Source organism: Maylandia zebra, linkage group LG22 (genome assembly GCF_041146795.1).
Source record: "Maylandia zebra isolate NMK-2024a linkage group LG22, Mzebra_GT3a, whole genome shotgun sequence".
Classification (NCBI taxonomy): Eukaryota; Metazoa; Chordata; class Actinopteri; order Cichliformes; family Cichlidae; genus Maylandia; species Maylandia zebra.
The window spans coordinates 2,107,194-2,347,860 of record NC_135187.1 but is presented as its reverse complement, the minus strand read 5'-3'; the positions used below and the strand labels follow the sequence as shown (position 1 = coordinate 2,347,860).

At 41.9% G+C, this 240,667-nt stretch overlaps 7 protein-coding genes, 2 long non-coding RNA genes and 1 pseudogene across 18 annotated transcripts; 1 reads left to right on the top strand and 9 right to left on the bottom strand.

The window, feature by feature from the left end:
- The window catches only part of LOC143414583 (histone H1 pseudogene), a 4,374-nt pseudogene extending 2,553 nt beyond the window's left edge, over window positions 1–1,821 (top strand).
- A 9,212-nt stretch (window positions 1,822–11,033) lies between these two features.
- Window positions 11,034–156,610, bottom strand: LOC112430710 (uncharacterized). 4 transcript variants are annotated; one of them, XM_076879309.1, is made up of 8 exons: window positions 98,482–98,679; window positions 97,164–97,274; window positions 95,940–96,005; window positions 93,798–93,887; window positions 93,650–93,712; window positions 93,255–93,394; window positions 74,242–74,348; window positions 24,533–24,899 (listed from the first exon to the last, which is right to left on the bottom strand). In XM_076879309.1, exons 1-8 carry the CDS (start codon window positions 98,624–98,626, stop codon window positions 24,779–24,781), a joined length of 843 nt encoding a protein of 280 aa, XP_076735424.1. In that variant the 5' UTR covers window positions 98,627–98,679; the 3' UTR covers window positions 24,533–24,778. The 4 variants fall into 4 exon arrangements, 3 of the variants coding, with proteins under 3 accessions (XP_076735426.1, XP_076735424.1, XP_076735425.1); XM_076879310.1 differs by lacking the exon at window positions 95,940–96,005; XM_076879311.1 differs by lacking the exons at window positions 24,533–24,899; window positions 74,242–74,348; window positions 93,255–93,394; window positions 93,650–93,712; window positions 93,798–93,887 and adding exons at window positions 11,034–11,643; window positions 28,470–28,532; window positions 28,618–28,707.
- LOC112431692 (snaclec coagulation factor IX-binding protein subunit A) lies at window positions 39,870–48,685 on the bottom strand. 3 transcript variants are annotated; one of them, XM_076879313.1, is made up of 8 exons: window positions 48,650–48,685; window positions 47,910–48,113; window positions 46,592–46,702; window positions 43,041–43,130; window positions 42,893–42,955; window positions 42,498–42,637; window positions 41,915–42,021; window positions 39,870–41,187 (listed from the first exon to the last, which is right to left on the bottom strand). In XM_076879313.1, the coding sequence occupies exons 2-8, from the start codon at window positions 48,052–48,054 to the stop codon at window positions 41,067–41,069; spliced, it is 777 nt and encodes a 258-aa protein (XP_076735428.1). In that variant the 5' UTR covers window positions 48,055–48,113; window positions 48,650–48,685; the 3' UTR covers window positions 39,870–41,066. The 3 variants fall into 3 exon arrangements, with proteins under 3 accessions (XP_076735428.1, XP_076735427.1, XP_076735429.1); XM_076879312.1 differs by lacking the exons at window positions 46,592–46,702; window positions 47,910–48,113; window positions 48,650–48,685 and adding exons at window positions 44,611–44,727; window positions 45,049–46,585; XM_076879314.1 differs by lacking the exons at window positions 46,592–46,702; window positions 47,910–48,113; window positions 48,650–48,685 and adding an exon at window positions 45,049–46,585.
- LOC112431695 (low affinity immunoglobulin epsilon Fc receptor) lies at window positions 105,237–177,028 on the bottom strand. Of its 3 annotated transcripts, none has more exons than XM_076879319.1 (7): window positions 133,222–133,548; window positions 132,254–132,364; window positions 130,869–130,958; window positions 130,722–130,784; window positions 130,324–130,466; window positions 125,462–125,568; window positions 105,237–105,603 (listed from the first exon to the last, which is right to left on the bottom strand). In XM_076879319.1, exons 1-7 carry the CDS (start codon window positions 133,376–133,378, stop codon window positions 105,483–105,485), a joined length of 792 nt encoding a protein of 263 aa, XP_076735434.1. In that variant the 5' UTR covers window positions 133,379–133,548; the 3' UTR covers window positions 105,237–105,482. The 3 variants fall into 3 exon arrangements, with proteins under 3 accessions (XP_076735434.1, XP_076735435.1, XP_024656168.2); XM_076879320.1 differs by lacking the exons at window positions 105,237–105,603; window positions 132,254–132,364; window positions 133,222–133,548 and adding exons at window positions 123,384–123,750; window positions 175,489–175,599; window positions 176,807–177,028; XM_024800400.2 differs by lacking the exon at window positions 105,237–105,603 and adding an exon at window positions 123,384–123,750.
- Window positions 108,520–111,640, bottom strand: LOC143414746 (uncharacterized). Its single transcript, XM_076879585.1, has 3 exons — window positions 111,382–111,640; window positions 109,159–109,229; window positions 108,520–108,906 (listed from the first exon to the last, which is right to left on the bottom strand). The coding sequence occupies exons 1-3, from the start codon at window positions 111,536–111,538 to the stop codon at window positions 108,520–108,522; spliced, it is 615 nt and encodes a 204-aa protein (XP_076735700.1). The 5' UTR covers window positions 111,539–111,640.
- LOC143414809 (uncharacterized) lies at window positions 159,906–162,545 on the bottom strand. The gene is made up of 3 exons (XR_013095488.1): window positions 162,278–162,545; window positions 161,138–162,170; window positions 159,906–160,123 (listed from the first exon to the last, which is right to left on the bottom strand). It is a non-coding gene; the product is annotated as an uncharacterized LOC143414809 (long non-coding RNA).
- Window positions 168,215–171,346, bottom strand: LOC112431694 (C-type lectin domain family 12 member B). Its single transcript, XM_076879220.1, has 6 exons — window positions 170,935–171,346; window positions 170,497–170,613; window positions 168,906–169,016; window positions 168,721–168,825; window positions 168,326–168,465; window positions 168,215–168,244 (listed from the first exon to the last, which is right to left on the bottom strand). Exons 1-6 carry the CDS (start codon window positions 171,089–171,091, stop codon window positions 168,215–168,217), a joined length of 660 nt encoding a protein of 219 aa, XP_076735335.1. The 5' UTR covers window positions 171,092–171,346.
- Window positions 177,029–182,971: 5,943 nt separating the features above from the next.
- On the bottom strand, window positions 182,972–193,422 carry LOC112430713 (CD209 antigen-like protein C). 3 transcript variants are annotated; one of them, XM_076879318.1, is made up of 8 exons: window positions 187,424–188,741; window positions 187,206–187,352; window positions 186,768–186,884; window positions 185,193–185,282; window positions 185,045–185,107; window positions 184,650–184,789; window positions 184,067–184,173; window positions 182,972–183,338 (listed from the first exon to the last, which is right to left on the bottom strand). In XM_076879318.1, the coding sequence occupies exons 2-8, from the start codon at window positions 187,243–187,245 to the stop codon at window positions 183,218–183,220; spliced, it is 678 nt and encodes a 225-aa protein (XP_076735433.1). In that variant the 5' UTR covers window positions 187,246–187,352; window positions 187,424–188,741; the 3' UTR covers window positions 182,972–183,217. The 3 variants fall into 3 exon arrangements, with proteins under 3 accessions (XP_076735433.1, XP_076735432.1, XP_076735431.1); XM_076879317.1 differs by lacking the exons at window positions 186,768–186,884; window positions 187,206–187,352; window positions 187,424–188,741 and adding exons at window positions 188,748–188,858; window positions 193,217–193,422; XM_076879316.1 differs by having other exon boundaries at window positions 187,206–188,741.
- Window positions 193,423–198,351: 4,929 nt separating this feature from the next.
- On the bottom strand, window positions 198,352–199,674 carry LOC143414608 (uncharacterized). The gene is made up of 3 exons (XR_013095256.1): window positions 199,539–199,674; window positions 198,900–199,006; window positions 198,352–198,718 (listed from the first exon to the last, which is right to left on the bottom strand). It is a non-coding gene; the product is annotated as an uncharacterized LOC143414608 (long non-coding RNA).
- A 35,226-nt stretch (window positions 199,675–234,900) lies between these two features.
- On the bottom strand, window positions 234,901–238,381 carry LOC112430196 (uncharacterized). Its single transcript, XM_024798443.2, has 6 exons — window positions 238,178–238,381; window positions 237,080–237,190; window positions 236,095–236,226; window positions 235,846–235,985; window positions 235,497–235,609; window positions 234,901–235,217 (listed from the first exon to the last, which is right to left on the bottom strand). Exons 1-6 carry the CDS (start codon window positions 238,320–238,322, stop codon window positions 235,085–235,087), a joined length of 774 nt encoding a protein of 257 aa, XP_024654211.2. The 5' UTR covers window positions 238,323–238,381; the 3' UTR covers window positions 234,901–235,084.
- Between the last annotated feature and the right edge of the window lie 2,286 nt (window positions 238,382–240,667).

Genomic DNA, 240,667 nt, shown 5'->3' with positions numbered 1-240,667 from the left:
GCACATGTAATTTACTGTATGAGGGAAATTGTCTTTTGTGATACTATTTTGAACATGCTTTTCTGTCGTCCTGTCAACTTAGTGGGTTAATAGCTGATATGCAAATTAGTTGATCGGTTTTAGATTAATGAAAGGTGACTGAATTCTAGCACGAGTGAATGAGATGTGTTGGAGTTGTTGTGTGTTGAGTGGAGACTCTAAAACACTGAGTTTCCTGCTTTGATGTGCGAGTGAATCCTGTATTTAGATACACAACTCTGAATACGTCAGAACAGACTGTTTTGTGAAGTGCATGACAGCATGTCACATGTTTTATGATGAAGGGAAAAGGAAAATTGAATAAAATAGATCTGTGGCCTAAATGAGTGAAGAGCACAGACCTGGTAATTAAACTCATAGCTAATAAGACATTAGGATTATGTTGTGTGTTGTGCAGCTGATGGTTGATTTGGAGTGAATCTAGCTGATGATTCTTCTTTTGTTGTGAAGTCAAGCCTGCCGATTAGTATGATGGTATGATAAACCATGCTAATGGTATGATTTACCTGAGATGAGGAGTTTGTGTCATGACTTAACAAGGCCTTTTTATTTTGATACTTTCACAGTGCACTGAAAGTTTGGTTTGATAATCTCTGTTATTTTTTATTTTTATCTTTTGAACAGGCACTGATTTTGTTTGTCTATTTTCTTTTCTTTAAGCAGATCTGCACGTCGGGAATTAAAAATGCTACACGTCGTCGAGAAAATTGTGCCAAGTGAGTTCTCCACATTTAAATGGACTCTGGAGAAAGCCACTTATTTGGGACAATTATTAAATGACAGTCCCAGTCCAAAAGGATTCAGCGATGTAATCCAAACTAAAGTTCTTCTTTTTCTTTTTGAAATGACGTCATTTTGCTGAGAGTGGAAACTAAATGCGACGATAGGTTCCACTATCAGCAAAGAAAGAAAGAATGAATGCATGAATGAGTGAGTGAAAGGAAAACAAACTGACTGACTGGTAAAAGCTGACAAAAGCTGACAAGACTTTACTGATGTAACACGACTGTGTGAAGTTGACCCCCGCCTGGCAGGGGTGCAGATGAGTCTGTGTGTGCTTCCCTTTACAGAAGCAGAAAGATGACAGCAACACTCGAGGTTGCGTGATGATTTAACATTTTAAATGCCATTTTCTGTGTCTGTGAATTTACTATGTGTGTGTCATTCACTAGCTTGTGTGCTCACAGAGATATCTGTGACAAAGTATGCATACGCCTGCGCAAGCGCTAACATTTGCATTTTCGTTTTTACAGCATTACGGTTCTTCATGTGTTTGATCATGTGATTTATAGGAATACTGGCTAATGTTTCTCTACTACAAGATTTCTGGGTTTATGTGTGAAGAAAACTGTAGTTACAGGCTATATGTTGATGGAGAAATTAATATAGTTTGAGACATACTGTGATGAGACCAGTGTTACTGTTTCCACAGCGAGTGTTAACTTTATGGTGTTTTATGGCACCTCTAGAATCTGTTGACCTGTGTCTGACCTCCGTCTGACCACAGTCAATGTGTATTGCTAATGTTTGTTTCTTTGAGAATGCTGTAGTAGATTCAGCTGAAGCGGACAAGTGACATGAGTAAAACAAATAAGAGATTACGGTGTTTATGGGATAGTTTATTATGGGCTCATTTGCTGGCCACTTTTGAACCCATAATAATAATAATGAGTGGAGTGACTTTGCTTAAGAGAAGTCACTGATTACATTAATGTTAACAGAGTACATGGGATAATCCATGTCTGAGGTGAATTAGGGTAATAGTTGTAGTCACTTGTCTTGCTGATGTCTTGCTGATGTTGAATGCTTATTACTCTTATGATACGATTGTTTACAGGTATGAAGTTTGATTTCACTTCCAGATTTTGCTTTCCAGGCCGTGATGGTGTGTATGCAGGCTCCTGGGAGAGCCAGGTGTTAAGCAAACTTAATATGCAACGCACGCTAACATCTTTTATTGCAGGGTTACGGAGCTACTCCGGAGGAGGTGCCCTGATGTTGCCTGGGACATGTTCTAGCTAATCTTTTTCTTTAAGACAGGGATCCAGGTTTGGTGAGTTGACGCATGGGAATGTCCATGCGTCAAGAGGTGGAGTGCAAGGATTAACATTAAACAATGTTTACTATTATTGTTGCAGTGATTTGTGTGATTAGCCGTTTTATTTACAAATATTAAACCTATGCAAGTGGTGCATCCATGTTCAGATGAGGCTTTGATGGCCTATAAGTGAAGTTCACTGAACTAAAGAATGTGGTTTGATGATTGTTGACATGCTCTCCAAATAGAAGTTTTTCTTCTTAGCAAGGAAATACAGGTGCAGCAGTAATCTCCTGAGAAATCTTCAGAGGCCCAGTGAGAAGCGTGAACCATTCCAGGCATAGCTGACAGCCAGGCAGTGGTTGAGGTCAAAGGTCAAGCTGGTTGGGGCCCATCATGAGATCAGACCTTGGAGCCACAGCAAGGACCATGAAACTGCCTGCAAAATAGAGGAGAGGATCGTCCACAAGATGGGAGCTGAGGCCAGGAGAGAGGCTTCAGGAGGATCAGAGATCATCTTCAGCACAGCAGACATCACACAGAGAGCTGTGCTACTGAGCTTCCAGGAGATTTTAAATAAAATGAAAGATTCAATATTGACGCTGAGGAAGACAACTAAGGTGTACGACGTGCTCTGCCTTAAACCTTCAGCAGCGTTGGAACATGAAAACTCGTGGGATGAGGGGAGCGTGCCAAGCTCCATCGACAGCGCAGAAGGAGTTCGGGGATGACATCATGATTCTGTGAAAGCACAGGAACCAGAAGCTATGGTGGTGATGACAGCAGTTTCCTATGAACATCACCTAATGCTGTGCCACTATACTGTGCATACGATGACACTCTGAAGGCTGCTGGGATCATAACAGCAGTAAGATGGCGGAACCCAGCACCCTTTCCACAGAGAGCTTTTTCTGCAGAGCGTGGACAATTAAGGAGTCATAAATATCCCCCTCACAAGACGAAGGTCTGAAGTCAGGTGATGGGGGCTGGTAAGAGGCCATAAAACTAGAGTGCTGAGAGGTCTGCAGCTTGGAAATAGCTGAGACCCATGTTGACGAACAACAAAACCAACTGGTATGTTTGAATGTCTATTCTACATACATTTGGACTCTGGTCCTATGGACAGTGATGGAAACAACTGGAAGAGACATTCATGACGCCCTGCAGAGCTTAAACCACTCTGCAGAGAGACATGTGATGTGCACACCCGGAGGAAGCACCACCAAGCTGAGATGTTTTTGAAAATGTTACTTTTTTAGTTTCACTATTACATTAACAATTTCTTTGTTTGCTCGTAAGATGCAGTTTGCCATGAGATGAGCTCAATGAATGGGGTAACTGCTAATACATTTGTTAAACTGTGTACCTTTTCAGTAATTTAGGGTGATTTGACATATGCTGAGTATAAAAAGGTTTGCATTGAAACTGTCAGACATGAGGTATTCATACCTGGGAACTTTTCAGGCATAAAGGTCAAAAAGGGGGGAAATGTTAGATTTGTATTGTTGATTGTCATTTATGCTTAGAAATATTTACTTATATATGCTTAGAGTTTTGTAATTAGTTGTAGATTGGTAGAGGTTTTGATCCTTGATAGTCTGCAAACTTTGTGTGTATTAGACAGCACTTTGGGAGCATGAGAGGTCACCGTGTCTTATTGTTTTATGGTAGGATTAACGTAGCTACATCTGTTCTAGTCTAAGTGCTCTTTGTTTAGATGAACTGCAGGACTTCCTCACCGTGTTATCTAGGATGAACCATCTAGGGTGAGGGGGAGGCTACCCTCTTCCTGACCAAGGATGTTTGACCCTTTGATCAGCAGTACACACACACACACACACACACACACACACACACACACACACACACACACACACACACACACACACAGGCAAGGTACTCTTTGTTTGTATGTAGCCGTCGTATGTTAATGAACCTATGCATATTCATGTAACCTCAATAAAAGGACAGTGTTACGGGAGGACGGACGAGAGCTACTGGGGTCAAGCGAAGGAACGGCGCTCTGTCTGGTTCTCTCCCGTGCACGAGTAACATGAAGAAGTTTGCCTACTTGCGTCTTGCTTGCAGTGTAATTATATTGTCTTAACGTTCCAGCGAATAGGTTTATGCTACAAACCTAACAAGGATGTACTTCCTGAGACAACTGGGGGAGTACAGTCGACACAGGAGCTGCTGATCCAGTTCTACACTGCGGTCATTGAGTCTGTCCTGTGCTCCTCCATCACAGTCTGGTATGGAGCAGCCACTAAACAGGACAGGAGCAGACTGCAGCGGACTGTACGGGCAGCAGAAAGGATCATCGGCGCCCCCCTGCCCTCCATCCAGGATCTGTACCTCTCAAGAACCAGGAAACGGGCAGGGAAAATCATCGCAGACCCCTCACACCCTGCACACAGACTTTTTGATCTGCTGCCCTCTGGCAGACGGTACAGAAGCCTGCAGACCAGGACCACCCGACACAGGAACAGTTTCTTTCCCCTCGCCATCTCCCTCCTTAACAGTTGACCTGTCACACTGCTTCCACTGCCAGACTGCAACTGCACCTTATGTACATTCTGTAGTATTCATTCCACCTCATTCATTTCTGTATTTTATGTATATAAGTTTAGATTCGTTATTTATAGTTGGTTTACACAGCTTTGTGTACGTATGTGTAATGTGTATATATAGACACGTGTGTGTCTGTGTGTGTGCGTGTGCGCGTGTGCGTGCGTGTGTGTGTGTGTGTGTGTGTGTGTGTGTGTGTGTGTGTGTGTGTGTGTGTGTGTGTGTGTGTGATTTACATTGCTGTGCTTGAGAGCCACCATCTACCGGAACCAAATTCCCTGTATGTGTCTGCACATATACTTGGCCAATAAACACGATTCTGATTCTGATTCTGATTCTGATGATGCCATAGCCCTGACACTACACACTGCCCTGTCACACCTGGAGAAGAGAGACACGTATGTGAGAATGCTGTTTGTAGATTACAGCTCAGCATTCAATACCATCGTTCCCTCGAAGCTGGACAGGAAACTGCAGGATCTAGGACTGAGCAGCTCCCTCTGCAGCTGGATCCTTAGCTTCCTGTCTGACAGACGCCAGGTGGTCAGACTGGGCAGCATCACCTCATCCCCCATCACACTGAACACTGGTGCTCCACAGGGGTGTGTACTGAGCCCTCTCCTGTACTCACTCTACAGCTACGACTGCACAGCCACTAACAACTCCAACATCATTGTGAAGTTTGCGGACGACACTACAGTGGTGGGTCTTATCACCAACGGTGATGAGACGGCTTACAGGGAGGAGGTCAGCGCCCTGACCCACTGGTGTCAAGACAACCATCTCACCCTCAACGTCGCAAAGACAAAGGAGTTGATAGCGGACTTCCGGAGGTGCAGAGAAGTACACACCCCCATCACCATCAACGGCGCTGCTGTGGAGAGAGTGAGCAGCTTCCGGTTCCTTGGCGTACACCTGGCTGAGGATCTTACGTGGTCAGTACACACAAACAAAACAGTGAAGAAGGCGCAGCAGCGCCTCTTCTTTCTCAGGAGACTGAAAAGATTCGGCATGAGCCCCCGCATCCTCAGGACCTTCTATCACTGTGCCATTGAGAGCATCCTCACTGGATGCATCACCACCTGGTATGGCAACAGCACCGCTTACAACCGTAAAGCTCTCCAGAGAGTAGTGCGGTGCTCTGAACGGATAATTGGAGGTGAGCTTCCCTCCCTCCAAGACATCTACAGGAAGCGGTGCCTGAGGAAAGCGGGGAGGATCATCAAGGACTCCAGTCACCCCAGCCATAAACTGTTCAGACTGCTTCCATCAGGAAGGAGGTTCTGCAGCATCCGGTCCCGTACCAGCAGACTGAGAGACAGCTTCTTCCATCAGGCCATCAGACTGCTGAACACGTCATAGACACCTCAGCTTCACTACTGGAACTTCAACATTATGCACTCCATACTGTATATAAATGCCACTTGTTTTGCACATGTCCAACTACCAACCTCTGTATATTTTATGTATTTTATCTTATTGTTTACTCTATTTAATTTGTAAAATATGTACATACGCACGCACACACACACACACACACACACACACACACACACACACACACACACACACACACACACACACACACACACACACACATATGTACACACACGTAGAAAAACACATTTAGTATACACATTCATATTGTACATATATTTATTCATATAATTCTCAGATTTAGCCATTCTTATATTTTGCTTGTTCTTATGGTATTGTATTTTTGCACACCTCTGTTGCTTGTGAAGATCGCACACAAGAATTTCACTCACATGTAGTGTACCAGTGTACCTGCACATGTGATGTGACTATAAAAGTCATTTGATTTGATTTGAAAAGGAACACAGTTTGTCCCGGACTTCAGCTTGAATGAAAAAAGAAACAAATGTAACCCTCGTAAGATTTACAGCAATCAGAAGTACAGGGTTCTTTGAATGCATCGTAGTTCTCGTCTGATAGTTTAATTCCCGGGCTTGCCCTGAAGGCATCACCTGCATCTCGGTGCGCGTGAAGGTGTGGTGTAGAAGAACAAAGACGGCAAGGAAAACCTCCATGCTGCCGCGGAGCACGGTTTTTCCCAGTTGAAAGAGAGAAAAGAGGTTCAATTAATATTTGTGAGAGAGCTGTCGTTAGCGGTGAACCAAAGACGGGTACCTACCTCGAAGGAGTCGGAGTGTTTCTTCGAGCCTTTTGAACTATTCTGGTGAGTTAGCCTAGCTCACATAGCACCGCTATTGCAGTTCAATGCACTGAAAAAAACAACTAACCAGTCAGAATAGTAGTAAATGTGTTTAATTATGTTTAAGATGTGTTTTCATAGTATTGCAATGTTGTGACAGTTTTGTTTATTATGAGTGTTTAGTGTTTTTTCCTTTCTTGAGCCTGCTAGTTCAGCCGCGGCCAGCTAAGTGGTTATGCGATTAGGGTTGCCAACCGTCCCTTAAAAAACGGAATCGTCCCGTATTTAGAAACAAAAGTACACGTCCCGTATTGAGCTAATAAGGGACACACTTTGTCCCGTAATACAGTGAGAATCAAAAGTAGTCTATAAATGTTAATGGAATTAACGCTTTGTTTGAAAACATAATTCCCAGCCCCTCTCCTGCTTTGTGACCAATGAGCTGACAGCACACTTATGACAATTCGAGTATCACAATTCAGATTACCGCTCATCTCATTGGTCGAGGAAAGGTCGCTTAGGGAGAAAATACCGGAAGACAACAGGTGACCACAACAAGAAGCATGGCCAACAGGGAAACAAACGCCGACACTGCGGTGCAAGTCTCGGACGACAGTACACCTAATGCTGGGCAAACACTGTGCGATTTTTTCAGTCACGTTATTCAGCTCCTGCTCAAACTGCACGATTGACTCGCAGGGGTTAGAAGTTGGTAGGTCACGATGCAGGTCTCACACTTTTTCCATAGGCATGCTTCTAGTGGTGGCACATGAAGAACATGAGGGGCGTGAAAGCTCGGGGAACCCTTAACCAATTTCTTGTCCACCAGGCCACGGCAGAAGCAGATATGGTATGTAAACACTGTTTGTTGTTTAAACCCTCTGGTTAAGGTTAATATGGGCATGTGCAGTGAATATCAGCTCTATGTGGCCAGAAGTGTGATAATATAATTTATTTTGTGTAATAAACAACTGCAAGGATGGATGATTACAACAAATAGATCACTAATACATAAAAGTAATACATAGATGAATAATGATGATGAGTTATGATGCGTAATCATGGGAACAAGCGGGTTTACAAACAGGAGCAGCTGATTAGCATCAGAAAAGCTGAAATAATACCTCAACTGAAGCTAATTGTACTAAATGCACTATATGTGCACTGTTACAAGAATATTTTTGTTCTATTGTTTTATATTAATTTATATAATTTTAAGTTAAGCAGGACAGAGTTCTTTTAAAGAAAGATTTACTTATATTCTCAAAAGTTAAGCATGACAGGCTTCTGTTTAAGAAAGAGACCTGTTTTACTGTGTTAATGTTGTCATTTTGAGCTAAAAATAAACGGCTAAATGATCATTTGTTTCCCATATGGTCATATAACAAAGAATATGCATCTGCTTAAATCAAATTCAAGTCAAATGGTTAAAAAATAATTTCACACACAAAAAAAAGAGCTACAAAATTCACCACACTGGGAAGGGTGAACTGGGTTGCCACGAGGTGTCCCTTATTTATTTTTCAGGGAGTTGGCAACCCTAGTACAGGCTGACATTAGCTGGATGCTAACTTCAGTTCATATATAGATGTGTTGAACATCACATCAGAGATGTTTTCTTTATATTCTGTTAGTCAAGTCAGTCAAGTCAAGTTTATTTATAGAGCACATTTAAAAACAACCAAGGCTGACCAAAGTGCTGTACAGTAAATACAGATAAAAATACAATAGAACACAATTTCGTAAAACACCTCGCTGATCAAATAAAAAATAAATAAACAAATAAATTAAACCTTTCTAAAAGCCAATGAAAAGAGGTGAGTTTTAAGAGCAGTTTTAAAAGTTTCTAGGCTTTTGGAGAATCTGACGTGAGGAGGTAAACTGTTCCACAGTCTGGGTGCAGCCACAGCAAACGCCCTCTCTCCCTTTGTCTTTAATTTATACCTGGGAACATCTAAAAGCATCAGATTGGCTGACCTCAAAGATCTCCTGGGGCGATAAGTACTAAAGAGTTCTGACAGGTAAGAAGGTGCAGTGCCATTTAAAACCTTAAAAGCCAGCAGTAAGATTTTAAAATCAATCCTAAAAGCAACTGGGAGCCAGTGGAGAGAGCAGAGAACCGGAGTGATGTGGTCTCTTTTTTTTGAACCGGTCAACAGGCGAGCGGCAGCGTTCTGCACCAGTTGAAGGCGATGTAGACAGGAACGATCTAGGCCAGAGGGAATTACAGTAGTCCAGCCGTGAAGTAATAAAAGCATGGACCACTCTTTCTAGATTGTTCCTGCAAAGGTAAGACTTGACTTTGGCTAAAATCCGTAAATGATAAAAAGATCCCTTAACTACAGAGCTGATTTGTTTATCAAGTTTAAAAGCATTGTCAAAAATAACTCCAAGACTCTTAATGGAAGAAGTGCAATCGGAGGTTAGGGGTCCCAAAAAGTCAAGAGAGAAGTTGGGATCTTTAGGAAGCCCAAACACAATGACTTCAGTTTTGCTTTCATTAAGGTGTAAGAAGTTAAGAGTCATCCAAGTCTTAATGTCAGACAAGCAGGAGAGTTGATGTTTTGAAATATTTCAAAGTGTCTCCAAGTTAAATGTTGAACCTTTAATATAGCGACACTTAGAGCTCTGAAGCCGTTTTCTCTCGTTTACAATTCAACCAATAAGTTACTGAGTAAGTTAATTTATCTGTAATTAAAGTCATCAACACTTAAAGCTTTATGTGAAATATTTGTTTTTCAAATCCATCATACAAAAAATTAAATACAACTTCCATGTAAAATGCAAAACTAAATATACATGACTCACATAACACAATTAACATTTAATGTCTTTCTGTCACTTTCACATACACAGAGGTTTAAAAATGTCCTTCTGATGTTCCAGCTGATCAGAACCTTTAAAATTCTTATTAATCAAATATATTTTTTTCTGAACTTTTTGAAACAAGACCAAGAACTGTAGTTTTAGGACCAACAGACTGATGAATAAACCAAGTAAAGCAAAGTAAAGACAAGCTGCACTTTGACTTTTATTAGAACAATTTGCTGGAACTACAGAGTAATGAAGTACTTCAAGGTTTTGTGTGGATGACTTCCAACCTTACTGTACAGCACAGAGCACAGAGGGACAATATATGTAATCAATATATGATGCAGAATGAACAAGTAAAGACTGTAAGCTGAGTCTGAGGCTCATGCAGGACATTTCATAGTTGGATTATTCAAACATTTACATCAAAGCACCAAACTCATTTCTCACAGATGAAGGTCTTTGAGTCAGAATAATATGACCGTCTCCATTTCCTATTATCGTCACAGCAGACTCCACGGTATCCAGAATAAGGATCTGACCATCCTGTTCCCCAGAACCTGTCAGAGAGATCAAATCTGATAAGAAACTGGACTAAACTCATAACTATTGTCACATTCATATAAATATGCGTCTCTTTTGGAATATTTCCAATATTTGCTGTATTTCTTTCCCAGGTTTCTCGCCCACTTTCCCTCCTTTAGACTTTTCTCTGAGAATCATCATGCACACTAAAACAGCTTTCAAGCTTTGATGAATATGAAATCTTCCTGCTGTAAAAATGGAGAATAAAAAGAAGTCAGAGCTGACTTTCTGCTGTTTGAAACTGTTTTGTCAGCTGTTTACAGACATCACTTTGAAATGTGTGTCTATCAGGTCATATTTACTGAAGCTTCTTCCTTCATATGTTCTGAAGTTTTACAAACACCAAAGAAGAAGAGACAGGAATTCTCTGAAACACTTTTTGTTCTGTGAGAAAAGAAACATTACAGCACAAAAACATGAAGACAAATTGAACAAAGTGAAATGTGTCGGTCGCTGCTTTGAACATGTTTCAATCCTGATTCCTTCAAACTGACTTGTTGTAACTGAACGTCATCACAGACTGCAGATGAAGAGAGTTCAAGCACAGCTGTTCATTCAAAGGAGGATTTCTGCTTTTCTTTACATTCAGTTTGTGGGGCTGTTGGAAAATAGCTCAGCTCATGTATTGCTGATCTATCTTCCAAAACATCCATGTTTCACTTCTAAATAATAACTCTGGAATAGAAACAAACTAATGTCTCACGTTTCTGTCAGCACTGATCCGTCCACCCATTCCCATTCATATCCTCCTGATGTCCATTTAGCTTCCAGACCAATCCAAGAGTGTCCTCTGAAATTACTGACAAATTCCTGTTTGAGAAGAGACACAAATATTGTCTCCAGTCATAATTCAGCACTTCTGTTGTAGTGACATCATCTTGTGAACATGTCTGAAGGAAGAATAACTGTGATGAAACTTTTCTTCCATTGTGCAGAAATCAGAAAGAGCCAAAGAATCAATGAATATCAGCTCCTCCTGTAGCTCAGTCAGTGTTGCAGTGGAATCAGTGTTAACAAATCATTTGATTCAGTTGGATTGAATCAGAAAAATAATCTGGATTATGAGGATTTCTCTCATTTTATAACATTTCTGTGTAAATTAAATGTTTGTCAAATGTGTAAAAACTTTACGTTTGAATGTGTCTGCAACAAAAAAGGAGAATCCAAGAAATCCATCAGAGTGGAGACAGGAAGCAGGTCACAGACTGACAGCAGGTCAAAGACACAAGTAACAGATGACTGTCAGCTCCATCAAAGATCACACAGACATGAACAAACACACCCACCTGTTCCTCTTTGCTGTTTATCATCACCAGATCAGCTCCTTTATCCTGACAGGCTCTCCTGCTCTCAGACCAAGTTTTCCTCTCAGTGGATTTAAAGTAGCAGCTGCTTCCAAATCTCATCCATCGATCAGGACACTTCTCTTAAAGTCAAACACATGTTTTAAAGACAGACTTTGTGTCCTGTTGTATCACATGAATCTTTGGTTCCTGTCATTTTCCCTGTAAATGCTTCATTTAAACTCAGGTTTTCTCTCTTATTCATAATGAACTGAAACTTACATTTATACAGAGAAACTGTTACACAGCATCAAACATGTAGGATTCAAAACAAAGACACAATCAGGTTATCACTGTGTAACACTGATGTTTTCTATCAGTTATTCAAACTTTATTACCTTCTATCTTCTCCTTCAGCTTCTTCACTTCTTCCTGTAGCTGACTGTGGTTTTTACTCAGTTCATCATAACGGCTCTGTAACTGAGTCAGGCTGGTTTTTGTGTCTTTAGAGTAAAAAGATTCAAATTAAGTTAAAATGTTCTACAAATATATCTGTGATATAAGAACTTGGTGTTTGCTTACCTTGAAGTTCATCCTGGAGCTCAGTGTGATTCTTTTTGGTGTCATTGTAAACGTGGTTCAGTTTGTCACATTTAGCATGAAGTCTTTTGTTTTCACTCTTGTTCAAAGCATCTGAAATATTTCAGTGAAAGCAAAATAAAATAAAATAAAATGAGTGAAACGTTGAACAGAAATAATCTTCTTCCTCTGCTTTGTCAAATATCAATAAGAGTCAGAAACTTGCAGCCATTGCTCTTTAACATGTCCTGTGGGTGGAGGTGTTAGAACTACAGGAAATCTGATGAGCTAAATACGTATCAACTGTGAACAAAAACCACTGACAAGATTCAGAATAATTGTGCTTCAGTGTGGAGGAAGAAGGTGAAGAGTCAAACAGCATTTCTACACCTGTAGTCAGAGATGTTATCTATATGCTTTGAAAGAATAGATTCTGACTCATGTGACATGTGCCTGTTCTCACTGAAAATATGTCTTTTTACATTCAGTCAAAGCTGCTCTGAGGCTTCAACACTTCCTCTTTCTGCTTATTTATAATTAATAAATGTTTCTTCCTGCAGCTTCCAGGAACTTCCTGCTTTCAGACATCCTTTTGCAGGCGTCTCTGTTCTCACATCATAGATTTGTGATGTTTCTGCTGATCCAGCATTAAGTCTGTCACAGCTCCACCAGGAGCTAAAGGTCAGCTGAAGATCATCAACTGATTTAAAACATAGAATCAAACCACCTTAAAATCCAAACATCAGCAGCTGCTGGAAGTTTTCTCTGTGTTGTTGTTTTTGTTATTGTGGAGTCTTTACCTGATAATATAAAGAACCTCGAGGCAACTGTTGTTGTGATTTGATGTAATAAAAAAAGATTAATTGATATATCCCAGCAGATGAATGGAGCTAACATTAGCTTGTTAGCTACCTGCTTAATACAGCAAGTGAACTAACTAGTCGCACAATGACAGACGGCCACTGTCTAACATAGTGTGGCTGCACCTGCATCAGTCTGCAGCAGATGCTGCTGCCTGTCTGCTTTGTTGATGTAATCACAGAATCACCGTGTTGAGTGAAGAGTTTGAAGGAACAACAAGAACATTCACTCCACAACACACACAAGATATGAGCCAGGAATCATGCACACAGACACACACCTGCTAATCAGTGCTAAGTAACAGACTCATGAAATACTAGAAGCTCAGTCAGCAAAACCAACGTGTTGGTCAGGCTGTACCACACAGCAGCTCATATTATTGATCAGAGAATTCCATTTAAAATGCCACCGTGCAGTTTTTATGAAGAGGAAACTATCCTTAGAGACCAAAACTCATTTGGTCCTGAATGGAAACATGTTTTTACTGCAGCAAAGGTGCTCATGTTAACATGGGAGTCTGTGGGGACTGACTCGCTTTCAGCATCAGCCTCCAGTGGTCATTAAAGGAACTGCAGTGTTTGCTGCTTCTGTGTTGGCTTCATGTACTTCCTGTATTTGCTGTGGCAGAAGGACACGTTCTGGTTGTGAAGCTGCATGTTTGTTGGCTGCTGGGATTCAGTATCAGTCATACATTCATTTGCAGGAGAAGTTCAGAGGTTGTATCTTATCTTACAGCATATGGACAGGATGATGATCCCAGCTAACATCAGGAGGCACAGCACTCTTAGACCCAGTGTAGCACATCTGAAAGAGCCCTTCAGGACTGAAGGAGGATTCAGAGTCTGTGGTCCTGTTAGAAAGCAGTGTGGATGTTGGTCTGTGCTTATTTCCTGTCACTCTGTGATTAACACATAGTGGTCACTACAGGCTGTTGTCTTGTATTTGTGTCAGTGTTGATGGTCTACTTACACCTAAACCACTACATTGGACACTGATGCGTCACTCCATACCAAATACTTAATTTCAAATGTATGTTGTCCACCTAAGTGGACATGTAAAAAACTCTTTGAAAAGTAATTCATGCATGAAAGGCTTAATAGACCTGCGGTTGAGGTTGTATCAGCTTAGCCAAAAACAAAAGAAATATAACATCTGCGCTGTGACTAAAGTGTGTAAATAAATTTCCCGTTCACAGAGCTCTACAAACTCTACAGTACATTTGTTTTTATAATTGACTTACCTCCTTCCTCCGATTGAAAATGATCATAACTATCTCTGATCTCATCTGCACTCTCGTAGATATCCACCTCCCTCTGCTCCCACTCTGCTCCGTCCTCCTTTCTGCTGTATCTCACCTTCTTTGATAGATCTGGTTCAGCATAAATATCTGAGGACATCGTGAGAGGACTGAGACGCTGAGCAGGAGTTTAAGCTGTACTCTAACAGTTCTGCAGTACTGACCCTGGTAGATATCAAGCTGTTCTGTACTGATGCTGCTCTCAGTGTTTCTTGTCCAGCCTTCTGTCTGCTTTCAGACAGGAAGAAGCTTTGAGGAAGTGGCAGCATGCAAAGAACCACAGACCCAAACTTTCATTTAATTAATGTGAATAAAAACCTCCAGTGTGGTGGAACACACAAATAGAACATTTCATTGTATTTATATTTGCAAAGCCACTCAGAAAAGTGTAAAAACATTTTGCATGAAACAAAAATAATTTCATTTTTCTTTGTTTAACTAAAGGTGAGCTCATGGTGAAACAAACCACAACCACATTCACACCTCATGCTCACAGTGTGCACAAAGCAGGAAATGTCTCTTTGTCAGCAACACCTTTTTCTTTTGCTTGATAGAAAAAAATGTTAAGTTTTAACACTTGCTCTTGACGAAGGAGGTCGCACTTTTCTCCTCCCCTCCTCCTCCTCTCCCTTAGCTTCCCTGCTTAGCCTCTTATGTCCTTCTCTAGTCTCGTGTTTTTTGTATTACTTTCCCTGGAACATTCTCTCACAGTCTGTTCTCTAAAACGTAAAAGAGGAATTATGGATTTGATCAACTGGTCCCTGAATGCAATTGACACCCTTTTCTCAACGAGAAGTCTGGGCTCGGGTGAGCCTGAGTGCTGAAGATATCGACCTATTCGGAACCATGATAACAGGGTCCTTGCTGATCGGAGCTGGCTTGGCCCTGACTTATCGAAGAATTAAAAAAGCGGAACCGGCTGTTCAAACCCCCACAAGGCTGCCCGCTGGGATTGAAATGATGGGACGAGGCGTGAGTTTCTCAAAATGGGCTCATTGAGTGCAGCACGGATAAGATCTTGGAGAAGCTTACGGCTGCCGTGAATACTCAGAATAAGACCTCTGAGTGCAAACTAGATTACATCTTGGAGGGGCTCGCTCGGAATAACACTGAAAGAAGAAGAAGAAGTGAAAACCTGAACAGAATCTTAATAAAATGCTCCTCCTCATCCTCACTTCATCCCTCATCTCCTGAGCTGAAGTCAGGAGTCTAACACATGAAACGTGCATAGACATACTTATTTTTTCTTGATATTGTAACAATTACTTATTGTCAGCAGATTAGACATGCAACCCGCTCATCGCAAAGGAACAAGAGAAGGACAGCAAACATAACAACAGCATGGTATAAGCTATTATTATACCAGCAGATGTTAGGCTCAAGTGTTCTAAAAATCACACTTACACTTTGGTAAATAGTTTGATTTCATTCTCACATAATAGGAGGCTTTATTCACTCAACGTTAAAGCCCAACAAAGTTACTGCCACTTCAAAGAAAGCTTGATTAACAATAGTGAACAGCAGCTAACAAAGGCTAAAAGCAGCTAACAGAGGCTAACCACAGCTAAGAACAGCAAACAGAGGCTAACCACGGCTAACAGCAGCTAACAAAGGCCAACCAAAGCTAACAGCAGCTAACGGAGGCTAACCATGGTTAACAGTGGCAAAAACACAGCACTATACACTAAAGTAAAGTAAATATACACTAGTATATGTGTCTATTTGCTCCCCTTACCTCAGTCTCAAAGTATATATATATATTTATTCTTATTATTATTATTATTCTTCCTAGATTTATTGTTTTCTCTTGCACTGTATGGAACTGGAGCCTCGTTGTCTCGTCTCTCTTTAAACTGAACTTTATATAGCAGAGATATTAAAGTTTACTTTGACTTCAACTACCAACATTTCAACCTATCTTCAAACCTCAGTATGGCTGAGCTTCCCTGACTCCTTTCACAAAGTTTTATGACACTTTCCAGAGTAAATAAAGATTGATGTTTATCACTCATTGACAGCTGAGGAAAACAGTGGAGTGTCAGCCTTCCAAAGATAGGAAAAACTGTGGGCAGATCCGGTCCAACTACTGGTAGAAGCATGCAGGCTGCCTGCCACTGTTATGGGGTCCAATCTAAATGTTATGTTTTTGTCTCACTATAACATGTTTGTCATATAGCAGCCACTTCAGCTATAACTATGCACTTGAACTGGGTGGGTAAAAAAAAGATCCCAATGCAAATATGCTAAAAGCAGAAATGGTAAAATATCTTGTTACCTTCAGTTTCCTGTCACGTTTGTTAATATAATCAAAGAACTATGAGTGGTCTGAAGCAACCATCGAACATTTACTCAACAACAGAGAGCCATGCTGTCAAAAGCCTGTAAGAAAAACATGTCATGGTTTGGGTCATTGTGACCCAGTGTTTTTGAGTTCTTGTGTTTTGGTGTCATTTTTGTATTATGGTTTATGTTTTAGGTTCATTAGCAGTCTTTATGTTTGCCCTTGTGTGTATTTATGGCTGCATCTCCCTCTGTCCTGCGTTGCGGTCTCCCTCATACCCAGCTGTGTGTTCTGTTCATAGTCTAGTTTCTAAGTCTTTGTCTTTAAGAGATTCCTGCAGTTTAACTAATTGGTGTGTGTTATCTGGCTTCATGGACAGATAGAATTGGGTGTCATCTGCATAGCAGTGAAACTGTATGCTATGTCTTCTCACGATCCTGCCTAAGGGTAGAGAATTCTAACAATTAGTATAACTTGGAGGTGTTGAGTCATTGAAACTAATATAATCATCCTGCTGTAAACATGTTTCTGTAAGCCAGAGTAAGACAGTTTTGATGATCAATTATTAATTCATGTACTCACAGAGATTTGGAAGAGAGACACCTAATGTTTAATAATCCACATTCTTCATTTGTTTTTTGTTGGTTTGGGTGCAGACACAGTCTCTAAGTACATGGGGTTTTGGAGAGATAACACAACATGGTAATAAAATTTCTCACAGCGTGTCGTGATTGCAGCCAGAATCAGCAGATACAGCACTCCCAGGTTCACTTCAAAACCTCTGAAACTGCTTCGTTTCCCAGCTGGAAGCTTCTTCTGAGTGTCAACACCTAAAGGGAAAAAACCCAACTTTTTTATATAATAATATTACTGATTTCTTTTTAATTGAGATTTTTAATACTGGAGCATGCCTTAATTAAATGGATCTGCCTTGTAGTAATAATGATATCTCCAACAAGTTGATCTTGTATATTTGAGAATTACAGGAAATCAGGTAAAATGTTCTACTGGAGGAAAACATGGTTGATATAATTTGGTGCAAAATCATATCTTTAGTTTATTCCCACATGTATTGATTCTTCAACAGTGTCTGACAAACCTCTTTTAAAGCAAAGGACAATATTAATAATGATAATTATGAATAATCTTCATAATTTGCTCACAGGAAGACTTATTTTGAGATGTTAGGTCCCAGCCAAGCAGGCATAGAGACCACTTAATGATGGCCAGTTTAACTCATTGGTGTGTGGCTTGATAGACAGATGAAGGTGGGTATCATCTGCACAGCAGTGGTAATGTCTGCTATGCCTTATGATGATACTGCCTAACAGAAGCATGTATAATGTAAACAAAACTGGTCCTAACACTGAACCCTGTGGAACTCCATAATTCACTTTTGTGTATGAAGATTCTTCTTTAACATTTACCTTCAAAGTAAAAGTTGAACCTTTTGTACAAACTGGCTTTAGCAACTTTAACCCTGGAGGTAAATGTTCTCTGTTTCTAGTTTGCATCGCACTCGATGCAACACACTTGATCACTTCCACACAAACGTTGCAAGACCAATCTACCAGCAATAGTGTACGAAGGCCACCAATGGGTTACTAACTTGTGTCTAGGCCTGTGTCACTGAAGCCTAAAAAAAACCTAATATTATAATTGGCTCTGAAAAATGTACATCAACTTGTTTTCTGAGGTTATTTGTGCTCCACACAGTTTCTAGCAAGTTTGTTTTTAAACTTCTGTTGCACCACCGAAGAGCTCCTGTTGGATAAGCCATTAGAGTCATGCAGCACTTCCCTCCTTCATTGTAAACTTTTGAAATGTTTGTTGCTTCCTACTTACCAGCTTCTTGTATCCCAACATCAGGATGCTGCTCTCCATCGTCTATCATCTGCACCTCGCTGTACTCTCTCTGTCGTCCATCACTGTGGGTCCTTCTGCTGTATTTCACTCTAAAATCTGCTGCAGCTTGAATTTCTGCGGACATCTTGGTGGGTGAGAGTGTTTGACGAGGCTTCAGTGTCTGTCTGGTTTGTTTCTGAGTCGGGCAGCTTTTAATAGACATCAAACAGGAAGTAGCAGCAGACCAAACCACCAACAGAGGGGCCAACTTCATTTCTGCTTTGCATTGTGGTTAGCAAACTTTTTACTGAGAGTTTGTTTAAAATAAAAAAGAAGCTAAAAAGTTATTTATAAATATAAGTCAGCAGCAATAATCGGCACATAATGCCTTTTTCATGAGTCTTCCTGGTTTCATGACTCTGTACACATCATAAGTACGTAGAAGCACATGAGTGTCACAGGAAATATGAGGTCGGGCCCTGTGTCACTGGTGTGTTTCTCTCAGCACAGACTGGCCACCACAGCCTCTTCAGGTCACACACTTTATTTTCCAGCACACACATGAAATGTTTCTGACTGAGCTGCTCTGCTGTTGAGCCCGACTGAGGGAAATGTGTTTTATAGGATTTAGTTCCAGCTTCTCCCAACCGGCCACAGTGAGCTTGTCCACTTACTGCGTGTGTCTTCAGGTCTTAGACACCACCAAAATAGAGATGCAGTCACTCTGTTTTTCAACTGAAGCTTGTCGTGTTCAAAATGTCAGAAGGAATTTCAGGAGAAAATATCTGTCTATTAAAAAGATTTCATTTGCTTTGGTATTTGAAATTCCAATTTTACAGCACTGGACTGTGATGTGATGCCAGAGTCAGCCTCACACCAAAGATGACCCTCAGAGCGGGCGGTACAGTTTTATACTACAAGAAGAACATGTATTATTATGACTATGTTCTTCCAGAAGCGGCGTGGCAGTCTGCTACAACTCCTCATTCACTCCACGTCTGCTGCTCCCTCGACCTCCTATCTGCTTCTTTTCCTGGAATCAGAGACACAAGGACACAAAAACACACCCTGTGTAGCCTTGGTTATCTAATGTTGTTATTTATTGTTCTTCTACTGATTCTAAGGTCTGGTTCAGGATACCTAGTTTGGACTCTCTGACCCAGTGTCACAGCTGGTGCAGCTATCGTGTGGTGGCGTGAATGGGGACCCGAGTTGCAGACAGTGGTGGAGATGCGAGTGAGGTTTATTTACAGTGCTCAGTAACAAAAGTGAGGGCGGAACTGAATAAAACCCTAAACTGGGGAGAACTAAAAATAACAAAACACAAAACTGTAACTCACAAGGTCACAATCAGGGAAACACATAAGGAGGTGAGCTGGGAACAAAGAGCAGGCTGTGGAGCAGAAAGCTGCAGAACAACAGCGTAACACAGACGAACCGATGAGGAACACAGGCAGGCACACACTATATATACAAACACAAGGTAATCAGGTAATGACACACAGGAGGGGAGCACAGATGAACCTAATTCACAAGACGACAGGAAGACACAAGCTGACACAGTGATAACAGACACAGACCTTCAAAGTAAAACAGGAAATTCACAAAGACAAGCTCAGGGACACAAACAGAGCACAGGAGGGAGAACACTAAAGCACTAACCACACGAACCAAACCCTAAGAACTAATACAAAATAAGAATGAACACAACACATGAGATGACACCAAAATGAACACAAAACGCTGGGTCAACGACCAGGACCATGACACCCAGAGACTTACAGAAAACCATTTTCATGTGTATGTAAGCGTTGCTGCAAAGTCCCCGTGCACTCTATGTCTCTAAGCTTTCGACCTTCGAAAGACAGAGTGCCAACTCATATGAGCACATTTGCATTGTGTATAATAAAATAATTCAAACAGCTGCCTTCAATTTTCAACCCTAATAAACTAACTCCAGATTTCCCTCAGTAATCCTGATTCATGTTGTCACAGTTCACCTGGTGAAGAGCACATTCCCAAAGGATTCTTTTTTCCCAGAGTATTTTAGCATGACACTCTTTGATTACCTCTCCATCACAGATATTTGTTTTTATCACAAAGCTGCTCTTGACAGTCCTGATAGATTTGAAACCATATTGGAAAAGATTTGTGAGAGCTGTTGTAAAAACTTTATCCCACCTTAATAGATCCATCACTAATGCACTGAACTCTTTAGTAAGAATTGGGAGCTCCCCCCCAAAACTGTGTCCTGTTTTCCAATCAGCTGTTTGTGTATAAAGTGCTGTCTCTTTGAGACATCTGTTATGTTCCCTGTATGTCCCTCTGTGATCTCCAGCTCGCTCTTGTTCATTATATATCTGGATGTTAAAGACTTCTTTTTATTCTGAGTCCTGCGTTCGAGTCCTTCCCTCTCTTCCACACCTCGACCTGACAGTTATGTCTTAGACTGGATGTCAAATAGAAGTGAAGCTGAAACATTTTGTGACTAAAATAATATGAGACCATTTTTAGATGTTTAGGCCTCTAAATATAAATATAACTTCCATAGTTCAATGTGTTTAAATATGTGCATTTGCAAACTTTTTGTTTAATATTAATATTTTATATCATCATGAAATGTCACCACAGGGGGCAGCATAGAGCCAGAGAGTGTTAGTGTAGCTGTTCAGCCCTATAGTAAGAAACAAGAAGACTGATGAAGGAAAACACACAGGTTTTGTATGAAGTCACACTAACTAACCAGCAGTAACCCACCTTTGATCAAACTGCTTTTATACAAATGATGTGAGGATGTAAAAGGAGCGTTTTGATTATTTATGAATGTATTGATTTAATATGACAATAATGGGGGTGGGGCCACCAGACCTGTCAACACTGGCTGAGTAACAAAAATATGAACACCAGACGAGAGTTAAACATTTTCATCATTTTCTTCCTGTGACTGAAAATCTCTTTGATTATCTCTGATATCGTCTGTACTGTCGTAGATGTGCATGTCCTCTTACACTCTGATGCCTCTTCCTTCACCTTTCTGCTCAGATAGCTGAGTCACAGCTGTGCTTTACTAACAGTTACTGCTCTGTGTTCACTGTGCTTGCACACTGATGCTGTCACAGTCCTGGGTCTATGACCCAGTTTTTGAGTTTTTCTTTTGGATAATTATTTTCTAGTTCCTGATTTGATTTTTTTTGTCTCCTCAGTCTGTCATGTCCTCATGTCTGTTTATCCACAGTTAAAGTGTCAAGTTCACATATTGCCATCTGAGTCTCAGTGTGTTTTTGTTACTTCCTGTTTTACTTTGATAATCTCCCATTTTGTGTGCGTTATATTGGTGTTCATGTCTCATCAGTCAGATTCTGTTCAGCTGTGTTCCCCAGGTGTGTCCACTCTGCACTAATCTCCTCCTGAGTAAATATTGTCTGTCTCCCTCTGGTCTCTGTCATGTTGTCCCATCAAGCTGTGTTCCTGTGAATTTCATGGGTTCTGTGTCCTCCCAGTTGTTTCCCAGTTTCTTAGTTTCTAGTTTAATGTGTTGCCTGAGGTTTTGTTAGTGGTGCCAAGATGAAGCTTCATGAAGCACTGAAGCTTTCCATCCAACTGGCCACTTATGAGCCGACGCTTCATGACGTGTCACTTGCTCTACTGTGCCATCAAGTGGACAATAAATGTAAAACAGGCAAAGACATTATAATGACATAACTTTGGTGTGAAGCTTTGAATAGAACGAATAGAATAGAATAGAATAAATAGAATAGAAAGAATAGAATTAGTGAATAATGTTTGTGATGGCAGTACATAAATTCCAAATATAATCTTAATCTGTCTTTATGATCTTTATGATACAACATGTAATTTATTTTTATATCATAATAACCTTTTATTTTTATTGAATAAAATCTTTTCCACTGTGTTGTGCATCAGTCAGTTTCTCTTTTTTTGAGATGATTTCACCTGATTTAGAAAAAACCCTTTCACAGCTCACAGATGAAGCAGGTGTAGCCGAAGAAGCAACAGCAAGTTTATACAAGTTGGGATGAACATTTTCAGTCCTGCCCAGTACTCGTGGGGATTCTTCAGTCTTCCACTGTTTGGTTCACTCAGGTATGTTTGGACCTGCACTGTTGTGTCTGTAATAAAATTTTGAGTCCTCGTCTGCAGGACTGTGGTGTCCAAACTAGGCCTGAAAAACCAAAACCCCTGCACCACTTTTATATTTCATGATTCAAATTAAAACAAAACACAACATGCAGAGAAACAGAATCAACTTTCTGGGTTTGTCCAAAGTTTATTTAACAAATTATACAGCATGTATTAATGTTATATTTTTATTTATTCATACATGATTTGAGTTTATGAACTCTACTACTCCCATAGTTATTTCTTCAGTGTTGTTTTTGGACAGAGACCATTGAAACAGTACAGAAAGTGGGGAGAGAGGGGCTGAGCTGCAGCACAGAGCCTGGGCTGAACACAAACCTGAGCCTCTGCAGTACTTTTTACTGCTGCTAGTGTTTCTGTCCTGACAGATGTGATGATATCATCTGTGCTCTGTGATGTGCTGGTGCATGAAAATGTTTGCAGACTTTAGATTGGTCACTGAAAATATAAGACGTGCTGTGGTCGTTATTCTAAATGTGTTCAGAAATGTGGGAAACGATTGAAATACCCTGAAATATCTAAAGATTCAAAGTTCTAACATGGAAGTATTTGGGACAGCAGCTTCATCTAAAATGCAGCGTGGTCTTTCAGTCTGATCCCCCCATGTTTGTATGTCAATTTTTTCTGTTATTTGAGACGTCTGTTGATAAACTGATGGGGAGACTGTGCAAGTAAAGCCTTGTTTTGAGTACATTTTCCTCACCAGTTTCCACTTTAGGCGCTGAAAACACATATTAGACACCAGCTATTTATTTTGTGATTTATATAAATATATTTCATATAAACAGTCAACATGCAGTAAAAGAAATATCTAAATATGTATTTGTATGTATTATTTTCCATCCACGAGTCTGAAAATAATAATGCTGCTCTATGTTCACTGCATCTCAGCACCTGTTTGTATCACTTCTGCTGATGCTGCAGACCGCTGTGTCTATTTTATATTTGAATTGGCCTTTTATATTTTCTTCTACTGTTTCTATTTTGTCTTATTTCTGTTTAAGAAAGACATGGTACAGAGAGGGTGGAGCTGCCTGCAGCTGTCTGTGGTGCTGAAGCTTTCAAACATTTCATACCAACACTGACTACAACTGTGACCACAGGGGGGCAGCATAGAGCCAGAGAGTGTTAGTGTAGCTGTTCAGCCCTATAGTAAGAAACAAGAAGACTGATGAAGGAAAAGCTTCTTCCACTGGTGTAACACACAGGTTTGTATGAAGTCACACTAACTAACCAGCAGTAACCCACATTTGATCAAAGCAGGGGCAGAACTTTAATAACAGGTTATAATGTGTCATCACAGTTGTTGTCAATCCAAACACACTTTTTGATTGTTGATGTTTATTGTAAAAGAACAACACACTTGTGGTCTGACCTAATGCTGTAGTACAACAACAACTATACAAATGTGAGCTCAGTGCAGACTATGCTGGCTCACTGCAGCCTCTTGTGGTACAAAGTGGTATTACATGAGAGTACAGGCTGGCATCAGCTGGATGCTAACTTCAGTTCATATGTAGATGTGTTGAACATGACGTCAGAGATGTTTTCTTTATATTCTGTTGATGTTTTGAAATATTTCAAAGTGTCTCCAAGTTAAATGTTGAACCTTTAATATAGCGACACTTAGAGCTCTGAAGCCGTTTTCTCTCTTTTACTATTCAACCAATAAGTTACTGAGTAAGTTAATTTATCTGTAATTAAAGTCATCAACACTTAAAGCTTTATATGAAATATTTGTTTTTCAAATCAGAATACAACTTCCATATAAAATGCAAAACTAAATATATATGACTCACATAACACAATTAACATTTAATGTCTTTCTGTCACTTTCACATACACAGAGGTTTAAAAATGTCCTTCTGATGTTCCAGCTGATCAGAACCTTTAAAATTCTTATTAATCAAACATATTTTTTGCTGAATTTTTAGAAACAAGACATTTACTGAAGTTTTAGGACCAACAGACTGATGAATAAACCAAGTAAAGCAAAGTAAAGACAAGCTGCACTTTGACTTTTATTAGAACAATTTGCTGGAACTACAGAGTAATGAAGTACTTCAAGGTTTTGTGTGGATGACTTCCAACCTTACTGTACAGCACAGAGCACAGAGGGACAATATATGTAATCAATATATGATGCAGAATGAACAAGTAAAGACTGTAAGCTGAGTCTGAGGCTCATGCAGGACATTTCATAGTGAGGTGTCTTTGGTTGGATTATTCAAACATTTACATCAAAGCACCAAACTCATTTCTCACAGATGAAGGTCTTTGAATAAGAATAATATGACCGTGTCCATCTCCCATCATCGTCACAGCAGACTCCATAGTAACCATAACGGGGATTCTCATGTCCTGCTGCCCAGAACCTGTCAGAGAGATCAAATCTGATATGAAACTGGACTAAACTCATAACTATTGTCACATTCATATAAATATGCGTCTCTTTTGGAATATTTCCAATATTTGCTGTATTTCTTTCCCAGGTTTCTCGCCCACTTTCCCTCCTTTAGACTTTTCTCTGAGAATCATCATGCACACTAAAACAGCTTTCAAGCTTTGATGAATATGAAATCTTCCTGCTGTAAAAATGGAGAATAAAAAGAAGTCAGAGCTGACTTTCTGCTGTTTGAAACTGTTTTGTCAGCTGTTTACAGACATCACTTTGAAATGTGTGTCTATCAGGTCATATTTACTGAAGCTTCTTCCTTCATATGTTCTGAAGTTTTACAAACACCAAAGAAGAAGAGACAGGAATTCTCTGAAACACTTTTTGTTCTGTGAGAAAAGAAACATTACAGCACAAAAACATGAAGACAAATTGAACAAAGTGAAATGTGTCGGTCGCTGCTTTGAACATGTTTCAATCCTGATTCCTTCAAACTGACTTGTTGTAACTGAACGTCATCACAGACTGCAGATGAAGAGAGTTCAAGCACAGCTGTTCATTCAAAGGAGGATTTCTGCTTTTCTTTACATTCAGTTTGTGGGGCTGTTGGAAAATAGCTCAACTCATGTATTGCTGATCTATCTTCCAAAACATCCATGTTTCACTTCTAAATAATAACTCTGGAATAGAAACAAACTAATGTCTCACGTTTGTGTCAGCGCTGATCCGTCCACCCATTCCCATTCATATCCTCCTGATGTCTGTTTGGCTTCCAGACCAATCCAGGACTCTCCTCTCAGGTTCAGTTCATTGACAAATTCCTGTTTGAGAAGAGACACAAATATTGTCTCCAGTCATAATTCAGCACTTCTGTTGTAGTGACATCATCTTGTGAATATGTCTGAAGGAAGAATAACTGTGATGAAACTTTTCTTCCATTGTGCAGAAATCAGAAAGAGCCAAAGAATCAATGAATATCAGCTCCTCCTGTAGCTCAGTCAGTGTTGCAGTGGAATCAGTGTTAACAAATCATTTGATTCAGTTGGATTGAATCAGAAAAATAATCTGGATTATGAGGATTTCTCTCATTTTATAACATTTCTGTTATTTCAATGTTTTGTGTTGACTTGGTTTCTAAGGATCATCTGAACTGGTTCCCATTTAATCCTGGTTCTTTAACTGCTTTGAATTCCTCTCCTTCATAATTCAATGTGAATCTCCAGTTTGCTGTATTGTAATCGATCCACCTCCCAAATCCTGCAATCATTTCCTGAATGGATTCTCTAATCTTCTCTCATCGGTTATTGTTCATAAAGTCATTTTAGTAGATGAGTCTAATTTACTTATTGATGATCCCTCTAACAACACTGCCACACAATTGATGAACACTGCAGCATCATTTCATGTAGTGCATCATGTTGTCGGCCCCACACATAACGCTGACCTTCCACATGTCTGACCTACTATCCAACCACAGATGTATCATCTTTGACAGGCTTACAGTCAGTGTTGTCTTCCCAGAGACAAACTGCTGTCACTCCCATGTCTTCTAATGACTGTGGACATTTTTAGATTTCTTCACTGGCAACATCAACAGTATCAGGTCAGAGTTCAAGTCTGTACCTCTTCAACCGCCCCAAGTCTCTCCTCCAGTTCTGTTGTTGGAGTTCAAACTCCTTCCTGCTGCCATCTCCCCCTGACTTCTCTCTATTAGAAACCAGTCCCTTTCATTTCAGCTGACTTTCAAACAGCCAGAGTCTTTGTGAGTGGGATCAACCCTCCTTACATCCCACTGTTTTAAATCAAGTTGCTCGTCAGCTCCTTCAGATCTTTGATCAATTCCAACCTGGTTCCAGACAAACCACAGCACTGAAACAGCTTTCATGAAAGTTACTAACCAGATTCTTCTGCGCTGGGATAAAGACTCCATTTGAGTCCTGCTTGACTTCTCTGCAGCCTTCATACTGTTGATGGTGCTCCTCTTATTAACACACTACAAACTGGCCTCACTGGTGCTGCTCTCACATGGTTTTCTTCATACTTATCAAACAGATACTTCATATTAATCAACGTGTGTCCTCATCTGAGTCCCACATGCCTCAGTCCTTGGACCAGTTCTGTTCTCTTTATAAATGCTGCCCCTGTGACATCTGCTTAATGGTTTTAATGGGATCTCCTAGCACTGCTGTGCAGATGACACACACACTAATGCTTTTCTGTCGAGCCTCTCCTGCCTCAGTGAATGCTTCTCTGTCATCACTTCATGGATTTAAACTTCCTTCATCTCAAACTGAAGTTGTGCTGTTTGGCTCAGTTTCTCTGAGGAGGTCAGTCAGTACATCGTCCCCCTCACCAGTAACATCCAATCACCTGTTAAAGATCATTTTGAACCAACAGCTGCATTTTGAGCCTCACATGTCAAAGGTCAGCCAGTCTTGTTTCCTTTAGCTCAGAAATATTGCAAAGATCAAATCTTTACTGTGATTCAATCATCTGGAACTTTGAGTTCATACTTTCTCCTGCCTGATTATTGTAATTCACTTTTCACCTGCATTTCTCAGTCCTCCATAGTTGGTCTGCAGTTAGTGCAGAACTCAGCAGCAAGGCTGCAAACAAAACCTGGCCTGCAGTCTCATATCTCACCTATTCTTGCTTCTCTTCACTGGCTTACAGTGAACTTCAGAATCCTCTTTTAAATCCTGTTATGAACATATAAAGCTGTGCATGAACAGGCCCCTGCTTATATAGCAGAGCTTCTTGGACCTTATCACTGCAGCCGGCCTCTCTGATCATCTAATCAGTGTCTCCCAACTGTCCCTCGCTCTGATTTGAACACCAGAGGCCATCGTGCTTTTGAGCTTGTTGCAGCCAAACTGTGGAACAGCCTTCCTCAGACTATCAGGTCAGCTGACTGTTAACGGCTGAAACTCATTTTTACAGGTTAGCTCTCCCTCAATCTTTTCCCCTTTATGTTCCTCCATAGTTTCTAACTGTTGTGTTTCTGATGGAATGAATGTGCTGCTTTGTTTATGTGTCTGTATGTTTGCACATGTATACTTATCATCAATGTGTGGCTTTAATTCACAGTATGAAGAACTTTGTAACTCACTGTCAGCTCCATCAAAGATCACACAGACATGAACAAACACACCCACCTGTTCCTCTTTGCTGTTTATCATCACCAGATCAGCTCCTTTATCCTGACAGGCTCTCATGCTGTCAGACCAAGTTTTCTTCTCAGTGGATTTAAAGTAACAGCTGCATCCAAACCTCATCCATCCTTCAGGACACTTCTCTTAAAGTCAAACACATGTTTTAAAGTCAGACTTTGTGTCCTGTTGTATCACATTAATCTTTGGTTCCTGTCATTTTCCCTGTAAATGCTTCATTTAAACTCAGGTTTTCTCTCTTATTCATAATGAACTGAAACTTACATTTATACAGAGAAACTGTTACACAGCATCAAACATGTAGGATTCAAAACAAAGACACAATCAGGTTATCACTGTGTAACACTGATGTTTTCTATCAGTTATTCAAACTTTATTACCTTCTATCTTCTCCTTCAGCTTCTTCACTTCTTCCTGTAACTGACTGTTGAGTCGTTTTGTCTCTGTAGAAAAAAACATGTTAAAAAATGTAAATATAAATTTTATCTGACATTAGTATTTTCTTGTTAATTTTAAATACTTTCTTACCTTGATGTTCAGTCTGTAGCTCGTTGTAACTGTGGTTCAGTTTATTGTGTTTGAAGTGAAGTTTGTTGTTTTCACTCTTGTTCAAAGCATCTGAAATATTTCAGTGAAATCAAAATAAAATAAAATAAAATGAGTGAAACGTTGAACAGAAATAATCTTCTTCCTCTGCTTTGTCAAATATCAATAAGAGTCAGAAACTTGCAGCCATTGCTCTTTAACATGTCCTGTGGGTGGAGGTGTTAGAACTACAGGAAATCTGATGAGCTAAATACGTATCAACTGTGAACAAAAACCACTGACAAGATTCAGAATAATTGTGCTTCAGTGTGGAGGAAGAAGGTGAAGAGTCAAACAGCATTTCTACACCTGTAGTCAGAGATGTTATCTATATGCTTTGAAAGAATAGATTCTGACTCATGTGACATGTGCCTGTTCTCACTGAAAATATGTCTTTTTACATTCAGTCAAAGCTGCTCTGAGGCTTCAACACTTCAACACTTCCTGCTGATGAGTCCAACCACGGTTGTGTCATCATCAAACTTGATGATTGGTTGGAGCTGTGTAGGGCGGTGCAATCGTGTGTCAGTAGCGTGAACAACAGTGGGCTGAGAACACAGCCCTGAGGAGCTCCTGTGCTCAGTCTGATGGTGCTGGAGGTGTTGTTGCCGATTCGGACGGACTGAGGCCTCTCTGACAGGAAATCTAGTATCCAGTAGCAGAGAGAGCTGCTCAGTCCCAACTTGCTGAGTTTATCAAACATTTTTTGGGGAATAATGGTGCTGAATGCTGAGCTCAAGTCCATGAACACCATTCTGACATAGGTGTCTTTCTTGTCCCGGTGGGAGAAGGAGAGGTGAAGTGGAGTGGAAATAGTTTCCTCGGTCGACCTGTTCGGCCAGTATGCAAACTGCAGTGGATCCAGTGAGCAGGGGAGGTTGCTTTTCACATGTGCCATGACAAGTCTCTCGAAGCACTTCATGATGATGAGGGTCAGGGCGATAAAATTCAGGCAGGATGCTGAGGATTTCTTTGGCACCGGGATAATGGTGGTGGACTTAAAGCATGCTGGGACAATCATCTGGCTCAGAGATGAATTGAAAATGTCTGTGAAGACATCGACCAGCTCATCAGCGCAGTCTCTCAGCACGCAACCTGGGATGTTGTCTGGTCCAGCAACTTTCCGTGGGTTGACCTTGGTGAAAGTTCTCCTCAGGTCAGCTGCAGGCAGAGAGATGGTATGGTCGGTGGTGGTGGGCATGGCTTTCTTTGCCTGTGGTTTGTTCAGTGCATCAAACCATGCGTATAACTTGTTCAGCTCCTCAGGAAACCAGGTATCCGTGAGGATGAAAACACAAAAGTTCTTAACTTTGTGCTGGGTCGAATGCTGGAGCCAAAGTGTTACGTTCCCCTGAGGGGTCTAGGCGGGGAGGGGGGAAGTAACAAAAGTGACCGGGTCAGAAAAAGGAGTAAAGGAGGCAAAAGGGTTAAATTAAAGAGTTTTATTAAAGTTTCAATTTATACTAACTAAAAGAGACGGACAAGCCGCTATCACCATTTAAGAAAACAAACAAAACTCAGGCGTTGGTCAATAAAGTAAAACGTAAGTCAAAAAGAAAGAGAGCAGCTCACTAGCTGCAAACCACAATAACACAGCTCACTAGCTGTAACCACTCTACTGGCACTCTGGCCCAGGGCTCACCTTTCCCTGGGCTTAAATCTCCTTAATTACTGACGTGAGTCAGCTGTGTAAAAGGGAAAGGTGGCACCTCAGGCAGAAGAGGTAGTGTGACACGCCCACACAGGCACCTTCAGGAGGAGAGAGGCCCTGCTAGGGCCGTAACAAAAGATAATCGATTTAACTGTCCAGGGAGTGAACGCTGGAGAGCGGGATGGATGGAAGTGCCCGGCGGAACAGGTTAGCCTTTAGCCTAGCGCTAGCACCGACACGCTTTCCTCGCTTTCGTTTACGTGCAAAGCGCCTCGCTGCCTCGGTGGGCGGTGGGGGAGTTAACAAACCCAGACTCCAAAGTTTCTCTGTCGGCAGATTAGTCATGGAAATTGTGCTCTTTTCACTGATTCTGATTAGAAATTGTTTATTGTAGGTGGTACGCATCGTGCCTCGGTCTTGAAAAAAAAACTAAACAAAACAAAAAGATCAGCCGCTGCCTGCTCATGACACCGCCGGTGTTTTTGAGGAGGCACAGCACTCTTCGACCCAGTGTAGCACATCTGAAAGAGCCCTTCTGGAGTGAAGGAGGATTCTGAGTCTGTGGTCCTGTTAGAAATCAGTGTGGATGTTTCTAACCACAAACACAGAATGACCTCTAGAACAAACAAGTCTGTGATTTTGACCATTTTACAAGTTAAAAATCATGCAACTGCTAAGTGTCTGTGAAGGTTCTCAGTCATCCAGGTCATCGTAGTCAAAGGAGCTTGCAAAGAAAAAGCGTCTGGACTTCTTTAAGTTACTTGAAGAGGTTTCACCTCTCATCCGAGAAGCTTCTTCAGTTCTAAGGTCTGAGGTTTGACTCCCATCACCCTCTGGAACACAAACTTGGAGTAATTAGGACCCTACACCACCGGGCCAAACAGGTTCCCTCTAAGCTTGAAGGAAAAAAGAACGAACACACGCATGTAAAGGAAGCACTCAAAACGTGCGGCTATCCTAAATGGGCGTTCTTAAAGTCAGCAAAGAGGCACAGAAAAGAAGAACAGACACCAGCGAGGGAGGATAAGAAGGACAGACGCAACAACATTGTCATCCCCTATGTAGCCGGTGTATCAGAGAAACTCAGGAGGGTTTTCTCCAAGCATGACATCCCGGTGCATTTCAGACCCAGCAACACGCTCAGACAAAAACTGGTTCACCCGAAAGACAAAACGCCAAAACACAGACTTAACAATGTGGTGTATGCTGTACAGTGCAGCGAGGAATGCCCAGACCTCTACATCGGAGAGACCAAACAGCCACTTCACAAGCGCATGGCACAACATAGAAGAGCCACCTCCACAGGACAAGACTCAGCAGTCCATCTGCATCTTAAGGATAAAGGACACTCTTTTGAGGATGCCAATGTTCACATTTTGGACAGAGAGGACAGATGGTTTGAAAGAGGAGTGAATGAAGCCATCTATGTCCACTGTGAGCGACCATCTTTGAACAGAGGCGGGGTTTACGACACCAACTCTCTGCCATCTATAATCCAGTTTTGAGATCCTTCCCAGACGCCTTAACGCCCACTCACATCCTGGGCCATCTGACCTCAGGAATTCGCATGATAAGGTGGGGCCAGGTTTCACAATGAGCTCACCTGAAACCCTGGCTGATTGGGACCCACACCCAGTTTCACACCTTGGCTCAGGCGATTAGAGGATCATCAGGGGGTCCTTTTGTCCCTCTGTGGGGGGAAACTCCCACTGGGTTTATATCTGGGACTCTCCACCATTTGACCTTAGAACTGAAGAAGCTTCTCGGATGAGAGGTGAAACATCTTCAAGCAACTTAAAGAAGTCCAGACGCTTTTCTTTGCAAGCTCCTTTGAATGCAACTGCTAAATTAACACATCTCAAATTTATTCTTTTCCTGAAATTGGTTTATTCTTCATGTACTAAATTTTGGGACATGTGTAATGAATAGGAAAAAAAATTACAACCACTTAAATCAAGAACCACGGAAGGTTCCTCTGGGTTGTCCTTCACTTGGTGTTCGCCCTCTCTGAGTATCACTTCCTGTTCCTGTTATAACACATACTTGTGTTTTTGTGTAGCGTATCTGCATAGCCAATTTCATTAACAATTTATAGATGACAACTTATTTCAGATAAGTCGTCAGAGGGTGTGCTTCATCAACAGTACACTCTATGTGTTCACTCACTAATTATATTTACAGTATTCACTCACTGTATCTTTACTGTTTAGCGTAGCTTAGCTCGTAGCCAACTCGCTACCAGCATGGCCTCTTCACCCGTCCCTGCTGCACTTTCCTGCTCATTATGTCAGAATTTTAGTTACTCCTCAACCTCCTTTAGCAGTAATGATACCTGTAATAACTGTAGCCTATTTGCAGCTCTGGAGGCCAGGATCCTTGAATTGGAGATTCGGCTTCACACCCTTGAAAAATCTGTAGCTAGACATGGCCATGTAGTCGATGCAGCAGCAGGTAGCGTAGGCCCTACTAGCTGTCCCACGGCAGACTGCCCTGAGCAGCTGGGGAAACAAGATGGCTGGGTGACGGTGAGGAGGAAGTGTAGTCCTAAATAGAATACCCAGGTACACCACCAGCCTTTTCTGTGTCTAACGGTTTTTCCCCACTCAGCAAAACACCCAGCAGGGGTCAAACTCTGGTAATTGGTGATTCTGGAGGAAACCTGGTCTTGTTCCCAGTCCTCCACTTTGGATGGAGCAGCTCCCATTTCTAGAAATATAGACAAATTTAGTAAATGCCCCAGACCATGGCTATCCAGATTTGGGACCAGGAAGCAGAGTTGCAATGTTACACGCCTCTCTGCAGCTTCCCTCCTCCTGTTACCCCCCCGAAAAACCCATCTACATAGAGACTGTGTCAGCTCCCAAACAGACAAAAAACAAACTAAAAACCAGCAATAAACAATTTAAACAAAAAATCACAAAGAAAGAACAATACAGTATCCACATCTGAACCAAAGAGTAAAACAGTGAAATGTGGATTATTAAATATTAGGTCTCTCTCCTCCAAGTCTCTGTTAGTACATGACTTAATAATTGATCAACAAATCGATTTACTCTGCCTTACAGAAACCTGGTTGCAGCAGGATGATTATGTTAGTTTAAATGAATCAACACCCCCGAGTCATTCTAACTACCAGAAACCTCGAAGCAGAGGCCGAGGGGGCGGTGTGGCAGCAATTTTTCACACCAGCCTATTAATCAACCAAAGACCCAGACAGACTTTTAATTAATTTGAAAGCCTGATGCTTAGCCTCGTCCACCCTGAGTGTTTGTATATGTGTGCATGAGGGTGGGAATGCATGTTTGTGTCTGTGTGTGCCTGTTTGTCTGTGTCTATATGTCAGGTCGGGTCTTAGACTCCACCTCTCTGGGAACTCCCAGGCCCTCCAAGGCCTATCTCCCCTCACCACACTCCCTGCCGGTGACTGATGCCCTCAGGGGTCGGTGCATTGGTGGTTCTTGGTTTCCGGGGCTGGGCACTCAGGTATGTACCGGCTCACTCCCGATGGCTACCTGGCGGGGCCTGGGGCCTGTTGCTCGGTCAGGCCTCCTCCGGGGTGCGGGGGGCCCTCGGGCCTCCGGCCTCTGGGCCTGCGGCTCGGTTCACTCTGGCACAGCTGGCTGCCGGCAGAGCCGGTCAGGCACGCCGGTGCAGCCCCCTCTAGCTTCTGCTCGGTGGCTACTGGGTGACGCCTCGTCTGGGGATCCTCAGCCCTTCCCCTCAGCCTCGTCTCGACTGAGGACGCCATCATCTACCTGCTCAATCGTGTCTACACCCATCTGGACCAGCCGGCGAGCACTGTGAGGGTCATGTTTTTTGACTTTTCCAGTGCTTTCAACACCATCAGGCCGACCCTCCTGGGTGATAAGTTAGCAGCGATGCAGGTGGATGCTTCTCTGGTGTCCTGGATTGTTGATTACCTGACAGGAAGACCACAATATGTACGTCTCCCACAGTGTGTGTCTGACAAGGTGATCAGCAACACAGGGGCACCACAGGGGACTGTCCTCTCCCCCTTCCTCTTCACCCTCTACACCACAGACTTCAGCCACTGCACAGAGACCTCCATCTTCAGAAGTTTTCTGATGACTCTGCGGTGGTTGGATGCATCAGCAGGGACGATGAGACAGAGTACCGGGCTGTGGTCGACTCCTTTGTCACGTGGTGTGAGCAGAATCATCTGCAGCTCAACGTGGCAAAGACCAAGGAACTGATCGTGGACTTCAGGAAGACCAGGAAACACTTGACCCCTGTTTCAATCCAGGGGGTCAGTGTTGACATTGTGGAGGACTATAAATACCTTGGAGTACACATTGACAATAAACTGGACTGGGCTAAAAACATCACAGCACTTTACAGGAAGGGCCAGAGGCGACGCTATTTTTTGAGGCGACTGAGGTCCTTCAACATATGCCAGAAAATGCTGAGGATTTTCTACGAGTCTGTTGTGGTCAGTGCAATCCTCTATGCTGTTGCATGCTGGGGGAGCAGGCTGAGGGTCGCAGATGCCAACAGACTTAATAAACTGATCCGTAAGGCCAGTAATGTTGTGGGGATGGAGCTGGACTCCCTCAAGGTGGTGTCGGAGAGGCGGATGCTGTCCAAGATAAAGACAATGTTGGATAACACCTCCCACCCACTCCATGACATGCTGGTCAGTCACAGGAGCTCGTTCAGTGAGAGACTGAGATTACCCATGATGCACCACTGAACGACACAGGAAATCTTTCCTGCATGTGGCTCCCTGTACAACGCATCTACTTAACACACTGGTTACTGCAACAGCTACACACGTTTCTTTTCCAGCTATTTATTTATGAGTGACTTATGAGTGACTATATGTATATATATGTATATATTGTACTATTCTTAGTTAGCATATTGTCTGTCTTGTCTTAATGTTGGTTTATAATGGAGCACTGTAACAAAAAATAATTTCCCCCAGGGATCAATAAAGTATTCTGATTCTGATTCTGATTTGACCTTGAGAAATTGACCTTGCTTTATAAAAAAGCCCTCCGTACAGTTAGAAAATCCCCAAAGTTTGATACTGTTCATCTGGACGTAGGGTGTCCAAATTCAGAGGCTGCATAGTCAAGTAGTCAAGTATTTATTTATTGTCATTGTCAAAGAACAATGAAATTGCGTTTGGGGCTTCCATCCACCTGAGGACCCGGCTTTCGCGGTCCAAAGCTGGGCAAACACTGTGCGACTTTTTTCAGTCACGTTATTCAGCTTCTGCTCAAACTGTACAATTGACTCTCAGAGTTTAGAAATTCGTAGGTCACGATGCAGGGTCTCACACTCTACGGCCCGATGATCTGATGCTGATGCTGACACTGTGCGTCCATAACATGAAGCTTATAACACAAAATCTGTCTCCCTTTCTGTCTTTTACTCACACAGACACACACACCACCACCATCAACTTTTCTAAATTGCTAATGGAAGACATTGATCAGGCAGCTGTGATTGAGCAGCAATGTCCATCAAACTCTTTTCACAGTTGCTGCGGTCGTCATGATTTTGTGAGGCCACATCGAAAAGGCTCAGATGAGCCAAAGTTCTACAAGTTGTGCCTCCATCGCTTGTGTCCAGATCACATGCTGCTCCGTCTTTTCACTTTCATTTCTGTGTTTGCACATGTGCAGCGTGAGAGGCTGCGGTGACACTCTCACAACGGCTGACAGGATTTCAAACAGGTTTAATTTTCTTAAGACCAAACGATTGATGATCGGGAGCTGGTCATGAGGTGTTAATCGCTTCTCATTAGCCCATGTATACTACACGATGCACGACACACGACGAGGCTGAACCTCGGGCTGATCCCCAAAACGGTCGCACGACTGAAAAATCGGCTCAAAATGAGCCAAAAGTCGCACAGTGTATGCCCAGCATAAGTGGGCGGGGTCCTCTGAAAGCCAGATAGGCTGGAAGTGAGTGACTGTGAGATTGGACTGTCGAGCCTTCAGAATTACGTCACCGCTGTCTCGGTGGAGTGAAACTCAGCCGTCTGCTCCTTGCTATCTAAAATGTAACCGGACGCTGGTGTAAATTCTTGACTGTCTCATACTTCTGTTTAATCAGTTTTCTGTTTGACGTTTATTCAGCTGTGTGAAAACCCCAGAGGAATGCTCCCGAGGGATTAATAAAGTTTTATTTAATCTAATCTAATAACTTTAATGTCAGCCAAACCGATTTACTCACAAACAAATAAAACACTGAAAAAGCCAAACAATAACATTTTTAAGTTTTCTAAGTGACTTATATATCATGTTTAACCTGAGTAGCGAAAAACTGCGGGGGTCTGAAAACGATGTGCCGGGAGTTGTTGCTGTTCTCGCCGGCTCAGATATTAGAAGTTTACACAGGTGTAGTCTCCCCAACCGGTCGCAGCAGATGGCCCCACCCCTCCCTGAGCCTGGTTCTGCCGGAGGTTTCTTCCTGTTACCAAAGTGCTTGCTCATAGGGGGTCACATGATTGTTGGGATTTTCTCTGTATGTATTATTGTACGATCTACTGTACAATATAAAGCGCCTTGAGGCGACTGCTGTTGTGATTTGGGGCTGTATAAATAAAATTGAATTGAATCGCCTGAAAATATGTTAAAAGTTTATTTTGAGACCCAGAAAGAGTAATAAGAGTAATATTAAAACGAAGTAGCTGCTTAGTAAATCCATTGTTGGAAACTAGAATTCTGAATTCTGGGATATGGTTTTTCAATTTTGTTGGAAAATCAGGAGAAATTCCATAATGTTCAAAATCAGCACGATGGGAACTGAAGAGTAATGTTTCTCTACTTCCAGGTAGAGACAGAGATCGAAGCGACTACCTATGAGAGCACATCAAGCCTGACATATGATTTAGTATTAAATACATTAGGTTACATAAAACTGGAGCCAGCTGTGATCTTCAAAGTGATACGTGACGAGTGAATCCTTTCCAGTGTGTCCTCAGCTTTAGTTGCTGGTGGTTAGCCACTAACGTTTAGGGATGGGTACCGGTATCCGGTGCCAATATGGCACCAGTTCTGACATAAACAGTAGTAACCAGAACGAAATGCAGCGCACATTTCGGTGCTTTATTTTGGTGCTTTTTTTTCCTAAGATGTCATACACTTTGGATTCTAGCCAATCATTTTACGTTTCCGAGGATAGTAGGCGCACTCAGGTACGTACGTTCTTTTAGAGCAGAGCTACAGATTAAAAATGCCCAAAGCGAAGCGGTCAAAAGTCTGGCTGTACTTCACAGCAAAAGATGCAAACTCAGCAGCCTGCAACAAGTGCTTTAAGCTGATACTGTGATACTGTCAAAGGAGGTAACACCTCAAATCCGATGAAACACCTGGCAATGTATAGCATTTTGTTAAAAGCCGAGAAATGCGCCATATTTGATAGCTTGCTGCGAGAGCTCACACCGTGCACATCTACTGCGGGTGTGGTGCCTGTTATCGGACCCGGAGTTAGCAACATCCCCCAAGAACCCGAAGAGGAGAGTCCTGGCCCCTAGCCCTGCCAGTGTAGCAGAAATGATGAGGATGATGATGCAGCAGCAGCCGTTCTTCTCTGCGTGAGTAGCTTAATGTTGTTCGTGTGTAATTTACATTGAGTAGGCTAACCACGTTATTACATTAATGCATGTAAGGTGAACTAGCAAACATCATCATAGCTACATGTGGCTGTCTTCTTGTTTGATGGCAGATACTCCCTTCACCCTGGCCAAAAAGGATGACCAAAGAAAAAGAGGGAAACAGCTAAACATGAGAGGTTTTTGGACATATTTTGTGTTCTCCATTCTTTAAGCACCGGTTTCAAAAGTACCAGTTTGGTACTGGTATCGGATAAAACCCAACCGATACCCATCCCTACTAACGTTAAAGGGTTATGGTAAATGGCCTGTATTTGTATAGCGCTTTACTAGTCCCTAAGGACCCCAAAGCGCTTTACACAACCAGTCATTCACACACACAGTCGCACACTGGTGATGGCAGCTACATTGAAGCCACAGCCACCCTGGGGCGCACTGACAGAGGCGAGGCTGCCGGACACTGGCGCCACCAGGCCCTCTGACCACCAGAGGGAAGTGTCTTGCCCAAGGACACAACAACCAAGACTGTCCAAGCCAGGGCTCGAACTGGCAACCTTCCGATTACAAGGCAAACTCCCAACTCTTGAGCCACGATAGCCTCGATAGCCTCGATAGCCTTGTATTAAGTTAATTTACTTTAGTGTAGATCTCATCAGTTAGCTGGGCCCCAGCACATTTGTAACCAGCCTGTAGGTAGTGAACATATTTCAGCAGTAGTGTAACATATATAAGAAAACTCTGCAGAGTGACTGTTTCTAACTGTAACATGAAGAGAGAACAGGAAGTGAACAGAATCAGGTCAACAACATCAAATAATTTCCCTTAAAATGTTAAAAAATCACAAATCTAACATGATAAATAAAGTTGCTCACAGCGTGTTAAGATTCCAGCCAGAATCAGCAGATACAGCACTCCCAGGGTCACTTCAAACGCTCTGAAACAGCTGCTGTCCACAGCTGGAAGCTTTCTCTGGGTGTGTTCATCTACAGAGAAAATACACAAAGAGTCCATTCATGGAGCACTAATGAGGGGCTCTGGAGCTCCTTCTTCTTCCTCCCTTTTATTATCTGTAGTTTGTATTTTTAGTTCGTTCCTACTTACCAGCTTCTTGTAATCCACCAGCAGGGTTCTGCTCTCCATCGTCTAACATCTCCACCTCGATTTGCTCTCTTCCTCTTCCATCCTCATGGGTCCCTCTGCTGTATTTCACCCTGGAGTCATGGACACCTTGAGTTTGTGTCGACATCTTAAGCTAAGAAGATATTTGACCGTCCGTCACTGTCTGCCTGTTTCTTTGAGTCAGGCAGCTTTGAACTGAAAATATCCAGGAAGTCAAACCAGAAGAGAGCCACAGTTTTCCTGTCACGTCATGATGTGTGAAACGCTGAGTTATTTAGGAGCACTAACAGCATCCAACAAGATCTGAAGTTCAGTTCACTTCAAATGCAAAACTTTGACTGATGCAGTTTTAATTGATGACAAATGTGAACGAGTCAGAAACAGCAGAACAAACCACGAACACAACAAAGACTTCAAAAAGTCATTAAAACACCTCCAGAACATTCTGAACATTTCCTGTCTGAATATCTCAGAGACACTGAGGCTGAACTCCGCAGCAGCAACATGCACATCAATGCCTTTGTTAGATGCTGCTTTCATGAGTTTCTACATGTTGTAAGTCCACAGAATGAGAAGAGAGAAGAAGAGTTTGTGACACAGGAAATATGACGTCAGTGTGAACTAAGCTAACGGGGCGTCACGGCGTTGCAGAGGTTCGCTCTGTCACTGTCACCGTCTCCAGTTGAAAACAGACAAACAAACAGAATTCAACAAGACCTGAAGTTCAGATTTATCAGTTTAATTACTGAGATTTCATTGATGCCGTTGTGATTAATTACAAATGTGAACGAGTCAGAAACGAACAGCAGAATAAAGCACAAACACAGACAGCTTAAATACTTTTCTCCATTTATTTGGAAAACTTTTCCATTACATGCATTAATACATAGATACTTGTACACCAATACAAGCAAAGCCACAAATGTATTTGAAATGTTTGTCATAATGCACAGACACTGAGCTTGAACTTAGCAGCAGCAACTTAAAAATAGCTTTCTCAGAAGCTGCTGTCATCACACAATATATAATGTTAGTAATGAGCGAATGTTTCTGATGCAGGAAATATGGCGTCAGTGTGAACTTCAGTTATTTCGAGTTTACCAGCAGAGAAATTCACAGCATGCAACAAGATCTGAAGTCATTTTGATGAATTGAAACGCTGAAATGTCTTTGATGCAGTTAGAATTCAATGAAATGCTGAAAATCATCTGAAGTGAAACACAACCAGGGTCTGTGGTCATTAGTTAAAAGCTTTGCACCAATCACATGTGGACACATACAGGCTGCAGGTAAAGGGTCCAAAGCAGGAAGTGTGTCACATGGAAACTGGCTCTGAAACTGTCTGATTCATGAAGACGACTAAGGCCCACATTACAAAAAGACCCGAGTCATGTTCAGAGTCATCAACAGACTTTAACCGTGTCCACTGTGAGGGTTGTTGTTTCTGGACTTTTCCTTTCTGCCATGCTGAAATGAACTTTGACCTTCAGTGTGTTAACGCTGTGCAGGCAGCTCGCTGCAAACTAAGCAGGAAGGTAAAGTTGTGTTTTGATGTAAGTGAAGAAGAAGAAGGAAAGTTGTTTTAAACGGATTCATCTTCACTTATTCACACGTTGTAAGTTTGACAAACTGAATTTGTGCTGGTTTCAGTCTCTTGGTTCCTGATTTGTAGCTAAAAGTAAGAAGCAGCAACTTTCAGCTGTTTGAGAGAAACTGAAGAAGATATTTACTGAAGTTTTAGGACCAACAGGCTGATGAATAAACCAAGTAAAGCAAAGTAAAGACAAGCTGCACTTTGACTTTTATTAGAACAATTTGCTGGAACTACAGAGTAATGAAGTACTTCAGGTTTTGTGTGGATGACTTCCAACCTTACTGTACAGCACAGAGCACAGAGGGACAATATATGTAATCAATATATGATGCAGAATGAACAAGTAAAGACTGTAAGCTGAGTCTGAGGCTCATGCAGGACATTTCATAGTGAGGTGTCTTTGGTTGGATTATTCAAACATTTACATCAAAGCACCAAACTCATTTCTCACAGATGAAGGTCATTGAATGAGAATAATATAACTGTATCCATCTCCCATCATCGTCACAGCAGCCTCCATAGTAACCAGGACGGGAATTCTCATGTCCTCCTGCCCAGAACCTGTCAGAGAGATCAAATCTGATATGAAACTGGACTAAACTCATAACTATTGTCACATTCATATAAATATGCGTCTCTTTTGGAATATTTCCAATATTTGCTGTATTTCTTTCCCAGGTTTCTCGCCCACTTTCCCTCCTTTAGACTTTTCTCTGAGAATCATCATGCACACTAAAACAGCTTTCAAGCTTTGATGAATATGAAATCTTCCTGCTGTAAAAATGGAGAATAAAAAGAAGTCAGAGCTGACTTTCTGCTGTTTGAAACTGTTTGTCAGCTGTTTACAGACATCACTTTGAAATGTGTGTCTATCAGGTCATATTTACTGAAGCTTCTTCCTTCATATGTTCTGAAGTTTTACAAACACCAAAGAAGAAGAGACAGGAATTCTCTGAAACACTTTTTGTTCTGTGAGAAAAGAAACATTACAGCACAAAAACATGAAGACAAATTGAACAAAGTGAAATGTGTCGGTCGCTGCTTTGAACATGTTTCAATCCTGATTCCTTCAAACTGACTTGTTGTAACTGAACGTCATCACAGACTGCAGATGAAGAGAGTTCAAGCACAGCTGTTCATTCAAAGGAGGATTTCTGCTTTTCTTTACATTCAGTTTGTGGGGCTGTTGGAAAATAGCTCAGCTCATGTATTGCTGATCTATCTTCCAAAACATCAGTGTTTCACTTCTAAATAATAACTCTGGAATAGAAACAAACTAATGTCTCACGTTTGTGTCAGCGCTGATCCGTCCACCCATTCCCATTTAGATCTTCCTGATGTCTGGTTGGCTCTCAGACCAATCCAATAGTATCCTCTGAAATTACTGACAAATTCCTGTTTGAGAAGAGACACAAATATTGTCTCCAGTCATAATTCAGCACTTCTGTTGTAGTGACATCATCTTGTGAACATGTCTGAAGGAAGAATAACTGTGATGAAACTTTTCTTCCACTGTGCAGAAATCAGAAAGAGCCAAAGAATCAATGAATATCAGCTCCTCCTGTAGCTCAGTCAGTGTTGCAGTGGAATCAGTGTTAACAAATCATTTGATTCAGTTGGATTGAATCAGAAAAATAATCTGGATTATGAGGATTTCTCTCATTTTATAACATTTCTGTGTAAATTAAATGTTTGTCAAATGTGTAAAAACTTTACGTTTGAATGTGTCTGCAACAAAAAAGGAGAATCCAAGAAATCCATCAGAGTGGAGACAGGAAGCAGGTCACAGACCGACAGCCGGTCAAAGACACAAGTAACAGAGGACTGTCAGCTCCATCAAAGATCACACAGACATGAACAAACACACCCACCTGTTCCTCTTTGCTGTTTATCATCACCAGATCAGCTCCTTTATCCTGACAGGCTCTCCTGCTGTCAGACCAAGTTTTCTTCTCAGTGGATTTAAAGTAGCAGCTGCATCCAAATCTCATCCATCCTTCTGGACACTTCTCTTAAAGTCAAACACATGTTTTAAAGTCAGACTTTGTGTCCTGTTGTATCACATTAATCTTTGGTTCCTGTCATTTTCCCTGTAAATGCTTCATTTAAACTCAGGTTTTCTCTCTTATTCATAATGAACTGAAACTTACATTTATACAGAGAAACTGTTACACAGCATCAAACATTTAGGATTCAAAACAAAGACACAATCAGGTTATCACTGTGTAACACTGATGTTTTCTATCAGTTATTCAAACTTTATTACCTTCTATCTTCTCCTTCAGCTTCTTCACTTCTTCCTGTAACTGACTGTTGAGTCGTTTTGTCTCTGTAGAAAAAAACATGTTAAAAAATGTAAATATAAATTTTATCTGACATTAGTATTTTCTTGTTAATTTTAAATACTTTCTTACCTTGATGTTCAGTCTGTAGCTCGTTGTAACTGTGGTTCAGTTTATTGTGTTTGAAGTGAAGTTTGTTGAATTCACTCTTGTTCAAAGCATCTGAAATATTTCAGTGAAACCAAAATAAAATAAAATAAAATGAGTGAAACGTTGAACAGAAATAATCTTCTTCCTCTGCTTTGTCAAATATCAATAAGAGTCAGAAACTTGCAGCCATTGCTCTTTAACATGTCCTGTGGGTGGAGGTGTTAGAACTACAGGAAATCTGATGAGCTAAATACGTATCAACTGTGAACAAAAACCACTGACAAGATTCAGAATAATTGTGCTTCAGTGTGGAGGAAGAAGGTGAAGAGTCAAACAGCATTTCTACACCTGTAGTCAGAGATGTTATCTATATGCTTTGAAAGAATAGATTCTGACTCATGTGACATGTGCCTGTTCTCACTGAAAATATGTCTTTTTACATTCAGTCAAAGCTGCTCTGAGGCTTCAACACTTCCTCTTTCTGCTTATTTATAATTAATAAATGTTTCTTCCTGCAGCTTCCAGGAACTTCCTGCTTTCAGACGTCCTTTTGCAGGCGTCTCTGTTCTCACATCATAGATTTGTGATGTTTCTGCTGATCCAGCATTAAGTCTGTCACAGCTCCACCAGGAGCTAAAGGTCAGCTGAAGATCATCAACTGATTTAAAACATAGAATCAAACCACCTTAAAATCCAAATATCAGCAGCTGCTGGGAGTTTTCTCTGTGTTGTTGTTTTTGTTATTGTGGAGTCTTTACCTGATAATATAAAGAACCTCGATGCAACTGTTGTTGTGATTTGATGTAATAAAAAAAGATTCATTGATATATCCCAGCAGATGAATGGAGCTAACATTAGCTTGTTAGCTACCTGCTTAATACAGCAAGTGAACTAACTAGTCGCACAATGACAGACGGCCACTGTCTAACATAGTGTGGCTGCACCTGCATCAGTCTGCAGCAGATGCTGCTGCCTGTCTGCTTTGTTGATGTAATCACAGAATCAGCGTGTTGAGTGAAGAGTTTGAAGGAACAACAAGAACATTCACTCCACAACACACACAAGATATGAGCCAGGAATCATGCACACAGACACACACCTGCTAATCAGTGCTAAGTAACAGACTGATGAAATACTAGAAGCTCAGTCAGCAAAACCAACGTGTTGGTCAGGCTGTACCACACAGCAGCTCATATTATTGATCAGAGAATTCCATTTAAAATGCCACCGTGCAGTTTTTATGAAGAGGAAACTATCCTTAGAGACCAAAACTCATTTGGTCCTGAATGGAAACATGTTTTTACTGCAGCAAAGGTGCTCATTTTAACATGGGAGTCTGTGGGGACTGACTCGCTTTCAGCATCAGCCTCCAGTGGTCATTAAAGGAACTGCAGTGTTTGCTGCTTCTGTGTTGGCTTCATGTACTTCCTGTATTTGCTGTGGCAGAAGGACACGTTCTGGTTGTGAAGCTGCATGTTTGTTGGCTGCTGGGATTCAGTATCAGTCATACATTCATTTGCAGGAGAAGTTCAGAGGTTGTATCTTATCTTACAGCATATGGACAGGATGATGATCCCAGCTAACATCAGGAGGCACAGCACTCTTAGACCCAGTGTAGCACATCTGAAAGAGCCCTTCAGGACTGAAGGAGGATTCAGAGTCTGTGGTCCTGTTAGAAAGCAGTGTGGATGTTGGTTTGTGCTTATTTCCTGTCAGTCTGTGGTTAACAGACCTGTGGTTGTGGTTGTATCAGCTTAACGTCAAAAAAGGGCCGGTTGCCAAAAAACAAAGGAAATATAACATCTGCGCTGTGACTGAAAGAAGTTCCTGTTAATCAATAAGTGACGTACAAACTATTGTGGGAAAGAATTTAAATTAAAAAGGTTCATACAGCAAATGGAGAAACAGATGTTTGATGGGCTGCAGTAATTTGGCATTAAAAGCTGACTGTAACAAACTGGAAGTACATTTAGATTCATAATTGACTTACCTCCTTCCTGTGACTGAAAATGATCATAACTATCTCTGATCTCATCTGTACTCTCGTAGATATCCACCTCCCTCTGCTCCCACTCTGCTCCGTCCTCCTTTCTGCTGTATCTCACCTTCTTTGATAGATCTGGTTTGGCATAAATATCTGAGGACATCGTGAGAGGACTGAGACGCTGAGCAGGAGTTTAAGCTGTACTCTAACAGTTCTGCAGTACTGACCCTGGAAGATATCGAGCTGTTTTATTCTTGTCCAGCCTTCTGTCTGCTTTCAGGCAGGAAGAAGCTTTGAGGAAGTGGCAGCGTGTAAGGAAACACAGACTGTGTGATTAATTTGCATAAAAATTTCTTAACTGCATTTGTTTCTCTTAACTACAGATAAAACTCTGTGTTGTACAATATGTGTACTTTGTTGAGCTTTTGACTGAGTTTGCATAAAGCAGAAAATTTATAAACTCTTCATTTTCTAAAGACGTTGAACGTTCACACATAAAAGCACAAACACAGTCACACCTCAGTGTCACAGTTGGTTCGACCCAGGAAATGTTATTTTGTCAGTTACAGTTTGTTTTCTTGCTGTTGCCTTATAGAGAAACAAACTGTTGAACTGTTGAGGTTCATCCAGTCGATGTGGAAAGTTTGAACCACGTCTCAAACACTCTTTAAATGAACAACAATTAAATTTAGCTTCACTGCTGACCGAAGATTTTAAAGTTTTTTAAACTGTAACTTTTCCTTTCATTTCTACATTTTGCACTTTCAGGAAAACTGATGCAGTTCATTGTTTTTTCTCGTGTGTTCTTTGATTTGATTTTCAAAGGAATACAGAAGTACTTGTGTGAAAAAGTGTCCAACATAAGGAGGAAAAGTTTTTTGAAATTACAGTGCACTTAAATGTTGCACATCTTACTGTGAGGTCACCAGGAAATACTCCTTGTTGTTGGGCCGTCCTGGTTAACACACCTCTGCAACATTACATGAGAGTCGGGTACTCGGCCTCTGGATTTGTAAATCTGGGCTGGTGGGTTCAAACACTCCTCAGCCTCCCTGAGAAGGTTTATGTCAGAATATTGAAGGAGAAACTCCATCCAATTGTGAAATCTCAAATTCAGAGCAACAGTGTGGTTTCCATCCTGGTCATGCAGCACTGGACGAGCTCTTCATTCTCTCCAGGATGTGTGGGAGTGATGAGCCCAGCTGGAGCTCCTCCACACTGAAAGCACCTGACTAGGATTACACCTGTGTGCTACTTAGGTGTTGGAGGTTTGTCCAACTGGAGGACACACGTTGTCTTAATCATTCAATTCAGTTTTACTTCTACAGCTCCAAATCACAGCAACAGCCTCAAGGTGCTTTATGTTGTGAGGTCGACCCTACAATAACATTACAGTAACAAGTTTGCTGTTTGTGTGTTTTCCAGTGAAGTAGGAGAAACACAGCAGTGTGGGAACAGGAACTAAACACAATCAGGTCTGCAGCATCAAATCATTTCACTTCTAATGTTCAAAATCAAACATCTAACATATTGGAATCAAATTCCTCACAGCGTGTCATGATTCCCACCACAATCAGCAGATACAGCACTCCCAGGTTCACTTCAAAAGCTCTGAACCAGCTTCTTCTCACAGCTGGAAGCTTCTTCTCGGTGTGAACATCTACAAAGATAAAACAAAAAGTCCATTTATGAAGCACTAATGAGAGACTTTGGAGCTTTTTATTAATCCTCACTGTAGGAATGATCCCAGTAGAAAGTAAATCAGATTTACCAAACAAATTAGTCGAGTTTGTTAAAAAGTTACAGGAACTCAAACAAGGACAAAGTAATATTAGTCCATTCCAGCTGTTGTGATCGGTCGATGCATTTCTGGCCACTTCTTGGTCGCAGCTTTTGAATAGATCAGTGAGAGAAAAACAATCCTCCTCTCAATATAAGGACTAAATGAGCAAAACTATCCTGATGGACGTGAGGGAACGTAGAAAGAAGTGTAGAAACCTGAGGGACAAATATGGAGGAGAGTCCCAGAATATTAGTTTGTATGATGATCATCTGCACGCGGGTCAGAGCTGTGAGGAAAGTGTAATGCTGAGGAACAACCATGAACTGTGGAAACTTTAAAGCTGATTTATAACAGAGTGGTGCTGGGTGTGTGTTACTCTGTGTTTGTGCTTCAGTTACACTCAGTTAGCTTTCTGCTAGCTGTTTCCATCAGTTTGCTTCTCTCCTCTCTACACTCACTCATACTGCATTTTGATGCAGCTGAACTCACAATGAATCTGCATCTTTCTGTTCCTGTTGTCAGACCACAGAACAACTATGACCTACTGATTTAAACGTGCTGCATTAACTACAGGGGGAAGCTGCTAACACACTGCAGCTGCATACCAAGCTGCTGCTCTGCACCTCTGAAAGACGCATTTTTGGAAGCACAACATTGTCGGACAAACTCGACATTCACATATGTTTAAAACAATGACTGTGTGGACAATCTGGCTGTATTTACAGTCATGTTATCACTTGGAGAGGAAGCAGAAAGAGCTGTGCTGCTCCTATTGGCTGCTTCTCTCTGCCACTCACAGACCTCTTCCTGAAAGCAGAGCAGCAGCTGAACCAGTTGGACTTGAAGCCACAGACACTGAAACAGTCAGACGGTTAGAAACGGAGCTCCTAACTGGGAGTAAACAGGCCCAGTGCAACAAATGATCTGTGTGCCAGTTTGGACTGGAAACATATTCTGGGCACATGTGACACGAACACTAATATGTCTTAAAGTGGTCGGATATCAGAGCTTTAAAAGACACTGAACAACACTTTCATCACCAACATTTTCTTTGGTTTGGTCACTTTGATGATTTCCTGCTTACCAGCTTCTTGTAGGCCAACGTCAGGGTGCTGCTCTCCATCATCTAACACCTCCACCTCACTCTGCTCTCTCACTCCTCCATCCTCCTGGGACCCTCTGCTGTATTTCACCCTGAAATCTTCAACACTTTGAATTTCTGTAGACATTTTGAGCTGAAAGATCTTTGAGCAGCTTCACCGTCTGTCTGTGTCTTTAAGTCCGACAGCTTTGAAGAGAAAACAAAGAGGAAGTAAAACAGGACGAGTCACAGTTCTTCTGACACGTCAGGAGGCGTCAGACTGTCAGTTATGTACAAATGAAAACAACATTCAACAAGATCTGAAGTTCAGTTACAAGAATGTAAAACACTGAAAGAAGTTTTGTTTTTAATATTTTCTATCACAGAGATAATAAGCTTTAACTCAGCAGCTGCAGTATGTTTATAATAACACGGCTTTGTTAGACGCTGCCTTCTACAAACTGTAAGCACATCGAAGCAGCAGAGAGAAGAAGTGTTTGTGACACAGGAAATATGTCAGAGTGAACTATTTATTTTTACCAGCACAGAAACTAACAGGGCAGCGTGGTGCTGCAGTGGTGAGCACCATCACTTCTCAGAAAGAGAGTTCCTGTTTTTGTTATGTGACGGCTGTGTGCAGGCAAGAAAAGGACCCAAGGTGCAGACTCCAGAGACAAACGTAAACTGAAACAGCTTTGATGCTGAACTCAAACAGAACAAACGTAAGAATCCAAATAACTTACACAGGCAGACAAAACACACAGCAAAATAAACGGTAGATGGCGACAATGACAAACTGCAACACAGAGCTTAAATACATCGAGGGAGCAATCAGGGAATGGACAACAGGAGGGAGACACAGCTGGGGCAAATCAGAACTGACGAGACAAGGAAGCGTAAACTGAGCACACTGAGATAAGACAGAGACCTTCAAAGTAAAACAGGAAACACATAACACAGACTGAACAAAGACACAGACTCACACTGCCTGTGAGTCTGCACTACAACAGAGGGAACAGAGACGTGGGACCAGGGCAGACAGAGACACTGACTGGACACGGGGATATAGCAGACAGGGGAGACAGCAACTAAGGATTACACAGAGACAAACCATAAGACATGACTGTAACAAAAACCCAAAGACTAGAAATTATAAATAATATAATAAACTCAAAAAACCCTGGGTCAACGACCCAGGCATCCTAACAGTTTTGGGTGGAGGCTCATGGTCCTGGTCTGTGAGCCAGCGTTTGTGTTTGACGTCTGATTCTGGTTCATTTCTTATTCTGAAGTGAAGTTTTGGTTATGATTGTTGTGTCTCTGTTTGTGTCCCTCCCTCTGTTCCCTGTGTTCAGTCAGTCTGTGTCTCAGTGTGTGTTTCTGCTGTTTCCTGTTTTACTCTGACAGTCTCTCGTCCTGTGTGCATCTTGTTTAGTTTTGCTTCCTGGTCTCGTTAGTTTGATTATGTTCAGCTTTGTTCCCACCTGTGATCTGTTCCCTTGTGTTTCTTCTCACAGCCTCCTTCATTCCCTCCAGCTGTGTGTTCGTCTGTTTAGTATTTCTTGGTCTAGTTATGGTGTTTTGTAGTCAGTAATAAATTGTCTTTAAGTTTGGTTTCTGTCTCCGACTCCCACATTTTATCTGCTATCCTGCCTTGCCTCACACAGCGGTACATGACAGGAGATCTCGAGCACTAAAATAAAGCAGCAGACTCCGACCTACAAGTGGCAGCAAGTAGCCGTTTCCTTTCTTGAGGAAAAGCTGAAGTGGAAGCGTTGGCTCACCCCTGGTAGGAGCACATTTTCAGTGGTACTCACCGGGCTCTAAGGGGTCCTCAAAGACGCCGTGTTCGTCCACCTGCTGCCCCGCCTGCACCTGATGCTCTGCAGCTGAAAGTGGGCATCATCCACCCATCTCTGGTTGCTCACGGTTGTTGATCAGCCTCTCTGCTGCCCGCTCATTGGCCTGCCTCCTCATAAGCTCTTCCACCTCGATCCTCAAAGAGTTTCCTGTCTGGGGCCATCAGAGGCTCAATTATCCGGTTTCCCTTTTTCCTTCACCAAGAAGAAAAAAGTGCAGATTTCCTTCTCACGTGGAGCAACAACCTATCACCAGCTGCCGACTCCACCTGGATGATGCCGTTTTGCTCGCCGGAGATTTTACGGGCCGGCTCATCACAGGCTCTTCAGCTGGAATGATGTTGCATCAGCAGCTCCAAACTCTCCTGTTTCCTCAGGCCGGAGGAGACGACGCTCCTACTATCCTCCCTCTGTGAGTAAAACTGACGATTAGACTCTGCTCTTTGTTCCCACCTGTGGTCTGTTCCCTTATTGTTTGTATTCATGGTCTGCATTCCCTTGTGTTGCTTGTTGTTGGGTCTGAACATACGACCCTGCTGGATTCAGACCACGAGAGACTGCAAACACAACACAAGAGCCACTGGTACGGTTTGCTTGCAAGGGGAGATTGCCTCCCAGAACTGACACAAGCTCCCTGTAGCCAACTCCAAACTCCCCTCACAGCCTTTTATTCAGAGAACACACACTGTGAATGTGTTTGTATGTGTGTGTGTGTCTCTGTATACGTGACTTCCTGCTACACAACATATGTTTACAACCATTTAACAACATCCCTATTCATAAAAGGGTCATCTCCCCCCACCCTGTATATGGCTTAACCCCCTTAATGCTCCCCCATATACAAGCATAGGTGAGCCCATGAAGGGCAGGAAGTGGACGTTCCCGAGCAAATAAGGAAACCAGACTCTTTACCTGGAATGTGCCTGCAGTTGAACACTATAGCTGTAGCCTCCCCCACCATCCTACATGCAGGGGAGGGAAATCTTCTTACTGACTGCTTTTAGTGGGCAGGCAGAGAAATCTTGCAACAGGTTTGAAGTGACGTCGTTTAAGGAAACACACACTTTAGTTTCAGCTGTTTTCCTAATTAGAGATGTTTAAACATCCAATGTTTACACGAATGAAACCACTGAGGGAACAATCTGAACGTGTGAGCATAAAGCAGAAAATAAATACATTTTATTTGCTCAACAAAAGCTTCTGCTTACTGCTCCACCATATTCTGTTCAAATGATGACTCAACCAAGATACTGTTTTCACTGTCCAACTCTTCTTTCAGGTCAGTAGATCTTTTACCTGCTCACCTTTACTCATCTTCCTTCTGTGATTCTCTGATGTTATTTTTCATTGAGAAAATTCATAAAATACACAAAGACCTGGTTTCCAATGTTCCCTGTAGCTCTTCCTTTTTGATTCCTCTCCCATCACGCTGTTTTTCTGCTTTCCAGCTCCCCTCTGTGTCACGGCCAGGCGGATCAGCTGCACGCTGATCAGCCCTCTCTCTGTTTCTCTCTCTCTTCCTCTTCTCTCTCGCCGGGGCGAAACTCACTGCAGGTTCACGCCCTCGGGAGATGAGACACCTGGGTCTCATTAAGGGGAGCAGCATTTAAGCCAGGAGGTGACTGCTGTTCGTTGCTGGATCGTTGTCTACCACGCGTTAGTGAAGTCAAGCTACAGCAAGTTTAGTTAAGAGTGTTTTCCTTTGTGCGTCGTACTTAACCCTGTCTCCCTGTCTACAGAGCTTCCTGGATTTCTCCCCATGTGATTCCCGTGTGGCAGTGTCAGAGTGTGAGCCTGTGATCGTGTGAGTGGATATTCTGAAGAACGCGTGCTTTCCCCTGGACTTCCCTGGAGACCCCTTCTCCCCCCACTCAGCTGTATATAGCACCCCCCCCGCACATTCTTGTATATACACCTGGTGAATTGTAAATAAACCCTTCTTGTGAGCATCAGAACCAGAGTCCTGCGCTTGAGTCCTCCTCCAAACCGTAACAATAACGATCCAGCCATCATGGACTCAGCGGACTCAAATCCCACCCAGCAACCCGTCCTCACCCCGGAGGCAATTCTGGAACGCCACAAACACATGCTTCGGCACATAAATCAACAACTGGCCGCACTCACTCAAGCCTTCGCTCAACGTCTACCGTCAGTAAGCCCACCCTCACCCCCTCCGTCTGTTTCTCCTCAGCTATCGGCCCCAAATCCATCTGCAGCCGCTCCACCTGTTTCCCCCATGCCGGCTTCCACTGAACCTCCAGAGCGATCGTTACCAGCGCCGGAGCCTTTCTCGGGTGAGTTCGATAAATGTGATGGATTTTTGACTCAGATCACACTACAATTCCGTCAGTTATGAAGAACGTATGAGACAGACGGGGCCAAAATCGCCTTTATGGTTCAACTGTTACGTGGGGAGGCATTAAACTGGGCGCAAGCCGTTTTAAGAACAGCCCCTGACATTTCTTACGAGGACTTCCTCACCAAATTTAAAAGTGTTTTTGAAAGAGGCACCGGAGCGGAGGCGGCTGCCCACAGACTGTTAAATTTGAAGCAGGGGAGGCAGAGTATGGTGGATTTTCCGGTTGAATTCTGGACCTTGGCCGAAGAAACTGGCTGGGGGCAGTCGGCATTGATAAGTACTCTCTTGAATAACATTTGTGATGAGTTAAAGAGAGAACTGATGATGAGAGATGTTCCTAAGACCCTGTCTGATGTGATTACACTATGTGTGAAGATAGATGAGCACCTACGGGCGCGTCGGGGAACCGGAAACTACATTTCCCAGAGGCCCCCGGGGCGCATGGAGACGTCAGGTGGAGGCGCGCTTAGCGGCAGTCACTCATCGGACAGCATGGAGGAAAGTGAACAGCCCATGCAACTGGGCCGCTCCAGACTATCGTCTGAGGAGCGGTATCGTCGCTGGAGAGCCGGTGAGTGCTTTTATTGTGGCCGCAAGGGCCATACTGCCATGGATTGCCAGGCGCGGCCAAAAGACAGCGCCCGCCAGTAGTGAGGAGTGTACTGGTGGGCAAGGTCACCTGTTCTCAGTCTCCTCCTCGTCTCATGATTGCAGCTAAGCTAACGGTTCGTCTCAAGACTCATTCTCTCGACGCTCTGATCGATTCCGGGGCAGAACAGAATTTTATTGATGCCTTGCTGGCGCTCAAATTAGGTTTTAGCACAGAGCCTCTGTCTCATTCACTCCAAGTCACAGCCCTTAGTGGCCAGCGTCTTCCAGACATTACTCATGTCACAGAACCGATTTCCCTGTCTCTTTCTGGCAATCATGTTGAAACCATACAGTTGTATGTCTTTAAAGCCCCACTCACACCACTAGTCTTCGGCTATCCCTGGCTATGTCAACATAACCCTGTGATTGATTGGAGGAAAGAAAGTATTTCGGGGTGGGGGGAGGAGTGTCACATGTCCTGTTTAAAAGTCGCCACCCCCGCCATGAGCCTACCACCCGATAAAACTATTTCAGAACCACCTGATCTGTCCTCCATACCATCTGTTTATCACGACCTGGCGCTCCCCTCACCGGCCGTACGATTGTGGGATTGACCTCTTCCCAGGCGCGCCACTCCCAACCAGTAGGTTGTACAGCCTGTCTCGACCGGAGCGGGAAAGCATGGAAAAATACATCAATGACTCACTTGCCACTGGTCTCATTCGCCCCTCGTCCTCACCTGTTGCCGTTGGTTTCTTTTTTGTCACCAAGAAAGATAAGAGTTTACGGCCCTGTATTGACTGTTGCGGCCTCAACGCCATCACAGTTAAAAACTAGTATCCCCTCCCTCTGCTGAGTTCTGCGTTCGAGCTTCTCCAGGGTGCCACCATTTTCACAAAGTTGGACCTACCATCTGGTGAGGATTAGGGAGGGAGACGAGTGGAAGACGGCTTTCAATACTCACCTGGGCCATTTCGAATATCTTGTAATGCCTTTCGGTCTCACCAATGCTCCAGCTGTGTTTTAGGCTCTCGTGAATGACGTGCTCCGAGATTTCATCGACCATTTCGTTTTCATTTACTTGGATGACATCCTCATCTTCTCCCGCTCCGTCACCGACCACCAACGTCATGTCAGGCAAGTCCTTCAGCATCTCCTCGAAAATCGGCTGTTTGTTAAAGGGGAGAAGTGTGAGTTTCATGTCTCAACTGTTTCCTTCCTGGGCCACGTCATCGATCAGGGTAACCTCAAAACTGATCCCGCAAAAGTTCAAGCCATTGTTGACAGGCCAACCCCTTCCAACCGTAGACAGCTTCAAAGCATTCTGGGGTTCGCAAACTTTTATCGTTGCTTTGTTCGCGACTACAGTAAACTTGCCCTGCCTCTGACCCGTCTTACTTCTCCCAAGGTTCCCTTCTGCTGGGATGAGCTGGCTCAACGAGCATTTGCCCATCTGAAGGACCGCTTTGCCTCGGCGCCCATTCTCATCCAACCCGATCTCAACCTGCAGTTCATTGTGGAGGTGGACGCCTCGGACACTAGAGTGGGGGCGGTGCTTTCCCAGCAGCAAGGAGGTAAGCTCCATCCCTGTGCCTACTTTTCACGCCGTCTCACCTCCGCAGAGAGAAACTATGATGTGGGAGATCGAGAGCTACTAGCCATCAAGCTAGCCCTGGAGGAGTGGCGCCATTGGCTAGAGGGCACTGCCCAGCCGTTTGTGATCTGGACCGATCACAAGAACCTGGAGTACATTCAATCGGCAAAACGCCTCAACGCCAGGCAAGCCAGGTGGGCCCTGTTTTTTACTAGATTCCAGTTCACGATTACTTACAGACCCGGTTCCCGTAATGTCAAGCCAGACGCCCTCTCACGCCAGTTCGCCGCCTCCGAAGACTCAACTCGGGACTCTCCCATTCTACTGCCCACCTGTGTAATCGGCGCCCTGACCTGGGAGATCGAGTCGGCTATTCGAGAGGCTCAGCGGACAGAACCAGACCCCAGAACGGGACCTCCAGGGTTGCTCTTCGTCCCCTCCTCAGTAAGGTCACGAGTGTTACATTGGGCTCATACTGCCAGATTCACCTGCCAGCCGGGGTCCTCCGCACTATTACCTTCCTTCAACGTTTCGCCTGGTGGCCTTCCCTTGCCAAAGACATCCGCGAGTATATTTCTGCATGCTCGACCTGCGCTCAGAACAAGAGCGTCCATCAACCTCCCTCTGGCCTCCTCCAACCTCTGCCGACTCCGAGTCGCCCTTGGTCGCACATCGCCTTTGACTTCATCACTGGTCTGCCCGTCTCGTCAGGTAACTCTGTCATTCTCACCATTGTGGACCGTTTCTCCAAAGCTGCTCATTTTGTCGCCCTCCCTAAGCTCCCCACTGCTCTAGAGACCGCCAGGCTACTAACTAACCACGTTTTTTGCCTCCATGGAATCCCCACGGACATTGTGTCAGACAGAGGACCGCAGTTTACGTCACGTGTCTGGAAGGAGTTCTGCAGTGCCCTCGGAGCTCAGGTCGGTCTCTCCTCTGGTTTCCACACAGACCAATGGCCAAATGGAGCGTGCCAACCAGGAGCTCGAAGCGGCTCTCCGGTGCCTGGTATCCACTAACCAGTCAACTTGGAGCAAGCAACTGTCATGGATTGAGTATGCTCATAACAGCCTTACCTCCTCTGCCACCGGTGTGTCCCCTTTCAAGGCATCCTTGGGCTATCAACCGCCACTCTTCCCAGCCGTCGAAGGTGAGCACTTTGTTCCCTCTGTCCAACAGCATCTTCGGAGGTGTCGGCGCGCCTGGAGAGCGACTCGGGCCTACCTTCTCCGCACAGTGGAACGCAATAAGCGCCTGGCGGATCGCCACCGGACCCCTGTTCCCACCTACACACCTGGACAAAAGGTTTAGCCATCTACCACATTCGTCCCACTCAGGTCTCAATCCAAGAAACGGTCTCCCACTTTAATTGGTCCCTTTGAAGTCGACGCTGTGATTAACCCTGTCTCTGTCTGTCTTAAACTGCCCCGGAATATGAAAATCCATAACACCTTCCACGTGTCGCAAGTGAAGCCGTGCCTCTCTAGTCTAGTCCTCTGTGCCCTCCTTCCAGACCCCCTCCACCCGCCCGGGTCATTGATGGCCACCCGGCTTTCACCATTTCGAGAATCATGGATGTCCAGCGCCAGGGGCGCGGTCTGCAGTATCTCGTGGATTGGGAGGGCTATGGGATGGAGGAGCATTCTTGGATCCTGCGGGCGGCCCTCCTGGATCGGGGTATGGTGCGGGTGTTCCATGCGGCTCACCCTGACAAGCCTGGGGGTCGCCGGGAGGCTCCCGTAGGCGGGGGGGGGGGTACTGTCATGGCCAGGCGGATCAGCTGCACGCTGATCAGCCCTCTCTCTGTTTCTCTCTCTCTTCCCCTTCTCTCTCGCCGGGGCGGAACACACTGCAGGTTCACGCCCTCGGGAGATGAGACGCCTGGATCTCATTAAGGGGAGCAGCATTTAAGCCAGGAGGTGACTGCTGTTCGTTGCTGGATCGTTGTCTACCACGCGTTAGTGAAGTCAAGCTACAGCAAGTTTAGTTAAGAGTGTTTTCCTTTGTGCGTCGTACTTAACCCTGTCTCCCTGTCTACAGAGCTTCCTGGATTTCTCCCCGTGTGATTCCCGTGTGGCAGTGTCGGAGTGTGAGCCTGTGATCGTGTGAGTGGATAATCTGAAGAACGCGTGCTTTCCCCTGGACTTCCCTGGAGACCCCTTCTCCCCCCACTCAGCTGTATATAGCACCCCCCCGCACATTCTTGTATATACACCTGGTGAATTGTAAATAAACCCTTCTTGTGAGCATCAGAACCAGAGTCCTGCGCTTGAGTCCTCCTCCAAACTGTAACACTCTGTTACTGATATTTCAGATCTCATCTGTAAGTTGAAGCCTTCTACTTGTCAGCGAGACCCCATTCCTACCGTTTTGGTCAAGGCCTGTCTGCCCTCTTTGCTTCCCCCCATACATATACACTGATGAGCACTCACACATCCCCCCCTCCCCTTCCAATGCCTTCGATGCTTGTTGCCTCCTGGGAACACGAGGCGGGTCTGGGCCCGCTCTGGAGAGTCGGCGCAGTGGCAGGATGGCTGCTGTGTTGCCTGGGATTACTCCTTATCCCTACCCAACCCTGTTGCTGGTCACGTGCTCTATAATGTTGTACTGTGGACATTTATGTGCTTTCTGTGCAAAGGAGTTTTTTGTTTCCTGTTCTCATGCTGTCCTCTATAGCCCAGCATGAGCAGAGGTCTCTTTTTTTCCTCTTGTACTTTCCCATTGTAGTGTACATTTCAGTGGTTTTTCTGTAATGCAACCGTTCTCTGACTTGTATCCCCATGTGATGTCTGTGTTGTGTGTGTAAGGTCGGGGGGTGGGTTCATTCCACTGCAGGGCAACCTGCCACTGCATGTGGCGAATAAAATTTGAACTTGAACTTGAACTGTTCTTGCTTCCCTCAAAATTGCTGCCATCACCCCAATATTGAAAAAAAAAACTGGTCTAGATCCCAATAATTTTGATAATTTCCGTCCTATTTCCAATCTACCATTCCTTTCAAATATTCTTGAGAAGATAGTTGCCACACAACTCCACTCACATTTAACTACTAATAATCTGTATGAACAGTTCCAGTCTGGTTTTCGTCCCTCCCACAGCACAGAAACAGCACTTATAAAAATAACCAATGATCTTATGGCAGCTGACTCCGGTTTACTTTCCATTCTTATTCTCCTCGATCTGAGCGCTGCTTTCGACACTATTTCTCACTCTGTTCTGCTCAGTATGCTACCCTCCATCGGTCTCTCCCATACTCCACTAGCCTGGTTTAAATCAGACTTGTCTGATCGCACTCAGTTTGCTTATGTTATTATGCTTGGTCCCCTTATCAATGTCATGCACGTAGTCATATGCGTAGGTTAGCTAGAGAGCAAACAGAAGCATTCTAGCTTTCTAAATGGCAACCTACAACACATACATTAAACCTAACAATTTTTGTACACATTTAAGGCTGTTCATCATCTATCTCTGATGATGATCCCATCTCTGTGTCGTAGATCTCCTTCTTCTCTTTCTCTCTCTAGCCCCGCCCCCTGTCTTGCCACCGTGGCTTTCAGCTGCTCTGCTCCTCAACTCTGGAATTCACGACCTCCTGATTTAAGAAATATCTCTTCCTTCTCTCTCTTTAAGTCTAGACAAAAACTCACTGGTTCAAAATAGCTTATCCCACATAACCTCTCCACTCTGCTATGTTAAATTAGTTTTATGCCTTATGACTTTATGATTGTGTAAACTGCCTGCTTTTCTGTTGCTTTTATTATTCTGCTGTGTACAGTGTCCTTGAGTGTTCTTCAAGTAAAATGTGGTAAATTTAAACTGATGATGGTGGTACTCTAATGCAGCGGTCCCCAACCCCCGGGCCTTGGACCGGTACCGGGCCGCGAGAGTTGAGGCTCAGGTGTGAAATGTATAGTTTTCAGGGTTTTTATCGGTTTTCAGCATTATTTTGTTATCGTTTTTATCGTTAACTGGGTTTTCCTGGGTCTTTTCACGTGTGTTATGAATAATTCTTCTTTTTTTCGGTACCGGTACTGGTTTTATTTTGTTGTATTTATCCGCGACACCTTAAAGGCCGGTCCGTGAAAATATTGTCAGGCATAAACCCGTCCGTGGCGCAAAGAAGGTTGGAGACCGCTGCTCTAATGTTTCCATTACTGCCACCATCAGACCTAACCTCGCTATGATTATAATTATTTAAAGTTGTAGTTATTCATGGACCACTACATTTTCTACATTTTCTTTGTACATTTACATATTTTACAGTATTTAACCTTTAAAAAAAAAAAAAGAAAACCAGAACGATGTGCAGCCAGAGTTTATTTCAATATTTAAATCCAACACACTGAAGTTACAGGTTGCAGACATGGTACAGAGAGGGTGGAGCTGCCTGTAGCTGTCTGTGGTGCTGAAGCTTTCAAACATTTCATACCAACACTGACTACAACTGTGACCACAGGGGGGCAGCATAGAGCCAGAGAGTGTTAGTGTAGCTGTTCAGCCCTATAGTAAGAAACAAGAAGACTGATGAAGGAAAAGCTTCTTCCACTGGTGTAACACACAGGTTTGTATGAAGTCACACTAACTAACCAGCAGTAACCCAAATTTGATCAAAGCAGGGGCAGAACTTTAATAACAGGTTATAATGTGTCATCACAGTTGTTGTCAATCCAAACACACTTTCTGATTGTTGCTGTTTATTGTAAAAGAACAACACACTTGTGGTCTGACCTAATGCTGTAGTGCAACAACAACTATACAAATGTGAGCTCAGTGCAGACTATGCTGGCTCACTGCACCATCCTGTGGTACAAAGTGGTATTACATGAGCGTACAGGCTGACATTAGCTGCTTAGAGGATGCTAACTTCAGTTCATATTTAGATGTGTTGAACATGATGTCAGAGATGTTTTCTTTATATTCTGTTGATGTTTTTTAGTTTTGAAATATTTCAAAGTGTCTCCAAGTTAAATGTTGAACCTTTAATATAGCGACACTTAGAGCTCTGAAGCCGTTTTCTTTCTTTTACATGTCAACACTGAAAAGTATAAACATTTGAAATTATGGTTTTAGTTATTATTCATATAGATAAAGATTTCCAATATTTAAATAAATGACAAAAACAAGCAGGCTGCAGTTTAATCAGGACAGCAAGATGATCAACATGCTGCCCTGACGAGAGAATCACCTGCTTCATCTTGTGTTCGATGCTTCACAAGTTTGTAGGTTTTTTCCTCGTTTTTCATGAATTCGTTTCTCTTGCAAGGACCTCCTGGAACTAAGGGAGAGAAAGGTGAACGGGTAAGCTCTCTGTCTTCATGTTATTACTTTCCCCCAGTCACAAACGTCCTGTCTGCTGACCTGCATATAGAGATATATTGTTGTGTTGCAGCAGCAATGTCAAACTCAAGGATACACAAACAGCAGACATTCATCAAAGTATTAATATATGTTTTAAAATGAGAGATTTTAAAACATATATTAATATGGGGGTGGGCACGATACACGGAGTCCAAATTACCATCAGGGTGTACACCTCACCCCTGGCGTATTGCCCACCTCTCAATTTTAAATACACGTAGACATTGAGGGCTAGCAGGAGGGACAATGCACTTACCTGCTGCTCTCTGGCAGGTAGCTCCATGCCCTCCTGGGTTTTAAATGCACCTTAGAACACACATGCATCAACACTACAATGAGCGGGTGGAGGGAGGTTTGGAGTCTTCTCACACCCCCGTTCTCTGCGGCCTGCTGGAGCGGGGGGGCTAGGAGGAGTTGGCCGTCCGACTGCGGTCTGGAGTGTGGGGCCTCCCTGCTGCTGCGGAGTCAGGGCGGTCTGCCTCTCCCCACTGCAGGGAAAAGGGTAACACCACCTGGGTCTGGGGGCAGTTCCCCCCTCCAGGGGCAAGGGTACCTAGACCCGGTTTGTAGAGTACGCTTGGGGAGTGTGATCGTGTGTACAGCGTCTCTTTATGTCTGTCTCCACGTTGGTTGAGTGTGGAGTAAGTGCATATGAGAGCATGAGGGTGGGAATGGATGTTTGTGTCTGTGTGTGCCTGTATGTCTGTGTCTATATGTCAGGTTGGGTATCAGACGCCACCTCTCTGGGGACATCTCAGGCCCTCCAAGGTTTGGAGGCCTATCTCCCCCTACCACCACTTCCCCTGCCAGTGGCAGACGCCCTCAGGTGTCGGTGCGTTGGTGGTTCTTTGTGTCTGGGGGTGGGCGTCCGGGTACACACCTAGGGATGGGTATTGATAAGATTTTAATGATTCCGATTCCATTTTCGATTCTGTTTAACGATTCGATTCTTTATCGATTCTCTTATCGATTCTTTTTTTTTTTTAAAAAGGAGAACACTAAGGTCGATTAGCTCAGAGCTTTGTTTTATATCTTCTCTTTGAACAAGATAGAAATTTAGGAGTAACATGGCCTTACAAACCCAACAGTGAGATCTTGAGAGATCCAGCCTACGGCTCTTCAATGGGGTGTCACAGGGTCCCCAGGAAAAAAAATTGTAAATGTAAAATAATAAAATAAATATTCTTGTGAGACATATCACATATTGACGGGGTCGGGTTATGTTAAAAAGTATAAATTGTTATACTTTGTTCATTGGTTCAAAGGTACCCCACACTTCTTTTTTTGTTTGCTTGTTTGTTCTGGTGTATTTTTCATTTGAACTGTTACTCTGCCAGAGTACTCATATTTACAAGATGGCATTGAACGCCCCATTGGTGTATCAGGAAAACTATTTTGTACGTATGTTCCTTGAAGGGGATTGAAGTCGTTCTTTTTTCCACCGCAGCGAAGGGCTAGGAGTAGGAGAGGAGCTGCTGTATGTTTTTGTTATCGAATCGATCTGATTGTGAAATAAAGCATATGCAGTGAGAAAGCAACTCCAGGAGTCATCCCTGCCTTAAAGCTGCAACATTCTTCTGTAGCAATAACAAAGTATAACATAAATTGTTCTCTGGCAATTACACAAGAATATCCAGTAATGTCCCTGCCTACAATTAAACACATTCACTTACCAAAAATCGGGGGCATGTGCTGTGGCAAATGGGTGCAAGCCTTTGACCACAAACTTAGACACTGCTCGGTGACATTAGTCTATCCTGGCCTGAAAGGAGACGCTACCGGTAGACTGCAGCGAGAACTGCCAGCGAGCGCCAGCCAGACTCTGTCTGTCTCTCTCATCATGGTCACCTACATGTACAGTAATGGCAGGTTTGTAATAAGGCAGATTGCGCTAACATAATATGCACTGTTAGTTGATTATTTACCTGCCGCATTAACGGGAGAGGACGTGCAAACGTTAGCGCTGCTGCTGGGTTGAGAGTCACGAGTCCGGAGCGGAATTAAAAACACGTGTCATCGCGTGTTTTGTGAGCAAATGCTTTTGCATATTCGTAGTGTTTCCTCCCTTAAATGAAATATCTACTTTGCAAGTTGCCCTGTTGTCATCGGTTCTCATAAAATATAATCAAACTTTTGAGCGTTTGAGCCGCTTAGGCGCCGTGTTCCCTGCCAGGTAAATGACGCTCCGCAACGTGGTGACGTCATTCGGGGCGACTGGAATCGATAAGGGAATCGTTTGCAAAAATGGCAAACGATTCCAAGGAATTGAAACAGTGGGAACCGGTTCTCAACAAGAACCGGTTTTCGATACCCATCCCTATACACACCGGCTCACTCCTTGGCGGCCGCTTATCGGGGCCACTTCGGAGGTGGGGTGCCCCGGGCCTCTCGGCCTGGGGCTTGGTCACTCAGGCACGGCTGGCTGCCGGCGGAGCTCGCGGGCGCGTCACTGCAACTCCCCCTGGCTTCTGCTCCGCGGCTGCTGAGTGAGCCCTCATCTGGGACTCTCCTCAGCTCTTTCTGGGACAGTGGCGCGGCTGCCCCTCTGTTGGTCTTCCTTGGTCTCTTGTGTTCTGGGGGCCTCTGGATGTCTGGAGTTTTGATCTCCTCCATACCTGCTTCATGCCCTGGAGGACGGGGCTGTGGCCCCCCCACACTCCCTAGCAGATCGTTACATGGAGAAACCTTTGGAATGCAAGCATGCTGATCCACACAGGTATGCACACAGGTGTACACACGGGTATTCACAGACGCGGACTACAGCTTTCTTGGCTGCTGCCTCAAAGCACACTGTGCGCTGTCTATCTTGCGTGCTGCACAATATCGTTTATTATTCAGTATCTACTGATATCTACTGCTAGCTAGTTTATTGTGATGGTGCTGTTTTTTTTATTATGTTGCTCTTTGTTGTTTGCTTTCTCTTCTGTTTTTTTTCTCCATACAGGTGACCCAGGTGTTTTTTTTTCTTTCTTCCCCCCCTTCTCACCGTCTCTTCTCCCCTCTGGTTTTCTTTCTCTCCCTCTCTTTCTTTCATTCTTTCCCCCTGTCCTATCCCCCAGTCATGTCTGTCCCGTTTGTAGCAACTGAAAATAAAATAAATTCATAATTATAATAAAGGTCAATCAAATGGACCAATATGGCAAGGCCATGATGATCCACTTGGTAAAATAAATCCGCTTGGCATCTTTCTTGGCCTTAAGACAACAATTCTGATGGCTATAGATCCAAACGGGACACAAAAAAAAAAAAAAAAAAAAAAAAAAAGAACATGACGTCAGAGATGTTTTCTTTATATTCTGTTGATGTTTTTTAGTTTTGAAATATTTCAAAGTGTCTCCAAGTTAAATGTTGAACCTTTAATATAGCGACACTTAGAGCTCTGAAGCCGTTTTCTCTCTTTTACAATTCAACCAATAAGTTACTGAGTAAGTTATTTTATCTGTAATTAAAGTCATCAACACTTAAAGCTTTATATGAAATATTTGTTTTTCAAATCAAAATACAAAAAATTAAATACAACTTCCATATAAAATGGAAAACTAAATATATATGACTCACATAACACAATTAACATTTAATGTCTTTCTGTCACTTTCACATACACAGAGGTTTAAAAATGTCCTTCTGATGTTCCAGCTGATCAGAACCTTTAAAATTCTTATTAATCAAACATATTTTTTGCTGAACTTTTAGAAACAAGACCCAGAACTGTAGTTTTAGGACCAACAGGCTGATGAATAAACCAAGTAAAGCAAAGTAAAGACAAGCTGCACTTTGACTTTTATTAGAACAATTTGCTGGAACTTGTTAAGATTCAATATTGAGGAAGGGTACAAGAGGTGATCGAAGAATAACCACACCGATCCGGCCGGGTGAAGTCAAACGATGATTTTAATGAATACACGCGTGGGAAGAGAACTCTGTACGCAGACAGGAAGTAGTCTTCGACTTAATCAAAGCATGAACAGATATTTTATAGCATCAGGGTTTGTTTACTGACGCCCCTTCATGCGTCACAGATACATTTTATACATAGATCAGATCAACATCATCATGACTTTTTACCTAGAAAATCATCTTCTATTTTCATGGCTAGCCCTTCCTGTCTACCTTTCAGTTCTTGTCTTGTTCCTCTTTCTTGCCGAGACACCAAGAAACGGTTCCTCTTTTACCAAGACAATTTTGCAGTTACAGCCAAACATAACTAACCTCTCCTCTAAATAAATCTAATTTAAAGTGTGTGTGTGTGTGTGTGTTGACCTCACATGCTCTTTGTGTCACCTCTTCACCTACTGTCTGTGTCTCGTCCTCAAATGCTCTTTCTCAATTCACCTGTTGCACTTCTGACCTTTTACCAGACCAGAAGCTCACTGAGACTATGTGTATGTCTTCTACTAAATAAATGTTTTAATCAAGAACCTCTACTAAAACCTTAATATAAAATGATAAAGCTATCTGTTACATTGTTAAAGCCTCGTCTTAGCCTGCGGCTCAAAATAACTTCCTGCTTCTTTCTGCATACAACTTCCTGTCAGCCTGCAACTCAGTCTTTCTGAAAGAGACACTGTTTAAACCTTGGAGTGCAATATCCATGCTGCAAATTATATTATTAATGCAATGACAATTATTTAACAATAGCAGTAAAATAATTTCCCTCCTCGACACTCCCCCTTTTGACCTCTGGAACACCAGAGGTCACAATACATTGTGTCCTCACGCAGACCCTTCTCTGGTGGTCTCGAACCTCGAGATCTCCAGGATCCTCGCCCCTCCTGTGGTCGCCGAGATCGATCTTCTGCAAAGGAAACAAAACACCTTTTCTTGCATCTCCCTAACTTATCCTATCTGGGACTCTTTAATTAAAAGCCTGATCCTAATTATCTTCTTAACTTATTGACTTGTATTTATGTATACTCTTCAACGTTACTCATCACTTTAAAATTCTTTTAAGCGCTGGTTTCACGTCCAGTTGCTCGCTCTACTTTCCCTTATCTGATCATCAACATCCTGTGCACAAGTTGTCGCTGCTGCAAGTTAATCTACTCCAAAAGAAAACAACCACTTCAATCAATTAAGTTTAAGCATATAAGCAATTACTCCTGTATACATTTCATCATAGCTAAATGCTGCCTTGAAACAACTCCTATGTGTTAACACTATCTTCATTTTAAAACCTCACATTTCCTATGTTATCACCTGTTTTGGTATAGCCTTTTTATTTCATTTTGCTCCCTTTAATGTAACAATACCTCCTAATTCTAGTTTATCAGACTTAACCAAAATATATGCTTTCCTTCCTCTTTGGTCCTTCTTTAAGTTCAGTTAAAAGCTAAATGAATTTAAGGCCTTTTGCCTGGAATCAATACTGTCATGTGTGTTTCTTAACTCTGTGTCTGTAAGCGTGTGCAATCCTTCATGAACTCATATTATCCTCACAGTAGATTGGCTAATCATAGCGCTAGCCAAAGGCTCGTGACCCTCCAGAGACAAATTTGAGCCACAACTCCTTTTAAAGCACAAAATGCAATATGTATAAAATAGTTATAACTGCACCTGAAATACAAAGTTAACATCATCATAAACATCTTATGGTCATCAAAGCAATGGGCAGGGCTGCGACCCAATTTAGCCCTGTCTGCACAAATTTTAGCCAACTTGTTTTTCAAATTTAGGTTCATCCTCTCTACCTTTCCTTGAGATTGAGGATGAAAGACCGTCCCGAACTTATGTTGCATTCCCAACATCCTCTCTACCCCTTGCAAATCTTTATTCTTGAAGTGAGTACCATTGTCTGATCTAATTCTCTTGGGAAACCCATGCCTTGGAATGTAATGATTAAGCACTTAATCACGCTTTTCGCGTCTTCACATTTGGTCGCCCATGCTTCGGGCCATCCAGTCAAAACATCCACACACACCAACAAATACCTCACCCCACCTGGGCCTGTATCAATCATGTCGGTATAATCAATCACGACCTCTTCTCCTGGCCTTCCTGGCATGAGAACCTTACCAGCTTCAGGTTTTACTGCTGGCTTTGGGTTGTGTGCCCCACAAATTAGGCACGTTCTGGCCTTTTCCAGTATCATCCTTCTCAAATCAGGATGCCACCATCGGCACAAATTTCTCTCCATCTGTTTCACTCCCACGTGACCAAGCCCGTGAGCCTCATTCACCTTTTGTTCCGCCATTTTGGCCGTTAAAGCGGGACGCCCATCTGGCCCCCTCCACAAACCGCCATCTTGCCAGGCTCCTTTGTTTTCCCACACCCCCTTTTCCTCTGGGGATGTCTCCTCCTGAGCCTGTCTAACTTCTTCCATGCTGTTAGTGCTAACCTCCTCTTCTGGGGTTACCTGCACCAGTTGTCTCTGTCCTTTGTAGCCCGCTGCTTCCTTTGCGGCTTCGTCAGCTTTCTGATTTCCTCTTGCCACCATACTGTCTGCTTGTGAGTGGCCTTTGCATTTTATAATACTTACCTCGTCTGGGTCCTCCAGGGCCTTTTTGTGACAGATGGGTGCATTAGTGGCCGTTCTGAACCCGGCTCTCTTCCACTGAGCCAGTTCCACATGAGCTGCTCCAAACGCATATGCTGAGTCAGTGTAGATGTTCACTCTCATGTTTTTAGCCAACCTCAGGGCTCGAGTTAGGGCTATCACTTCAGCTCTCTGGGCCGACTGTTGTCCCTCGATTTTTCCTTCAACCTGGGCTTTCTTAATACAGTCATGTGGTTCTCCTGACCCCATTAGGTCTGCCATATTTATTCCTTCATGTGTGAATATCAGATTTGGCGCCTCTAAAATTTTGCTGAACCTTTGTTGCGTCAGTGGAGTCATTGTGAATGCCTGTGAGTTCACATAGGCCACTACACTGTGTGTAGTAAGCACTTTCAGTGGGTGTTCCCTCACTATATGTGCTGTTTTCTGAATTATCTTTGCTACTCCTGCTGCGTGTTGTGTGCATGTGGGATGCCTTGCTTCTGTTGAATTTAATCTTATGCTGACATACATAAGTACATCCCTACCTCCCCCTTTTTTCTGAAACAACACACCATTCACAACTCCCTTTGTTTCTGAAACATCAAGATGAAATGCCTCATCATAGTTAGGTGTGGCCAGATCTGTGGCTCTTGACAAATCCTGTTTTAGTGAAATGAACGCTGTCTCTGTGTCCGGCGTCCAAGGCAATTCAGCCTTCAGAATTCGAACACCAACTTTCTTGATCAAGTCCCTTAAAGGGGCCGTTTTACCCGCATAGTTCGGAATGAACTGCCTGCTGTAACCTGTCAAGCCAAGAAAGGAAAGCAACTCCTTCACAGTTCTTGGTTTTGGATGTGTCAGAATTTGGTCTCTGTGTGTGTTCATTAACCCCACTGATCTGTGTGCGATCACCCGGCCCAGGAATGTTACCTCTGGCCGGACCAACTGCAGTTTTTCTTTGCTCACTTTGAAGCCACACTCCGCCAATCTGTTCAACACCACGAGCGATGCTGCCGTACAGGCCGCTGCTGACGGGGCTGCAATAAGAAGATCATCAACATACTCTATTAATGTACAGCCCCCTGGCAGTTGACATGGGGACAATGTCTCTTTCAACACCTGATTAAAAATTCCTGGTGAGAGTGCAAAGCCTTGTGGTAGGCGTGTGTACCTAAATTTGCGGCCTCTGTATATGAATGAGAAAATGTCTCTGAGTGACTCGTGCAGTGGGAGACAAAAGAATGCATTCGCTAGGTCAATACATGTGAACCACTTTTGGTCTTCAGTTTTGTGCTTCTATTATGGTCTGTTAAATGGTATGTCAGACTTCAGCTGGAACAGGACAGGCGAACAGTTAGCTAGACCCACATCTGTGGGCCCTGCGGACCACAAAGTACCAGGCAATTTTGAGAGCTCAGCTACTGCATCAGGATGATCCATTCTTTCCCTGCCATGTATTCTGGAGATTTCTTTATGTTCTAAGATCACTGCATCGTTGGACAAACAAGTTACGCGATATATTTTACATTTTGGTGCATACCAGACATTTGGAATTTGGGTGCCTTGCCAGCATGCGTTGTCCAGCGCCCGCTTGACCATTGGTCCCAGATCTCTTGGCCCATGACCCTCGTGGACCGCCAATGTAATGTTAGGGGCTGAATCCTCTCCCACATTGTACCAAGGCAGTTGTTCATCAGTAAATTTCACAGCCGCGGCCACACCTTCTGGTCCAACATAAATGTTATGTGTTTGCACATTCCACGTCTGTCCCTCAAGATCAGACTGGAACTGTTCCCGATAGATATCGTTATCTTCCCTATCATAAAAGAGTGTAACGTGGAAAGGATCTCGCGGAGGGGAATAGACGGCCAGGCTCATTATCCAGGGTTTCCATAGCTGATAATGTCTCAGAATGCCTACTTCCACTAGCCTCCCCCAGTAGATTTCGGCAGTGGGTTGTTCAGAGTTCTGGACTAGATATTGAGTCTTTGAAGGTGATCCCAGTTTCACAAGCAGGTCCCTGCCCATGAGATTTTCCAGGCACCTGTGAGGACACCACATATTGGTGCTTCAAAGTCTGTTTTCCCAGCTGTGTCAATGCTGGATTTGTCAATGGCAGTGTCATTGGAATCCCGGAAAAGCCTACCACATTAACTGTGTGACAGGAGAGTGTTGCACTGTCTGGTGTGTCTTTCAATGTTGAGTATGTTGCTCCAGTATCCACCAGGAAGGGCAATTCAGTGCCTTCCACGGTCATCGACAGCATGGGTTCTGCCGTTCCCACCCTGTTCGGTTTCTCCGGGCTCCGTCAGTATTGCTCCCCCTCCCAGCCCCAGTCGGCTACTGGGTACTGGGGGGCTGGTGCTGCATTCGGGTTTGGAGCTTGATGTGCTCCCCTGTAAGCAGCTCTTTGTCTTGGGCCTCCTCGTGCCTGGGATTGATAGCCTCGCCCCTGATAGTTCTGCGGCGGTTCAGGGCAATCTCGGGCCCAGTGTCCTTCTGCTCCACATCTCAGACACGCAGTCCAAGACACTCTGCCAGGATTCCCCGGATTCCGAGCCCTTTGTCCTCCCCTCACGGATCCACCACGCCCTCTCTGCGGTCCACCGGTCCCCCAATTCCCTACGGGTTGACGCTGCCTTGGTGCATTGGCGGGCCAACGATCATCAGGGTAGAGACCCGGATCCTGATCTGGCCAGTCAGGCACAGGATCGGGCTGAGGCCTTGCCACCATTATAGTCTTATTTAGTTCTTTCGGTTCTTTTTTCTTCGCATTATATTTTTCGCGAGCCTCACCCAGCTGCAGCCTAAGCAGCTGCGCCTGTACTTCATCTAACTCTTTCTTTTGTTTGTTTGCCAAATCCTGTTCCCGCTGAAGTCTGTGGGTCACATGTCTCTCCCACTGCACCGAGTCTGCAACGGCAAAATCTGGGTTCTTTTCCAAGTCAACTGCAACCTGATTGGGCAGCCCTGCCAGCACTGCCGAACGAAACCACGCTCTACTTTCGCCCTCCTTCCCCGGATGTATTCCTGTTCCTAACAACCATTGTTCCTTTGCTTTAGCTAAACACTCTCTGGGTTTCTTTTTGGGATCCCAAATAATTTTTGGAATGGCTCCAAAGTTAGGAGTTGGGTCCTTCTCCCGAACTGCATCTGCTAAGTCACTCTGCACCTCATGATATTTCAGGTCATTTGCATATCTGGTTGTTTGAGCTATCTGCTCTACATCTGCTAACCCACCACCCAGCATACAACGTCCGGCCAAAGTGCGAAAGTCGCCCAGCGCTAATTCTTCTCCTTCCCAATGTTCTCCCTTGGTTATTGGTGGAAGTTGTTTAACCAATGCTTCCAAATCTCTCACCTTATAGGCGCGATAAACTGGTTCGTTCTTTGGACCTGCTATTAGAGGCAGACTTAAACCAGGGTCAGGAGCTCCTTGTTCAAAACTCACTCTTCTACTCTTCCTCAACTTTCCTTTCCCCTTTGAGCTCTTAAATATGGGCTGTCTCTGTGCTTGGTCTCTCTTCACACTTCTTTTCCTCAAAATTAGGCTTGTACTTGGTTGGGGTTCAGCTCCTCCATCTTCGTCCTCCTCATCGTCTTCTTCTGATGACGTCGCACGGTCTTCATTCTCCTCTTCTGGTTTATAACCTCCAATGCCGTTAATGCCTCTATGGACGCACGTAGGGCCTCATGCATTTGTCCATACACTTCTCCTTCAGTTTTTAACACCAAGCTCAGAGGTATTTTATCACCCAGCCCTTTCTGTTGGGATATAATAGGTTTACTTACCTCAACCTCCATCGCTTGGCACTCTTTCTCTGCTGATTTTGATACTCCAGGGGAAGCCAAGCGAACAGCTTTCTTAAGCTGTTCGAGCTGATCCTTCAGAGGTTTGCATCCCCTTTTCCTACTAGGTGTCGCACCCGATCTGTCAGCCATTCTCTGAAACACAGACTTACCTCTTCCAATGGCGTTGGTCGACTCCACCTTCTTGGTCTAGGTCACCCAGACACGCCTAACTTTCGGTTTCAGTCTTCGTCTCGCTGTTCTCGCAACCACTGGCTCCTCTTCCCCTGCTCGGTGATACACAAGGTTTAACCCAGCACTTTAGACGCTGTCCTCGCGTTCTCAAGCGTTGACACTCAATCAAAATTATTCGCCCTCAAAGTGTTAATATATGACACCAGCAACCCTTATGCGCAACGCGCTCACCTCCGTATACTTACCTCTCCAATAGTTCCTCGGATTAGTGTTTTTTCATTTATTTTAAACCCATTAACGGCGCTGCGCGTCCCTTATATACTTTACAGCAACACACCCTCAAGCATCCCGTACTAATAAATCTAAAACCAAGAAATCACCTTTATGACATTATGTCAAAGCTTTCTCCATGTTGCACAGCCTGCCACCGGTTTAACAAAAAAATCGCTGCCCGAGAAGGCTCCCACATATCAAGGTGGTCGTTTTCACAAACTTCCAGCAGACCCTCAAATAAACAAAAACAACGACCCAGGCAGGCTTCCAGTTCAGCCTCCTCAATTTCTATGCACACTGAAAACTCATGGGGAGATTCTTCTGTCTCCCCGTGTCCTACACAATTCACCTCCAAATGATCCCCTACAATTGAAATTTCAGTGTGGAATGACGCAGAGATTAACATTTCCTTATTTATTCACTATATGTAACCTGAATTTTCTCTCTCTTATCAAATAACAAAGGTTATCTTTACAATTTGTTATTGAACTACTAATTAAGTTGCTTTTTATGGTGTCAGTGATAAACTGCCCCTAAAAAGTCCACTTTATTGCGTGCTCATTGAGTTACTCCTATCAAAACTATTTAACAAGTTCAATTTACACATACTCATTAATTTGTCACGCTTATTAGTGGCTCATGGTTGCTTAAAGCCTATGTCTGACTTGACCACAGAGTTAGAGCATCATTCAATCCTCTCAGGATGACCACTCCACTTACTCTGCATCCAGTCAGCTCATGAATTAACAACCCTTGCAGACTGTAACCCTTTTATTTTTTGTTTATGCCTTCAAATCCACCTTAAATCTTCTTTACCTAAACGTTGGTTTTAAACACAAACAATTCTTATATTCTATTTTGAAACGCTGTCACCATTCATATATTTACAATGTTGTTATTTACTAAGCCAGCATTTTAACTGCAGACATTTATCCACATTTGCAAACAATAGTTATAGAGCTGAATGACACACAAAACCGAAAGCATAGTCCTCTCATGCGCTCTGCATCAGCTGCCTCATTTGCATGCACACACACTCTTCATCTAAGAATAGCAGCAGGCAGTCAGTGCATTGCTGACTCGACCCACAGAGATCTTTTTTAATACAGAGACGTCTTATATTTACAACTGCACAGATTTTATGCCTTTTAACACCTACCGAATTTCGAAAAATTTAAGTTAACGGTCTAACCGATAAAAGTCCAACTTTTTTGTAATCAATTAACCAGTATCTGTCCAACAGTTTCTGGCCTCATCTCTAAAGTCCCTAACTCAATTTAAAAGTGTCCAACACCCAAGGTCCAACCTTTGCTGCCCAAAAAAGCGCAGATACCGTTCCAAACGGTAAGGAGATTCTAACTCCTAGTTATTCTGGAGTGCCCCAAGCTCCACAGTGACCAACTGACTATCCCTCTTCGAGGACAATGCATAAGCGTCCTTTGCATTGGCAAGCGTTACCTCTGAGCACTGCGCTTCCTACCAGTCCAACTGGCGTTCTTGAGTAATTTATAATACTTTGGAACAACAATAAAACACCCAACAAAGTGTAAGACTGAAGCAGGTCCAACCTTATAACCAAAAAATAACCAGATTCCCTAACATACTAAACGGTCCAACCGCATTCAATCATTACCAGCAGTCCAACTGCTTTAAATCCTCAGTACTGTCATGACATTCTCATCAAAATCAAAACAGACATCCACCAGTAACTTCAGTGAGTAGACTTAAATTTTATCATGTCCAATTTGGCACACTTTGGAAATAATTCAACAGGTAGTGCCTTACCTTTTGGATAAGCCGGCTTATGCCCACTCACTTAGACCACTGGAATTCACGTCTGCCCGTCAGACCACCCAAGACCCCGGATTTCTCCGTCCAAACCTCCAACTCTCCCTCCTCAATAACCGGACGAAGCCCCCAAATGTTAAGATTCAATATTGAGGAAGGGTACAAGAGGTGATCGAAGAATAACCACACCGATCCGGCCGGGTGAAGTCAAACGATGATTTTAATGAATACACGCGTGGGAAGAGAACTCTGTACGCAGACAGGAAGTAGTCTTCGACTTAATCAAAGCATGAACAGATATTTTATAGCATCAGGGTTTGTTTACTGACGCCCCTTCATGCGTCACAGATACATTTTATACATAGATCAGATCAACATCATCATGAATTTTTACCTAGAAAATCATCTTCTATTTTCATGGCTAGCCCTTCCTGTCTACCTTTCAGTTCTTGTCTTGTTCCTCTTTCTTGCAGAGACACCAAGAAACGGTTCCTCTTTTACCAAGACAATTTTGCAGTTACAGCCAAACATAACTAACCTCTCCTCTAAATAAATCTAATTTAAAGTGTGTGTGTGTGTGTGTGTTGACCTCACATGCTCTTTGTGTCACCTCTTCACCTACTGTCTGTGTCTCGTCCTCAAATGCTCTTTCTCAATTCACCTGTTGCACTTCTGACCTTTTACCAGACCAGAAGCTCACTGAGACTATGTGTATGTCTTCTACTAAATAAATGTTTTAATCAAGAACCTCTACTAAAACCTTAATATAAAATGATAAAGCTATCTGTTACATTGTTAAAGCCTCGTCTTAGCCTGCGGCTCAAAATAACTTCCTGCTTCTTTCTGCATACAACTTCCTGTCAGCCTGCAACTCAGTCTTTCTGAAAGAGACACTGTTTAAACCTTGGAGTGCAATATCCATGCTGCAAATTATATTATTAATGCAATGACAATTATTTAACAATAGCAGTAAAATAATTTCCCTCCTCGACAAACTACAGAGTAATGAAGTACTTCAGGTTTTGTGTGGATGACTTCCAACCTTACTGTACAGCACAGAGCACAGAGGGACAATATATGTAATCAATATATGATGCAGAATGAACAAGTAAAGACTGTAAGCTGAGTCTGAGGCTCATGCAGGACATTTCATAGTGAGGTGTCTTTGGTTGGATTATTCAAACATTTACATCAAAGCACCAAACTCATTTCTCACAGATGAAGGTCATTGAATTAGGATAATATGACCATATCCATCTCCCATCATGGTCACAGCAGACTCCATAGTAACCATAACTGGGACTCTCATGTCCTGGTGCCCAGAACCTGTCAGAGAGATCAAATCTGATATGAAACTGGACTAAACTCATAACTATTGTCACATTCATATAAATATGCGTCTCTTTTGGAATATTTCCAATATTTGCTGTATTTCTTTCCCAGGTTTCTCGCCCACTTTCCCTCCTTTAGACTTTTCTCTGAGAATCATCATGCACACTAAAACAGCTTTCAAGCTTTGATGAATATGAAATCTTCCTGCTGTAAAAATGGAGAATAAAAAGAAGTCAGAGCTGACTTTCTGCTGTTTGAAACTGTTTTGTCAGCTGTTTACAGACATCACTTTGAAATGTGTGTCTATCAGGTCATATTTACTGAAGCTTCTTCCTTCATATGTTCTGAAGTTTTACAAACACCAAAGAAGAAGAGACAGGAATTCTCTGAAACACTTTTTGTTCTGTGAGAAAAGAAACATTACAGCACAAAAACATGAAGACAAATTGAACAAAGTGAAATGTGTCGGTCGCTGCTTTGAACATGTTTCAATCCTGATTCCTTCAAACTGACTTGTTGTAACTGAACGTCATCACAGACTGCAGATGAAGAGAGTTCAAGCACAGCTGTTCATTCAAAGGAGGATTTCTGCTTTTCTTTACATTCAGTTTGTGGGGCTGTTGGAAAATAGCTCAACTCATGTATTGCTGATCTATCTTCCAAAACATCCATGTTTCACTTCTAAATAATAACTCTGGAATAGAAACAAACTAATGTCTCACGTTTGTGTCAGCGCTGATCCGTCCACCCATTCCCATTTATATCCTCCTGATGTCCATTTAGCTTCCAGACCAATCCAGGACTCTCCTCCAAATTTACTGACAAATTCCTGTTTGAGAAGAGACACAAATATTGTCTCCAGTCATAATTCAGCACTTCTGTTGTAGTGACATCATCTTGTGAACATGTCTGAAGGAAGAATAACTGTGATGAAACTTTTCTTCCATTGTGCAGAAATCAGAAAGAGCCAAAGAATCAATGAATATCAGCTCCTCCTGTAGCTCAGTCAGTGTTGCAGTGGAATCAGTGTTAACAAATCATTTGATTCAGTTGGATTGAATCAGAAAAATAATCTGGATTATGAGGATTTCTCTCATTTTATAACATTTCTGTTATTTCAATGTTTTGTGTTGACTTGGTTTCTAAGGATCATCTGAACTGGTTCCCATTTAATCCTGGTTCTTTAACTGCTTTGAATTCCTCTCCTTCATAATTCAATGTGAATCTCCAGTTTGCTGTATTGTAATCGATCCACCTCCCAAATCCTGCAATCATTTCCTGAATGGATTCTCTAATCTTATCTCATCTGTTATTGTTCATAAAGTCATTTTAGTAGATGAGTCTAATTTACTTATTGATGATCCCTCTAACAACACTGCCACACAATTGATGAACACTGCAGCATCATTTCATGTAGTGCATCATGTTGTCGGCCCCACACATAACGCTGACCTTCCACATGTCTGACCTACTATCCAACCACAGATGTATCATCTTTGACAGGCTTACAGTCAGTGTTGTCTTCCCAGAGACAAACTGCTGTCACTCCCATGTCTTCTAATGACTGTGGACATTTTTAGATTTCTTCACTGGCAACATCAACAGTATCAGGTCAGAGTTCAAGTCTGTACCTCTTCAACCGCCCCAAGTCTCTCCTCCAGTTCTGTTGTTGGAGTTCAAACTCCTTCCTGCTGCCATCTCCCCCTGACTTCTCTCTATTAGAAACCAGTCCCTTTCATTTCAGCTGACTTTCAAACAGCCAGAGTCTTTGTGAGTGGGATCAACCCTCCTTACATCCCACTGTTTTAAATCAAGTTGCTCGTCAGCTCCTTCAGATCTTTGATCAATTCCAACCTGGTTCCAGACAAACCACAGCACTGAAACAGCTTTCATGAAAGTTACTAACCAGATTCTTCTGCGCTGGGATAAAGACTCCATTTGAGTCCTGCTTGACTTCTCTGCAGCCTTCATACTGTTGATGGTGCTCCTCTTATTAACACACTACAAACTGGCATCACTGGTGCTGCTCTCACATGGTTTTCTTCATACTTATCAAACAGATACTTCATATTAATCAACGTGTGTCCTCATCTGAGTCCCACATGCCTCAGTCCTTGGACCAGTTCTGTTCTCTTTATAAATGCTGCCCCTGTGACATCTGCTTAATGGTTTTAATGGGATCTCCTAGCACTGCTGTGCAGATGACACACACACTAATGCTTTTCTGTCGAGCCTCTCCTGCCTCAGTGAATGCTTCTCTGTCATCACTTCATGGATTTAAACTTCCTTCATTGAGTTCATACTTTCTCCTGCCTGATTATTGTAATTCACTTTTCACCTGCATTTCTCAGTCCTCCATAGTTGGTCTGCAGTTAGTGCAGAACTCAGCAGCAAGGCTGCAAACAAAACCTGGCCTGCAGTCTCATATCTCACCTATTCTTGTGTGACACACTAATGTGTGATCCCATCAGAAGTAGTACTTGTTAAAAAAAATGAGAGATTTGTCACCGAAGTGAATGTAATGAGGTAGTTGCACCCCCCAGCCTCCGGGTGGCGCATTGTTCAGTGAGACAGAATAGCGAGGTCATAGGTCCTCCTCTCCAATATGGCAGAAGCGAGGTAAAGAGAAACTTCACCAGTCGTCTCTGTCTCATCATTTCCCTGTTTTGCAGGTTTGTAACCGGTAAAACTATATTAAAACGGTTGTAAAATATTGATAAGAAACACAGCTAAATGTGGGGGTATAAATCAGCGGGTAAACCCTGTTATTGGTTACGTTTTATGAAGTAGAAGGACTGAAAAAAATGCCAAAGCCTAGCCAGCCGCGGGCGCCATTTTGGTTTCCTTTCTTCACTTATTTCAGGTCGTTTAGCTGAATAAGCTCCTTGTTGTGTACTGATATTGTGAATATGAATGTTAATCTGCTGTTGGCAGTGAAAAACGACTGTTTACTGGTTCTGAAAAGTGATTTTGAGAATGTTAAAGCTAAAGCTAAGCCTGTCGATATACACATGACTCTTTCATGTATTTGTGAGCCACTAAGCTAAATTGGTTTAAGACCAAGCACTGGTATGTTGGTTAAAACAATCAGAATACATAGGTATTTGGGTTAAAAGTTAAATAGAGGTAAAAATGTATTTGAACATGCATTTCATATTGTTTTGAATTGTCATTCAGAGAGAATAACCGAGTAAATGATTTGAAGGTCACTACACGTGAAGTATTCTTGTTTTCCATGTAAAGATCGTGGTATTGCAGCTTGAACACACAGACGGTTTTACTGTTATTTCTGTTGTATATAGAGAATGGTGATGCTGCAAGTTAAAAATACATGTGATTGTATAAATAAATATGGCAGAAGCGAGGCAAAGAGAAACTTCACCAGTCGTCTCTGTCTCATCATTTCCCTGTTTTGCAGGAACATTTAATCTGTTTTACCGGCCCAAACTCTGGGTCGGTTACACTTGCTTCTCTTCACTGGCTTACAGTGAACTTCAGAATCCTCTTTTAAATCCTGTTATGAACATATAAAGCTGTGCATGAACAGGCCCCTGCTTATATAGCAGAGCTTCTTGGACCTTATCACTGCAGCCGGCCTCTCTGATCATCTAATCAGCGTCTCCCAACTGTCCCTCGCTCTGATTTGAAAACCAGAGGCCATCGTGCTTTTGAGCTTGTTGCAGCCAAACTGTGGAACAGCCTTCCTCAGACTATCAGGTCAGCTGACTGTTAACGGCTGAAACTCATTTTTACAGGTTAGCTCTCCCTCAATCTTTTCCCCTTTATTTTCCTCCATAGTTTCCAACTGTTGTGTTTCTGATGGAATGAATGTGCTGCTTTGTTTATGTGTCTGTATGTTTGCACATGTATACTTATCATCAATGTGTGGCTTTAATTCACAGTATGAAGAACTTTGTAACTCACTGTCAGCTCCATCAAAGATCACACAGACGGGGGCGTGGGCACACGTATTTTTGGGAGCTCCTGGCGATATTTTAGTAAGTTCCTGAAAACTGTCCTTTAACTGCGTGAACAGTGATAACTATTGCTTGTAACGAGTTATTATCGTGTATCCGCGACATTATGCCGGCTAAGAAAGCACAAAATAAATCTAAGGCACACTCTTCTCTGAGTGAGGAAGACGACGTCTCTGATGCTAGCAGTCAAGCTAACTCTGCAGGTGATGCTAGCCCTGGGAGTCTCCTGGACGTGAGTACTGGAATGGCCCATAACATGGATGTTATTCAAATACTCGACGGAATCAGAAATGACTTTTCCACAAAACTTGATGTGGTCCTGTCAGCGATCCAAGATGTTAAAAGAGACGTGCAGGACTTTTCGGTGCGCATGGATGGGGCAGAGATGCGCATTAGCAGCGTGGAGGACGCCATTAACTCAGAGAAAGGCAAGATAGATGCGCTAGTTAAACAAGTGGCTCTCCTCACGAACAAACTCGAGGACCTCAAAAATCGCTCTCGCCCGCTCAGCGCAAACGCAACTTTGATTTGTGATGATGAGTCACACAAACATGCTTGTGCATGCGATCACTATCTGCTGACTGTGTCTGTGGAAGTGGCCTCGGGAATTCTCACACTCAAACTGAGGGGTTAAAAAATTCTCAGATGTTGCTAATGAGGTCGAAAACACACAAACTCTTCGTTTGCAAAACTATATTCATGAGCGTTGTTAAGATTCAATATTGAGGAAGGGTACAAGAGGTGATCGAAGAATAACCACACCGATCCGGCCGGGTGAAGTCAAACGATGATTTTAATGAATACACGCGTGGGAAGACACTCTGTACGCAGACAGCCAGTAGTCTTCAACTTAATCAAAGCATGAACAGATATTTTATAGCATCAGGGTTTGTTTACTGACGCCCCTTCATACGTCACAGACACATTTTATACATAGATCAGATCAACATCATCATGACTTTTCACCTAGAAAATCATCTTCTATTTTCATGGCGTGGTACTTTCCGTTCTTATCTTAAAATGAATTGTTCCTCTTTCTTGCCGAGACAACAAGGAACGGTTCCTCTTTTACCGAGACAATTTTGTAGTTACAGCCAAACATAACTAACCTCTCCTCTAAATAAATCTAATTTAACGTGTGTGTGTGTGTGTGTGTGTTGACCTCACATGCTCTTTGTGTCACCTCTTCACCTACTGTCTGTGTCTCGTCCTCAAATGCTCTTTCTCAATTCACCTGTTGCACTTCTGACCTTTTACCAGACCAGAAGCTCACTGAGACTATGTGTATGTCTTCTACTAAATAAATGTTTTAATCAAGAACCTCTACTAAAACCTTAATATAAAATGATCTGATATATAAGTGTTTTGTAAGCATGTATTGCGATTCCTTCTATGGCTCCAAGTCACTTGCACAATAGATTGTCCGAACATCGCGCCGAACAAAGCTTCCGACCCCCAATTAATTGACCGAGCTCCAACTCTTTAATAAGCACAGATATGCATTGTGTATAAAATAGTCATAACTGCTTAAGGCCTTCTTAAAGCTATCTGTTACATTGTTAAAGCCTCGTCTTAGCCTGCGGCTCAAAATAACTTCCTGCTTCTTTCTGCATACAACTTCCTGTCAGCCTGCAACTCAGTCTTTCTGAAAGAGACACTGTTTAAACCTTGGAATGCAATATCCATGCTGCAGATTATATTATTAATGCAATGACAATTATTTAACAATAGCAGTAAAATAATTTCCCTCCTCGACACTCCCCCTTTTGACCTCTGGAACACCAGAGGTCACAATACATTGTGTCCTCACGCAGACCCTTCTCTGGTGGTCTCGAACCTCGAGATCTCCAGGATCCTCGCCCCTCCTGTGGTCGCCGAGATCTTCTGCAAAGGAAACAAAACACCTTTCCTGCATCTCCCTAACTTATCCTATCTGGGACTCTTTAATCAAAAGCCTGATCCTAATTATCTTCTTAACTTATTGACTTGTATTTATGTATACTCTTCAACGTTACTCATCACTTTAAAATTCTTTTAAGCGCTGGTTTCACGTCCGGTTGCTCGCTCTATTTTCCCTTATCTGATCATCAACATCCTGTGCACAAGTTGTCGCTGCTGCAAGTTAATCTACTCCAAAAGAAAACAACCACTTTAATCAATTAAGTTCAAGCATATAAGCAATTACTCCTGTATACATTTCATCATAGCTAAATGCTGCCTTGAAACAACTCCTATGTGTTAACACTAACTTCATTTTAAAACCTCACATTTCCTATGTTATCACCTGTTTTTGGTATAGCCTTTTTATTTCATTTTGCTCCCTTTAATGTAACAATACCTCCTAATTCTAGTTTATCAGACTTAACCAAAATATATGCTTTCCTTCCTCTTTGGTCCTTCTTTAAGTTCAGTTAAAAGCTAAATGAATTTAAGGCCTTTTGCCTGGAATCAATACTGTCATGTGTGTTTCTTAACTCTGTGTCTGTAAGCGTGTGCAATCCTTCATGAACTCATATTATCCTCACAGTAGATTGGCTAATCATAGCGCTAGCCAAAGGCTCGTGACCCTCCAGAGACAAATTTGAGCCACAACTCCTTTAAAAGCACAAAATGCAATATGTATAAAAATCATTTCTATTTATAAGCTCCCCCTTTTATCCTAAAAATACCTCCTATATAATATCTGTATGTGTAAGCCTACATTATAACCACTACTTCTAGAAATCAAAAAGAAATCAAAGCTGTTCTACCCCTTCAACCCTCACTAATTTTCCCTCTAAGAATTATTCACAGCTTTGAAAAACCGGCATTGTATCTTCTAAACAGGATTCATGGTCCTGGGCCATGTTGGCCCAGTATTCTTGGTTCCTTGTATTTTCGCTCCTTATTTAGGCCAGGTTTTCTGAGGTGTCCTGTTGTGGTGTTCCCTAAGTATTTTTTCCTTTGTGACTCTTACCCCCTTGTGCCCCTCTGTGTATTTATGAGCTCTCGTCTCTCTTTGTGTTTATTCCATGTTTTCCCCCAGCCTGTTATGTCTGTGTTCTCCCCGTGCTTTCTCTCCTCCTGTCTGAACCTCTGTGTACTTCCTGTTTTACTTTGACAGTCTCTCGTCAGTATGCGTAATGTTGTGTTCACTCCTGCCCTGTCTCGTTATGTTTATCAGTGTCACCTGTGTTCCCCACCTGTGTGTAATCTCCCTGTGTTCTCTGGGTGTATTTAAGTTGTGTCTTCTGTTATTCTAGTTGCTGGTTTGTCTGTGTTGTTTCCCCTCGGTCTCCCTACGTCTCTTGTGTATTTCCCCGGACCTCCCTGCATCCTCGTTTCTGGTTTGTGTTATTAGCTTACCCAGTTTAGGTTTCCGGTTTCTTGTTTTTCCACCAGTGCTGTTTTGTGCCCACCGTTGTAAATAAATATTCACCTGCACCAGAGCTGCCGCCTTTTGGGTCCTTTTCTACAACTCCACACGGCTTGCCTCGCAAACCGTGACAAGTTCACTTTTAATCCTTTAACCTTAACTTAAAAATAACAGTTTCAGTTTTACCATATCCAAATGATCAAAAACCCAAAAGGTCCTAAAATGATCCTAAATTATTAAACAATTAAATTATTAAACCCTAAACCCCCCTTTATCTTGATACATTTCATGTGTCAAGATACTATACAAAACTTAAAACTGCTCAGTTTTCCCCACTCATGATCCAATCTATGTCATAAAAATAAACTTAAAACAGAACAGTTATCAGTCATGTGTTTCTACAATTAATGGTAACTGAGTTACATCAAAAAATATTTCCCCTTTAGCATTTGGCATTCTCCCAACAATATACTATAATCTCATAATCTAACCCCACCTAATAAAACAAAACAGAAATTTTCTCTGGTAAAAACAAATTGTTTATCCACATTTATTCATCCTCACCTTCATCCAGTCACACATTCACTCACATGCAGTCACACCATGTATTTGCTGATAGTGGAGCCTCCCGCACGATCAGATACTCCACCCTCAGCAAAATGAGCTCAGTCATTTTTTATTTTCCATAGGAAAATATTTCTTTATGCTTTTGGACTGGATTGACTCGCATAAAATCCTTTTTACAGGGACTTACGACCTGAATTGTCCCCAGGTAGCTTTCTCCTCAGCCAATTGTAATCTGGAAAGCCGCCTTATATTTGCTCCTCCCGATAATTTTCAGCGCCGTTATTCACTGTTGCAGGCCTGCTTAAAACAAAAATGGAAACAATAGAGCTGATTGTTAGCTCATAAACACAAAACAAAATCACCTGACAGGTTTTCTTTAAGTGCACTGTTACAAAATAATGGGCCCAATTTTTAGACATGTCGATGTTTCCTAAAACTCCCTCTATTTAAAACAAAAACACCAACAACAACCTACCTGACAGAATCAACCCATCACCACAACAACCTTAAACACACAAATCTTGCCACCACATAATTTCACCTCCTCAATACACCAAAAGTCTCATTAAAACCACACAATTTGCAAACAAAAATCACCCCCTTATACTCTTAAATTCAGCATAAGACCCCTTACGACATCATATAATCACTAAACTATAAATTCCCTACCCCAATCTGCACTTCTCGTCTCTGCTATGCTTCCTCTTCCTGAAAGTCACAGTCACACACACACTCAGGAAGTTCCTTCGTCACCACACACTCCAGCTAATTTGCATACTGAGTCATCTCTCAAGAAGCTGTAACAACAGAAACATATGTTTAAACATTCCCAACTCATTAAATCATTTTATTTCTTCCAACAGTGATCACTAGTGTTGATCACTCAGTACGAGAGCACCCCTAAGTCACTCTTTTTTAAAACTACTTTAATCCCTTTTTTGTTTTCATAACTCCCTTTGTCATATGGCTTCTTCTATTCCTCAATTACAAACTCAAATGTATTTTATTAAACATTCACACCCTTGTATCATTCATACAAAATAGCAAGCTGTTCTTCATTGCCTATGTTTGTGTTCTTAGCCAGGTTTAATCAGTGTCTATGCATTAAACTCCATGAGCTTGTCTTGTCTTTATAAGTTTAATGCATTTCCTGTTTGTGTGTGAATTTGCATATGGTGCTTTTACAGTGTGTCAGACTCCTTCATAATTTTGCCTTTAAACAGTCAATTTTCTCCTCCCCAAATTTACTAACCCAAATTCTGATTTCCTACCTTAAATAGCAGCATTCCTTGTCCTCAGCCAGAAGGTAGGGCTCCACTTGCCACTTTCCACCTCCACCCTAGCCCAGCGGTCTTACCCGTCAGGTCCGAGAGTAATCGTGACTGTGCCTGCCTTAGGTTGTCCCAGGGTTTCGAGGTGGGATCTTACCCGTCATGGGCTATCCAGCCTTCCATACTCGCCTGATACGGGGCCCAAGTGGGCAGGGGAGGGAACACACTGGCTCTGGGAATTAAAGGAATGTAAGCTGCTTCCTTCATTGCATCTTATGTTAAACTATCTTACTTCTGACTCCTTCCTAGAATAATTTCTCATATGGCACTTTGTGTATGTGTGTTTTCTATTCATTAATGTAATTGTCAGTTATTTTCTCTCCCGGTCAGGGAACCACATTATTTTCTCTCTTCATTTTATTTTCTTTTGTTTGTTTGTGACGTTCTACTTTAGTTCTACTAAACCTTGATGTAAAAACAATACTCCCTTATTTCACGCACACACTCTGCCTTTTGCCTACACACACACTTCTCTCTCAGACTTCCTCTGTTCACACATCACCTTATATGGGCATGCAAACTTCCTGTCACCCACACCATTTCCTGTTACACACACACCGCACGCAGCTGCTCAGAGCAGCTCAAACTGCTTTGCTGTTTCTCCAGGCTAATCAAACTTATTTTGTATTTACAATCTACAAACCCTCTGTAATTCTACTAACTTTTGACCTAAAATGTAGCATCATTCACACAATGATTTCATAATCCTCTCACACACACCTTTTAAATAAACTAAACTCTTATAACATCACTCATGCCTCTCTCAAATTAAAAACACTTTCAAAGTTTAAAACGTCCTACTTTACATCACCCAAGAAATACCTCTCACACCTTTATTCATCATGTCAAAGCTTCTAGTCACCGCATTCACACTTAAACTGTGACTAGAGTTAAGGAATATAACTCAACACACTTTCCTAAGAGTATTTTAGACATGCTTGTCATAATCAAAAAGAGCAAGTAAAAAACAAACAAACAAAAAATTGAAACCTCCATTAATTCTCACCGCACACACAAGAAATTGAAAAAATAAAACCCACCAGCAACTAATGCTGGAGAAAAGTTACTACTGAAAGTGATGTGTTAGTCTTAAGTATATACAGTGCACTCAATATATTTATATATCTACATCCAAACTCAGTCAGTTACTATGCATCCCCTACGGCAACTCAAAACTTTATTTATAGTCCTTTACTAAACATAAATGGCATTTTAAACACACACTACAATGTTTGCAGCAGTATTTGTAAAACCAACTGTGGCTTAAACAGTTCACTGCTTACTCATTTGCATTTTCACTCACACACACACCTCTAAAAATAGCAGCAGGCAGTCAGTGCATTACTGACTCGACACACAGAGATCTCTTATTACAAAGACGTCTTATATTTACAACTACTGTCAGATCTGTCAGCTTTAGCGCCTAACCAATTTCGACAAATTTAAAATAACCGCCCACCAATTAACCAGTATCAAGACTTTAACTGTTTCTGGCCTCATTTCTAAAATCCCTAACTCAATTTAAAAGCGTCAACCAACCCAAACTTTGCCTGAAGCTCTATTTTTGGCATTTCACAGCCAAGGCTTACCTCGAAGTGTTAAGTTAAAGTTACACGCCCGAAGACCAACTTCTCCTGTCCAAAAAAGCGCAGATACCGTTGCAAACGGTAAGGAGACTCTAACTCCTAGCTTAATTCCGGGATGCCCTGTACCCCACAGCTAAACCACACTGAACTAACCCTCTTCGCCGAGAGGTCAATGTCGCGCGTCCACGACAAGGAGGGAGCGTAACCTCCGGGCTCTGCGCTTCCTAGCAGACTCTAACTGCCGTTCTAGAATAATTTATAATACTTTGAAACAACAATCAACACCCAAAACAAGTGTATAACTGAGGCAGGTGCAACCTAGTGGTCAATGGAGACTCCAACTCACAAAATGACCACTCAGGTCCACTCTTATGACCAAATTTGGACTCTAACCAACACAATAACCAATTCCCTACCAAACTACTTGAGACTCTAACTCAATTTCTTTGGGACTTCAACCCAATATTTAAACTTTTTCCTGGCAGACTCAAACTGCTTTAGCAGACTTTACTGCTTTCATTTCTTCTTAGCAGAACTCTAACTGCTTCAACTCATGAGATTTTCATCAAAATCAAAACAGACATCCACCAGTAACTTCAGTGAGTAGACTTAAATTTTATCATATCCAATTTGGCACACTTTGGAAATAATTCAACAGGTAGTGCCTTACCTTTTGGATAAGCCGGCTTATGCCCACTCACTTAGACCACTGGAATTCATGTCTGCCCGTCAGACCACCTAAGACCCCGGATTTCTCCGTCTAAACCTCCAACTCTCCCTCCTCAATAACCGGACGAAGCCCCCAAATGTTAAGATTCAATATTGAGGAAGGGTACAAGAGGTGATCGAAGAATAACCACACCGATCCGGCCGGGTGAAGTCAAACGATGATTTTAATGAATACACGCGTGGGAAGACACTCTGTACGCAGACAGCCAGTAGTCTTCAACTTAATCAAAGCATGAACAGATATTTTATAGCATCAGGGTTTGTTTACTGACGCCCCTTCATACGTCACAGACACATTTTATACATAGATCAGATCAACATCATCATGACTTTTCACCTAGAAAATCATCTTCTATTTTCATGGCGTGGTACTTTCCGTTCTTATCTTAAAATGAATTGTTCCTCTTTCTTGCCGAGACAACAAGGAACGGTTCCTCTTTTACCGAGACAATTTTGCAGTTACAGCCAAACATAACTAACCTCTCCTCTAAATAAATCTAATTTAACGTGTGTGTGTGTGTGTGTGTGTTGACCTCACATGCTCTTTGTGTCACCTCTTCACCTACTGTCTGTGTCTCGTCCTCAAATGCTCTTTCTCAATTCACCTGTTGCACTTCTGACCTTTTACCAGACCAGAAGCTCACTGAGACTATGTGTATGTCTTCTACTAAATAAATGTTTTAATCAAGAACCTCTACTAAAACCTTAATATAAAATGATCTGATATATAAGTGTTTTGTAAGCATGTATTGCGATTCCTTCTATGGCTCCAAGTCACTTGCACAATAGATTGTCCGAACATCGCGCCGAACAAAGCTTCCGACCCCCAATTAATTGACCGAGCTCCAACTCTTTAATAAGCACAGATATGCATTGTGTATAAAATAGTCATAACTGCTTAAGGCCTTCTTAAAGCTATCTGTTACATTGTTAAAGCCTCGTCTTAGCCTGCGGCTCAAAATAACTTCCTGCTTCTTTCTGCATACAACTTCCTGTCAGCCTGCAACTCAGTCTTTCTGAAAGAGACACTGTTTAAACCTTGGAATGCAATATCCATGCTGCAGATTATATTATTAATGCAATGACAATTATTTAACAATAGCAGTAAAATAATTTCCCTCCTCGACAGCGTCTATGCTCAGATGATGAATCCACCCACTTTATAGTGGTAGGAGGACTGAGTAATATCAAGCGATTATGCAGCAATTCAGGCGGCTCATTTCCACAGAAGATACACAGTGCACAAACAAACAAACTATAATTTACGATATTTTTAAAAAATCTAATATTATGATTGAAAGGACATCCAATGATCACAATTGACAAGGTGGAATTTCCTTTGCATGAAAACGAACCTAAATTACCATCTTTTAGCTTTACTCGTGTAAAACACACTGATGGATAAATTAAAATGAGGCACAGTTTCTAACAAGCAAAAATTATGATTTTTTTAAAAAGAAGTCAGGCGATCAAATAAATGCAGCAGAGTAAACAACACAACATTTTCTTCTGAAAAAGTTTGTTTTGGAGTTTTTTTATGGTTTTAGTTTTTGTGTATTGTTTCCAAAGTGACTGCTCAGACTCTTTTTATTTATTTTTATTATTATTTTCATTTACACAGTTATTTTCCCCTTAAGGAGCGGGATTACAAAACTCCTGTAAATAATATAATTATTGCCACAATCACTGGAAGACACAGTTTTAAATCTTTCTTTGTGCCACTTTTGTAGCAGTGCTTTCAGCGTGCCTCCCCACAACTTACCCAAAAGAAGGACAAAAAAAAAAAAAAGAAAAAATCGCTCTCATCGTTCCAACCTACGACTAGTTAATGTGCCGGAGAAAATAGAAGGACATGACGTGGTGGCTTTCCTAGAGAAGTGGCTCCCCGAAGCGCTGGGACCAGCAACATTCCCGAGACAACCTCTCATCGAAAGAGCACACCGGTTGCCCGGCCGGACGCAACCCAACCGACCACCCTCACCGAGAGTCCTCATCGTGAAGTTTTTAAACTTCCAAGACAAGGTTCGGGTGATGCGGGCGGCTATGGCCAAAGGGAAAGTTATCTGCGGGGGTCAAGAGGTCATGTTCTTCCCGGATCTTTCTACAGATCTCCACCGACGGAGGAGGGGCTGCGACCGGGTGAAACAGCAGCTCAGGGCGATGAACGTACGTTACGGATTAATTTACCCGGCGAAGCTACGAGTGTCATCTGGTGGACATACGCATGTCTTTGAGACCCCAGCAGATGCGGAAAAGTTCATCCGAGGTTTGCAGAATACAGAGGACTAGCAGAATATCTGATGGGGACTGCCGAATCCTTCACTATCTGCCCATAACAACTGTAGTTTGAAATTGTTGGATTTAATGGTCAATATCGCTCATCCTTACTGTTGAATTTTTTGGGGAGAGTATTTTTCTTTTTTGTATTTACTTTGGTTTACCGTTCCTTCGTTCTCCTCAGTTGTATTGGGCATTTTATTTATCCCTTATAGATAACTAGCCACGCCCACTTGTTGATTGGGCTTTCATTTGTGTCTTGGAGTACTGGTTGTTCGACATACAGTCGGCTCTCCGGGATGAGAGTTATGCTACAAGAAAGTTTGTAATGATCATTGTATACATACTTGTTCATGTAGGATATACATTTTCGTCAGGAGACGCAATTGTCCAGGTGGTTTGGTTTTGTTTGACCATGTCAGCTCGGTTTGGTCTAGCTGCTCCCTTGTTTACATTGGATCAGCGTGTGCACTTAACTGCACCCCAAGGTCAGGGGGAGGGCGGGGTAGGGCGAGGGGCTGTCCGGTTCAGGTTGACAGCTAAGGGGGTTCATTTATGGCAGATTTTGTGTTATTTCTTTGTGTTTTTGTATTTTTCACAACGTGTTGCTTTTTACTGGTTAACTCCCACCACAACAGTTAGAGATACTGAAAGGTTTACCAACAACCAAATGAAGATACTATGTTGCACAATCTGTTGTATTAATAAGAATAGATGACTTCATATAAGACTTTTAAATTTACTTCTTGGAATGTGAGAGGAATGGTAAAAGTGGTTAAACTAAAACAGGTTATTACCAGGCTTAAACAACTTGAGTCATCAATAGCGTTTATCCAAGAGACCCATTTACTCAGAGAGGATCTGGTGAAAGTACGTAGGAGATGGCCAGGCAAAGTGCTAGCATCCTGTTGCCCTTCGCACGTGAGAGGGGTTATGGTGTTAATTCATAATTCAGTGCCTTTCCAAGTAAATAACACTATTTATGATAAAGCTGGCAGATTTTTGGTGGTTCAAGGAACTCTCTTGAAAGAGAATTTCAATTTAGTTAATGTTTATGGCCCTAATGATGATAACCCTTCATTTTTTGAGAATTTATTTCTATTGATAGCTACCCTTCCTGGTAGGATAATATTGGCAGGTGACTTAAATTGTACTCTTGACCCGAAGCTTGACCGCTCATCAGGGATAGACACTTCACACTCTCAAACAAGAAAAAAAAATACAACAATATTTGAAAGATCTGAACCTCTGTGATCCATGGAGAATTCAAAACCCCAATAAAAGGGAATTCTCATGCTATTCAGCAGTATTTAAATCCCACTCCAGAATAGATTATTTTTTAATTTCCTCATCTTTGCTACCCAATATAACTAAGTGTATATATGACAGCATTGTGTTGTCAGATCATGCCCCAACCTCACTATTTTATGAGGTAGAACAAGTGAATAGCCGCTCAAACAAGTGGCGCTTGCACCCTAAATGGATACATGATTCTGACTTTATGAAATTTGTAGGAGAACACATTGATCTCTACTTCTCAATTAATACAATTCAAACAACTGCAGCCGTAAGGTGGGAAGCTTTTAAGGCATATATTAGAGGACAAATGATAAGTTTCACCAGTTCTAAATTTAACAAATTCAAACAGACAATGAACGAATTAGACAATAAAATTAGAGAATTAGAGAGAGAAGTTAACATAGATGATTCAACACAGAAAAAACAGGAGTTATTGACCCTTAAAGCTAAATACGAGGAGCTGTCTATGCTTAAAGCTGAAGATGGTTTAATAAGATTGAAACAGACGTTTTATGATCAGGGTGAAAAGCCGGGTAGACTACTAGCTTGGCAGATAAAGAAACTTGAATCTGACAGAGCCATTAATATAAGTAGGAACGATCAAGGGGAATTATCTACAGATCCCACAGAAATTAATAACACCTTTGTCTCGTATTATAAAACCCTATATAAATCTGACAGCCCACTGGACCTGGTAAGCCAAAATGCTTTCTTGGATAGATTGATCTTTCCCTGTATTTCTGAGGATGTGAAAAATGAATTGGAGAGAGAAATAAATTTCACTGACGTTTCTGATGCAATTACAAACATGAGAGGTGGTAAGGCTTCGGGTCCTGATGGGCTTCCGATAGATATTTACAAACTATTTAAAGCAAAATTAATTCCCCCATTATTACATGTTTATTTGGAATCCTATAAAACAGGTCACCTCCCTGCTACATTTCGTAGTGCCCTGATCACTCTCATTCTAAAACCGAGCAAAGCGCCAGCCGAAAGCGGTTCTTACAGACCCATATCGCTGTTAAATTCTGACTCCAAAATCATAGCTAAGGCTTTGGCTATGAGGCTGGAGAGGGCTCTTCCAGCCATTATACACGGAGATCAAAATGGTTTCGTTCAAAATCGCCAGGGGTTCCACAATGTGAGGAGAGTTCTCAATATAATCCACGAATGTGAAGAATTACCTGATACTGCAATACTATCACTCGACGCGGAGAAGGCGTTCGATCGAGTTGAATGGCCCTATCTAATTGAGGTGCTTAAGCGTTTTGGATTTGGTGATCACTTCCGCCGATGGATTGAAATTTTACTTGCTGATTTGGTTGCAATGGTATCTACCAATAATCTCATCTCTAGTCCTTTTGAGCTATCTCGAGGCACCAGGCAAGGGTCTCCGATTTCACCTCTGCTTTTTGTACTAGCCATGGAACCTTTAGCGATAGCAATTAGATCACATCCCTCGATCCATGGTATTAAAATCGGGGAGATGCTACACAAAATTGCAATGTACGCTGACGATACTGTTGTGTTTCTATCACACCTTGCAGAATCAATACCATCTCTCCTGAAGCTATTCGATCAATTTAGCAGTTTCTCTGGGTTCAAAGTGAACGAAGAAAAATCATCCATTATGTTTTTAAATATGAACGAGAGGTTGAAACCAGTTGTATCCCACCCATTTGTGAATGCCGCAGAGGGATTTAAATATTTAGGCATCAGAGTAACCCCAACGATAAGCAATCTTAGTTCAGCCAATTATGAGCCCCTGGTGGTAGGGTTGTCGGATGAGATCACTAGATTAATATCATTGCCTCTTTCTTTACTGGGAAGAATAAACATAGTAAAGATGACTATATTACCTAAATTCCTATATATCTTTCAGTCAATTCCGCTGGCCCCTCCTCCTTTTTTTTTCCAAGACCAGAAAGCTTCTTTCTAATTTCATCTGGAACAATAGGAAGCCAAGACTCAGACTCTCCCTCTTGTATTTACCATATGATAGGGGAGGACTACAGTTTCCAAATTTAAAATGGTACTATTGGGCTGCTCAGCTGAGGACCACTATGTTTTGGTTTTCAAACGATATTTCCCTTCCCTGGTTAGCAACTGAAAGAATGTCCTCAAAGGGTCTGTCGTTAAATAGCTATTTATACTCAGCACCCTTTAAAACTTTAAAGAAAATTACTACTAATAACTTTGTAAAAAACACTTGTTGTTTGGCATGAAGTACAAAAAATGTTGAATGACTCTTCTGGGTTGTCCTGTTTCTCCCCAATTTGGGGTAATGAACTCTTTGCCCCGGCTAAGAATGACATGGGCTTTAAAGCTTGGCTGAACAAGGGCATTGCGAAACTACAGGACGTATATGAGGAATATTCTCTAATGTCATTCAGTGAATTAAGGGCAAAGTTTGATTTACCGCAGAAACACTTTTTTAAGTATCTGCAACTTAGAAGTTTTATTCTGGCACACTTAAACAATTCAGTGCACCAACCCTCACTCTCCATCCTAGAAACTCATGTTACAAAAAACTGTTTTGGTAAAAGACTGGTGTCCCAGTTTTATAGCCTGTTAGTTGAACACCATAAGGATAACTCTGATAGTAAAAGACGGGAGTGGATTAGTGACTTACAAGAAGATATTTCATATACTGAATGGGGTAAAATATGTTCAAAAACACACACTCAGACCATTAACACCCGTTTGAGAATGATACAATTTAATTGGATAATGCGAACATACATATCCCCTGTACAATTAAATAAATTTGATCCTAATATAATTGATCTATGCTATAAGTGTACTAGGGCTGCCACGATTTGTCGACTAGTCACGATTATGTCGACTATCAAAATCGTCGACGACTGATTTAATAGTCGACGCGTCGTTTGAAGCTTTGTAAGATCCCAAAAGACGCAGGAATAAGTAGCAGGATTTAAGAGTGTAATAACGGACTGAAACAGAAGATGGCAGCACTGCATGTACAAGGATGCCAGCTGCCGTTAAACCCCGAAGAAGAAGAAGAAGAAGCAGCTGTGTCCCAGAATTCATAGCGCGGCCCAGCTCAGTTTCCAACAATGGCGGCAGCTAGTTAGTTTTAATATTACTCTTATTATTCTTTCTGGGTCACAAAATAAACGTTTAACATATTTTCAGGCGAGAATGTAGCTGTGTAAACCTCAAATATCGGCTCAGTTTATCAGGACACCACATATTTTCAAAAGCGCTCCGACGTTTTCGGAGACGTCTGTTACCCACTAGCTCGATAGCTAGCCGGGGGCTAGGTCACTAGTGCGGTGAGAACACCGGACTCCCGGCAAATTGTTTTCAAACCCACCGCCGTCTTTCGCTACTCAGGTTAAACATGATATATCAGTCACTTAGATAAATTAAAAATGTTATTGTTTGGCTTTTTTTTTTTTGTGTATTTTATTTGTTCCTGAGTAAATCGGTTTGGCTAAGATTAAAGTTATAGTTTTTACACAGCTGAATAAACGTCAAGCAGACAGCTGATTATCAGAAGTGTGAGATGCTGGAGAATATACTCCGTTGTCCTGTTATATTTTAGATAGCAAGGAGTTTATTAAACTTCACCGAAACAATCTGCAAATTTCATTAAAATTTAACAAACTATCATCTTGTCTTTATTTTTAGTTAGCACCTTAAAAGCTTAAAGCTGTAAGCTAATGATAGTTATATAAGAGCAGATGCTGCTGGTGCAATAAGCTGTAGTTTTACGTCCAGTGGATGATGATCTGATTAGTCGACTAATCGCATAAATAATCGGTGACTAGTCGACTATCAAAATAATTGTTTGTGGCAGCCCTAAAGTGTAATAGGCATCAGGGTACACTATATCACTGCCTGTGGAAATGTGAAGAGATCCAAAAATTTTGGAGCTCTGTGTTAAAATATATCTCTCAGATCACAACTTCTCCTGTACCGCTTTGCCCTAAGTTATGCATTTTAGGCTTGTATCCAGATGACTGTACTCTGTCTTGTGAGGAAAGAAGAATGGTCGATCTTTGTTTGCTACAGGCCAGACGCTGTATCGCCTTATGCTGGAAGAATGTTGGTTGCCCCTCTTTTAACCACTGGTTAAATAAATTAACATCGAGTTTAGCTCTTGAGAAACTGACCTATATTGTTAGAAAGAAGGCTTCTGAATTTTACAACATCTGGAAGATATTTTTGGATCTACTGAGGAGTGGGGATGTGGGGGGGGCGGTGAGTGAATAAGACAACTAGATAATGAATAATGTCTGACTTGCTGTTGGGAATATACTATGTAGCCTATATTATGATTTATTTTTTAATTTTTAATTTTAATTTTTTTAATTTTTAATTTTTTTAAATTTTTTTATTGTATTTATTTGTATGGTTTAATTTAATTTATTTAACTATGCATTTATTTGGAACCCTTTAGGATTAACACTTCAATTATCGTTATTACTATTATTATTATTAGTGTTGTTATTATTATTATTATTATTTTAATGACTGCCATACGTTCATTTTATGTTGGTGTTGATACTGTTGAAAAAACAAATAAACATACGTTTAAAAAAAAAAAAAAAAAAAAAAGATCACACAGACATGAACAAACACACCCACCTGTTCCTCTTTGCTGTTTATCATCACCAGATCAGCTCCTTTGGTCTTACAGTGGTTTTGACTCTCAGACCAAGTTTTCCACTCAGTGGATTTAAAGTAACAGCTGCATCCAAACCTCCTCCATCCTTCTGGACACTTCTCTTAAAGTCAAACACATGTTTTAAAGTCAGACTTTGTGTCCTGTTGTATCACATTAATCTTTGGTTCCTGTCATTTTCCCTGTAAATGCTTCATTTAAACTCAGGTTTTCTCTCTTATTCATAATGAACTGAAACTTACATTTATACAGAGAAACTGTTACACAGCATCAAACATGTAGGATTCAAAACAAAGACACAATCAGGTTATCACTGTGTAACACTGATGTTTTCTATCAGTTATTCAAACTTTATTACCTTCTATCTTCTCCTTCAGCTTCTTCACTTCTTCCTGTAACTGACTGTTGAGTCGTTTTGTCTCTATAGAAAAAAACATGTTAAAAAATGTAAATATAAATTTTATCTGACATTAGTATTTTCTTGTTAATTTTAAATACTTTCTTACCTTGATGTTCAGTCTGTAGCTCGTTGTAACTGTGGTTCAGTTTATTGTGTTTGAAGTGAAGTTTGTTGAATTCACTCTTGTTCAAAGCATCTGAAATATTTCAGTGAAACCAAAATAAAATAAAATAAAATAAAATGAGTGAAACGTTGAACAGAAATAATCTTCTTCCTCTGCTTTGTCAAATATCAATAAGAGTCAGAAACTTGCAGCCATTGCTCTTTAACATGTCCTGTGGGTGGAGGTGTTAGAACTACAGGAAATCTGATGAGCTAAATACGTATCAACTGTGAACAAAAACCACTGACAAGATTCAGAATAATTGTGCTTCAGTGTGGAGGAAGAAGGTGAAGAGTCAAACAGCATTTCTACACCTGTAGTCAGAGATGTTATCTATATGCTTTGAAAGAATAGATTCTGACTCATGTGACATGTGCCTGTTCTCACTGAAAATATGTCTTTTTACATTCAGTCAAAGCTGCTCTGAGGCTTCAACACTTCCTCATATCAAAGGTGTTTCCATGTGATCAGGTACTTCCTGTATTTGCTGTGGCAGAAGGACACGTTCTGGTTGTGAAGCTGCATGTTTGTTGGCTGCTGGGATTCAGTATCAGTCATACATTCATTTGCAGCCAAGATCCCATCTTTGTAGCTCAGACTGCTGAAGACTCACACTGACTGCCTGCAGCATCTCATATAGCACACACAGCATCAGTGTCTATGATACAGTAACAGACTGAACTTTGACCTGTTGTTATGACTGTCATCATATTTGTGTCATTTTGTGTAACTGCTGTGTTTTTCTGTCCTTCATGCAAAGCTCTGCATGCTGCGCCTCAGCTGTGACTGAATGAGAGGATGATAACGGGCATGTGCAGGTACTCTGCTGTGATTGGTGCACCAACATGCTGCTTTATGATTACATAAAGAGCCAAGATGGCCGCCGTCTGCAGAGGACTCATTCAGCTTTTCCTTGTTCCAACCTGCCACACCTGTGCAGCTCTCACTCTGTGTTTCCTGATGAGTTTGAAGCAGGTTGTGTTATGGTCCTGGGTCTGTTATATGTGATTTAGATTTTTTTTTGGCCTTTCTATTATTTTTATGTAACTTTAACTCTTTGGGTTTATATTCATATGCTACTTTTGCATGTTATATTTTCAGTGTTCTGCCCTTTTGTGTAAAGTTTCTGTCAGTGTTGGAGCCATTTTATGTTTTTGGTGCTATTGCAATTTCTCAGCACAAGAGGGAGTAGTAACCCTACTTGCCACTGTCGCCATAACCTTTTAATCCAGGTTCAGTGGTGCTCAGGTGTGATGAGATGGGACAGAGGCAAACAGTGTTTTGACCGTGTATCAGTGTGAATCAGGTCGTGTGAGATCCTTTTGGTGTCATCTTCAGAAATTGGAATATGGAAACTTGAGCTTGAGGCAAATGTTGGATCGATGTTGTTGAAATTAGAACAATAAAGGTTAAATTTTTAATTTCAAGCAAAAGATTAATGGACACTTTGCACAGGTCAGAGCACCTGTCACTCATCATCTTGATCTTCGATTAGCGATGTTTGGCCCTACAGTCAGTGATGTTTCCTTTGTTTGATTACTTCCTGTTTAACCTTTGTTTAACCTGTGTCTGCTGTGTTTGGCATTTAGTTTACTTTCCTTCTGTTTTCCTGTGATTAGGTTCAGCTGTGTTCCCCTCCTGTTTCATCGTCCCACATTACCTCATGTATTCATTCCCATTGTTTCCCTCACGCTTTGTCCAGTCGTCTCACGAGCTGTGCTGTTCCTAATGTTTTTGCCTGTTTTTCTTTCTTATGGACTTTAATGTTTCCTGTTTCTCCACCACCTGTATTTTCCTGGAATAAACACACTTTATGTTTAACATTTGTCCACCATGTTCTGCATTTGGGTCCTGAAGCTTCCACGACACCGTGGACAACATAACCTGATAGTTTGTAGGGCTGAGCTGCCTTTGACTTTGAACAGTTTTCTCCTGTTTATGTTAGTTTGGGAGGTCAGCAGCTGTAACTTGTTTTGTTTCTTTTTATCAGATTATCTTTACACAAGAACCTGATTTAAAACATAAAATTAGCCCACTCTCAAATACAGTCATCTCCAACTTTAATACTTCTTAATAGTTTCTTACCTCCCATCTTGTCCTTCAGCTTCACTTCTTTCTGCAGCTGCTCTTTTTCCAAACTCACTAAAATATCTGGTTAGAAATGCAACAAAACAGGAAATTAATTTAAAATCATTGCACTTTCCCAGATGGACTTTTTTATTCTCACTTTAGATGAATGGAACTAACATGAACTTGTTAGCTAGCTGTTTAATACACCAAGTGAACTAACTAGTCGCACAATGACAGGCGGCCACTGTCTAACATAGTGTGGCTGCACCTGCATCAGTCTGCAGCAGATGCTGCTTCAACTGCTTTTTAAAAGAATCAGTGGAGTCTGTACAGCATACTGCATTTCGTTGCCTTGTACCTGTGACATGTGCAATGACAATAAAGTGGAATTCTATTCTATTCTATTTTATTCTATTCTATAAAACCAGTGGGAGAGAATTCCACAACATTGGTGCCGCTGCCTGAAAGGCCCGATCACCACTAGTTTTAAATCAAGTGCTTGGGGCCACCAACTGTCTCTGACCTGATGACCGTAGAGCTCGTTTCAGCAGGTCACATATGTACTGGGGAGCCTGAACCTAAAGGTTAAAACTAAAATTTTAAAATGAAACCTAAAACTTACAGGCAACCAGTGAAGGGAGGCCAAAACTAGAATAATATGGGATCTTCTCTTGGTGCCTGTAAAGAGTCGTGCTGCCACATTCTGCACAGTCTGAAGACGATTTAAAGCTGATTTGTTAAAACAAGTAAAAAGGGCATTACAAAAAAATGATAAAAGTATGAATAATCATCTTAAGTTCAGCCTTTGACCCCATTAGTCTGACTTTTGAAATATTCCTTAAATGATAAAAATGCCACCGTGCAGTTTTTATGAAGAGGAAACTATCCTTAGAGACCAAAACTCATTTGGTCCTGAATGGAAACATGTTTTTACTGCAGCAAAGGTGCTCATTTTAACATGGGAGTCTGTGGGGACTGACTCGCTTTCAGCATCAGCCTCCAGTGGTCATTAAAGGAACTGCAGTTTTTGCTGCTTCTGTGTTGGCTTCATGTACCTTCCTTGAAGGAAGTACATGACATTATAGTAACACGTTTGCTGTTTGTGTGTTTTCCAGTGAAGTAGGAGAAACACAGCAGTGTGGGAACAGGAACTAAACACAATCAGGTCTGCAGCATCAAATCATTTCACTTCTAATGTTCAAAATCAAACATCTAACATATTGGAATCAAATTCCTCACAGCGTGTCATGATTCCCACCACAATCAGCAGATACAGCACTCCCAGGTTCACTTCAAAAGCTCTGAACCAGCTTCTTCTCACAGCTGGAAGCTTCTTCTCGGTGTGAACATCTACAAAGATAAAACAAAAAGTCCATTTATGAAGCACTAATGAGAGACTTTGGAGCTTTTTATTAATCCTCACTGTAGGAATGATCCCAGTAGAAAGTAAATCAGATTTACCAAACAAATTAGTCGAGTTTGTTAAAAAGTTACAGGAACTCAAACAAGGACAAAGTAACATTAGTCCATTCCAGCTGTTGTGATCGGTCGATGCATTTCTGGCCACTTCTTGGTCGCAGCTTTTGAATAGATCAGTGAGAGAAAAACAATCCTCCTCTCAATATAAGGACTAAATGAGCAAAACTATCCTGATGGACGTGAGGGAACGTAGAAAGAAGTGTAGAAACCTGAGGGACAAATATGGAGGAGAGTCCCAGAATATTCGTTTCTATGATGATCATCTGCACGCGGGTCAGAGCTGTGAGGAAAGTGTAATGCTGAGGAACAACCATGAACTGTGGAAACTTTAAAGCTGATTTATAACAGAGTGGTGCTGGGTGTGTGTTACTCTGTGTTTGTGCTTCAGTTACACTCAGTTAGCTTTCTGCTAGCTGTTTCCATCAGTTTGCTTCTCTCCTCTCTACACTCACTCATACTGCATTTTGATGCAGCTGAACTCACAATGAATCTGCATCTTTCTGTTCCTGTTGTCAGACCACAGAACAACTATGACCTACTGATTTAAACGTGCTGCATTAACTGCAGGGGGAAGCTGCTAGCACACTGCAGCTGCATACCAAGCTGCTGCTCTGCACCTCTGAAAGACGCATTTTTGGAAGCACAACACTGTCGGACAAACTCGACATTCACATATGTTTAAAACAATGACTGTGTGGACAATCTGGCTGTATTTACAGTCATGTTATCACTTGGAGAGGAAGCAGAAAGAGCTGTGCTGCTCCTATTGGCTGCTTCTCTCTGTCACTCACAGACCTCTTCCTGAAAGCAGAGCAGCAGCTGAACCAGTTGGACTTGAAGCCACAGACACTGAAACAGTCAGACGGTTAGAAACGGAGCTCCTAACTGGGAGTAAACAGGCCCAGTGCAACAAATGATCTGTGTGCCAGTTTGGACTGGAAACATATTCTGGGCACATGTGACACGAACACTAATATGTCTTAAAGTGGTCGGATATCAGAGCTTTAAAAGACACTGAACAACACTTTCATCACCAACATTTTCTTTGGTTTGGTCACTTTGATGATTTCCTGCTTACCAGCTTCTTGTAGGCCAACGTCAGGGTGCTGCTCTCCATCATCTAACACCTCCACCTCACTCTGCTCTCTCACTCCTCCATCCTCCTGGGACCCTCTGCTGTATTTCACCCTGAAATCTTCAACACTTTGAATTTCTGTAGACATTTTGAGCTGAAAGATCTTTGAGCAGCTTCACCGTCTGTCTGTGTCTTTAAGTCCGACAGCTTTGACGAGAAAACAAAGAGGAAGTAAAACAGGACGAGTCACAGTTCTTCTGACACGTCAGGAGGCGTCAGACTGTCAGTTATGTACAAATGAAAACAACATTCAACAAGATCTGAAGTTCAGTTACAAGAATGTAAAACACTGAAAGAAGTTTTGTTTTTAATATTTTCTATCACAGAGATAATAAGCTTTAACTCAGCAGCTGCAGTATGTTTATAATAACACGGCTTTGTTAGACGCTGCCTTCTACAAACTGTAAGTACATCGAAGCAGCAGAGAGAAGAAGTGTTTGTGACACAGGAAATATGTCAGAGTGAACTATTTATTTTTACCAGCACAGAAACTAACAGGGCAGCGTGGTGCTGCAGTGGTGAGCACCATCACTTCTCAGAAAGAGAGTTCCTGTTTTTGTTATGTGACGGCTGTGTGCAGGCAAGAAAAGGACCCAAGGTGCAGACTCCAGAGACAAACGTAAACTGAAACAGCTTTGATGCTGAACTCAAACAGAACAAACGTAAGAATCCAAATAACTTACACAGGCAGACAAAACACACAGCAAAATAAACGGTAGATGGCGACAATGACAAACTGCAACACAGGGCTTAAATACATCGAGGGAGCAATCAGGGAATGGACAACAGGAGGGAGACACAGCTGGGGAAAATCAGAACTGACGAGACGAGACAACACTGAGATAAGACAGAGACCTTCAAAGTAAAACAGGAAACACATAACACCGACTCAACAAAGACACAGACTCACACTGCCTGTGAGTCTGCACTACAACAGAGGGAACAGAGACGTGGGACCAGGGCAGACAGAGACACTGACTGGACACGGGGATATAGCAGACAGGGGAGACAGCAACTAAGGATTACACAGAGACAAACCATAAGACATGACTGTAACAAAAACCCAAAGACTAGAAATTATAAATAATATAATAAACTCAAAAAACCCTGGGTCAACGACCCAGGCATCCTAACAGTTTTGGGTGGAGGCTCATGGTCCTGGTCTGTGAGCCAGCGTTTGTGTTTGACGTCTGATTCTGGTTCATTTCTTATTCTGAGGTGAAGTTTTGGTCATGATTGTTGTGTCTCTGTTTGTGTCCCAGGTCTTAGTTTGTTATCTAGCCTCAGGTTTTCTTTTATCATCCCCCCTCTGTGTCCCCGCCCTCTTCCTGTGTTAGTATCTCTCTGTGAAGTCAGTCTTGTCTCCATGCTGATTGGCCTGTTCCCCAGTCGTGTCTCTGTTTCTCTCCCTCCCTCTGTTCCCTGTGTTCAGTCAGTCTGTGTCTCAGTGTGTGTTTCTGCTGTTTCCTGTTTTACTCTGACAGTCTCTCGTCCTGTGTGCATCTTGTTTAGTTTTGCTTCCTGGTCTCGTTAGTTTGATTATGTTCAGCTTTGTTCCCACCTGTGATCTGTTCCCTTGTGTTTCTTCTCACAGCCTCCTTCATTCCCTCCAGCTGTGTGTTCGTCTGTTTAGTATTTCTTGGTCTAGTTATGGTGTTTTGTAGTCAGTAATAAATTGTCTTTAAGTTTGGTTTCTCTCTCCGACTCCCACATTTTATCTGCTATCCTGCCTTGCCTCACACAGCGGTACATGACAGGAGATCTCGAGCACTAAAATAAAGCAGCAGACTCCGACCTACAAGTGGCAGCAAGTAGCCGTTTCCTTTCTTGAGGAAAAGCTGAAGTGGAAGCGTTGGCTCACCCCTGGTAGGAGCACATTTTCAGTGGTACTCACCGGGCTCTAAGGGGTCCTCAAAGACGTCGTGTTCGTCCACCTGCTGCCCCGCCTGCACCTGATGCTCTGCAGCTGAAAGTGGGCATCATCCACCCATCTCTGGTTGCTCACGGTTGTTGATCAGCCTCTCCGCTGCCCGCTCATTGGCCTGCCTCCTCATAAGCTCTTCCACCTCGATCCTCAAAGAGTTTCCTGTCTGGGGCCATCAGAGGCTCAATTATCCGGTTTCCCTTTTTCCTTCACCAAGAAGAAAAAAGTGCAGATTTCCTTCTCACGTGGAGCAACAACCTATCACCAGCTGCCGACTCCACCTGGATGATGCCGTTTTGCTCGCCGGAGATTTTACGGGCCGGCTCATCACAGGCTCTTCAGCTGGAATGATGTTGCATCAGCAGCTCCAAACTCTCCTGTTTCCTCAGGCCGGAGGAGACGACGCTCCTACTATCCTCCCTCTGTGAGTAAAACTGACGATTAGACTCTGCTCTTTGTTCCCACCTGTGGTCTGTTCCCTTATTGTTTGTATTCATTGTCTGCATTCCCTTGTGTTGCTTGTTGTTGGGTCTGAACATACGACCCTGCTGGATTCAGACCACGAGAGACTGCAAACAGAACACAAGAGCCACTGGTACGGTTTGCTTGCAAGGGGAGATTGCCTCCCAGAACTGACACAAGCTCCCTGTAGCCAACTCCAAACTCCCCTCGCAGCCTTTTATTCAGAGAACACACACTGTGAATGTGTTTGTATGTGTGTGTGTGTGTCTGTATACGTGACTTCCTGCTACACAACATATGTTTACAACCGTTTAACAACATCCCTATTCATAAAAGGGTCATCTCCCCCCACCCTGTATATGGCTTAACCCCCTTAATGCTCCCCCATATACAAGCATAGGTGAGCCCATGAAGGGCAGGAAGTGGACGTTCCCGAGCAAATAAGGAAACCAGACTCTTTACCTGGAATGTGCCTGCAGTTGAACACTATAGCTGTAGCCTCCCCCACCATCCTACATGCAGGGAGGAGAACAGAAACAAGAATATCTTCAATCATGCAGTTTAAACAAGGTTCACAATTCGAAGCACAACGATGACAATTTTTAACAAAGTCACTCCAACACTTGTCATGATCTCCCTCATCCCTCCAGCTGAGTGTTCTAGTTAGTGTTTCCTGGTTTACTTGTGATGCTTTTGTAATCAAGAACACCATAACTAGCGCAGCAGCCAGACCCTGAACTTCAGCAGGTAACTGATGAGCAGTCAGGCTGCAGCCTCCGTCTCCACCTGTTCATGCTTCTATGATAGAATCACTGGATAGACCCAGAACAAGCTGGAGAAATTAGATCTCTTGGCTGGCCTGGGAACGCCTTGATGTTCCCTTGGATAAGCTGGAGGAGGTGTAACTTCCGAGTATCCTGAGTCCTCTGAGTTATCCAGCCAAGCCCCAGCAGGGCTCCTGTCTGCCTCCAAGTCTCCAGAGAGACTCTGCCTTTGCAGCCAATCTTCAAAGCAGCCCCTCCACTGTTAGCAACACGTCCGACCTCCAGAGACGTTCTTTCATCTCCTCCGTTTTCATACTGTCCACATGTTCTGAGCCTCTTCTCCTCTCTGCTTCCGGGCCAACCCCACCATTGTTTTTGTTCTTTTACATTTCTGCTCTCTGGTTTTCATTTTAGTTCTGGGTAACAATCTTCTTACCGACTGCTGTTACCGTCAAATCTGAGCTTCTCTTGGTCGACTCTAAATCAACATTATCCAGAACCAACAGTTTCTCTATAACGATCAATAACTCGCCGGTCTCCGTTTCTTCCTCTGTGAAAAGTTTGGGTATCATCCTCGACAGTACTCTATCGTTCAATTCACACATTAATGATGTTACTCAGTCTGCATATTTTCAATTGTGCAACATTAATCGTCTCTTTCCTTTCCTCACTCCACATGCCGCTGCCGTTCTTGTTCACAGTGTTGTTACTGCTCGGATCGATTACTGTGATTCATTTCTTTTTGGTCTTACTCAAAAATCCATTAATGAGCTTTAATGTGTCCAGAACTCTGCTGCTCGTATCATCACCAGGACCCCTTCTATAGATCTCATCACTCCCAGTTAGATATCACATCAATGTCAAAATACTTTTGTACACATTTAAGGCTGTTCATCATCTATCTCTGATGATGATCCCGTCTCGGTGTCTTAGATCTCCTTCTTCTCTTTCTCTCTCTAGCCCCGCCCCCTGTCTTGCCACCGTGGCTTTCAGCTGCTCTGCTCCTCGACTCTGGAGTTCACGACCTCCTGATTTAAGAAATATCTCTTCCTTCTCTCTCTTTAAGTCTAGACAAAAACTCACTGGTTCAAAATAGCTTATCCCACATAACCTCTCCACTCTGCTATGTTAAATTAGTTTTATGCCTTATGACTTTATGATTGTGTAAACTGCCTGCTTTTCTGTTGCTTTTATTATTCTGCTGTGTACAGTGTCCTTGAGTGTTCTTCAAGTAAAATGTGGTAAAATGAAAGTGATGATGGTGGTACTCTAATGTTTCCATTACTGCCACCATCAGGCCAAACTTTGCTATGATTATAATTATTTAAAGTTGTAGTTATTCTGGGACCACTAACTTTTGTACATTTACATATTTTACACTATTTAACCGTTTTTGTTTTTAAAGAAAAGCAGAACGATGTGCAGCCAGAGTTTATTTCATCATTTAAATGAACACACTGAAGTTACAGGTTGCAGACATGGTACAGAGAGGGTGGAGCTGCCTGCAGCTGTCTGTGGTGCTGAAGCTTTCAAACATTTCATACCAACACTGACTACAACTGTGACCACAGGGGGGCAGCATAGAGCCAGAGAGTGTTAGTGTAGCTGTTCAGCCCTATAGTAAGAAACAAGAAGACTGATGAAGGAAAAGCTTCTTCCACTGGTGTAACACACAGGTTTGTATGAAGTCACACTAACTAACCAGCAGTAACCCACATTTGATCAAAGCAGGGGCAGAACTTTAATAACAGGTTATAATGTGTCATCACAGTTGTTGTCAATCCAAACACACTTTCTGATTGTTGCTGTTTATTGTAAAAGAACAACACACTTGTGGTCTGACCTAATGCTGTAGTGCAACAACAACTATACAAATGTGAGCTCAGTGCAGACTAGATGCTGACTCACTGCAGCCTCTTGTGGTACAAAGTGGTATTACATGCGAGTACAGGCTGGCATCAGCTGGATGCTAACTTCAGTTCATATGTAGATGTGTTGAACATGACGTCAGAGATGTTTTCTTCATATTCTGTTGATGTTTTTTAGTTTTGAAATATTTCAAAGTGTCTCCAAGTTAAATGTTGAGCCTTTAATATAGCGACACTTAGAGCTCTGAAGCCGTTTTCTCTCTTTTACAATTCAACCAATAAGTTACTGAGTAAGTTATTTTATCTGTAATTAAAGTCATCAACACTTAAAGCCTTATATGAAATATTTGTTTTTCAAATCCATCATACAAAAATTAAATACAACTTCCATATAAAATGCAAAACTAAATATACATGACTCACATAACACAATTAACATTTAATGTCTTTCTGTCACTTTCACATACACAGAGGTTTAAAAATGTCCTTCTGATGTTCCAGCTGATCAGAACCTTTAAAATTCTTATTAATCAAACATATTTTTTGCTGAACTTTTAGAAACAAGACATTTACTGTAGTTTTAGGACCAACAGGCTGATGAATAAACCAAGTAAACCAAAGTAAAGACAAGCTGCACTTTGACTTTTATTAGAACAATAAAACTGAAGTACAACCATCAGTGCTGCCTGTGTGTGTGTTGGTTGTAAATGTGTTGCTGGACTGAAGTCTGATTAAACTTGAAGTGAGCAGGAAGCCTGTTGGAGCTGCAACAGCAGGAGGCTGACTGGAAACTTTCAGGTGAGTTGAAGTTTAAAATTACACACATTATGTTTGTTACACAGCAGACGATATTTAATATATTTAAGGGACAATTTACATTAAATGAAAGAAAAACTTGTGGTGACCAGGAACATATGCAGATGTGATCTGACAAATGTTCATTTACGACCCATAAATGTCCATAACACCAATTCTGGGACCAATGATCAGCCTGTCCACCCGTCCCCACCTCTGACTGCTCCAACAACAAAGCACCAGTCAGTTTGTAGCGCCTCCTACTGGCAGAGGGCCCACAGTCCTGTTAACACAAAGCTCAAGGTGGGATCCTGACGTCACGTTCATTATTGAGGTGAGTCTTGTTTTTCTCTTCATGGAGGTCACACTTGTTCACACTCATCCTTCGTTTATATGTTTATGTTAAATCTACACTGACCTGTACCCCGTGCTGTGACCTACACGGCAGCCTGTGACCAGAGATGTAGCAACACGTTGCACAACGATGTTAAAATGCACAAAACATCTTCAGTTTAGAGCTGACACGTTTGGGACGTTGCAGACGATTACAGATTTTGTTCATGTGCATTTTGTCTAAAGAGTGAAACATTTCAAATCTGACACGACATCAAAATATTTATGCAAACAAATCAATCTTGTTGCTGAACTTTGAATTAATCTTTGACAGAGGTCACTGGTGGTGATTAGACTCTTATCTTCCAATATTTATTATATTGGGAAATATAATGAATATTGTAAAAATAATGAAAAAGCATTAAACTAAAATTTAATGGGTAAAAAATCATGAAAATATTTGAAGTTGAAAAACCTGAAAAACACCCAGAACTGTAGTTTTAGGACCAACAGGCTGATGAATAAACCAAGTAAAGCAAAGTAAAGACAAGCTGCACTTTGACTTTTATTAGAACAATTTGCTGGAACTACAGAGTAATGAAGTACTTCAAGGTTTTGTGTGGATGACTTCCAACCTTACTGTACAGCACAGAGCACAGAGGGACAATATATGTAATCAATATATGATGCAGAATGAACAAGTAAAGACTGTAAGCTGAGTCTGAGGCTCATGCAGGACATTTCATAGTGAGGTGTCTTTGGTTGGATTATTCAAACATTTACATCAAAGCACCAAACTCATCTCTCACAGATGAAGGTCATTGAATCAGAATAATATGACGGTCTCCATTTCCTATTATCGTCACAGCAGACTCCACGGTATCCAGAATAAGGATCTGACCATCCTTCTGCCCAGAACCTGTCAGAGAGATCAAATCTGATATGAAACTGGACTAAACTCATAACTATTGTCACATTCATATAAATATGCGTCTCTTTTGGAATATTTCCAATATTTGCTGTATTTCTTTCCCAGGTTTCTCGCCCACTTTCCCTCCTTTAGACTTTTCTCTGAGAATCATCATGCACACTAAAACAGCTTTCAAGCTTTGATGAATATGAAATCTTCCTGCTGTAAAAATGGAGAATAAAAAGAAGTCAGAGCTGACTTTCTGCTGTTTGAAACTGTTTGTCAGCTGTTTACAGACATCACTTTGAAATGTGTGTCTATCAGGTCATATTTACTGAAGCTTCTTCCTTCATATGTTCTGAAGTTTTACAAACACCAAAGAAGAAGAGACAGGAATTCTCTGAAACACTTTTTGTTCTGTGAGAAAAGAAACATTACAGCACAAAAACATGAAGACAAATTGAACAAAGTGAAATGTGTCGGTCGCTGCTTTGAACATGTTTCAATCCTGATTCCTTCAAACTGACTTGTTGTAACTGAACGTCATCACAGACTGCAGATGAAGAGAGTTCAAGCACAGCTGTTCATTCAAAGGAGGATTTCTGCTTTTCTTTACATTCAGTTTGTGGGGCTGTTGGAAAATAGCTCAGCTCATGTATTGCTGATCTATCTTCCAAAACATCCATGTTTCACTTCTAAATAATAACTCTGGAATAGAAACAAACTAATGTCTCACGTTTCTGTCAGCGCTGATCCGTCCACCCATTCCCATTCATATCCTCTTGATGTCTGTTTGGCTTCCAGACCAATCCAAGAGTGTCCTCCAAATTTACTGACAAATTCCTGTTTGAGAAGAGACACAAATATTGTCTCCAGTCATAATTCAGCACTTCTGTTGTAGTGACATCATCTTGTGAACATGTCTGAAGGAAGAATAACTGTGATGAAACTTTTCTTCCATTGTGCAGAAATCAGAAAGAGCCAAAGAATCGATGAATATCAGCTCCTCCTGTAGCTCAGTCAGTGTTGCAGTGGAATCAGTGTTAACAAATCATTTGATTCAGTTGGATTGAATCAGAAAAATAATCTGGATTATGAGGATTTCTCCCATTTTATAACATTTCTGTTATTTCAATGTTTTGTGTTGACTTGGTTTCTAAGGATCATCTGAACTGGTTCCCATTTAATCCTGGTTCTTTAACTGCTTTGAATTCCTCTCCTTCATAATTCAATGTGAATCTCCAGTTTGCTGTATTGTAATCGATCCACCTCCCAAATCCTGCAATCATTTCCTGAATGGATTCTCTAATCTTCTCTCATCGGTTATTGTTCATAAAGTCATTTTAGTAGATGAGTCTAATTTACTTATTGATGATCCCTCTAACAACACTGCCACACAATTGATGAACACTGCAGCATCATTTCATGTAGTGCATCATGTTGTCGGCCCCACACATAACGCTGACCTTCCACATGTCTGACCTACTATCCAATCACAGATGTATCATCTTTGACAGGCTTACAGTCAGTGTTGTCTTCCCAGAGACAAACTGCTGTCACTCCCATGTCTTCTAATGACTGTGGACATTTTTCGATTTCTTCACTGGCAACATCAACAGTATCAGGTCAGAGTTCAAGTCTGTACCTCTTCAACCGCCCCAAGTCTCTCCTCCAGTTCTGTTGTTGGAGTTCAAACTCCTTCCTGCTGCCATCTCCCCCTGACTTCTCTCTATTAGAAACCAGTCCCTTTCATTTCAGCTGACTTTCAAACAGCCAGAGTCTTTCTGAGTGGGATCAACCCTCCTTACATCCCACTGTTTTAAATCAAGTTGCTCGTCAGCTCCTTCAGATCTTTGATCAATTCCAACCTGGTTCCAGACAAACCACAGCACTGAAACAGCTTTCATGAAAGTTACTAACCAGATTCTTCTGCGCTGGGATAAAGACTCCATTTGAGTCCTGCTTGACTTCTCTGCAGCCTTCATACTGTTGATGGTGCTCTTCTTATTAACGCACTACAAACTGGCATCACTGGTGCTGCTCTCACATGGTTTTCTTCATACTTATCAAACAGATACTTCATATTAATCAACGTGTGTCCTCATCTGAGTCCCACATGCCTCAGTCCTTGGACCAGTTCTGTTCTCTTTATAAATGCTGCCCCTGTGACATCTGCTTAATGGTTTTAATGGGATCTCCTAGCACTGCTGTGCAGATGACACACACACTAATGCTTTTCTGTCGAGCCTCTCCTGCCTCAGTGAATGCTTCTCTGTCATCACTTCATGGATTTAAACTTCCTTCATCTCAAACTGAAGTTGTGCTGTTTGGCTCAGTTTCTCTGAGGAGGTCAGTCAGTACATCGTCCCCCTCACCAGTAACATCCAATCACCTGTTAAAGATCATTTTGAACCAACAGCTGCATTTTGAGCCTCACATGTCAAAGGTCAGCCAGTCTTGTTTCCTTTAGCTCAGAAATATTGCAAAGATCAAATCTTTACTGTGATTCAATCATCTGGAACTTTGAGTTCATACTTTCTCCTGCCTGATTATTGTAATTCACTTTTCACCTGCATTTCTCAGTCCTCCATAGTTGGTCTGCAGTTAGTGCAGAACTCAGCAGCAAGGCTGCAAACAAAACCTGGCCTGCAGTCTCATATCTCACCTATTCTTGCTTCTCTTCACTGGCTTACAGTGAAATTCAGAATCCTCTTTTAAATCCTGTTATGAACATATAAAGCTGTGCATGAACAGGCCCCTGCTTATATAGCAGAGCTTCTTGGACCTTATCACTGCAGCCGGCCTCTCTGATCATCTAATCAGCGTCTCCCAACTGTCCCTCGCTCTGATTTGAACACCAGAGGCCATCGTGCTTTTGAGCTTGTTGCAGCCAAACTGTGGAACAGCCTTCCTCAGACTATCAGGTCAGCTGACTGTTAACGGCTGAAACTCATTTTTACAGGTTAGCTCTCCCTCAATCTTTTCCCCTTTATTTTCCTCCATAGTTTCCAACTGTTGTGTTTCTGATGGAATGAATGTGCTGCTTTGTTTATGTGTCTGTATGTTTGCACATGTATACTTATCATCAATGTGTGGCTTTAATTCACAGTATGAAGAACTTTGTAACTCACTGTCAGCTCCATCAAAGATCACACAGACATGAACAAACACACCCACCTGTTCCTCTTTGCTGTTTATCATCACCAGATCAGCTCCTTTATCCTGACAGGCTCTCCTGCTCTCAGACCAAGTTTTGTTCTCAGTGGATTTAAAGTAACAGCTGCATCCAAACCTCCTCCATCCTTCAGGACACTTCCCTTAAAGTCAAACACATGTTTTAAAGTCAGACTTTGTGTCCTGTTGTATCACATTAATCTTTGGTTCCTGTCATTTTCCCTGTAAATGCTTCATTTAAACTCAGGTTTTCTCTCTTATTCATAATGAACTGAAACTTACATTTATACAGAGAAACTGTTACACAGCATCAAACATTTAGGATTCAAAACAAAGACACAATCAGGTTATCACTGTGTAACACTGATGTTTTCTATCAGTTATTCAAACTTTATTACCTTCTATCTTCTCCTTCAGCTCCTTCACTTCTTCCTGTAACTGACTGTTGAGTCGTTTTGTTTCTGTAGAAAAAAACATGTTAAAAAATGTAAATATAAATTTTATCTGACATTAGTATTTTCTTGTTAATTTTAAATACTTTCTTACCTTGATGTTCAGTCTGTAGCTCGTTGTAACTGTGGTTCAGTTTATTGTGTTTGAAGTGAAGTTTGTTGTTTTCACTCTTGTTCAAAGCATCTGAAATATTTCAGTGAAAGCAAAATAAAATAAAATAAAATGAGTGAAACGTTGAACAGAAATAATCTTCTTCCTCTGCTTTGTCAAATATCAATAAGAGTCAGAAACTTGCAGCCATTGTTCTTTAACATGTCCTGTGGGTGGAGGTGTTAGAACTACAGGAAATCTGATGAGCTAAATACGTATCAACTGTGAACAAAAACCACTGACAAGATTCAGAATAATTGTGCTTCAGTGTGGAGGAAGAAGGTGAAGAGTCAAACAGCATTTCTACACCTGTAGTCAGAGATGTTATCTACATGCTTTGAAAGAATAGATTCTGACTCATGTGACATGTGCCTGTTCTCACTGAAAATATGTCTTTTTACATTCAGTCAAAGCTGCTCTGAGGCTTCAACACTTCCTCTTTCTGCTTATTTATAATTAATAAATGTTTCTTCCTGCAGCTTCCAGGAACTTCCTGCTTTCAGACGTCCTTTTGCAGGCGTCTCTGTTCTCACATCATAGATTTGTGATGTTTCTGCTGATCCAGCATTAAGTCTGTCACAGCTCCACCAGGAGCTAAAGGTCAGCTGAAGATCATCAACTGATTTAAAACATAGACTCAAACCACCTTAAAATCCAAACATCAGCAGCTGCTGGAAGTTTTCTCTGTGTTGTTGTTTTTGTTATTGTGGAGTCTTTACCTGATAATATAAAGAACCTCGAGGCAACTGTTGTTGTGATTTGATGTAATAAAAAAAGATTAATTGATATATCCCAGCAGATGAATGGAGCTAACATTAGCTTGTTAGCTACCTGCTTAATGCACCAAGTGAACTAACTAGTCGCACAATGACAGACGGCCACTGTCTAACATAGTGTGGCTGCACCTGCATCAGTCTGCAGCAGATGCTGCTGCCTGTCTGCTTTGTTGAGATAATCACAGAATCACCGTGTTGAGTGAAGAGTTTGAAGGAACAACAAGAACATTCACTCCACAACACACACAAGATATGAGCCAGGAATCATGCACACAGACACACACCTGCTAATCAGTGCTAAGTAACAGACTCATGAAATACTAGAAGCTCAGTCAGCAAAACCAACGTGTTGGTCAGGCTGTACCACACAGCAGCTCATATTATTGATCAGAGAATTCCATTTAAAATGCCACCGTGCAGTTTTTATGAAGAGGAAACTATCCTTAGAGACCAAAACTCATTTGGTCCTGAATGGAAACATGTTTTTACTGCAGCAAAGGTGCTCATGTTAACATGGGAGTCTGTGGGGACTGACTCGCTTTCAGCATCAGCCTCCAGTGGTCATTAAAGGAACTGCAGTGTTTGCTGCTTCTGTGTTGGCTTCATGTACTTCCTGTATTTGCTGTGGCAGAAGGACACGTTCTGGTTGTGAAGCTGCATGTTTGTTGGCTGCTGGGATTCAGTATCAGTCATACATTCATTTGCAGGAGAAGTTCAGAGGTTGTATCTTATCTTACAGCATATGGACAGGATGATGATCCCAGCTAACATCAGGAGGCACAGCACTCTTAGACCCAGTGTAGCACATCTGAAAGAGCCCTTCAGGACTGAAGGAGGATTCAGAGTCTGTGGTCCTGTTAGAAAGCAGTGTGGATGTTGGTTTGTGCTTATTTCCTGTCACTCTGTGATTAACACATAGTGGTCACTACAGGCTGTTGTCTTGTATTTGTGTCAGTGTTGATGGTCTACTTACACCTAAACCACTACATTGGACACTGATGCGTCACTCCATACCAAACACTTAATTTCAAATGTATGTTGTCCACCTAAGTGGACATGTAAAAAACTCTTTGAAAAGTAATTCATGCATGAAAGGCTTAATAGACCTGCGGTTGAGGTTGTATCAGCTTAGCCAAAAACAAAAGAAATATAACATCTGCGCTGTGACTAAAGTGTGTAAATAAATTTCCTGTTCACAGAGCTCTACAAATTCTTGTTTTTATAATTGACATACCTCCTTCCTCCGATTGAAAATGATGATAACTATCTCTGATCTCATCTGCACTCTCGTAGATATCCACCTCCCTCTGCTCCCACTCTGCTCCGTCCTCCTTTCTGCTGTATCTCACCTTCTTTGATAGATCTGGTTCAGCATAAATATCTGAGGACATGTTGAGAGGACGGAGACGCTGAGCAGGAGTTTAAGCTGTACTCTAACAGTTCTGCAGTACTGACCCTGGTAGATATCAAGCTGTTCTGTACTGATGCTGCTCTCAGTGTTTCTTGTCCAGCCTTCTGTCTGCTTTCAGACAGGAAGAAGCTTTGAGGAAGTGGCAGCATGCAAAGAACCACAGACCCAAACTTTCATTTAATTAATGTTAATAAAAACCTCCAGTGTGGTGGAACACACAAATAGAACATTTCATTGTATTTATATGTGCAAAGCCACTCAGAAAAGTGTGAAAACATTTTGCATGAAACAAGAATAAATAAATTTTTCTTTGTTTAACTAAAGGTGAGCTCATGGTGAAACAAACCACAACCACATTCACACCTCATGCTCACAGTGTGCACAAAGCAGGAAATGTCTCTTTGTCAGTAACACCTTTTTCTTTTGCCTGATAGAAAAACATGTTAAGTTTTAACACTTGCTCTTGACGAAGGAGGTCGCACTTTTCTCCTCCCCTCCTCCTCCAGTCAGTCAGTTGATTTTGGCTACAGCTGAACCTCTGTGCCTGGACCCCTCCATTTCTGTTACTTGCACAGCTAACCGCCTGCTTTACAACAAACAGAAAATGAACACTCGCTCCATGAAATCGCTCCTTAGCTTCCCTGCTTAGCCTCTTATGTCCTTGTCTTGTCTAGTGTTTTTACTTTTCCCTGGACACTCTCTCACAGTCTGTTCTCTAAAACCTAAAAGAGGAATTATGGATTGGATCAACTGGTCCCTGAATGCAATTGACACCCTTTTCTCAACGAGAAGTCTGGGCTCGGGTGAGCCTGAGTGCTGAAGATATCTACCTATTCGGAACAATGATAAAAGGGTTCTTGCTGATCGGAGCTGGCTTGGCCCTGACTTATCGAAGAATTAAGAAAGCGGAACCAGCTGTTCAAACCCCCACAAGGCTGCCCGCTGGGATTGAAACGATGGGACGAGGCGTGAGTTTCTCAAAATGGGCTCATTGAGTGCAGCATGGATAAGATCTCGGAGAAGCTTACGGCTGCCGTGAATACTCAGAATAAGACCTCTGTGCACAAACTGGATCACATCTTGGAGCAGCTCACTGCGGTCGTGAGTTCTCAGAATCGGCTCTTTGAGCACAAGAATGACGACATCACGGAACGTAAGGTTGATAACATCATGGAGAAGCTCACGGCTCTCCAACAGGAGATTGAGAGACCAGTGTCAGACTGTTAGAGCAGCTTTGAAATTCATATGAGTTGTTCGCACTAAAGTAAAAACCACCATCACTTCATGCGGAGACCCCTTCTGTGCCAGCTGTGGTCTCAAGGCTGGAGCTGAACAACAACACCCTGATAACGACTGTGTTTAGTCTGTTCTTCCCACTCCATGCAAGGCCACCTGGGTTGGCTGGAAGACTGTTTACTTAGCCTGGCAGGGCGAAGGACACTGTCTCAGCTGAACTCTGGACACGCACACATACAGACACAGACATATGTACACATGCAGATGTACACTCATCCCCCCTCCAAACGCCTTTGACACTTATTCCCCTCTGATGCTGACGGTGGATCAAGGAGACCAGCGCACACAGGCCCGGATGCACTGTCTACACTAGCTGTCTCTCACCCTTTACCCTCCCCTGTTGCTTGTCATGTGTTTCTTTGGTGTATTAAGAGTTTTTTCATGTGCAGAGGTGTTTTTTTCTGTTCTCAAACTGATCTCCCTGTTGGAGCTCAGTCTGGGGGGAGTTATTTTTTTCTCCTTATCTTTCCTCATGTGGTGCATTTTCCATGTTATACCTCTCTGACCTGTCTTCCCCATGTGATGTTTTTGGGTAATGTATGTATGGTTGGAGGGTAAGATGGTGCTGGCAAAGGTTGGCAGCCTTAACCCAATTTCCTTCGGGGTCAACCTTCAGGATCAATAAGGTTTTATTGAATTTAAGATTTCATGTGACCAAAGTTACTAAATTGTTTTTTCAGTTTTTCTCAGTCCATAATTAAACATCAAAAAGTTTTCACTACGGTACGTCACAGTGTTGTGAACCAAATATTGAGAATGACACCCAAACGACATATCAGCTTCATGTCTAATTGAACAGAATATTAAGTCAGTTTTGTAACATATGGTCGTTTTATGAGTAGGATTATTAAGGGTCTGCCTACTGGCTAATGACTTGTGACTGATTGTTAGGTTAGCCTGTTCTTTCCTCAGCAGTTTACTCAGATACATTCCACATCCTGTTTCAAACACATTTCATCCATCAGGTGAAGTCACAGTGGCTATAGCCATCTTTTACTCCAGTAGTTTAGCCTACGTTCATATTTTGCACTATTGATTGATGCCACTCAGTTGTTTTGTTTTATTTTCTTTTTGTATATGGCTAGAGCACAGACAACAAGAAGTCTGAAAGAAGAAGTGAAAACCTGAACAGAATCTTAATAAAATGCTCCTCCTCATCCTCACTTCATGCCTCATCTCCTGAGCTGAAGTCAGGAGTCTAACACATGAAACGTGCATAGACATACTTGTTTTTTCTTGATATTGTAACAATTACTTATTGTCAGCAGATTAGACATGCAACCCTCTCATCGCAAAGGAACTATCAACATTTCAACCTATCTTCAAACCTCAGTATGGCTGAGCTTCCCTGACTCCTTTCACAAAGTTTTATGACACTTTCCAGAGTAAATAAAGATTGATGTTTATCACTCATTGACAGCTGAGGAAAACAGTGGAGTGTCAGCCTTCCAAAGATAGGAAAAACTGTGGGCAGATCCGGTCCAACTACTGGTAGAAGCATGCAGGCTGCCTGCCACTGTTATGGGGTCCAATCTAAATGTTATGTTTTTGTCTCACTATAACATGTTTGTCATATAGCAGCCACTTCAGCTATAACTATGCACTTGAATATAATCAAAGAACTATGAGTGGTCTGAAGCAACCATCGAACATTTACTCAACAACAGAGAGCCATGCTGTCAAAAGCCTGTAATAAAAACATGTCATGGTTTGGGTCATTGTGACCCAGTGTTTTTGAGTTCTTGTGTTTTGGTGTCATTTTTGTATTATGGTTTATGTTTTAGGTTCATTAGCAGTCTTTATGTTTGCCCTTGTGTGTATTTATGGCTGCATCTCCCTCTGTCCTGCGTTGCGGTCTCCCTCATACCCAGCTGTGTGTTCTGTTCATAGTCTAGTTTCTAAGTCTCTGTCTTTAAGAGATTCCTGCAGTTTAACTAATTGGTGTGTGTTATCTGGCTTCATGGACAGATAGAATTGGGTGTCATCTGCATAGCAGTGAAACTGTATGCTATGTCTTCTCACGATCCTGCCTAAGGGTAGAGAATTCTAACAATTAGTATAACTTGGAGGTGTTGATTCATTGAAACTAATATAATCATCCTGCTGTAAACATGTTTCTGTAAGCCAGAGTAAGACAGTTTTGATGATCATTATTAATTCATGTACTCACAGAGATTTGGAAGAGAGACACCTAATGTTTAATAATCCACATTCTTCATTTGTTTTTTGTTGGTTTGGGTGCAGACACAGTCTCTAAGTACATGGGGTTTTGGAGAGATAACACAACATGGTAATAAAATTTCTCACAGCGTGTCGTGATTGCAGCCAGAATCAGCAGATACAGCACTCCCAGGTTCACTTCAAAACCTCTGAAACTGCTTCGTTTCCCAGCTGGAAGCTTCTTCTGAGTGTCAACACCTAAAGGGAAAAAACCCAACTTTTTTATATAATAATATTACTGATTTCTTTTTAATTGAGATTTTTAATACTGGTGCATGCCTTAATTAAATGGATCTGCCTTGTAGTAATAATGACATTTCCAACAAGTTGATCTTGTATATTTGAGAATTACAGGAAATCAGGTAAAATGTTCTACTGGAGGAAAACATGGTTGATATAATTTGGTGCAAAATCATATCTTTAGTTTATTCCCACATGTATTGATTCTTCAACAGTGTCTGACAAACCTCTTTTAAAGCAAAGGACAATATTAATAATGATAATTATGAATAATCTTCATAATTTGCTCACAGGAAGACTTATTTTGAGATGTTAGGTCCCAGCCAAGCAGGCATAGAGACCACTTAATGATGGCCAGTTTAACTCATTGGTGTGTGGCTTGATAGACAGATGAAGGTGGGTATCATCTGCACAGCAGTGGTAATGTCTGCTATGCCTTGTGATGATACTGCCTAACAGAAGCATGTATAATGTAAACAAAACTGGTCCTAACACTGAACCCTGTGGAACTCCATAATTCACTTTTGTGTATGAAGATTCTTCTTTAACATTTACCTTCAAAGTAAAAGCTGAACCTTTTGTACAAACTGGCTTTAGCAACTTTAACCCTGGAGGTAAATGTTCTCTGTTTCTAGTTTGCATCGCACTCGATGCAACACACTTGATCATTTCCACACAAACGTTGCAAGACCAATCTACCAGCAATAGTGTACGAAGGCCACCAATGGGTTACTAACTTGTGTCTAGGCCTGTGTCACTAAATCCTTGGAAAAACCTAATATTATAATTGGCTCTGTTACACCCCGGCCTAGGCAACCGGGGTGCAACGTAGAAAAACAAAGATAAGGAAAATAAAACCACGAAGAAAAACACTAAGGCTCTCCACCAAAATCCCAAAACGAAAGTGTCTCAAAACAAAAGTAGTGACAAAACCCATTTACAGCTATTTACAACAAACTATTTATTTACAACAAAACAACAAACTATTTACAACACGGGGAAGATCGCGAACATGACACACTGAAACACAGGGCTTAAATACATAGAAGGAGCAATCAGGGAATGGACCACAGGAGGGAAACACAGCTGGGGCAAATTAGACCTGACAAGGAAACGTAACCTGAACACACTAAGATAACACAGACTTTCAAAGTAAAACAGGAAATACATGACAGTCACGGAAAAACAAAACACTGACAACACCGAATCGTAACAGCTCTGAAAACAATACGTCAACTTGTTTTCTGAGGTTATTTGTGCTCCACACAGTTTCTAGCAAGTTTGTTTTTAAACTTCTGTTGCACCACCGAAGAGCTCCTGCTGGATAAGCCATTAGAGTCATGCAGCACTTCCCTCCTTCATTGTAAACTTTTGAAATGTTTGTTGCTTCCTACTTACCAGCTTCTTGTATCCCAACATCAGGATGCTGCTCTCCATCGTCTATCATCTGCACCTCGCTGTACTCTCTCTGTCGTCCATCACTGTGGGTCCTTCTGCTGTATTTCACTCTAAAATCTGCTGCAGCTTGAATTTCTGCAGACATCTTGGTGGGTGAGAGTGTTTGACGAGGCTTCAGTGTCTGTCTGGTTTGTTTCTGAGTCGGGCAGCTTTTAATAGACATCAAACAGGAAGTAGCAGCAGACCAAACCACCAACAGAGGGGCCAACTTCATTTCTGCTTTGCATTGTGGTTAGCAAACTTTTTACTGAGAGTTTGTTTAAAATAAAAAAAGAAGCTAAAAAGTTATTTATAAATATAAGTCAGCAGCAATAATCGGCACATAATGCCTTTTTCATGAGTCTTCCTGGTTTCATGACTCTGTACACATCATAAGTACATAGAAGCACATGAGTGTCACAGGAAATATGAGGTCGGGCCCTGTGTCACTGGTGTGTTTCTCTCAGCACAGACTGGCCACCACAGCCTCTTCAGGTCACACACTTTATTTTCCAGCACACACATGAAATGTTTCTGACTGAGCTGCTCTGCTGTTGAGCCCGACTGAGGGAAATGTGTTTTATAGGATTTAGTTCCAGCTTCTCCCAACCGGCCACAGTGAGCTTGTCCACTTACTGCGTGTGTCTTCAGGTCTTAGACACCACCAAAATAGAGATGCAGTCACTCTGTTTTTCAACTGAAGCTTGTCGTGTTCAAAATGTCAGAAGGAATTTCAGGAGAAAATATCTGTCTATTAAAAAGATTTCATTTGCTTTGGTATTTGAAATTCCAATTTTACAGCACTGGACTGTGATGTGATGCCAGAGTCAGCCTCACACCAAAGATGACCCTCAGAGCGGGCGGTACAGTTTTATACTACAAGAGGAACATGTATTATTATGACTATGTTCTTCCAGAAGCGGCGTGGCAGTCTGCTACAACTCCTCATTCACTCCACGTCTGCTGCTCCCTCGACCTCCTATCTGCTTCTTTTCCTGGAATCAGAGACACAAGGACACAAAAACACACCCTGCGTAGCCTTGGTTATCTAATGTTGTTATTTATTGTTCTTCTACTGATTCTAAGGTCTGGTTCAGGATACCTAGTTTGGACTCTCTGACCCAGTGTCACAGCTGGTGCAGCTATCGTGTGGTGGCGTGAATGGGGACCCGAGTTGCAGACAGTGGTGGAGATGCGAGTGAGGTTTATTTACAGTGCTCAGTAACAAAAGTGAGGGCGGAACTGAATAAAACCCTAAACTGGGGAGAACTAAAAATAACAAAACACAAAACCGTAACTCACAAGGTCACAATCAGGGAAACACATAAGGAGGTGAGCTGGGAACAAAGAGCAGGCTGTGGAGCAGAAAGCTGCAGAACAACAGCGTAACACAGACGAACCGATGAGGAACACAGGCAGGCACACACTATATATACAAACACAAGGTAATCAGGTAATGACACACAGGAGGGGAGCACAGATGAACCTAATTCACAAGACGACAGGAAGACACAAGCTGACACAGTGATAACAGACTTACTTAGACTTAGTTCCTCCTACGCCGGGCGGCACATCGGGCAGCTAGTGATCTCCATCGATGTCGGTCAGCAGCGACTGCTTCAGCTTCGTCCCAGGCAATGTCGACAGTTCTCAGATCGTCCATAAATGTTCGACGCCATGTGGTCTTTGGTCGGCCTTGCTTTCGCTTGCCAGTGCATGGACGCCATGTCATGGCAATCTTAGCTGGGCGATGAGGGGGTAGGCGTAAAATATGTCCTGCAAAGCGGAAGCGCCTTTCTGCAACAACATCGGCTAATGGGCGGGTGCCTGCTCTTCGTAGGACCTCCTCATTTGTTATTCGGTCCCGGTAGGAAATTCTCAGGATTCGCCGCAAGCCACGTTGTTGAAGCACATTCAGGTGTTGAATAATTGCACTTGTTGAGCGCCAGGTTTCACTAGCGTAAAGTGCAGTAGGGAAGACGATAGAGTTCAGTAGTCTGATCTTGACCCTTACATTCAGGGAGGTCGAGTTCCAAATAGGTTGGAGACGTCGCAGGACTGGCGACTGGCGTCGACATCCCGATCAGAGACCCCGTCATTCGAGATGATGCTGCCAAGATATGTAAAATTCTCCACCTCTTCAGCACGTTGTTGATTGATCATAACAGGAATGCGGGCACGTGCATAGCCAACTCGGAGTACCTTGGTTGTTTTGGCGCTGATTCTTAATCCAACTTTCGTTGCCTCCCTCTGCAGGGCCGCGGTCAACTTTTGGAGGTCTTCCTGAGTCGAGCCCAGCAGGGCGATGTCATCTGCGAAGTCCAAGTCAGTGAGATTACGCGTTTCGTTCCATGGGCACACCGATGCCAGCTTGGTCAACTGATCGTCGCATGATGAAGTCAATTACCAACAGGAAGAGACCAACGATGGGTCGAACACTTCCGCGATACTCTGAACCAACCTGAGCCACCCCAACGGTTCGAGGCCAAAGACCTGGCACCTTCCATGGATCTTCTTCCTGTCGATATCGGACAAATCAGCATCACTGAAGTCAAGACAGCGATCCGACTCCTCAAGAGTGGAAAGGCCGCAGGCCTGGACGAAATCCTCGCCGAAATGCTGAAGCATGGCGGACCCCATCTTGAAGCCGCCCTTACAAGACTCCTAAACGCCTGCTGGTCAACATCACAGTGATAACAGACACAGACCTTCAAAGTAAAACAGGAAATTCACAAAGACAAGCTCAGGGACACGAACAGAGCACAGGAGGGAGAACACTAAAGCACTAATCACATGAACCAAACCCTAAGAACTAATACAAAATAAGAATGAACACAACACATGAGATGACACCAAAATGAACACAAAACGCTGGGTCAACGACCAGGACCATGACACCCAGAGACTTACAGGAAACCATTTTCATGTGTATGTAAGCGTTGCTGCAAAGTCCCCGTGCACTCTATGTCTCTAAGCTTTCGACCTTCGAAAGACAGAGTGCCAACTCATATGAGCCCATTTGCATTGTGTATAATAAAATAATTCAAACAGCTGCCTTCAATTTTCAACCCTAATAAACTAACTCCAGATTTCCCTCAGTAATCCTGATTCATGTTGTCACAGTTCACCTGGTGAAGAGCACATTCCCAAAGGATTCTTTTTTCCCAGAGCATTTTAGCATGACACTCTTTGATTACCTCTCCATCACAGATATTTGTTTTTATCACAAAGCTGCTCTTGACAGTCCTGATAGATTTGAAACCATATTGGAAAAGATTTGTGAGAGCTGTTGTAAAAACTTTATCCCACCTTAATAGATCCATCACTAATGCACTGAACTCTTTAGTAAGAATTGGGAGCTCCCCCCCAAAACTGTGTCCTGTTTTCCAATCAGCTGTTTGTGTATAAAGTGCTGTCTCTTTGAGACATCTGTTATGTTCCCTGTATGTCCCTCTGTGAGCTCCAGCTCGCTCTTGTTCATTAAATATCTGGATGTTAAAGACTTCTTTTTATTCTGAGTCCTGCGTTCGAGTCCTTCCCTCTCTTCCACACCTCGACCTGACAGTTATGTCTTAGACTGGAATCAAATAGAAGTGAAGCTGAAACATTTTGTGACTAAAATAATATGAGACCATTTTTAGATGTTTAGGCCTCTAAATATAAATATAACTTCCATAGTTCAATGTGTTTAAATATGTGCATTTGCAAACTTTTTGTTTAATATTAATATTTTATATCATCATGAAATGTCACCAAAGGGGGCAGCATAGAGCCAGAGAGTGTTAGTGTAGCTGTTCAGCCCTATAGTAAGAAACAAGAAGACTGATGAAGGAAAACACACAGGTTTGTATGAAGTCACACTAACTAACCAGCAGTAACCCACCTTTGATCAAACTGCTTTTATACAAATGATGTGAGGATGTAAAAGGAGCGTTTTGATTATTTATGAATGTATTGATTTAATATGACAATAATGGGGGTGGGGCCACCAGACCTGTCAACACTGGCTGAGTAACAAAAATATGAACACCAGACGAGAGTTAAACATTTTCATCATTTTCTTCCTGTGACTGAAAATCTCTTTGATTATCTCTGATATCGTCTGTACTGTCGTAGATGTGCATGTCCTCTTACACTCTGATGCCTCTTCCTTCACCTTTCTGCTCAGATAGCTGAGTCACAGCTGTGCTTTACTAACAGTTACTGCTCTGTGTTCACTGTGCTTGCACACTGATGCTGTCACAGTCCTGGGTCTATGACCCAGTTTTTGAGTTTTTCTTTTGGATAATTATTTTCTAGTTCCTGATTTTATTTTTTTTGTCTCCTCAGTCTGTCATGTCCTCATGTCTGTTTATCCACAGTTAAAGTGTCAAGTTCACATATTGCCATCTGAGTCTCAGTGTGTTTTTGTTACTTCCTGTTTTACTTTGATAATCTCCCATTTTGTGTGCGTTATATTGGTGTTCATGTCTCATCAGATTCTGTTCAGCTGTGTTCCCCAGGTGTGTCCACTCTGCACTAATCTCCTCCTGAGTAAATATTGTCTGTCTCCCTCTGGTCTCTGTCATGTTGTCCCATCAAGCTGTGTTCCTGTGAATTTCATGGGTTCTGTGTCCTCCCAGTTGTTTCCCAGTTTCTTAGTTTCTAGTTTAATGTGTTGCCTGAGGTTTTGTTAGTGGTGCCAAGATGAAGCTTCATGAAGCACTGAAGCTTTCCATCCAACTGGCCACTTATGAGCCGACGCTTCATGACGTGTCACTTGCTCTACTGTGCCATCAAGTGGACAATAAATGTAAAACAGGCAAAGACATTATAATGACATGACTTTGGTGTGAAGCTTTGAATAGAACGAATAGAATAGAATAGAATAAATAGAATAGAAAGAATAGAATTAGTGAATAATGTTTGTGATGGCAGTACATAAATTCCAAATATAATCTTAATCTGTCTTTATGATCTTTATGATACAACATGTAATTTATTTTTATATCATAATAACCTTTTATTTTTATTGAATAAAATCTTTTCCACTGTGTTGTGCATCAGTCAGTTTCTCTTTTTTTGAGATGATTTCACCTGATTTAGAAAAAACCCTTTCACAGCTCACAGATGAAGCAGGTGTAGCCGAAGAAGCAACAGCAAGTTTATACAAGTTGGGATGAACATTTTCAGTCCTGCCCAGTACTCGTGGGGATTCTTCAGTCTTCCACTGTTTGGTTCACTCAGGTATGTTTGGACCTGCACTGTTGTGTCTGTAATAAAATTTTGAGTCCTCGTCTGCAGGACTGTGGTGTCCAAACTAGGCCTGAAAAACCAAAACCCCTGCACCACTTTTATATTTCATGATTAAAATTAAAACAAAACACAACATGCAGAGAAACAGAATCAACTTTCTGGGTTTGTCCAAAGTTTATTTAACAAATTATACAGCATGTATTAATGTTATATTTTTATTTATTCATACATGATTTGAGTTTATGAACTCTACTACTCCCATAGTTATTTCTTCAGTGTTGTTTTTGGACAGAGACCATTGAAACAGTACAGAAAGTGGGGAGAGAGGGGCTGAGCTGCAGCACAGAGCCTGGGCTGAACACAAACCTGAGCCTCTGCAGTACTTTTTACTGCTGCTAGTGTTTCTGTCCTGACAGATGTGATGATATCATCTGTGCTCTGTGATGTGCTGGTGCATGAAAATGTTTGCAGACTTTAGATTGGTCACTGAAAATATAAGACGTGCTGTGGTCGTTATTCTAAATGTGTTCAGAAATGTGGGAAACGATTGAAATACCCTGAAATATCTAAAGATTCAAAGTTTTAACATGGAAGTATTTGGGACAGCAGCTTCATCTAAAATGCAGCGTGGTCTTTCAGTCTGATCCCCCCATGTTTGTATGTCAATTTTTTCTGTTATTTGAGACGTCTGTTGATAAACTGATGGGGAGACTGTGCAAGTAAAGCCTTGTTTTGAGTACATTTTCCTCACCAGTTTCCACTTTAGGCGCTGAAAACACATATTAGACACCAGCTATTTATTTTGTGATTTATATAAATATATTTCATATAAACAGTCAACATGCAGTAAAAGAAATATCTAAATATGTATTTGTATGTATTATTTCCCATCCACGAGTCTGAAAATAATAATGCTGCTCTATGTTCACTGCATCTCAGCACCTGTTTGTATCACTTCTGCTGATGCTGCAGACCGCTGTGTCTATTTTATATTTGAATTGGCCTTTTATATTTTCTTCTACTGTTTCTATTTTGTCTTATTTCTGTTTAAGAAAGACATGGTACAGAGAGGGTGGAGCTGCCTGCAGCTGTCTGTGGTGCTGAAGCTTTCAAACATTTCATACCAACACTGACTACAACTGTGACCACAGGGGGGCAGCATAGAGCCAGAGAGTGTTAGTGTAGCTGTTCAGCCCTATAGTAAGAAACAAGAAGACTGATGAAGGAAAAGCTTCTTCCACTGGTGTAACACACAGGTTTGTATGAAGTCACACTAACTAACCAGCAGTAACCCACATTTGATATTTTTTGCTGAACTTTTAGAAACAAGACATTTACTGTAGTTTTAGGACCAACAGACTGATGAATAAACCAAGTAAAGCAAAGTAAAGACAAGCTGCACTTTGACTTTTATTAGAACAATTTGCTGGAACTACAGAGTAATGAAGTACTTCAAGGTTTTGTGTGGATGACTTCCAACCTTACTGTACAGCACAGAGCACAGAGGGACAATATATGTAATCAATATATGATGCAGAATGAACAAGTAAAGACTGTAAGCTGAGTCTGAGGCTCATGCAGGACATTTCATAGTGAGGTGTCTTTGGTTGGATTATTCAAACATTTACATCAAAGCACCAAACTCATTTCTCACAGATGAAGGTCGTTGATTCATGATCATATGACCCCGTCCATTTCCCATCATCGTCACAGCAGACTCCACGGTATCCAAAATAAGGATCTGACCATCCTTCTCCCCAGAACCTGTCAGAGAGATCAAATCTGATATGAAACTGCACTAAACTCATAACTATTGTCACATTCATATAAATATGCGTCTCTTTTGGAATATTTCCAATATTTGCTGTATTTCTTTCCCAGGTTTCTCGCCCACTTTCCCTCCTTTAGACTTTTCTCTGAGAATCATCATGCACACTAAAACAGCTTTCAAGCTTTGATGAATATGAAATCTTCCTGCTGTAAAAATGGAGAATAAAAAGAAGTCAGAGCTGACTTTCTGCTGTTTGAAACTGTTTTGTCAGCTGTTTACAGACATCACTTTGAAATGTGTGTCTATCAGGTCATATTTACTGAAGCTTCTTCCTTCATATGTTCTGAAGTTTTACAAACACCAAAGAAGAAGAGACAGGAATTCTCTGAAACACTTTTTGTTCTGTGAGAAAAGAAACATTACAGCACAAAAACATGAAGACAAATTGAACAAAGTGAAATGTGTCGGTCGCTGCTTTGAACATGTTTCAATCCTGATTCCTTCAAACTGACTTGTTGTAACTGAACGTCATCACAGACTGCAGATGAAGAGAGTTCAAGCACAGCTGTTCATTCAAAGGAGGATTTCTGCTTTTCTTTACATTCAGTTTGTGGGGCTGTTGGAAAATAGCTCAGCTCATGTATTGCTGATCAGCACATTTTGAGCCCTTTTGAGGATATTTGTTACCATAGTTATGCGGACGATATCCAACTCTATATATCTTTTAAACCGGAAGAGGCTTCTAAGCTGCGGCTTTTAAATGTGTGCTTGGAAACCATTAAAGGCTGGATGGCTGAAAACTTCCTCCAACTAAATGAAAGTAAAACCGAAGTCCTCTTATGTGCCCCAGATAGACATATACCCAGTATAATAAATGCTCTTGGTCCTCTTTCAACGTTTGTAAAACCATCTGTCAGGAACTTAGGGATTATCCTTGATCCTGCTCTTACGTTAGATAGTCATGTTAAATCTCTTGTTCGGTCTTGCTTTTATCATTTAAGAAATATTTCTAAATTGAGCTCTATTATATCCTATACCGAACTGGAGATTGTTATTCATGCTTTTATCTCTTCACGACTGGACTATTGCAATTCCCTGTTTACTTGTTTAAATAAAGGTTCTTTGGAGCGTCTGCAGATCGTTCAGAATGCTGCAGCAAGACTTTTGACGAAAGCTTCTAAATTTTCACATATAACACCGTTGCTCATGCAGTAACATTGGCTTCCTGTTGAATTTAGAGTCCAGTTTAAGATTTTGGTTTTAACTTTCAAGGCTCTTCAACAACAAGCACCACCATATATCATTGAACTTTTACAGCCCTATGCCCCTAGTAGGTCTCTGAGGTCGAGTAGTCAGGGCCTACTTGTCATTCAGTATACGAGACTGAAAACTAGGGGTGATAGAGCTTTTGCTACTGTGGCCGCCAGACTGTGGAATTCCCTTCCTCAGGACTTAGGATCCGCTGATTCATTGATTACTTTTAAAAAACAGCTAAAAACACATCTTTTTAAAACTGCCTTTTGCTAACTTTGTTTGTATTTTGTCTTTTTAATCTGTTATATCTTGTAAAGCACTTTGTGATCTCTATCTAGAAATGTGCTATATAAATAAAATTTTACTTACTTACTTACTTACCATCTTCCAAAACATCAGTGTTTCACTTCTAAATAATAACTCTGGAATAGAAACAAACTAATGTCTCACGTTTGTGTCAGCGCTGATCCGTCCACCCATTCCCATTTAGATCTTCCTGATGTCTGGTTGGCTCTCAGACCAATCCAAGAGTATCCTGCAAATTTACTGATAAATTCCTGTTTGAGAAGAGACACAAATATTGTCTCCAGTCATAATTCAGCACTTCTGTTGTAGTGACATCATCTTGTGAACATGTCTGAAGGAAGAATAACTGTGATGAAACTTTTCTTCCATTGTGCAGAAATCAGAAAGAGCCAAAGAATCAATGAATATCAGCTCCTCCTGTAGCTCAGTCAGTGTTGCAGTGGAATCAGTGTTAACAAATCATTTGATTCAGTTGGATTGAATCAGAAAAATAATCTGGATTATGAGGATTTCTCTCATTTTATAACATTTCTGTTATTTCAATGTTTTGTGTTGACTTGGTTTCTAAGGATCATCTGAACTGGTTCCCATTTAATCCTGGTTCTTTAACTGCTTTGAATTCCTCTCCTTCATAATTCAATGTGAATCTCCAGTTTGCTGTATTGTAATCGATCCACCTCCCAAATCCTGCAATCATTTCCTGAATGGATTCTCTAATCTTCTCTCATCGGTTATTGTTCATAAAGTCATTTTAGTAGATGAGTCTAATTTACTTATTGATGATCCCTCTAACAACACTGCCACACAATTGATGAACACTGCAGCATCATTTCATGTAGTGCATCATGTTGTCGGCCCCACACATAACGCTGACCTTCCACATGTCTGACCTACTATCCAATCACAGATGTATCATCTTTGACAGGCTTACAGTCAGTGTTGTCTTCCCAGAGACAAACTGCTGTCACTCCCATGTCTTCTAATGACTGTGGACATTTTTAGATTTCTTCACTGGCAACATCAACAGTATCAGGTCAGAGTTCAAGTCTGTACCTCTTCAACCGCCCCAAGTCTCTCCTCCAGTTCTGTTGTTGGAGTTCAAACTCCTTCCTGCTGCCATCTCCCCCTGACTTCTCTCTATTAGAAACCAGTCCCTTTCATTTCAGCTGACTTTCAAACAGCCAGAGTCTTTGTGAGTGGGATCAACCCTCCTTACATCCCACTGTTTTAAATCAAGTTGCTCGTCAGCTCCTTCAGATCTTTGATCAATTCCAACCTGGTTCCAGACAAACCACAGCACTGAAACAGCTTTCATGAAAGTTACTAACCAGATTCTTCTGCGCTGGGATAAAGACTCCATTTGAGTCCTGCTTGACTTCTCTGCAGCCTTCATACTGTTGATGGTGCTCCTCTTATTAACACACTACAAACTGGCATCACTGGTGCTGCTCTCACATGGTTTTCTTTATACTTATCAAACAGATACTTCATATTACAGTTTTTCTCGATTGCTTAAACACTATAACCAGGCTTTTAAACTAAAATTTCAAAACCGTAACGCTATTTTTCAAAAAGCTCACCCATTTCCCTGAACTATAAACACTATTCCCTGCTTTGACACATGAGTCAAATTTGGTGAACTGTTACTGCAAAACTCTACACACAAATCCCTACATTTTTCAGTGCTTACACCATGTAGTCATTTAGAAAGCACTAGCATGCAATAATGTTAACTTAAGTCAGCATAGCTTGAGCTCAATTAGCACACAATTAACCAGGTGGAAACACTAGGAGTCAAAATTTATCACACACCAATCAGAACCTTCGATGGATAGATAAAAGGGCCAAAGTCAGCTCATTCAGGTTTGAAACAATGGATCCAAAGAGATGCAAAGGAAGAGGACGTGGTGGAGAAAGAGGACGTGGTGAAGGAGGAGGACGTGGTGGAGGAAGAGGACATGGTGAAAGAGGAGGACGTGGTGAAAGAGGAGGAGGAGGTGGAGGAAGAGGACGTGGTGAAAGAGGAGGAGGAGGTGGTCTAGGACAACAGGAAGGTGGTGGAGGAGGAGGGAGAGGTGGAGGAGGAGGAGGACGTGGTGAAGGAGGTGGAGGTGGAGAACGACGGCGACAAGGAAGGGGAAGAGCAAGGGCAAGAAGACAGTCAGTCTCGGATGAAATTCGAGCCACTTTAGTTGACCATGTCCTTGTCCATGGGATGACTATGAGGGAGGCTGGGCAACGAGTACAACCAAATTTGAGTCGCTTCACTGTTGCCTCCATCATCAGAACCTTCAGGGAGGAAAACAGGTAGGTGTACTTGCAGTAAGACTGCTTTGTACAGTAACTTTTAAGTTACTGAACTTATGTTTCTTGAGTTTCAGTATGTTTCCATTATTTTCCTGTAAAAAGAATGTGTGACAGTTACAGTAATGAGTGCTTCTATTTTTGTAGGACACAGAGACGACCACCTGGTGGAGGCAGGTTAAGGCTTTTGTCGGAGGAGCAAGAGAGGGAACTTGTAAACATGGTAATTGCAAATAATGTAATCCGCCTGCAAGAGATTCAAAGGAGAGTGATTGAGGATGATCATCTTTTTCGAGGCATAAATGCCATCAGCCTCTCCACAATTGACCGCATCCTCCGAAAGAATCAATTCCGGATGAAACAGGCATACCGAGTCCCTTTCGAACGAAACTCTGACAGAGTGAAAAACCAACGTGTGGAATATGTTCAGGTATGAGTTTTGATACTGTATAAAGTATTGTGTACCATCACAGCATGGTAGTTTATGCTGCCATTGCAGCACTCTTGAACTGTGGTTCAGGGTACCGATTGACTCTACTGTGTTATGTGTTTTGCAGAGAATCTTTGAGATTGAAGGATGGCCTGTTCCCCATGAAATAATCTTTGTGGATGAGGCAGGTTTTAACCTGACCAAAAGAAGGAAAAGGGGGTGGAACATAATTGGCCATCGGGCTATTGTAAATGTCCCTGGTCAGCGTGGAGGGAATGTCACTATGTGCGCAGCCATCAGCCAACGAGGGGTACTCCACCGCCATGCCGTACTAGGACCCTATAACACTATGCTTCTCCTTGCTTTTCTTGATGGTTTAAGACAACATATGTTCCAGCTGGACTACAGGGAACCAGCACAGCCAGAGCAGCCTCACTACGTTGTTGTGTGGGATAACGTCAGCTTCCATCGCGCTGCTCTGGTTCGTGACTGGTTTACCAATAACCCAAGGTTTTCTAATATCTTTCTGCCTGCATACTCTCCCTTTCTAAACCCGATAGAGGAGTTATTTTCGGCAAAGTGTATGACCGAGAACCTTATGTCCGTGTTCACCTCCTTCAGGCCATGGAAGAGGCCTGCCTAGACATATCAGTAGATGCATGCCAGGGGTGGATCAGGCATGCAAGAGGATTTTACCCCCGCTGCCTGGCTAGGGCCAATATAGCCTGTGATGTGGATGAGATTCTCTGGCCTGACCCAGACCAAAGACAAGATGCTGAGGTGGAATAATGTTTTTTGGTGTGTGTTGTACTGTATAGTACATGAATAAAAATGTGCCACTGTACATACATTGGTTGCGTCTTTTGTGTTTATCATGTGAAAAGGTTTTTGAAGGGGAGAACCATAAGCAACCTAATTGTTTTGGAACTATTGTTTTGAATTAATTGTACCAGTGTGCAAAACTCTGTTGTAGTGTGTGTGTTTTGAGGGCTTGTGTTTGATGTCTGAGGGCAAAGTTTGGTTTTTCAGCAAGAGTGAATAGTTTTGAGTGTAGAGCTTCATTTTGACCTGGAAATAGGATGTTTGGGAAATTGAGTGAGATGTTATGGATTTGTGTTTACTGTTGTGAGAATATGAGGCATAGTTTCAAGAAATGTGTTTTAGCAATCGAGAAAAACTGTAATCAATGTGTGTCCTCATCTGAGTCCCACATGCCTCAGTCCTTGGACCAGTTCTGTTCTCTTTATAAATGCTGCCCCTGTGACATCTGCTTAATGGTTTTAATGGGATCTCCTAGCACTGCTGTGCAGATGACACACACACTAATGCTTTTCTGTCGAGCCTCTCCTGCCTCAGTGAATGCTTCTCTGTCATCACTTCATGGATTTAAACTTCCTTCATCTCAAACTGAAGTTGTGCTGTTTGGCTCAGTTCCTCTGAGGAGGTCAGTCAGTACATCGTCCCCCTCACCAGTAACATCCAATCACCTGTTAAAGATCATTTTGAACCAACAGCTGCATTTTGAGCCTCACATGTCAAAGGTCAGCCAGTCTTGTTTCCTTTAGCTCAGAAATATTGCAAAGATCAAATCTTTACTGTGATTCAATCATCTGGAACTTTGAGTTCATACTTTCTCCTGCCTGATTATTGTAATTCACTTTTCACCTGCATTTCTCAGTCCTCCATAGTTGGTCTGCAGTTAGTGCAGAACTCAGCAGCAAGGCTGCAAACAAAACCTGGCCTGCAGTCTCATATCTCACCTATTCTTGCTTCTCTTCACTGGCTTACAGTGAAATTCAGAATCCTCTTTTAAATCCTGTTATGAACATATAAAGCTGTGCATGAACAGGCCCCTGCTTATATAGCAGAGCTTCTTGGACCTTATCACTGCAGCCGGCCTCTCTGATCATCTAATCAGCGTCTCCCAACTGTCCCTCGCTCTGATTTGAACACCAGAGGCCATCGTGCTTTTGAGCTTGTTGCAGCCAAACTGTGGAACAGCCTTCCTCAGACTATCAGGTCAGCTGACTGTTAACGGCTGAAACTCATTTTTACAGGTTAGCTCTCCCTCAATCTTTTCCCCTTTATTTTCCTCCATAGTTTCTAACTGTTGTGTTTCTGATGGAATGAATGTGCTGCTTTGTTTATGTGTCTGTATGTTTGCACATGTATACTTATCATCAATGTGTGGCTTTAATTCACAGTATGAAGAACTTTGTAACTCACTGTCAGCTCCATCAAAGATCACACAGACATGAACAAACACACCCACCTGTTCCTCTTTGCTGTTTATCATCACCAGATCAGCTCCTCTGGTCTTACAGTGGTTTTGACTCTCAGACCAAGTTTTCCACTCAGTGTATTTAAAGTAACAGCTGCTTCCAAACCTCGTCCATTCTTCTGGACACCACTTCCCTTAAAGTCAAACACATGTTTTAAAGTCAGACTTTGTGTCCTGTTGTATCACATGAATCTTTGGTTCCTGTCATTTTCCCTGTAAATGCTTCATTTAAACTCAGGTTTTCTCTCTTATTCATAATGAACTGAAACTTACATTTATACAGAGAAACTGTTACACAGCATCAAACATTTAGGATTCAAAACAAAGACACAATCAGGTTATCACTGTGTAACACTGATGTTTTCTATCAGTTATTCAAACTTTATTACCTTCTATCTTCTCCTTCAGCTTCTTCACTTCTTCCTGTAACTGACTGTTGAGTCGTTTTGTTTCTGTAGAAAAAAACATGTTAAAAATGTAAATATAAATTTTATCTGACATTAGTATTTTCTTGTTAATTTTAAATACTTTCTTACCTTGATGTTCAGTCTGTAGCTCGTTGTAACTGTGGTTCAGTTTATTGTGTTTGATTTGAAGTTTGTTGTTTTCACTCTTGTTCAAAGCATCTGAAATATTTCAGTGAAACCAAAATAAAATAAAATAAAATGAGTGAAACGTTGAACAGAAATAATCTTCTTCCTCTGCTTTGTCAAATATCAATAAGAGTCAGAAACTTGCAGCCATTGCTCTTTAACATGTCCTGTGGGTGGAGGTGTTAGAACTACAGGAAATCTGATGAGCTAAATACGTATCAACTGTGAACAAAAACCACTGACAAGATTCAGAATAATTGTGCTTCAGTGTGGAGGAAGAAGGTGAAGAGTCAAACAGCATTTCTACACCTGTAGTCAGAGATGTTATCTATATGCTTTGAAAGAATAGATTCTGACTCATGTGACATGTGCCTGTTCTCACTGAAAATATGTCTTTTTACATTCAGTCAAAGCTGCTCTGAGGCTTCAACACTTCCTCTTTCTGCTTATTTATAATTAATAAATGTTTCTTCCTGCAGCTTCCAGGAACTTCCTGTTTTCAGACGTCCTTTTGCAGGCGTCTCTGTTCTCACATCATAGATTTGTGATGTTTCTGCTGATCCAGCATTAAGTCTGTCACAGCTCCACCAGGAGCTAAAGGTCAGCTGAAGATCATCAACTGATTTAAAACATAGAATCAAACCACCTTAAAATCCAAACATCAGCAGCTGCTGGAAGTTTTCTCTGTGTTGTTGTTTTTGTTATTGTGGAGTCTTTACCTGATAATATAAAGAACCTCGAGGCAACTGTTGTTGTGATTTGATGTAATAAAAAAAGATTCATTGATATATCCCAGCAGATGAATGGAGCTAACATTAGCTTGTTAGCTACCTGCTTAATACACCAAGTGAACTAACTAGTCGCACAATGACAGACGGCCACTGTCTAACATAGTGTGGCTGCACCTGCATCAGTCTGCAGCAGATGCTGCTGCCTGTCTGCTTTGTTGATGTAATCACAGAATCAGCGTGTTGAGTGAAGAGTTTGAAGGAACAACAAGAACATTCACTCCACAACACACACAAGATATGAGCCAGGAATCATGCACACAGACACACACCTGCTAATCAGTGCTAAGTAACAGACTCATGAAATACTAGAAGCTCAGTCAGCAAAACCAACGTGTTGGTCAGGCTGTACCACACAGCAGCTCATATTATTGATCAGAGAATTCCATTTAAAATGCCACCGTGCAGTTTTTATGAAGAGGAAACTATCCTTAGAGACCAAAACTCATTTGGTCCTGAATGGAAACATGTTTTTACTGCAGCAAAGGTGCTCATTTTAACATGGGAGTGTATCATGAGCATGATAATAAAACTCCTCACAGCGTGTTGTGATTCCAGCCAGAATCAGCAGATACAGAACCACCAGCTTCACTTCAACAGCTCTGAAACAGCTTCTTTTCACAGCTGGAAGCTTCTTCTGGGCTTTTATTTCTACGAAGGCAAAATGGAGAGAAAAGAATTTGTTAATTTAATTATTAAACATGTTTTAATCATAATTTGTTTCCCATTTTTCAAGCGTATTTTATTGGTTTATCGTCAGAAAGACTTTCCACCTGCAGCCGACCTGATGATGAGCTGAACAAGTTCATTCCAGCAGTTTTGATATTTACAGGAGACTTTGTCACATGTTCGTCTTCAGGTGACTTTTACATATGTGAGAACAGAGACTCTGATTGACAGAGAAACGCTTTGATGTGACTCAGAAACAGACGAATGTGTATCAGCGTGTTTCACACAAAGACCAGATCATGAGGACAATGTTGGTTATTATAACATGAATATTATGTCATTAAAACAATATCTCCATGATTTGCTGAAATGAAAACAGAGTTGTTATTCATTGGTCTGATTTCCTGTCAGCTAAAACTAGCTGTGACAAGTGTGCTTCGAGTAGTTTCTGTGGTTATACTCGCTCCACAGTGTCGAGCAACACTTCCTTGTTTCTTATATTTCTGCCTTCACCACTGATCTGTGAGATAACTCCTCCAACACTTTTCTGTCAGCTTGTTTCTACACTTACTAAAATAACACACTGATACTTTAAACTAGACACTTTTTATCATTTATTCTCTTAATAAACAGAAAACATTAAAAAATATAGAAACATATAAACCATAATAAGAGCAGAGACTGCACACCTTCACCAAAGCTTGAACTTTCCTCCACACCATGAATAAACTGAGTCTCTGGATCCAAAAGCTTTGATGGATCTGTATTAGTTTGATATTTTATTGAGAAGATGGAAACAGTCTCTCCTGATTCCTGATGCCTCAGTATTTGATACTTACCTCCGTCCTGTGTTGAAACATGGACCTGACGGTCTGTGCAGGAGTCCACATTCTCATGGAGGAGGACCAGTCCCTCCAGTCTCTCTCCTCTGTCCTCTCCTTTGCTGTATTTCACATTCATGCTCAACTCTGGATCCTCATCAATGATGGAAGACATTTTAAGATGCTCAGTTTTCAGCAGTATCAGTTTCCTGTGCAGCAGAGCCGTCACTCAGTCGCTGTGTTTCTCTGTTAACTGGAGCTTTTCTATGTGAAGCTGATTCTGATTCTGCAGTAAATCATAAGTAAATGTTGGTCCTCTGTATTCTGATGCTGCTGTCGCTTCGCTGTCTCTGTCTCTCTGTGAGCTGCTTTCAACAGGAGGTACAGACGTCATGACAGGAAAAGCTAAACCACATTTTGTTCATAGTTAGAATTAAAACTGATAACACAAAGTCCAGATAAACAGAATCAACTTTCTGGGTTTATTCAACAAATTAAACTAAATTTCCTTCAAAATAAAATGTTTGCATTTTATTTTATTCATGGTTTGAGTTTATGAACTCTACTTTTTCACAGATATTTCTTTGTTGTTGTTTTTTGGACAGAGACCATTGAAACAGTAAAGAAAGTGGAGAGAGAGGGGCTGAGCTGCAGCACAGAGCCTGGGCTGAACATGAACCTGAGCCTCTGCAGTACTTTTTACTGCTGCTAGTCTTTCTGTCCTGACAGATGTGATGATCTGATCTGTGACTAAATAAGAACACAGACGTGTTTATGTGACAGCCGAGTCACATGATGGAACAAATTTATAGGACAAAATGATAAAAGTGCATCTGAACGGTTTCTGAAAATATTTTTCTTATCTGATATGAAACTCACGAATACGTTGTGCAACATGTAATGTGCCACGCATCCTCGTGTCCTCATTTGACATCATCAGATGTTACAGCCGAGATAAAATGGAGGGGGGGGGGGGGGGGGGGAGGGAGAGAGAGAGAGAGAGAGAGAGAGATTGACAGTGAGTCTTGAGATGTGAGAGATTTGTCATGTTTAGTGTGTTTGGAGTGTGTAGATAGCAGTGTCAGGAAAGTTCCTATGAAAAAGTAATTAATTATAGTAACTAGTTACTTCTTCAAAAAGTAACTGAGTTACTAGATTCTAAAAGTAATTAATTACTTGAAAAGTAACTTTTGTGTTACTTTAAAAAAATGTTTAACACTCTGGGGTCCAGGGTATAATCCATTTTTAACTACTTTTGATGTTTCCTCCACATTTCACCTTTAAAAACTATTTACTTGCCTTGTTTGGTCTCATTCTCTTCAGCACAACCTCACGTGTCTGAATTTACAGTCATGTTTTCATTCTGACAAACTGTATTAACACAACTGATCAAAATCAGACAAAAAACTGTAACAACCACAAACATGTTTAATGATCATATTTCATAACTTTAAATGCAAATATAAACTGTCAATTTTAAAATCCTATGCACAAGTTTTGCAAACAACAAAGTTATTTGCATCCATTTAATTTTACCTTGATTTTTTAAATAACCATTTCAAACTATTTACAGAACAATCAGCTGTTCTTCAACAAGATGTCACACAAATTATTTGTGCCAAATATTTCTGTCCACTATAAAGGAAACATCACAGCCTGATACCTGCAGGTCTGACAGCAGCAGGTGTGACACTCCTGTTTCTACCTGGAGACAGCAGTCGCCTCATTGTTCTGACACACAACACAACACTATCCACAACACTACACACTAACTACACAAGACAACACACTAACCACACACTCCAAACACACTAAACGTCACAAATCTCTCTCTCTCTCTCTGTCACTCCTAAAACATCTCCCTCTTCCTAAACAACCAAATGTCATGTTGCCATATCATTTTTTAATTGGTCGACATGGTGCATTTTTCCACCAACACAAAATGGATGTTTTTGTTTTGTTTTTTTTATTTTTTGCTCATAAGCAGAGAGGTCTCGCTGCGCTGTCCTTAGACAGCAAACGTGACGAAACTATTGAGGGAAAAACGCTGCGTATATCTTGTTTATCATGACTCTGGTTTTACGTGGCACAATTTACAAACCTTGTTGCTTTGTCATCTTGAAGTGGTCATGTGATTGGCTTACCACGACTACTTTATTCTTCCTCAGTCAAACAGCAGCACTCGTGCCATTGTTTTGCCCCCTGAGCTCCAGGTGTTGTGCCAAAAACTGATCGTCTACCAGAAAGTGATTGCTGTCCGTGGGCAATCTGTAGCATCCAGATTACTTACAGCTACTCACGTGCAACTGATATAAGATGCAGTAAGCTGAACACAGCTTCAACCGTCTGTTTGTTGAAAAATAGTAACGCGAGTGCATTTTCTTGTTAGTAACCACAGCTGGACTGGCGGTGATTTTTTGTTTTTACGGCCGATGATTATTTATTTCATTTTTTTAGTAACGGTATAAACAATGAAAGGTGTTGGATTGGCCAGATGCTGGCCGATGTGTCAAAATAACTCAGTTGTTTGGTGGTGGCTGTGGCGGAGCTTCCACAGAGGCCAGCAGGTGGATGTTCATAAGGTTAGTTAGTAGAGTTGCCGTCCCGTACAAACGGAATCGTCCCACATTCAGAGAAAATATTACGCGGTAAATGACGTCAGTGCGCACACTGTGTCTGAGGAGGATGTGCGGAAGTGCTTCAGGAAGGTGAACGCACGCAAAGCTACTGGTCCGGACGGGATTCTCGGCCGCGTCCTCAAGTCATGCGCGGCTCAGCTGTCTGGAGTGTTCACGCACATCTTCAACCTTTCCCTCTCTCTGTCTGTAGTCCCAGCCTGCTTCAAAATGGCCACCATCGTCCCTGTACCCAAATCCTCCACCATCTCCTCATTGAACGACTGGCGACCTGTAGCCCTGACCCCCATCGTAAGCAAATGCTTCGAGAAGCTGGTCAGGGACTTCATCTGCTCTGCACTACCCGACTCACTGGACCCTCTACAATTTGCATACCGCCACAACAGGTCCACCTCTCCCCCCTTCACCCTGCCCCTCCCCAATCAAGACTCAACGACCACCCCCACCCTCCCCAATCCAGACTCAACGACCACCACCACACCTCTCACCCCCCTTTCCTCCTCCCTGAAACTCAGAATACACACTCAGGATGTGAGCCGACTATTCCAGAAACAGAAGCCCAGGAAAGCCCCCGGACCAGACGTTGTCTCACCCTCCTGCCTCAAAACCTGTGCTGAACAGCTGGCTCCCATCTTTACTCGCATCTTCAACACATCCCTGGAGCTGTGTGAAGCTCCCTCCTGCTTCAAACGCTCCACCATCATCCCTGTTCCCAAGAAACCCACCATCACAGGACTGAATGACTACAGACCTGTCGCCTTGACGTCTGTGGTCATGAAATCCTTCGAACGACTAGCCCATCTGAAAGACATTACAGGCCACCAGCTGGACCCTCTGCAGTTTGCCTACCGGGCAAACAGGTCGGTGGATGATGCAGTGAACATGGGGCTGCATTACATCCTGCAACACCTTGACCGCCCGGGAACTTATGCCAGGGTCCTGTTTGTGGACTTTAGTTCGGCTTTTAACACCATTGTGCCTGAACTTCTTTCCTCCAAACTCTCCCAGGTCATCGTGTCACCAGCTACCTGTCTGTGGATCACCAGCTTCCTGACAGACAGAAAGCAACAAGTGAGGCTGGGGGAGATCACCTCTGAAACCCGGTCCCTCAAGGATGTGTCCTCTCACCACTACTGTTCTCCCTCTACACTAACGACTGCACCTCCAAGAACTCGGCTGTCAAACTCCTAAAGTTTGCAGATGACACCACTGTCATTGGCCTCATTCAAGATGGTGATGAGTCTGCATACCGGCAGGAAGTTGAGCAGCTGGTACTCTGGTGCAGTCAGCACAATCTGGAGCTGAACACGCTTAAGACTGTAGAGATGACAGTGGACTTCAGGAGACATCCCTCAACTCTGCTCCCCCTCACCATATCAGACAGCCCTGTGTCAGCTGTGAAGATCTTCAAGTTCCTTGAAGAGGATGTACTTCCTGAGACAACTGGGGGAGTACAGTCGACACAGGAGCTGCTGATCCAGTTCTACACTGCGGTCATTGAGTCTGTCCTGTGCTCCTCCATCACAGTCTGGTATGGAGCAGCCACTAAACAGGACAGGAGCAGACTGCAGCGGACTGTACGGGCAGCAGAAAGGATCATCGGCGCCCCCCTGCCCTCCATCCAGGATCTGTACCTCTCAAGAACCAGGAAACGGGCAGGGAAAATCATCACAGACCCCTCACACCCTGGACACAGACTTTTTGATCTGCTGCCCTCTGGCAGACGGTACAGAAGCCTGCAGACCAGGACCACCCGACACAGGAACAGTTTCTTTCCCCTCGCCATCTCCCTTCTTAACAGTTGACCTGTCACACTGCTCCCACTGCCAGACTGCATCTGCACCTTATGTACATTTTGTAGTATTCATTCCACCTCATTCACTTCTGTATTTTATGTATATAAGTTTAGATTCGTTATTTATAGTTGGTTTAACTCAGCTTTGTGTATGTATGTGTAATGTGTATATATAGACACGTGTGTGTGCGTGCGTGCGTGTGTGTGTGTGTGCGTGTGTGCGTGTGCGTGTGTGTGTGTGTGTGTGCGTGTGTGCGTGTGCGTGTGTGTGTGTGCGTGTGTGTGTGTGTGTGTGTGATTTACATTGCTGTGCTTGAGAGCCACCATCTACCGGAACCAAATTCCCTGTATGTGTCTGCACATATACTTGGCCAATAAACACGATTCTGATTCTGATTCTGATGATGCCATAGCCCTGACACTACACACTGCCCTGTCACACCTGGAGAAGAGAGACACGTATGTGAGGATGCTGTTTGTAGATTACAGCTCAGCATTCAATACCATCGTTCCCTCGAAGCTGGACAGGAAACTGCAGGATCTAGGACTGAGCAGCTCCCTCTGCAGCTGGATCCTTAGCTTCCTGTCTGACAGACGCCAAGTGGTCAGACTGGGCAGCATCACCTCATCCCCCATCACACTGAACACTGGTGCTCCACAGGGGTGTGTACTGAGCCCTCTCCTGTACTCACTCTACAGCTACGACTGCACAGCCACTAACAGCTCCAACATCATTGTGAAGTTTGCGGACGACACTACAGTGGTGGGTCTTATCACCAACGGTGATGAGACGGCTTACAGGGAGGAGGTCAGCGCCCTGACCCACTGGTGTCAAGACAACCATCTCACCCTCAACGTCGCAAAGACAAAGGAGTTGATAGCGGACTTCCGGAGGTGCAGAGAAGTACACACCCCCATCACCATCAACGGCGCTGCTGTGGAGAGAGTGAGCAGCTTCCAGTTCCTTGGAGTACATCTGGCTGAGGATCTTACGTGGTCAGTACACACAAACAAAACAGTGAAGAAGGCGCAGCAGCGCCTCTTCTTTCTCAGGAGACTGAAAAGATTCGGCATGAGCCCCCGCATCCTCAGGACCTTCTATCACTGTGCCATTGAGAGCATCCTCACTGGATGCATCACCACCTGGTACGGCAACAGCACCGCTTACAACCGTAAAGCTCTCCAGCGAGTCGTGCGGTGCTCTGAACAGATAATTGGAGGTGAGCTTCCCTCCCTCCAAGACATCTACAGGAAGCGGTGCCTGAGGAAAGCGGGGAGGATCATCAAGGACTCCAGTCACCCCAGCCATAAACTGTTCAGACTGCTTCCATCAGGAAGGAGGTTCTGCAGCATCCGGTCCCGTACCAGCAGACTGAGAGACAGCTTCTTCCATCAGGACATCAGACTGCTGAACACGTCATAGACACCTCAGCTTCACTACTGGAACTTCAACATTATGCACTACATACTGTATATAAATGCCACTTGTTTTGCACATGTCCAACTACCAACCTCTGTATATTTTATGTATTTTATCTTATTGTTTACTCTATTTAATTTGTAAAATATGTACATACGCACGCGCGCGCACACACACACACACACACACACACACACACACACACACACACACACACACACACACACACACACATATGTACACACACGTAGAAAAACATATTTAGTATACACATTCAGTAATATGCCATTCTTATATTTTGCTTGTTCTTATGGTATTGTATTTTTGCACACCTCTGTTGCTTGTGAAGATCGCACACAAGAATTTCACTCACATGTAGTGTACCAGTGTACCTGCACATGTGATGTGACTATAAAAGTCATTTGATTTGATTTGAAAAGGAACACAGTTTGTCCCGGACTTCAGCTTGAATGAAAAAAGAAACAAATGTAACCCTCGTAAGATTTACAGCAATCAGAAGTACAGGGTTCTTTGAATGCATCGTAGTTCTCGTCTGATAGTTTAATTCCCGGGCTTGCCCTGAAGGCATCACCTGCATCTCGGTGCGCGTGAAGGTGTGGTGTAGAAGAACAAAGACGGCAAGGAAAACCTCCATGCTGCCGCGGAGCACGGTTTTTCCCAGTTGAAAGAGAGAAAAGAGGTTCAATTAATATTTGTGAGAGAGCTGTCGTTAGCGGTGAACCACAGACGGGTACCTACCTCGAAGGAGTCGGAGTGTTTCTTCGAGCCTTTTGAACTATTCTGGTGAGTTAGCCTAGCTCACATAGCACCGCTATTGCAGTTCAATGCACTGTGACAAAAAAACAACTAACCAGTCAGAATAGTAGTAAATGTGTTTAATTATGTTTAAGATGTGTTTTCATAGTATTGCAATGTTGTGACAGTTTTGTTTATTATGAGTGTTTAGTGTTTTTTCCTTTCTTGAGCCTGCTAGTTCAGCCGCGGCCAGCTAAGTGGTTATGCGATTAGGGTTGCCAACCGTCCCTTAAAAAACGGAATCGTCCCGTATTTAGAAACAAAAGTACACGTCCCGTATTGAGCTAATAAGCGACGCACTTTGTCCCGTAATACAGTGAGAATCAAAAGTAGTCTATAAATGTTAATGGAATTAACACTTTGTTTGAAAACATAATTCCCAGCCCCTCTCCTGCTTTGTGACCAATGAGCTGACAGCACACTTATGACAATTCGAGTATGACAATTCAGATTACCGCTCATCTCATTGGTCGAGGAAAGGTCACTTAGGGAGAAAATACCGGAAGACAACAGATGACCACAACAAGAAGCATGGCCAACAGGGAAACAAACGCCGACACTGCGGTGCAAGTCTCGGACGACAGTACACCTAAAGCTGGGCAAACACTGTGCGATTTTTTCAGTCACGTTATTCAGCTCCTGCTCAAACTGCACGATTGACTCGCAGGGGTTAGAAGTTGGTAGGTCACGATGCAGGTCTCACACTATACGGCCCGATGCTCTGATGCGACCTGAGTGCTCACACTGTGCCTCCATAACATGAAGGTTATAACAGAAAATCTGTCGCTCTCCCTCTCTGTCTTTCACTCACACAGACACACCACCACCATCAACTTTGCTAAATTGCTAATGAAAAACATTGATCAGGCAGCTGTGATTGAGCAGCATGTAAATCCAACTATTTTCATGGTTGTTGTGGTCGTGATAATTTTGTGATGCCACATGGAAAAGGCTCGGATGAGCTTTCCAAAGTTTTACAAGTTGTGCCTCCATCGCTTGTGTCCAGATCACAGGCTGCACAGCCGTGCTGCTCCATCTTTTTCACCGACGTTTACGTGTTTGCGCGTGAGCAGTGTGCTTCTCGTTATCCCACGTATACTACACGATGCACGATGAAGGCCAAAATCGGGCCGATCACCAAGTCGGTCGCATGACTCAAAAATCGTCTCAAAATGGGCCAAAATTCACACAGTGTGCGCCCAGCATTAGAGCAGCAATGTTTGTTCGCTCAGAGAAAGAAAAAAAAGGCTGCAAAAGTACAGGGAGGAATGGGAAAAGGGAAACACCTGGCTGGAAAAGTGCACGATAACACCTATAAAGCGCACTGCACTGTGTGCCGGCGCACTTTTTCCATAGGCATGCTTCTAGTGGTGGGCACATGAAGAACATGAGGGGCGTGAAAGCTCGGGGAACCCTTAACCAATTTCTTGTCCACCAGGCCACGGCAGAAGCAGATATGGTATGTAAATGTAACCCATGGTTATTTTATTGCCAATTGTATTCTGTTTTTATTCTAATTTGAAGTGTTACTGTTTTGTTAAATGCTGAGTTTTCCCCATGTACCGTGAATGCACCATAGCGCGTGCGTGGTGACTTTCTTTCACTGCATCCGCCTGCACGGAGCTAGATGCGCAAAGCTGTGTGGATATTCAGTCCTGTAACGTGTTGCGCTACGGAATTAATGTTTTCTATGAAGAATATCCTGGTGAGTCTCACAGTTGCAGTTTCAGTTGTGATTCATAGTCCAGTTTCTGAGCATAAAACCAGTCAGGATACTATGCTTGTCGGAAATGTGATGTTTGTCTTAGAACCTGCTAACGATTGCTTAGCTGTGTTAGCCTGTGGAAAGTATGCTAGCGTACCCACATGTGCTCCCTGGGCTAATGCGCTTACATGTGAAGTTTTAGCTAACACACCACGGAGACACTTTTCATGCTTCATGATTTGCAGTGAAATGTATTTTTGTTGTTGATAAATTGTTATTGGCCAATAAGAACTGTATAGGTGTGTGATGTGTGAGGGGGAACAAAAAGGGATAACACTAGAGAAACACATGTTTTGTTTTACAAGTGAGTGATTGCACTGCACGCTGTGTGCAGGCTGGTTTTTTTTATGTAGTAGAAATCTGCTGCAAGGACCGAGCGGTGCCATCTAAGGACTGGATGCCACTGGAGGTGCCTAGAAAGGACGTTCTCAATCTGAAGGCCACCTGTTTCCTTGGAGGGTGGTAGGATACAACGATTTGCAATTTTTTTTTGGATTAACGTTTTTTTCTGAGATCCCAGGACACTTTATGTTGTTACTTTTTTCTTTTTTTTGGGTCAGATCTGATTCCACTTAACACAAAAAAAAAGCAAAAACTGTGACTAAAGACAATTAACACTTACTAAGAACACTGAATACTAAGTGCACTGAACTGAAATGGACAGCCTACCTGATACATTTATGGACACTTTAAGTGATATGTTGTACATTGTTGACATTTACATGTTTGAAATGATTTAAATGTTTTGTTCATGTCTATGTTTTGGACCATTTAAATGTTGAATACACTCAAATCACTTTTCTCCCTTTAAGTTGTTGTCAGTGTCTCATTCTGAGTGGAGGGATATTCCTTCTTTAAGTTGAGTTACCACTGCCAGTCTCCTTACGATCCTAACTGAACCCAACAAGAGTAGATTCCCAAATATAGTTTTTTTCCTTGACTTTGTATGACAGATTACTGTGGATTTGACTGATTTTGGACTACTCAGTAAAAAAGGGTGACAATTAGTGGCGAGCCAGCCAGGAGATTGGCATAGTGGTTTTACCTCCAACTCATATGACACACTGAGTGATACTTTTATTTTCGAAAATGGCACTTGACCTTTGTGAACGTTTTAGAGTTGATAGCCAGAAAACCCTGCTTATTACAGGTATTGAAAGACATCGTAGTGAACATGATATAACTAATGTTTTTGAAGTCAATGGTAAGATCTCTAACATTGTCAGGGTCCCTGATGAGCCACATCAGCCCGAAGGCAGAACACTTATAGTGTATGAGTCTGAACAGGCTATCTTAAAGATAGACCCTTCCACCTTAGGGGAAGTTGTCAGCCCTGTAGACCCTACAGTGAAATGGGTTTCCAAAACCATCAGAGATATCACCCAAGAAGAAATGGGCAAGGAAGTGGCCCGTAGATACCTGAAGGAACTTGAGTTTATGGGGGGCAGTGGGAGGGCAGGCTTCCTCAGTATTTTCCAAGGCGAGTTGCAGGCCAGCCCTACCCCCCAGACTGAGACACAGTCACCCGTTGACCATAACGTTAATACGACAGCTGACATCATTCCCAATACTGATTCAAGTGAACCCGTAGAACCCACAAGTGCTTTCAGCCCACATACTGACACTTTTGCTGGTCCAGTACATGTAGACGAGAGCATCTACAACCCTTCGCATATTCAGAAAGTAGTGGTTGAACATGTTATTCGTAATGAGCCAAGTCACGCACCCCTTGCTCATGCTAAGATACGTACCTTCTCAGGCCGACTTCCACGGCCCAACGGTGAAGTCGACTATGAGACATGGCGTACCCAAGTCGATCTTCTACTCAGTGACCCTTTTCTGACTGATGCCCTCAAAGTGAGGAAGATACTTGAGAGCTTACTTAGCCCTGCATCTGAAATTGTAAAGCCTCTGGGGGTCACTGCGACACCAAGCACTTATGTCACTCAGCTTGATTCAGCCTTTGGAGTTGTTGAGGACGGTGAAGAGCTTTACACTGCCTTTCTTGGCTCGAATCAAAACAGCGGAGAAAACCCATCTGCCTTCTTGAACCGTCTTCACAGCCTTCTCACACGAGTCATTTCTAGAGGGGGAGCCCCTCCTACAAATGTAAATGAACTGCTTCTTAAGCAATTCATTAGAGGTTGCTGGGACCAAAGCTTGATAGTAAGTCTCCAGCTTGAAGCAAAAAAGAGCTTTCCACCCTCATTTTCGGAGCTTCTCCTCATGTTAAGGACTGAGGAAGAGCGTCGTTTCGCCAAGTTGGACCGCATGAAGAAACATTTGGGTGCAACAAAAGCTGCTGCACATGCACACTCAGTTTTTAGTATGCCCACCTTTGGCCAAGCGCCACTTGCGACTCCTACTCCTACCGACAGTGAAGCTGTGAAACTCGAACAAAAAGTCAATGAGCTCGCAAAGCAAGTTGAACAGTTAACTTTAACTCAAAGGCCAAGGAGCACCACCCCAAGTACTGAACCTCTTGTAAGCACTAAATCCAAATCTGTGAACCCAAAACTGAATGAAACTGCCAAGCTTGAAAGTCAAATAGCCGAGTTGACCAAACAAGTCCAAATGCTTGTCCAAAGCCAAAGACATTTAACCAAACCTGAGAAATATGAGCCCAAAAATTCTCTAGCTGTCAACACCAGAAACTCACAGGCATTTGCTAAAGTTCCTGGCACACCTAGGGCATGGTTTTGCTTTAAGTGTGGGGAAGACAATCATATTGCAGTAAGCTGCACAAATGACGCTAATCCCACACTTGTCCGAGAAAAGCATGCAGAGTTGAGAAAGAAACAGGCTGATTTTGCTGCACGACAGGCCACAGCCCCGTTTGCTTTAAACTAGTGGCAGCTCCTGTCGTGGGACACCCAGGAGCTGAAACCCTTGATTCCCCCAGTCCCGAGACATTAGCTTGTGGTCCTGAAGTGCAAATCACAGAACCCATTCATCCCATAGACAGCCTAGATCCTAACTTCCTCTTCCCTCAAGGTCTCATAGGCCCACGCTGTGCAGCCTCAGTACTTGTTGACGGGGTACCCTGTGAATCCATAATGGACTCAGGCTCACAGGTTACGACCATTTCTGAGTCTTTTCACAAGATGCACCTTTCCCACCTTCCCATCCAGCCAATACATGCTCTTCTTGAAATTGAAGGAGCAGGAGGGCAAAACGTGCCATACTTGGGATATGTTCAGACTTGCATTACATTTCCCGAAAATATTGCAGGCAAAGAACAACAATTAGCTGTTTTGGCCCTTGTTGTTCCTGAGTGTCACTTTAACAGTAGAATTCCGCTGTTGATAGGGACAAATGTGCTTTTACGGGTTTATGGACAGTTAGTACATCAAGATGGTCCCAAGTTCATTCGTAAGCTACACTCTAAGCAGTTTGCAACGATCCTTCAACATGTTGCCCAAGTACAAAGAAATGATACTCATTCCTGCCCTGTCATGTTGCATAGCAAAGGGGCAGTGACAATCCCTGCAAGACACAAACAATGCCTAATGGGAAATGTGAGGTTAAGAAAGAACAACCGGAACACAAGTTTTGTCCTTGAGCCGCATGAGCAATACAAGTTACCAGGTGGATTGCTTCTTGAATCGGCTTTAGTAGACATTCCTTTTAATTCCAGCAGTAAAGTACCTGTCACTGTACACAATGTTAGTGAACATGCTGTTACGTTGCAGTCAAATAGCATTGTCGCTCAAGCTTGTGCAGCCCAACACGTTTCCCCACTAGCATCAAGTCAAACTCGGAATCCTCCAAGTCAAAATGAACCAGACAGCGACAACCTCACATTCAACCTTGATGATTCTCCCATCCCAGAGCAATGGAAAGAGCGAATTCTGGGAAAACTGAGATCCATCCCTGAAGTTTTTGCTCTCAATGACATGTCCCATGGCCACACCACAGCTGTGAAGCACCAAATCAAATTGAACAATGAAACACCTTTCAAAGAACGGCCAAGGCCCATACACCCAAGTGACAGAGAAGCTGTCAAACAACATTTAAGAGAATTACTGGATGCAGGCATCATTCGAGAGTCACAAAGTCCTTTCGCCTCACCAATTGTATTGGTAAGGAAAAAGAATGGCTCGATAAGGCTATGCATAGATTACCGTAGACTAAATCTAAGAACTATTCGAGATGCATATGCCCTGCCAAATATTGAGGAGACATTCACAGCTCTGAGTGGAGCTAAATGGTTTTCGGTCATGGACCTTAAGTCCGGTTACTATCAGGTGGAGGTAGCCGAGGAGGACAAGCCTAAGACAGCTTTTGTGTGTCCTCTTGGCTTCTATGAATTTAATAGGATGCCACAGGGTGTTACAAATGCCCCAAGCACCTTCCAACGCCTGATGGAGAAGTGTGTGGGTGATCTCCACCTCACCGAAGTGCTTGTCTTTTTAGACGACCTGATTGTGTTCTCAGACACATTGGAAGAGCACGAATCCAGGCTAATGAAAGTTCTTAGTCGCTTGAGAGACTACGGTCTTAAATTATCCCCAGAAAAATGCCACTTCTTCAAAACATCTGTGAAGTATTTAGGGCATGTTGTGGATGCTCACGGAGTCCACACCGATCCTGAAAAGATCTCTGCTCTGAAATGTTGGCCGCGCCCATCCAATTTCAAAGAGCTTAAATGTTTTTTAGGCTTCGCTGGATACTATAGACGTTTCGTTGAAGGGTACTCCAAGATAGCCAAACCGTTGAATCGTCTCACTGCCGGCTACCGGCCACCGAAGAAGAGAGGCAAGATTTACAAGAGAGAACCACCCAGACTTTCTTACAGTCCCACTCAGCCTCTCGGGGAACAATGGACTCATGAGTGTGAAACCTCCTTCCGAACAATAATCGAAAAGCTGACTTCTGCACCAATTCTTGCTTTTGCCAACCCTCAACTCCCCTATGTATTGCACACGGATGCTTGTCGGGATGGGTTGGGAGCTGCGCTCTATCAGGAGCAAGAGGGGAGGCTGAGAGCAGTTGCTTACGCTAGCAGGGGGCTTTCTAAGAGTGAACAGAACTATCCCACACACAAACTTGAATTCTTAGCCCTCAAGTGGGCTGTGTGTGAAAAGTTCAATGACTACCTTTACGGTTCTAGCTTCACAGTCCTGACCGACAATAACCCGCTAACTTATGTTTTGACAACTGCAAAATTAGATGCGGCAGGACACAGGTGGCTGGCTGCCTTGTCTACTTACAATTTCAATATTAAGTACAGGGCAGGTCAAGCAAACAAAGATGCTGATGGGTTGTCACGGCGGCCCCAAGAGCCTCCTCATGAAGATGAGGCATTTGTCAAAGAAAAAGCTCGCATTGATGATATGAAAGAACGTCTCATTAACATGCAAAACAATCTTGACCATGAAACGTTTTCTGCCTTGTGTCAGCGTCACTCAGTGTCATGCCATTCAGAAACCCTCTCAGTTGTCGAGAGTCTTGCTATTGACCCCAGCTCAGTCACTGAGGCTTATGGAGAAGACATCTTACCCTCAATGACAGATGCTGATTGGTGCGCTGCACAAAAGGATGATCCTTCTCTCGCTCGTGTTATAGCCCTGTTGAGAAGAGGCTTGAAACCCAGCCCCAAAGAAGCAAATCTTGAATCGTCAGATGTTAAACTCCTTCTGAAACAATGGAACAAACTCGAGCTCAGTAATGGCGTGCTTTACAGGAAATTCAATGACAGAGATTCCCTTGTGTACCAGTTAGTACTGCCCCAAAAGTACCGCGACAGAGCCCTGAAAGGTGTACATGACGAGGTTGGTCACCTCGGGGTTGAGCGTGCCTTACATCTCGCTCGGGCAAGGTTCTACTGGCCACGAATGGCTCAGTCTATTGAAGAGAAGTGTAAGAAATGCTCACGTTGTCTCATGAGGAAGGCCCTTCCCCAAAAGGCTGCTCTACTACAGAATATCCAGGCAACTTACCCTCTTGAGCTAGTGTGCATTGATTACTTGTGTATTGAGCCCGATAGTCGAGACACCAGAAATGTGTTAGTATTGACGGACCATTTCACAAAATTTGCAGTTGCGGTCCCGACAAAAGATCAAAAGGCTAAGACAATAGCCAGGGCTCTTTGGGATCACCTTATCATCCCCTATGGCATCCCTAGCCGTCTGCTTAGTGACCAAGGCAGAGATTTTGAATCTAAGCTTGTGAAAGAGCTCTGCACATTGATTGGGACAAGCAAAATTCGCACAACGCCCTATCATCCACGAGGAAACCCGGTGGAAAGGTACAATAGGACTCTCTTAGACATGTTAGGCACACTGGAGGACAAAGACAAGTATCATTGGAGAGACTTTGTTAGGCCATTAACACATGCCTACAACTGTACACGAAATGACACAACAGGGTACTGTCCATACGAACTTATGTTCGGCAGACAGCCGAGGTTGCCTATTGATCTTGTCCTTGGTACTCACCCGGGCAAAACCAGTCCAAAGTCTTACTCTGACTATGTTAAAGGTCTTCGCCAAAACCTCCAAGAGAGTTACACCCTTGCCAGCGAACACTCACAAAAGATGGGTGAGAAGAATAAAATGAGGTTTGATAAAAAGATCAAAGCTGCAGAACTGTTTCCAGGTGACAGAGTTTTAGTAAGGAACGTGAATGTTAGAGGGAAGCACAAACTTGCTAACCGTTGGGAACAAAATATTCACATTGTTGTCAAACGGGTCAAAGACAGCCCAGTGTATGTTGTCAGACTGGAAAACGGAGACGGGCCCCAGCGTACATTGCACAGGGATTTGCTTCTCCCTTGCGGGTTCTTACCTGTTGAAGATCGGGTTGGATCGGACTCTCAAAATGGGAATCAAAGGAAAATGAGGACCAGGAGTAAACCAAACTGCACAAAAGGCAACGACAAGGATAATGGAGGAGAGTACAGTGATGAGATGAGTGATGAAGAGGAATTATGTTTTGGCATATGGAATCCACAAATCATCACAAAAGCCCCTTACATTCAAATTGAGTCAGCTCATCCTAAAGCCCAACAGCAATTGGACAGTCATCCCCCTGTATCATCCCCTGACACTGCTGTACCGGAAACGTCCTTACCTGATATTGGAAAACCTACCTTGACACAACCTGAAGTCTCTAACACAAGTCATGTGGACTATGTTCCTTCCGATGCGAGGTCTTCAGACCATGTTGTGATTGACATTCCCGAACCCAACTTGACACCTACCATGACTGATGCAGATCTCACTCCACCAGAGCCTGCAGTCATTAATGATGATGCTGTTAGTACTGATGCTGGTGCTACAGAACCAGTGAGGTTGAGGCGCTCTGACAGAGAAAGACGCCCACCTCAGAAATTCACTTATGATGAGTTAGGAGAGCCACTGACCTTGGCTATTAGCTCCTTTTTCCAAACCTTAGGCGTTGCATTCTCCAAAACTGTCATGTCACCTTTACCAGGCCCCAGTTGGTCTATGATGCATGAAGGGACTCATGCCGTTTAGAGGGGGAGAGTGTAACCCATGGTTATTTTATTGCCAATTGTATTCTGTTTTTATTCTAATTTGAAGTGTTACTGTTTTGTTAAATGCTGAGTTTTCCCCATGTACCGTGAATGCACCATAGCGCGTGCGTGGTGACTTTCTTTCACTGCATCTGCCTGCACGGAGCTAGATGCGCAAAGCTGTGTGGATATTCAGTCCTGTAACGTGTTGCGCTACGGAATTAATGTTTTCTATGAAGAATATCCTGGTGAGTCTCACAGTTGCAGTTTCAGTTGTGATTCATAGTCCAGTTTCTGAGCATAAAACCAGTCAGGATACTATGCTTGTCGGAAATGTGATGTTTGTCTTAGAACCTGCTAACGATTGCTTAGCTGTGTTAGCCTGTGGAAAGTATGCTAGCGTACCCACATGTGCTCCCTGGGCTAATGCGCTTACATGTGAAGTTTTAGCTAACACACCACGGAGACACTTTTCATGCTTCATGATTTGCAGTGAAATGTATTTTTGTTGTTGATAAATTGTTATTGGCCAATAAGAACTGTATAGGTGTGTGATGTGTGAGGGGGAACAAAAAGGGATAACACTAGAGAAACACATGTTTTATTTTACAAGTGAGTGATTGCACTGCACGCTGTGTGCAGGCTGGTTTTTTTTATGTAGTAGAAATCTGCTGCAAGGACCGAGCGGTGCCATCTAAGGACTGGATGCCACTGGAGGTGCCTAGAAAGGACGTTCTCAATCTGAAGGCCACCTGTTTCCTTGGAGGGTGGTAGGATACAACGATTTGCAATTTTTTTTTGGATTAACGTTTTTTTCTGAGATCCCAGGACACTTTGTTGTTACTTTTTTCTTTTTTTTGGGTCAGATCTGATTCCACTTAACACAAAAAAAAAGCAAAAACTGTGACTAAAGACAATTAACACTTACTAAGAACACTGAATACTAAGTGCACTGAACTGAAATGGACAGCCTACCTGATACATTTATGGACACTTTAAGTGATATGTTGTACATTGTTGACATTTACATGTTTGAAATGATTTAAATGTTTTGTTCATGTCTATGTTTTGGACCATTTAAATGTTGAATACACTCAAATCACTTTTCTCCCTTTAAGTTGTTGTCAGTGTCTCATTCTGAGTGGAGGGATATTCCTTCTTTAAGTTGAGTTACCACTGCCAGTCTCCTTACGATCCTAACTGAACCCAACAAGAGTAGATTCCCAAATATAGTTTTTTTTCCTTGACTTTGTATGACAGATTACTGTGGATTTGACTGATTTTGGACTACTCAGTAAAAAAGGGTGACATAAACACTGTTTGTTTTTTTAAACCCTCTGGTTAAGGTTAATATGGGCATGTGCAGTGAATATCAGCTCTATGTGGCCAGAAGTGTGATAATATAATTTATTTTGTGTAATAAACAACTGCAAGGATAGATGATTACAACAAATAGATGACTAATACATAAAAGTAATACATAGATGAATAATGATGATGAGTTAAGATGCGTAATCATGGGAACAAGCGGGTTTACAAACAGGAGCAGCTGATTAGCTTTAGAAAAACTGAAATAATACCTCAACTGAAGCCAATTGTACTAAATGCACTATATGTGCACTGTTACAAGAATATTTTTGTTCTATTGTTTTATATTAATTTATATAATTTTAAGTTAAGCAGGACAGAGTTCTTTTAAAGAAAGATTTACTTATATTCTCAAAAGTTAAGCATGACAGGCTTCTGTTTAAGAAAGAGACCTGTTTTACTGTGTTAATGTTGTCATTTTGAGCTAAAAATAAACGGCTAAATGATCATTTGTTTCCCATATGGTCATATCACAAAGAATATGCATCTGCTTAAATCAAATTCAAGTCAAATGGTTAAAAAATAATTTCACACACAAAAAAAAGAGCTACAAAATTCACCACACTGGGAAGGGTGAACTGGGTTGCCCGGCCCTGGCCACGAGGTGTCCCTTATTTATTTTTCAGGGAGTTGGCAACCCTAGTACAGGCTGACATTAGCTGGATGCTAACTTCAGTTCATATATAGATGTGTTGAACATCACATCAGAGATGTTTTCTTTATATTCTGTTAGTCAAGTCAGTCAAGTCAAGTTTATTTATAGAGCACATTTAAAAACAACCAAGGCTGACCAAAGTGCTGTACAGTAAATACAGATAAAAATACAATAGAACACAATTTCGTAAAACACCTCGCTGATCAAATAAAAAATAAATAAACAAATAAATTAAACCTTTCTAAAAGCCAATGAAAAGAGGTGAGTTTTAAGAGCAGTTTTAAAAGTTTCTAGGCTTTTGGAGACTCTGACGTGAGGAGGTAAACTGTTCCACAGTCTGGGTGCAGCCACAGCAAACGCCCTCTCTCCCTTTGTCTTTAATTTATACCTGGGAACATCTAAAAGCATCAGATCGGCTGACCTCAAAGATCTCCTGGGGCGATAAGTACTAAGGAGTTCTGACAGGTAAGAAGGTGCAGTGCCATTTAAAACCTTAAAAGCCAGCAGTAAGATTTTAAAATCAATCCTAAAAGCAACTGGGAGCCAGTGGAGAGAGCAGAGAACCGGAGTGATGTGGTCTTTTTTTTGAACCGGTCAACAGGCGAGCGGCAGCGTTCTGCACCAGTTGAAGGCGATGTAGACAGGAACGATCTAGGCCAGCATAGAGGGAATTACAGTAGTCCAGCCGTGAAGTAATAAAAGCATGGACCACTCTTTCTAGATTGTTCCTGCAAAGGTAAGACTTGACTTTGGCTAAAATCCGTAAATGATAAAAAGATCCCTTAACTACAGAGCTGATTTGTTTATCAAGTTTAAAAGCATTGTAAAAAATAACTCCAAGACTCTTAATGGAAGAAGTGCAATCAGAGGTTAGGGGTCCCAAAAAGTCAAGAGAGAAGTTGGGATCTTTAGGAAGCCCAAACACAATGACTTCAGTTTTGCTTTCATTAAGGTGTAAGAAGTTAAGAGTCATCCAAGTCTTAATGTCAGACAAGCAGGAGAGTTGATGTTTTGAAATATTTCAAAGTGTCTCCAAGTTAAATGTTGAACCTTTAATATAGCGACACTTAGAGCTCTGAAGCCGTTTTCTCTCGTTTACAATTCAACCAATAAGTTACTGAGTAAGTTAATTTATCTGTAATTAAAGTCATCAACACTTAAAGCTTTATGTGAAATATTTGTTTTTCAAATCCATCATACAAAAAATTAAATACAACTTCCATGTAAAATGCAAAACTAAATATGCATGACTCACATAACACAATTAACATTTGATGTCTTTCTGTCACTTTCACATACACAGAGGTTTAAAAATGTCCTTCTGATGTTCCAGCTGATCAGAACATTTAAAATTCTTATTAATCAAACATATTTTTTGCTGAACTTTTTGAAACAAGACCAAGAACTGTAGTTTTAGGACCAACAGGCTGATGAATGAACCAAGTAAAGCAAAGTAAAGACAAGCTGCACTTTGACTTTTATTAGAACAATTTGCTGGAACTACAGAGTAATGAAGTACTTCAAGGTTTTGTGTGGATGACTTCCAACCTTACTGTACAGCACAGAGCACAGAGGGACAATATATGTAATCAATATATGATGCAGAATGAACAAGTAAAGACTGTAAGCTGAGTCTGAGGCTCATGCAGGACATTTCATAGTGAGGTGTCTTTGGTTGGATTATTCAGACATTTACATCAAAGCACCAAACTCATTTCTCACAGATGAAGGTCGTTGAATAAGAATAATATGACCGTCTCCATTTCCCATAATAGTCACAGCAGACTCCATAGTAACCATAATAAGGATCTGACTGTCCTGCTGCCCAGAACCTGTCAGAGAGATCAAATCTGATATGAAACTGCACTAAACTCATAACTATTGTCACATTCATATAAATATGCGTCTCTTTTGGAATATTTCCAATATTTGCTGTATTTCTTTCCCAGGTTTCTCGCCCACTTTCCCTCCTTTAGACTTTTCTCTGAGAATCATCATGCACACTAAAACAGCTTTCAAGCTTTGATGAATATGAAATCTTCCTGCTGTAAAAATGGAGAATAAAAAGAAGTCAGAGCTGACTTTCTGCTGTTTGAAACTGTTTTGTCAGCTGTTTACAGACATCACTTTGAAATGTGTGTCTATCAGGTCATATTTACTGAAGCTTCTTCCTTCATATGTTCTGAAGTTTTACAAACACCAAAGAAGAAGAGACAGGAATTCTCTGAAACACTTTTTGTTCTGTGAGAAAAGAAACATTACAGCACAAAAACATGAAGACAAATTGAACAAAGTGAAATGTGTCGGTCGCTGCTTTGAACATGTTTCAATCCTGATTCCTTCAAACTGACTTGTTGTAACTGAACGTCATCACAGACTGCAGATGAAGAGAGTTCAAGCACAGCTGTTCATTCAAAGGAGGATTTCTGCTTTTCTTTACATTCAGTTTGTGGGGCTGTTGGAAAATAGCTCAGCTCATGTATTGCTGATCTATCTTCCAAAACATCAGTGTTTCACCTCTAAATAATAACTCTGGAATAGAAACAAACTAATGTCTCACGTTTCTGTCAGCACTGATCCGTCCACCCATTCCCATTCATATCCTCCTGATGTCCATTTAGCTTCCAGACCAATCCAAGAGTGTCCTCTGAAATTACTGACAAATTCCTGTTTGAGAAGAGACACAAATATTGTCTCCAGTCATAATTCAGCACTTCTGTTGTAGTGACATCATCTTGTGAACATGTCTGAAGGAAGAATAACTGTGATGAAACTTTTCTTCCATTGTGCAGAAATCAGAAAGAGCCAAAGAATCGATGAATATCAGCTCCTCCTGTAGCTCAGTCAGTGTTGCAGTGGAATCAGTGTTAACAAATCATTTGATTCAGTTGGATTGAATCAGAAAAATAATCTGGATTATGAGGATTTCTCTCATTTTATAACATTTCTGTGTAAATTAAATGTTTGTCAAATGTGTAAAAACTTTACGTTTGAATGTGTCTGCAACAAAAAAGGAGAATCCAAGAAATCCATCAGAGTGGAGACAGGAAGCAGGTCACAGACTGACAGCAGGTCAAAGACACAAGTAACAGATGACTGTCAGCTCCATCAAAGATCACACAGACATGAACAAACACACCCACCTGTTCCTCTTTGCTGTTTATCATCACCAGATCAGCTCCTTTATCCTGACAGGCTCTCCTGCTCTCAGACCAAGTTTTCCTCTCAGTGGATTTAAAGTAGCAGCTGCTTCCAAATCTCATCCATCGATCAGGACACTTCTCTTAAAGTCAAACACATGTTTTAAAGACAGACTTTGTGTCCTGTTGTATCACATGAATCTTTGGTTCCTGTCATTTTCCCTGTAAATGCTTCATTTAAACTCAGGTTTTCTCTCTTATTCATAATGAACTGAAACTTACATTTATACAGAGAAACTGTTACACAGCATCAAACATTTAGGATTCAAAACAAAGACACAATCAGGTTATCACTGTGTAACACTGATGTTTTCTATCAGTTATTCAAACTTTATTACCTTCTATCTTCTCCTTCAGCTTCTTCACTTCTTCCTGTAACTGACTGTGGTTTTTACTCAGTTCATCATAACGGCTCTGTAACTGAGTCAGGCTGGTTTTTGTGCCTTTAGAGTAAAAAGATTCAAATTAAGTTAAAATGTTCTACAAATATATCTGTGATATAAGAACTTGGTGTTTGCTTACCTTGAAGTTCATCCTGGAGCTCAGTGTGATTCTTTTTGGTGTCATTGTAAACGTGGTTCAGTTTGTCACATTTAGCATGAAGTCTTTTGTTTTCACTCTTGTTCAAAGCATCTGAAATATTTCAGTGAAACCAAAATAAAATAAAATAAAATAAAATGAGTGAAATGTTGAACAGAAATAATCTTCTTCCTCTGCTTTGTCAAATATCAATAAGAGTCAGAAACTTGCAGCCATTGCTCTTTAACATGTCCTGTGGGTGGAGGTGTTAGAACTACAGGAAATCTGATGAGCTAAATACGTATCAACTGTGAACAAAAACCACTGACAAGATTCAGAATAATTGTGCTTCAGTGTGGAGGAAGAAGGTGAAGAGTCAAACAGCATTTCTACACCTGTAGTCAGAGATGTTATCTATATGCTTTGAAAGAATAGATTCTGACTCATGTGACATGTGCCTGTTCTCACTGAAAATATGTCTTTTTACATTCAGTCAAAGCTGCTCTGAGGCTTCAACACTTCCTCTTTCTGCTTATTTATAATTAATAAATGTTTCTTCCTGCAGCTTCCAGGAACTTCCTGCTTTCAGACGTCCTTTTGCAGGCGTCTCTGTTCTCACATCATAGATTTGTGATGTTTCTGCTGATCCAGCATTAAGTCTGTCACAGCTCCACCAGGAGCTAAAGGTCAGCTGAAGATCATCAACTGATTTAAAACATAGAATCAAACCACCTTAAAATCCAAACATCAGCAGCTGCTGGGAGTTTTCTCTGTGTTGTTGTTTTTGTTATTGTGGAGTCTTTACCTGATAATATAAAGAACCTCGAGGCAACTGTTGTTGTGATTTGATGTAATAAAAAAAGATTCATTGATATATCCCAGCAGATGAATGGAGCTAACATTAGCTTGTTAGCTACCTGCTTAATACAGCAAGTGAACTAACTAGTCGCACAATGACAGACGGCCACTGTCTAACATAGTGTGGCTGCACCTGCATCAGTCTGCAGCAGATGCTGCTGCCTGTCTGCTTTGTTGAGATAATCACAGAATCAGCGTGTTGAGTGAAGAGTTTGAAGGAACAACAAGAACATTCACTCCACAACACACACAAGATATGAGCCAGGAATCATGCACACAGACACACACCTGCTAATCAGTGCTAAGTAACAGACTGATGAAATACTAGAAGCTCAGTCAGCAAAACCAACGTGTTGGTCAGGCTGTACCACACAGCAGCTCATATTATTGATCAGAGAATTCCATTTAAAATGCCACCGTGCAGTTTTTATGAAGAGGAAACTATCCTTAGAGACCAAAACTCATTTGGTCCTGAATGGAAACATGTTTTTACTGCAGCAAAGGTGCTCATGTTAACATGGGAGTCTGTGGGGACTGACTCGCTTTCAGCATCAGCCTCCAGTGGTCATTAAAGGAACTGCAGTGTTTGCTGCTTCTGTGTTGGCTTCATGTACTTCCTGTATTTGCTGTGGCAGAAGGACACGTTCTGGTTGTGAAGCTGCATGTTTGTTGGCTGCTGGGATTCAGTATCAGTCATACATTCATTTGCAGGAGAAGTTCAGAGGTTGTATCTTATCTTACAGCATATGGACAGGATGATGATCCCAGCTAACATCAGGAGGCACAGCACTCTTAGACCCAGTGTAGCACATCTGAAAGAGCCCTTCAGGACTGAAGGAGGATTCAGAGTCTGTGGTCCTGTTAGAAAGCAGTGTGGATGTTGGTTTGTGCTTATTTCCTGTCACTCTGTGATTAACACATAGTGGTCACTACAGGCTGTTGTCTTGTATTTGTGTCAGTGTTGATGGTCTACTTACACATAAACCACTACATTGGACACTGATGCGTCACTCCATACCAAATACTTAATTTCAAATGTATGTTGTCCACCTAAGTGGACATGTAAAAAACTCTTTGAAAAGTAATTCATGCATGAAAGGCTTAATAGACCTGCGGTTGAGGTTGTATCAGCTTAGCCAAAAACAAAAGAAATATAACATCTGCGCTGTGACTAAAGTGTGTAAATAAATTTCCCGTTCACAGAGCTCTACAAACTCTACAGTACATTTGTTTTTATAATTGACTTACCTCCTTCCTCCGATTGAAAATGATCATAACTATCTCTGATCTCATCTGCACTCTCGTAGATATCCACCTCCCTCTGCTCCCACTCTGCTCCGTCCTCCTTTCTGCTGTATCTCACCTTCTTTGATAGATCTGGTTCAGCATAAATATCTGAGGACATCGTGAGAGGACTGAGACGCTGAGCAGGAGTTTAAGCTGTACTCTAACAGTTCTGCAGTACTGACCCTGGTAGATATCAAGCTGTTCTGTACTGATGCTGCTCTCAGTGTTTCTTGTCCAGCCTTCTGTCTGCTTTCAGACAGGAAGAAGCTTTGAGGAAGTGGCAGCATGCAAAGAACCACAGACCCAAACTTTCATTTAATTAATGTGAATAAAAACCTCCAGTGTGGTGGAACACACAAATAGAACATTTCATTGTATTTATATTTGCAAAGCCACTCAGAAAAGTGTAAAAACATTTTGCATGAAACAAAAATAATTTCATTTTTCTTTGTTTAACTAAAGGTGAGCTCATGGTGAAACAAACCACAACCACATTCACACCTCATGCTCACAGTGTGCACAAAGCAGGAAATGTCTCTTTGTCAGCAACACCTTTTTCTTTTGCTTGATAGAAAAACATGTTAAGTTTTAACACTTGCTCTTGACGAAGGAAGTCGCACTTTTCTCCTCCCCTCCTCCTCCTCTCCCTTAGCTTCCCTGCTTAGCCTCTTATGTCCTTCTCTAGTCTCGTGTTTTTTGTATTACTTTCCCTGGAACATTCTCTCACAGTCTGTTCTCTAAAACGTAAAAGAGGAATTATGGATTTGATCAACTGGTCCCTGAATGCAATTGACACCCTTTTCTCAACGAGAAGTCTGGGCTCGGGTGAGCCTGAGTGCTGAAGATATCGACCTATTCGGAACCATGATAACAGGGTCCTTGCTGATCGGAGCTGGCTTGGCCCTGACTTATCGAAGAATTAAAAAAGCGGAACCGGCTGTTCAAACCCCCACAAGGCTGCCCGCTGGGATTGAAATGATGGGACGAGGCCTGAGTTTCTCAAAATGGGCTCATTGAGTGCAGCACGGATAAGATCTTGGAGAAGCTTACGGCTGCCGTGAATACTCAGAATAAGACCTCTGAGTGCAAACTACATCTTGGAGGGGCTCGCTCGGAATAACACTGAAAGAAGAAGAAGAAGTGAAAACCTGAACAGAATCTTAATAAAATGCTCCTCCTCATCCTCACTTCATCCCTCATCTCCTGAGCTGAAGTCAGGAGTCTAACACATGAAATGTGCATAGACATACTTATTTTTTCTTGATATTGTAACAATTACTTATTGTCAGCAGATTAGACATGCAACCCGCTCATCGCAAAGGAACAAGAGAAGGACAGCAAACATAACAACAGCATGGTATAAGCTATTATTATACCAGCAGATGTTAGGCTCAAGTGTTCTAAAAATCACACTTACACTTTGGTAAATAGTTTGATTTCATTCTCACATAATAGGAGGCTTTATTCACTCAACGTTAAAGCCCAACAAAGTTACTGCCACTTCAAAGAAAGCTTGATTAACAATAGTGAACAGCAGCTAACAAAGGCTAAAAGCAGCTAACAGAGGCTAACCACAGCTAAGAACAGCAAACAGAGGCTAACCACGGCTAACAGCAGCTAACAAAGGCCAACCAAAGCTAACAGCAGCTAACGGAGGCTAACCATGGTTAACAGTGGCAAAAACACAGCACTATACACTAAAGTAAAGTAAATATACACTAGTATATGTGTCTATTTGCTCCCCTTACCTCAGTCTCAAAGTATATATATATTTATTCTTATTATTATTCTTATTCTTCCTAGATTTATTGTTTTCTCTTGCACTGTATGGAACTGGAGCCTCGTTGTCTCGTCTCTCTTTAAACTGAACTTTATATAGCAGAGATATTAAAGTTTACTTTGACTTCAACTACCAACATTTCAACCTATCTTCAAACCTCAGTATGGCTGAGCTTCCCTGACTCCTTTCACAAAGTTTTATGACACTTTCCAGAGTAAATAAAGATTGATGTTTATCACTCATTGACAGCTGAGGAAAACAGTGGAGTGTCAGCCTTCCAAAGATAGGAAAAACTGTGGGCAGATCCGGTCCAACTACTGGTAGAAGCATGCAGGCTGCCTGCCACTGTTATGGGGTCCAATCTAAATGTTATGTTTTTGTCTCACTATAACATGTTTGTCATATAGCAGCCACTTCAGCTATAACTATGCACTTGAACTGGGTGGGTAAAAAAAAGATCCCAATGCAAATATGCTAAAAGCAGAAATGGTAAAATATCTTGTTACCTTCAGTTTCCTGTCACGTTTGTTAATATAATCAAAGAACTATGAGTGGTCTGAAGCAACCATCGAACATTTACTCAACAACAGAGAGCCATGCTGTCAAAAGCCTGTAAGAAAAACATGTCATGGTTTGGGTCATTGTGACCCAGTGTTTTTGAGTTCTTGTGTTTTGGTGTCATTTTTGTATTATGGTTTATGTTTTAGGTTCATTAGCAGTCTTTATGTTTGCCCTTGTGTGTATTTATGGCTGCATCTCCCTCTGTCCTGCGTTGCGGTCTCCCTCATACCCAGCTGTGTGTTCTGTTCATAGTCTAGTTTCTAAGTCTCTGTCTTTAAGAGATTCCTGCAGTTTAACTAATTGGTGTGTGTTATCTGGCTTCATGGACAGATAGAATTGGGTGTCATCTGCATAGCAGTGAAACTGTATGCTATGTCTTCTCACGATCCTGCCTAAGGGTAGAGAATTCTAACAATTAGTATAACTTGGAGGTGTTGAGTCATTGAAACTAATATAATCATCCTGCTGTAAACATGTTTCTGTAAGCCAGAGTAAGACAGTTTTGATGATCATTATTAATTCATGTACTCACAGAGATTTGGAAGAGAGACACCTAATGTTTAATAATCCACATTCTTCATTTGTTTTTTGTTGGTTTGGGTGCAGACACAGTCTCTAAGTACATGGGGTTTTGGAGAGATAACACAACATGGTAATAAAATTTCTCACAGCGTGTCGTGATTGCAGCCAGAATCAGCAGATACAGCACTCCCAGGTTCACTTCAAAACCTCTGAAACTGCTTCGTTTCCCAGCTGGAAGCTTCTTCTGAGTGTCAACACCTAAAGGGAAAAAACCCAACTTTTTTATATAATAATATTACTGATTTCTTTTTAATTGAGATTTTTAATACTGGAGCATGCCTTAATTAAATGGATCTGCCTTGTAGTAATAATGACATTTCCAACAAGTTGAGCTTGTATATTTGAGAATTACAGGAAATCAGGTAAAATGTTCTACTGGAGGAAAACATGGTTGATATAATTTGGTGCAAAATCATATCTTTAGTTTATTCCCACATGTATTGATTCTTCAACAGTGTCTGACAAACCTCTTTTAAAGCAAAGGACAATATTAATAATGATAATTATGAATAATCTTCATAATTTGCTCACAGGAAGACTTATTTTGAGATGTTAGGTCCCAGCCAAGCAGGCATAGAGACCACTTAATGATGGCCAGTTTAACTCATTGGTGTGTGGCTTGATAGACAGATGAAGGTGGGTATCATCTGCACAGCAGTGGTAATGTCTGCTATGCCTTATGATGATACTGCCTAACAGAAGCATGTATAATGTAAACAAAACTGGTCCTAACACTGAACCCTGTGGAACTCCATAATTCACTTTTTGTATGAAGATTCTTCTTTAACATTTACCTTCAAAGTAAAAGTTGAACCTTTTGTACAAACTGGCTTTAGCAACTTTAACCCTGGAGGTAAATGTTCTCTGTTTCTAGTTTGCATCGCACTCGATGCAACACACTTGATCACTTCCACACAAACGTTGCAAGACCAATCTACCAGCAATAGTGTACGAAGGCCACCAATGGGTTACTAACTTGTGTCTAGGCCTGTGTCACTGAAGCCTAAAAAAAACCTAATATTATAATTGGCTCTGAAAAATGTACATCAACTTGTTTTCTGAGGTTATTTGTGCTCCACACAGTTTCTAGCAAGTTTGTTTTTAAACTTCTGTTGCACCACCGAAGAGCTCCTGCTGGATAAGCCATTAGAGTCATGCAGCACTTCCCTCCTTCATTGTAAACTTTTGAAATGTTTGTTGCTTCCTACTTACCAGCTTCTTGTATCCCAACATCAGGATGCTGCTCTCCATCGTCTATCATCTGCACCTTGCTGTACTCTCTCTGTCGTCCATCACTGTGGGTCCTTCTGCTGTATTTCACTCGAAAATCTGCTGCAGCTTGAATTTCTGCGGACATCTTGGTGGGTGAAAGTGTTTGACGAGGCTTCAGTGTCTGTCTGGTTTGTTTCTGAGTCGGGCAGCTTTTAATAGACATCAAACAGGAAGTAGCAGCAGACCAAACCACCAACAGAGGGGCCAACTTCATTTCTGCTTTGCATTGTGGTTAGCAAACTTTTTACTGAGAGTTTGTTTAAAATAAAAAAGAAGCTAAAAAGTTATTTATAAATATAAGTCAGCAGCAATAATCGGCACATAATGCCTTTTTCATGAGTCTTCCTGGTTTCATGACTCTGTACACATCATAAGTACGTAGAAGCACATGAGTGTCACAGGAAATATGAGGTCGGGCCCTGTGTCACTGGTGTGTTTCTCTCAGCACAGACTGGCCACCACAGCCTCTTCAGGTCACACACTTTATTTTCCAGCACACACATGAAATGTTTCTGACTGAGCTGCTCTGCTGTTGAGCCCGACTGAGGGAAATGTGTTTTATAGGATTTAGTTCCAGCTTCTCCCAACCGGCCACAGTGAGCTTGTCCACTTACTCCGTGTGTCTTCAGGTCTTAGACACCACCAAAATAGAGATGCAGTCACTCTGTTTTTCAACTGAAGCTTGTCGTGTTCAAAATGTCAGAAGGAATTTCAGGAGAAAATATCTGTCTATTAAAAAGATTTCATTTGCTTTGGTATTTGAAATTCCAATTTTACAGCACTGGACTGTGATGTGATGCCAGAGTCAGCCTCACACCAAAGATGACCCTCAGAGCGGGCCGTACAGTTTTATACTACAAGAAGAACATGTATTATTATGACTATGTTCTTCCAGAAGCGGCGTGGCAGTCTGCTACAACTCCTCATTCACTCCACGTCTGCTGCTCCCTCGACCTCCTATCTGCTTCTTTTCCTGGAATCAGAGACACAAGGACACAAAAACACACCCTGTGTAGCCTTGGTTATCTAATGTTGTTATTTATTGTTCTTCTACTGATTCTAAGGTCTGGTTCAGGATACCTAGTTTGGACTCTCTGACCCAGTGTCACAGCTGGTGCAGCTATCGTGTGGTGGCGTGAATGGGGACCCGAGTTGCAGACAGTGGTGGAGATGCGAGTGAGGTTTATTTACAGTGCTCAGTAACAAAAGTGAGGGCAGAACTGAACAAAACCCTAAACTGGGGAGAACTAAAAATAACAAAACACAAAACTGTAACTCACAAGGTCACAATCAGGGAAACACATAAAGAGGTGAGCTGGGAACAAAGAGCAGGCTGTGGAGCAGAAAGCTGCAGAACAACAGCGTAACACAGACGAACCGATGAGGAACACAGGCAGGCACACACTATATATACAAACACAAGGTAATCAGGTAATGACACACAGGAGGGGAGCACAGCTGAACCTAATTCACAAGACGACAGGAAGACACAAGCTGACACAGTGATAACAGACACAGACCTTCAAAGTAAAACAGGAAATTCACAAAGACAAGCTCAGGGACACAAACAGAGCACAGGAGGGAGAACACTAAAGCACTAATCACATGAACCAAACCCTAAGAACTAATACAAAATAAGAATGAACACAACACATGAGATGACACCAAAATGAACACAAAACGCTGGGTCAACGACCAGGACCATGACACCCAGAGACTTACAGAAAACCATTTTCATGTGTATGTAAGCGTTGCTGCAAAGTCCCCGTGCACTCTATGTCTCTAAGCTTTCGACCTTCGAAAGACAGAGTGCCAACTCATATGAGCACATTTGCATTGTGTATAATAAAATAATTCAAACAGCTGCCTTCAATTTTCAACCCTAATAAACTAACTCCAGATTTCCCTCAGTAATCCTGATTCATGTTGTCACAGTTCACCTGGTGAAGAGCACATTCCCAAAGGATTCTTTTTTCCCAGAGCATTTTAGCATGACACTCTTTGATTACCTCTCCATCACAGATATTTGTTTTTATCACAAAGCTGCTCTTGACAGTCCTGATAGATTTGAAACCATATTGGAAAAGATTTGTGAGAGCTGTTGTAAAAACTTTATCCCACCTTAATAGATCCATCACTAATGCACTGAACTCTTTAGTAAGAATTGGGAGCTCCCCCCCAAAACTGTGTCCTGTTTTCCAATCAGCTGTTTGTGTATAAAGTGCTGTCTCTTTGAGACATCTGTTATGTTCCCTGTATGTCCCTCTGTGATCTCCAGCTCGCTCTTGTTCATTAAATATCTGGATGTTAAAGACTTCTTTTTATTCTGAGTCCTGCGTTCGAGTCCTTCCCTCTCTTCCACACCTCGACCTGACAGTTATGTCTTAGACTGGATGTCAAATAGAAGTGAAGCTGAAACATTTTGTGACTAAAATAATATGAGACCATTTTTAGATGTTTAGGCCTCTAAATATAAATATAACTTCCATAGTTCAATGTGTTTAAATATGTGCATTTGCAAACTTTTTGTTTAATATTAATATTTTATATCATCATGAAATGTCACCACAGGGGGCAGCATAGAGCCAGAGAGTGTTAGTGTAGCTGTTCAGCCCTATAGTAAGAAACAAGAAGACTGATGAAGGAAAACACACAGGTTTTGTATGAAGTCACACTAACTAACCAGCAGTAACCCACCTTTGATCAAACTGCTTTTATACAAATGATGTGAGGATGTAAAAGGAGCGTTTTGATTATTTATGAATGTATTGATTTAATATGACAATAATGGGGGTGGGGCCACCAGACCTGTCAACACTGGCTGAGTAACAAAAATATGAACACCAGACGAGAGTTAAACATTTTCATCATTTTCTTCCTGTGACTGAAAATCTCTTTGATTATCTCTGATATCGTCTGTACTGTCGTAGATGTGCATGTCCTCTTACACTCTGATGCCTCTTCCTTCACCTTTCTGCTCAGATAGCTGAGTCACAGCTGTGCTTTACTAACAGTTACTGCTCTGTGTTCACTGTGCTTGCACACTGATGCTGTCACAGTCCTGGGTCTATGACCCAGTTTTTGGGTTTTTCTTTTGGATAATTATTTTCTAGTTCCTGATTTGATTTTTTTTGTCTCCTCAGTCTGTCATGTCCTCATGTCTGTTTATCCACAGTTAAAGTGTCAAGTTCACATATTGCCATCTGAGTCTCAGTGTGTTTTTGTTACTTCCTGTTTTACTTTGATAATCTCCCATTTTGTGTGCGTTATATTGGTGTTCATGTCTCATCAGTCAGATTCTGTTCAGCTGTGTTCCCCAGGTGTGTCCACTCTGCACTAATCTCCTCCTGAGTAAATATTGTCTGTCTCCCTCTGGTCTCTGTCATGTTGTCCCATCAAGCTGTGTTCCTGTGAATTTCATGGGTTCTGTGTCCTCCCAGTTGTTTCCCAGTTTCTTAGTTTCTAGTTTAATGTGTTGCCTGAGGTTTTGTTAGTGGTGCCAAGATGAAGCTTCATGAAGCACTGAAGCTTTCCATCCAACTGGCCACTTATGAGCCGACGCTTCATGACGTGTCACTTGCTCTACTGTGCCATCAAGTGGACAATAAATGTAAAACAGGCAAAGACATTATAATGACATAACTTTGGTGTGAAGCTTTGAATAGAACGAATAGAATAGAATAGAATAAATAGAATAGAAAGAATAGAATTAGTGAATAATGTTTGTGATGGCAGTACATAAATTCCAAATATAATCTTAATCTGTCTTTATGATCTTTATGATACAACATGTAATTTATTTTTATATCATAATAACCTTTTATTTTTATTTAATAAAATCTTTTCCACTGTGTTTTGCTTCAGTCAGTTTCTCTTTTTTTGAGATGATTTCACCTGATTTAGAAAAAACCCTTTCACAGCTCACAGATGAAGCAGGTGTAGCCGAAGAAGCAACAGCAAGTTTATACAAGTTGGGATGAACATTTTCAGTCCTGCCCAGTACTCGTGGGGATTCTTCAGTCTTCCACTGTTTGGTTCACTCAGGTATGTTTGGACCTGCACTGTTGTGTCTGTAATAAAATTTTGAGTCCTCGTCTGCAGGACTGTGGTGTCCAAACTAGGCCTGAAAAACCAAAACCCCTGCACCACTTTTATATTTCATGATTACAATTAAAACAAAACACAACATGCAGAGAAACAGAATCAACTTTCTGGGTTTGTCCAAAGTTTATTTAACAAATTATACAGCATGTATTAATGTTATATTTTTATTTATTCATACATGATTTGAGTTTATGAACTCTACTACTCCCATAGTTATTTCTTCAGTGTTGTTTTTGGACAGAGACCATTGAAACAGTACAGAAAGTGGGGAGAGAGGGGCTGAGCTGCAGCACAGAGCCTGGGCTGAACACAAACCTGAGCCTCTGCAGTACTTTTTACTGCTGCTAGTGTTTCTGTCCTGACAGATGTGATGATATCATCTGTGCTCTGTGATGTGCTGGTGCATGAAAATGTTTGCAGACTTTAGATTGGTCACTGAAAATATAAGACGTGCTGTGGTCGTTATTCTAAATGTGTTCAGAAATGTGGGAAACGATTGAAATACCCTGAAATATCTAAAGATTCAAAGTTCTAACATGGAAGTATTTGGGACAGCAGCTTCATCTAAAATGCAGCGTGGTCTTTCAGTCTGATCCCCCCATGTTTGTATGTCAATTTTTTCTGTTATTTGAGACGTCTGTTGATAAACTGATGGGGAGACTGTGCAAGTAAAGCCTTGTTTTGAGTACATTTTCCTCACCAGTTTCCACTTTAGGCGCTGAAAACACATATTAGACACCAGCTATTTATTTTGTGATTTATATAAATATATTTCATATAAACAGTCAACATGCAGTAAAAGAAATATCTAAATATGTATTTGTATGTATTATTTCCCATCCACGAGTCTGAAAATAATAATGCTGCTCTATGTTCACTGCATCTCAGCACCTGTTTGTATCACTTCTGCTGATGCTGCAGACCGCTGTGTCTATTTTATATTTGAATTGGCCTTTTATATTTTCTTCTACTGTTTCTATTTTGTCTTATTTCTGTTTAAGAAAGACATGGTACAGAGAGGGTGGAGCTGCCTGTAGCTGTCTGTGGTGCTGAAGCTTTCAAACATTTCATACCAACACTGACTACAACTGTGACCACAGGGGGGCAGCATAGAGCCAGAGAGTGTTAGTGTAGCTGTTCAGCCCTATAGTAAGAAACAAGAAGACTGATGAAGGAAAAGCTTCTTCCACTGGTGTAACACACAGGTTTGTATGAAGTCACACTAACTAACCAGCAGTAACCCACATTTGATATTTTTTGCTGAACTTTTAGAAACAAGACATTTACTGTAGTTTTAGGACAAACAGGCTGATGAATAAACCAAGTAAAGCAAAGTAAAGACAAGCTGCACTTTGACTTTTATTAGAACAATTTGCTGGAACTACAGAGTAATGAAGTACTTCAAGGTTTTGTGTGGATGACTTCCAACCTTACTGTACAGCACAGAGCACAGAGGGACAATATATGTAATCAATATATGATGCAGAATGAACAAGTAAAGACTGTAAGCTGAGTCTGAGGCTCATGCAGGACATTTCATAGTGAGGTGTCTTTGGTTGGATTATTCAAACATTTACATCAAAGCACCAAACTCATCTCTCACAGATGAAGGTCATTGAATGAGAATAATATAACCGTCTCCATTTCCCATCATCGTCACAGCAGACTCCACGGTATCCAGAATAAGGATCTGACCATCCTGTTCCCCTGAACCTGTCAGAGAGATCAAATCTGATATGAAACTGGACTAAACTCATAACTATTGTCACATTCATATAAATATGCGTCTCTTTTGGAATATTTCCAATATTTGCTGTATTTCTTTCCCAGGTTTCTCGCCCACTTTCCCTCCTTTAGACTTTTCTCTGAGAATCATCATGCACACTAAAACAGCTTTCAAGCTTTGATGAATATGAAATCTTCCTGCTGTAAAAATGGAGAATAAAAAGAAGTCAGAGCTGACTTTCTGCTGTTTGAAACTGTTTTGTCAGCTGTTTACAGACATCACTTTGAAATGTGTGTCTATCAGGTCATATTTACTGAAGCTTCTTCCTTCATATGTTCTGAAGTTTTACAAACACCAAAGAAGAAGAGACAGGAATTCTCTGAAACACTTTTTGTTCTGTGAGAAAAGAAACATTACAGCACAAAAACATGAAGACAAATTGAACAAAGTGAAATGTGTCGGTCGCTGCTTTGAACATGTTTCAATCCTGATTCCTTCAAACTGACTTGTTGTAACTGAACGTCATCACAGACTGCAGATGAAGAGAGTTCAAGCACAGCTGTTCATTCAAAGGAGGATTTCTGCTTTTCTTTACATTCAGTTTGTGGGGCTGTTGGAAAATAGCTCAGCTCATGTATTGCTGATCTATCTTCCAAAACATCAGTGTTTCACTTCTAAATAATAACTCTGGAATAGAAACAAACTAAAGTCTCACGTTTCTGTCAGCGCTGATCCGTCCACCCATTCCCATTCATATCCTCTTGATGTCTGGTTGGATCTCAGACCAATCCAAGAGAATCCTCTGAAATTACTGACAAATTCCTGTTTGAGAAGAGACACAAATATTGTCTCCAGTCATAATTCAGCACTTCTGTTGTAGTGACATCATCTTGTGAACATGTCTGAAGGAAGAATAACTGTGATGAAACTTTTCTTCCATTGTGCAGAAATCAGAAAGAGCCAAAGAATCGATGAATATCAGCTCCTCCTGTAGCTCAGTCAGTGTTGCAGTGGAATCAGTGTTAACAAATCATTTGATTCAGTTGGATTGAATCAGAAAAATAATCTGGATTATGAGGATTTCTCTCATTTTATAACATTTCTGTGTAAATTAAATGTTTGTCAAATGTGTAAAAACTTTACGTTTGAATGTGTCTGCAACAAAAAAGGAGAATCCAAGAAATCCATCAGAGTGGAGACAGGAAGCAGGTCACAGACTGACAGCAGGTCAAAGACACAAGTAACAGATGACTGTCAGCTCCATCAAAGATCACACAGACATGAACAAACACACCCACCTGTTCCTCTTTGCTGTTTATCATCACCAGATCAGCTCCTTTGGTCTTACAGTGGTTTTGACTCTCAGGCCAAGTTTTCTTCTCAGTGGATTTAAAGTAACAGCTGCTTCCAAATCTCATCCATCGATCAGGACACTTCTCTTAAAGTCAAACACATGTTTTAAAGTCAGACTTTGTGTCCTGTTGTATCACATTAATCTTTGGTTCCTGTCATTTTCCCTGTAAATGCTTCATTTAAACTCAGGTTTTCTCTCTTATTCATAATGAACTGAAACTTACATTTATACAGAGAAACTGTTACACAGCATCAAACATTTAGGATTCAAAACAAAGACACAATCAGGTTATCACTGTGTAACACTGATGTTTTCTATCAGTTATTCAAACTTTATTACCTTCTATCTTCTCCTTCAGCTTCTTCACTTCTTCCTGTAACTGACTGTGGTTTTTACTCAGTTCATCATAACGGCTCTGTAACTGAGTCCGGCTGGTTTTTGTGCCTTTAGAGAAAAAAAGATTCAAATTAAGTTAAAATGTTCTACAAATATATCTGTGATATAAGAACTTGGTGTTTGCTTACCTTGAAGTTCATCCTGGAGCTCAGTGTGATTCTTTTTGGTGTCATTGTAAACGTGGTTCAGTTTGTCACATTTAGCATGAAGTCTTTTGTTTTCACTCTTGTTCAAAGCATCTGAAATATTTCAGTGAAAGCAAAATAAAATAAAATAAAATGAGTGAAACGTTGAACAGAAATAATCTTCTTCCTCTGCTTTGTCAAATATCAATAAGAGTCAGAAACTTGCAGCCATTGTTCTTTAACATGTCCTGTGGGTGGAGGTGTTAGAACTACAGGAAATCTGATGAGCTAAATACGTATCAACTGTGAACAAAAACCACTGACAAGATTCAGAATAATTGTGCTTCAGTGTGGAGGAAGAAGGTGAAGAGTCAAACAGCATTTCTACACCTGTAGTCAGAGATGTTATCTACATGCTTTGAAAGAATAGATTCTGACTCATGTGACATGTGCCTGTTCTCACTGAAAATATGTCTTTTTACATTCAGTCAAAGCTGCTCTGAGGCTTCAACACTTCCTCTTTCTGCTTATTTATAATTAATAAATGTTTCTTCCTGCAGCTTCCAGGAACTTCCTGCTTTCAGACGTCCTTTTGCAGGCGTCTCTGTTCTCACATCATAGATTTGTGATGTTTCTGCTGATCCAGCATTAAGTCTGTCACAGCTCCACCAGGAGCTAAAGGTCAGCTGAAGATCATCAACTGATTTAAAACATAGAATCAAACCACCTTAAAATCCAAACATCAGCAGCTGCTGGGAGTTTTCTCTGTGTTGTTGTTTTTGTTATTGTGGAGTCTTTACCTGATAATATAAAGAACCTCGAGGCAACTGTTGTTGTGATTTGATGTAATAAAAAAAGATTCATTGATATATCCCAGCAGATGAATGGAGCTAACATTAGCTTGTTAGCTACCTGCTTAATACACCAAGTGAACTAACTAGTCGCACAATGACAGACGGCCACTGTCTAACATAGTGTGGCTGCACCTGCATCAGTCTGCAGCAGATGCTGCTGCCTGTCTGCTTTGTTGAGATAATCACAGAATCACCATGTTGAGTGAAGAGTTTGAAGGAACAACAAGAACATTCACTCCACAACACACACAAGATATGAGCCAGGAATCATGCACACAGACACACACCTGCTAATCAGTGCTAAGTAACAGACTCATGAAATACTAGAAGCTCAGTCAGCAAAACCAACGTGTTGGTCAGGCTGTACCACACAGCAGCTCATATTATTGATCAGAGAATTCCATTTAAAATGCCACCGTGCAGTTTTTATGAAGAGGAAACTATCCTTAGAGACCAAAACTCATTTGGTCCTGAATGGAAACATGTTTTTACTGCAGCAAAGGTGCTCATGTTAACATGGGAGTCTGTGGGGACTGACTCGCTTTCAGCATCAGCCTCCAGTGGTCATTAAAGGAACTGCAGTGTTTGCTGCTTCTGTGTTGGCTTCATGTACTTCCTGTATTTGCTGTGGCAGAAGGACACGTTCTGGTTGTGAAGCTGCATGTTTGTTGGCTGCTGGGATTCAGTATCAGTCATACATTCATTTGCAGGAGAAGTTCAGAGGTTGTATCTTATCTTACAGCATATGGACAGGATGATGATCCCAGCTAACATCAGGAGGCACAGCACTCTTAGACCCAGTGTAGCACATCTGAAAGAGCCCTTCAGGACTGAAGGAGGATTCAGAGTCTGTGGTCCTGTTAGAAAGCAGTGTGGATGTTGGTTTGTGCTTATTTCCTGTCAGTCTGTGGTTAACAGACCTGTGGTTGTGGTTGTATCAGCTTAACGTCAAAAAAGGGCCGGTTGCCAAAAAACAAAGGAAATATAACATCTGCACTGTGACTGAAAGAAGTTCCTGTTAATCAATAAGTGACTTACAAACTATTGTGGGAAAGAATTTAAATTAAAAAGGTTCATACAGCAAATGGAGAAACAGATGTTTGGTGGGCTGCAGTAATTTGGCTTTAAAAGCTGACTGTAACAAACTGGAAGTACATTTAGATTCATAATTGACTTACCTCCTTCCTGCGACTGAAAATGATCATAACTATCTCTCATCTCATCTGTACTCTCGTAGATATCCACCTCCCTCTGCTCCCACTCTGCTCCGTCCTGCTTTCTGCTGTATCTCACCTTCTTTGATAGATCTGGTTTGGCATAAATATCTGAGGACATCGTGAGAGGACGGAGACGCTGAGCAGGAGTTTAAACTGTACTCTAACAGTTCTGCAGTACTGACCCTGGAAGATATCGAGCTGTTTTATTCTTGTCCAGCCTTCTGTCTGCTTTCAGGCAGGAAGAAGCTTTGAGGAAGTGGCAGCGTGTAAGGAAACACAGACCGTGTGATTAATTTGCATAAAAATGTCTTAACTGCATTTTGTGTTTCTCTTAACTACAGATAAAACTCTGTGTTGTACAATACAGTAGGGCAAAAAAGTATTTAGTCAGCCACCGATTGTGCAAGTTCCCCCACTTAAAATGATGACAGAGGTCAGTAATTTGCACCAGAGGTACACTTCAACTGTGAGAGACAGAATGTGAAATAAAAATCCATGAATCCACATGGTAGGATTTGTAAAGAATTTATTGGTAAATCAGGGTGGAAAATAAGTATTTGGTCACCTCAAACAAGGAAAATCTCTGGCTCTCACAGACCTGTAACGTCTTCTGTAAGAAGCTTTTCTGTCCCCCACTCGTTACCTGTATGAATGGCACCTGTTTGAACTCATCATCTGTATAAAAGACACCTGTCCACAGCCTCAAACAGTCAGACTCCAAACTCCGCCATGGCCAAGACCAAAGAGCTTTCGAAGGACACCAGGAAAAGTATTGTAGACCTGCACCAGACTGGGAAGAGTGAATCTACAATAGGCAAGCAGCTTGGTGTGAAAAAATCAACTGTGGGAGCAATCATCAGAAAATGGAAGACATACAAGACCACTGATAATCTCCCTTGATCTGGGGCTCCACGCAAGATCTCATCCCGTGGGGTCAAAATGATCATGAGAACGGTGAGCAAAGATCCCAGAACCACACGGGGGGACCTGGTGAATGACCTGCAGAGAGCTGGGACCAAAGTAACAAAGGTCACCATCAGTAACACACTACAACGGCAGAGAATCAAATCCCGCAGTGCCAGACGTGTTCCGCTGCTGAAGCCAGTGCATGTCCAGGCCCGTCTGAAGTTTGCCAGAGAGCACATGGATGATACAGCAGAGGATTGGGAGAATGTCATGTGGTCAGATGAAACCAAAGTAGAACTTTTTGGTATAAACTCAACTCGTCGTGTTTGGAGGAAGAAGAATACTGAGTTGCATCCCAAGAACACCATACCTACTGTGAAGCATGGGGGTGGAAACATCATGCTATGGGGCTGTTTTTCTGCCAAGGGGACAGGACGACTGATCCGTGTTAAGGACAGAATGAATGGGGCCATGTATCGTGAGATTTTGAGCCAAAACCTCCTTCCATCAGTGAGAACTTTGAAGATGAAACGAGGCTGGGTCTTCCAACATGACAATGATCCAAAACACACCGCCCGGGCAACAAAGGAGTGGCTCCGTAAGAAGCATTTGAAAGTCCTGGAGTGGCCTAGCCAGTCTCCAGACCTCAACCCCATAGAAAATCTGTGGCGGGAGTTGAAAGTCCGTGTTGCTCGGCGACAGCCCCAAAACATCACTGCTCTCGAGAAGATCTGCATGGAGGAATGGGCCAAAATACCAGCTACTGTGTGTGCAAACCTGGTAAAGACCTATAGTAAACGTTTGACCTCTGTTATTGCCAACAAAGGTTATGTTACAAAGTATTGAGTTGTATTTTTGTTATTGACCAAATACTTATTTTCCACCCTGATTTACGAATAAATTCTTTACAAATCCTACCATGTGGATTCATGGATTTTTCTTTCACATTCTGTCTCTCACAGTTGAAGTGTACCTCTGGTGCAAATTACTGACCTCTGTCATCATTTTAGGTGGGGGAACTTGCACAATCGGTGGCTGACTAAATACCGTAATTGTCGGGCTATAAGCCGCTACTTCTTGCACAAGTTTTGAACCCTGCGGCTTTTAGTCAGGTGCGGCTTTTCTATGGATTGTCCATGAGCGGATTTGTTTTGTTTGTTCCGCTGTTGTACGGCACTACATTGCTTGGCGGAAGGATCGGGGTTCAAGAGTGGTATGTTGGTCACATGTCCATCCGCCAGGCAAAGTAGTGCCGTACGAAGTAGCACGAAAAACAAACTTCAAAGTAGCACTACGCGTTCAGCGGGAGGCGTGGATGACGAGCGGCGATAAACTTGCGAAAAGCAAGTTATGCTCAACTCCACCGGTGGATTCTGACAGCGTAGAAAAGTGTGAAAACATCCACGATCACCAACGGATTTCGAAGGGCTGGACTGCTGCATGATGGAGAGGAGGACACCGCCACGGCCCTTCTGAGGGTGTTCGACTCTGACACTGACAACGAGGATTTCTTTTGTTTTGAAAGGGACAACGAAGGAGAAGCGGAGAGTGGATGACGAAGCCATCCTGAGCCTGTTCGTTTCCGACACTGGAGGAGAGGACTTTGGTGGTTTTTTGCGCAGGAAGAAAAGAAAGATGGTGAATGACTGACTTTTCTTCTTGTTAAAGCCGTGTCACTGCACCTGAGCCTAAAAGGCCGAATCTATTTTTCTGGTGTGCTGTAGGTTATTGTTATGTACTACATTTGTTACTCATTTATGAAGCACAGTACATGTTTCGTACTTGTAATTACCGCTACTTGTACATATACCCTAAAAAGTGATGTGATGTGTCTCCAAACAGCCGTCTCTTTCCTGACAATTCCCTTTGTGCATATTCTCCTACATATGATAAGTCAACATTGAAACACCTGCGGCTTTTAGTCAGGTGCGGCTAATGTATATACAAAACAGGATTTTCCCCTGATTTTAGCTTGTGCGGCTAATATTCAGGTGCGCTCTGTAGTCCGGGAAATACGGTACTTTTTTGCCCCACTGTATGTGTACTTTGTTGAGCTTTTGACTGAGTTTGCATAAAGCAGAAAATGTATAAACTCTTCTTTTTCTAAAGACGTTGAACGTTCACACATAAAAGCACAAACACAGTCACACCTCAGTGTCACAGTTGGTTCGACCCAGGAAATGTTATTTTGTCAGTTACAGTTTGTTTTCTTTCTGTTGCCTTATAGAGAAACAAACTGTTGAACTGTTGAGGTTCATCCAGTCGATGTGGAAAGTTTGAACCACGTCTCAAACACTCTTTAAATGAACAACAATTAAATTTAGCTTCACTGCTGACCGAAGATTTTAAAAAGAACAAGATGTTTGTGTTCATTCATTTGTGTTTTTCCCTTTTTAGGTCACTCTGTAACTTTTCCTTTCAATTCTACATTTTGCACTTTCAGGAAAACTGATGCAGTTCATTTTTTTTCTCGTGTGTTCTTTGATTTGATTTTCAAAGGAATACAGAAGTACTTGTGTGAAAAAGTGTCCAACATAAGGAGGAAAAGTTTTTTGAAATTACAGTGCACTTAAATGTTGCACATCTTACTGTGAGGTCACCAGGAAATACTCCTTGTTGTTGGGCCGTCCTGGTTAACACACCTCTGCAACATTACATGAGAGTCGGGTACTCGGCCTCTGGATTTGTAAATCTGGGCTGGTGGGTTCAAACACTCCTCAGCCTCCCTGAGAAGGTTTATGTCAGAATATTGAAGGAGAAACTCCATCCAATTGTGAAATCTCAAATTCAGAGCAACAGTGTGGTTTCCATCCTGGTCATGCAGCACTGGACGAGCTCTTCATTCTCTCCAGGATGTGTGGGAGTGATGTCGTCCAGCTTACTGTAGGTTGGTTGAAGTTGAGTGTGAAGTAGTTGGGATGACATTTAGCACCTTCAATTCTGAGGTTCTCAGCTGGAAAAGGGTGTTGTGCCTGTTTAAGGCTGGAAATGAGTTTCTTCCAAGTAAAGAAGTTAATGAATCCTTGAATTTTGTTCTCGAGTGAGAAAAGAAAGCAGCAGGATGTTAGAAGCCAGATTGGTGCAGTGATCCTGTCTGTTGGGGTGAAGAGAGAGCTGAGCATGAAAGTGCTGCTGATTTATCAGATGAGCTACATTCTTACCTTCACCTCAGTAATGAACACAAGCTGTGAGTACTGACTGAAAGAGTGAGATACAAGGGGTGGAAACAAGCTTCTACCTAAAGGTGTCTGTGGGCTCAGAGCTGGAGCTCCTCCACACTGAAAGCACCTGACTAGGATTACACCTGTGTGCTACTTAGGTGTTGGAGGTTTGTCCAACTGGAGGACACACGTTGTCTTAATCATTCAATTCAGTTTGACTTCTACAGCTCCAAATCACAGCAACAGCCTCAAGGTGCTTTATGTTGTGAGGTCGACCCTACAATAACATTACAGTAACAAGTTTGCTGTTTGTGTGTTTTCCAGTGAAGTAGGAGAAACACAGCAGTGTGGGAACAGGAACTAAACACAATCAGGTCTGCAGCATCAAATCATTTCACTTCTAATGTTCAAAATCAAACATCTAACATATTGGAATCAAATTCCTCACAGCGTGTCATGATTCCCACCACAATCAGCAGATACAGCACTCCCAGGTTCACTTCAAAAGCTCTGAACCAGCTTCTTCTCACAGCTGGAAGCTTCTTCTCGGTGTGAACATCTACAAAGATAAAACAAAAAGTCCATTTATGAAGCACTAATGAGAGACTTTGGAGCTTTTTATTAATCCTCACTGTAGGAATGATCCCAGTAGAAAGTAAATCAGATTTACCAAACAAATTAGTCGAGTTTGTTAAAAAGTTACAGGAACTCAAACAAGGACAAAGTAACATTAGTCCATTCCAGCTGTTGTGATCGGTCGATGCATTTCTGGCCACTTCTTTGTCGCAGCTTTTGAATAGATCAGTGAGAGAAAAACAATCCTCCTCTCAATATAAGGACTAAATGAGCAAAACTATCCTGATGGACGTGAGGGAACGTAGAAAGAAGTGTAGAAACCTGAGGGACAAATATGGAGGAGAGTCCCAGAATATTCGTTTGTATGATGATCATCTGCACGTGGGTCAGAGCTGTGAGGAAAGTGTAATGCTGAGGAACAACCATGAACTGTGGAAACTTTAAAGCTGATTTATAACAGAGTGGTGCTGGGTGTGTGTTACTCTGTGTTTGTGCTTCAGTTACACTCAGTTAGCTTTCTGCTAGCTGTTTCCATCAGTTTGCTTCTCTCCTCTCTACACTCACTCATACTGCATTTTGATGCAGCTGAACTCACAATGAATCTGCATCTTTCTGTTCCTGTTGTCAGACCACAGAACAACTATGACCTACTGATTTAAACGTGCTGCATTAACTACAGGGGGAAGCTGCTAACACACTGCAGCTGCATACCAAGCTGCTGCTCTGCACCTCTGAAAGACGCATTTTTGGAAGCACAACATTGTCGGACAAACTCGACATTCACATATGTTTAAAACAATGACTGTGTGGACAATCTGGCTGTATTTACAGTCATGTTATCACTTGGAGAGGAAGCAGAAAGAGCTGTGCTGCTCCTATTGGCTGCTTCTCTCTGCCACTCACAGACCTCTTCCTGAAAGCAGAGCAGCAGCTGAACCAGTTTGACTTGAAGCCACAGACACTGAAACAGTCAGACGGTTAGAAACGGAGCTCCTAACTGGGAGTAAACAGGCCCAGTGCAACAAATGATCTGTGTGCCAGTTTGGACTGGAAACATATTCTGGGGACATGTGACACGAACACTAATATGTCTTAAAGTGGTCGGATATCAGAGCTTTAAAAGACACTGAACAACACTTTCATCACCAACATTTTCTTTGGTTTGGTCACTTTGATGATTTCCTGCTTACCAGCTTCTTGTAGGCCAACGTCAGGGTGCTGCTCTCCATCATCTAACACCTCCACCTCACTCTGCTCTCTCACTCCTCCATCCTCTTGGGACCCTCTGCTGTATTTCACCCTGAAATCTTCAACACTTTGAATTTCTGTAGACATTTTGAGCTGAAAGATCTTTGAGCAGCTTCACCGTCTGTCTGTGTCTTTAAGTCCGACAGCTTTGAAGAGAAAACAAAGAGGAAGTAAAACAGGACGAGTCACAGTTCTTCTGACACGTCAGGAGGCGTCAGACTGTCAGTTATGTACAAATGAAAACAACATTCAACAAGATCTGAAGTTCAGTTACAAGAATGTAAAACACTGAAAGAAGTTTTGTTTTTAATATTTTCTATCACAGAGATAATAAGCTTTAACTCAGCAGCTGCAGTATGTTTATAATAACACGGCTTTGTTAGACGCTGCCTTCTACAAACTGTAAGTACATCGAAGCAGCAGAGAGAAGAAGTGTTTGTGACACAGGAAATATGTCAGAGTGAACTATTTATTTTTACCAGCACAGAAACTAACAGGGCAGCGTGGTGCTGCAGTGGTGAGCACCATCACTTCTCAGAAAGAGAGTTCCTGTTTTGGGTGGAGTCTTTCTGTGTGGAGGCTCATGGTCCTGGTCTGTGAGCCAGCGTTTGTGTTTGACGTCTGATTCTGGTTCATTTCATGTTCTGAGGTGAAGTTTTGGTCATGATTGTTGTGTCTCTGTTTGTGTCCCAGGTCTTAGTTTGTTATCTAGCCTCAGGTTTTGTGTTATCATCCCCCCTCTGTGTCCCCGCCCTCTTCCTGTGTTAGTATCTCTCTGTGAAGTCAGTCTTGTCTCCATGCTGATTGGCCTGTTCCCCAGTCGTGTCTCTGTTTCTCTCCCTCCCTCTGTTCCCTGTGTTCAGTCAGTCTGTGTCTCAGTGTGTGTTTCTGCTGTTTCCTGTTTTACTCTGACAGTCTCTCGTCCTGTGTGCATCTTGTTTAGTTTTGCTTCCTGGTCTCGTTAGTTTGATTATGTTCAGCTTTGTTCCCACCTGTGATCTGTTCCCTTGTGTTTCTTCTCACAGCCTCCTTCATTCCCTCCAGCTGTGTGTTCGTCTGTTTAGTATTTCTTGGTCTAGTTATGGTGTTTTGTAATCAGTAATAAATTGTCTTTAAGTTTGGTTTCTGTCTCCGACTCCCACATTTTATCTGCTATCCTGCCTTGCCTCACACAGCGGTACATGACAGGAGATCTCGAGCACTAAAATAAAGCACCAGACTCCGACCTACAAGTGGCAGCAAGTAGCCGTTTCCTTTCTTGAGGAAAAGCTGAAGTGGAAGCGTTGGCTCACCCCTGGTAGGAGCACATTTTCAGTGGTACTCACCGGGCTCTAAGGGGTCCTCAAAGACGCCGTGTTCGTCCACCTGCTGCCCCGCCTGCACCTGATGCTCTGCAGCTGAAAGTGGGCATCATCCACCCATCTCTGGTTGCTCACGGTTGTTGATCAGCCTCTCTGCTGCCCGCTCATTGGCCTGCCTCCTCATAAGCTCTTCCACCTCGATCCTCAAAGAGTTTCCTGTCTGGGGCCATCAGAGGCTCATTTATCCGGTTTCCCTTTTTCCTTCACCAAGAAGAAAAAAGTGCAGATTTCCTTCTCACGTGGAGCAACAACCTATCACCAGCTGCCGACTCCACCTGGATGATGCCGTTTTGCTCGCCGGAGATTTTACGGGCCGGCTCATCACAGGCTCTTCAGCTGGAATGATGTTGCATCAGCAGCTCCAAACTCTCCTGTTTCCTCAGGCCAGAGGAGACGACGCTCCTACTATCCTCCCTCTGTGAGTAAAACTGACGATTAGACTCTGCTCTTTGTTCCCACCTGTGGTCTGTTCCCTTATTGTTTGTATTCATTGTCTGCATTCCCTTGTGTTGCTTGTTGTTGGGTCTGAACATACGACCCTGCTGGATTCAGACCACGAGAGACTGCAAACACAACACAAGAGCCACTGGTACGGTTTGCTTGCAAGGGGAGATTGCCTCCCAGAACTGACACAAGCTCCCTGTAGCCAACTGCAAACTCCCCTCGCAGCCTTTTATTCAGAGAACACACACTGTGAATGTGTTTGTATGTGTGTGTGTGTCTGTATACGTGACTTCCTGCTACACAACATCTGTTTACAACCATTTAACAACATCCCTATTCATAAAAGGGTCATCTCCCCCCACCCTGTATATGGCTTAACCCCCTTAATGGTCCACCATATACAAACATAGAAGAGCCCATGAAGGGCAGGAAGTGGACGTTCCTGAGCAAATAAGGAAACCAGAATCTTTACCTGGAATGTGCCTGCAGTTGAACACTATAGCTGTAGCCTCCCCCACCATCCTACATGCAGGGAGGAGAACAGAAACAAGAATATCTTCAATCATGCAGTTTAAACAAGGTTCACAATTCGAAGCACAACGATGACAATTTTTAACAAAGTCACTCCAACACTTGTCATGATCTCCCTCATCCCTCCAGCTGTGTGTTCCAGTTAGTGTTTCCTGGTTTACTTGTGATGCTTTTGTAATCAAGAACACCATAACTAGCGCAGCAGCCAGACCCTGAACTTCAGCAGGTAACTGATGAGCAGTCAGGCTGCAGCCTCCGTCTCCACCTGTTCATGCTTCTATGGTAGAATCACTGGATAGACCAAGAACAAGCTGGAGAAATTAGATCTCTTGGCTGGCCTGGGAACACCTTGATGTTCCCTTGGATAAGCTGGAGGAGGTGTAACTTCCGAGTATCCTGAGTCCTCTGAGTTATCCAGCCAAGCCCCAGCAGGGCTCCTGTCTGCCTCCAAGTCTCCAGAGAGACTCTGCCTTTGCAGCCAATCTTCAAAGCAGCCCCTCCACTGTTAGCAACACGTCCGACCTCCAGAGACGTTCTTTCATCTCCTCCGTTTTCATACTGTCCACATGTTCTGAGCCTCTTCTCCTCTCTGCTTCCGGGCCAACCCCACCATTGTTTTTGTTCTTTTACATTTCTGCTCTCTGGTTTTCATTTTAGTTCTGGGTAAAAATCTTCTTACCGACTGCTGTTACCGTCAAATCTGAGCTTCTCTTGGTCGACTCTAAATCAACATTATCCAGAACCAACAGTTTGACTATAACGATCAATAACTCGCCGGTCTCTGTTTCTTCCTCTGTGAAAAGTTTGGGTATCATCCTCGACAGTACTCTATCGTTCAGTTCACACATTAACGATGTTACTCAGTCTGCATATTTTCAATTGTGCAACATTAATCGTCTCCGTCCTTTTCTCACTCCACATGCCGCTGCCGTTCTTGTTCACAGTGTTGTTACTGCTCGGATCGATTACTGTGATTCACTTCTTTGTGGTCTTACTCAAAAATCCATTAATGAGCTTTAATGTGTCCAGAACTCTGCTGCTCGTATCATCACCAGGACCCCTTCTATAGATCTCATCACTCCCAGTTAGATATCACATCATTGTCAAAATACTTTTGTACACATTTAAGGCTGTTCATCATCTATCTCTGATGATGATCCCGTCTCGGTGTCTTAGATCTCCTTCTTCTCTCTCTCTAGCCCCGCCCCCTGTCTTGCCACCGTGGCTTTCAGCTGCTCTGCTCCTCGACTCTGGAGTTCACAACCTCCTGATTTAAGAAATATCTCTTCCTTCTCTCTCTGTAAGTCTAGACAAAAACTCACTGGTTCAAAATAGCTTATCCCACATAACCTCTCCACTCTGCTATGTTAAATTAGTTTTATGCCTTATGACTTTATGATTGTGTAAACTGCCTGCTTTTCTGTTGCTTTTATTATTCTGCTGTGTACAGTGTCCTTGAGTGTTCTTCAAATAAAATGTTGTAAAATGAAAGTGATGATGGTGGTACTCTAATGTTTCCATTACTGCCACCATCAGGCCAAACTTTGCTATGATTATAATTATTTAAAGTTGTAGTTATTCTGGGACCACTAACTTTTGTACATTTACATATTTTACACTATTTAACCGTTTTTGTTTTTAAAGAAAAGCAGAACGATGTGCAGCCAGAGTTTATTTCATCATTTAAATGAACACACTGAAGTTACAGGTTGCAGACATGGTACAGAGAGGGTGGAGCTGCCTGCAGCTGTCTGTGGTGCTGAAGCTTTCAAACATTTCATACCAACACTGACTACAACTGTGACCACAGGGGGGCAGCATAGAGCCAGAGAGTGTTAGTGTAGCTGTTCAGCCCTATAGTAAGAAACAAGAAGACTGATGAAGGGAAAGCTTCTTCCACTGGTGTAACACACAGGTTTGTATGAAGTCACACTAACTAACCAGCAGTAACCCACATTTGATCAAAGCAGGGGCAGAACTTTAATAACAGGTTATAATGTGTCATCACAGTTGTTGTCAATCCAAACACACTTTCTGATTGTTGCTGTTTATTGTAAAAGAACAACACACTTGTGGTCTGACCTAATGCTGTAGTACAACAACAACTATACAAATGTGAGCTCAGTGCAGACTATGCTGACTCACTGCAGCCTCTTGTGGTACAAAGTGGTATTACATGCGAGTACAGGCTGGCATCAGCTGGATGCTAACTTCAGTTCATATGTAGATGTGTTGAACATGACGTCAGAGATGTTTTCTTCATATTCTGTTGATGTTTTTTAGTTTTGAAATATTTCAAAGTGTCTCCAAGTTAAATGTTGAGCCTTTAATATAGCGACACTTAGAGCTCTGAAGCCGTTTTCTCTCTTTTACTATTCAACCAATAAGTTACTGAGTAAGTTATTTTATCTGTAATTAAAGTCATCAACACTTAAAGCCTTATATGAAATATTTGTTTTTCAAATCAAAATACAACTTCCATATAAAATGCAAAACTAAATATACATGACTCACATAACACAATTAACATTTAATGTCTTTCTGTCACTTTCACATACACAGAGGTTTAAAAATGTCCTTCTGATGTTCCAGCTGATCAGAACCTTTAAAATTCTTATTAATCAAACATATTTTTTGCTGAACTTTTAGAAACAAGACATTTACTGTAGTTTTAGGACCAACAGGCTGATGAATGAACCAAGTAAACCAAAGTAAAGACAAGCTGCACTTTGACTTTTATTAGAACAATAAAACTGAAGTACAACCATCAGTGCTGCCTGTGTGTGTGTTGGTTGTAAATGTGTTGCTGGACTGAAGTCTGATTAAACTTGAAGTGAGCAGGAAGCCTGTTGGAGCTGCAACAGCAGGAGGCTGACTGGAAACTTTCAGGCGAGTTGAAGTTTAAAATTACACACATTATGTTTGTTACACAGCAGACGATATTTAATATATTTAAGGGACAATTTACATTAAATGAAAGAAAAACTTGTGGTGACCAGGAACATATGCAGATGTGATCTGACAAATGTTCATTAAGGACCCATAAATGTCCATAACACCAATTCTGGGACCAATGATCAGCCTGTCCACCCGTCCCCACCTCTGACTGCTCCAACAACAAAGCACCAGTCAGTTTGTAGCGCCTCCTACTGGCAGAGGGCCCACAGTCCTGTTAACACAAAGCTCAAGGTGGGATCCTGACGTCACGTTCATTATTGAGGTGAGTCTTGTTTTTCTCTTCATGGAGGTCACACTTGTTCACACTCATCCTTCGTTTATATGTTTATGTTAAATCTACACTGACCTGTACCCCGTGCTGTGACCTACATGGCAGCCTGTGACCAGAGATGTAGCAACACGTTGCACAACGATGTTAAAATGCACAAAACATCTTCAGTTTAGAGCTGACACGTTTGGGACGTTGCAGACGATTACAGATTTTGTTCATGTGCATTTTGTCTAAAGAGTGAAACATTTCAAATCTGACACGACATCAAAATATTTATGCAAACAAATCAATCTTGTTGCTGAACTTTGAATTAATCTTTGACAGAGGTCACTGGTGGTGATTAGACTCTTATCTTCCAATATTTATTATATTGGGAAATATAATGAATATTGTAAAAATAATGAAAAAGCATTAAACTAAAATTTAATGGGTAAAAAATCATGAAAATATTTGAAGTTGAAAAACCTGAAAAACACCCAGAACTGTAGTTTTAGGACCAACAGGCTGATGAATGAACCAAGTAAAGCAAAGTAAAGACAAGCTGCACTTTGACTTTTATTAGAACAATTTGCTGGAACTACAGAGTAATGAAGTACTTCAAGGTTTTGTGTGGATGACTTCCAACCTTACTGTACAGCACAGAGCACAGAGGGACAATATATGTAATCAATATATGATGCAGAATGAACAAGTAAAGACTGTAAGCTGAGTCTGAGGCTCATGCAGGACATTTCATAGTGAGGTGTCTTTGGTTGGATTATTCAAACATTTACATCAAAGCACCAAACTCATTTCTCACAGATGAAGGGCTTTGAATAAGAATAATATGACCGTCTCCATTTCCTATTATAGTCACAGCAGGCTCCACGGTATCCAGAATCAGGATCTGACCATCCTTCTGCCCAGAACCTGTCAGAGAGATCAAATCTGATATGAAACTGGACTAAACTCATAACTATTGTCACATTCATATAAATATGCGTCTCTTTTGGAATATTTCCAATATTTGCTGTATTTCTTTCCCAGGTTTCTCGCCCACTTTCCCTCCTTTAGACTTTTCTCTGAGAATCATCATGCACACTAAAACAGCTTTCAAGCTTTGATGAATATGAAATCTTCCTGCTGTAAAAATGGAGAATAAAAAGAAGTCAGAGCTGACTTTCTGCTGTTTGAAACTGTTTTGTCAGCTGTTTACAGACATCACTTTGAAATGTGTGTCTATCAGGTCATATTTACTGAAGCTTCTTCCTTCATATGTTCTGAAGTTTTACAAACACCAAAGAAGAAGAGACAGGAATTCTCTGAAACACTTTTTGTTCTGTGAGAAAAGAAACATTACAGCACAAAAACATGAAGACAAATTGAACAAAGTGAAATGTGTCGGTCGCTGCTTTGAACATGTTTCAATCCTGATTCCTTCAAACTGACTTGTTGTAACTGAACGTCATCACAGACTGCAGATGAAGAGAGTTCAAGCACAGCTGTTCATTCAAAGGAGGATTTCTGCTTTTCTTTACATTCAGTTTGTGGGGCTGTTGGAAAATAGCTCAGCTCATGTATTGCTGATCTATCTTCCAAAACATCAGTGTTTCACTTCTAAATAATAACTCTGGAATAGAAACAAACTAATGTCTCACCTTTCTGTCAGCGCTGATCCGTCCACCCATTCCCATTTAGATCCTCCTGATGTCTGGTTGGATCTCAGACCAATCCAAGAGAATCCTCTGAAATTACTGACAAATTCCTGTTTGGGAAGAGACACAAATATTGTCTCCAGTCATGATTCAGCACTTCTGTTGTAGTGACATCATCTTGTGAACATGTCTGAAGGAAGAATAACTGTGATGAAACTTTTCTTCCATTGTGCAGAAATCAGAAAGAGCCAAAGAATCAATGAATATCAGCTCCTCCTGTAGCTCAGTCAGTGTTGCAGTGGAATCAGTGTTAACAAATCATTTGATTCAGTTGGATTGAATCAGAAAAATAATCTGGATTATGAGGATTTCTCTCATTTTATAACATTTCTGTGTAAATTAAATGTTTGTCAAATGTGTAAAAACTTTACGTTTGAATGTGTCTGCAACAAAAAAGGAGAATCCAAGAAATCCATCAGAGTGGAGACAGGAAGCAGGTCACAGACTGACAGCAGGTCAAAAACACAAGTAACAGATGACTGTCAGCTCCATCAAAGATCACACAGACATGAACAAACACACCCACCTGTTCCTCTTTGCTGTTTATCATCACCAGATCAGCTCCTTTATCCTGACAGGCTCTCCTGCTGTCAGACCAAGTTTTGTTCTCAGTGGATTTAAAGTAAAACTTGCTTCCAAATCTCGTCCATCCTTCAGGACACTTCCCTTAAAGTCAAACACATGTTTTAAAGTCAGACTTTGTGTCCTGTTGTATCACATTAATCTTTGGTTCCTGTCATTTTCCCTGTAAATGCTTCATTTAAACTCAGGTTTTCTCTCTTATTCATAATGAACTGAAACTTACATTTATACAGAGAAACTGTTACACAGCATCAAACATGTAGGATTCAAAACAAAGACACAATCAGGTTATCACTGTGTAACACTGATGTTTTCTATCAGTTATTCAAACTTTATTACCTTCTATCTTCTCCTTCAGCTTCTTCACTTCTTCCTGTAACTGACTGTTGAGTCGTTTTGTCTCTATAGAAAAAAACATGTTAAAAAATGTAAATATAAATTTTATCTGACATTAGTATTTTCTTGTTAATTTTAAATACTTTCTTACCTTGATGTTCAGTCTGTAGCTCGTTGTAACTGTGGTTCAGTTTATTGTGTTTGAAGTGAAGTTTGTTGAATTCACTCTTGTTCAAAGCATCTGAAATATTTCAGTGAAATCAAAATAAAATAAAATAAAATAAAATGAGTGAAACATTGAACAGAAATAATCTTCTTCCTCTGCTTTGTCAAATATCAATAAGAGTCAGAAACTTGCAGCCATTGTTCTTTAACATGTCCTGTGGGTGGAGGTGTTAGAACTACAGGAAATCTGATGAGCTAAATACGTATCAACTGTGAACAAAAACCACTGACAAGATTCAGAATAATTGTGCTTCAGTGTGGAGGAAGAAGGTGAAGAGTCAAACAGCATTTCTACACCTGTAGTCAGAGATGTTATCTACATGCTTTGAAAGAATAGATTCTGACTCATGTGACATGTGCCTGTTCTCACTGAAAATATGTCTTTTTACATTCAGTCAAAGCTGCTCTGAGGCTTCAACACTTCCTCTTTCTGCTTATTTATAATTAATAAATGTTTCTTCCTGCAGCTTCCAGGAACTTCCTGCTTTCAGACGTCCTTTTGCAGGCGTCTCTGTTCTCACATCATAGATTTGTGATGTTTCTGCTGATCCAGCATTAAGTCTGTCACAGCTCCACCAGGAGCTAAAGGTCAGCTGAAGATCATCAACTGATTTAAAACATAGAATCAAACCACCTTAAAATCCAAACATCAGCAGCTGCTGGGAGTTTTCTCTGTGTTGTTGTTTTTGTTATTGTGGAGTCTTTACCTGATAATATAAAGAACCTCGAGGCAACTGTTGTTGTGATTTGATGTAATAAAAAAAGATTAATTGATATATCCCAGCAGATGAATGGAGCTAACATTAGCTTGTTAGCTACCTGCTTAATACACCAAGTGAACTAACTAGTCGCACAATGACAGACGGCCACTGTCTAACATAGTGTGGCTGCACCTGCATCAGTCTGCAGCAGATGCTGCTGCCTGTCTGCTTTGTTGATGTAATCACAGAATCAGCGTGTTGAGTGAAGAGTTTGAAGGAACAACAAGAACATTCACTCCACAACACACACAAGATATGAGCCAGGAATCATGCACACAGACACACACCTGCTAATCAGTGCTAAGTAACAGACTCATGAAATACTAGAAGCTCAGTCAGCAAAACCAACGTGTTGGTCAGGCTGTACCACACAGCAGCTCATATTATTGATCAGAGAATTCCATTTAAAATGCCACCGTGCAGTTTTTATGAAGAGGAAACTATCCTTAGAGACCAAAACTCATTTGGTCCTGAATGGAAACATGTTTTTACTGCAGCAAAGGTGCTCATTTTAACATGGGAGTCTGTGGGGACTGACTCACTTTCAGCATCAGCCTCCAGTGGTCATTAAAGGAACTGCAGTGTTTGCTGCTTCTGTGTTGGCTTCATGTACTTCCTGTATTTGCTGTGGCAGAAGGACACGTTCTGGTTGTGAAGCTGCATGTTTGTTGGCTGCTGGGATTCAGTATCAGTCATACATTCATTTGCAGGAGAAGTTCAGAGGTTGTATCTTATCTTACAGCATATGGACAGGATGATGATCCCAGCTAACATCAGGAGGCACAGCACTCTTAGACCCAGTGTAGCACATCTGAAAGAGCCCTTCAGGACTGAAGGAGGATTCAGAGTCTGTGGTCCTGTTAGAAAGCAGTGTGGATGTTGGTTTGTGCTTATTTCCTGTCAGTCTGTGGTTAACAGACCTGTGGTTGTGGTTGTATCAGCTTAACGTCAAAAAAGGGTCGGTTGCCAAAAAACAAAGGAAATATAACATCTGCGCTGTGACTGAAAGAAGTTCCTGTTAATCAATAAGTGACTTACAAACTATTGTGGGAAAGAATTTAAATTAAAAAGGTTCATACAGCAAATGGAGAAACAGATGTTTGGTGGGCTGCAGTAATTTGGCATTAAAAGCTGACTGTAACAAACTGGAAGTACATTTAGATTCATAATTGACTTACCTCCTTCCTGTGACTGAAAATGATCATAACTATCTCTCATCTCATCTGCACTCTCGTAGATATCCACCTCCCTCTGCTCCCACTCTGCTCCGTCCTCCTTTCTGCTGTATCTCACCTTCTTTGATAGATCTGGTTTGGCATAAATATCTGAGGACATCGTGAGAGGACGGAGACGCTGAGCAGGAGTTTAAGCTGTACTCAGAGCCTGCAGTACTGACCCTGGTAGATATCGAGCTGTTTTATTCTTGTCCAGCCTTCTGTCTGCTTTCAGGCAGGAAGAAGCTTTGAGGAAGTGGCAGCGTGTAAGGAAACACAGACCCTGTGATTAATTTGCATAAAAATGTCTTAACTGCATTTTGTGTTTCTCTTAACTACAGATAAAACTCTGTGTTGTACAATATGTGTACTTTGTTGAGCTTTTGACTGAGTTTGCATAAAGCAGAAAATGTATAAACTCTTCTTTTTCTAAAGACGTTGAACGTTCACACATAAAAGCACAAACACAGTCACACCTCAGTGTCACAGTTGGTTCGACCCAGGAAATGTTATTTTGTCAGTTACAGTTTGTTTTCTTTCTGTTGCCTTATAGAGAAACAAACTGTTGAACTGTTGAGGTTCATCCAGTCGATGTGGAAAGTTTGAACCACGTCTCAAACACTCTTTAAATGAACAACAATTAAATTTAGCTTCACTGCTGACCGAAGATTTTAAAGTTTTTTAAACTGTAACTTTTCCTTTCATTTCTACATTTTGCACTTTCAGGAAAACTGATGCAGTTCATTTTTTTTCTCGTGTGTTCTTTGATTTGATTTTCAAAGGAATACAGAAGTACTTGTGTGAAAAAGTGTCCAACATAAGGAGGAAAAGTTTTTTGAAATTACAGTGCACTTAAATGTTGCACATCTTACTGTGAGGTCACCAGGAAATACTCCTTGTTGTTGGGCCGTCCTGGTTAACACACCTCTGCAACATTACATGAGAGTCGGGTACTCGGCCTCTGGATTTGTAAATCTGGGCTGGTGGGTTCAAACACTCCTCAGCCTCCCTGAGAAGGTTTATGTCAGAATATTGAAGGAGAAACTCCATCCAATTGTGAAATCTCAAATTCAGAGCAACAATGTGGTTTCCATCCTGGTCATGCAGCACTGGACGAGCTCTTCATTCTCTCCAGGATGTGTGGGAGTGATGAGCCCAGCTGGAGCTCCTCCACACTGAAAGCACCTGACTAGGATTACACCTGTGTGCTACTTAGGTGTTGGAGGTTTGTCCAACTGGAGGACACACGTTGTCTTAATCATTCAATTCAGTTTTACTTCTACAGCTCCAAATCACAGCAACAGCCTCAAGGTGCTTTATGTTGTGAGGTCGACCCTACAATAACATTACAGTAACAAGTTTGCTGTTTGTGTGTTTTCCAGTGAAGTAGGAGAAACACAGCAGTGTGGGAACAGGAACTAAACACAATCAGGTCTGCAGCATCAAATCATTTCACTTCTAATGTTCAAAATCAAACATCTAACATATTGGAATCAAATTCCTCACAGCGTGTCATGATTCCCACCACAATCAGCAGATACAGCACTCCCAGGTTCACTTCAAAAGCTCTGAACCAGCTTCTTCTCACAGCTGGAAGCTTCTTCTCGGTGTGAACATCTACAAAGATAAAACAAAAAGTCCATTTATGAAGCACTAATGAGAGACTTTGGAGCTTTTTATTAATCCTCACTGTAGGAATGATCCCAGTAGAAAGTAAATCAGATTTACCAAACAAATCAGTCAAGTTTGTTAAAAAGTTACAGGAACTCAAACAAGGACAAAGTAACATTAGTCCATTCCAGCTGTTGTGATCGGTCGATGCATTTCTGGCCACTTCTTGGTCGCAGCTTTTGAATAGATCAGTGAGAGAAAAACAATCCTCCTCTCAATATAAGGACTAAATGAGCAAAACTATCCTGATGGACGTGAGGGAACGTAGAAAGAAGTGTAGAAACCTGAGGGACAAATATGGAGGAGAGTCCCAGAATATTAGTTTCTATGACGATCATCTGCACGCGGGTCAGAGCTGTGAGGAAAGTGTAATGCTGAGGAACTGTCAGCGGTAGTGTCGTGGATGAGAGAAGGAGGACCCAAACGCTGGACTCACAGGCAGGTAGGTGAAGGTGGATGTTTATTGCCGAAGGAGCGAGCAAACAGTACAGAGGGAGGAAATGGCTGGCTGGCTGGCTGGCTGAATGAATGAATGAATGAATGACCAAAAGACTGACTGACTGAACATACAGACGACATCAGACTTACATCATCAATGACCCGACACTGAATGGGTAGAACAGAGGGCTTAAATACACAGGCTGGTGATAATGATGATAATGAGGGACCGGTGAGTACACAGCTGAACATAATGAACTAATGATAATGGGAAGAGGACTGAACATAATACACACAGACCAAGGCTAACACAATAAAACAGGAAGTGGAACAGGCAGTAGATAAACAGTGAGTGTGAACTGAAAACACTGGGTCACCGACCCAGGAACCCTGACAGGACCCTCCCCCCAAAGGCCGGCACCCGACGGCCAAACGAAAAAGAACCAGAACAGGGCGGGCGGAGGGGGCCCAGGACGGAGGGACGGAGGCCACACAGAGACAGTTCGGGTGGGTGGCCACGTGGCCCGAGGCCGAGACGAGACAGTTCAGGTGGGCGGCCACGTGGAAGGCAGCAGCGACCACTGAGCCGGTCCGGTGGGCGGCTGCGGCGGTCGAGACGAGACTGTTCCGGTGGACCGACCGTGCGGAAGGCAACGGCGGCCACTCAGGCGAAGGCGGTCCGGGGGCCGGCCGCGCGGAAGGCAGCAGCGGCGGCGAAGGAGACGACGGAGCAGTTCAGGGGGCCGGCCGCGCGGAAGGCAGCGGCGGCGGCTCTCCAGTGTTAGGCGTGCTGGCCATGGCCCGGTGGGCACAGGACCAGACGAGGACGAAGGCTCTGAGGCTGGAGCCAGACCAGGCGGAGCAGAAGCTGAGGCAGAGGCCGGACCGGGCGTGGGTGCAGCTGAGGCAGAGGCCGGACCGGGCGTGGGTGCAGCTGAGGCAGAGGCCGGACCAGGCGAAGCTGAAGCCTCTGGCTGGAGACAGGCCGGGCCAGCGGGTGCGGAAACCCCTGGCTGAGGAGCAGGAGAGCTCACAGCTGGCTCTGGGTGCTGTGGCTGCAGGTCCGGGAACCGAACAGGATGGTGGACAGGCGACTGGGAAACAGGAGGCGACTGGGGGACTGGAGCGACTGGGAAACAGGAGGCGACTGGGAAACAGGAGGCGACTGGGAAACAGGAGGCGACTGGGAAACAGGAGGCGACTGGGAAACAGGAGGCGACTGGACTGGGGGACAGGAGCAGACTGGACTGGAGGACAGGAGGAGACTGAGCTACAGGAGGTGACTGGAGGACAGGAGGAGACTGAGCTACAGGAGGTGACTGGAGGACAGGAGGAGACTGAGCTACAGGAGGAGACTGGAGGACAGGAGGAGACTGAGCTACAGGAGGAGACTGGAGGACAGGAGGAGACTGAGCTACAGGAGGTGACTGGACTAGAGGTGAGTGAACTGACTGGAGGGAAAGCTGAACAGCAGGTGAGGGAACCGACTGGAGTGGAGATGCTAAGGGAGGAACAGAGGCAGGCGTGGCTGACGACGGAGCTGAGGTTGGTGTGGCTGATGGCTGAGCTACAGACTGGGCTAGACGGGGAGATAAGGCTACGGCCTGGGCTAGTAAAGCTGGTGCCTGAGCAGGGGACACTTCAGCCAGCCTAACCAGGGATAAAGCTAGTGCGTGAAAGGCTGGATCAGGTGGTGGATGAAGTGGTGGACTGATTGGCTCTTCCGTGCCTCCAGAGCGTGAGGGCACTGGCTGGAGAGCCTCAGCTGAGTCTCTAGGGGGGTCAGGCCAGATCCTGGCCGCCCTCAGCCTAGGCGCTGGGACAGGCACGGGAGGTGGCTGGACACCAGTCACCCCCACCCGAGGAACAGAGGTGGGTGTGGAGGTATACGGGGTCACAGCTGCCCTCGTCCTGGGTGCGGGCGTCGGCTGACTGACAGGAGTGGAAATGATGACTGGGTGATGATACTGACAGGTGTATCTGGCTTTATTCTGGTCCTTCTGCCACCACTATTTACAGTCTTTGACTGAACAGTCTTTGGGGGAGCAGAGCAGAAAAAAATCTTTCCAGTCCACTTCATCCTCTAGGAGGGAAACATCCCATGAATCAGAAAAGGGTCTATTGTGTGTTTTAAGTGGATAATCAGACGGTGAGTGCGAAAAACAGTCACTGGAGCTCACCATCGGGAGATGCTGGAAATGGTCCTTGTTATGGCGACGTGTGCGCCGCTTTCTCCGTGAAGAGGCAGTGGGCGGGGTACACAGCCGAGCCTCTGGCACGGGAGCCTCCATTGAGCCGAGGTGGGAGGCGGAGCCACCGTGCCATGGCGAGGTTGAAGGTCCGGTGAGTAAAATGGCTGGCGGGCGAGCGAGGAGCGTAGCAGCGGAAGAGCGAGCGGCCGAAGCCTGGCCTGTGACGCCCACTCTCCGCGGCGAATGCTCCGATGCAGGTGAGGCAGCAGGTGGAGGACCGCGGCGTCTCCGAGGCCCGCCCAGAGCCAGGCGAGTCCCCTCAAAGACGTGCTCCCTCTCTGAGAAGAGCCGCTGTTTCCACCTGAGCTTCTCCGCCCAAATGGAGAGCGCTGCGTCCTGCCGCTCGAAAAGGTCCGAGTCCGCTGGGTCCACAACGCGTGGTCGGGTCATTCTGTCAGCGGTAGTGTCGTGGATGAGAGAAGGAGGACCCAAACGCTGGACTCACAGGCAGGTAGGTGAAGGTGGATGTTTATTGCCGAAGGAGCGAGCAAACAGTACAGAGAGAGGAAATGGCTGGCTGGCTGAATGAATGAATGAATGAATGAATGACTGACTGACTGACTGACTGAACATACAGCCGCCATCAGACTTACATCATCAATGACCCGACACTGAATGGGTAGAACAGAGGGCTTAAATACACAGGCTGGTGATAATGATGATAATGAGGGACCGGTGAGTACACAGCTGAACATAATGAACTAATGATAATGGGAAGAGGACTGAACATAATACACACAGACCAAGGCTAACACAATAAAACAGGAAGTGGAACAGGCAGTAGATAAACAGTGAGTGTGAACTGAAAACACTGGGTCACCGACCCAGGAACCCTGACAGGAACAACCATGAACTGTGGAAACTTTAAAGCTGATTTATAACAGAGTGGTGCTGGGTGTGTGTTACTCTGTGTTTGTGCTTCAGTTACACTCAGTTAGCTTTCTGCTAGCTGTTTCCATCAGTTTGCTTCTCTCCTCTCTACACTCACTCATACTGCATTTTGATGCAGCTGAACTCACAATGAATCTGCATCTTTCTGTTCCTGTTGTCAGACCACAGAACAACTATGACCTACTGATTTAAACGTGCTGCATTAACTGCAGGGGGAAGCTGCTAACACACTGCAGCTGCATACCAAGCTGCTGCTCTGCACCTCTGAAAGACGCATTTTTGGAAGCACAACATTGTCGGACAAACTCGACATTCACATATGTTTAAAACAATGACTGTGTGGACAATCTGGCTGTATTTACAGTCATGTTATCACTTGGAGAGGAAGCAGAAAGAGCTGTGCTGCTCCTATTGGCTGCTTCTCTCTGCCACTCACAGACCTCTTCCTGAAAGCAGAGCAGCAGCTGAACCAGTTGGACTTGAAGCCACAGACACTGAAACAGTCAGACGGTTAGAAACGGAGCTCCTAACTGGGAGTAAACAGGCCCAGTGCAACAAATGATCTGTGTGCCAGTTTGGACTGGAAACATATTCTGGGCACATGTGACACGAACACTAATATGTCTTAAAGTGGTCGGATATCAGAGCTTTAAAAGACACTGAACAACACTTTCATCACCAACATTTTCTTTGGTTTGGTCACTTTGATGATTTCCTGCTTACCAGCTTCTTGTAGGCCAACGTCAGGGTGCTGCTCTCCATCATCTAACACCTCCACCTCACTCTGCTCTCTCACTCCTCCATCCTCCTGGGACCCTCTGCTGTATTTCACCCTGAAATCTTCAACACTTTGAATTTCTGTAGACATTTTGAGCTGAAAGATCTTTGAGCAGCTTCACCGTCTGTCTGTGTCTTTAAGTCCGACAGCTTTGAAGAGAAAACAAAGAGGAAGTAAAACAGGACGAGTCACAGTTCTTCTGACACGTCAGGAGGCGTCAAACTGTCAGTTATGTACAAATGAAAACAACATTCAACAAGATCTGAAGTTCAGTTACAAGAATGTAAAACACTGAAAGAAGTTTTGTTTTTAATATTTTCTATCACAGAGATAATAAGCTTTAACTCAGCAGCTGCAGTATGTTTATAATAACACGGCTTTGTTAGACGCTGCCTTCTACAAACTGTAAGTACATCGAAGCAGCAGAGAGAAGAAGTGTTTGTGACACAGGAAATATGTCAGAGTGAACTATTTATTTTTACCAGCACAGAAACTAACAGGGCAGCGTGGTGCTGCAGTGGTGAGCACCATCACTTCTCAGAAAGAGAGTTCCTGTTTTGGGTGGAGTCTTTCTGTGTGGAGGCTCATGGTCCTGGTCTGTGAGCCAGCGTTTGTGTTTGACATCTGATTCTGGTTCATTTCATGTTCTGAGGTGAAGTTTTGGTCATGATTGTTGTGTCTCTGTTTGTGTCCCAGGTCTTAGTTTGTTATCTAGCCTCAGGTTTTGTGTTATCATCCCCCCTCTGTGTCCCCGCCCTCTTCCTGTGTTAGTATCTCTCTGTGAAGTCAGTCTTGTCTCCATGCTGATTGGCCTGTTCCCCAGTCGTGTCTCTGTTTCTCTCCCTCCCTCTGTTCCCTGTGTTCAGTCAGTCTGTGTCTCAGTGTGTGTTTCTGCTGTTTCCTGTTTTACTCTGACAGTCTCTCGTCCTGTGTGCATCTTGTTTAGTTTTGCTTCCTGGTCTCGTTAGTTTGATTATGTTCAGCTTTGTTCCCACCTGTGATCTGTTCCCTTGTGTTTCTTCTCACAGCCTCCTTCATTCCCTCCAGCTGTGTGTTCGTCTGTTTAGTATTTCTTGGTCTAGTTATGGTGTTTTGTAATCAGTAATAAATTGTCTTTAAGTTTGGTTTCTGTCTCCGACTCCCACATTTTATCTGCTATCCTGCCTTGCCTCACACAGCGGTACATGACAGGAGATCTCGAGCACTAAAATAAAGCAGCAGACTCCGACCTACAAGTGGCAGCAAGTAGCCGTTTCCTTTTCTTGAGGAAAAGCTGAAGTGGAAGCGTTGGCTCACCCCTGGTAGGAGCACATTTTCAGTGGTACTCACCGGGCTCTAAGGGGTCCTCAAAGACGCCGTGTTCGTCCACCTGCTGCCCCGCCTGCACCTGATGCTCTGCAGCTGAAAGTGGGCATCATCCACCCATCTCTGGTTGCTCACAGGGGTTGATCAGCCTCTCCGCTGCCCACTCATTGGCCTGCCTCCTCATAAGCTCTTCCACCTCGATCCTCAAAGAGTTTCCTGTCTGGGGCCATCAGAGGCTCATTTATCCGGTTTCCCTTTTTCCTTCACCAAGAAGAAAAAAGTGCAGATTTCCTTCTCACGTGGAGCAACAACCTATCACCAGCTGCCGACTCCACCTGGATGATGCCGTTTTGCTCGCCGGAGATTTTACGGGCCGGCTCATCACAGGCTCCTCAGCTGGAATGATGTTGCATCAGCAGCTCCAAACTCTCCTGTTTCCTCAGGCCGGAGGAGACGACGCTCCTACTATCCTCCCTCTGTGAGTAAAACTGACGATTAGACTCTGCTCTTTGTTCCCACCTGTGGTCTGTTCCCTTATTGTTTGTATTCATTGTCTGCATTCCCTTGTGTTGCTTGTTGTTGGGTCTGAACATACGACCCTGCTGGATTCAGACCACGAGAGACTGCAAACACAACACAAGAGCCACTGGTACGGTTTGCTTGCAAGGGGAGATTGCCTCCCAGAACTGACACAAGCTCCCTGTAGCCAACTCCAAACTCCCCTCGCAGCCTTTTATTCAGAGAACACACACTGTGAATGTGTTTGTATGTGTGTGTGTCTCTGTAAACGTGACTTCCTGCTACACAACATATGTTTACAACCGTTTAACAACATCCCTATTCATAAAAGGGTCATCTCCCCCCACCCTGTATATGGCTTAACCCCCTTAATGGTCCCCCATATACAAGCATAGGTGAGCCCATGAAGGGCAGGAAGTGGACGTTCCTGAGCAAATAAGGAAACCAGAATCTTTACCTGGAATGTGCCTGCAGTTGAACACTATAGCTGTAGCCTCCCCCACCATCCTACATGCAGGGAGGAGAACAGAAACAAGGATATCTTCAATCATGCAGTTTAAACAAGGTTCACAATTCGAAGCACAACAATGACAATTTTTAACAAAGTCACTCCAACACTTGTCATGATCTCCCTCATCCCTCCAGCTGAGTGTTCCAGTTAGTGTTTCCTGGTTTACTTGTGGTGCTTTTGTAATCAAGAACACCATAACTAGTGCAGCAGCCAGACCCTGAACTTCAGCAGGTAACTGATGAGCAGTCAGGCTGCAGCCTCCGTCTCCACCTGTTCATGCTTCTATGATAGAATCACTGGATAGACCAAGAACAAGCTGGAGAAATTAGATCTCTTGGCTGGCCTGGGAACACCTTGATGTTCCCTTGGATAAGCTGGAGGAGGTGTAACTTCCGAGTATCCTGAGTCCTCTGAGTTATCCAGCCAAGCCCCAGCAGGGCTCCTGTCTGCCTCCAAGTCTCCAGAGAGACTCTGCCTTTGCAGCCAATCTTCAAAGCAGCCCCTCCACTGTTAGCAACACGTCCGACCTCCAGAGACGTTCTTTCATCTCCTCCGTTTTCATACTGTCCACATGTTCTGAGCCTCTTCTCCTCTCTGCTTCCGGGCCAACCCCACCATTGTTTTTGTTCTTTTACGTTTCTGCTCTCTGGTTTTCATTTTAGTTCTGGGTAAAAATCTTCTTACCGACTGCTGTTACCGTCAAATCTGAGCTTCTCTTGGTCGACTCTAAATCAACATTATCCAGAACCAACAGTTTGACTATAACGATCAATAACTCGCCGGTCTCTGTTTCTTCCTCTGTGAAAAGTTTGGGTATCATCCTCGACTGTACTCTATCGTTCAGTTCACACATTAACGATGTTACTCAGTCTGCATATTTTCAATTGTGCAACATTAATCGTCTCCGTCCTTTTCTCACTCCACATGCCGCTGCCGTTCTTGTTCACAGTGTTGTTACTGCTCGGATCGATTACTGTGATTCATTTCTTTGTGGTCTTACTCAAAAATCCATTAATGAGCTTTAATGTGTCCAGAACTCTGCTGCTCGTATCATCACCAGGACCCCTTCTATAGATCTCATCACTCCCAGTTAGATATCACATCATTGTCAAAATACTTTTGTACACATTTAAGGCTGTTCATCATCTATCTCTGATGATGATCCCGTCTCGGTGTCTTAGATCTCCTTCTTCTCTTTCTCTCTCTAGCCCCGCCCCCTGTCTTGCCACCGTGGCTTTCAGCTGCTCTGCTCCTCGACTCTGGAGTTCACGACCTCCTGATTTAAGAAATATCACTTCCTTCTCTCTCTTTAAGTCTAGACAAAAACTCACTGGTTCAAAATAGCTTATCCCACATAACCTCTCCACTCTGCTATGTTAAATTAGTTTTATGCCTTATGACTTTATGATTGTGTAAACTGCCTGCTTTTCTGTTGCTTTTATTATTCTGCTGTGTACAGTGTCCTTGAGTGTTCTTCAAATAAAATGTTGTAAAATGAAAGTGATGATGGTGGTACTCTAATGTTTCCATTACTGCCACCATCAGGCCAAACTTTGCTATGATTATAATTATTTAAAGTTGTAGTTATTCTGGGACCACTAACTTTTGTACATTTACATATTTTACACTATTTAACCGTTTTTGTTTTTAAAGAAAAGCAGAACGATGTGCAGCCAGAGTTTATTTCATCATTTAAATGAACACACTGAAGTTACAGGCTGCAGACATGGTACAGAGAGGGTGGAGCTGCCTGCAGCTGTCTGTGGTGCTGAAGCTTTCAAACATTTCATACCAACACTGACTACAACTGTGACCACAGGGGGGCAGCATAGAGCCAGAGAGTGTTAGTGTAGCTGTTCAGCCCTATAGTAAGAAACAAGAAGACTGATGAAGGGAAAGCTTCTTCCACTGGTGTAACACACAGGTTTGTATGAAGTCACACTAACTAACCAGCAGTAACCCACATTTGATCAAAGCAGGGGCAGAACTTTAATAACAGGTTATAATGTGTCATCACAGTTGTTGTCAATCCAAACACACTTTCTGATTGTTGCTGTTTATTGTAAAAGAACAACACACTTGTGGTCTGACCTAATGCTGTAGTACAACAACAACTATACAAATGTGAGCTCAGTGCAGACTATGCTGACTCACTGCACCATCCTGTGGTACAAAGTGGTATTACATGAGAGTACAGGCTGACATTAGCTGGATGCTAACTTCAGTTCATATATAGATGTGTTGAACGTGACGTCAGAGATGTTTTCTTCATATTCTGTTGATGTTTTTTAGTTTTGAAATATTTCAAAGTGTCTCCAAGTTAAATGTTGAGCCTTTAATATAGCGACACTTAGAGCTCTGAAGCCGTTTTCTCTGTTTTACTATTCAACCAATAAGTTACTGAGTAAGTTATTTTATCTGTAATTAAAGTCATCAACACTTAAAGCTTTATATGAAATATTTGTTTTTCAAATCAAAATACAAAAATTAAATACAACTTCCATATAAAATGCAAAACTAAATATATATGACTCACATAACACAATTAACATTTAATGTCTTTCTGTCACTTTCACATACACAGAGGTTTAAAAATGTCCTTCTGATGTTCCAGCTGATCAGAACCTTTAAAATTCTTATTAATCAAACATATTTTTTGCTGAACTTTTAGAAACAAGACATTTACTGAAGTTTTAGGACCAACAGACTGATGAATAAACCAAGTAAACCAAAGTAAAGACAAGCTGCACTTTGACTTTTATTAGAACAATTTGCTGGAACTACAGAGTAATGAAGTACTTCAAGGTTTTGTGTGGATGACTTCCAACCTTACTGTACAGCACAGAGCACAGAGGGACAATATATGTAATCAATATATGATGCAGAATGAACAAGTAAAGACTGTAAGCTGAGTCTGAGGCTCATGCAGGACATTTCATAGTGAGGTGTCTTTGGTTGGATTATTCAAACATTTACATCAAAGCACCAAACTCATCTCTCACAGATGAAGGTCTTTGATTCAGAATAATATGACCGTGTCCATTTCCCATCATAGTCACAACAAGCTGCATAGTAAGCCAAACTGTCACTCTGCTGTCCTGCTGCCCAGAAGCTGTCAGAGAGATCAATTATGATATTAAACTGGACTAAATTGTTTCTGCTTTTCTTTACATTCAGTTTGTGGGGCTGGTGAAAAAACATTTCAACTCATGTTTTGCTGATCTAACTTCTATGTATGGTTCTGATAACTTCTGGAATAACTGCGACAGCATTGTAATATGAAATAGTCTCACGTTTCTGTCAGCAGTGATCCATCCATCCATTTCCATTCATGTTTCTGAGAAGTGCGTTCCAGACCAATCCAGGACTCTCCTCTCATGTTCAGTTCATTGACAAATTCCTGTTTGGGAAGAGACACAAATATTGTCTCCAGTCATAATTCAGCACTTCTGTTGTAGTGACATCATCTTGTGAACATGTCTGAAGGAAGAATAACTGTGATGAAACTTTTCTTCCATTGTGCAGAAATCAGAAAGAGCCAAAGAATCGATGAATATCAGCTCCTCCTGTCGCTCAATAACAAACTCAGCTAACATTTCATTTTACTGAGTTTCATTTAACAAAAACAAAGAAAGAGAGAATTATATTTACCAACCAATTTACCAATAAACTCTACATTTCAATCAAGTATTTTGTTCCATAAATTCCTCTTTGCTTTAGAAATTTGTTAAATAAAATGTCTGAATTTGCAACATTACATTTGAAATGTTAAAAACATAAACTCTCAATATGGAAACAAAATAACCAAACACAGAAATCCATCAGAGTGGAAACAGGAAGCAGGTCACAGACTGACAGCAGGTCAAAGACACAAGTAACAGATGACTGTCAGCTCCATCAAAGATCACACAGACATGAACAAACACACCCACCTGTTCCTCTTTGCTGTTTATCATCACCAGATCAGCTCCTTTATCCTGACACAGTTTTCGACTCTCATACCAAGTTTTTGTCTCATTGAACTTAAAGTAACAGCTGCTTCCAAACCTCGTCCATCGATCAGGACACTTCTCTTAAAGTCAAACACATGTTTTAAAGACAGATGTAATTTCACTGAGTATCAAACTGAAAAAATCTGTATTGTGCATGTATTATTATAGTTATATTCTCCTTTTCCCCCAACATGATTTAAATTCATTTGAACTCAGCACAAAACATTTATAATTAAAAATGATTCAGTCAGGTGATCAGTGTGTAAATCTGATGTTTTTAACATTTGTTTAACATCTCTAACCTACTACTGTGTCCTGTGGCTTTCTTCATCCTGTAGCTGTTTAGATTTTTAGATAATAATCATATCATAACTGATCTATAGCTGTTGCAACTGACTGTTGTCGGCTTCATACTGAGAAACAATTGATGAAACAGTCAAAGAACTTGATAAACATGTTTTTACTTATTTGTTTTTCTTACCTGCACAGTTGTTGTTTTGGTTCTGCAGCTGCTGTTTTATCAAAGTAACTAAAATATGTGTTTAGAAATTTAACAAGAAACAGACTGAAAACATGAAATCTACAACCATGAAACACAACAACATCACAACAATGACTGAAAATCACAATCACACTTTTGTATTCACTGTCTTTGTAATTTACATGTGGATGTTTCTCCTCTGGTGGAAACAGAAGTGAAGCGCACAGCTGAAAATAATAAACTCATAAATGTCACTCTGCCAGGAAATCTTACTGCATTATCAAATATTTATCAGCCAATCGTTTAAACTCATCTGAAAAATCAGATATGCATCATAGAGAACAGCAGGAAAAGAAACAATAACACGTAAAACTGTTTTCAGCATGAAATGATGTTGGTCTGGCTGAAAGCAACTGAAATATTTAAACAGGTATCACAGCAACATCAGAAAAGCTCAGTGAGAGATTCAAACAGAAATAATCTTCTTCCTCTGCTTTTTCAAATATCAATAAGAGTCAGAAACTTGCAGCCATTGTTCTTTAACATGTCCTGTGGGTGGAGGTGTTAGAACTACAGGAAATCTGATGAGCTAAATACGTATCAACTGTGAACAAAAACCACTGACAAGATTCAGAATAATTGTTCTCGGTGTGGAGGAAGGTGTTAGAAATGCAGTCAGAGATGTTATCTTTAGGTTTTTGAAAGAACAGACAAGCTGCCGTGGGAATCAACACTTCCTCATATCAAAGCTGTTTCCATGTGATCAGGTACTTCCTGTATTTGCTGTGGCAGAAGGACACGTTCTGGTTGTGAAGCTGCATGTTTGTTGGCTGCTGGGATTCAGTATCAGTCATACATTCATTTGCAGCCAAGATCCCATCTTTGTAGCTCAGACTGCTGAAGACTCACACTGACTGCCTGCAGCATCTCATATAGCACACACAGCATCAGTGTCTATGATACAGTAACAGACTGAACTTTGACCTGTTGTTATGACTGTCATCATATTTGTGTCATTTTGTGTAACTGCTGTGTTTTTCTGTCCTTCATGCAAAGCTCTGCATGCTGCGCCTCAGCTGTGACTGAATGAGAGGATGATAACGGGCATGTGCAGGTACTCTGCTGTGATTGGTGCACCAACATGCTGCTTTATGATTACATAAAGAGCCAAGATGGCCGCCGTCTGCAGACGACTCATTCAGCTTTTCCTTGTTCCAACCTGCCACACCTGTGCAGCTCTCACTCTGTGTTTCCTGTTTCACTCTGAAGGAGTTTGTAGGGCTGAGCTGCCTTTGACTGGGAACAGTTTCTCCTGTTTATGTCAGTTTGGGAGGTCAGCTGAAGCTTATTTCTCTGATACTATTTTTATCAGTTGCATTTGTTGATCTCTTTAATAATTAGAGTATATATTGACAATAACACCCAGTCCAGTCAAAGGAGTCCCTCAAACCAGTGTTATCCTTATGCCAACAACAAACAGGGATAAATGGGGAGGGTTGTGTCAGGAAGGGCATCTGGGGTACAATTCAAACATATAGATAATCACTAAGATTCCTGCACTGGTGGTGCTGTTGCTCAGCAGTTTGCCAACAGTGAGAGAGAGGGAAAGGCTAAAATATAGAGGTGATCTCAGATACTCTAAACATAGAAGTAAGACTGATAAATGGAATGATGTGGCTGATATATCCAAATGAAGGAAGGTAGATTTGTGGGCAGAAGACCAGATAGAAGGGAAGCAAGGCCTGGAGCACTTACGTTCACACTGCAGGTCTTAATGCTCAATTCCAATCTTTTGATCAAATCCTATTTCTTTTGTCTGGTTGTTCACACTACAAATAAAATGTGATGGCAAACGCGCTCTAGTGTGAACTGTTCACGGCCCTCAAAGCTGCCCGCATGAGCAAAAGAAGACGTCACACACAACGCGCTCTGTTTACGGAAATAAAAATGGCGGCTTCAGAGCTAGTAGGTGTTGTTGCAGCAGTCTATCAATTTCTGCACAGTCGTAACCAACACAATTTTCACAAATTAATTACAGAAAGAAGGACACTGAAAAAAAAAAGAAGAAAAAGACAGCCTGTGATTTAACAATGACCTTGTTTGGAGCAGTGGCTGCTACCTCCGTGCAGAGGTGTATATGGACACGGAGTCGTTTAACTTGAATAGAATTGTTTCACCATATGCCAATCAAGTCCAAAACCTCAGTTTCTGTCCATTGACTCGCTCCGTCTCCAGTTTCTGCTGCCATGCTTCCTCGTTTGTCCTCTCTGGCACTGATAATAGGCGTCTGTCTTGTGTCAGTGACGTAAAAGACGGATGACATGACCATTCAAACAGCAGTTGCTTTCTAAAACATCAGATATGTATCGGATTCAGTACCACATACGAAAGTGATCCAGGTCCCATTTGAAAATATCGAATTTGTGCTGTTCAAACTGTCATACCATGATCGGATACGAGTCGCACAGGGTCAAAAAAGTCAGATTTGATGAGCTTTCACCTGCAGTGTGAACGTAGCCTTAGACGAAGTCAAGCAGTTCTGCCAATAAGGAAGGATAATCTTGAAAGAAGAGTATCTAAGCAGTGTTGTGGAGGTGACGGGAATGCTCTACACAATCATGGATTTGAAGCTGCAAGTTGAAGGTATGATGTTGATATTGTCAGTGTGTGAACCCCACAGGTTGGAGGTCAGTTAGAGGAGAGAGGAATTCTGGAGTAAGGTGGATGCAGTGGAAGAGCCACTTTGTCCAAGAGTGGTGATTGGAGCAGACTTCAGTGGACATGTAGTTGAACAGAGGTGTTGGGTAGGAATAATGTGAAGAAGAGAAATGTAGAAGGACAGATGGTACTGGACCTTTTAAAAGAAAGGATGGAAATGGCAGTGGTGAACATAAGTTTCAAGAAGACACAGGAACACAGGCCGGTAGAGAGGAGCACACAGAAGGACGAGATCTTATTGTATCTTATCTTACAGTGTATGGAGAGGATGATGATCCCAGCTAACATCAGGAGGCACAGCACTGCTAGACCCAGTGTAGCACATCTGAAAGAGCCCTTCTGGACTGAAGGACTCTTAGTCTTTGGTCCTGTTAGAAAACAGTGCAGATGTTGGTTTGTGGTCATTTCCTGTCACTCTGCCTTTAATAGACCTGTGGTTGTGGTTGGATGAGCTCAACTTCACAAAAGAATCAGATACCAAAATATATCTTTATTGTGATTAACCCTCAACCAACCAAACTATTTATGCAAGACGTCAACTGACTAAAGTTATAGAGTGGGTCATTTATGACCTTACATTTTAGAGTAATATATTCTAAGTGGCTCTTTATTTTTTTATCATACACATACTGTTTTTATTAGCTGTCAAACATATTCTAACCTGATATCATTACTTTTGTTTTATTAAAAAAAACCCAAAAAAGAAGAAGAAGCGGTCTTGTTTAGAAAGAATACGTTTTCTGAAACTGCGCTTGTGTCTGAAAGCTAGCAGCTGTTCCTGCACACAGAGCTCAGCAGCAGGCAGATAGTATTTGAGTAACAGTTACAAACATTGTCTGAACATCCCTGAAAGCAGCAGCGTTGTCCATAACCATCCACTGTGCTGGTTTATCATTAAGTCTAAATGTGTTTTCTATGCAGAGCCAACTGTATAAACAGGTAATATGAAGAAATCATGCTGCATATGAAAAGAGCAAATCAGGTAAAAGGTTCATACAGCACATGGAGATGATTGATGGGCTGCAGTTCATTGGGATTAAAAGCTGACTGTAACAAACTGGAAGCAAACAGATTATTACAGGTGACTTACCTCCTCCTTGTGATTGAATTCCAGTGTGAGCAAAGTCTGCACTGTCGTAGATACACGTAGTATAGATATCCACCTCCCTCTGCTCCCACTCTGCTCCATCCTCCTTTCTGCTGTTTCTCACCTTCTTTGATAGATCTGGTTTGGCATAGATATGTGAGGACATGTTGAGAGGACTGAGACACTGAGCAGGAGCTTAAACTGCACTCTAACCGTTGTGCACTGCTAACTCTGGCAGATACAATGATATACTGTCCTGACACTGATGTCACTTTTGGCCGGCCTTCTTCCTGCTTTCAGAACGGAAGAAACTTTTCAGAAGCAACAAAGAAGCACAAACCCACAAAACCTCGGCTGTGCTGAGAGGAGCATTTCTTTGTCTTTATATTTGTAAAGCCTGAGACAAACTATAAAAACACTTGTTTAACAAAAGAATAAGTGCATTTTGATCTCAATAAAAAGTGAGCTTAGAGATATGGTAAATGGTCAATGACCTGTATTTGTATAGTGATTTACTTGGTCCCTAAGGACCCCAAAGCGCTTTAAGCATCCAGCCACTCACACACACATTGACACAAGCTACACTGTAGCCACAGCCGCCCGGGGCGCACTGGCAGAGGCGCCAGCACAAACAAATTCAGCCTTTCGCTTGTACTTTCTCAGCTCCACTTTTATTTCTGTTGCATTTTAGAGAAACACACCATTTTGACTGCTTGAGATTGTAGATGCTTTCATTAGATCATCTCTCAGTCACTGAGCACTAAAACAATGATGTGACTGTAATGTTCCCATTACTGCCACCATCATGCCAAATCTTATTTAGGTATTTTTCAGATTTCCTTCTCCTTTTGTTCAAGACCTGGCAAACATGGGGACCAGCCAATGGTATCAATTCCTTTAAAAATGTATTGATTTATATATATATATATAAAAAAAGATCTAATATTGATTTTCACCTTTTACCATTTCAGACAGATTTTTTCAGATTCTCTGAGCCTTCTGATGTTATTATGCACTGTAGATGATGATTCTTCTGTAATATATACTTTATATAAATTTAATTTCTAAATTTAAGTACTGAATAAGTAATCTTAAGGAATGTGTGATTTCATGATGTTTGTAATTGTAATGTGAAGGCTGTGTGCAGGCATGAATGGTGAAATGGAGGACCCAAAGTGCAGACTCCGGAGACAAACTGAACTCAAAAACAAACTCCCGAGGTCAACGGCCCAACAACACAAAAGTCCAAAAAACAGTTCAGGAGGCCGACCGCAAAGCCAGTGATGGCGATAGAGCAGGTCCCGAGGCCGGCCGCAATGAGGACATGCGTGGGAGCCGCAGGAGGTGGCGCTGCAGGCACCGGCGTGGGAGTCGCAGGAGGTGGCGCTGCAGACGACGGCGTGGGAGCCCCAGGAGGTGGCGCTGCAGGTGCTGGCGTGGGAGCCGCAGGAGTTGGCGCTGCAGGCGCCGGCGTGGGAGCCCCAGGAGGTGGCGCTGCAGGCGACGGCGTTACTCAAAAAGTAACAAACTTCCAAATAACCTTACGCAGACAGACAGAACACAGCAAGCTGAGGGTAGTTTGTGACACAGACAGATGTATACACAGGCCTTAAATACACAGAGTGGGCAATCAGGGAATGAGAGACGGGAGGGAAACACAGCTGGGGCAGCTCAGGCCTGACGAGACAAAGGAAGCAAAACCAGATGCATTACATGAGACACAGACTTTCAAAGTAAAACAGGAAACATAACACAGAAACACAGACTTGACACAGGGTACAGCAGACCGGGAAGACAGCAACTATGGATCACAGACAGAAAACCAGACGACTACAACTCTAACAAAACCCACACAGAACCTAAACTAAGAATAATCCTATAACCCATAAGTCACAGCTGGAATTTAATAAAATCAACAAAATCAAAGAACCAAAACAAAAACACTGGGTCGATGACCCAGCACCCTAACAGTATCCATCTTTATTCACTTGTTATATACCTTATGGGAAAATGTAATGAAAACTATAAAATGTGCTGTTATAAAGTCAGATTGTATAAAAACAGAACTTATTTCTTATTATCTTTAAATATTTAATAATTTAATCGTCTTTATTATTATTTTTTTTAGTTTCAATATATATATGAACCAAAACTGTCACCACAGGGGGCAGCATAGAGCCAGAGAGTGTTAGTGTAGCTGTTCACCCCTATAGTAAGAAACAAGAATACTGATGAAGGAAAAGCTTCTTCCACTGGTGTAACACACAGGTTTGTATGAAGTCACACTAACTAACCAGCAGTAACCCACATTTGATCAAAGCAGGGGCAGAACTTTAATAACAGGTTATAATGTGTCATCACAGTTGTTGTCAATCCAAACACACTTTCTGATTGTTGCTGTTTATTGTAAAAGAACAACACACTGGGAGTACAGAGTGTGTATGGGGAGTATGTGTGCTGCATTTATTTGTGTGTGTCTCTATGATAGGTGAGTATTTGTATCTGTGTACATGAGGGTAGGAATGCATGTTTGTGTCTTCTTAGAAGCTTGGAAAGAAAAGCGTCTGGACTTCTTTAAGTTGCTTGAAGACGTTTTCACCTGTTCTCTCTGTTGAAAATGTGAACATTGGCATCCTCGAAGGAGTGTCCTTTAGATGCAGATGGACAGAGTCTTGTCCCGTGGAGGTGGCTCTTGTGTCTGTTTGTCTATGTCTGTCAGGTCAGGTATTAAACTTCACCTCTCTCAGTACATGTTGCTCCCCTGTGGTTTCTCCACTGGCTGCTGGCTGAGCCCCGCGCCTATGACTCTACTCAGCTCATTTCTACAGTGGGATGCAAACGTTTGGGCAACCTTGTTAATAGTCATTATTTTCCTGTATAAATCGTGGTTGTTACAATAAAAAATGTCAGTTAAATATATCGTATAGGAGACACACACAGTGATATTTGAGAAGTGAAATGAAGTTTATTGGATTTACAGAACGTGTGCAAGAATTGTTTAAACAAAATCAGGCAGATGCATAAATGTGGGCACCACAAAAAAAGAAATGAAATCGATATTTAGTAGATCCGCCTTCTGCAGAAATTACAGCCTCTAAACGCTTCCTGTAGGTCCCGATGAGAGTCTGGATTGCGGTTGAAGGTATTTTGGATCATTCCTCTTTACAGAACATCTCTAGTTCATTCAGGTTTGATGGCTTCTGAGTATGGACAGCTCTCTTTAACTCACACCACAGGTTTTCAAGGTTTTCAGGTCTGGGGACTGAGATGAACGTTCCAGAACGTTGTTCCTCTGCATGAATGCTTTAGTGGATTTTGAGCAGTGTTTCGGGTCGTTGTCTTGTTGAAAGATCCAGCCCCGGCGCAGCTTCAGCGTTGTCACGGCTTTACAAGTAATGGCGTTACCAACGGCGTTACTTTTTTCAATAACGAGTAATCTAACTAATTACTATTCCTATCGTTACAACGCCGTTACAGTTACTAACAAGAAAATGTGGTCCGTTACTATTTTTCAACAAACAGACGGCTGAAGCTGTGTTCAGCATCTTATAATTATACCCTGGACCCCAGAGGGTTAAACATTTTTTTAAAGTAACGCAGTAGTTACTTTTCAAGTAATTAATTACTTTTAGAATATTGTAACTCAGTTACTAACTCAGTTACTTTTTTGAAGAAGTAACTAGTAACTATAATTAATTACTTTTTCAAAGTAGCTTGCCCAACACTGGTAATGACATGTTCCTTAATAGAGCTACTCAGTCAGTATTAAGACTTTTTGGAATACACAAGTTTTATTCGCCACAATGAGTCCAGGACAGGTATTATATGTTTTTGGTAGAATGCCTCTGAGTGATTATAGAAATCAGTTGAAATCCTTTATGCATTCTTGGTGCATGCAGAGGTGCCTCTAAGTTAGGCAGATAACTGGTTGGTGCCCAAAGGCAATAGCACCAGCAGGGGGCCCCTTAGGACTGACAATAATAATAATAATAATAACGGATTGGATTTATATAGCGGTTTTCAAGGCACCCAAAGCACTTTACAATACCACTATTCATTCACACACTGGTGGAGGCAGCTACAGTTGTAGCCACAGCTGCCCTGGGGCAGACTGACGGAAGCGAGGCTGCCATATCGCGCCATCGGCCCCTCTGGCCAACACCAGTAGGGTAAAGTGTCTTGCCCAAGGACACAACGACCAGGACAGAGAGCCCGGGGATCGAACCGGCAACCTTCCGGTTACAGATGCGCTTCCCAACCCCCTGAGCCACGGTCGCCTGTGGACAAACCAGACACAGCAGCAATGTACAAAGTTTGCAGTGACAGTTAGCGACATGACCTTACTAAGGGGCCCCAGCTGTCTCCATTCAGTCATACTGCAAGGTCATTTATGAATCATTCTACACAAACATAAGCACTGATGCCAGCCAGTGAAAACTAAGGTGAGATAGACCCTCGGGCAGATATTCTTTTGGACACATGTACCAGAACAAATACAGCATCCCACGTTATCTTTCGCTGTCTTACACACTTGCTATAAATGCTTAAACTGCTGCCACTGTCATTATTGAAACCTGCTGCTGAAATCAAATTTAGAATGAGACAACACATTTTAACAGTAAACCATGAATTAAGAGACAAGTCAGCTTATTTTGCCTCATGTTTACTAATGTCCTTCATCCTGAATCCTTCCATAGCTGCTGTGTCAGAGCTTCACCAGGTGAGGTCTCCACAGCATTGGTGTTGTGTAGTGATGTTTCGGTGCTTACCACAAAACACACACAGATCACAGATGAACATCCTCCCCACTCCGCCACCCAGCAAAACATGCAGTGTCTACCTTCTTTAATATATATGTTTGTGTATGAGTTCTTGGTATTTTTGTTCCTGGTGAGTCTCTGGGAGTGTACTCAGAGCCTTAGGATAAGTTCAAAACTTGAAGGATTTGAGGAGTCTTTCTTCAGGTAAAAGAAAATGCAGTACACACAGTATGACATTGACCCTTAGACAAGTGCTTGCTAAGACTAATGCTATTCTGACACTTTCACCTGAGAAAAAGTGACCCAGCAGACAGAAGTAGACAACACATCAGTACAACAGTGCAATTCGAATGATTCTACAACTCAACCGAAAGATTTTCCATCTGCCTAATTTCAGTCAATTTACCAATTACTATGAAAATGGGGTCCTAGAAATTACAGCAAAAAAAAAAGGAGCATGTTAGATCACTGGGATTCAGTACAGTACAAATGCCTTATTGTTGTGACCTTAAATAGTTAAAGCCATGAGTATGTTATTTACCACGTGTGGGACCTCGGTGCTAATGATTAACAGATTTTAATCAGTGTGGTGTGGTTTGAATAAAGTTGGCAAAATGTTGCTGGAAAGTTCTGTTTTCTTTTTTTTTCTTCAAGAGGCAATAAAGAGCAAGGTAGGGACTGAAGAGGATGCTACTCTTCAGTCTTTGGTATGCAGTGATGAGGCCATCATACTGCTGATGCCTGAAGATCTGGACAATGAGTGCCAAGCCCACCATGACTGAGTGGAGCTCGGAGACCAAGAGAAAAATGGCAGAGAGCCATTGAGCAAGAGAAAAGCCATGCAGAACATTGACAACTCAGGTGAGCTTATAGGGAAGAAGATTTAAGTGTGAATCTGTTTTTCCCCTGTGAATATCACTGGAAGCGTGATATTCTGATGCAAAAGGATGCAGGAAAATGTTCTGTATTCCTAATGTTGGACCTCACCAGCCTTTGCAGCCCTTACATTCTAATGAATGCTCTTGGTCCTCTTTCAACATTTGTAAAATCGTCTATCAGCAACCTCGGGGTAACCTTTGATTCTGCTCTTACTTTGGATGTTCACGTCAAATCTCTGGTTCGGTCCTGCTTCTATCATTTAAGAAACATTTCTAAATTGAGCCCTATAGTATCTCATACTGAACTCATACTGTGACACTGTTGCTTATACAGCTGCAGTGGCTCCCCGTTGAATTCACAGTCCATTTTAAGATACTAGTTCTGACCTCCAAAGCTCTTCAAGCACAAGCACCAGCCTACATCACTGAACTTTTACAGTGCTATGTCCCTAGGAGGTCCCTGAGGTAATGCAATCAGGGATTGCTTGTTATTCAGCACACAAGGCTGAGAACTAAGGGAGACGCAGCTTTTGCCACTGTGGCTGCCAGACTGTGGACTCAGTGGTCACTTTTTTAAAAAAACAACTAAAACATCTTTTTAGAATTACATTTTGTTAACTTTTGTCTGCTTTTGTTTTATACTTGTGAAGCACTTTGTGATCTTTTTATATAGAAATGTGCTATATAAATATAAAATTTTACTTACTTACTTACTTACTTATTTACAGTAAAATACGGAGAGTGTCCTAAACGGCCAGAAGAGGGAATGATGTGACACCAAGGGTGAAGAATTAGTCTGACAGACAGCTCACCCAAACAGAGAAAAACATCCTTGCTAAAGGCTTGAATTTTGTTGTCACGCTAAGACAAATCCCGCTAGTAGAGCTGATCACAGCCACAGAAACAGCAATTTGAAAAAAACAATATTGCAGAAGTGGAAGCAGAGCAACTACGAACACAAGTTTCGTCTCAGCAATGCAAAGCCCCCAGCATCCAACATCACCATGGAGGAGAGGAAGGTAATGACAATAACATTATCATCCTTCCGGCAGACAAGGGTAGGTGCACAGCTTTGCTAAACCAGAAAGACTATCATGAGAAAATTTTGTCACTACTCACTGACGAAAATACTTATGAGCCCGTCAAACAAGACCCAGGAAGTGGCTGCTGGAAGAGGGTGATGTCTGAAGCAGTTAGAACAAGACAAGGCATTGACCAGACCTCATACCACAGGCTGCACCCAGGGTATGGGTAGACTAGACAGACTAGACACTGAACTAAACCTACAGGGAAAACGAGTGCACCAAAACAAAACCTAAGAACTAAACCCTTAACCAGAATAATCTGAAACATGGAAAATAATATTCAAAACAGGATAACTAAAGAATCAGAACATAGACCATCGTATAGATAAATACCAAAAATACAAGAGACAAAAATGCTGGGTCAAAATGACCCAGAACCGTGACACATCGTCTCTCTTAAATGACAAGTTTAAAGGTAGGTGAATTAATTTACAGTGCTGTGAAAAAGCATTTGGCTCCCTCCTGATTTCTTAGTTTTATCCATATCCTGCAAAGCACAGTGGGTAAAATTCCTCCACAGTGACGAGAGACTCACTGCCAGTTAGCACTAATGGTTGATTGCCAATGGTTGCACTCCAGTTATCAGGTTTGGAGGAGGATTACTTTTCACACCAGTTAGGTTTGGATAACCTTTTCCCCTAGTAAATGAAATCATAATTTAAAAGCTGCACTTTGGTCCAAATTTTATGCAAATGTAATTGTTTTAGATTTTCCTAAATTCAAAACACAGTCAGCATAATTTTCGAGTCATCAACCATTTGAGTATATTTCAAACGTAACTGTACAAAACTGCCAATGGAACCAGTGTTTTTCAAAAATAAAAAACTTAAAATGCACTGTTCCAGATTATTACGCACACAGAGTATCAAAAAATTTTATAGGTTGAAAATGGTCATTTGTTGAATTTGCAGCATTAGTAGATCAATTTTACTGAAATCAAAAGCTATTTCAATCAAAAATATCTCAACAGGTCAAGTTACATATTAACACAGGAGCCCTTATTTGATATCAGCTTTACAATTCTTGCATCCATGGAACTTGTGAGATTTTGGAGAGTTTCTGCTTGAATGTCTTTGCAGGATGTCAGAATAGCCTCCGAGCTGCTGTTTGGATGCAAACTGCCCCACCCTCATATTTTTTGCTCGAGGATGCTCCAAAGGTTGTCAATAGGATTTTAAGTCTTCTCTTTCTACCATGGAAGAAAGTGGTCAGTCACTCCACATACTTTGCAGAGGTCATTTTCACATCTTCAGGGACCCTAAAGGGCCGATCAGTTCTCTCCCGTGATTCCGGCTCAAAACATGACTCCACCACCTCCTTCTTTAGTAGTTTTTCCTTTAATTGGGCTCAGCTGGCAAACTAATGATCATAGCTGTCTGAGATTGATTTCAGTGATACAAAGAGCCCTGAGACACAATTCAATCCATGGGTTCAATTGAAAAAAGACTTGTTTAATCTTTATGACACGTAAACACAATTTGCATAATAATTTGGAACGCTGTGTAATTACGTGGCTTATCTTTATCTAATATTAAAATTGGTTTGATTTCATATAGGTGACAAATATATCATAAATATAGCAATCTGATCTTATTTGTAGACTCCCACTCCATTTTGTGTTGATTCAGTATTAAATGAATGTGGATGTAAGACAGTTCACTGATGAACAGTAGAGAACAGCAAACCTCCAGCTCTGCGCCCAGTCTGAAGGATGAGGAGGAGGGGCTGAAGCAGAAAACCTGCGCATGAATAGCAGACACTGTGTCCAGTTAGCCCTGCTACAAGCCCTCACAACACCCAAACTCAAGAAGATAAGGGAAAGAGATCTGAGCAGCACTTCAGACATTACCGCTACTGCTGACGAAGACAAACATGTCCAGAAAAGCTGTGCTGGGTTTGATTCTTCTTTGTCTGCTTCTCGTCTTCTTCTTCTCTTCTTTTTCACCATCATCTTCTAAAGGTGAGTTTAATAAGTAAGATGTAAATCAGTTCTTTTGGATGTATGTCCAATGTCAAAGTTATACATGTAAGTACAGAGAGGTGTATTTCTGTTAGTCTGTGTTATGTTAGGTACTTCGTTTCCTGCACTGTAAGCTTAGTGTCTGAATTGTGAGCGACTGGTGTCGTTGTAGTTATGAATTGAACAGGTGGAGGACAGACAGGTGTTAAGTTAGGGTGTGTGTCATGAGAGGAATCCATCAGGATTCCCCACAACAAAAATAACTAAACAGCAGAACCTCCATCTGAATTTAGCGAAGAAGAGAAAGCTGAATAATTTTAAATTTGTAGCACAATGTTTATCTCATTCATCACAATCTCACTGGTCCAAGATCAGTGTTCCTTAATAGGCACTGAAGTTGGAATCATCCAGTAACAAACTATACATCTGAATTTTAAATATAAATATTCAACTGACAGCAGCTAAAATAATTTGAGGCTATTTTAAAAGTCTTTCATTTAACAAAAAAAAAGAAGGTAAAATCTTCAATTTATTGGGGCAAATCTCTGGTACCATGGCTTTATGAATATGGACTCTCAGAGGTGAAGCTCACATGAAATTATGGATAATTGAAATTCCAAAAATAATTGGATGTCCCACCTTTGACAGCTGATTTGAAAGACTGTAGAAATCACAGCGATGCAGGTAGGGGTCAGATATTTTTCCATGTATAAGGCATAAACTATTGTTTGAAATTGCAATAATTAAGCTAATGGTTTCACAGATACTAAAGAACATAACCAAAAACAAAAATCCAACTTCAGCCTGAAATTCAAGTCATAGCTAGTTTCTGTTAATATAAAATGTTGTACGTTCTCATTGTCTGCAAATTCATTTTTAATACAGCGGTCCCTCGTTTATCGCGGGAGTTACGTTCTAAAAATAACCTGCGAAAGATGAAATCAGCAAAGTAGTGAACTTTATTTCTTACAATTATCATAGATGTTTTAAGGCTGTAAAACCCCTCACTACACACTTTATACACTTTTCTCAGACAGGCATGAACATTTTCACACTTTTCTCTCTTGTTTAAACTCTCAAAGATCAAACTTACGTAGAAAAATAAATCCAGTATTATAGAATGAAACTAAAGATCGAACCCTGTTTTTAGGTCCAGAACATGGAAATAGAGCAGCTGCAAGAGAGTTCAACACTAATGAATCATTAATGAATCAATGGTACAGAAGTAGAGGAAGCAAGAAGAATGAGTTGAGTAAAGTTTGACTCATCTGACTGTTTGGTTTCACTTAATGCGCCTTATAATCCTTTGACGTCGACACTGTTGTGTTTGTTTTCTTCTGCTAGTGAACATTTATGTAAATTTGACAAGCTGAACACATTCGGTGCAGTACAGGAGACACGACACGAGATTGACTGAAAATGGTCTACAGCCAATCAGGACACAGAAGACAATGCGCTGTAAAAAATAAAATATTTGAGATCTAATTATTGTTTTATGAAACTGTTTTAAAATAAAAATGCTGCTTGATCTCACTTTAAACATGTGATCATATTTCAACATGAAATGATGAAACACCGTCAGCCTGCAGACTCAATTCAAAACCTCGCTTTAACCCCCAAAGACCCAAACTCTTTCATGGGATGCATTTTTAGTCACAATTGAGTAACGATGCGCAAAACTCTTTATTTGGTGTACAAAAAATGAGAAACAACAATTTTGTCCCTTTGAGCAATATGGCTCATTTGAAAGAGCAACATTTAGTATTGTGGTGATGTCCTATGAGGTTAAACTATATTTAGTCCAATTTTTAAAGTTTAGAAAAGTCATTTTGAACCCACCTTCACTCGAAATTGTCCATACTTTTAACTACTGATCGTTATGTAATTAGTAGTCTGTCTAAACCTCCATATGTGATTTTATTTTTAGTGCAGTCCAGCTCAGCTTCCAGGTTCAGGTAACTCTAATGGTACCGTAGATGTGGTGTGAAGTGGGTGACTCATCCACTCTGAGATGCATCATGTAGGAGGCTGCAGGAATGAAGACATTTTAAGACCTTGTTGTTCTGCATACATCAATAAAGTGCCATGGGTGCACGTGTATATGTGGCATGGAAATATGTATATGAGCAAATTATCAACATTGACATCACGACATCAGTACTTCTACTTTGTAACTGTGATACTGAGCAGATTGTGTAAAAACTCAGTTTCTGTTTGAGGAAGGGAGACATGTTTTCCAGCGTGACATCATCTCATAGACGATTCTTACGCTGTGAAAGGTTGAAGTTGTTATTTGACTTCTGTTTGTGGGCAGTTGATTTTCTAAAAGTTTCTCCTCATGTGATTTTCAATAATATTATTCATATTTAGCACACACTGGATTCTGGTTTGTTTGGCATCACAGACGCTTTAAATCCAACCTTTCTGTTCTGTGTTGTTGCTTCTGTCTTTCAGAAATAACAACCATCAGAGCTACGGTCGGACAGGATGTCGTTCTGCCGTGTCACGTTTCAAAAGATAGATCCATCGCAGGCGTCGTGTGGACCCACACTGACACGAAAACACATTATGTTTTTGTGTACTACAGCAATAGCTCTGAAATAATCAGTCAGCAGGAAGAAGTACTGAACTGGATAAGCATAGAGAGAGAGAAGACGGATGGCGATTATTTTGTTTTCTGGCAACACAGGGAGTAACAAACAAATGGCTGTGAGCCATTTTGAAGATTGTCATCAAGCTGACAATGAATCCAATGGGTGAGTTTGTAGAAGAACAGAAGTTTCCGGAGCCTGTACTGGAAAACAAGTTTGCCAATCCAGGGCTTGTTTTCTTTTTTTGAAGGGAGGTCTTGTCAGGACCCTTACTGAATACTGGGTGCAAAGGTGTGCAGTCTTAGCACTAAATTATCCAACAACACCAGATTATCATTTCCTCATCTGGCTTCACATTGAAGTAGTTTTCTAATCAGTAGGGCAATGCTAGCTTTATTAATCTATTAATTAATCTGCTTTGACCAATCAGAAATGTGGCCCGTCTAGTGTCAGCAGAGTGACTGATTTTACAAACAGGCTGAAAGCAAAAAAGCAGATATACTCAGATATATGTCAGATTTTCTAAACAAAAGCCCAAAGTTAGCCCAGAAATGTGTTAGGATGTCCTACAATGCTGACTGTTCAAGTTAACAGACTTTTGCAGAATACGTTTCAAGGCTGTTCCTGACAACTAATTTAGTCTTATTTAGACCATATCTACCAGTCGGCCCTTTCATTATTCCTGTTTGGGTTCTTCCTGGCTTCCTTCCACAGTCCAAAGACTCGCTTGCTTTGTTAACTAGTGATTCTAAATCGGCTGTAAGCATAAATGTGAGAACGAATACGTTTGTGCTTCTATGTGCTGGCCTGTGATAGACTGGCTACCTGTCAAAAGTGTTCAAACCACTGCAAATATGAAGTGCGTTGCAGGGGGGTTGGAAGTCTTTCCCCACTTAATTGTAAAGTTGAACCATACAGCTCCAGCTGCCCTGAAAGAACATCAACAAGCTTGTCCTCAATTTTTTGTCTATAACATCAGGATTGATCCCTGGAGTTGAAAAATGAAACTACGTGCTATACAGGGAGTGCAGAATTATTAGGCAAGTTGTATTTCTGAGGAATAATTTTATTATTGAACAACAACCATGTTCCCAATGAACCCAAAAAACTCATTAATATCAAAGCTGAATGTTTTTGGAAGTAGTTTTTAGTTTGTTTTTAGTTTTAGCTATTTTAGGGGGATATCTGTGTGTGCAGGTGACTATTACTGTGCATAATTATTAGGCAACTTAACAAAAAACAAATATATACCCATTTCAATGATTTATTTTTACCAGTGACACCAATATAACATCTCCACATTCACAAATATACATTTCTGACATTCAAAAACAAAACAACAACAAATCAGCGACCAATATAGCCACCTTTCTTTGCAAGGACACTCAAAAGCCTGCCATCCATGGATTCTGTCAGTGTTTTGATCTGTTCACCATCAACATTGCGTGCAGCAGCAACCACAGCCTCCCAGACACTGTTCAGAGAGGTGTACTGTTTTCCCTCCTTGTAAATCTCACATTTGATGATGGACCACAGGTTCTCAATGGGGTTCAGATCAGGTGAACAAGGAGGCCATGTCATTAGTTTTTCTTCTTTTATACCCTTTCTTGCCAGCCACGCTGTGGAGTACTTGGACGCGTGTGATGGAGCATTGTCCTGCATGGAAATCATGTTTTTCTTGAAGGATGCAGACTTCTTCCTGTACCACTGCTTGAAGAAGGTGTCTTCCAGAAACTGGCAGTAGGACTGGGAGTTGAGCTTGACTCCATCCTCAACCCGAAAAGGCCCCACAAGCTCATCTTTGATGATACCAGCCCAAACCAGTACTCCACCTCCACCTTGCTGGCGTCTGAGTGGGACTGGAGCTCTCTGCCCTTTACCAATCCAGCCACGGGCCCATCCATCTGGCCCATCAAGACTCACTCTCATTTCATCAGTCCATAAAACCTTAGAAAAACCAGTCTTGAGATATTTCTTGGCCCAGTCTTGACGTTTCAGCTTGTGTGTCTTGTTCAGTGGTGGTCGTCTTTCAGCCTTTCTTACCTTGGCCATGTCTCTGAGTATTGCACACCTTGTGCTTTTGGGCACTCCAGTGATGTTGCAGCTCTGAAATATGGCCAAACTGGTGGCAAGTGGCATCTTGGCAGCTGCACGCTTGACTTTTCTCAGTTCATGGGCAGTTATTTTGCGCCTTGGTTTTTCCACACGCTTCTTGCGACCCTGTTGACTATTTTGAATGAAACGCTCGATTGTTCGATGATCACGCTTCAGAAGCTTTGCAGTTTTGAGACTGCTGCATCCCTCTGCAAGATATCTCACTATTTTTGACTTTTTGAGCCTGTCAAGTCCTTCTTTTGACCCATTTTGCCAAAGGAAAGGACGTTGCCTAATAATTATGCTCACCTGATATAGGGTGTTGATGTCATTAGACCACACCCCTTCTCATTACAGAGATGCACATCACCTAATATGCTTAATTGGTAGTAGGCTTTCGAGCCTATACAGCTTGGAGTAAGACAACATGCATGAAGAGGATGATGTGGACAAAATACTCATTTGCCTAATAATTCTGCACTCCCTGTAGATCCATTCTCTTCCGCTTATCCTTTTTCTAATTTTGCGACTATCCTCTGTCAACCCTACGATATGTTTGTGTGGGAATATCACACACAGCAGTTAGTGTATTTCACCAGTTTCTGAAATACTGAAATGTACAAACTGCTGTTGCATTAAAGGACCAACAAGATCTAAAGGATGTTGCAGAAATTGTGATGCAGTTGTTCGAAGAACTGATTGATTAGTAACCCAATAAGAAGTGATCTGCTTTTCTAAAGCTGCGTCCACAATGGAAGTTATTCAGTCACTGCACATGCTTTGCACACACACATCCCTTACTTCGTGTGTAGGTAACTCTCAAATGTATTTACTTCCTGGTCATGCATCAGTCAGTGATATACTACTGTGTTATTGGTAGTTGCTTCAATTACTCGTCCTCACAGTTGACAAAAGATTATCTCTGGACACACCCACTCAGAATTTCTACAGGTTACTTTGCTTGTACTCATTTGAAGTGGGCGTAGCTTAACACTTAAAACCCAAAGTGGGCTCAGATCCAAGCCTTGTTTCGTAGTACAGGTGTCAGATTGTTTTTGTGAGAAAGAATCATGTGTTTGTAATTCGATATTTCTGTGTTGATGAGACTGTCTCTCTCTCTCGCCTCTCTTCTGTTTCTCACCTGCAGCTGAACCAACAGATGATGGATCAAGAGCGTGTGCTCCACATGCATTGTTTCAGCCACTTGCTTTTACTCTTGGTGTCATTGCAGATGTTTTGAGATGGAAGGCTATCCATGGAGCTGGCTTACTGCGACTCCATGCATGGCCTGCCTGCGTACATGCTTGGTAAATCTTTTTGAACAGTGTCGTACTAGTGCTGGGTGGTATACCACTTGTAACTTTATTTGTGATGTTGAAATTTCAACATAGTATTGAATTGACAAAAAGACCACCATTGATGATAAAAAGGTTGACGAGTGTGTTTAAATGAACTCAAATGGATCTTGTGTACTTTTTCATATCTCAAATACGTTTTAACATATTGTTTTGAAAAGCGGTCCAACCCATTTTTCTCATACATTGAAATCTGAGGCAATGTCTGAACATGAATATTTCAAAGACTATGTAGAATAAAAGCCTAAGTTTTCACTGATCTTCCTTACAATCAAAGTAAATGAGAATTTGTCATGTGGGACATCAACTTATTTTCAAGTATAGTTAGTTAAAATATAAAGAACAAGTCTCGCATTTGCAAAGTTCCATATCTGAGCACACACTAATGACAAAAACAAATAAAACTATAATATGAAAAATACAACTATAATAATTTTAGCAGTCTGTGAGGAAATAGAATAACATTGGGTTGACTAGAAACTGCAGAATTTTGGGGGATTCGATTATCTACTGACATTTTTTGTTTGTTTTTGATAGAAATTGTTGCCTTTGGCTAACATGTTCATGTTGATAAAGTCTACATGCCATGTTGACTTAGGTAAATAGAAAAGTAGGGCCATTGCATCTGAAGTCAGAAAAACGAATTAGCCATGTTTAGCCACCCAACATAATGGCCCTTTTATTTCAATTCAATTCAATTCAATTCAATTTTATTTATATAGCGCCAAATCACAACAAAAGTCGCCTCAAGGCGCTTCATAGATACAGAGAAAAACCCAACAATCATATGACCCCCTATGAGCAAGCACTTTGGCGACAGTGGGAAGGAAAAACTCCCTTTTAACAGGAAGAAACCTCCGGCAGAACCAGGCTCAGGGAGGGGCGGCCATCTGCTGCGACCGGTTGGGGTGAGAGAAGGAAGACAGGATAAAGACATGCTGTGGAAGAGAGACAGAGGTTAATAACAGATATGATTCAATGCAGAGAGGTCTATTAATACATAGTGAGTGAGAAAGGTGACTGGAAAGGAAAAACTCAATGCATCATGGGAATCCCCCGGCAGCCTACATCTATTGCAGCATAACAAAGGGAGGATTCAGGGTCACCTGGTCCAGCCCTAACTATATGCTTTAGAAAAAAGGAAAGTTTTAAGCCTAATCTTAAAAGTAGAGATAGTGTCTGTCTCCCGAATCCAAACTGGAAGCTGGTTCCACAGAAGAGGGGCCTGAAAACTGAAGGCTCTCCCTCCCATTCTACTTTTAAATACTCTAGGAACAACAAGTAGGCCTGCAGAGCGAGAGCGGAGCGCTCTAATAGGGTGATATGGTACTACAAGGTCATTAAGATAAGATGGGGCCTGATTATTTAAGACCTTGTATGTGAGGAGCAGGATTTTGAATTCAATTCTGGATTTAACAGGAAGCCAATGAAGGGAAGCCAAAACAGGAGAAATATGCTCTCTCTTTCTAGTCCCTGTCAGGACTCTTGCTGCAGCATTTTGGATTAGCTGAAGGCTTTTCAGTGAGTTTTTTGGACATCCTGATAATAATGAATTACAGTAGTCCAGCCTGGAAGTAATAAATGCATGAACTAGTTTTTCAGCGTCACTCTGAGACAGGATATTTCTAATTTTAGAGATGTTGCGCAAATGGAAGAAAGCAGTCTTACATATTTGTTTAATATGTGCGTTGAAGGACATGTCCTGGTCAAAAATGACTCCAAGGTTCCTCACAGTGTTACTGGAGGCCAAGGTAATGCCATCCAGAGTAAGAATCTGATTAGATACCATATTTCTAAGATTTTCAGGGCCGAGTACAATAACCTCAGTTTTATCTGAATTAAGAAGCAGAAAGTTAGCGGCCATCCAGGTCTTTATGTCTTTAAGACATTCCTGCAGTTTAACTAATTGGTGTGTGTTATCTGGCTTCATGGACAGATAGAGCTGGGTGTCATCTGCATAGCAGTGAAAATGTATGCTATGTCTTCTAATGATACTGCCTAAGGGAAGCATGTATAATGTAAACAGAATTGGTCCTAGCACTGAACCCTGTGGAACTCCATAATTAACCTCAGTGTGTGAAGAGGACTCTCCATTTACATGCACGAATTGGAGTCTATTAGATAGATATGATACAAACCACTGCAGCGCAGTACTTGTAATACCTACAGCATGCTCTAATCGCTCTAATAGGATATTATGGATATTTTATACAGAGAAATAATAAAAATACTTTGATATACACTCTGGTTGTACCACCGAGCACTATATCTGTCACTGTGGGATTGTGAAAACGTAATGTTTAAATGTTAGCTGTCCCTGTTTATTAAGCATTAAGGCAAATTTACTATATGGACCTCGACTCTAAAAAAATGTGGCATCACTGGGTTGGTTGGTTGGCTGCTGCAAACAGACTTATATTAATTTATGCTAGCTAACTAGTAACTTAGTGAAAAACAATGAAAATGAAACTAAAAAGCAGTATAAGAGGATCACGTTTGTACTGACCGTGGCTGCAACAATGAGTCTTATGTTAAAAATCAAGAAGATTCAGTTTCACTCTCTGTCTCTGAAGCAGTCGGTGCTTTTCATTGTTACCTGCACTGAAACAGTTAGCCATAATGCACAAGATTTTTGAGGATTTAAACACATATTTCTTAAACTCAGCTTCATAAACAGCCTTAAAAGATTTTTTGAGAAGGGCTCCATGGTGTAAATTTTTTTTTTTTTTATTTTAAATTAGCCTCGACACATGTAGTGTTTCATGTGAACTGTAGCATTGGAAATCGCTGATTTATGTGCAGCTGCTGAGCTTTGTGACAAAATACTCGTTTGTTCTTCTTAAGTAACAGGTAGCTTTAAAAATGAAATTCTGAAGCAAAATTACTACTACACATGTGACTAATCCAGACAGTAAGTGTACCAGTGTTACTCTGTCCTGATGTTTTTTCTGAAAATGACTAAAAATAAATGCTTACAGCAATTTCTCATTTCAGTCTGTAGACAATCTGAGTGTGCTCTGATTGTATTTCATGTTAAAATGTGTTTACATGTTGAAATGTAGTCATTAAATGTTTAAATGTCAAATGTATTTATATGTGTCAAAAAAGACAAAAATGAGTTGCACTGGATATAAAGTGTGTCTTTCTGTTTGACTGATATTTGGATCTTCTGATGATTAATTCGATGTAAAAATTAAATGCAACATTTAGTCAGATTCCAGGTTTGTCATCGCAGAAGTGAAATTTAATTTGTCTAAATGAGAAGCGAACAACCCTGAACAACACTTTTTTCCCCCATCTTTTTAAAAATAAACATAAATAATATGTCCTCAGTCCACCGCATTGAAGTAGAGGCTCAGTCTTTACCTGTTTCTATGGTGAATCTATTTATGACGCCTTTCTTTAATCCATGGAAGCACTTAGTTTTGAGTGAATCAGGCCTGATCATCTTTCCTAGAACTGAAAACTAAAAACATACAGCATGGAGAAACATTTCAGTCTTACAATTCAGTGATTTTTGAGCAGTGGTCTAAAATTCAAAGACATCCATGTGTGTTCAACAACCATAATGTGCTGTCTGTTACAGCAATTACTGCACTAATCAAAAGTCTGGATTCATTTCTGTTTGCTGAAGTTTTAAAATCTTAAAGAAAATTGCTTTTAATCTTAAGATAATGCAGGAGTCCTGGCTCACATGTTGTTTTGATGTTAAACGTGTTGTTGTGACTTCTATGCATTGTTATTGTGATCTTGTCAACATGTTTAACTTACTGGGAATGTGATTATAGTTATGTATTAAAACATATACTACAAGTGTACCTGTTTGTGTGTGACACCAAATTCTTTTCTGCAACTCAAACCTCCAACATGTGGACTGAAGTGTTGTCCAGAGGCTGCAGCGGCTGTTTGTCAAATGGTCAGTAACTACCTCATTAAAATGATATACAAGACTTAATAAATGGGACCACAGACTGTCCATAAGAGATTGACAAAGCTCATGGTAAAGTGTCTTAAAACTGCACACCTGCTGCTCTCTGGTAGAAAGCTCCATGCCCTCCCGTGTTTTAAATACACCTTAGAACAGCACGCAGCAACACCACATATGTCCGGGTGGAGAGAGGTATGGGGACTTCACACCCCTGTTCTCTGTTTGCAGTCGGGGCGGGGGGCTGGGAGGAGGAGTTGGCTGTCTGCTTGGGGTCTGGGATGCTGGGCCTCTCTGCTGCTGCAGAGCTGGGGGTGGTCTGCTTGTCCCCAGACAGGGTGGATTGCCTGTCTGGGGATGATAGTACCTGGATAGTACCAGTACCCCTCATGTGGTATTGAGTATTTGGTGCACATGAGGGTGGGAATGCATGTTTGTGTCTGTGTGTGCCTGCTTGTATATGTTTATGTGTCAGGTCAGGTCTTAGACTCCACCTCTCTGGGAAAATCTCAGGGCTCCCCAGGTGTGGGGGCCTATCTCCCCTCACCACACTCCCTGCTGGTGGCTGATGCCCTTGTCTGTCGGTGCATTGGTGGTTCTCAGTGTCGGGGTCTGGGTGCTCAGCTATGTACTGGCTTACTCCCGGTGGCTGCTTGGCGGGGCCTCAGGCCACTTCCAGGGGCCCTTCGGGGTCCGGGGCCCTCGGTACACTCTGGCACAGCTGGCACATCACCGCAGGCCCCTGTGGCTTTTCCACCATGGCTGCTGGGTACAGTAATAGTACATTGAAGATACTGAAGTTTTGACAATCCCATTTTTCTTATGAAATGGTGTCGGAATTTCCATTTCTGCCCGTGCACTGCTGGCTCTGGGTCCATTGTGTAACTGACGCCACCAACATTAACAGGACTCGGCATGTAGGATGAAGGACCCAAATGCAGGATCCAGAAACGGAAAGTTAAAGTGCAGCTTTTAGTGCAGGAAAAACTCTTCATGAATACAAGGAAACAAAACAAGAAACTCAAAGCACTACCTAAGAAACTGGGGAAACTAGAACACTAAACTATGAACAGAGAACTGGAAACCTATCATAACACAGAGGTGAAGACACAGCATGGTGAGGATACAACGCAACACTGACAGAGGGAAACACAAGGCTTAAATACGCTGAGAGATAATGAAGGAATGAGACACAGGAGGATAACACAGCTGGGAGTAATCAAACATGATGAGACCAAGGGAAAGCAAAACTAGAAACACTGACATGAGACGGGGGACTGTCAAAGTAAAACAGGAAGTACAACACAGAGACGCGGACTTGAGACCGGACTGACCAGGGAGACGGAGAGAACAAGGAGACAAGACATGAGATGACGGGGAACATGAAAAAGGCAAAAAAACTGTGATGGCTGCACGTACAGCCACACAGTGGTATTATCCACCATGTTAGTGTAGAGCACATGTGTCAAAGTCAAGGCCCGCGGGCCACATCCAGCCCGGCGTACATTTATATCCGGCCCGCGAGATCATTTTATATAGATATACTATTATTGTTATGCATGGCCAGGTGATATGAGGCGCTAATAATATACAAACTACAGATAATGCCATACCCATAATGCAGCGCTGCAGCCTCCTTGCTGAACGCTAGGCTAACTGGGAACATTCCCGCGTCAATCAAGACAAACTTCTGTTATTGCGAAGCTCGCCGCTCACAATGGTGGAGAGAAAAGTTGATTCTGAAAGCAGAGCCTTTCAGCGCCAGTGGGTGCCTGAATATATGTTTACAGACATGCTGGTAAAGCCGTGTGTCTTATTAGTGGAGCTAATGTGGCTATAATGAAGGAATTTAATTTAAGACGGCACTACGAGACAAAACGTCAGGATAAGCTGAAAAGTACAGACATGTATAGACAAGAAAAGTATAGACATGATGGACAAAACGCAGATTTTGGCAAATGTGAGCCTGAGCAGAAATACGATTGCTGATCGGGTTTGTGAGACAGCCACTGATTTAAGAACACAGTTGTGTGAAAGAAGCAAAAACTTTATTGCATACTCTCTTGCTGTGGATGAAAGGACAGACATGATGGACATTGCACGGCTGGCCAGCTTCATCCGTGGAGAGGAAATATTGAACATTAAATCGATGCACGGGACAACGACAGGGAAAGACATTTTTGAAAACGTATGTCAAAGTGTAACGACATGAAAGAGTAAAGATGCAGGAGGAGAACTGTACCGGTGAGTTAACAGCATATCACTGCATCACACACCAGGAAAGGCTGTGTGGTAAAGTCCTAAAAATGGAGCATGTAATGATCACCGTAACGCAAACCGTAAATTTTATCTGAGCTAAAAGTTTAAATCACCGTCAATTTCAGTCTTTTATGTGGGAAATAGATTCAGAGTTTGCTGACATTCCTTCATACAGAGGTCCGCTGGCTGCGTTGGGATAAAAATTCTCAACAGAGTTTTTGAGCTCAGCAAGGAAACCTGTCAGTTCATGGACATGTACGATGCGGTGAAGGCGTTTCAAGTGAAGCTGTCACAAATGCACCTGTGCAACCTGCCTCACTTTCCCTGTTGCCAAGTAATGTTGAACCAAGTCAGCGCACTTTGCTGAGCTGCACCTGTGCAGATTCAGATGGAGCTGCAGTGTAATGATGCACTCGGGGAAAGTACGACACTGAATGGCCGCACAGTTTATTAGTTCCACTCCTGCAGCAACGCCCAGCTCGTCTACATGCGGCTCCAACCTTGTGTTTGCTTTCATTTATTTTTTCTGGGGTTTTGGCAGCATGTTCATATTTCTAACTTGCATAATTTTGACAGGATATATTTTTATGAAGAGCAACATATTTAAAGTTAAAGTTTATTTAATTTTTTAAGATTATTTAATCTGGAATAATATTCCTGTCTGTTTGTATTCATATTTATGTTTAAAAAACATGTTTTAGTATGTTCAATAAATGTTTATCTTGTTTGGCCCGCGACCTAAAGTGTGCCTTGAGTTTTGGCCCCCTGTGCAATTGAGTTTGACACCCCTGGTGTAGAGGCTTGTACATTGCATTCACATTGTCTTTCTTTAAATATAAGAATTAATTTACAGGACAATAAATAACTGGTTCTGGTTTAGAATTATTTCACATATCCACATAACACTGCATTCTAAAATAAGTGCACACATTTTAGTTTACACTGTTATGTATGATTTAATCTTCTGAGTTACCTTAGTTGCAGCTGCTAGGGTGGCTGTAGCTCAGGAGGTAGAGAAGGTCACCTACTGATCGGAAGGTTGGTGGTTTGATCCCTGGCTCTTCCAGCCTTGGGCGAGATGCTAACCCCAAGCTGCTCTCCGATGTATCCATCAAATATGTGTGAATGTGGTTAGACAGCACTAAGTTTAGAGAAAGTGCTTGTGAGAATGGGCGTGACAGGGTGAATGTGGCATGATGTATAGAGCGCTTTGAGTATAGAGCTCTGTCAGTGCGTCCCAGGGCGGCTGTGGCTGCAGTGTAGCTTGCCATCCCCAGTGTGTGAATGTGAATGTGTGGGTGACTGATTTTTGGACTTTAACCTATGCCAAAGTTTTCTTCGCTGCTCGGTTTATCACAATAACAGAAACCAAAATCCGAGGACTAATAATATAACAAGCAGAACCAAAACCGACGAATAACAATACTCAGGGAATACAACTTAAACAGACACAAAGCACTGGGTCTGTCATGGTCAGTGGCTCTGTGTCTGAGGTGTGTTTGGGATGCCCCGGTGGCCACACCCTCAGGTTGGGCCGTCACCATCGCACCTGCATCCCATTCCAGGTGATTACCAGGAGGATTATTTAACACTGCACAGATGGCTGCACCACGCCAGCCTGTTAGTCACCCCTTACGTATTGTGTTTGCTTTTGGATCCCACTTGTGTGCATGAACTGCGGTTCATGACAGGGTCATCGAGGACCATGACAAATTCGGTCTGCAGATAATCGGAGTGTGCTCTGACTGTATTTCATGTTGAAAATGTTTACACGTTGAAATGTAGTGATTAAATGTTTAATTGTCGATAGAAAATGACAAAAATCAGTTGCAGTGGATATAAAATGTGTCTTTTCTGTTTGACTGATATTTGGATCTTCAGTTGATTAATTCAATGTAAAAATTAAATGCAACATTTTTTTGGATTCCAGGTTCGTCATCATAGAAGTAAAATTTAAGTTGCCTAAATGAGAAGTGAACAACCCTGAACAGAAAAACACCTTTTGTCTTCTTTTTTTATTTTTATTTTTATTTTTTAAGATAAATTATAAATAATAGTCCACAATGACGCACAGTCGTCAGACCACTACATTCAAGTAGAGGCTCAGTCTTTACCTGTTTCTATGGTGATTATATATTTTGACGTATTTCTTTAACCCTTTAAGTCCTACCATAGAACCACGTCCGCCAGAGCTTATCTTTACATTTTCACATGCTGTGGAGCCATTTTTGGGAGCATTTCAAGTTGCTATACATCAATACAACCATTATAGCCCAAATTTTAATGATATGTTTGCATTAAGTCCATAGTAACTACATAAATTGGAAAAAAGTGCAATAAACTACAAAATTATTTATTTATTTATTTTTTTACATATATTTCTGGTTGGAGAAATTTATTCGGTTTATCCCTCAAAAGTGTAAATACAAAAATGTAGCACAAACAGTTTCCAACCACAGGAAATTTATTTTGAGTGTCTTCATAGTTTGAATTAGTTGTATAAAGTGCTTTGAGTGCTCAGAGTAGAAAAGTGCTATATAAGAACCAGACCATTAACATTACCTTGTTTTATTTTGCATTGTTGCCTTACAGCAAGAACATATAGAGTTTAAATCCATCAACTGGCTGAGGCCTTTCTGTGTGCAGAGTGTTCTCCCCGCGTATATAGAATGTGGGGTCTTTCCGGATACTTGGGCTTCCTCCCACAGCCCAAAGACATGCAGTTAGTGGGGTTTGGTTAACTGAGTATTCTAAATTGCCCATACACATGAATGTGCTTGCAAGTGATTTTCAGTCTGTGTCAGCCCTGCTATAGTATGGCGACCAAATGCTGCCTACAGGCTTCAGGTACAAGTTCATAAGCTTTTTGTAAACTAAACAGTCCTCTGTCAACAGACCAGAACAAGCTTCATGAGTCTTATCTGTCAACGTACACAGCAACATTACACAATACACATCCTGAGGCCAGTGCAGCGAAGTCGCCATGCATTCAAATGCAATGAAGAAACTATGAACACTTGATTCAGAAAAAACTAGAACAAGGTGAATGTCATTGCCCACAAACAAGCTCCTAAACACCTGTGCACCAACAGGTGTAGGCCAAGAGCTCATCAGCTCTATCTGATGCAACGTGATAGCTGTTCCATCCTCCTGAACTGGAACTCCCTCTCTCTTTCCTCCTTCACCAACTGACGGCGTGCCAGACACATTCTAAGCTTTTCATCCATTTTAGAATTGGAGAAGGGTCAGCAAATACACAAGCAGAGACAAACGTCAGTAGAGCTAGCAGGCTACAGTTGTCTTGTCCCACCTAATTAAGGCACCACTACACCTCTCTGTCACAGGCTAGCCAACAATTAAACAGCTTAATGGTTAACCGAACACCACAACATCTTTCGTTGACTGACTTATCTGTTGTGCCATTCTCCAAAGTTGATTCTGTTCATCTGGACGTAGCATTTTCAGTGACGTTTTGTCACTCATCCAAGTGACTTCTTCAGTCCAACTGTCTTTGCACTGCCTTCCAGGGAGTGGAGAGGTCCTATGGTGTGGTTGTTGGTGCTGCAGTTTGGAGATGTGGGAGCTGTGGCGAGGTAGGCCGCAGAAGTGCATTTATCTTTGTTGTTTGTTCTTTCTTTCACCTAGACACACAACACTGGGTTGTGACCTTTTTTTGTTCTTATTGAAAAAGCGCCATTGCCATCTCTTTGTGTTAAACTGCTAATTAAAAAAACCTATTATTTACCATGCTGCTCTGTTTGGTGTCCTTTTCTTTTATTCCCTGCTCCCCACATCTTCCCCTAGACCTTATTTGTGGGTATGTATCAGCATTCATTAAAATGTAACTCTTACGTCAAGTTAAACCTAAATCCCAAGTATTTCAAAACAATTCAGCAAAATTTTCCTGACTTATCTGATGGCAGTTGTTAATTTTTTTTTAATTCCACATAAAATTATTCTGAGCTGAGTCTCTTTAATTTAACTTCATTTTATTTATATAGTGCCAAATCAAGTGAGTTGATATAATGAAATATTATTCCCATCGATCCCCTTTCTCTTATCCTTGTCAGGGTCACGGGTGGGGGGGCTATCCCAGCTGTCTTAGGGCGAGAAGCAGGGTACATCCTGGACAGGCCACAGAGCTAACACATAGAGACAGATAACCAATCACAATCACACCTATGGGAAATTTAGAGTTTCCAGTTAACCTAACCCTACTAACTGCATGTCTTGTGGGAGTAAGCCGGAGTGAACCCACGCAAACACAGGGAGAACTGAACTCTTGCTGTGAGGCAACAGTGCTAACCACCATGCCACTGTGCTGCCCTGCTTATTTCATTTCAGACAATTTAGTCCAAAACATTAATAAAGTATTTTGAGTATTTTGAGCTGAATAGTCATCAAAGATCAATGGTCAAAGGTACAGGATGTGACACTATTTGCCAGCTATAGGTCAATATTTAATGCCGCAACAGAGATCTGTCTTCACAGCCAAAAAAGCAAATAACTTCACAAAATACATACAGCTCTGAATGCTATCGTGTGTAGGCACAATAGACATCTTTGATAAGCAAAACAAAATGTAAATGTGGAAATCACAATTAACCTCCTAAGACCTGAACTCTTCCACAGCAGCATTTTTAATTTCTCTTTGATATTTGGGCTGATTGGGGCCCGATAAATGTAAAAACAAAGAATTACCAGATTTGTTTTTATGAAAAATCAGAGCCACATATGAAGATATTCGTTTAAAATTTTGATAGAACAGTAGCAGAATAATGTCCTTGTAAATGGAAATCAGGCCCTTGAAGAGTAAAATTGAGTATTTTGGTCTAAATAACCCAAAATGTCATGTCCACATATGTGGACGCCAGGTCCTAGGAGGTTCAAGTTATAAATAAAAAGTCAATAATTCTGCATTCTTCATTTTCCATGGACATAATGACCTGAGTTTGTTTCTTATGAGACATGAAAATTTCAGAGATACACACATGGAGAGGCTTTCTGTAACCATAGTTACTCTCTCAAGTGCCAGTGAATGGGCTGTCTGTAGCTCCGGGAGCAGAAAAGGAAAGGACAATGCTGCTCTTAAACCCTGAGTGTGCCCTGAGCAACATGCATGCTTTCATGTTTACAGCATAATAGATTTGTGGCCATTTCTCACTATCCTGTGCTATCTGAAGAGCCTAATTTAAACAATGAGTTTGATTTGAAGTTATATGAGGAAAAGGAGAGTGTAACCATCTCATGTCCTCTCCTGCAGCAGCAGCAAGACAAAATTCCTTCTCCTCCTCCTCATCTCCCCTTGCTTCTTGCCTTTTTCATTTTTCTTTTAAACAAAGCATAACACCATTGTTGAAATCCTTAATTTATTTAGCCACCACCAGATCAACCTGTTTTGCAACACAGGCCACTCATTAGATTTGACCCTGGGACCTGACAAACTGATGCGAAAATGTGGTTTCAGGTTAATCTCGTTCAGGGCTCGCAAAATCGCTAGCCCGACGTCCTGGGGCTAGCGATCTTTCCAGTCGGGCTACCAAAATCTATCTCTGCCCTGCCTGTCGGGCTATTGTAGGAAGGAAAAATATATGTCAATGCTTTTGCATTCTTTCAGAAAAGTAGCTGGGTAATTATGTCATTGGCATCGGTGAGCCACTGTCAATATGTGACACATTGAAATCGCGTTTGAATTTGCGCTTGTTTTTTTGCTTTCACTTTGCAATCGTGCGAACTGTGTATAGAGAGCGACAGCACTGATCTGTGAGTGATGATAATTTGTGCACCAATTCCTCTGACATTGTCTTATTAATCGTTAGCTTACTATGCAAACATGACAAGTGAAATCTCCCGCAGCTTAAACATGTGAGAGGTTGATCGCGCAGAGAATCGCTCAGCTTATGTGAGTCCGTGTGTAAAAGCAGCAGGATATATATTTTAGTTCTGCTGAGCCAAATAAGACAGGTCAGGGTGAAGAAGTGACAGCCAAAGAAAAGCTTACCACAAAACAGAGAAGTTATGACAAATCAGACTATAAGGCAAAAAGAAAGTGCAGCTTTATGGTTTCATGGACAAAAGAATTTCTGTGGCTGCAATATGACGAGCTAAATAACCAGGGCTGCACATAAGTGGTCCGCAGGTGCGCATTCGCTGTCAAAAAAACAAAACAAAAACGCGCACAAGATAAGAAGTTGCAACGCGTGTTTGCATACATAAGATTTTCTGGAGGAGGACAGACATTTGTTTAAAACTCTTAAAGATGTCGAAGAAGCTCCTTTAAGCAATTACTGTGATGTTCCTCCACCTCCAAACAAATGTCACAAGGAGTCCGAACCACAAAAGAAGCACGTATTCTCAGAAAAGTAGTTGCAGGAGGTGAGCTGGCTTCAAACAAATGATGAACGCACAGAGATGTGGTGCGGAATGTGCCGTGAAAATCCCACGCTAGCGGACAAAAACAGCCTTTTATATGGACGCAAACGCGCGTTGCAACTTCTTATCTGGTGCGTCTTTTATTTTGACAGCGAATGCGCACATGCGCACAGTGAACTACCACTGGCAAAATTTAGCAGTCTTTGCAAACTTCAAAAAGCAAACGGCCTCAATCTTGGTTCCACTTGTCTCTTACCCGTGACTTCAGTGGAAATTTCAAATTCAGGATCTGACACAGACTGATTCATGTCCTACACAGTTCTTACAAGTTCATAGAAATTTCTGTTCAATCAGAACCAAGTATTTGAGTTGATGATTGTTTTTATACAATGTTGTAATTTTGTTTTTCAACAATTTTTTGATTAATGTTTTGTTTCCTTTACAATATTATACTTTAATGTATAATATTGTAAAGGAAACAAAACAGGAAACAAAACATCAATCAAAAAATTGCTCGCTTTTTTATTCGGGCTACTTAAATTTATTTTGGGCTACCAAAAACTGAAGAGTCCCTGCCCGAAGGGCTACCAGGGATTTTGAAATTTTGAGAGCCCTGTCGTTGAAATGACGTTAACGCCACAACACGGCAAATCTCCGTTAACGAGCTGCCCCTGATCGCCCCGTGCATGGGGCTGGAGGGCCAACACGTTAACGAGCTAACTGCGCTAACACACTAGTTCCCACCCACGTAATTGAGCATTGCATGGCACATCCAACATACTGTTTTACTTTAGTCCATGACGCGCTTACCTTCAGGGTCATACGTCACATGAAAACCAAAATAATTCCAAACGCCAGATCTGAATGAGGGTGGGGGAGGTCCATGTTGCAAGGAGAGCTTAACTTCTGTCTCGCTAGCTTGCCCTGCGCTCTTCCTTCTGACGATGCTGTCTGTGTTGAGCGCTCAGTGGATCTGCGCTCGACAGTGCAGCCTAGGCGGAGTAGTCGAACACAGATTCGAAGGAATTAATTAAAATTAATTAATTTTAATTAATTAATTAATTAAAATTAATTAATTAATTAAAATTAATTAATTAATTAAAATTAATTAATTTTAATTAATTAATGACAGATTTACTTTATTACTGACAAATTTTAAATTATTTAATGATGCGATCGTGGCTCAAGAGTTGGGAGTTCGTCTTGTAATCGGAAGGTTGCTGGTTCGAGCACCGGCTCCGACAGTCTCGGTCGTTGTGTCCTTGGGCAAGACACTTCACCCGTTGCCTACTGGTGGTGGTCAGAGGGCCCGGTGGCGCCAGTGTCCGGCAGCCTCGCCTCTGTCAGTGCGCCCCAGGGTGGCTGTGGCTACAATGTAGCTTGCCATCACCAGTGTGTGGATGTGTGTGTGAATGGGTGGATGACTGGATATGTAAAGCGCTTTGGGGTCCTTAGGGACTAGAAAAGCGCTATATAAATACAGGCCATTTACCATTTACCATATTTATCTAAATCATTTTGTCACTCCTGGCCCTCCAGAATACTAAGGTGAAGTTCAGCCTTCACTTTATATTGGAAAAATGTGGTACAATTATCTCTGTCAATGTGCGCTGTGTGGCAGGCAGAGTAGGATCGAAATCCAGGACTCAGAAACCAGGGAGGTAAATAAAAAAAGCTTTGGAAAAAAAAAAAGATGTCCCCAGTTTTTCTTTTTTCCATTGGCCCCAATCCTCTCTCATAAGAATGTATACGTGCACTGGGACAACCTGGTGCTGTGTTTTGGTGCTTATTTTCATATGTTACTGTTGCGGTAATTCACTGTCTCGGTAGTGCTACAGAATTTGAATTTGAATTTGAAAATTTGAATTTGAATAGGAGTGACTACAAAGGGAATGTTTTTCAGTATAAAAAGAAGAAAAAAATCAGCAGTTTTACAAAACGTTTTGTTTTGTTTAAGTGTGTGATATATACAGTACATTAAATTACAAAATGCAAAGTGTGAATTAACATGAGAATGGGAATGAATCAACTTATTGGCAGAAATTTGAACCAAAATCTCATTGCAGTTTTACAGCAGCTGAATAAAGTGTGGGTGTTCACCCATATGGTAGCAAACAAAAATATTAATGATGTATTGTAAAAACAAACAATACAAGATTGATCTCTGTGCAGACTAGAAGCTGTCTAACTGTACCATCTTGTGGTGCAAAATGGTATTAAGCATGAACTGGCATTAGCTGTTTAGGGAATTCTAATTCTATGCCTTAAAAATAACATCTGAGCTGATTCCCTTATATTCTGTTAAATGTTTTAACCGGCAGCGCCATGTGAGGACATTGATTTGTGAGCTCTGCCCTTGAACCCTTGGATTTACCATATAATTCTTAGAAAATTACGTGATATTACTTCACATATGAGAGCAACAACATATTAGAAAAGAACCATCCCAGTCTATGGACAACATGCCCAAAAAAATTCAAGCCAACAAGATGGAGCAGGACACGAGAGCTAGTTGCTGGCCCAGCTAGCCTAGCATGCCCAAATGCCACGGAGACAACTGCGGGCGAGCAGCAGGCAATCCTGAAGGAGCTGCAATGAATGAAGCAAGAATTGCTGGAGAAAATAGATGAAAAGGCTGCAGAGACCCAAACAGAGCTGCATAACGTCGTTGAGACACTCAATAAAAGATTGGATAAGGTTGAAAACCACACATCTGAGTTGGAAAAGGGAGTCACTGCTAATTCCGACTCTATGGAATCGACATTTCCAGCCTGAAAAAAAGAGCTTGCCCTGCTGAAGGCCTGGTGCGAGGATTTGGAGGCTAGGTCACAGCGCTGCAACGGCCGCGTTATGGTGGTAAAGGAGGGATGAGAGCAGGGGAAACACCCATCTGAATATGCGTCGGAAATGCTGAAAAATGCTCTTGGTCTAGAAAAAGTGCCGACTCTAGAATAGGCGCATTGGACCCTCTGCACCAAGCCAACTCAAGATGACCAGCCACCCGCGCATTTGTAGTGAAATGTCATTAGTTCACAGAAAAGGAAATATTTCTCAGAAAGGCAGCCGAGGCTGGGGTGATAACAACTGTAGATGGTGATTGTATTCGCGTACTGCCGGACTTCACCCAAGCTGTGAATAAACAGCGTGCCACCTTTACTGAGGTGAGGAATCTACTTCACAGTTGCAACGGAGTCCACTGGGGTATCCAGCGACGCTGAGGATTACTACCGCGGATGGACAAGAAATGACCTTTAAAGACCCAAAACGTGCGCTTAATATATGTCCAGGGCCAGGACTCGCTCTCCCTTTTTTTTTTCTTGCACTGACAATACATAGTTTGGGATAACTATGAATGGCCGAAACAGGTACAAGATAATAACAACAATTAAACTCTACAGAGTCCCATTTATGCTTGGGATATGTGTTGTTATATCACTTGTTGCCAGTTATTTATTCCAAAGTTCGGTCTAATACTCTGCGTTTTGGTTTGGGTGTGGACTGGGTGTAAGCACTTAAGCATTTAAATAGTCTGAAAAATGAGAAGATGGACTGGGATCACTGGAAGGATAGCAGTCTCCTTTTGAGACCGGTTTCATTTTGTTTTGTTACTGTTGTTGTTGCTGCTACTATTGTTATAGTTATCAGTGCCTTGCTTCTCTATGTTCATTGTACATTCCCCCCCCCCTTTTTTTTTTTTGTTTCACCTATCATCCAAAAGGTGGACGAGGTGAAACGTCTTCAAGCAACTTAAAGAAGTCCAGAAGCTTTTCTTTCCAAGGTCCTTAGATAACACATGTAATCAATATATGATGCAGAATGAACAAGTAAAGACTGTAAGCTGAGTCTGAGGCTCATGCAGGACATTTCATAGTGAGGTGTCTTTGGTTGGATTATTCAAACATTTACATCAAAGCACCAAACTCATTTCTCACAGATGAAGGTCTTCGAGCTGTAACCAACATAATGTTCAACTGCCTGTTTCAAGTTCCCTTTATCATCACAGCAGACTCCATAGGAATCATAACTCGTACTCTGCTGTGCTGGTGCCCACAACCTGTCAGAGAAATAAAATATGATATTAAACTGGAGTAAACTTTTTTCAATCCTGATTCCTTCAAACTGACTTGTTGTAACTGAACGTCATCACAGACTGCAGATGAAGAGAGTTCAAGCACAGCTGTTCATTCAAAGGAGGATTTCTGCTTTTCTTTACATTCAGTTTGTGGGGCTGTTGGAAAATAGCTCAACTCATGTATTGCTGATCTATCTTCCAAAACATCAGTGTTTCACTTCTAAATAATAACTCTGGAATAGAAACAAACTAATGTCTCACGTTTCTGTCAGCGCTGATCCGTCCACCCATTCCCATTTATATCCTCCTGATGTCTGTTTGCCTGTCAGACCAGTCCAGGACTCTCCTCTCATGTTCAGTTCATTGATAAATTCCTTTTTGAGTAGAGACACAAATATTGTCTCCAGTCATAATTCAGCACTTCTGTTGTAGTGACATCATCTTGTGAATATGTCTGAAGGAAGAATAACTGTGATGAAACTTTTCTTCCATTGTGTAGAAATCAGAGAGAAATCCATCAGAGTGGAGACAGGAAGCAGGTCACAGACACAAGTAACAGATGACTGTCAGCTCCATCAAAGATCACACAGACATGAACAAACACACCCACCTGTTCCTCTTTGCTGTTTATCATCACCAGATCAGCTCCTTTATCCTGACAGGCTCTCCTGCTCTCTTGCCAGTGCTTTGCCTCAGTGGATTTAAAGTAACAGCTGCTTCCAAATCTTGTCCATCGATCGGGACACTTCTCTTAATGTCAAACACATGTTTTAAATACAGTTTCTACTCAGTGCTGAAAGTTACAGCCTTTACTTGACTCACAGAGATGTTTTCATATCGTGATTCAAAGGTGTTTTACCTTCCATCTTTTCTTTGAGCTGCTTGACCTCTTCCTGTAGCTGACCCGAGTGATTAGCCAGAAGGCTGAAGTTGTTGCTCAGTTCATTGTTTCTGTTCTGCAGCTGCTCTTTGTCCAAAGTGACTAAAATATCTAGTTGAAGAGCAACAAAACTGATTTAAAACTAAATAATATCATCGACGGAAGTTTTTCATTTTCCTTTCAAATAAATGAAACAAACATTAGCTTGTTAGCTCCCTAATTATCTCAAGTGAACTAACTAGCCAGCATAATGATAACAGACCGCCACTGTCTAACATAGTGTGACTGCACCTGTATCACTCTTCAGCAGATTCTGCTGCCTGTCTGCTTTGTTGATATAATCACAGAATCACCGTGTTGAGTGTTGTAGGTGGGGAAGAAATCAGCCCAGATGTTTGTTAATTTATAATGTGTTTTTTTTATCAAAAACGCTTCCCCAGCGCCCATCTGCTGTTGCTTGTTCTGACACTGTCAGAGAAACTCTCTCCTGCTCGCTCTTCCTGTCCCTGTCAGCTACTCCAACCCTTTTCTTCTGTTCGAGCCATTGAAAGCTACTGAAATAGGGAAGATGTGGTTAGAATGATGGTAGCTGCAGTGTTGGCCAGCCTTCCCTGCCCCCTGAGCACACTGCACTACCCCTCCCCTGCAGCAAGGAAGACTGTGAGAGTGTGGTCCCGTTAGAAAGCAGTGTGGATGATTTTTTTGTTTTCCCTGTTGTAGCCTAACTTCATAAAGGGAATAGATGTTAAAAACAAATAAACGTTACATATGTTTCTGCACTATGTATTCAAAGCCCAATAAAAGATCATATCCTACCAGAGGAAACACTGCAGGAGGAGAATAAGAACTGGACAAAGGCAGGTCTAAATTTCAAATAGTTTCATGTAGAGATGTCAAATGTAAATAATAATAATTTAAATTATAATAATAATTTTTAATACATGTTGGAATTAAATGTCCTCACAGCGTGTCGTGATTGCAGCCAGCATCAGAAGATACAGCACTCCCAGGTTTACTTCAAAAACTCTGAGCCAGCTTCTTGTTGAAGCTGGAACGTTCTTCTGGAAGTGTTCATCTATGCAGAAAATACACAAAGAGTCCACTGATGAGGCACTAAAGACACTTTGGAATTCATTTTTCTTTACATTTAGTTAATTTCCTTTGTAGGAATGTTAAATCGAGTGGTTCTTGCACATCACAAAATGTGTTTTTCTAATGTGGCTGGCAATGTTGAGACATGACTACATTTTAGACACATTTGTGGTCAGCAGCAAAATATATTTTGACCAACAGAAATCAGAAAACTGATATCTTTTTAGCGTGTTTCAGCTGCTGTTGGACAGGTGTGTTTGATTTCTCTTGAAATACTTCAGAAGACAATGTTTCCATGGGAACAGGATACCTAGCAGTCCTGATGTAACAGTTATTAGCTTTATCATATGCACACATGAGTGATGTACAAATGTAATACTAAGGAACAACCATGAACTGTAGAAACATTAAGGGCTGATGAGTTAAATGAGTTCTATTGGTTACTCTGTTCTTTAGTACAGTTAAACTCTACAGTTTAAACTACACTTAAACACTTTTGAGTTAAAAGCTTTTTCATCTGTTTGTGTTTCTCCTAATCACATATACTGACTTAACAAAGAATTTGTTTAGATATCCATCTGTTCCTTGTCGGACCACAGAACAGAAATACTGATTTAAACGCTTTGCATTAACTAACGGGTTAAAAGAGCTGTGCTGCTCCTATTGGCTGCTTCTCTCTGCCACTCACAGACCTCTTCCTGAAAGCAGCAGCTGAACCAGTTTGACTTGAAGCCACAGACACTGAAACAGTCAGACGGTTAGAAACGGAGCTCCTAACTGGGAGTAAACAGGCCCAGTGCAACAAATGATCTGTGTGCCAGTTTGGACTGGAAACATATTCTGGGCACATGTGACACGAACACTAATATGTCTTAAAGTGGGCGGATATCAGAGCTTTAAAAGACACTGAACAACACTTTCATCACCAACATTTTCTTTGGTTTGGTCACTTTGATGATTTCCTGCTTACCAGCTTCTTGTAGGCCAACGTCAGGGTGCTGCTCTCCATCATCTAACACCTCCACCTCACTCTGCTCTCTCACTCCTCCATCCTCTTGGGACCCTCTGCTGTATTTCACCCTGAAATCTTCAACACTTTGAATTTCTGTAGACATTTTGAGCTGAAAGATATTTGAGCAGCTTCACCGTCTGTCTGTGTCTTTAAGTCCGACAGTTTTGAAATGAAAATATTGAGGAAGTAAAACCAGACGAGAGTCACTTTTCATCTGACACGTCATGATACGTGTAAGAGTCAGTTATGAAGCACTGCAAACAACATCCTGCAAGATCTCCAGTTCCATTATATAAATTAAAAATGCTGAAATTCCATTAATACAGTAATTAAATCATTAAAAATGATAAATGACAGAAACTTGCAGTAGCTTAAATACATTTGTGGATTTCAGTGGGATCGGGAAACCATTTAGTGCTCATTAAAATACCTCCAACAACTTGTTTTTAATATTTGCTGCTTATCATATCACAAACATACAGGTTTAACACAGCAGCTGCAGTATGTTTATAATAACACGGCTTTGTTAGACGCTGCCTTCTACAAACTGTAAGTACATCGAAGCAGCAGAGAGAAGAAGTGTTTGTGACACAGGAAACATGTCAGAGTGAACTATTTATTCATCTTTATTTTTACCAGCACAGAAACTAACAGGGCAGCGTGGTGCTGCAGTGGTGAGCACCATCACTTCTTAGACAGAGAGTTCCTGTTTTGGGTGGTTTTGAGTAGAGTCTGCTAGTGTGGGTTTCCTGCTTCCTGCTGTCCAGGTTCCTTGTAATCTGGCTGTACATGTAAACTAAAACACAGAGAATAAATCAAGCCGGCGTAAAGCCTTTCTTTAAACTGCCTGCTGAAACAGTGAAACATGCTGCCCACACATAGTCACAGAGTTTTTTTTGACTGTGCAACTATGTCTCCTCTCTTTCTAAACTTCAGTCCCCTTCTCATATATCTCATAGAATAGCAGATTTACAGGACAGCTCCAAGTACCTATCCCACAGGCCAACAGGAGCCCTAAAAAGATGTTCAAAGGTCAGCCACAGCCAAAAACCACCATAAAGTACGAGGTGATAAGCCATCTGAAATGAAGGAATATGATCTTGAATAGATTCAGCTTCATGAAGCATTTTGTGAAAGCTGTTTAGAGCAGGGCTCATTACCTTTAATACCTTTAATACATGTAATCTTTGACACCCACTTTAACTGGCCACGTAAGTGTTTTCCAACACATCCACACAAACACAGAGACACACTAAAGTGTGACTTTATTTATCATTTTTTAAAAAATGACTCTGCACAACAAACTGCTTGCAGTGTTTATAAAATATGTGTTCAAATATGGAAAAAGATAGAAGTCATACATGCATTATATGTTTTATGCAGTTCAAACAAGGAAAACACTAAGTGGCACATCATTTTCATGATGTTATTTTATTAATGAAATAAAAAGCAGTTTTTCTGTGATCACATGCTGAGAAAGCCCTTCTTTGCTCAAAACAACAATACGTCTTCTAAACCTTTCTTTTAAGTTCAGCTGGCATGTGTTTCCCGAACACAGTGTTGCTTAGTCAACAATGTTTTCCCTGATATTTAATGAACGATCATAATATTAATGGTGAGCTGTGTTCATTGAATGAGGCACCAGAGTTGGTCCTGCAGACTTTTGACATTTCAGTTCACACAACTGTGTTATAAACAGTGGCCATTTCCGAATGTGTGTTTAACAGAACACCTGGTTTCAGTTAGCTTCATGTTTAAGCATATCTGAAAAATCTCTGCCCACAAACAGCCTCACAGGAGTAACACAAAAAGAGAATTATGATTTATTACATCTGCAAGAGAACTGAAAGAGAACTATGAATCATGAAACTCTTAAAGACTGTAATCAGATTGGCCGTGTAGCACAGTGGAACAGTGGTTAGCATGTTTGCTTCACAGCAAGAAGGAGTTCAGTTCCACCATCACAAGTCTTTCTGTGTGGAGTTTGCATGTTCTCCCTGTATTAGTGGGGGTTCTCTCTGGGTACTCTGGTTTAGTCCCACAGTCCAAAGACATGCAGTTAATGGGGTTAGATTAATTGGTGATTCGAAATTGCCCACCAGTGTGAATGTGAGTGCAAATGGTTATCTATCTCAATGTAATAACTAACTCTACCTTTCTCAGCCTGCTTAAGCTCCAGCTGAAGGATTTTTTAGATATCAGTGCTAATGAAGATATCGACCCACTCTTATGGGAGGCTACAAAATGTTTCATTCGTGGCTTTTCCATCTCATTCTCCTCCATGCTGGCAAAAACAAACTTGCTCAGGTGTCCAATTTAGAAAATCAGATAGAATCTTTACAGAATCTGCAAAAACTTATCCAGTCGGACGATCAGTCTACACTCCTAGCTTCACTGAAGGAAGAATATGATGCAATAACCTTGTCCAAATCAGAGTTCTTCTTGCAT

Excerpts from the sequence above, each read along its gene's own strand:
- LOC112431692 (XM_076879312.1), bottom strand. The coding sequence starts at position 45,205 with ATGTCCTCAGATATTTATGCCAAACCAGATCTATCAAAGAAGGTGAGA. Across the intron at positions 44,728-45,048 it reads TTTTCAGTCACAGGAAGGAG|GACCACAGACTCTGAATCCT; the intron begins GTAAGTCAATTA and ends GCTTTCTAACAG. Across the intron at positions 41,188-41,914 it reads GGATCAGCGCTGACACAAAC|GTTCTGGGCAGGAGGACATG; the intron begins GTGAGACATTAG and ends TCTCTCTGACAG.
- LOC112430710 (XM_076879309.1), bottom strand. The coding sequence starts at position 98,626 with ATGTCTACAGAAATTCAAAGTGTTGAAGATTTCAGGGTGAAATACAGC. Across the intron at positions 96,006-97,163 it reads GGTGGGAATCATGACACGCT|ATATTTTAGTGAGTTTGGAA; the intron begins GTGAGGAATTTG and ends ATTTCTAACCAG. Across the intron at positions 93,713-93,797 it reads GCTACAGACTGAACATCAAG|AGACAAAACGACTCAACAGT; the intron begins GTAAGAAAGTAT and ends TTTTTTCTATAG.
- LOC143414746 (XM_076879585.1), bottom strand. The coding sequence starts at position 111,538 with ATGTCCTCAGATATTTATGCTGAACCAGATCTATCAAAGAAGGTGAGA. Across the intron at positions 109,230-111,381 it reads TTTTCAATCGGAGGAAGGAG|AAACAAAACGACTCAACAGT; the intron begins GTATGTCAATTA and ends TTTTTTCTACAG. Across the intron at positions 108,907-109,158 it reads AGAAGATAGAAGGTAATAAA|TGTCCTGAAGGATGGAGGAG; the intron begins GTTTGAATAACT and ends CTTTAAGGGAAG.
- LOC112431695 (XM_076879319.1), bottom strand. The coding sequence starts at position 133,378 with ATGTCTTCCATCATTGATGAGGATCCAGAGTTGAGCATGAATGTGAAA. Across the intron at positions 130,959-132,253 it reads GGCTGGAATCACAACACGCT|ATGCTTTGAACAAGAGTGAA; the intron begins GTGAGGAGTTTT and ends GAAATATTTCAG. Across the intron at positions 105,604-125,461 it reads GGATCAGCGCTGACACAAAC|GTTCTGGGCAGAAGGATGGT; the intron begins GTGAGACATTAG and ends TCTCTCTGACAG.
- LOC112431694 (XM_076879220.1), bottom strand. The coding sequence starts at position 171,091 with ATGTCCTCAGATATTTATGCCAAACCAGATCTATCAAAGAAGGTGAGA. Across the intron at positions 168,826-168,905 it reads GCTCCAGGATGAACTTCAAG|GCACAAAAACCAGCCGGACT; the intron begins GTAAGCAAACAC and ends TTTTCTCTAAAG. Across the intron at positions 168,466-168,720 it reads GCTGAAGGAGAAGATAGAAG|AGAAGTGTCCTGATCGATGG; the intron begins GTAATAAAGTTT and ends TTTGACTTTAAG.
- LOC112430713 (XM_076879316.1), bottom strand. The coding sequence starts at position 187,362 with ATGTCCTCAGATATTTATGCCAAACCAGATCTATCAAAGAAGGTGAGA. Across the intron at positions 185,283-186,767 it reads CATCATCCTGTCCATATGCT|ATGCTTTGAACAAGAGTGAA; the intron begins GTAAGATAAGAT and ends GAAATATTTCAG. Across the intron at positions 184,790-185,044 it reads GCTGAAGGAGAAGATAGAAG|GGAAGTGTCCTGAAGGATGG; the intron begins GTAATAAAGTTT and ends TTTGACTTTAAG.
- LOC112430196 (XM_024798443.2), bottom strand. The coding sequence starts at position 238,322 with ATGTCTACAGAAATTCAAAGTGTTGAAGATTTCAGGGTGAAATACAGC. Across the intron at positions 237,191-238,177 it reads CGTTGGCCTACAAGAAGCTG|ATGAACACTTCCAGAAGAAC; the intron begins GTAAGCAGGAAA and ends TTTTCTGCATAG. Across the intron at positions 235,218-235,496 it reads GGATCAGCGCTGACAGAAAC|GTTGTGGGCACCAGCACAGC; the intron begins GTGAGACATTAG and ends TTTCTCTGACAG.